Source organism: Pelophylax lessonae (assembly GCF_965119305.1).
Source record: "Pelophylax lessonae genome assembly, chromosome: 5".
NCBI classification, from domain to species: Eukaryota; Metazoa; Chordata; class Amphibia; order Anura; family Ranidae; genus Pelophylax; species Pelophylax lessonae.
This window is the reverse complement of record NC_138772.1, coordinates 317,253,068-317,541,425: the sequence shown is the minus strand read 5'-3', so window position 1 is coordinate 317,541,425 and position 288,358 is coordinate 317,253,068. Positions and strand designations below refer to the sequence as shown.

Here is a 288,358-nt window from a genome sequence, read left to right as displayed (position 1 = left end):
TTACCTTAGAGAGGTTGGGAAACACCTGTCGCAGCTCCCCAGGTCCCTCTTATGTGTAACTCCCCCCTGTCTATTAGGGGCACAGGATAACTGAGAAAATGATGGACAACTACTTAATGGACACTGAGAATATGGATTGGATTACTTCTAATGGGACAGTAATATTTATCAACAATATCAGTCAAGAAATATATGAAGATTTACAGTAATCCCACTTTACGCTGTGAGACTTATAGCCTGTTGTAGACAGTTGCCATGAAGTCTGTGACTCCCGAATAATCAAAGCATTGCTTAGATGTGGATTCCATGATTAATCGTGTCACCTAGGTTGGTTTAAGTGACTAGTTAATTAGCTCAAGTTAAGTAAATCACCGTCAGGTATCATTTGCCGGTGGGAAAGTAGTATACTGTTTGTGTTGGTTGTTCCTTAGATATGTTAATTATATTTCTGTATACAATTTAATCTGCATACGATAATGTAATCAGGCACCTGACCTGCTGGGGTATATATTCTGTCAGAGTTTGTTCAATAAACAGATCTCATACAAGCTATTTGTCGGCAAGTCTTGTATGTTATGCGGCTATAATATCCAATATCTATGTTCAAGACTGGAGGAAGTGGTATACTGACAAAAGCACCTAAGCACAGTGTGGGTCGGTTCCATCATAGAGGGCTGTGATGTAAAGGGAGGACTGCGATGTAGGGGGGGACACTGTGATGGAAAGAGGGTCGCAGTGATAAAAAGGGGGACTCTGCAATGTAAAGGGGGGCTGTGATGTAAAAGGGGGATTGTGATGTAAGGGGGGCTGTGATGTAAATAAGAGGACTGTGATGTAGAGTGGGGGACTCTGCAATTTAAAGGGGGCTATGATGTAAATAGCGGGTCTGTGATGTGAAGGGGGCTGTGATGTAGAGGGGGGGGGGGCGATGACTGATGACACTATAGTAAAGGGAGAACTGTGATGTGAAGGGGATGGAGCTGTGGTGTGAAAGATCTGAGTCATAGCACAAATATGAGGTTCAGATCTCTCCTGGAAGAAAAATTTACTGAACGGACCCTTATGAATTTTAATGTAATACTTCTGCTATTGACTGTATATTTGTTAATGGGCATCTCACTCATGTACACTGCCTCTTTTTCTTGGCTGTTTTGCAGCCAAGGAATACAAAGAGCTGTATACTTGTGGGACAAAACAAATAGCACTCAACAAATGGATAGCCCAGCATAGATTTATTCTGCAGGTTAGGACTGAACAGTTTTCCTACAACTTTAAAAAAAAAAAAGAAAAAGGGGCATTATTTAGTGGACAATAGGGTGTGTATTTTGGACAGAGGAGACACATGCTTCACAAAGTCATGAGAGAGACCATGTTAAACTGGAACAACCATTCTTAAACAGGAGTGGGGTTCTTTGAACAAGCAGCACCTGTCCCAGGCATCATGGCACCATGGTGACTGGATTATGTAATTAGAACAAGACGGTTTCATAAACTTCACACCTTTCATCATGATCTTGAGGAACCAACATCTGCCTTGACTCATCACATAGTTATTGGATCATACTAAATGAGTTACCCGTGTGGTTATAGATAACAGAGTATGTACCAGACACTCATTTCAGCTGGGGATGCCACTTGGATGGCAAAACATCTTCAATATTACAGAATAAGTCCAGTTCAATGTGACTAACTACTACTAGCTATACAATTACAAGGATAAATTAAAACCTTCAAAGATATACTCAGTTTGATTCTATCACTTGTTTCAAAATCTGCTATTCTTTTTCTTTATTTCCTGGTATGCATGCCCACCTAGTTACATTACAGTATTTTAAGAACAGCAGGGCAAGAGGCAACTAATGTAAGGCATAGACTGGTAATTTTTATTTAATTCGCACAGGAGGCTGAACAAAAAAAAAAAAGATGCCTCCATCCACATGTGGCGCCCTCCTAGGTAGGTGCTAGAGAGAGAGTAAAGCTTTGGATCTTTTCTGCTTATCAGAAATATTGCCAGGTAAATCTATATTGTTCTCTGCCTACCAGACAGCAGGATCTGCTAGTGAGGTCTGCTCATGGTGCTCAGGTGCAGCTCAGTTTGTCTGAAGTGTTTCACACTGGTCCAATAGGGAGGCATATTGGACAGTGGGAGGAAACCTGACAAAAGAGTGCACAGGCGTTTAGTTCAGCCCTGGTGATTGGCAGAGGAAGGGGCATCGGTGCATGCTGGGATACTGTATAAATGTCAAGGGCACATGTGTGGTAGGTGCTAGGAAAAGCATATTTGTGGCCCTGTTTGCTTATCAGGAGGGCCTGATCTATTAGTTTAGCCTGTTACATGTTTCCAAGTGTGATTCACTGGGTCTGAGAGAGTGTCCCCACTGCAGCCAATGAGGGAGCTTATTGGAAACCTAGCCAGTGGCACACTCTGGTTTATGTCAATTCCAGTAGGAGGGCATTCCTGCAATGCATCCTGGGATTGCACATAAATTGGAAGGGAGCATGTGACAGAGTGTCTTTTGGCGGGAGAATCCGTCCCAGGAGGAGGTGGCGGCTGTCTCTCTTCCTGTTGAAGTGTAAAGGTGGTCCGGGCAGTCGGCCTAGGGACCAGAGGTTGAGCTGGGCTGCAGAGGATCCAGAGTGTGCTGACCGAGTGGAGCTGCTGGGCAGAGATCTTCTGGAAAAACAGTGTCGTGAGTACTCAATATCTGCCCAGGGGTCTGCCTAAGAGAGGGGGCCACTCCAGAGAGGTCAAGGGGGATCCAGGAGCCAGCTAACCAGGAGTGTACAGTAAAGGGGGTGAAAAGTACTAAAGTCCTGAAGTTTGGGGAGTAAAGGGAGCGCCAGGAAGGGCCCTGAAGTGTTCAGCAATACAGATTGCACTACAAGTCAGCTACCTTAGGAAGGAGTACCTCAGGGAGCTCAAAGGACTTTTTCACAGTCGGAGGTGAATTTATAGTAAGCGGCCTAGCCGTGACCAGCGTCAGTCAGCGTTAACCAGTCTCAGGCAGCATCTTTTTAGAGTCCCTGCCTATTTGTGCATAGCACAGTTGTTGGAGTATCCCACTCATTCCTTATCCCATCCAAGTTCTCAAATAAACCTAAAAACCCAAAGAAACTGGACTGCTTCTTGTCTGAGGTATTCACACTTGGGAAACATGTTTAAAGGGCCCTTACTGTTGCTAGCGGTAACCCAGGGGGACCCACACTCAGCAGCTCCCTTGGGAGTAGTGCTACACTTACCTGACCCCCATCTCTCTCTAGCGATGTACACGAGTCCCCTCAGTCATCTGGGACTCTCTCTCCTGATTGGCTGAGACACAGCCGCGGCGCCATTGGCTCTCACGGCTGTCAATGAAAGTCAGTTAGCCAATCAGGAGAGAGAGAGGGGGTGGTGCTGAATGGTAGTTTTGTGTCTGAATGGACACACAGAGCTGCAGCTCAGGTGCCCCCATAGCAAGCTGCTTGCTGTGGGGGCACCCGGCAAAAGGAAGGGGCCAGGAGCAGCAACGAGGGACCCGAGAAGAGAAAGATCAAGGCTGCCCTGTGGAAAACCAACTGCACAGAGGAGGTAAGTATAAAATGTTTGTTATTGATAAAAAAAAAAAAAAAAAAAAAACGAGGCTTTAACTACTGCTAAACATATCAAGTTTATTAAAAGGGGGCTGCTACAGGAAGAAGAGATAACAGAGACTAAGATGCTTCTCCCTTCCCCTGTAATTTGTATTTTCCTGTCCCTTTTTTATTTTCTGGTTTCTGATCCTGGTTAACGTGTGATTTACTGCAACAGATGGTAATTGTGTGTCTGTTTTCTTGGATGTTCTTGGATGCTGAATTAAATTGCCAGTCCATTAATTTTGATCAACATGAAAAGCATACCCTAGTTATGCTTCTCTTATCTTTAGACACTGATCTAGAAACCTCCAACACTATTTGGCTCCATGCACACTGGCTTAAGTAAATGCCAGTTCCCTTGGCAGAAAAAAAAAATCCCTCATATTGAACGTTTTTGTACACACGTTTAGATGCGTTTAGGAGTGTTTAGCATTTTTTTCTGCCAGAAAGATTCAATCAAAAACACAAACCAGAAGGGTTTTTTCCCCTGCCTATAAACACTAAGTTTAAAATATGCCTCTAAATGTTCTAATGTGCATGGACACATAGGATAACATTGAGCTGCTTCTACAGGCAAAATTCAAAACTCCTTTAGAAGTAGTGCTTTTTAAGCCAGTGAGCATGGACGCTTTAAGTGTTTGTATAGCCAAAACATTTTTCATAATGCTTTGGATACATTAGGGAGTCGAAACTCCTATCAGGTTAATTTTTGCTGTCTATGTCATTATGAGGAGATTTCCCTTTACTTCCAGTCTTGAAAATGCAATGGTAAGTGAAAAATCTCCCTAAAGAATTCCCATCCTAGTTACCCCCAAGACTGGTTTTATCATTTAAAACTTTCTCATCACATTTTGCACTTAGGACAACTCGGAAATATAGGTTTCTACTATCCATTTGACAATGGTCACCAAAGATAAAGAGATTGGTGAACTTCTCCACACAAACTGTAATAAAAACTACGGAGAGGTACTAACTCTTTCTCAATATATCCAAAATTATACAAACCATTACCTGAACATACACTTTAAATATGATTATCAAGCCTCTGCTGCTCACAAATACAGCAACCAGTGAGGTTATCACCCTCCTCGCTAAATGTCAAAGGAGAAAAAAATGTAAAGGGTAACTCCACTTTCGTGTAGAAAAAAAAATAGCAAGAAAAATCAATATAGTGTATGCAATCACGACACATATCATATTGTAATTGAATGTTATTAAACATTTCCTTTCCTTTTCAATCTGCAGCTGTTGTAATTTTCTGAAAATGCAATGCAATATGGCTGCCTGGAGATGTTCTGTACACAGAATGTGTACTGACCACACCCCAGAAACATTTTCTGCTTGTGTGACTGGCTCAGCAATTTTCACAGAAGTCTGCATTAAGATACCAGTCAGATTTCTGGCATCCCCTGCAACAGAAATGTAATTTTTGATGAGATACTCCCAATAGGAACATGTCTAAAGGGATGCAGGGCCAGCAGATTTCCTTATCAGAGCCCTGCAGCTGCCACAGCTTATAGATAATTATGAAACCACTCCCATTAGACACACTCAGTACAGAGGCACAGAGAAACAAACAGTTATTTCTTCAGAATAACAAAAGGTAGGAATCTGCAACAAAGTTTGTTAAAATCCCTGCAATGCACAGAGATCACTCAGAGGGGAATGTTTTTTTCTCAACAAAAGTGAAGTTACGCTTTAACCTAAAGCTGGCAATACACTAGTAGAATTTAATTTGAAAATGGTAATTTTAAGAACGTTTGTTACATTTTCTAATAGTGGAGTCAAATCCGCGTTTTTATTTTTCAGCTAAATGCCACCTCTGAACCCAGCAAAACTCTGTGCAATGGCCACATCCATTTTATGGGGTAAAATGATCAAGACTATAGCAGACAAAATCTGGAGGAGCTGTGCATAGTAACAAGTCAGCATCTATCTTCAGCTTGTTTAGTTAAGTTTTGAAATTGCAAGATAGAAACGGATTTGACTGCCATGCATGTTCCAGATTCTGGCTGCTCCAGTTTGATAAATTACCCTTTTGTGTGCAGTCAGACATCTGCAGAAATGCCGACTCTGGATGCACACTGTCTGCGTCCAGGGTGGGTCGGAGGTTCTATTCACATGTAACTGCTCGGATGAACGATTACATTTGAACAGCAAAGGAGCCAGCCATAAGGCTGGCCATTCATGTTCAAATCTCTTGTACAATTTTCTGTTAGATTTACCAAAATCCATATAATATGAGGTCAAAACAAAACAACACTTTCAATTGTATCCTATAATGCAGGCCTTTGTACTACATAGTTGAAGGTACATTTTAAGAAAATTGTAAAAAAATCGTATGATGTTTGGCCAGCCTAAAGCCTCGTACACACGATCAGATTATCGAACGATCTGTCGTCTGTTTTTTGCTGCATGCTAGTCTCATGTCGAAAGTGAAGAGGTTACTTTCATACAAAAATTCCCGTATGACAGAATTCAACTTCAGAAGTGATGTCATGTGTTGAATTGTTTTCTGAGCATGTCTATGAAAGAGAATTGAGCAAGAGTTCTTCCATTTTAGTTTTAGATGACATTTTGTGAACATTGAGATATTAGTGTGTCATGATATTTTGCTGAGAACAAGAAAGAACATTAGTTAGATTAGTTAGAACATTAGTTAGATCTCTCAGACGCATCTGTAGTTTGGTGAGAACCGGCCGAGCTAATGTTTCTTCTCTCTACAGAAAGTCACATATAAAACAATGTATATTCGTGGGAAAATTTCAGGGGGGCATAACTGTATTCTCATTGTTCTTCTGTTGGGGACATTTTATCATATAAACTGTATGAAATAAACTTTTCGTCAGATGACTTTGAGCAATTAAACGCTGCAAGTGTCTCTTTGTTCAGAGTAATCTCTGGGCCCGCTGGAACTTGTGGTGCAACCGGGGCAGGTCAGCAAGCCTATACTTCACTGGGAGTGATTTAATGCCAACAGTCTAGTCTTGCTCTTACGATTTTTTTCGGCTGAAAACTGTACTAATTAAACTAAAAATCGGACGTTGTGTTGACATACGATAAAAATTTTATAGCCTGCACATCCAGTTTTTGTCATCCGAAAATTCGTAATCGGCTGTCGAAAGCACCATACTAACAATCCGAAAATCGGCAGATCGTTCGTTGGACTAAATTTTTCTTCCGATTTTCGTATCATGTGTACGGGCCTTTCGTTTGACAGCCGTCAGTGATAGCTGCTGTTGGTTGCACACACTGGGACTGATTTACTGGAGAGTGAAAAATCTGGTGCAGCTGTGCATAGAAATCAATCAGCTTTCTGTTTTTTTTTTCCAAAGCTTATTTGACCAAGCTGAAGTTATAAACTGATTGGCTGCATCAGATTTTGTACTTTTCAGTCTTAGTAAATCATCCCCTGTTTGTGCAAGCAGCCTTTACAACTGTCGTCAAGAATCTACTGATTCTTGTCAGTGACTGCCCCTTACCCCTGCTATTTGGCCTAAGAGTGATGCTCTGTCTCTCTTCTATTTGTTGTTTTGCATTTAACCAATTATTTTTTTTGTGCAGGATTCCTTTATGGCAAGCAAAACAGAAGCTATGGTAGGGATGTATTTTTTACCATCAAACTTTGTGCTAAAAGAAGTCCCTCTCTCCCATCTCAGAATGTTGTAGGTATGAAAATGTTTACTATGTGTCATAAGGCACTGAATGTGATTACACAGTGTTTCCATCTACTTTTCGCCAGCAGGTCCTTTATGGGAACAGAACAGGTCACATTTTTACTTCTCCTTTTACTTGACTGGTGCTGCTGCAAGGGGGCAGCTGCCAGTTTACTGACAATCTGAATATGTTTCCATGATGCAGTCCATGTCAGCATATTTTTTCAAGGTCCACTTTATCTTTATATAGTCATGGTATACATGCCTAGAACGCTGGCTCATTTATAATATTATACAAAGAAATTACTATCCTGGAGGTATTGCAGTTTTCATGTGAAGGTTAAAACATAAAGCTTTAATGCTTCACATATACTGACAACCTTAACAAAGTGCAATAGTTTGGGGCAGTAACAAAAAATCTGTAAAAATAACATCTACAAAAGCAACATTTGAATGAATTGTGGAGTCATGTAATAATATTTTTGAACAGCATGCATCATTTGGCATAGAATGAGGGGTGTGCATTTCTCCTTTTATACATATAGAATGGAAAATAGCAAAATAGTATAAACATTTAAAACAATCCAATTTTATGAGAAAATATTAGCCTTTTGCGCTATAGTCTGGATGTATTAACTGACTTCCATGTGTTAAAACTACATCTGCTTAACAGATCTATGGATATAAACTCATTTGGGTTCTGCGGAAATTATAGAATCTAGGACTATTTACATGTATGCTTTTAATGAGTGTATTTTAACGCATGTGCAGAGAATTGCCATTGTTTTTAATGGTGCTAGTTCACATATATGCACTCTTCTAAACGGACACTCTCCCATGAAGGCATTTTGATATTTGCATAACTCCTTCCAAGCACTGCATACACCATGACCTATGGCCAGGGCCACCGATAGGGGGGTAACACTGGGCCTCCTGTAGGGGGCCTGGGCACACAGAGGGGCTGGACAGCAGGGGGATCGGTGCGGTGGATGGAAGAACAATTACAGAATGATGTACTGTGTTTGTGTCTCTCCCTCCCTGTGCTGCCCATATCTGATTCCACCCTCACCCTTCAGGCCGCTGCCGGCTTCCCTCTCCCACTGGCTGCTGCAGGTACAGAGGCAGATAAAGAGTGGAGGAAGAGGCCTGTAAATCATTAATTTACTGGCCCCTTCCTTTTCTGAATTTGACACAGTGAGTGATTGGTACTGATTACTCATGTGTCCATTGGTAACTGATCTAGTAAACTGTGTTTACTATGCTTCAGTTTATGAATGAACAGGAGACACTGTCTCTTGTTCAATCATCTTCAGTGCTGCTGAGGCTACAACGAAGGGAACTGAGTCTCCTCAATTCCTCTCTCTGTCTCAAAGGTGAGATGTCAGAGGTCAAATATTTCATCCAAGCTGCCTCCCTCCCCCCAAACAGAGTTGTAGAAAAAAATGATGTGCCTGCATTGCATTGAGAAGCACAAAGACCCAATGTTGACATCACTGGGTCCAAAATAAGTTGTTTATTGAAAGCGTAAATGGTTTTACTTGAAAACTGAATTAGCATGTTGATTGGGGGTAGGGGTAGTGGAGGAACCAGGGAATGCAAAATATAGGCAGATTAAAATTCAGTTTTAAAAGAGAAGTGTGGGCAAAGTTTTTTTGGCCATGCTTTTCTTCTGGGTCACAGGAGTGCACTTAACTTTTGCACTCCTGTGGCCCAGAATCAGCCGACAGCGAGCTAAAGTCTGCTGTCAGTTGACGTCACGCAGCTGGACCAGGCACTGGAAGGATCCTGGCAAGAAATGTCAGGATCCACTGAGATGCCTGATTGGCAGCTGGCTCAGCCTCTCAGCAGGCCGATGAGAGCCTGAGCTTGCGACTTGTGCTCCCTCCCACACTCAACTGACAGTCACCACTCTCTGCTCAGAACGGACTGAGAACTGAGCGATCAGTGGTCATGTGATTCCTCAGTTAATGGGGATAGAATCATCGGAGGACAGCTTCAGCATCAGACAGATGCTGCAGCAGGGAGGTATGTATGTTTTTTTGTTTTTTAATCCCACACTTCCTAATTTAATTTAATTGGGTTTAGATTTGGATTTTTAAGGTCTGACATTAGTAGATGAAGTCCATGTGAACTAGCTACACAAGTTATGTGTGATTGCACAATTTGCTAAGTTGAATAGAACTGTAGATAAATCGAAAGGCTTTGAGTTCTAATAAAATATAATATAGTCATAACATTTGGATAGGTTGGAACATTTTTGTTAGACCTAAATTGATTGCAAAGCTGACCCCACACATAACAGTTTTATTAAATGATATCCTTTAGATTTACAAACATCTCTGGATAAAAACTGAATGGATTGCGTTGGTAGGTTCTTGCATTTTTATATTTATTGGTAAGAAGAGTGCCCAGAAATTGTGCAATCAGATAGTAACATACATGACCAGTTGCAGTTGTATGCTGGCAATAAATGGAACAATAGATTATGAATTATGAATATGATTGTCTGAAATGATCTTTGTTTAAAAAACAATCATTGGAAAAAAAAACACACAGATCAATGGGGACTAAGTCCCCGTTCACACTGGAGCGACCTGTGAGGCGACCTGGTCGCCTCACAGGTCGCCGTAGGTCGCCTTCCATAGGGAAGCTGCGGACCCGTTCTAATAGGAGCGACACAAGTCGCTCCGAAATAGAAAAAGGGTCCGGAGCTTCTTTGGGGCGACCCGGAGCGACCGTCATAGACTTCTATGTTATGAAGTCCGTGCCGGCCGCTCCGAGGTCGCGGCGCGCTGCTCGCACCGCGACCTCGGAGGTCGCCCCGGGAAGTCGGATCGCCCCAGTGTGAACGGGGCCTAATTCAGTCAAACTACACATTATAAACAATTGTTTATTGATTGAATTGCCTACTGTAAACAATTTCTGGAAGATTTAATTTCATTCATCTAAATCAGGGGTATGAATCTAAATTTCATTGTGGGCCACATCAGCATTATGGTTATGGCTCTAAAAAGGGCCAGCTGTATCTGTAAATATAATTTTAACCACTTTTGATTATATTAACCACCTCAATACTGGACACTTTCACCCCCTTCCTTCCTAGACCAATTTTCAGCTTTCAGTGCTCTCGCATTTTGAAAGACAATTACTCAGTCATGCTACACTTTACCCAAATTCAATTTTTATCATTTTGTTGTCACAAATAGAGTTTTCTTTTGGTGGTATTTATTCCCCACTTGGTGTTTTTATTTTTGCGATATAAAAATATCTAAATATATTTCTACTTTCTGTTTCAAAAGAAATCCAATAAAATCAAAGTTCATCATAAATTTAGGCCAGAATTCTGCTACATGTTTTTGGTAAAATAAAAAACTTGATAAGTGTATTATAATAGGTTTTTGTGAAAGTTATAGAGTCTGATCTACTGACTACCTATCTCATTTCTTAAGGCCCTAAAATGTCAGGACAGTACAAATACCACCAAAAGACCCCTTTTTGTAAAGAGGACAGTCCAAGATATTTAGTAAGAGGCATAGTGAGTTTGAAGTTGCACACAATAGTTTGGGTAATGAAGATTTTTTTTCCCACAAAATTGTCATATTAACAAGTTATTTCTTACACATGGCATAGATAAACTTGCAATTACACTCCAAAATATAATATGCTACTCCCCCTGAGTACGGGGATACCACATGTGCGAGACTTTTCCACATATAAATATAAAAGGGTGCGCTGATGTATAAATAAATGTGAAGCTGCAACCAAAGATCCAAATACCTGATATGGAATTAAATATTGAAAATGTGATAGTCTGGTGCGCTAAACAAATGAATTAACATATGTGTAATCACAAATAAATTTATGTGACACTGATGATATACCAAACATACAAACATGACTGTGTGAATTTACAAATCCCACAACAAAAATATTTTCAATGTGAAGTACCCCTAAATGGGGTGTGAATACAATAGGTCAAAGTCCACATTGCAATGTCCGTGCTTAAATTATAATAAAGTATGTGACAACTTCAGTGATGAAATAAGTCCAAAAATGATCCACCAGGTGTTATGTGAAACACATTAGATTCCCACCACCTTCAGGATTCGCTTCTTACCAGCTGATAGGGATTTTTAGGCAGAATATATTACACCTCAGAGTGGTATATCCTTAAACCGTGGAGGAAAAAAATACTCCTATACACCCTTCGTGTTGGAGACAAATATTAGCCTCTTACCAGATATTGGATGTATTCCAGCATAAATAAACCCTTGTTATTGGGTCTTCCTCACTACAGTTATATAGGATGCCAGGCTTCCCTGTTTGTTTCTTGTGGCTAATCGCTTCTTCTCAGCCTTCAGTTCTGAGATTTTCCCAAAGTCTTCCACAACACATAGCAGAGCTTGACAAAAAAAGGGATGAAAGCCATCAGTGTACACCAAGGCATCAAATAAAGGTCCAGCATATGGTGAGGCCAAAGACTCCATGACCATAGCAAATATTAATGGAGAGAGAAGGTGGGGTCTTTGTGGCTGGAGCTTAGCTGCCTGGAGTGGACGAATAAATAATTTTGATTCTTTCTGGGAGCCCTGGTCTACTTGGATTGCTGATTGATACCAATAACAAGGGTTTATTTATGCTGGAATACATCCAATATCTGGTAAGAGGCTAATATTTGTCTCCAACACGAATCTAATGTTTTTCACATAACACCTGGCGGATAATTTTTGGACTTATTTCATCACTGGAGTTGTCACATAATTTATTATAATTTAAGCACGGACATTGCACTGTGGACTTTGACCTATTGTATTCACACCCCATTTAGGGGTACTTCACATTGAAAATATTTTTGTTGTGGGATTTTTACATTCACACAGTCGTTTTTGTATGTTTGGTATATCATCAGTGTCACATAAATTTATTTGTGATTACACATATGTCAATTAATTTGTTTAGCGCACCAGACTATCACATTTTCAAGACTTTTCCACAGCCTGGCTACATACAGAGGCCCAACATCCAAGTAGCACCGTCAGGCGTTCTAAATACATAAATTACACATTTAATTTCCTGAGTACCTATCACATTTTTGAAGGCCCTGGAGCACCAGGACAATATAATTACCCACAAAATGACCCCATTTTGGAAAGAAAAGACCCCAATGTATATTCTATGAGGCATAATGAATCTTTTGAACATGTCATTGTTTTCCACAAGTTTTTGGAAAATGGATAAAGAAAATGAAAACCTATTTGTTTTTAAACAAAGTTGTCAATTTATAAAATATTTCTAACACATAGCATGTACATAGCAAAAATTACACTACAAAATACATTGTGCTACTCCTCCTGAGTATGGCGATACCACATGTGTGAGACTTTTCCCATTCACATTTTCAAGACTTTTCCACAGCCTGGCCACATACAGAGCCAACATTCAAGTAGCACCGTCAGGCATTCTAGGAGCATAAATAACACATATCATTTCCTGAGTACCTATCACATTTTTGAAGGCCCTGTGACAGATGTTGATCACTGGGATGTGGCAGATGTTCACTGGGACCGATGTGGCCGATCGCGGACAGGTGTGGCAGATGATGTGTGCCAGATGATCATGGACAGATGCGGCAGATTATCACGCACAGATGCGGCAAATGATCACAGAGAGATGTGGCAGATGATCATGGACAGATGTGGCAGATGATCACAGACAGATGTGGCAGATGATCACGGACAGATGCAGCGGATGATCACAGACAGATGCGGCGGATGATCACAGACAGATGCGGCGGCTGATCACAGACAGATGTGGCGGATGATCACGGACAGATGCGGTGAATGATCAAGGACAGATGTGCCAGATGATCACTGGTAAATGTGGGAAATGATGTGTGCCAGATGATCACAGACAGATATGGCAGATTATCACAGACAGATGTGGCAAATGATCATGGACAGATGTGGCAAATGATCATGGACAGATGTGGCAAATGATCACAGACAAATTTGGCAAATGATCACGGACAGATTTGGCAAATGATCACGGACAGATGTTCACTGTTACAGATTATTTTACTGGGACAGATGTGCGACAGGCGTTTTCACTGTGTTGGGAACACTGTGTGTTGGGGACACTGTGTTGGTGACACTGTGTGTTGGGGACATTGTGTGTTGGGGACACTAGAAGAGTGATCATTTTTTTTTAAGGCCCTGTGACAGATGTTGATCACTGGGATGTGGCAGATGTTGACTGGGACAGATGTGGCAGATGACGGACAGATGTGGCAGATGATGTGCGCTAGATTATCACAGACAGATGTGGCAGATTATCACGGACAGATGTGGCAAATGATCACGGACAGATGCGGCAGATGATCATGGACAGATGAGGCCGATGATCATGGACAGATGCGGCAGATGATCATGGACAGATGCGGTGGATGATCACAGATAGATGCGGCGGATGATCATGGACAGATGCAGCGGATGAGCACAGACAGGTGCGGGGGATGATCACAGACAGATGTGCCAGATGATCCCTGGAAGATGTGGCAGATGATATGCGCCAGATGATCACGAACAGATGTGGCAGATTATCACAGACAGATGTGGCAAATGATCACGGACAGATGTGGCAAATGATCACGGACAGATGTGGCAAATGATCATGGACAGATGTTCACTGTAACAGATTATTTTACTGGGACAGATGTGTGACAGGTGTTTTCACTGTGTTGGGGACACTGTGTGCTGGGGACACTAGAGGGTGATCAGGGAGTAAAGAGCCGTAAAACAGCTCTATACTCACTGATTGACGTCTGCCGGCACCGATCCGCTCTCCTTCTCCTCACGCTGTGAGGAGAAGCAGAGCCGATTGCTGTAACAACGGCTCTATTGACATCACATTACAGCTGTGATTGGACACAGCCGTCATGTGATCAGAAGAGCCAATCACAGGGCCCTCCTGCTGAGCAGTGTTGCATTGTGTCTTGGGGGCACAGGCACACCGAGATCGGGCAGCTGTGCGTGCACGTGGCTGCACAACCCCCCTCCTGAAGGACGTTACTGAACGTCCACTCAGAAGGAGGAAGCTCCCACCTAGCCGTTTATATGCATTGGCCGGGTGGGAGGAGGTTAAATAATTGCCTTTATATTCAAATTTCACTGGTTTTATTACTGGTTTTAGTAATAACGTAAGAATTAAGCTGTGAAGGGAAGGCACAGACCAACATGGAGTCCCCTTACACTCCTGTAATAGATGATCCAAGTCTGAAAAAGAGGGTCGCACACCGCTGGTATCATCCACAAGTAGGGTTGAGCGAACACGGACTGTATTATTTGTGTTCGTACCGAATAATTGGATTTTTGTTACCCGAACACGGACCCGAAAACTTTACTGTATGTTCGGGTAAAAATCCGTGTTCGGTCATTTTATTTCCGGGTTTTGTATGTATTGGCACGCTTTTCATGGCGGGCTTTCAACATCCAATCAACAAGCGTTTTAACTGGTGTGCCTTAAGCCATCCCAGCCATGCCTACAAATGTATTAGTAGCTGTGATTGGCCATCTGAAGCATGTGACCAAGTCTTTATAAGTTCGAGACCGAGTGCCGATGCATCATTATGCTGTAGTACAGGGACAGAGCACACATCATACGTGCTGGCTGCTGATTAGGGACAGACTGGCAAAAAAATCATATTGTGTCTGAAATAGAATTGAGGGACAGGTCGGAGTGCTGCAGGCAGGGCGAGATATAGGCATTTTAGGGCGAGGCTGGAGATATTTAGGGTCAGTGTTCTACAATCGATTTTGCTGTGTGGGGGGGGGGGGTTTTGCAGTGCCGGCAGTGACCGATCTTATCAATCCTTTTAGGGAGAGGCTGGAGATATTTAGGGTCAGTGTTCTACTACAATCGATTTTGCAGTGTGGGGGGGGTTTGCAGTGCCGGCAGTGACCGATCTTATCGATCCTTTTAGGGAGAGTCTGGAGATAGGCAGGTGTCAGTGGTCCACATCGATTTTGCTGTGTGTGGGGTGGTGTGAACACAATCTTTTTGCCCACTGAGGAGGAGGGAGAAAAGTCTTTTTTATCAGTCAGTTGTGTGCAGCGTTTTTCCTTCAGTGCTGCTGTGCTGACTGCGATAATACACTGCTGTGTTCACATGTGCTATTATTGAGTGATTTCAAAAGTTATACACTTTTTTCTATTCCACTATTCAATATACACCCTTGGGTTAAAAAAATTAAATTGTGGCATAGTCTGTACTAATCTAGTTAAAAATTACAAACTTAAATGGGGAATTTTTTTTTTCCCTCCATAGCCTGCAGCAGAGCTGGTCCACATCGATTTTGCTGTGTGTGGGGTAGTGTGAACACAATCTTTTTGCCCACTGAGGAGGAGGGAGAAAAAAGTATTTTTTATCAGTCAGTTGTGTGCAGCGTTTTTCCTTCAGTGCTGCTGTGCTGACTGTGATAATACACTGCTGTGTTCACACATGTGCTATTATTGAGTGATTTCAAAAGTTATACACTTTTTTCTATTCCACTATTTTTTTGGTTAAAAAAATTGAATCATGGCATAGTCTGTACTAATCTAGTTAAAAATTACAAACTTAAAAGGGGAATTTTTTGTTTCCCTCCATTGTCTGCAGCAGAGCTGACTGATACAGTATAAGACACTGCTGTTCACATGTGCTATTGATAAATCACCAATTTTATATCATATTTTCTATTCCGCTATTCAACCTTTGGGTATAAACAATTGAATTGCGGGATAGTCTGTGTCGGTACGTGTGAGATACACCTTTCCAATTTTTGGGGTGCATCTCATACTGCCAAGGATTTGATGGTGCTGCCTTTTCCGAACTCCTCCTACTCCTCATCCTGCCTTTGGGGGTACAAAAAATAGTAATTTGGGCCTAGTCTGGGTCTCTACGTGTGAGATACATACACCTTTTGATATCATATTTTCTATTCCGCTATTCAATCTACACCTTTGGGTATAAAAAATTAAATTGCGGGATAGTCTGTGTCAGTACGTGTGAGATACACCTTTCCAATTTTTGGGGTGCATCTCATACTTCCGAGGATTTGAGGGTGCTGCCTGTTCCAAACTCCTCCTACTCCTCATCCTGCCTTTGGGGGTACAAAAAATAGTAATTTGGGCCTAGTCTGGGTCTCTACGTGTGAGATACATACACCTTTTGATATCATATTTTCTATTCCGCTATTCAATCTACACCTTTGGGTATAAACAATTAAATTGCGGGATAGTCTGTGTCGGTACGTGTGAGACACACCTTTCCAATTTTTGGGGTGCATCTCATACTGCCGAGGATTTGAGGGTGCTACCTGTTCCGAACTCCCCCTACTCCTCATCCTGCCTTTGGGGGTACAAAAAATAGTAATCGGGGCCTAGTCTGGGTCTCTACGTGTGAGATACATACACCTTTTGATATCATATTTTCTATTCCGCTATTCAATCGAAACCTTTGGGTATAAACAATTAAATTGCGGGATAGTCTGTGCCGATACGTGTGAGATACACCTTTCCAATTTTTGAGGCGCATCTCATACTGCCGAGGATTTGAGGGTGCTGCCTGTTCCGAACTCCTCCTACTCCTCATCCTGCCTTTGGGGGTACAAAAAATAGTAATTTGGGCCTAGTCTGGGTCTCTACGTGTGAGATACATACACCTTTTGATATCATATTTTCTATTCCGCTATTCAATCTACACCTTTGGGTATAAACAATTAAATTGCGGGAGAGTCTGTGTCGGTACGTGTGAGATACACCTTTCCAATTTTTGGGGCGCATCTCATACTTCCGAGGATTTGAGGGTGCTGCCTGTTCCGAACTCCTCCTACTCCTCATCCTGCCTTTGGGGGTACAAAAAATAGTAATCGGGGCCTAGTCTGGTTCTGTACGTGTGAGATACATACACCTTTTTTTTGATAATATTTTCTATTCCGCTATTTAATCTACACCTTTGGGTAAAAACAATTAAATTGCGGGATAGTCTGTGTTGGTACGTGTGAGATACACCTTTCCAATTTTTGGGGCGCATCTCATACTGCCGAGGATTTGAGGGTGCTTCAGTCTGCCTCCTGCCTCTTCCGAACTCCTCCTACTCCTCATCCTGCCTTTAGGGTACAAAAAATAGTAATCGGGGCCTTGTAAAATCTGTCCTATTCCGCTATTCAATATACACCCTGTTTGAGTGTAAAAAATTAAATTGCGGGATAGTCTGTATCGGTACATGTGAGATACACCTTTTTAAATTTGTTTGGCGCATCTCCTTCCACCGCCGAGGATTGCAGGGAGCTTCAGTTTGCCTCCTGTTCCCAACTCCTAATACTCCTCTTCCTCAGCCTGCCTTTAGGGTACAAAAAATTGTAATCGGGGCCTAGTTTGTGTTTGTACGTGTGAGATACACCGTTTTGTAAAATTTGTCCTATTCCGCTATTCAATATACACCCTGTTTGAGTGTAAAAAATTAAATTGCGGGATAGTCTGTATCGGTACATGTGAGATACACCTTTTTAAATTTGTTTGGCGCATCTCCTTCCACCGCCGAGGATTGCAGGGCGCTTCAGTTTGCCTCCTGTTCCCAACTCCTCCTACTCCTCTTCCTCATCCTGCCTTTAGGGTACAAAAAATTGTAATCGGGGCCTAGTTTGTGTTTGTACGTGTGAGATACACCGTTTTGTAAAATTTGTCCTATTCTGCTATTCAATATACACCCTGTTTGAGTGTAAAAAATGAAATTGCGGGATAGTCTGTATCGGTACATGTGAGATACACCTTTTTAAATTTGTTTGGCGCATCTCCTTCCATCGCCGAGGATTGCACGGCGCTTCAGTTTGCCTCCTGTTCCCAACTCCTCCTACTCCTCTTCCTCATCCTCCCTTTAGGGTACAAAATTTTTTAAATTGGGGCCTAGTCTGTGTTTGTACGTGTGAGATACACCGTTTTTTATCCTTTTTCCTATTCCGCTATTCAATATACACCCTTTTGGGGTAAAAAACATTAAATTGCGGCATAGTTTGCATATTTGACTGCGAGATACACCCGTGCGATACTGTTGTTGTTTTGTTCCGCTATTCAATAAACACCTTTCTAGGGCAAGATCATAAATTACAGAAATATGAGGAGACCGTCAAATAGGGGCCGTTGCCTGGGTCGTGGTGCTGCTGGTAGAGCTCCTGTTGCAAGGAGAGGACGTGGTCGATCTGTGCCAGCTACACGCACAAGTGAAACACCTTCCTCAAGTGTGAGTAGGCGACAGAACCTGCAGCAGTATTTGGTAGGGCATCATGCGCCTCTAGAAGTGATGAGGCCAGAACAAGTAGAGGCGAGAGTAGATTGGTTTGCTGCTGACAGTGCCTCCAGTTCCTTCACATTGTCTCCCACCCAGTCTACTGCAGAAAGGTCAGAGTTGGCACCTGCAGCCGATGTCCAACCGTCTTTCACCAAGTCATACAGCAGTCTCTTCTTCTTTTTGAGGACTCTGTCAGCAGGGTTTCCCAGGGCCATCCACCTAGCCCTGCCCCAGAAGTGGAAGAGATTGAGTGCAGCGATGCCCAACCACTTATTTCTCAAGATGAGTACATGCAAGGACCATCGCAGCACGTCTCCGATGATGACGAAACTCAGGTGCCAACTGCTGCGGCGTTCAGAATTGTGGAGACCGACAAGGAGGGCAGGGGTGAAGACTGGGTGGAAGATGATGTGGAGGACGATGAGGTCCTCGACCCCACATGGAATGAAGGTCATGCAGGTGACCTGAGTAGTTTGGAGGAAGAGGCGGTGGTCGCACAGAGCCACCAGCACAGCAGAAGAGGGAGCAGGGTGCAGAAGCGGAGCGGCCGTGCCCTAGACACTACGCCTGCTACTGCCCAACGCAGCAAGGGAACGAGCGCAGCAAAGCCAGCTCAAAGGAGTTCTCTAGCGTGGAAGTTCTTCAGAAAATGTGCTGATGACAGGACACGAGTGGTTTGCTGTGCAATCAGAGCCTGAAGCGAGGCATAAACCTTCTCAACCTGAGCACAACCTGCATGATCAGGCATCTAAGTGCAAAGCACGAGCTTCAGTGGAGTAGACACCTTCAAAACCAAGAAACGTCTCTGGCTCATCCTGCTTCCTCTTCTGCTGCAGTCTCGGCCGCTCCATCCACATCTGTAGTGATACCGGCACCTGCCACCCCGCAAACAGACGATCTGTCAGCAACACCACCACCTGGGTCACCAACCATCTCCACAATGTCCCGTGGAAGCGTTCAGCTTTCCATCTCCCAAACACTTGAGAGGAAGAGGAAGTACCCCCCTACCCACCCGCGATCCCTGGCTCCGAATGCCAGCATTTCAAAATTCTTGACCTGTCATTCCGTCTGGTGGAGATGCACAGTTTTAAAAACCTTATGTCGGTGGCTGTCCCACAGTACGTCGTGCCCAGCCGCCACTACTTTTCCAGGCAAGCCATCCCTTCCCTGCACAACCAAGTGGGCGAAAAAATCAGGTGTGCACTGCGCAACGCCATCTGTGCCAAGGTCCACCTAACTACCGATACGTGGACCAGTAAGCACCGGTCAGGGGCGTTATATCTCCCTAACGGCACACTGGGTAAATGCAGTGGCGGATGGGCCTGAGGCGGATAGCAATTTGGCGCATGTCCTTCCACCACCGAGGATTGCAGGGCGCTTCAGTTTGCCTCCTGTTCCTAACTCCTCCTACTCCGCTTCCTCATCCTCTACCGCCTCCTCATCCGGTCAGCATAACACCTTCAGCACCAACTTCAGCACGGCCAGGGGTAAACGACAGCAGGCAGTTTTAAAACTTGCCTGTTTGGGGGAAAAACCACACACCGCGCAGGAGTTGTGGAGGAGCATGGAACAGCAGACAAATGAGTGGTTGCTTCCAGCGAGCCTCAAGCCCGGCCTGGGGGTGTGCGATAACGGGCGAAATCTCATAGCAGCTCTGGGCCTAGCCGGTTTGACGCACATCCCTTGCCTGGCGCATGTGCTGAATTTGGTGGTGCAGAGGTTCCTTAAAAACTACCCCGCTATGTCAGAGCTGCTGCAGAAAGTGCGGGCCATCTGTGCGCACTTTCGGCCTGTCAGCGCTGCAGCGTAACTTCGGCCTTCCCGCTCACCGCCTCATATGTGACGTGCCCACAAGGTGGAACTCCACCTTGCACATGCTGGAAAGACGAGCAGCAGCAGGCCATAGTGGAGTTTCAGCTGCAGCACGCACGCGTGAGTCGCTCTGCGGAACAGCACCACTTCACCACCAATAACTGGGCCTCCATGCGAGACCTTTGTGCCTTGTTGCGCTGTTTTGAGTACTCCACCAACATGGCCAGTGCCGATGACGCCGTTGTCAGCTTAACTATCCCACTTCTATGCCTCCTTGAAAAAACAATTTGGGCGATGATGGAAGAGGGTGTGGCACAGGATGAGGAGGAGGAGGATGAAGAGGTAACATTTCCAAGGCTTTCAGGGCAGTCATTCGCAAGGGGCTCCGAGAGTGGGTTCCTGCACACACAAACGCCAGGGACACAATTGTCCAGCAGGGGCACAGTTCTGGAGGATGAGGAGGATGAGGAGGAGGAGGTGGAGGAGGAGATGGAACCATGTTCACAGCAGGGTGGCACCCAGGCCAGCTCATGGCCATCACTGGTGCGTGGCTGGGGGGATACAGAGGACACAGACGATACACCTCCCACAGAGGACAGCCTTTCGTTGCCTCTGGGCAGCCTGGCACACATGAGCGATTACATGCTGCAGTGCATCCACAACGACCGCTGAGTTGCCCACATTCTAACTTGTGCTGATTACTGGGTGGCCACGCTGCTGGATCCCCGTTACAAGGACAACGTACCGTCCTTAATTCACTCACTGGAGCGCGATCGCAAGATGCGCGAGTACAAGCGCACGCTGGTAGACGCGATGATGCTGGCATTCCCACCTGACAGCGGGGCCACAGTGGAAGCACAAGGCAGAGGAGGAGGAGGAGGAGGAAGAGGTCGCCAACGCAACCAGGGCACTGCCAGCACCTCAGAAGGCAGGGTTAGCATGGCCGAAATGTGGAAAAGCTTTGTCAGCACGCCACAACAAACAGCAGCACCAGCAGCTCATATGGAACGTCTTAGCAGGAGGCAGCATTTCACCAACATGGTGGAGCAGTATGTGTGCACACGCCTACATGTAGTAAATGACGGGTCTGCCCCCTTCAACTTCTGGGTCTCCAAATTGGGCACATGGCCTGAGCTTGCCCTTTACGCCTTGGAGGTGCTGGCGTGCCCTGCAGCCAGTGTATTATCTGAACGGGTATTTAGTACAGCTGGGGGCGTTATCACAGACAAGCGCAGCCGCCTGTCCAGAGACAATGTGGACAAGCTCACATTCATTAAAATGAACCAGGCATGGATCCCACGGGACTTTTCTGTACCTTGTGCAGAATAGCGATGGATACCGACCTTAACCAGCCATTGTTCTATTTTTGCTCTTTCTCACTCTTTTGGGGTGTACCCTCATTTAAAATTTCTGAAAAAAAGCAGTGTTGGCTACCTCGTCCTCCTCCACCGCCGCTTCCACCTTCACCGCCCATAGGTGTGCGCAGCCTATTGCATTAGGGTGTGCACCCCAAAGTTTAAATACACATGCATGTGTTTGCCTACATGTACATGGCCCCGATACATTACTCTCCCTGCTGGCAAAGTGAAATAGAGCAGAGCAGGTCCGAGGGAGATCTTTCCCATCTCCTCACTGGCAAACAGAGCGATAATGCTAATGTGCCCTAGGTGATTAGGGTGTGCCCAGGTACACGCAGCATACCCTGTGTGCACGCCTATGACACCGCCACATCCACCACCACCTCAACCTCCCTCCTACTCCATATGGGCCTCGTCCTTCAGAGATGAAGAACATTGTTTTATTTTTCTGTTTTTTTTTTTTTTGTTGTTTTAAGTTATTTCCCTATCCACATTTGTTTGCAGAGCACTTGCCATGCTCTTAACTACGTTTTGCTGCCATTTGCAGCACTCTAGCCCTTTCCTTTGGTGTTTTAGAGCCATTTTAGTGCCTGAAAGTTCGGGTCCCCATTGACTTCAATGGGGTTCGGTGTCCGGGTAAAGTTCGGAAAAAGTCTGGGACACGGACCCGGACTTTTTTTTCAAGTTCGGCCGAACCCGCCGAACACGGACATCCAGGTGTCCGCTCAACTCTATCCACAAGAAACTTTATTGGAGACTGCTCAGACAGAACATGGTTCTGCAATGATGTTCTGCCTGAGCAAAAAAAGTTATTCCATGTTGTAGTGCCATATTGAGAAATTTTCATATTTGCACCATTCCATCTAACACTACGTATGTCATGTGTGTATATTCTTTTTGCTATAACTGTCATTTTTATTGTATTTTAATAGAGATAACAAGAGAGTAAGAATAAGGGGAAAAAAACTCAATAACATACAATCAGGGACAAATTCGTCTGATAAAACATCTTAGTCAGAGAGGGCAAATTCCTAGTTATACTCAATGGGTCCGCTAAAAAAAAGGACACTTTCAGAACATTTATAACAGGCATAATTATCATGCATTGAACTCAGCTTACTTTTTAAAACATAGCCAATATAAGTGTAGAGTGGATATAGTAACAAGGAATCATCAGTATACTGTAGACCCTTAAAAATTTGTTTGTAAAGAACAGGGAAGAGAGAAAAAAAAAAGGGGGGGGGGCATAAAAGATAAAATAAGAAGGTAAGAGGTAGGTTCTCTCCTAAAAATTGTTCCCACTTTAACATGTAGAGATGCTTTGGAGGGGTATGGGATGACAGGGAAATTAAAATTTTGAGAAAATGTAAGGGTTTTTGTAAAAGATTGGGCGTAATGTCTAATTTGTAGGTAACAATAAAAGGTTTGTTTAGAAATCATGGGCTTTCTGGAGGTCCTGGGAATATTGCAAAATCCTAGTTCTGTGATCCGCCATGTGGCCATAGTAAAAGAAGCCTCTAGTCTTCCATACTGTAGACATCTGGGAAGTTAGGCTATCGGGTATAGCAGGGTAAATAAGAAGGAGGTAGTTAGAAGCTGTGGTTGTTAAGGGGTATAGCCTTTGGGCTACTACACAACGTGTAGAGAAGAGCCATGGGGTGAAGTAACATGTGTGTATATTCTGAATTGTAAAGTAAATGTGACGCCTTTGTTAAACATGTAGGAAAAAAATAATTTAGGAGGATAAGGATGGTGCATTCAGCAGGTGCTGCGCACAATTCAAATATGCAAGGGAGGCTGGACTTGAAAACTATATATTACATTTTCAAAGTCTAATAGCAAATGTGGAGAATCGAAAAAAAAAACATTGTATATAGGTGGGCTTATTTCTTACAATCTGATTGTACAATCCATTCTGTTTGAATTTAATTCTACAAGTAGGCAGAGTACTAGAAATTGGTAAATCTAAGAATCGGTGTCAATGACTGCAATGAAAAAAAAACAAAAAAAAAACAGCATTGTCACCAGTGGCCGCAATGATAACCCCTGCAACATCTGGAGAATGTTTGACTGACTGTAATAAGACCCAATGTTAAATAAGGCCCAATATTTGCAAGCGTTAATAAAATACATTGCTTACTAAGTTATCCCTGGATTTTTATTAAATAACAAAACGACAAATCAATATAGTTACATCACAGATTTAATTGCACTGTGTGTGGTATATGAATGTCCAGTATCTATACTAAATAGATGTATTAATAGTTATATTAGGTAAATGTGTAGAGTTCATAAAATATGATTAAATATTAGTGTCTTTAGGAAAAATACAACAGTGGTAAAAATGCCAATATATAAAGACATTCTTAAGGTAGAGGAGACAGGAGAACTGTAATATTACCAAATAGAGAAATGAGAATTGAAAGTACCATAAAAAATAAAAAAGCTATTTTTTACTACTATTATTAAAACTACTACTACTACTAATTAAAATAATAATATTCAATATTACTATTATTACACCACATTATTACGTCAGCTTATTATTATTTTTTATTTTTATTATTAATATTATTATCTCTTTTTTCTCTAGAATCCCCCACAAGTATAACAACAGATTAGCATGTTAGAAGAACTACAAATGACAATTCTAAAAAGAGATTTAAATAGTATTACTAGCCAAATAAATAAGTGTAATAAAACCAAATATGAGGCACACACGTTTGTGCCAGTAGCCTAGCAAGTTATGTGCATTTGAAAGGGATGGTACAGTAATGTATTGCATAAAAATAGCATAAAATGAAAATTCTCAAGGTAGAAAAGATAGGGGGACTTAAGGGAAAAATTAGAACAGAACAATCGTGATAAAAAGGGATGCTAAAAACATTGCATAGGCAACTAACTAGGTTCTCTCTTTCAATAATACAATGTAATACAACTATAACCGAAGAGACAAATATTTTTATACCTTTACGTATTTGTTAACTAATACATGGCAAACTATGGGTGGGTATAATATGTATTACCTTTTATACACCGTTGAGGCAAACAAGTGCTTTCATACAATTTTGAATGCAACTCGTTAATTCCCATTAGAATATTTAAATTAGAATAATGTTAATCTGGATGGAACCATTTGTGTGCAATGAACCTAATATAGCAGATGTTTTCTAGTACTCTACATCAAATGACAAATTACAACAGCCAAAATTCCCTGGTATTTATTTTGGCATAAACACAATGCTTGCAATAGTGTCTAATTTCAGCAGCATTAACTTGAAAAACACACATAATTACTACACCAATATTGGAATACAACTAGCAATTACATTTATTAAACAAAGTTGTAGGAAGGAATGTGTAGCCAAAAATTGTGTAAACTATTCAAAAATGTTAGAGCAATCAGATTTATGTACATAAATAATGCTGAAAATTTGAAAACAGTGTGCACAAATTAAACAGGGTATACAAATAAAACATCTATCAAGAAGTACCCTTTGTTAAATTTCATACTTCATATGAAATAAAAGTATTAATCATTTTATTTTTCTGAGTAAAAAGTGCCACTCCACTGCAAATTATAAGAAAAGTGCTTCTTCAGAGCTCCCTTATGTATGATAAAGCCTGCAAAGCCTAAACCTCAAAGTTTCTGGTTATCTGCATTTTGGGTGTATTATAGACTAGAAAGTTCATTGGTTTCAATCACACAGGTCCTGTCTGGTAGACTTGCCATGAGATAAGAGGCGAAATGCTGTCCAGCTTACAATGCAGGAAGTAATGCCTGCATATGTAATGTGTAAATATGGCTGCCTCCATGTAATTCATTAATTCATACTGGTTAGATTAGTTAACATTATGCTGATTTCTTTCCCATCTAAATCTTCTAAATTAAAAAAAAAAAAAAAAAAATCATACAGTATAATCCCCGTTAAAGAAACAAGAACAACTAATTTACACATGTTTGAGAACAGTCTGAAATTTCTCTGACTACAATGCCAAAAAAAGCATTTGCAGCAGCCTGCTGCCTGGTATCACATGACAGAATAAAAATATGTGAGAAATCTATACACATACAGAGGGTTTGATAAAATGTAAATGACACCTATAACTTCAGTTGTACGAATTATTAGACATTACTAGGGCTACCTGAGAACTTCCGGAATCTGTTGTCCTCTTGTCTTTCTTGACATGCAACACATTCCTCAATAGGTGCCAGAGTAAACTTGCTAAAATGTAAAGGTTATCTGTAATCCACAGTAATCTGCCTTTAAATGATGTGTCCATTTTTAAAAAATGTTATTTGTCTGTTGTATAAAAATACCCCCTCCCCTATTTACTGCTCCCTTGTCCTGCTAAGCTGCAAAGAAACTAGGCTGAAGCAAGAGACATAGTAAAGGACAGGTTGTATCTGGTATCAGGCATCAACAAGTTCAATGTACCTAAAATGGTATAATGTGACAAGTAGATGACAAGCCTAGAGCAGATGCTAGGGATAAGGGGAAAGGAGGACTGAGTCTGTGCTTGACAGGTATTTACTGTGACACTCTAGCACTTGTCGACTGTGCAGGAACTCCAGGCACCATCAGCAGTAGCAGAATGTATCAAGCACATGTTCCCCATCAACAGTACACACTTTGGGCTTCTCACTGCAACGGCTGGAGGGCATATTTTGTTAGGATAGTAAATCTTGGAAGCCATGTCTACATTCATCAGGGAGGAAAATGTTTATAGAGTTAACACCGCCAATAAATTTCTGCCATATTTTGGAGTCTGAATAAAATCAAAGATCTTGGAAAGTGTTAACAGCTACTAACTGTTGTCTCGTATCAAACAAAGGGGATGATGTATCGAGTCAGTATTTGCCTGGCCAAGAAATCTTTGTTACTTTTGAAATACAACTAAAGGCAAAGCTTTTTATAAGTTTGGATAGAGTGGAGAGGGATTAGAATGAATGTCAGGTTTCATTTTTGCCATATGTGACCTTGTTAGGGAGATTCCCTCCCTCTATTTCTCCTGTTTACCGTTATCTCCGAAAGTGAAAGATAAGTTATCATTAGAACAGGGGGAATCTTCCAAATGGGACACTAGTTCTGGTGACCACGGTGAGAACTAGGATTCCCTCACTTTGGAGAGATTTCCTTTCACTTACTGTTTTGGCTATGGAACAGGAAGTGAAATTTCCCCAATGAGATACAGGAGGAAAAAAACAATTGACAGGGGCTATAACCCTCCCATGCTCTATAAAAAAAAAAATATTTTTTCTTAGTTTTTACTTTAAACACTTTAAACAAGCTTTAAATTTAAATTTGAGCTAAATACACCGCACAAAACAAAATGCCTGCACAGTTTTTAGAAATCTGGTATACATGTATTTAAACTCATACAATTAAACTCATACATTCTCTATACTATATATGGCTGCTGTCAGCTTTTGGGTAAAGATAAGCACATGTTTGTAACATTTAACAATATGAATATACATGGCTTACCATTTTTTCCACTAGTGGGAGTAAAACCTTTTTTTTGTGTGTACCTATATGAAAATACAGCCATTACTGTACCATCCCTTCCAAATGCACCTAACTTGCTAGTGATAAAGTGATTGCACTACTACCACGTTCTATTGTTGCTGAAATGCAGTAATTTTATATTAGGTCAAAATACATTTATTGATGGCCAATATGCATGTGTGTTGCAATATATTTTACCTGACAAATTCTCTGTAAGGCTAGGCATACATGCATTTCTCTTGGTCAACCCACAGGCTAAACATCACGGATTGAGAAATTTCCCCTGCCAACTATTGTGTTTAGGCAGTCAGCACCCACGAATGTCTAAATACCTGAACAGTGACTGCATCCGATTAGATGCAGTAACTGTTAGTCCAACAAGTCTTCATTTGACTTCATTCATTTTTCAAAGTTTGTTGAGCTGGGTGGTGGCAACAGGGCCACCGATGGCTCGCATTTTGTCTCATTTAGCATAAATTGGCTGAAACTTAAGTTGTGTATGACAGGCTTAAAGTGTTCGTTCACCTTTTCAGAAAAAATGAAAAAGTAAACTATAGCCCAACACCCTCCCACTCTTCTGGTCCCTGATGCACTTACCTCTTTGGATGATACAGTTTCACTGTCCACACAGCCAGGTGCAGAGTTTCTGGGGTCCTCTTCTTTCTCTAGGGATCCTGGGACAGATCAGAGCGGTTCTGTTTGATCAGCATGATCACTTGTCTCTGATTTGCCCTGGATGGTGAAACTGTATCACCCACGTAGATGAGTAGAGTGTAGGGTGTTAGTTTACCATTTCATTTTTTCTGGAAAGGTAAACTAACATTTTAAGTCACTTTAGGGATGATTAACCTATTATTGTGAATGCAGCTGTAGTAAACTATACCACTGTGATTGGGATTACAGTTATGGCGAACATTGGCACCCTAGATGTTTTGGAACTACATTTCCCAAGATGCTCAGCTACATCACAGAGTGCATGAGCATCATGGGAAATGTAGTTTCAAATCATCTGGGGTGCCAAGGTTTGCCATAACTGGTACACTGGAATAGAACATTAAACACTGAGATTGATATACTAAGGAGTAGAGCATGTTCGGTTTGAAAATTATTGTATTTGTGTGCATTAAGGGCAAGTATAGTACTATACCCACAATTAAGGGTAAGTTCATTTTTTACAACAGCACTAGAAATAATGTTATTTTGTAAAAAAAAAAAAAAAAAAGATTTTTTAATTTTATATATTGTGTTTTTATGTAGCACTATGAAAAAAAAATGTTTACATACAAACGATTAAGTAAAATTAATCAGCAAAAGGGGTGGAATAAACTCACATAGGAAATAAATACAAATATTACAATTAAACATAAAAAAAAAAAACAATTGTTGAAACTGACTAATATTCAGATGTGAGCCTTCATCATCTGCTGGTTGTTATGCAGCACTGCAGTTCAAGTTTCTGCTATGCACACCTGACCTCATTAGCAGACTTAAAGCAAGGTCAGAAATGTAGGCTCCTTTCACACAGGTGGACCGTTCAGATCCGCCTGTCAGTTTTGTTGCTGGATCTGAAAGGTCACCCCATGCATCTCCATGGGGCAACGGATGTCAGCGGAGACATGTCCGCTGACATCCGATCCGTCAAATCTGGACGGATGGAAACCCTATTTTCCATCCGTCCAGCGGATTGGATGAGAATGGACAGACGGTCCGTTCCCATCCGATTCCCCCATAGAGATGCATGGGTACCTGACAGCTGTGTCTCCGCACACAGCACGGAGAACAGCTGTCATCCTCCTGCCTCCCACTGAGAAAAACGGAGTCCATGTGTGAAAGAGCCCTTAGGCATGCACATGATCAACAGGTTTTTGTCTGTATTCTCAAGCCCTGGGTGGAGGCTTGATTGTCTCTAACTTTAGTGTGTTCATGCAGCATTATTCCTGTATATTGTTTGGACTGTGCTTATCCTGATCATTTACCTGTTGTTTATTAACCTGGTATTTTCTGCTAAACAAACAAATATATTCGAAAAAAAAAATACGTTTTTCCTAGTTTCAGTTATATATTTTTGCAAATAAGTAATTTTTTTTCTTCACGTGCGCTGATGAGGATGCACTGATGGGCACTGATAGGCAGCACTGATGGGCACTGATGAAGCTGCACTGATACACTCAACTAATGGGCACTGATAGGCAGCACTGATGAAGCTTCACTGATAGGCGGCACTAATGGGCACTGATAGGCTGCACTGATTGGCACTGATGGGGCTGCACTGAATATCAGTGTAAACAATGTGCTGAAAGGTTTGCTGGTTAACGGCTCTCCTTTCCTCACACAGACACACGCTGTGATTGGCCCTTTACCTCAATCTGTGATCAGCTGTGTCTGTAGAAAAGAACGGTCATAGAGCACGCTGGATGCGTGCCCCAGGGGGCGTGTGGGAGGCAGGGTTCTGGGAGGGTGTCCATGGAACTGGAAGCCTGCACTGTGGTTGCCTCTTGGCTATAGCGCAGGCAGGAAAAGCTTAAAACTGAGTTCTGCATAGGCTCATTGCTGAATGGACTTTCAGTCTGTATTCTGGTGATTTCTGATTCTGAGCTTTTTCTGAGCCTGACCTTTGTCGCTGACTTGGCTTCCACCTGACCTACTTGTGCAAGATGCTACCCTCATCATCACTAGCTACTCATACAGGAAATTGATACTACTACTACTGTGTGTTAGGGTCCTTTCACACGGTCAGTTCAGTTTTTTTGTTCGTTCAGTCCCTTTTTTTTTTATTTTTTTAATGGACACGGATGCACTTTTGTAGGGTCCTTTCCGTATGTCCGTTTTTCATCCATCCGTTTGTGGATGAAAAACTGACATAATGTATGTCTATGGGATTGCGGACGTTAGCGGATGATATCCGCTGAAATCTGATTTTGTGTCCGTTCTTTCTTTTAAACAGAAGAAAAATAGGGTTCTCTTCCGTCTCAAAAAAACGGAACTGAACGGAATGGACGCAAAACGGATGTCAGCGGATGGTCATCTGCTAACGTCCGCAATCCCATAGACATACATTATGTCAGTTTTTCATCTGCAAACTGATGGGAGGAAAAACGGACATACGGACCGCCCGTGTGAAAGGACCCTTATTTTCTTTGACTACCAGTCTAGGGTGTCACATCTCTATAGTATCTGTCTTGCCTGTTGTCAGGCTCCTAGTAACACAGGGGATTTACAGTACCGTATATAGAACAGAAATATCACTTTTGGAGTACTGCATAAGATATGAAAAAAAACAGATGGTGACTAAGCTGTCAGATTCCATCTAAACCTGTAATATTGATTTTTGAAAGAATTGACCTCTTAGCTCACAAAGATAAGATGAAAAGAAGAAAAACAAAAAGCTGAAGGGAAAATAACATAAAAAATACATATTATTAATACTTTTTACAAATACACAATGTACCACACACCCGATCTCAAAGAATATTAAAAAATAATTTTTAAAGCCACCATACAATAAAAGGGTCAGTCCTTGGAAAACCAGTGTTTCTGTAACTCAGCAGAAGTTAATGGTTAAGCTGATTTACCCTATTTTCTTAATTGATGTGATTTACCATGTTCTGTAGTGGATATTACATCCCACTTCCTTTAATGTTTTTTTTTTTTTTTTTATTATACCTTTGTAACGCTCCTGCGTTTTATGTATGATGTGGATTTTCAGCTGCAGAAATATTCCACTTCAGTAGTCATGTAGAGAAACGCTGAGACACCAATCCCAACTCTCAATGACTCATCATGTGTGGATGATCTCAATTCAGCAAGTACATACACACACTCAATAAGATGTTTCCTAGAGTGACTTATGTATATAATAACACAGTGATGATAGGCTGAAGAGACAGGTTGGGTAGAGATGGTAGATGACAGACACTTGAAAGGAAATGTTCTTGAAAGTAAGATAGTAGCAGATGGAATGCAGATAGGTTTAGCAATCATGTATGGTAGCAGATGACAGAGTAGCAGGTGGACATACAAGAGAGATCAACCCAGTGCAAGAACAGGTGGTAGTAGGCTCAAGAGCTAGCAATCTTAGATAATGCAGATGTAGTAATAGTCCTTAGTATGCAGAGCTAGATAGTGTAAGCTTTAGTATGAAAGCTATAGAGGTTTCCCCTGTGGGGTACTTATCACTAATAGCAATGTAGTAGAGGAGAGGTTCGGCAAGAGCGGATGATCCGGTAGCGGGATACAGGGATCAGCGCAGCGTGGTTCCGACAGCGAGGTATGCTTGCAAGCATGAGAGCTTCAAGACAGGTTAGCATCAAGGCACAAAGCAGTTTGAACGAACACATGTGAGTGAGAGCCGGCGATCTAAATAGCCATCCAGTCCGGCGCTCAGTGATGACAGCATCAGTCTTAAAGGTGTATGCGCACCTTACCAAAAGAGAATGGTGGGGCGCATACACTTATGAAAGAGTAATTAGGGTACCCAAAGGTACCAGAACATTACAACCTTATAGAGAAGCAGGAGGAATAGAGTGTCAGAATAAGGAGAACAGACTTTGTATTTGAAACAGGAAGATTTCACCACTGGTGTTCTCAAGAAATAAGAGATTGTAGTTGTTCTATTCAGCCTACTATTATTTACTCATAAGTAAAAAATCAATTTTGGGGGGTTAGACTTATGCATAACTACAAGAACATACTAATACAATATTGCCAAATTAGTCAAGGTAGCTAAAATAATGCGGGTGTGCAAAACTATGCCAAATTTTAACTTTGCTTAAATCGTATAGAATCACGACTCTTATATTTAAGTACAAAAATAGGTATTATACTTAAAGTGATTGTAAACAATCACCTTGTAAAACACCCCATTCAGTTTAAAATAGAAATGAAAGCTAAAACATTTTTGTATAGATATATAAAAAAAAAAAAACATTATAAAAAACCTTTTTTCCTTTTTTTATATTTGATTACATTCTCTCTGTTCTCAGCTGAATTAGAGCTGGGGGAGAAGAAGCAGCACACTGAGCTTCCCAGTGAATGCTTGTGCAGCAGAGGGCATGTCAGAACAAGTTTGATCATTGGAGGAGAGTACACTAAGTACCGGCTTAGCTAGAGAACTGACCACTGTGTGCTCTCTGGCTTAGTGTGCTCAGTTTTATTTTTCCAAAAATAGTGTGGTCAGTTTTTAATAGGAAAGCAAGAGGACTAGCAGGAACACCCAGGGTTTCACATAAAGGAAGCAATACGAAGAGAACAAGATACTTTCTCATACAAGTAAACGGAACAGCAGGCACATATCAGGAATATTATGTGCTGGGGTAACAAATGCTTTAATGAGGTATTGGCACATATTTCTAGCCATGACAAAACTAAATAGAAAAATAAAATCTACATTGATCCTAATGTTTTAGCAATTGAAAAATCGACAGTTGCACACTGATATTTTAACTTATGTGGAATTTAGCTATTAACTGAAATATATACATATTCCTAATATATTTGTATGTAATTTGACTGTGAATGTTTCAACAGTGTGTTTCAATGATAATTTACATATTTTAAATAATATGTATTTATTATATAATAAACATTTTATTATACATAAAATGAACATCTAAATATTGAATACAAATGCATATTATGTAATAAGTATATACACAGCTTACGCAACTACAGATTAGGTTCTAGCTCCACCTAGTGAAATATATGAAAAAAAACATGCACATGGACTTCTAAGCCAAACTATATCAATTAGGAATTTCTCTATACTCCACCCTGGGGTGCCTTCTGGGTTCTTTAGGGGTGCCTTGGCAAGAAAAAAAAATCACCTCTAATGTTGTGTGTCCTACATGTGTGAATGTTGCATGCTTTATGTAAATCTATTAGTTTATTTCTTTACATTTTAGAATGGGGTGCCTTAAGACTGTGGGGAGTATTAAAGGATACCTACAGTTAAAAATAGGTTCGTAACACTGCACTAATGGCAGCCATACTGATGATATTTTTTGAGAGTTAATGAGTCATTTGTAGGGATATTATACCATGACTTTAAGTCAGGTTATGTCAACACTGTTATCTAACCTTGGCAATAAGCTAAATTCACAAATGTATTGAACACTGGCAGCATGCAAAACAGTTATTAAAAAAAGCTACTACTTGTTCTTCTTACAAAATTGCTGTTGTATGACAGAAGGTCATACTCATTTTTATTTGTTAAAAAAGATACCTGTCATGCATGCATCAATGTGCTACAGTGCCATTCATGTTTAATGGCACCTCATTGCAATATTAAGCCTCCAGAATGCAATTACAATGTACTGAATTACAATGTGAAACAAAAAATGCTGTATGTACTAATTTTAGGCTCCTTTGGTGCATTAAGCAGCCCCTTCAAATTACTTGGCTTCCTTAATGCAACACACGTTAACACTACTTTTGTTGAGAAAAAAAATATTTCCCTCTAGGTGATCTATGTACTGTACATTACAAGGATTTTAATAAACTTTGTTGCAGATTCCTACCTTTCGTTATTCTGACGAAATCCTTGTGTGTTTGTCTGTATCCATTTGGGAAAGTGAGTCTAATGGGAGCAGTTTCATAATTATTATTATAATAATTCATAATTATTAACCAGGTATGCATGGCTTTAATAAGGGAATCTGCAGGGCCTGTATCCCCGTATCCCTAGATTTTATTTCCTGTTGGGAGTATCTCACCAAAAATGACATTTTTGTTGCAGAGGATGCCTAAAATCTGACTTGTATTTTAGTGCAGACTTCTAGGAAAAATGGCACAAGCAGGAAATGATGTTTCTGGGGGGCGTTCTGCACACATTCTATATACAGAACACTTTCAGGTAGCCATATTGTATTGCATTTTTAGAAGATTACAGAGCTGCCGATTGAAAAGGAAATGTAATATTTAATAACATTCAATTACAATATGACTTGTGTCACAACTGTATATGCTATATTAATTTTTAGTTACCTGCTATTTTTTCCCCCACAAAAGTAGAGTTACCCTTTAAGAGTTACTGGTCCAGAAAAGGCATGCAGATAAAGACTTCAGACATTTCTTTAATTGTTCTAATTGGCATGGTTATGTCAGGTCAGTGACTTAGAAAATATTAAAGGCAGTGGTCAACATAAGAGCTAGGCAACTAGCATTTTCAGAAGACCATAAACAATGGCAGCCCCTATCTTACTTTAATGACAGGTTTACTTTTAGGACTGTGCTAAATGCATGGCCACTGGTGTGCACTGGTTTCTTTTTTTTTTTTAAGTTAGAACTTTAGTTGTATTCACCTCAGTGCCTTTGCGATGTGGTAGTTTGATATGCAGTACACCACAATAAAAAAAGTACTGCATGCAATACTTTTTCCAGTCCACACCAACGCAATGCATGACTTCATGGCAAACAGGGCAAACTGCCTTCTCATTGAGCCCTTATGCCCTTACTATGAAAAAGGGTCTTAAAGCGGTAGTAAACTGCAGTTAAAAAAGAAAAATAACTTCCCCTGCAAGGCATTGTCCTAATATGCTACTATGCATTGCATACTAGCACATTATGAGAGATTTACCTTGGAACGAAGCTCTGCACTGTCACCGCTGACAGGGCTCTTATCGTCACCTAGTCTTCCTTCCGGGTTTGCAGCCTCTGGCTACATGAGTGGCTGGAGGCGTGATGTGGTCACTCCTGCGTGCATACACACAGGACCCACCATTTACGGCACTGGCTCTGAAGGTCCAGCAGGTATACCGGACCTTCAGAGCGCATGTGTTGGTGACGCCACTGGCTGCATGCAGTGTGAATATCACTAAAACAGTGCAAATTTAGGAGATATTCACAGTGCCTACAGGTAAGCCTTATTTTAGGCTTACCTGTTGGTACAAGTAGTAAAACTGTGTTTAATACCACTTTAAGACCTGCTAGGAGCAAAAAGCTAAAAGATAACTATATATAAAATTGACTTTTAATCACGTTAAAAAATAACGTATATATATATATATAAATATGTATATACTTTTCTCAATTGCCAAATTGATGAATCCACACTGTTGAGGATTTAGGAATTGCAGCTACTCCAGAGTCATTTGGGCTAAAGGGGGCCCAGTTTGTTACCCTTTCTTATACCAGGGGAAAAAATTGGATGCTTCCACGCACTAGCTTTGTCCTTACTTACAACATCTGCAGTATATCTATTGTTAAAAATCACAGTACACCTGAATCATTGTCGGATGGTTTGATAAACTATTGTAACTCTTCCCATGTACAATCTACAGTATACACCTTACTATGCTAAATCTACTGGCCATGGATTGATTATAGTACTTTCTGTGAGTGCTTTGATATTTGTATTTAAACATGGGAAAATGGATATAATGGTTAAAGAAGTTACAGGTAGTAATGAAATGTTTACATTAAAGCGTTATTAATCCCAAAAGCAAACATTAAATACACTGCTCAAAAATTTTAAAGGATGGTGTTCAATGGCAAATGCTAATCGAGCTCCACGGTGTCGGGCAGTGAGCACATAGCCCACTAGAGGACATTGGGCTCATCCTGTTCCTCCTTGCACAAAGGAGCAGATACCGGTCCTGCTGATGGGTTAAGGACCTTCTACGGCCCTGCCCAGTTCTCCTAGAGTAACTGCCTGTCTCCTGAAATCTCTTGAGACTGTGGTGGGAGACACAGCAAACCTTCTGGCAATGGCACATATTGATGTGCCATCCTGGAGGAGTTAGAATGTCTGTGCAATCTCTATAGGGTCCAGGTATCACCTCATGCTACCAGTAGTGACACTAACCCTAGCCAAATGCAAAACTAGTGAAAAACAGTCAGAAAAGATGAGTAGGGAAACAAGATTTCAGTGGCCTCCACCTGTAAAACCATTCTTGTTTTGGAGGTCCTCTCATTGTTGCCCATCTAGTGCCCCTGTTAATTTCATTAACACCAAAGCAGATAAAATTGATTAACAGCCCCCTCTGCTACTTAACCTCCCTGGTGGTCTGATTATGTCAGAATTTTTTATCTAAAAGCGGTACATTGTTTTGCATGGAAATCTGTTGTTTTATATTTTAGGCCTGTAATTCTTAGGAGTAACTCACTTAAATCTATCCAAACAAGAGTCTAGTAGACATCCCAGGTATGAAAAAGTTTGAAACACTAAATAATAAATGATATTATAATAAGAGTACATTTTATTAAATAATATAATCAAACCGAAAACACTGAAATATGTACAAACAAGGGATGCGATATTACTAGTCACTGTAATAATGGTTTAGTAATCATCTCGGGGATGAAAGATTTTGAAACATGGGACTGCACAAAGTCCGTCACAATCAGGACAATAGAATCTGGTTTCCTTTCTTATTTTCCATCCACTGTCATCTCTCTTCGAGCACATCCTTGTAGGTGCTGACTTTTTCCCAGTTGGTGGGATGTAGTCCATAAAGTGATGACCAGTCAGGCGTTCCGGGTTGACAACGCCAACAGCATGACGTCCAGATCTATTCCCAGCCATTGATGGTGTTTGGTGATACAAAAAGATATGTTTGGCAACTTTCCAAATGAAGTTTGAATGAATCACAGGCTTGTCACTCATTTTTTTTTGAGCAGAATGTAAGCATTCCACAAGCATTGCTCAAGAAGGTGTCTGAAGATCTTCTTATAGTACTTCTTTTGCTGTTTCCTCATTGCTGGGTAGAATGTCATTGCTTGGTCGGCTCTGTCGAGACCTCCCATGGTATTGTTGTAGTCTATCACTACTTGTGGCTTCATGACTTCTTTCCCACCTTTCATGCATACCATAACAGTGGAGGTATTATGCACTGTACTCATTAGGCACACATCTTTCTTGTCCCGCCATCGCAGTGTCATAATTTTGCCTTTCTGCCAGGCAACCATTTCTCCTGTCTTGAGCTTCTTTTTGCGAAACATTGGTGGCATGTCGCGCCGTTTAGCCCTAACAGTTCCATAGGCACCTGTTTTGTTTTGCAGTAGAACCTCATAAAGTTCGGGAGAGGTAAAAAGTTGTCAGTTATTACACAATAGCCCTGATTTATCAATGGCTCAATGAGTGAAAGAACGGAAGATGTTGCCACTCCATAATTGCTGTATTTTTGATCGAATTTTGTTCCTTTTCCAGTGTATATCACTGAATTCCAAATGTAGCCAGTTGACGATTCGCATTGCATGTAGGATTTTATGCCGAATCGTTCCCTCTTTGATGCAATGTTTTGCACCCAGCTGAGCCTTCCCTTGTAGGCCATTAGACTTAAATCTACATTCAGGTCCATAAATATTGGGACATTGACACAATACTAATCTTTTTGGCTCGATACACCACCACAATGGATTTGAAAATACCCTCGAATAAAAGCTGAACGTCTGCAGTTAAAGCACATCTTGTTTTTTTCATTTCAAATCCATTGTGGTGGTGTATAGAGCCCAAAAGATTGGAATTGTGTCGATGTCCTAATATTTATGGACCTGACTGTATGTTGATGTCTCTTTCTGGCACATAGCTCTGTTAGAAATTCTGTAGAATCATTTGATATACTTCCCAAATTTTCTTTAGTTTTGGTGCAGGATGAGTAGTTTCATCAAATTCTTCATTGTTTTCGAAGTGGAGATATTTCATTATGAGGGAGAATCTTTACCCTGACATGACCGTGCCAAAGAAAGGAGTGGCAAGGAATGTATTGGTTGTCCAATACCACTTCTGCAGGGGTTTCCCCATCACTCCCTGAAGAGTTATTAGGCCCAGATATTTCCAAATGTCATCTTTGGTCACTGGTTCCCACTTTCTGCATCTTGAAAACTTCTGATGGGTAGGCCAATTGTTGCTCTTTTTACCAGTTTGTCTCGGTAACTATTTTTTCAATAACCTCATCGGTCAGAAAAAATTGTAGGTATGCCAAGGGGTTGTCATGGTCAACGTCAACTTTCATACCAGGTGCTCCAGTAAATGGGAATCTTGGGGGCGCTGCATGATCTGTACCGCAGTCAATAGAGCACCAAGTTCTCACATCGCTGAGCTCAGTCGAAGAATCGTCGCTGTCCTCACTTTTAGTACCTGATGACGAATTTTCCCACGAACCACTATCGCTCAGTTCTTCAAACAATTCTGATTCATTGTCGCGGTTTTCCAGTTCGTCTAAAAGCACTTTTGAGCTAAAAGAACGCTTTTTGGACGCCATGGGCATTCTCAATTTTCCAGGCACAAAGTACAGGTAGGGCACTGGAAAAGACACTAGGCGAAATCCTGTGGTAAAATGGCATGATACTAAGTTGTAAACAGATTACACTGCATCATGTCATTTGTTTTTATTTATTTTTTGAATCTCCCGCCGGTTCCACCCCCCTGCGTCGCGGTGCTCGCAGGGAAGAGAACCGGAAGACAGGTGCCGGCTTCGGCCGCAGCACACAGCGGGAGGACAGCGGTAGGATGGCTGGAGGACGGCGGGGGGAAGGACGGCAGGAGATCGCAGTGAAAGGTAAGTTTGATTGCGGGGTAATCTCGAGTATTACTCGGGGTTACCGCTTTTGGCACTGTATATTAACCCCGAGCCACACTCCGGAATACCGCCAGGGAGGTTAACTGACCAGATAAATATCCCCGTAGTTGAATTGACTTGATGCTATACTCTGATTAAAATGTGTTCCTTTAATTTTTTTGAGCAATGTATATTAATGCTTATCAATTCTTAGATGTGATGGCTGCATTTGTTTTCTTTTTAAAGCTCTCTTTCCTTTATTTTCACCTTGTGATCCAGCCAGTAAATCTGTCATTTTTAAAAGAACAAGCTTTCCTGCAAATGTATCAGTTAGATTGTTGAGAAAAAAGATTTGCCACTGACAGGGATGCTTACAATGACCAGCTTTTATTTTTTTTGCTAAATAAACAAATAAAGACCAACAGTTTTAAAGAAAAATCAAACCTTTTGAATAGTTGGTGATAAAATGTTTCAAATAGTTAATTTTTCTCCGTCACTGATGTGTGCTGATGAGGCTGCACTGATGGGCACTGATAGGCTGCATTGATGGGTACTAATGAGGCAGCACTGATGAGGCTACACTGAAAGGCAGCACTGATGGGCACTGGTAGGCGGCACTGATGGACACTGGTAGGCGACACTGATAGGCGACACTGATGTGCACCGATTGTCAGCACTGGTGGGCACTTATTGGCAGCACTGGTGGGCACTGTGGGCACTGCACTGATAATCAGGACACTGATAATCAGTTCCCTGATTATCAGTATACATGCCCCTTATAGAGAAGCCAGTTATTGGCTCTCTTCTCCTCCCCTCATGTTGTCAGCATGAGGAAAGGAGTGCTAATAACTGGCTTCTATTTATCTCCACGATCAGCTGTGTCCGATGGTAAAGAGCCGCTGATTGGCTTTTTACCTCAATCTGTGATCTGCAGTGTCCTCCAGACACTGGAATTACAGAGCGCACCACCTGCGCCCCATCATTCGGCTATAGCGCGGTCCGCAAGTGGTTAATGGGGACAGTTTAAAGACTGGGCTGAATACTCAGGGGTTCCCACCCATGCAGGGTGAGGGGTCCTGAGGTGATCTGGCAGAAAGAGAGGACTAATTGTCAGCAATTTCTTTATAATTTCTTATGAGGGACTCGAAATTTCAGAGTTTCGGGTGGGAAGACCCACCAAACCCTGATTACCAGGATTCTAAACCCGAAGGGGTTAAGCCCAAGGCAGGGGAGGCTTGAAAGCAGAGGGAAAACAGCACCCTTTTGTTGTACCAGGACTTTGGATTGTTAACTTGTTTTGCCTGAAAATAGCTATTTCTAGTTAATCTATTTACTTAAATAAACAAATAAACTGGTTGATTTTACCATACCAGCTGGCTGTCAATCCCGAGCTGCCTCAGGATCACAAACCTTTATCCCAAAAACACTTGCAGTAAATGCTTGGGTCACTGTAATGTGAGCTGGAGTTTGGCTTTAATTTGTTAGTGTATCTAAATCTGCTAGTACACCTAACACTCTCCTCCCCTAAGACTGACAATGCTCCTGTCCAAAGGTGCCCCTGTGCTCCTTCATTCAGAGTGGAGGCACTCTAATATAGGAGGTGTGTTACCTGCCAGATCACCAGGTGAAAACAGAGGGACAAAGGCCTAAAAGGATTGGTAAACTGCAATATATTATATTTTTGGTTTTGGGTTTAATACCACTTTAAGACTCCCATACAAAAAAAAAAGGCTAAATTTCACAAGCTGGAACCCAACATAACATTCACACCACCTTCTGCTTTAAACCTTGCAAAGAAACATAATATTGCTGTGGCCCACCTCCAATGCATTTGGTCGATTGGGCAATTTAAAAAAAATAGAGAATCTCCTTAAATGTCTGAGGAAGTTATGATTGCAGTTCTGATTACAAGCAATTGACTCATAATGGGACCTTGAAGTTCGTACACTTAGTTTGTGAAGATCCCCACATATTAACTTCCTTGAATTCTGTGACACATATTCACTATGACCTGTGAGTAGCCACTGCTGTGTCACACATTTTACAGAGCCCACCTTCTGAACTACAGAGGACCTGAGAAGAGAAGTTCAGACGACGGCGTCCCCACAGAAATCACTGGTTGCAGGCAGCAAAGTACCATGGGATATGTAGTTCTTAGAAATTGAAAGGAAACTGTAGAGGAGAAGCTGCAAAGCATGCAAGGAATCCAGGAAGTTGTGGATAAAGATAGCCAGCACTCATAAGATGAAAGTAGATTTTTCAAGTAAACCTATATTGGATTGTCAAATATAACTATTGTTTGTATAACTATTACATTGCTGATGTTATAAAATGAAGGTGTATCCTGTGACCATAGATCTCTTTTAAGGTATCAACAAAAACAATTATTGTATATGAAAAAAAAATGATTTACCTCTGTACTGTCGCTGTCTTCCTCAAATTCGTTACATTCTTCTTCCCAAAGACAGTTCACGACTTGTGTCTTACAGCATGTACCCATTTCGTCCAGTGTCATGAGTTTAAAAGGCATACATATGTGATCTATATCCCCATTTTCATCTGGATGCTGATTGGCTTCTTTCCTTTCATTCCTGAATATAGCAACTTTTTTGTTTCCTATGCCTCCAGTACTTTGCCTAAAAAAAAAAAAAAAAAAAACAATTAGCATGTAGAACACATCTTATTAAAATACTAAACTCACAGGGTGTATAGCAAGGAAGAAAGTATGATCATGTGTGATTCTGCACTACAATATTTTACCTTGTACAGTATCTTCCAAAAGACATACATTCTTTATGTAAAACTGTGATTATATGATATTTGCATTTGTATTCTTCTGTAAAATGTGTTAAAAACACTAAAAACAGATTATATTAAAAAAAAAAAAAAAAAATACTAAACACACTAAAGTAAATTACTGAATAGCAATCGGCTACACTGAAGTTTAATGCAGAATAATTCTGTAGCGCTACCCTGTAGGACCTGCTCATAAGGATGGGTCCTCTGTTCTTTGCCTCAACCTTTTCCAAAAAATCTCAGCCCCTCGAACACACCCTAGGTTGAGTGTACAATTATACAATATCACAGGAAATCACTAAAGGTAATACTTAGTATCCAGTAGTAGCACTCTATCAATGAAAACATGCACCATACCAGAAAGTAAAGGCAAACTTAGAGAGGGCCTTCAGCCCCCCCCCTTTTTTTTTCACTATACCCCCCTTACTGGGTGGTGTTGTAGGCACAGTACAGATACTCATCCGTTTACCAGATCCAGCATTGTCCCACTGACATCCCTCTATCAACAGACACTGCTCAGCCCCACGCCGCCATCTTACTTGTGACGTCATCGAGGCTTGCTCATTCCTTCCTGCTTACTGAATGACTGAAAGACTAATGACTAAAGGCCTCCTGGGACGTGCAAATCCCAGAAGGCCCAGCGAGCACTGTTCACATCATTCACCTAGGTGAAACAGAGGGGCAGGGCTGTCTTTTGTTAACACTGCCCTATTCGTGTGGAGGAGGAGTCAAGAGGGGGTAACTTCACATAGAGGGTGAAGATCCATTTAAATATATTGTCACGCAATATGGTTGCTAACTAGGCAAGCATACAATGGATTAACAATGGCAATAACCAAATTCAGCGTATAAAGTGATTACAGTAAGGAATAGGCATAAGATGACATTTGGCATCCAGATCTGCAAAAACAGAAGCAAGGCCACCTCAAGTGCAGCAGTAAGGTTTAATCTATCGAGCGCAGCTATGGCGGCAATGCTAGTCCTAGACCGACTGGGTATGCACTGTGCAAAAGTAAAGGAGGATAGTAGTGGAGGGAGCAGAGGAGGTGCATTACTTTGAGATGTTCTTCTGCCAGCTATTGTTGGGGCCCTTTAAGGGTGGGGGTGCACTTAACGACATTCCTAGTTAACCTGCATGTAATATAGGTGTAGTATAGTTACAATATAGTCTCTGCACAGGGTAAGATGTAAGGTAGATGTAGTTCAGATGTAGTAAATGTTTGGTATAACGCGTGAATAGCATTATTAGTACAGGTGCAGTCTAGGTTTTGTAAGAGTGCGGTATAGGGTGTAGTATGGTTGTGGTATGAATTGGGTACTTATGGTGTCCTGCTCTGAGTGGCTTATTCCCTACTAGCAGTATCAGCAATGGGCAAAACGCCCTCTAACCAGTCCCCGAGTTGCACCAGTCTCCCTGAACGCCTCTGGTGATCAACTCTGGGTGGGAAGCAGAGGGTGAGTGGACGCTTCACTCTCAGTCCCAGGCTCAAATCTCTGCTGGCATGGTCTCCAGCTGGCAGGCGAATATTCAGAGAGAAGTGCTCTCCCTCCAACTCTTCCGGTGCCAAGAGGAAGAACTTAACTGAGCAGTTAAATAAAACTCTTCTCTCCACTCTTTCTACTGAACATTGTATATTGGGAAATGGAGTGTAACACTTATAGTGTAGCAATTATATGGCTGTTGTCTCAAACTACAACTTCCAGGACTCAGCGCTCTGCAAAGTCTATGGGCTAGATTGGCTTTAGCGAGACAACAATAAATGGCAATGTCTCCATCTCCATATTGCTGTAACCCAGTGATGGCGAACTTTGGCACGCCAGATGTTTTGGAACTACATTTCCCATGATGCTCATGCACTTTGCAGTGTAGTTGAGCATCATGGGAAATATAGTGCCAAAATATCTGGGGTGCCAATGTTTGCCATCACTGCTGTAGCCCATCACCTTGCTACAATTCCATCAAGAAACCGGTAGTGCACTGCCATATTTATTATTGTTTACTGCAAAATGAAAACACGTGTATCCAAATAACAAATAGTAAAAAAGATACAGTATATGATAATTTTTTTTATTTTACCATTCTGTTCTCTGTGGGACAAAACCCTCTCCCTTCTTGCCGTGGCTGATCCGACAACAACTATGAAGGAGACTTCTAATTTACAGGTGCATGGGTATTCAATTTACACTTTCCCGAGGCAAGCAAAAGCAAAATAATGCGGGGGGTGGCGGTGTGGGGATTTGGGGTAATGATCAGTCTTTGCATTCCTCTCGCCACTGTCCTGGGAAAGTGGTCCCAGCTGAGACAAGCTGCAAGTATAAATCAGCCATCTCCTTCACAGCTGTTGAAACTTGGAAGGCTCAGCCGTGCCAAGAGGGGAGGAGGCATATTGGACAAAGTACTATATGTACTATGTCCCATAAGGGGGAGAGGGACTGTAAGAATATATAATTTTAGATCTTCTTTAACCGCTTCCATACAGAGCAGTTAGACCCCCTTCCTGCCCAGACCAATTTTCAGCTTTCAGCACTCTCACATTTTGAATGACAATTGCTCAGTCATGCTACACTGTAACCAAACAAAATTTTTATCATTTTTTTCCACACAAATAGAGCTTTCTTTTGGTGGTATTTGATCACAACTGGGTTTTTTTTGTGATATAAGCAAAAAAAGAGCAAAAATTTTTCAAAAGAAAAACACTTTTTTTTAGTTTCTATTATAAAATTTTGCAAAAAATTTATTTTTCTTCATACATTTGGGCCAAAATTTATACTGCTACATATCTCTGGTAAAATTAACCCAAATTAGTGTATATTATTTGGTCTGTGTGAAAGTTATTGAGTCTAGAAGCTATGGTACCAACTACTGAAAATTGATCACACCAGATGTACTGATGGCCTATCTCTTTCTTGAGGCCCTGAAATGTCAGGACAGTACAAATACCCCCCAAATGACCCCTTTTTGTAAAGTAGACAGTCCAAGGTATTTAGTAAGAGGCATGGTGAGTTTTTTGAAGTTATAATTTTTTCCCACAATTCTTGGGAAAATGAAGAAAAAATTTTTTTTTCTTTTTTTTCCCAAAACGTTGTCAATTTATAAGCTATTTCTAACACATAGCATGTACACAGCAAGAATGACACCCCAAAATGCATTCTGCTACTCCTTCTGAGTATGGTGATACCACATGTGTGAGACTTTTACACAGCCTGGCCACAAAAAGAGACTCCACGTCCAAGTAGCACCATAAGGCGTTTTAGGAGCATAAATACACATAAAACTTTCTTACTACCTATCACACTTTTCAAGGCCCTAGAGCACCAATACAATGGAAAATTCCACAAAATGACCCCTTTTTGGAAAGCAAACACTCCAACGTATATTCTATGAGGTATTATGGGTCCTTTGAACATGTCATTTTTTTCCACAAGTTTTTGGAAAATGTGGGAAAAAATAAAAACTTTTTTTTTTTTACACAAAGTTGTCAATTTATAGGATATTCCTAACACATAGGATGTACATAGCAAAAATGACACCCCAAAATACATTCTGCCACTACTCCTGAGTATGGCAATACCACATGTGTGAGACTTTTTCACAGCCAACCATATAGAGGGGCCCAACATCCAAGGAGCATCATCATGCATCCTAGCCACTTGCCTAGGCCTATTTTTGACATTTGGTGTTTACAAGCTAAAATCAGTTGTTTTTGCTAGAAAACTACTTAGAACCCCAAAACATTATATATTTTTTTTTAGCAGAGACCCTAGAGAATAAAATGGAGATTATTGCAATATTTTTTTATCACACCGTATTTGCACAGCGGTCTTCCAAACGCAATTTTTTGGGAAAAAATTCACTTTTTTGAATTAAAAAATAAGAAACCAGTAAAGTTAGCCCAATTGTTTTCCATAATGTGAAAGATAATGTTACGCCGAGTAAATAGATACCCAACATGTCATGCTTCAAAATTGCGCACGCTCACAGAATGGTGACAAACTTTGGTACTTAAAAATCCCCATAGGCGACAATTTAAAAATTTCTACAGGTTGCTATCTTAGAGTTACAGAGGAGGTCTAAGGCTCAAATTATTGCTCTTGCTCTAACAATCGACGATACCTCACATGTGTAGTTTGAACACTGTTTACATATGTGGGCGGGGTTTCCGTATGCGTTCGCTTCTGCGCGCGAGCTCACGGGGACAGGGAGCTTTAATTTTTTTTTTACTATTTATTTTATTTATTATTTTTTATTTTTACACTGTTTTTTAAAAAAAAAAAAAAATAAATTGATCATTTTTATTTCTATTACAAGAAATGTAAACATTACTTGTAATAGAAAAAGGCATGACAGGTACACCAAAAGATAGAAATAAAAAATAAAAAAAATTAAATTAAATAAAATGAAAAAAAAAGGGACCTTTAAACTGGTTGCTAGGCAACAACGTTTGCCGTAGCTCCGGTCCTCCAAGACCATAGAGTCGAGTGAGAGCAAGCTTGCCGTCACTCGACATCCTGTCTGTGAGGATCCGGGGCCGGATCGTTTTCCCCGCTGCCGGCGGGTCTGGTAAGTGGGGAAAAGGACTAGAATGCGGTGGGAGGGGGGGGGGCACCTCTTCCGCCACCCCGGAAGGGTGATCCCTCGGCGAATCCGCCGCTGGGACCACCCTTATCGGAAAGCCAACCGTCCACCGTTTAAAAAAATACCAGGGTTATGGCAGCTATCTGCTGCCATAGCACCGGTATTTAGGTTTAAACGGAGGACGTACATATAAACCTTTTTGGACTTAGACATGGTGGCTGTATGAAGGGTGATAGGTACTCGGGTACTTTGCTGGGCAGGTGACAGGTACTCTGGTACTGATGAGCAAGTGGCAGGTACTCGAGTACTCCGATAGGCAGGTGACAGGTACTCGGGTACTCTTATGGGCAGGTGACAGGCAGGTGATAGGTACTGATGAGTAGTACTGATAGGTGATACTGATACTGTACTGATGGGTACGGATGATCAGTACTGATACTGATAGGTACTGATGAGTAGTGATGGGTACTGATGAGCAGGTGGCAAGTACTCGGGTACTTCAGGTGTCAGGTACTCTGATGAGCAGGTGGAAGGTACTCGGGTACTCTGATGGGTAGGTGACAGGTACTCGGGTACTCTGATGGGTAGGTGACAGGTACTCGGGTACTCCGATGATGGGTACTTGGGTACTCCTTTGACGGGTACTCAAAGTACCAGAGTACCTGTCATCAGAGTACCCGAGTACCTGTCATCAGAGTACCCGAGTACCCGTCATCAGAGTACCCGAGTACCCGTCATCAGAGTACCCGAGTACCTGTCATCAGAGTACCCGAGTACCTATCATCAGAGTACCCGAGTACCTGTCATCAGAGTAACCGAGTACCTGTCATCAGAGTACCCGAGTACCCGTCATCAGAGTACCCGAGTACCCGTCATCAGAGTACCCGAGTACCCGTCATCAGAGTACCCGAGTACCCATCATCAGAGTACCCGAATACCTGTCATCAGAGTACCCGAGTACCTATCATCAGAGTACCCAAGTACCTATCATCAGAGTACCCGAGTACCCGTCATCAGAGTACCCGAGTACCTGTCATCAGAGTACCCGAGTACCTGTCATCAGAGTACCCGAGTACCTGTCATCAGAGTACCCGAGTACCCATCATCAGAGTACCCGAGTACCTGTCACCAGCCCATCAGAGTACCTGTCATCAGCCCATCAGAGTACCCGAGTACCTGTCATCAGAGTACCTGATGGGCTGGTGACAGGTACTCGGGTACTTTGATGGGCTAGTGACAGGTGCTTTTTATTGGGGGGGGGCAATCAGTGTGTTTGGGGTGCACTGTACTTGGTAACTAGCTGTTACCACAATCTCCTCCTCACACAGGATCAGTGTGTGAGGAGGAGAACACGGTGACAGCTAGTTACCGTGTTCTCTGTTGACATTGGCTCTTTACCTAGATCGGGGATGGGCTCTGTCCGAGGGACGAGCCTCGTCCCCGATCGCCGCGCTGCGCGCCCCCTGGGGGGCGCGCATTCAGGAAGGAACGAGCGGCTCGCGCTGGAGCCGCTCATGTGATTGGCTATGATTGACACAGCCGATCACGTGGTAAACAGCCAATTTCAGTCCGAGGGACGAGCCTCACCCCCGATCGCCGTGCTGCGCACCCCCGGGGGCGCGCAGTAGCGGCGAGACCGGGCGGACGTCATATGACGGCCGCCCGGATCGAGAAAGGATTCCTGCCGACGTCATTTGACAATGGCTCGGTATGGAAGGGGTTAAGCTTGATATAGTTATATAACATTATGACAATATGGTACTATATTATATATATATATATATATATATATATATATATATATATATATATATATATATATATATATATATATAAAATTTTGTGTGAGGTGGTATTATTCTTTTATTATTTGATGGACACCAATGGGCTCTGACCCTATTTGATTGCCAAGTAACAAGCAAGTTGATTTGAAAATATTTTAGATATGCCACTGCACCTTCCCTGCGCCACTCTGCATTATAAAACAATGTCTGTGCCCTACTAGCACCCCAGCCCTCCTGCCCTCCAGCACCATGCCCTCTGCCCCCCAGCACCATGCCCTTCTGACCCTCCTACTGCTGACATCCGTATACTTCCCTACATCCTGTTGACCCCTGTACGCTGCCCCACATCCTACTGACCTCTTCACACTGCTCTACATACCTACTAACCTCTGTACACTGCTCTACATACTACTGACCTCTGTAAACTGCCCTACATACTACTGACCTCTGTACGCTGCCCTACATACTACTGACCTTTGTACACTACTATACATACTACTGACCTCTGTACACTGCTCCATATACTATGAACCCCTGTACACTGCTCTACATACTACTGACCACTGTACATTGCCCTACATACTACTAACCTCTGTACACTGCCCTACTCACTGCTGAGCCCAGAACACTGCCATGTACTACTTACACTGGCCAGAAATCAGAGCAGATAGCCAGACCTGAAACTAATCAAGAAAATAAACCTGCAGTACCAGATATTCTGCTTTCATGAAGAACTTCCGCACTCAGAAGTGTAGGGTTGACCAATTACTCCCCAGACATGAAAAAAATTCAGTGAATACTGAGTTTGTCACTGAAGCTACATTTAAAGTTTATATTTTTACAATGGTATTCGTTTTAGAAGATTTTTCTCTGTGTTCTTCATGCCGTCTTTAATTTTTATTGGGGGCTTGCTAGTTATTTAAAAAAAAAAAAAGGTTCACGCTGCCCCCTGGTGATCTTTGATCTCTTCAATGTGGTCCAGGTAGATCTCTATCTCTCAAAGGTTGCCTACCCCTGCAGTAGAGTGACAAAACATAGTCACTCTAGGACAGAAAATGTTATTTGAAGAAGGATTACCAGGTGAAAATAAAGTTAAAAAAAAAATTAAAAGGGAAATCTAATGTAGTCATCACATCTAAGGACTGGTAAGTTGCAATGTAATACATTTTTGTTTTTAGGTTTTGATAAAAAAAAATTTCACCTGGATTTGCTTGCCTGGGCAATTTCACTTTATAAGATTAGTGGAGGTAGGACTGGTGTGAAATAAGCCAAGTGAGCATTACAAATTATATTGTAGTTAGGTGTAAAAATAATCTAACAAATGGATGAGAAGGAAACTAGGAATAAGCTCTGTCTAGGAAATTGAATAATAAATATAGTTGTTCTAGAATACAGCAGGACACTGCTCAACCGACCCATAGAGACCTTTATGACTAAGCCCCTGGTGGGTGGGGCGAAATGCATCAGGGGGTGTGGCTGCTAGAGCAATGGAGGCTGAGGCCATACACTTTAGCAAGAATTGGGTCAGTTCAGCAGTGTCCTGCCCTCATTATGCTGAAACTTCTGTATTGGTAATGTTGGACGCTTGTTCCAATGTTCTAAACACCGGCGGGGAGTTACTCATATCTCTAGCTTTCAGCGGCGCTGTAAGCTTTCCAGGGTTGCAGCTCTAGAATACAGTTTATGATGAGAAAACAGACTATGTATGGACCAGAAAATGGCAATAGCAATTTTGGTATGTATTGGACTGAGATGACCTATTGTTAACAATCTTATTTATAATATTACAAATAAATATTATACTCACTACAATTTTTCACTAATGTTCACAACAATCTTAATGTAGGCTACAATGTATAACTACCAGTCATAAGTCTTGGCAAAGATTTTGCATATTTATTTTGCTAGACTACATTTTAATTTATATCCCTAGAGCTGTTAATGATATGTATTAAACATTTTCATCACATTCCTCGATATTGACAGAAGTGAATCAACACAGATCTTTAACCTGGCAAGGAATCTGGTTACAGTGAAATTTCAGCTGAAAGATGACACAGGGTCTGTCAAGTTCAGTCTTCAGGCCTTGGCATTCTCCTCTTTCTTACTGAGTGCTGGTCCAGAGACAGCAAAAGAATCTCTGAACTGCAGCCAACAGAGAGCAAACTTGTCCGAACTTTGTCTCCAAATATGAGCTATACAACCTTACCTTTCTGCTGTTCTGTCTCAATAAACATAATTGAAAGCCCAAAAGATTTTAGGAGGCCCTCAACCCCCCTCTTTGAACCCCCCCACACTGTTTTTTTCTAAACCCTTATTTATACAGTAACTTAAAGCAGTGGCGTAGCGTGGGTTGTCAGCGCCCGGGGCAAGATAAGTAATTTGCGCCCCCTACACAAATCTACTAGACCATTACACAGACCACTACACTGACACCTACACTGACCTACCTGACCACCACAGAGACCTACCTTATACCTACACTGACACCCCCCATACACTGACACCTACACTGACCCCCCTACGCTGACCCCCCCCTACACTGACACCACACACTGGCTCCCCTACACTGACCCCCTACACTGACCCCTACATTGACACTGACCCCCCCATACACTGACACCTACACTGACCCCCCCCATACACTGACACCTACACTGAACCCCCCCATACACTGACACCTACACTGACACCCCCATACACTGATAGCCCCTACACTGACCCCCCCATACACTGACACCTACACTGACCCCTCCCATACACTGACACCTACACTGACCCCCATACACTGACACCTACACTGACCCCCCCCTACACTGACACCTACACTGACCCCCCCATACACTGACAGCTACACTGACACCCCCCCTTACACTGACACCCCCTACACTGACCCCTCCATACACTGACACCCCCTACACTGACCCCCCCCATATACTGACACCTACACTGACAACCCCCTACACTGACCTATCTCCCCCCCCCCATCTCCACTTCCTTGGGCCCCCGGGGCAGGCAGCACATCGCTCACCTCATTCTGTGTCCAGACACTGGGGACTTGAGGAGGCGATCTGGAGCAGAGGAGAGACACAGCGTGTCAGCAGCAGAAGCCAGCGTGGAGGCAGCCGGTCCGGACAGCAGGGAGAGACTCCAAGAACAGTTCTGCACATGCACCGAGCCACCGGCTGCCATCTTCACCCACGACCAGCCCCGCCCCCTGGCCGCACGTGAAGAGACAGTAAAGGAGCCAAATGCAGGAAACAGTGGGCAGGCGGACCGCTGGACTGGGCATTGTCACAATAAAGGGATGGGGGACACTATTATCCCGCAGATGGTGGGCGTGGGATGCGCCCCCCCTAAATGTTGCGCCCGGTGCCAGTGGCCCCCTCCGCACCCTCCACGCTACGCCACTGACTTAACCACTTGCCGACCGCCGCACGACTATCTACGGCGGCGGTCAGCCCCTCACAGGCAAAGTGACGTAGGTCTACGTCGCTCGCCTGTGAGGGTTTAGGGAGCGAGCGCGCGCCGCCGGAGGCGCGCTCCCGCTCCCGCGTGGTCACGGACCCCCCCGCGCGCGTGACCGGCGGACCCGATCGCCGCCGGCCACTCTGCGATCGGCGGGGGAGAGGGAGATAGTCAGGCAGCTTGTGTAAACAAGCTGCCTGTCATTCTCCTCTCTGTATGAGAGCTGATCACATGGATCTACTATGTAGATCCATTGATCACTCTGCATACAGTTGAAGCCACAGCCAATCACAGTTAGAATCACGCCCCTAGGGACACACACAGCCCCTCCCTCTCAAATAAAGTTAACCCCTTCACTACCAGTGCATTTTTACAGTAACAGTGCATATGTATAGCACTGATTACTGTAGAAATGTCACTGGTAACCCCAAAAGTGTCAAAAATGTCAGTCAAGGGTCCGATCTGTCCGCCGCAATGTCGCAGTACCGCAAAAAAAAATCGCAGATCGCCGCCATTACGCGTTAAAAAAAAAAACAACAAAAATGACAAAAATCTTTCCCTTTGTTAGTAAACGCAATAACTTTTGCGCAAACCAATCAAAATACGCTTTTTGCGATTTTTTTTACCAAAATTAGGTAGCATAAAACAAATTGGCCGAAAATATTAAAAAATTTTGATTTTTACATTTTTTTTTGGGGGAATTTCATATAAAAAAAAGGGAAAAATATTGCTATTTTTGCAAAATTTACGCTCTTTTTTTGTTTATAGCGCGTGATCAAAAAATCGCACAGGTGATCAAATACCACCAAAAGAAAGCTCTGTTTGTGGGAAAAAAAGGACGCCAAATTCGTTTCGGTACAGCGTCGCACGACCGCGCAATTGTCCGTTAAAGTCACGCAGTGCCGAATCGCAAAATGCCCTCTGGTCGTTTAGCAGCCAAATCCTCCGGGGCTTAAGTGGTTAAAGAGGAACTTCACCCTTATCATAGTTACAACAAAAGCAACTTTAAAAATGTGATTTAATAGCAATCTACCAACAAATATTTATGGATAAATACTGTTTTTTATTCTTTGCATACCTTATATTTCTTTTCCTTCGCAAAGTAAACATGCTGCCGCCTGGACCCAAAGATGGCTTAAGAGCCAGCTTTGGTGAGGGCCACGCTGGGTCCCTGGACAGGTAAGTGTCCTATTATTAACCACTTGACGTCTGCTCACATTGCTGCTACTGCGGCAATGTGGCTCGCTATCGTCCAGCGACGTAGACCTACGTCGCTGGACTCCTCCCCCTGTAGGCGGCGCTCGCGCGCCGCCGGAGGCACGCTCCCGCTGTTTTCAGTCACAGCGGGAGTTGGGCCAGGGGAGGAGCGGCGGCGATCGCCGCTGCTCTTCCCCGATCGTCGGGGAATCGAGTGTGGAGATCCGCCCGCTTGTGTAAACAGAGCGGGCGGATCTCCTAAGTGACAGGCAGGGACAGATAGTATGGTTCAGCATAGCTGAACATGCGATCTGTCCCTGACTCACTCAGTCACCTCCCCCCCACACACGTCAGTAAGCACCAGGCATACATTAACCCCTCCCTCTCCAATAAAATTAACCCCTTCCCTGCCAGTGTCATTTTTACAGTAATAGTGCATATATATAGCACTGATTACTGCAGTAATGTCACTGGTACCCCCAAAAGTGTCAAAAATGTCAGTCAAGGGTCTGATCTGTCCGCCTCAATGTTGCAGTCCCGCAAAGAAAAATCGCAGATCGCCACCATTACGCGTTAAAAAAAAAAACACCAAAAATTACAGAAATCTTTCCCTTAGTTAGTAAACGCAATAACTTTTGCGCAAACCAATCAAAATACGCTTATTGTGATTTTGTTTACCAAACATAGGTAGCAGAAAACAAATTGGCCAAAAATTTAAAAAAAAATTAGATTTTTACATTTTTTGGGGGGGGAATTTCATATAAAAAAATGTTAAAAATATTGTTATTTTTTCAAAATAAACGCTTTTTTTTGTTTATAGCGCAAAAAGTAAAAATCGCACAGGTGATCAAATACCACCAAAAGAAAGCTCTGTTTGTGGTAAAAAAAGGACGTAAATTTTGTTTGGGTTCGGCGTCGAACGACCGCGCAATTATCAGTTAAAGTCGCACAGCGCCGAATCGCAAAAAGTGGCCTGGACGTAAGACAGCAAAATCCTCCGGTGGTAAAGTGGTTAAAAGTCAGCAGCTACAGTATTTGTAGGTGCTAACTTTTAATTTTTGCCTCTAGGATGAAGAACTGCTTTAAACCCTAGGCGCCGACGGTACGCAAATTTGTGGGCTTGGCCCGAGAGGGCACATATTTGCGTTCCAGTTTGTAGACACAACGTCACGTGCCCTGCTCGCTCCAGGCTCAGTTACCTGCTAACAGAAAGCTCCAATCACTGTAACTCTTATTCAGCCACTCAGGGTAATCTGGTGGCTATAATGCAGAAAGGATTTTCACCAGAGGCAGTTGCCTACAGGTAATGGGATATCCACCAATACATATAACTAACTGTAAATTAAAAATGCTTTTAGAAATAGAAGTGTTAATAGTTAATTTTATCAAGTAACAAAGTGGAAAGTAAAGAACAGAAGAGCAATCCAATATCAAATCAATATTTGGCGTGACCACCCTTTGTCTTCAAAACAGCATCAGTTCTTCTAAGTACACTTGCAAACAGTTTTTGAAGCAACTCAGCAGGTAGGTTGTTCCAAAAAACTTGGAGGAGAAATAACCACAGCTCTTCTGTGGATGTAGGCTGTCTCAAATCTTTCTGTCTTTCCATGTAATCCCAGATAGACTCAATAATGTTGAGGTCAGGGCTCTGGGGGGGGGGGGCAAACCAACCATCACCTCCGGGACTCCTTGTACTCCTTTGCACTTACAATAGTTCCTAACATTGGCTGTATGTTTGGGGTAATTGTCCTGCTGCAGAATAAATTTGGGGCCAATCACATACCTTCCTGATGGTATGGCATAATGAATAAGTATCTGCCTGTCTTTCTCAGTATTGACGACACCATTTGCAGAATAGCAGCCCCCAAACTTGCAAGAAACCTCTTACATGCTTCACTGTTGCCTACAGACATTATTGTACCGCTCTCCAGCCCTTTTGTGAACAAGCTGCTTCCCGCTACAGCCAGAGATTTCAAATTTAGACTCATCAGTCCAAAGCACCTGCTGCCATTTTTTCTGCACCCCCAGTTCCTTTGTTCTCATGCATAGTTGAGGCTCTTAGCCCTGTTTCTACGTTGGAGGTATGGTCTTTTGGCTGCAATTCTTCCATGAAGATGTATTCTGGACAGACTTCTCTGGACAGTAGAGGAGTGTACCTGGGTCCCACTGGTTTCTGCCAGTTTTGTGCTGATGACACTGTTGGACATCTTCCATTGTGAAAGGGAAGCATGATGTGTCTTTCATCTGCTACATTAAGTTTTCTTGGCAGAACACTGTGTTTCTTCAACAGCACATCTTAAAACTCCAATGTTTTGAAATCTTTGCTTGGGAGAGACCTTGCCAATGCAGTATCTACCTTGTGTTTTGTGACCTGTGACTTAAAACTGTCTTCCACAACCTCACCCTAGTAGCAGAGTTTGGCTATTCCTCTTCCAATGTTAAGCCTCCTACACAGCTGTTTCTGTATCAGTTAATGACCATGTTTCATCCTACATATGAAATTGATGAATATTAGCGCGTTATAATTGGTTATGGTATAATTGGTTAATCATACACTTAACTCTAACCCTACAAAATCCCTGACTTTGTGCAAGTGTTTGACGCTGGCTTGAAGCCAAAGGGTAGTCACCCAAAATATTAATTTGTTTTAGATTTTTCTTCTGCTTGCTCACTTTTCATTTTGCAAATTATTAGTAAACAATTAAAATATATATTTTTTAACACATCCTTTTTCTATAACATTTCTAAGCAAACACCTGTCTAAAACATTTGCACAGTATATATATTAATGTTTAAACCGCTGGCAACAAAAGTGAGTACACCCCTAAGTGAAAATGTCCAAATTGGGCCCAATTCGCCATTTTCCCTTCCCGGTGACATGTGACTCATTAGTGTTACAAGGTCTCAGGTGTGAATGGGGAGCAGGTGTGTTAAACCAGGCCATGGTCGATCAAAGAAGTTGAGTGTACCTCATATCCAGAGGTTGTCTTTGGGAAATAGACGTATGAGTGCTGCCAGCATTGCTGCAGAGTTTGAAGGGGTGGGGGTCAGCCTGTCAGTGCAGACCATATGCCGCACACTGCATCAAATCTGTCTGCATGGCTGTTGTCCCAGAAGGAAGCCTCTTCTAAAGATGAACACAAGAAAGCCCACAAACAGTTTGCTGAAGACAAGCAGACTAAGGACATAGATTGCTGGAACCACCTCCTGTGGTCTGATGAGACCAAGATAAACTTATTTGGTTCAGATGGTGTCAAGTGTGTGTAGCGGCAACCAGGTGAGGAGTACAAAGACAAGTGTGTCTTGCCTACGGTCAAGCATGGTGGTGGGAATGTCATGGTCTGGGGCTCCATGAGTGGTTCCAGCACTGGGGAGCTACAGTTAATTGAGCAAACCATGAATGCCAACATGTACTGTGATATACTGAAGCAGAGCATGATAACGATCCCAACCATACCTCCAAGACGACCACTGCCTTGCTAAAGAAGCTGAGGGTAAAGGTGTGATGGACTGGCCAAGCATGTCTCCAGACCTAAACCCTATTGAGCATCTGTGGGGCATCCTCAAACAGAAGGTCTCTAACATCCACCAGCTCAGTGATGTTGTCATTGGAAGAGGACTCCAGTGGCAACCTGTGAAGCTCTGGTGAACTCCGTGCCCAAGAGGGTTAAGGCAGTGCTGGAAAATAATGGTGGCCACACAAAATGTTGACACTTTGGGCCCACTTTGGACATTTTCACTTAGGGGTGTGATAAATTGTTTGATCATAAAAGTGTTACCACTTTTATTGGAGAACGTGGGCTTGCCATGGGAGATAAATTGGCACGTCAAGCACTCTCTTTTTTTTTACATTGGAATATACCAGTCCTATGATCAAAATAAGAATAAATGTCCATAGAACGTGTCTCATTCCTGTTGGTTAATTTTCCTGGAGCTATCACATTTTTAAGGTTTTTTGCCCTTCTAAAGGTGACTTGAGGGGCTGGAGGTAGCAGTGGTGCTAGCTTGGGATCTAGATATAAAATATTCCAATGCTTACTGGTATTGATTGTTTCCATCTCAGTGCCGCCCAACAGTGCCCATAAAGGCTGGCCATCAGTGCTGCCTATCAGTAATGCATATCAGTGCCGCCTCATGAGCGCACATCAGGAGAAAAATTACTTATTTACAAAATTTTGGAACAGAAGCTAAGAAAAATGTTTTCCTTTTTTCAAAATTTTCAGTCTTACTTCATTTGTTTAGCAATAGATAAAAAACTAAGAGGTGATCACATTCCACCAAAAGAAAGCTCTTTCTGTCTAAAAAAAAATTATAAAAATTGTGTTTGGGTACAGCATTGCATTTCCATGCGGTTGTCATTTCAAGTGCAACAGCGCTGACAGCTGAAAAATTGGCCTGGACAAAAAGAGGGTGAAAGTGCCCAATATTGAAGTGGTTAATTAGTGCAGCGCTGAATAGAGAAAGAATGGTCTGGTCATGAAAGGGGTAAAATCTTCCAAAGGTCAAGTGGTTAAAAAGCCCAAACTTTGGATAAAACAAAAGCCCAAACATTATTTACCATAAAGGTTCATTCTGCACTACTGTGACTCATTTTCAGCTGACACAGAGCCAGTCCAGGCTAAGGAAAGATGGCGACCATATGGTTGGGATCTGCCCAAGAACCTGGGCCAGCACCTAGCTCAGCCTCTCAGTGAGCCCCAGAGAGCCTAAGCCAGCTGCTCCCGCCCCCTCCACAGCCCAGTCCTTCAGTGTGCGCAGGGGGCAGAGCAGAGAGTGGTGAATGACAGTCACCAGCTCTCTGCTCAGGGAGCACGAAGAATTGAGTGATCAGCGGTATTTGCTCAGTTCTCCACCTTAGAGCCGGCAGTGGAACCAATGCTGCATCCACCCACTGCAGGTAAGTATGATTCTAAAAAAAAAAAAAAAAGAAAAAATACCCATCCTTCTCTTTTATTGCATTCCTTGCATTAAGGTAAAAAAAAATGTTTAGGCATCAGTATCCCCCCCCCCCCCATTACTTACCTAAGCCCTAATTCAATCCAGCGCTGTGCTCCCCTGCTTCTCTTCTCCCCCCTCACTTCCTGGTCTCACAGGCTTTTCTAAGGCAAAAAGAGCTATAGGCTCCCAATGCTGTTAATCGAAAACAGTGGTAAGGAAGCGCAAACAGCGAGCCTGCACAAGTGCCCCTAAGGAAAGCCACTCGCTATGGGGGCACTCGCCTGAGAGGAAGGGCTAGAAGTGGCAGGTGACCCGAGAAGAGGAGTTTCGGAGCTGCTCAGTGAAATTCTATTGTACAGAGAAGGTACCTATAAACCTGTTTGCCATAAAAAAAGGCACTTTAACCATTTCTGATCCCGTCGCAGGACTTTCGGTGGTTATACTAGGATGATGCCTGCAGCTGCAGGCATCAACCCAGTATAGTTTTTTAGAGCCGGCGGTCGGCTCTCTTGTAATAGCAATCAGAGTGGCTTATCAGCCACTCAATTGCTATTACAAGCAGTGGGAGCGGTCATTCCCCGCCCTCCTTCTGCCTCCTTTCGTGGCTCTCCTGTCCTAGCGGGAGACCTGAGCGACCAGCCAAGCAAAACCGGAATGGCTTTGATCGGCTCTTTGTAATAGTAACCCGGAAGCAATGACATGACATCACTTCTGGTTTGCTCAGAAATTATTGGCACCATTTTTTGGAAATCGAAAGCATTCATATACACCATTCTTGGTGTTTTGAATACTTTTAGGTGCAGAGGAGGGGTTTGGGGTCTTATAGACCGCAGATCTCTCCAAAAAGAGGACCTTTTACATGCCTATTGCGTTCGCAAGGATATTTACATTCCTTGTGACAGCAATAAAAGTGATAAAAAAAATAAAAACATTAAAGCAACAGTGTAAAAAAAAAAAAAATGGATAAATAAAAAAAAAGGATAATAAAAAAAAACTTTAAGTGCCCCAGTCCTCCCATGCTTGCACGCAAACAGTGATTATCCCACACATGTGAAGTATCACCGTGATTGTCAGATAATGGGCAGTAATTCTAGCACCAGACCTGTAAATCTAAAGTGGTACCCTGTAAAAGCGTCACCTATGGATAGTAAAATTTAATTGTTTTCCGTCCTTGCGTGGACATCGCAATTTTAAATCGTGACATGCTTGGTATCCATTTACTTGGCATGACATCTTGTTTTATATTTTACAAAAAAATTGGATTATATACTGTGTTTTTTTGCATTTAAATTTTAAAATGTATTTTTCCCCCAAAAGCTATGTTTGAAAAACTGCTGCGCAAATACTGTGTGACATAAAAAAAAATTGCAAAACCCGCCAATTTATTCTCTAGGGCCTCTGCTTTTAACAAATATATCATTCTTTAAATATTAGTTCCTCCTCATCAGTGTCTATTAGTGCCTCCTCATCAGTGCTGCATATTAGTGCCTCCTCATCAGTGTCAATCAGTGCTGCATATTAGTGCCTCCTCATCAGTGTCTATTAGTGCTGCATATTAGTGCCTCCTCCTCAGTGTCTATCAGTGCTGCATATTAGTACCCCCTCACCGGTGCTGCATTATAGTGCCTCCTCATCAGTGCCCTTTAGTGCTGTCTCATCAGTGCCCATCATTGCAGCCTAATAGTGCCTCATCAGTGCTGCATATTAGTGCCTCCTCAACAGTGTCTATTAGTGCCCATCAGTGTTGCATATTAGTGCCTCCTCATCAGTGCCCTTCAGTGCTGTCTCGGTAGTGTCACCTCATCAGTGTCCATCAGGGTTGCATATTAGTGCCTCCTCATCAGTGCCCTATATTAGTGCCTCCTCATAAGTGCCTAATAGTGCCCATCGGTGCTGCATATTAGTGCCTCAGCAGTGTCCTACAGTGCTGTCTCATCAGTGCCGTCCCATGAGTGCTGCATATTAGTGCCTCCTCATAAGTGCTGTCTCATCACTGCCGCATATTTGTGCCTCCTCATTAGTGCCCTTCAGTGCTATCTCATCAGTGCTGCATATTAGTGCCTCCTCATCAGTGCCCTTCAGTGCTGTCTCATCAGTGCTGTATATTAGTGCCTCCTCATCACTGCCGCATATTAGTGCCTCCTCATTAGTGCCCTTCACTGCTGCATATTAGTGCCTCATTAGTGCCATCTCATCAGTGCTGCATATTAGTGCCTCATCAGTGCCCTTCAGTGCTGTCTCATCAGTGCTGCATATTAGTGCCTCCTCATCACTGCCGCATATTAGTGCCTCCTCAGTGCCCTTCAGTGCTGCATATTAGTGTCTCATTAGTGCCATCTCATCAGTGCTGCATATTAGTGCCTCATCAGTGCCCTTCAGTGCTGTATATTAGTGCCTCCTCATTACTGCCGCATATTAGTGCCTCCTCATTACTGCCGCATATTAGTGCCTCCCAGAGGCGTAACTAGAACCTTCAGGGCCCCAGGGCAAGAAACCATTAAGGCCCCCCCCCGGTCCCCTGGCTGGGGCCCTTCCCTTCAAGCCTGGGGCTCTTCCCACTGATCCTGGGACCCTTTCACAAGTTCTGCAGTGGGCCCCCTTCCTGCCATCTTGGGGCCTCCCCACGGTAGTGGAATGGCAAAGCCCAGTCGCAACTGTGACCTTTGCGATTCTAGCAGTTCACCCACTGGTGTCAGTAGTTTTTTTTTGGTATTTTAATTGTACTATTTTTCATAATTTTATTTTATTTTTTTACAATGTCACTGACTATGACTCTGTCCATTCAGAAAAAGAAGGAGCTGGTAAATTACATATCTACTGACCCCTTCCTGGTTCTCTATTGTGACACATCCCCAGCAGCAGTCGGCAGGAGAGGGAAGAGGGGGCAGCACAGTAGGGGGGGGGTGCCAGGGGAGCACACAGGGGCTCAGAGACAGCAGAACACAAGTGAACTGGATAGGAGGAGTGGCGGGGGGCAGCATACAGAGGAACCAATCTCCTTCATTTTCCTCCTGCAGCTACAGGAGGAAACAGGAAGGCAGTGATTTCTCTACATGCTGCCCCTGCCCCCCCTCCTATGCAGGTGTACAGGGGAGCTGCACGGGCCCCCTGGAGCATGGGGCCGGTTGCAATCGCAACCCCTGCAACCCCTGTAGTTACGCCCCTGGTGCCTCCTCATTAGTGCCCTTCAGTGCTGCATATTAGTGCCTCCTCACCAGTGCTGCATATTAGTGCCGCTTCACCAGTGCCCATCAGTGACGCATATTAGTGCCTATCAGTGCTGCATATTGGTGCATCCTCATCAGTGCTTATTAGTGCGGCATATTAGTGCCTCCTCATCAGTGCCCATCAGTGCAGCCTCATCAGAATGAGAAAAATTACTTTTTTACATAATTTTCTGACAGAAACTAGGAAAAACTTTTTTTTTTTCAAAATTGTCGACCATTTTTTGTTTTGTTTTTTTAGCAAAATCACCAGTGGTGATTAAATACCACCAAACGAAAGCTCTATTTATGCGAATAAAATGATAAAAATTTCACTGAACAGTGCTGCATGACCGCACAATTTTAATTCAAAGTGCAACATCGCTGAAAGCTGGCCTGGGCCGTAAGGAAGTAAAAGTTGCCAGTATTGAAGAGGTTAAAGTAGTAGAATGTTAGTACTTTATGTGCGGCCTATTTCAGCGTCCCCTGCTAACCCTGCCGGTGACAGAAGTAAGTTATGACTAGAAGATATGGTAAAGCTAATGAAAGGCTCGCTATTGTTCCTGGTCCTCCCACACAGTGTACAGTACGGTACACGAGTCGCCATAGAGCCAGCAGCAATAATGCAGCATGTGATAGCAGCGCGCCCTGAGAGAAGAAGGCGGGAGGGGAGGGAGGAGCAGAGCGGCTCCCATACTGCCCCGGTCTGTCCGCTACCTCTGACCCGGGAGAAGGAAGCTGGGGTAGAAGAGTGTATATGCAATGCTGAGCTTACACGAATCCTTTCTATTGTCACCTCTAACGAGCTCCTGACTGAGATAAGCCGCTGAGCTGGTTAGTGCTAGTGGGCGGCCGTGCTGCCTTCCTGACTGAGGTTCCTCATACATTGTAACGTGTAGTGATAGGAGGTGGCTGCACGTGTTCATTGGAAGGCTGCAGCTGTCCTGTGATAACCTCAGCTCATCTCTTCAATGCAAACACATGTTGGTTGAATAAGTGTAAGTACATAATAATATTTTTCATATTAAAACTCCAAAAAAAAATTGCAATCCAAAGATGGAAGAAGGTGCTGAGATGCTGGGTATGGCCCTCAGTGGCAGCTCAGACAGTACCGTGACATGCCCCGTGTGTGCCCAGGCCATGCCAGCCCAAAATATCAACAGCCACCTTGATTCCTGCCTGGACAAGAAGACCATGCCTAAGAAAAGGCGGCTCTCCGCACATGAAGAAGGGTCAGAGACTCACAGCAAGACCTTTGCCTCAGCAACGACCAGTTTCCCCGTGTTCCAGAAACATAAGACCGCTGAGCGCTTACGTGAGGAGACCCCGTCTAAGTCCCCCTTTTTTTCCATGACCTCCCCTAAGAGGACTGATATGAATGACAAGTGGAAGGATATCAATGCGGGTACCAGTGCGGAGTTTGTAAAGAGGGAACCTTCTAATAGGGAGCTGTCCCAGCAGAGTGAGGTCGTACAAGGACACCCCAAAGAGAAGAATATGGCCGAGAAGTTGGATGGCAAGCCACTAGCTGACAAAATGAGACCCTGCACACTCCAACATTACATGGGCCAAGAGAAGGTCCTCGGAGAAGACACCATGCTGAGAAAACTCTTACAAGCCAATGATATTCCTTCTATCATCCTGTGGGGGCCTCCTGGTTGTGGCAAGGTTGGTGTACATTTGTGATTTTTTTGTAATATTAAAAAGTGCGAAAATTTAGAGAAAAAAATTGTCCAACATAAATGTGCAGCAGTGGCGTAGCGTGGGGGGTGCAGGGGGGGCCGGGCGCAACATCTTGGGGGGCGCATCCGCAGTGTCACTCTGTCTGTCTGACTCTGACATACACAGTTCACACACTGTCTGCGGCTGCCTCCATCTTTAGGCTGGGATAAGTCCAGCGCGGCCGCCCTATGGCTGAAAATGGCGGGTCGGGGCAGGGCTGGACTGTGCCTCACCTGTCCATTAGTGTGGGGTGGCGTTGCAAGCCAAGCCTCGCGTATGCCGCCTCACGCTGGTCATTCTGCACTGAAAGGGGGCACGCTGGTCATTCTGCATTGAAAGGGGGCACGATGATCTCTCTGCATTGAAGGGGGGCACGCTGGTCACTGTGCATTGAAAGAGGGCACGCTGGTCACTGTGCATTGAAAGGGGGCACGCTGGTCACTGTGCATTGAAAGGGGGCACGCTGGTCACTCTGCATTGAAAGGGGGCACACTATACCTTGATTACTGAAGGCCCCTTTCACACTTTTGTGACCTCAAAATCGGGTTAGGGGGCGCAAATTACTTGCCTTGCCCCGGGTGCTGACAACCCACGCTACGCCACTGATGTGCAGTCACCTTTTGACAACGTAAGAGTCCATGCAAATGATTGCCTGCAATGAAAATAATAGGCAAATCAAGAAAAACACACAGTGCTTGATCCGCTGTGCAATAAACTAATAGTGTGCCACCTCAATGTGCTCCACCCCTCCACCAGGAGTGTTCTCACCTGGGGTAATGTTGATCACCATGACTAAGCGTGATCCAAACCAGCTTTTTAGTCCACTGGTGGTTATATACAACTTCTCCAACCTCCTAGACTCCTGTCATTATGGATTGTAGTACCTCGATAAATTTTAATGAATGATAAGAATAGCCAATAGTGCTTATACCCTTTTTAAAATTGCATTTATTAAAAAAGTCACTCACTTTTTACAGGTGCATGCATCGCACCAAACCAACACTAGCGTTCACAATCCAAAGATACATTGTTTTTTGGACAATCCAGGGTAAACAGCAGCCTCATAAACAGACCTAGCCTCCAGCTCCACGTTGGGTCCTAGGTGTCATCACCGTGCTGGCCGCTCCCCACCTGGGTCCTAGGAACCAACGTGGAGTTGCAGACTAGGTCTGTTTGTGAGGCTGCTGTTTACCTTGGATTGTCCCAAAAACAATGTATCTTTAGATTGTGAATGCTTGTGTTGGTTTGGTGCGCTGCAAGCACCTGTAAAGAGTGAGTACCCTGTGATTTCTTTTTTTAATAAATGCATTTTTAAAAAGGGTATAAGCACTATTGGCTTTTCTTATCTTTCATTCAATATATCAGGATACTACAATCCATAATGAGAGGAGCCTAGAAGGAGGTTGGATATAACCACCAGTGAGCTAAAAAACTAGTTTGGATGACGCTTAATCGTGGTGATCACATTACCCCAGGTGAGAATACTCCTGGGGGGAAGCACATTGAGGTGGCACACTATTGGTTATTTGCACTGAGAGGTAATTGCACGCAGAGATGTATAGTAACGAAGTAGAACTACTTAAGTACTGTACTTAAGTACCGAAATGCGGTATCTGTACTTTCCTAGAGTAGAATTTTTTTCTCCTACTTCTACTTTTACTTCACTACATTTTTTCGATGATTTCGATACTTCTACTCAAGTATTTTTTTTTTGTGCTGCATAGTTACTCGTTACTTTTAAAAAAATTACCACTGCCAGAACAGTAGATGGCAGGTTGCATAAAGCTCAAAAAAATGTTTATAATGTCATTTTTAAATCAGCGCATATGAAAATAAAGGCTGTGTATAATAAAAGCTGCTATACCAAATCTTTCCAATAAAAAGAAAATATGAAACAAACAAATAAATTGTGCTACAGCGCTTAAAGTGCATCAAGAAACTACTAACGAACACAAGTTAATCATTTGAAATAATAAAAAACAATATGATGTTCAAACGTTTGACTTCTTTCTTTAATAACTACATGACACAGTACTTGTACTTCTACTTTCAGTACTTGAGTAGAATTTTTTTTTCAAAACTACTGGTACTTTTTACTTTTAGTACTTAAGTAGCAAATTTTTTGAAAAAACTACTTGCAATACTTAAGTAAAAAAAATGTTGAATACTTTAGTACTTCTACTTAAGTAACTTTTTCTGCGAGCACTTCCACTTCTACTCAAGTCACTTTTTGATCGAGCACTTGTACTTTTACTCAAGTAGAAATTTCGAGTACTTTATACAAGTCTGATTGCACGACGGATCAAGCACTGTCTTTTTTTTTGATTTTTGCTTTACATTTTTGTTGCAAGCAATTATTTACATGAACTTCTTTATTGTTATAGTGATTGCACGTTTATGTTGGACAATATTTTACTATATGTTGGACAATTTTTCACTAAATTTATTCACTTTTTATTATTATTTTATTATTGGTATATTCTGATTTTACAGTCATTTAGCATTCACATAGCACATAATTTATTGTGTATTGATTTAGTTAGCACGAGTGGGATTGTGAACAATGCTAGCAGCTTAAATTCACTTAATTTCATAGATAGTAGCTCGAAGGATCAATATATTTAATTTGTGATTTTTTTTTTTTTTTTTTGTGTTGCCTCAATACATACATACTGAAGCTGTTTAATAAATATGACATCTTTGAAGTGGTAGTATTAGGGATGCACCGAAATGACCGAATTTTGGACCGAAACCGAAACCGAAAATGCAGGATGCCCTTGGCCGAAAACCGAAACCGAAAATGACTTTTTCCCCCAAAAATTTTTTTAAAATGGATAGAACAGGGGCATACACCAAAAACAGGCAGCGACGTACACCTGTCGCTGCTACCCTGTCACAGTATATGTACTGTGATGGGTTGGCAATAGGTTAATTTAATTACCAATGGTATTTGTATTATGCAGCATGAGGGGGTTAATGTATTGTCACTGCAGGTCACTCATCTATTAGTGACCGACCAGTGGCAGGTAATTAACCCCTTTGTGCTGCATTAGTGCAACCAGTGTTAATTAACACTGATACTGGTTGCACTAATGCAGCACAAAGGGGTTAATTACCTGCCACTGGTCGGTCACTAATAGATGAGTGACCTGCAGTGACAATACATTAACCCCCTCATGCTGTATAATACTAATATCATTGGTAAGCTGCCTCAGCTCCCCCCCATCTCCCCCCACCCCCACTGCCTCAGCGTCCTCCTCCTCGGGTGTCCTGCATTCAAAAGTCCCGCCTCTAGCCGGCGGCACCGCCTCTCAATGACGTCCCTACTACAATCTGTGCATTATGAATGGACATACCAGGTCGGGGGGCGGGGCGAGCGGCCGCTATAGAGAGAACTAATGTGATCCTTCCCTGTCAGCTCAGCACGTCTATGTGTGAATGAGAACAGAACTGAGCTGACACCGGGCGGGGGGGCGGGCGGAGCGGCCGCTATTAGCTGTGACTATGTGAGAGCTTCTCTTCCTTGTCATCGGAGATACATGCCTGTCAGTGAAGAGAAGCTCTCACATAGTCACAGCTAATAGCGGCCGCTCCGCCCGCCCCCCCGCCCGGTGTCAGCTCAGTTCTGTTCTCATTCACACACAGACGTGCTGAGCTGACAGGAAGGATCACATTAGTTCTCTCTATAGCGGCCGCTCGCCCCGCCCCCCGACCTGGTATGTCCATTCATAATGCACAGATTGTAGTAGGGACGTCACTGAGAGGCGGACGGCCGGCCAGAGGCGGGACTTTTAAAACCTGCCCTGCGCTGCGCCCTCCTCCTTCCCCCACGGCGGCCATATTTTATTTTCGGCACTGTTAACCCATTATCGGCCGAAATGAGAGAGGCTCATTTTCGGCCGATAATTTCGGTGGCCGAAATTTCGGTGCATCCCTAGGTAGTATAGTCATTTTTTTTACCACTTCAGCCCCGGAAGATTTACCCCTCTTCGTGACCTGGCCATTTTTTACGATACGGCACTACGTTGTTTTACTGACAATTGCTTAATCGTGCGACACTGTACCCAAATAAAATGCATGTCTTTTTTTTTTCTCCCCACAAATAGAGCTTTCTTTTGGTGGTATTTGATCACCTCTGCAGTCTTTATTTTTTGCGTTATAAAAAAATAACCGAGAATTTTTTGCTATAAGACATATCCAATAAAAAAATGTAAAAAATCTAATTTCTTCATCAATTTAGATCAATATGTATTCTGCTACATGTTTTTTGAAAAAAAAAGTTCCCAATTAGCGTATATTGATTGGTTTGCGCAAAAGCTATTGCGTCTACAAACTATGGGATAGATTTATAGAATTTAAATTTTTTTACTAGTAATGGTGGCTATCAGCGATATTTTTTTTTTTTTTTTTTAGTGGGACATCCGACATTGAGGCAAATTTCCCACTAAGTGACACCTTTTGGGGATCAGTGACACTAATACAGTGATCAGTGCTAAAAAAAAATGCACTGTCACTGTAATAATGACATTGGCAGAGAAGGAGTTTTTTGTTTAATTTATTTTTATTGAAAATGGTTAAACAGAACATTGACAACACAATCCGACATAGCATACTGTGAAAAAACAGCAGAGTCATAACAATATAAGTACAAATGACCAACATATGCCGTGCAGTGCCAGAGAATACTATAGAACATGAATGCATACATCTTATCCTGCACAGCTCTAACTTGAGATGAACAACCAGTCCATAACCAATATGAGCAGTAAAACAAAAGCTATGTCGGGAGAAAAGCAGAAGAAAAAGGAAGAAAGGGGGAGGGGGGGGAAAGGAAGGGTGAGGGTGGGTAGGCCACGGGCTACAAAATTTTTAGCATTTACACATTAATCGGATAGGACGTTAGTAGAAACGCCAACAGTGAGTAAAGAAATATAAGCCGTGAGGCTTTAAAGGTTGACCATGAGTACCAGATAGATTGAAAGCGGTCCAGCTTGTCTCGGGCAATAAAGGTGAGTTCTTCCAGCTGACAAGTCGCCTCAACCTTTAGTAACCATTGCCGCACTGTGGGAATGGTGGGAGTGCCCCAATGAACAGATATCAGAGCCTTCGCAGCGTTCAGCATGTGGGGTATGGCTGAACATTTATATTTGGAGAGAGGCAAAGTAGTACCGTGCAGCAAGACCACCCATGGGTCAGCCGGGACCCTTTCTTCCGTGATGACCTGGATAAGTCGTAGAATTTCTGACCAGAATGGCTGAACAACAGGGCAATGCCACCAGATGTGTGCATGTAAAGCAACTTCTCCGCAACTCCTCCAACATAACGGGGAGATGGCCGGAGAAATACGGTTCAATTTCCGGGGAGTGTAATACCCCCTGGATAGCAGCTTGTAGTTGGACTCAGCCACCCTGGTCGAAATAGAAGAAATATGTGCAAAGGCGAGTATCTTGTCCTTTCTAGCATCTGAGACCTGAGAGTCAAGGTCCAGTTCCCATTGGTGGATAAAGTTTGGGTAGGGTGGACCTTGCAATGACAAAAGTGCTTTGTAGAACTGCGATGTAGAGTGGAGGGGGGGCATCTCGAGGGTATAAAATGGCCTCGATAGGAGTAAGGTCTTTGGAGTCCCGCAAGGGGCGAGGTAAGGAACCAATGAATGTACCCAGTTGCCTGTGTCTCCAACGGTCCATGATCGTAGCAGTTCTGGGACCTAGAATAAGGTGCAGAGGTTTTAGAGCATTGGAATGGACCACATGATGCAGCAATAGTGGAGTTTTTGGGGACCATTGTTTAAAACCAGCGTCCAGTGAACCAGGGGTGAAGTAGGCATGATTCAGAAGTGGCATGAGAGGAGAATTGTAGGCCCAAGAGAACTTCTTATGGAGGTTGTCCCAGACGGACAAGGTAGATAAGGTCAGAGGGGAGGTAGTCGAAGAGAGTGCCCGGGCAGAACCAGGGATCCAGGGAACCACAGACAGGTCAACACCGCACATGTCATATTCCAACTGAACGCACAATTTGGAATTAGATGAGTACCTCCAGTCGGACACACGGGTGAGTGAGACCGCCCGGAAGTAGTCACGAATACTAGGGAGTGCAAGCCCCACCAGACCGCTTAGGACGATATAGCGTTGCCCCAGAAATCCTGGGGCGCCTACCCTGCCATACATATTTAGTAATCAGAGACTGTAATAGAGTAAAAAGGCCAATACGTACACCCAGCGGTAGCATTTGAAAAAAGAAAAGAATACAAGGTAAAATATATTCATTTTCACAATATTGGTCCTCCCCAACCACGAATGGTGCAGGGAGGACCATCTCCTCAGATCGGACTTAATAGTGTTCAGCAAGGGGATATAATTATGCTGAAATAGGGAATGCAAGTGAGGGGTGAGGTAGATGCCCAAATATTTCAGTTTAACCGGGCACCACTGAAAAGGGAAGGGAAAGGGAGGCGACTAATGTGCGGGGGAGGTTAATATTTAGAATTTCAGACTTAGTCATGTTAATTTTAAAATTGGAGAGCTGGCGGAAGTCGGCACAGGCCCGCATCAGCACCGGCACCGAAACATGGGGTTGTTGAATAAAAAAGAGGATATCATCCGCGTACGCGCCATATTTGTGCGTTTTTTGCCCAACCTTGACACCATGGATATCAATAGAATGCCTAACAGTGGACAGGAAGGGTTCGAGGGAAATGGCAAATAGCAAGGGAGACAACGGGCACCCCTGCTGCGTGCCATTATGTAAAGGAAAGGGGGTACTCAGGAGGCCGTTAACACGTACCTGTGCCGTCGGATGAGCGTAGAGGGCAGCAACGCGTTGCAGTGCCCGCGGGCCCAAGCTGAAAAAGCGCGGAGTAGTCAACAAATAATCTCAGTCCACCCTGTCAAACGCTTTTTCAGCATCAGTAGATAAAAACAGGGTGGGCTGGGATCGGCTGCGGACAAAGTGAATTAAGGAGAGGGCGCAAAGGGAGTTATCCCGAACCTCCCTCCTAGGGATGAATCCCATTTGATCCGTGGAGACCCATGAGGGGATGAGGGGTAGAAGTCTATTAGCCAACACTTTGGGTATAACTTAAGGTCTACGTTCAAAAGGGATATGGGGCGGTAGCTACCGCAATCCGTGGGGTCCTTGCCAGGTTTGGGCAAGACAGAAATGTGAGCGGCAAGCGACTCTGGGCGAAAGCCTGCGGATTTGGAAATCGAATTGGCATAGGAGGTCAAATGAGGTAGCAATAAATCTGCAAACTTTTTATAGTATGCCAACGTGTACCCATCAGGGCCAGGGGCTTTGCCCACCGGTGTACTTTTCAGTGCCAGTTGGAATTCTTCTATTGAGAAATTATCCTCCAACTTTCTCAAGAACGCCTAGATAATTTCGGGAGATTGGCTTGCTTGAGGTACGCCCAGATACGCTTCCGTTTTTCAGGAAGTGGGAGATGGCTAAGGTCACCGTCAACATGATAGAGCTTACTGTAAAAATCCCTAAAAGCCTGGGCTATAGCAGGGGAGGAGTGAACCATAGGGCTATTAGAAGGCTTCAGTTTCTGTATGAAGGCGGATGTTTTTTGCTCTTTAAGAGACCTGCCAAGCAGCCTGCCTGGCTTGTCTCCCCATTCATAGCGCTTGTGAGCTATTAGATGAAACTTGCATTTAGTGGCCTTGTCGAGTAAGGAGCGCAAAGTCTCCCTAGCCTCCGTCAGAGCCTGCAGGTTCTGAGGTATGCATGGACAGTTTGTGAAACTTTTCCAGGTCAGCGCCCAGTGAGAGCTGCTCCGCAATCAGTTGACCCTGCTCCCTCTTCCTCCGAGCTCCCAACTCTATCAGCTTGCCCCTCATGGTGGCTTTATGCGCCTCCCAAACCAAGGAGGGGGGGGCACCATCACAGACATTATCGCTGAAATATTGCGACAAAGCGGACGATAAAAAAGCTGCATCTGAGGGGTTTGCAAGAAGAGAATCGTTGAGCTTCCAGTTAGCGGAGCGGGAGGGGAGAGAAGGCAGGAGCAGGGTGGCCATAACGGGTGCGTGGTCCGATAAGGTGGAGCAGCCAATGGACGCCAATCTCAAAAGTGGCAAATGAAAGTGATCCAAGAATATGTTGTCAATCCTAGAGTAACAGCCGTGAGCTCTAGAAAAGTGGGAAAAGTCAGCGACCTTAGGATGTAAAATACGCCAGACATCAACTAGTTGAAGGGCGAGCAATTGTTTCTTAAGTCGGGCTATTTGTTTGAAGGGGACGTTAGATCTGCCTTTAGAAGTGTCAAGGATTGGGTCCAAGACCATATTGAAGTCGCCAGCAACAACTAGCAGGCCTTCGGCAAACTCCGCCAGCTCTTGTAGTGTTTTTTGTAAAAAGGTAGACTGAGCCTGATTAGGTGCGTAAATGTTAGCTAGCGTACAGCGGGTGTTACCTATGGACCCCTTCACAAAAAGATAGCGGCCATTAACATCAGTAAGCATCTTGTCAAGTTGGAGTGTTCTTGTGGAACCCAATGGCGACCCCTTTCGTCTTGTTCGAAGAGGAGAGACTATAAAACCAAGTAGGATAATTCGGGGAGAATAGTTTGACATGTGTGGAATTGGAGAGGTATGTTTCCTGTAGAAAGGCTACAGAGCACGATTCACGCTGAAGCTCCCGATACAATTGGTGGCGTTTATAGGCTGTGTTCAGACCCCGAACATTATATGACAAGATCTTTATGGTCGCCATGGAGTATCAAAGAACGCCCCACACACAATAAACATGCGCCCAGGCCTACCAGGAAGAGGGAGGGAAGGAGATGGGACGGGGATGGGAGAGGAAGAGAAAGGAGAAACAGGAAAGAAGAACAAAGAAAAGGGAGAGAACAAAGAGAAGACACAAATCGAATGTCCAATGGGACATACATCATAGTCACGCAGCAAACTGCAGTGTTCCCAGAGGGGAGGGGGGAAGCAAGAGACGGAGCGTCACGCAAGGGAAGACCCCCTGCGCGGCAGGACCCCGACCCCCGACACCCCCATACTCTGGAGGAGAAAGGGGAACATGGCAAGCGGGTGGATGAACATCCCGCAGAACCACCTAGAAGGGAGCGGGTGGCAGCATCCCGGCAAACCGAGGTAACAGAAACAGTAAATATAAAATAATTAAAGAAAACCACAAAAGCCGCCCCCTGGCAAAGGGGATATTACCTGACCCAAAAGGCAAAAACAATAAAAAAGTCATAGACAGGTAAGCGAACAGGTGCACAAGCGGATGAGCATGACCCCTAACTGAAACATAGAGGGCAAGGTGAAAAAGGCAGTCACCACATCAAGGACAACATGGATAGGTGCAACCCACAGTTACTCAGGCGGGTGAGGGTACAAGGCAGTGGAGCTTGATTTACGGGCAGATAACGGTGCAGAGGTGCGCATCTTCTTGGAGGGCGTTTTGCGCCAGGAGGTATCCGGTTTAAAGGAAAAAATGGAAATGCAATCATGCCATCCTGGCAGTTCCATGGGGGGGGGGGAGACCCATGACTTGGAGGAAGGCTGGAAGATCCTCGGGGGAAACGCAGGTCCGGGAAAACGCACGTTTTTAGTGGAATAAGACAGGCAGGCAATCCCCACCGATATGTGGCGCTGTCCGCCTTGAGTTGCTCCAACAGGGGTTTCAGTGCCCGCCTGCGTTCCAGGGTTTCCTTAGAGAGGTCAGGGAAAAGATTCAGAGAGGCCCGTCAAAATCTATGACCTGTGTGCCGCGTAGTTTGGACATGATGGCGTTTTTGTCCTCGTAATAATGCAGGCGGCACAAGACATCTCTGGGTAGATCAGAAGACAAATTACGTGGTCTAAGGGCTCTGTGGGTACCTGAGGCATGTATCTCCTCTGACAGGGAAGTGAAGGCTCACATAGTTATAGTTATTAGCGGCCGCTCCCCCCGCCCTCCCGCCCGGTGTCAGGTCAGTTCATTCACACACAGTCCCGCTGACAGGGAAGTGAAGGATCACATAGTTATATCTATTAGCGGCCGCTCCCCCCGCCCGGAGTGTCAGTTAATTCATGTACATCGTGCCGCTGACAGGGAAGTGAAGTGAAGGCTCACATAGTGACAGCTATTAGCGGCCGCTCGCCCGCCCTCCCTCCCGCCCGGTGTGTCAGTTCATTCATGTACAGATCGTAGTAGTAGTGACATCACCGGGAGGCGGGCGGGCGGCCAGAGGCGCGTCTTTTGAATAATGGACACCGGAGGAGCCGAGTGAGTAGGAGAGGGACGCTGAGGCGAGCTTACCATTGGTATTAGTAATATGCAGCATGAGGGGGTTAATGTATTGTCACTGCTGCATTAGTGACCAACTAGTGGCAGTTAATTAACCCCTTTGTGCTGCATTAGTACAACCAGTATCAGTGCAACCAGTGTTAATTAACACTGATACTGGTTGCTCTAATGCAGCACAAAGGGGTTAATTAACTGCCACTGGTTGGTCACTAATGCATCAGTGACCAGCAGTGACAATACATTAACCCCCTCATGCTGCATAATACAAATACCATTGGTAATTAAATTAACCTAAGTATATATATTGCAGAGAATATATTCTTCGCGCCTAGGAACGCCTAATTAAACAGATATCTAAACTAATAAATATATTAAAAATAGCAGCTGCTATAGTAAAAAGAGGAAATGATTAAAAAAAAAAAACAAAAGTAGATGGGATTATATAGCGCTTGCTGGCAGGATCAAATAGAGATATAAATTATGGTTAAAAAAATATAATAAGTATTATATAAAATCTAAACCCATAAATTAAGCACAGTATAAATATATTAATAAATAACAATGGTGTCATAAAAATGTGTAATAGTGCCAAGTGAAGCCCATAAATTGTTCATAGGTGACTAATGGCCCGTACACACGATCCGAAAATCGGACGAAAATTAACGCTTGTGAAAGGATCGGACGATAATCGGATCGTTAGTACACAGCTTACGAGAAGCGATCACGACAGTTCACCCGATATTATCCGGTCGTGCAAGCATAAAAATTTTGATCGTATTATAACACATCGTACGATAATCGTATTATCCGTATGTTGTTCGTCCGAAAAAAATGGTGAGCAGTAGACAGCGCATGAGCAGTAGACATAATTTTCCCCTCACACGCTACAGCGTGGTTACGCATACCGGAAGCTAAGAATTATCGTCCGAGAAAATTCGTATCATGAGTAGACATATGCCGGTTTTCGGTAATTCGATATATCGCGGTATTGCATAGCCACGGTATTGTTATTGTGGCATTTTTAAAATACCGAGTTTATCTGCCCTGGGTCTGACTTGTGAATTGATACATTTCAGTGAGCTGGATGACTCATTCACTCACTCAGCTAACACCTTTCAGCATTAAGTCTCCTAACTATAAACAAAAATGATTACATTTGTATCTTTTCCTTCCCTCTGCCAGGGAGAAAGGAAGTTTAACCTCTTAAAGACTGGATCTTTTTCTGACATTTGTTGCTTGCAAGTTAAAATCAGTTTTTTTTGCTAGAAAAGTACTTAGAACCCCCAAACATTTTATATATTTTTTTAGCAGAGACCCTACAGAAAAAAATGGCGATTGTTGTAATATTTTATGTCACACTGTATTTGCGCAGCAGTCTTTCAAACGCAATTAATAGACTTTAATGAATGAATAAAAAAAAAACGTAACAGTAAAGTTATCCCAATTTTTTTTTTTTGTTACACAGAGGATCTTTATTCCAAGCTAAAAAAATCGTGATTCTCATTTTGGCCAGAACCGTGCAGCTCTAATATATTATATATATATATATATATATATATATATATATACACACACACACGCATAGCAGCCCACATTACATTATTATATAGCCATCAAGCAGTGTCTGGCCTACCTGGTGATGACTGGTCCTGGCGCTCTGATCCGATGGCCTGGTCTTTAAAGGGGCAAATCCTTGCGATCCAGAAGTGGTTAAACCTGCAGGAGGACCGGTGTTTTTATCTATTAATGACTTTACTATTGCTTTAGGCCTGGTTCACATGTATGCAGGTTGGCGGTTCACATGTATGCGGGTTGGGGGCCCACATTTGCACAGGCATAGCAGCCCATTGATGTGAATGGGCTTGGGCTGCTATGCCTGCGTTTTCAGCTGAAAAAAGGTGCATGCAGAATTTAAAAAAATGCAGTGGCCATGAAATCCATCCTTCTTTTGCACCATGCGACTTACCTGCCGTTGCTGCACATGCAAACTGTTTTTAAATGCCGTGCCCACGTATACAAAAAATGCAGAAAGCTTGCCAGAGCAGTAACTGCAGGTTAGTCGCATGGTGCAAAAGTAGGATGGATTTCAAGGCCACTGAATTTTAAAAAAATGCTGCATGCACCTTTTTTCTGCGGAAAATGAGGGCATAGCAGCCCGTTCAAATCAATGGATTGCTATGCCTGTGCAAATGTGGGCCGCCAACCCGCATACATGTGAACCACCAACCCGCATACATGTGAACCGCCAACCCGCATACATGTGAACCACCAACCCGCATACATGTGAACCAGGCCTAAAGCAATAGTAAAGTAATTTATAAACAACACCTCCTTCAGGTTTAACCACTTCTTGACCACAAGGATTTGCCCTCTTAATGACCAGGCCATCGGATCGGAGCCGAGCGCCAGGACCAGTTATCACCAGTTAGGCCAGACACTGCTTGATGACCTATTTTAGGCCTGGTTCACAGAGTCTGTACTGACTGACTATATAATAATGTGCATAAGTGAACCAAAGCCCCTAAATTCAGCAATGAAATTGAAGTGAGGTGGAAATTTAATAATTTAAATTTAATAATAGAATACCGTGATAATACCGTATACCGTGGCAAAACCTTAATCAATTAATCGCAGCATGAAAATCTGATACCGTCACAAGCCTAATCATGAGTAACCTCTCCCTTTAAGCGAATATTATTGAGAGCTGCTAGAATACGAAAAATAACGGATGGAACGTTGCCCGATTTTCGGATCGTGTGTACTGGGCATTAGTGACAAATCATCCACTAGAGTGCAAGGAAAAGTGCGAGTGCTCAGATCCTCCAATGGTCCAAAAATCTAATCATGAGAAGTGACTTCAGGGAGGGGTAGGATGTAAACTCACCAGATATGATGGGTCCCAATTGCCTTACGGCAGAGAAACCAATAGCGCTTTATGACCTTCCTGGTCAAAGGAATGGCAACTGCTGGGCTGTGTTCCCCATAGACCAAAATCCCCCTCCTGGCAGATAAGGTCCTCCGAGTGCAGTTAGGGAAAAAACATAAGCTCCAGATGGTGCAGTACCGTTTAAAAAATATTTATTGAAGTTTCCAATCAAACAATTGCAATCATAAAGATAAAACACGCTAATTCCGTGCCCGCTGCTGTGCTGTCTGTAGCGTGGAGAGCGGTAACTACCGGATTGCGTTCCAGTTGACTTCCGGGCTAGCGGCGTGCGTTCCACCTGATGCGCGTTTCGTCAGAGCGTATGATGTCTTCAGAAGACGGAGCGCCCGTGTGAAAGGGCCCTAACAGTGTAAATTTGCTGTCCCCTCAAAATAACTCAACACACAGCCATTAATGTCTAAACCGCTGGCAACAAAAGTGAGTACACACCCAAGTGAAAATGGCCAAATTGCCCAAAGTGTCCAATATTTTTTCCCAGCACTGCCTTAACCCTCTTGGGTATGGAGTTCACCAGAGCTTCACAGGTTGCCACTGGAGTCCTCTTCCACTCCTCCGTGACGACATCAGGGAGCTGGTGGATGTTAGAGCCCTTGCGCTCATCCACCTTCCATTTGAGGATGCTCAATAGGGTTTAGGTCTGGAGACAGGCTTGGCCAGTCCATCACCTTTACCCTCAGCTTCTTTAGCAAGGCAGTGGTTGTCTTGGAGGTGTGTTTGGGATCGTTATCATGTTGGAATTCTGCTCTGCGGCCCAGTCACCGAAAGGAGGGGATCCATGCTTTGCTTCAGTATGTCACAGTAGATGTTGGCATACATGGTTCCCTCAATGAACTGTAGCTCCCCAGTGCCAGCAGCACTTATACAGCCCCAGGCCATGACACTCCCACCACCATGCCTGACTGTAGGCAAGACACACTTGTCTTTGTACTCCTCACCTGGTTGCCGCCACACACGCTTGGCACCATCTGAACCAAAAAAGTTTATCTTGGTCTCATCAGACCACAGGACATGGTTCCAGTAATCCATGTCCTTAGTCTGCTTGTCTTCAGCAAACTGAGGGCTTTCTTGTGCATCATCTTTAGAAGAGGCTTCCTTCTGGGACGACAGCCATGCATACAAATTTGATACAGTGTGCGGCGTTTGGTCTGAGCACTGACAGGCTGACCCCCCACCCTTCAACCTCTGCAGCAATGCTGGCAGCACTCATATGTCTTATTTCCCAAAGACAACCTCAGGATTAGATGCTGGGCACGTTCACACAACTTCTTTGACCACGGCGAGGCCTGTTCTGAGTGGAACCAGTCCTGTTAAACCGTTGTATGGTCTTGGCCACTGTGCTGCAGCTCAGTTTTAGGGTCTTGGCAATCTTCTTATAGCCTAGGCCAGTGATGGCGAACCCATGATCCCATGATCCTCAACTACACTGCAGAATGCATGAGCATCATGGGAAAAGTAGTTCCAAAACATCTGGAGTGCCAAGGTTTGCCATCACTGGCCTAGGCCATCTTCATGTAGAGCAACTATTCTTTTTTTTAGATCCTCAGTGAGTTCTTTGCCATGAGGTGCCATGTTGAACTTCCAGTGACCAGTGAGTGAGAGCGATAACCCCAAATTTAGCACACCTGCTCCCCATTCACACCTGAGACCTTGTAACACTAATGAGTCACATGACATCAGGGGGGGTAAATGGCTAATTGGGTCCAATTTGGACATTTTCACTTAGGGGTGTACTCAATTTTGTTGCCAGCTGTTTAGACATTAATGGCTGTGAGTTGAGTTATTTTGAGGGGACAGAACATTTACACTGTTATACAAGCTGTACACTTACTACTTTACATTGTAGCAAAGTGCCAATTCTTCAGTATTGTCACATGAAAAGATATAACAACATATTTACAAAAATGTGAGGGGTGTACTCACTTTTGTGAGATACTGTATATTATATATAGTGCTGTATTTGAATACTTATTTTATAGCGCAGTTTTTTTTTATAAATGCATTATTTGGTTTAGTCTGTAGAGGGCACTATGAGACAGTTTAGCTGGTAGAATGTACTGAGGTAAGGATAAGGATGACAACTGTTACATTTTCACAGCCAAATAAAGTCAATATTTTTCTGCAGACAGGTTTAATAAGGTTCTCTAGCAAAATAAGAAGGTCATTTTGGCTCATTTACGAAAGGAGTAGAGCATTTTTACTTGGCAAAATGAACTTTTACTTAGTTTATTGAATAAGGGCAAGTTGTGCTAACTTCTGTCGGTTTTCAAAAGTTTTTTTCTTTGCAAGTGATTGGGCATTCTTTAACAAATACATTTTTACCACATTTACTAAGATAAGTGAAAGCCCCCTTACAAAGTGAGAATGCTATACTATTTTAGGTAATTGGCCTCAATAACTTGGAATAAGTATGCAAATTACAAATTGTGACATCATGTTCTGGATTCTGCATTCTAAATCTAAGTCAGTATTGAAGTCGCAGACAGTCAGGTAATTTTTATAGAAAAGGACAGAAATGACAGCTTCCATATTTTACTAAGTACAGGCAGTCCCCGGGTTACAAACAAGATTGGGTCTGTAGGTTTGTTCTTAAGTTGAATTTGTATTTAAGTCGGAACAGGTACATTTTTTTAAGCCAAATTTTTTTTTTTTTTACGCTTTCTGGATAGCATAGGGAAGGGTTATCCCCCTGTAATGTTTGTTTTGCTGTCTGTGCGCCTATTCAGAAGATTTCACCTCACTTTCTGTCCCTATGACAATCTGATTTTAAAAATGTTGTGTTGTTGTGGAAGCAAGGATTGGGGATAACGTTTCAGTGGAGACACCTTTTTCCCATGACAACACTTACAGGAGAGAATTTTTCTTCCTAGGGCTAGATTAAATCTCACTTCCTGTTGTCTCCCTCCATTTCAAAATCAGATGTTTGTAACTTGGGGACTGTACAGACTGAGTACACCCACCATCAGAGATATTTTTTCATGTAGAAGTTTGTGGTGAACTACTGCACAGACATGGGCAACCCAGAGATCATTTTACCGGATGGGAAATTTTATTTGCTCGCAGGAGGCAAAAATCATAAGTGCAATTTGTGTGAAAGTGTCATTGTCTTTTAAAGCAGACCTTTCCCTCCATAAATTAAAATCCACAGCTACATGCAAGTCTGCATGCTCAACTGTAATTCAGTTGCATGCAAATGTAAAATAAAGCATTCTTTGTGAGCTTTCTCTTTTTATGTATTTTATTTCCTAATTTCTTAGGCACTGGTGATGTAGCCAGTGCCTTTCAGCTGCCCTTGGGGAAGGCTGTGTCACCAGTTTATTCCAGGGAGATCTTGGGAGTAATCTTCAAGATTATTGAACCCTCATAAGATTTTGGTTGAAAGGCTCAGGGGAGATGAGAGATCTGGTTAATATGTCATTTGAGGGCTAGCACAGAGAATAGGAAAAAAAACTGGCCACTGATGACTGAAAATAAAAATAGTGAAGCGGGATACTGAGCACGGGCAGGACCAAACAATGGGAATTTACCAAAGAAAGAAGTGCGTTCCTCTATGTAAGTCTAATGGTTCCCCTAAATACATTTAATCAGCGTAGATGTTTTTTTTAATGGGGGTAGGTGGATCCGTTTAAAGTTCAGCGTTTTAAATAATGTATAAGTGTACATATTTTTTCCTCCTTGCCAAGATCACAGTGTTCCCCCTGACGATGCCTTCATCTGCTTTTCTTTCCAGGAAGATGAGCCATGTGTTTAGGGATTTTCCAGGCTCATCTTCTACTTCCTATTCTAGGACATAACCAAATCCTGGTGCCTTTGTTGTTCTTAGCTGTTAATAAAAAAATGTCTGAAACAGACATGAAGCTCCAGCATCTTGACTTACAAGGATTCAAAATGTCAATCTGGTCACTGGGGGAATAGAGACTGAGGAAATGTTTTCTCCTGCCTGCAGCAGACCGTTGACCTCATCATCCAATATAAAGTCACTTAACTGGTGCTTAAGGAGTAAGTTCACCTTTTTGCAGAAAATCTGTAAGGTGACCTTACACTGGACCCCCTCCCCACCCCCCCTGCTCCCACTGTCAGACACCGAAAAGCTGCTTCACTGGTCCAGGGATGTGAAATCCCTGCGGCTTTCTCTCCGCACAGTGCTGACAGTACGGACTAGAAGGCTTCTGATTAGTCAGCGCCATCCATGTGACAATGCTGGCCAATTAGAATCTTTGCAGTCCGTGCTGGCTAAACAATACGGACACGAGTTTAAGCCATGGGGGTTTCAGATCCCCGAATCACTGAATTGTCTTTTTGGTGTCTGACAGCGAGGGATGGCAGCAGTCTGGAATAGCAGGACGGGGATCCAGTATAAGGTCACCTTACAGATTCTCTGTAAAGGTGAACTTACACTGTACGAATTGCTGTGCTGTACCCATGCAAGGCAAAGAAACAGATCCACTTTAATGCTCAGTTCACACTAGTGCGACTCCAAAGTGACGAGATTTCCAATGAGACTTTGGAGTGCGATTTTCTTGCAACTTTACACTCTCTGGCACTCAGGCTGCAAGAAAGTTGCATCAAAATAGTGCAGGAACCTTTTCAAAGTCGCTGCAACTTAAGTTAACTTTTTTGCAGGTTAAAAAAAATGTGTATTTATTTTGTATTTTTTTTTGGGAGCCTTTAAAGCATTGCGCCAGTGATCAGCAAATCGCTGGTGCCATGCAGGTCTCCTCCAGATCTGTCAGAGTATCTGTGTGCCCGTACATCCCGTACAGACAAGCAGATACAATCTGACAGGAAGAATCTACAATCTATCACGGCACTCTACGGGGCTGTGGTAGTTCATTAAAAGCTACAAGCCAACAACTGCAAAGGATGTCGGGGCTTGTAATTCATTCACACACAGAGCTGTGTAAATAAATGACTTGGCCGTGATTGGCTCTGATTTAAAAAAAAAAGTGACAGCCTGTACATAGAATATCTCCCCGTGCTTTTGTCGCGCGGGGGGGGGGGGGGGGGGGGGAAGAGAATCGCACAGTGGCTGCAGCATTGGGAACATGTTACATGTTCCCAAAGGGGAACTTATTCTTTAAGCCGCATAGATTGAAATGGGTGATTTTTCAAAGGGTAGGGGACCTCATCAATTCCCAAGTTCAGCAATGCCAAGCCAGGGGAAGCTTGCAATTGTAGTTTAATTATTTCAGAGATGCGGAGGCCAAAACCTAGCCAGGTGTTTACAGGACCATAAAGGTGTGGTAATGTGCCTACTTGCCCACAATCTCGCCAACACAGGTTTGAAACCTGAGATTTTAGATATAGGAAACTGTGTCATATATTAACGGAAGACTATTTTGTGCATCATTTCCCACATCCCTGCATTTCTGGAGTATGCATAAGTTGCTGAGGTAGCTTGTTGCCATTGTTCCGCGGATGGAGACAGGTCTAAATTAGATTTCCAGGCCAGGTGAGAGTTGGACAGCGTAAAGACAGACTTCTCACCTAGTTGAGCATAAATGAGGGAGATGCCTTTCGCGTTTACCCTAGGGTTGCTCAAGAAAACCGTAATTCTACACGGTATGGAGCAAGTGGCACTGGAGCATTGTCTCATTAGAGAAGAGATTTGGAAATAAGTGTAGTATTCCCTTTTAATTTCTTCTTGATGGGATGAGAATGACTTGAGTTTACCAGAGTTAAATAGACATTGGATAGTTCTAATGCCCCCATCTAGCCACGGTTTGAGATTAATATTGGGAACTACGAGAGAGTAGACTTCCAACGGGATGGGAATATTAGCTGTAGGTCCACTATACTCACTATACTCAATGGAGCTTGTATAACTCCATGCCTTAAAGGCCGCTAGAACTGTTGGGGGAAGGTTAGTTGGGGCGCATTTTTTAAACTGTTGTGACAACAGAAACACCTGAAGGTTTTTCCCCGGCACTAATGCAGCTTCCACGGTCGCCCACGAAGATTCATTAAGATGAATGAACTAAGTTCTCATTTGGGTCAAAATAGATGCCAAGTAATAGTTCCTGAGATTCACGTGACCCAGGCCTCCGGCCTTCCTCTGTTTGGTTAGCTTACTAAAGGCACAACGGGACCGCTTGTTTTGCCATAATAGTCTATTTACCATCCCCTGTAATTTAGCTAGATAGGTTATCGGAACAACTATGGGAAGGGTTCAAAATAAATAGAGAAGCCTCAGTAAGAGTATCATTTTAAAGGCTGCAAGCCTACCCAGCCAGAACAATTCCACTTAAGAGATTTGAAGCAGCTTGTGGCCAGCCATGTTGCCACGAATGGGAGGTAATTAGTTTGGAATAATAGATTGGTAGTTTTATTAAGTATAATTCCTAGGTAACTAATCCCATCTGCTGCCCTATGAAATGGGAATATTCTCTCTACTCCTGCTTTAGTCTCGGAGGCCACCTCCAGATCAAGAATATAAGACTTGGTGGCATTCACCCTATAATAGGAAACATCCTGAAACAACAATAGGGCAACATCAACCTCCTTAATGGATGTCTCGACATCAGATAACATTAAAATGTCATCGACGGACATGCCTATGACATGTGATCGGTCTCCCACCTTGATTCCCCTTATCCCCGAATGCGACCTTATATATGTGGCCAGAGGTTCCATCAATAAATTAAATATCAGGGGGGACAGTGGGCACCCCTGATGTGTGACGTTAGTGATGTTAAACGGCCTAGAAAGCGGGGTTCCCGAAAACACCTGGGCAGAGGGGATGAATACAAAGTCAAGATGGCTGTAAGAATGTGGCCATGGAAATCAAACCTCTGAAAAACCCTTAGCAAGTACCTCCAATGTATGCGATCAAATGCCTTCTCCACGTCTAAGGCCAGGAGCACAGAGGGAGTTTTAGATACCTGTGTGGAGTGGATAATATCGATCACCCTTCTGGTGGCATTAGCCGATTGTGTACCTTTTTTATAAACCCGGCCTGATCCGTGTGGACCAAAGTCGGCAAAACCTCAGCTAGGCGAACAGCTAACAGTTTGGCATACAGCTTTACATCGACATTTAACAGTGAGATGGGTCAGAAGTTCTGAGGCAGATCTGGCGGCTTACCTGGCTTTGATAACGTTATAATCAATGCTGTTAACATTTCGTGGGGGAAAGAGGACGAGGCAGCAGCTGTTTAAATGTATGAAGAGAGTACAGTACAGACCAAAAGTTTGGACACACCTTCTCATTCAAAGAGTTTTCTTTATTTTCATGACTATGAAAATTGTAGAGTCACACTTCAAGAGGTAGTCACCTGAAATGGTCTTCCAACAGTCTTGAAGGAGTTCCCAGAGATGCTTAGCACTTGTTGGCCCTTTTGCCTTCACTCTGCTGTCCAGCTCACCCCAAACCATCTCGATTGGGTTCAGGTCCGGTGACTTAGGAGGCCAGGTCATCTGGCGCAGCACCCCATCACTCTCCTTCTTGGTAAAATAGCCCTTACACAGCCTGGAGGTGTGTTTGGGGTCATTGTCCTGTTGAAAAATAAATGATGGTCCAACTAAACGCAAACCGGATGGAATAGCATGCTGCTGCAAGATGCTGTGGTAGCCATGCTGGTCCAGTATGCCTTCAATTTTGAATAAATCCCCAACAGTGTCACCAGCAAAGCACCCCCACACCATCTCACCTCCTCCTCCATGCTTCACGGTGGGAACCAGGCATGTAGAGTCCATCCGTTCACCTGTTCTGCGTCGCACAAAGACACGGTGGTTGGAACCAAAGATCTCAAATTAGGACTCATCAGACCAAAGCACAAATTTCCACTGGTCTAATGTCCATTCCCTGTGTTCCTTAGCCCAAACAAGTCTCTTCTGCTTGTTGCCTTTCTTTAGCAGTGGTTTCCTAGCAGATATTCTACCATGAAGGCCTGATTCACACAGTCTCCTCTTAACAGTTGTTCTAGAGATGTGTCTGCTGCTAGAACTCCGTGTGCCATTGACCTGGTCTCTAATCTGAGCTGCTGTTAACCTGCGATTTCTGAGGCTGGTGATTCGGATGAACTTATCCTCCGCAGCAGAGGTGACTCTTGGTCTTCCTTTCCTGGGGCAGTCCGCATGTCAGCCAGTTTCTTTGTAGCGCTTGATGGTTTTTGTGACTGCACTTGGGGGCACTTTCAAAGTTTTCCCAATTTTTCAGACTGACTGACCTTCATTTCTTAAAGTAATGATGGCCACTCGTTTTCCTGTACTTAGCTGCTTTTTTCTTGCCATAATACAAATTCTAACAGTCTATTCAGTAGGACTATCAGCTGTGTATCCACCTGACTTCTGCACAACACAACTGATGGTCTCAACCCCATTTATAAGGCAAGAAATCACACTTATTTAACCTGACAGCGCACACCTGTGAAGTGAAAACCATTTCAGGTGACTACCTCTTGAAGTGTGACTCTACAATTTTCATAGTCATGAAAATAAAGAAAACTCTTTGAATGAGAATGTGTGTCCAAACTTTTGGTCTGTACTGTATGTTGTGGAATGATTTGAAGTATTCCCCACTATAACCATCTGGACCTGGAGCATGGTGGTGAATACAGCCTATTTTGACTTTGTGCCTAAGACCCTGCAGTTTCGGGGCTAAGAGCTTACCAGCCTCGTTACCGCTAGTATAGTGAGACATTTTCAAACGCCTGATAATTTTATCATGTGATCCAATAAGGAAATTGTGAAGTTGGCATCTAAGTGAGGATAAAAGTGTATTCAGTGTGGGGGATGGACTGTTTTTTTCCTGGGTTTCCATTGATTTTATCTCGGCTAACAATGCACCCAGATGCTGCTGCCTAGCCCTCTTAACCCTTGAACCCAACTATATAAATAAACCTCTCATGAAAGATTTATGAGCGCTTCACAAAACACATGGGTCCGATACGGAACCTGCATTGTTCTTAAAGTATTAGACCATCTTCCAAGACACTTCTAGTATCCTGTTTATATAGTAGAGACTGGTTCACCCGCTACATGAAAGCGGAGCGAGGGGGCAAGCGAGTCTACCAACGTCAGAACCACAGGAGCGTGGTCTGACCATGTTATGACCTCAATCTCCGCTGAAAGTGGAGCGAGGGGCAAGAGAGTCTACCAACGTCAGAACCACAGGAGCATGGTCTGACCATGTTATGACCCCAATCTCCACTGATTGTAATTTTTGTAGTAGCCATTTGGTCGTCAGGAAAAGGTCCAGTCTCGATTAGGAGTTGTGGGACACTGAGAAGTATGTATAATCCCTCTCGGTTGTGTGCAGACACCGCCAAGAGTCATACCGATCAGGGTCATGTAGTAAGGTTTGTAGCAAATTTTGTGTGACGCCTGCGAGAGGCTGTAGAGTCCACCGTGGGGTTAGGTAAACCGTTGAAGTCTCCACAAAAAATCACTGACCCCTGTTTAAGTCCACTTTCTTGTGCAGCTTTCTGAGAAAGCGTACCTGGTGGTTGTTAGGGGCATACAGATTGACTATTGTGTGTCTAGTAGAATTGAAATTTCCAATGAGGATAAGAAATCTGCCTGACGAATCCTCCAATTTGGCAATCAAGTGAAAAGAAAAAGTGTCTCGCAACGCTATCATCACCCCTCCTTTTTTTTCACATGTAGACGCCAAAAAGATGTGGGGATAACTCCTGTGAGAACACTGTGGGGTGTGTTCCTGATGAAAATTGGTCTCCTGCACGCACAAGATGCTTTGTGTCTTGCGGACTCAGTCCAAAGTGAACGACGCTTAGTGGGGTGATTTCAAACCCCTAGTGTTTTAAAGAGCCGTAGTGATATGTTTGTATGAGTAGGAACACGATGTGGATTTTGTTAGAGAACTTGTAGTCCCATTTAGAGAATCCGATATGCGAACCAGGCACCGTATGAGAGCAGACTCCAAGACAGAGACTCCTGGTGATCCACCGCAGCAACTAGGTAGACTCCCTGTGGGATAGAACAAAATGGAGAAACATATGTAAAATAAAAGGAAAACAAAACAAGTCATTAAGAGTGCATCATAGATCCGGTTGCAGTTAGGAACTTAACTGCTCCAGTAGTTGGGGGAAACGGTCTACTGGCTAAGGCCGCCTCCCTGCTCCCCGGCCAGAGATAAGGTGATGAAGGAACAGGAGGCACTGGCGAAGCGACCTGAAGATGTAGACAACACTTGGTCACATCTCAGCTCAGTTCGAGGAGACAGAGCGGTGATGAACCTGAGGGGGACGGTCAGGGATGTTATCGCAAATTTTCAGGGGTTGAAGTCCCGTTTCTAGAGAGGTTATCACCTGAGTTTTACCGTCTTTGGTTACCAGGAGCTTCATGGGATTGCCCCATTTGAAGGGTAATAGAATGGTTCCTCAGAGCTTTGGTAATGGTGGTAAATTTTTTCCGCAGCTGCATGGTATACTGCGAGAAATCTGCAAAAAATTGGACGTTATTATATGGTGAAGGTAATGAGCCCTGGTTGCGGGAGATTTCCATCAGCTGATCCTTTATATGGAAGAAATGCACCCGCAAGAGTACATCATGGGGTACCTTTTCCGGAAGAAAAGACGGTTTAGGGATGCGATGGATCCTGTCAATTGTCAAGTCTGTATCAGATACCTCTGGCAGTATGGCCTTGAACATATCTAGCACATATGGGTGCAAACTCTGCACCTGCACAGATTCTGGTATGCCCCGAATTTTTAAATTGTTTTGTCTGTATCTATCTCCCAAATCAGCAAGTTTTGCTTTAATCCAGTTTTGCACCCCAGATTGATCTTCCTGAGCGTCAATGAGGTCCTTAATGGTATGTGCGAATTCATCCATTTTAGTCTCTATGTGATCCACCCTATTGCCCAGGGAGTTAATCTCTGTGGTAAAATGTTTAGTTAACTGTAGTATGTCCAAATGGATAGAACCCATGGGAGAGACCAGCATATCTTTCATTGTTGTATCCATTAAAGGCTGATTAGCGGTAGTAAATGACAATATGGAGTCAGGGAGCTCCCTGGTGCTGTTTAAAAAGTCAGGGCTGTACGTCTCACCTGGAGAAGCTGCAGGATCCTCCAGCCTGGGCCTTGATTTAACCGGGCTGCCATTCAGGGGGGTAGATGCTGACGGAGATAAGGGGGTCCGCATAGATTTATGTGCAGATGGAGCTCCGTTGTCTGCTCCTGGAGGGGAATTCACACTGCCTGGTGGTGAGGAAGGGGAACCCGGCGCCATCTTGGATTCCCCCACCTTCGGTCTGCATTTAGAAGGAGGTTAACTTGCACGGCCATGCCTGCTCTTTCTTCCTCCTCGGCATGTCGGCACTGATGTCGGGTGTCTGCCCGCACTGTCCAGTCTGATTAAGAAGGCCTCCTGCCGTCGCTTGGGACTTCTAATTCCGGGTCAGCAGCAGAGCTCTCATGCTACGCATCCGTCCGGCTCCAGCGCTAGCCACGTCCCCCCAAAGACAGCGTTTTGTAAGCAGGGTTCTGGTTCCACAAGAGGTCCCCACAGGTTTGGCCACCTTTACTGTTGCAACAGATTCCTATCATCCAATGATGGCTCCTGTATCTTACCAGCAGGCTGCTGCTGCAGTGGATTCACATCCAAAGAACAGCAGGTGAGTTCCAAAATGCAATAAGTGTAATGCCTCGTACACACGTACCGATCGTCGGCCGACCGATCGGCCGTCTTTTGTCCAGGGCTGTCCTGTCCACTGAAAAATGCAAAAGACTGCACACGAATTTTGTCGGCCAACAACAGCCGACTGCAGAAGTTATGTCATGTGATGGTTAACTTTCCCTGTCTTTTTTCTTCTCTGAGCATGCCCAGTCTTGCAAATCTGCTGATTGTCGGCCGAATTCTGTACTGACTGGCGAACAATCGGCCGTTCTGGTGTTGGCCTACAAAAATTTTAATGCCTGCACGACAGATTCTTTTCGGCCGAAAGTGCGCTGTCGGCTGTCGGAAGCATCATACTAACAAGCCTACAATCGGCCGATCGGTCCTCGGCCGAATATTTACGGCCGACAATCGGTACGTGTGTACGAGGCTTAAGGGCTTTCCTCCACTGGGGTCACATATTCAATGCTCACAAACACTTTGAAAATGTACCTTGAGTTTGTCTGCGAACATGTGTAATCACCCTTAAGGCCCTGTTCACACCTGAGCGTATTTCAGCTCATAAAACGCTCATCTCTGAAGTCTCAAAATACCCAACAAGCAAAATCCATTCATTTCAATTGCCCTTGTTCACTTCTGAGCATTTTGTCGCCCGAAGCAAAACGCCTGAAGCTCAAAAAAGTACATGAGCTTCTCTTTTGGCAGATTACAAGCGTTTTTGTTAGCTGTCAATGCCTGCCTCCAAACACCTGCAAAAAACTCCTGAAAAAAGCCAGAAAATAACGCCTGAAAAAACACCTAAAAAAGCCCCAAAAAACGCCTGAAATTATATGTTTAGGTGTGAATGGAGCCTAAATGGCAGAAGTTTTCGGTTGTTTCTCATGTGAATGATAAGCATGCAACTTGTATAGTGTGCTAGCAAAAAACATGCCAATATTTTTACATGTACAGTAGAAATGACAAAGAAAACATGGGCATGTGTACAGAAAGATGACCCACAGTCTCTTCAGAAAGCATCTTATGGTGAGAGATTAATGTTGTTTGCCATTTAGCAGATAGGCAGGATTATTTATTGTTAGCACATTCCCGTAAATGCTTCTACCCCACAGTGTTGCTTTTGTGCCAGCCACCCCCAGATTCCTGTGGTTCCTCGTCTCATTTTTGAGGTTGAGAAAACCTAGATGGAGAGGGCCCAGGGGGCCCACATAACCTAGAATAAATAAAGACAGGTGCAGGAGAATGCTCCGAGGGCAGGGAAGAGATTATATTAGAGCAGAGTGATGCGGATAGTATCAGTTTAGCATTTTGGCCCATACAGACTTAGTGCACTGGGCGTAATTCCATCCTCGACATGCATAGAACTCCTGCGTTGTTTTGACATTCATCCGATGTCCTAACGGTGATCGGATATGAGAAGTATTGGTAGTGCTGGTAACCTTTGCTTGGGTTTTTAAATTGGAATTTATCACCTAGATAGATGAGCCAACTGTGGAATCTGAGCAGACATCAGAAAAAAAGGATATTCACGTGCATTTCTAAAGAAGTTGACTGTCATTTTGGCTTGAATTGAACAGTAATTTAGATGCAAAAAAGAATGAAACTAAACGTGTCCAAAACTAAGGCCACGGTTAACTTCTGTATATTGAAAAATGCAGTTGAGGTTCTTTGCAATTATTACTTTTTCCTGCAAAAGTTGAGCCTGCCTCTGCCCCTCTGTTTCCCAAACTTCTCTTTTCATTCTTTAATTAATTAGTCTGCCTCACTGACCAATTGGCTGGCTCAGGAGGTGTGCTGGGACCTGCCCTTGCCTGCCTTTCAAAATTTATGTTGGTATCTAGGTGGACAGCTTCAAGGAAGGCTTAGCGCAGGGGTGCTCAACCTGCAGCCCTCCAGCTTTTTTGGAACTACAAGTTCCATCATATTTCATGCCTTTGGGAGTCATGCTTGCAATGCCTCATGGGACTTGTAGTACTGCAACAGCTTGAGGGGCACAGGTTGAGCACCCATGGGTTAGTGGGCTGGCCAAAGGTCAATTACAGGAAAATTATTTATACCAGTGGTCTCCAAACTTAGGCCCAGGGGCCAGATGTGGCCCTTTGCTTGCCTGTATCTGGACCTTGGGGCAATAGTCCTCCAACCCCCCCCCTCCTTTTTTTACACCGGGATATTCTTGATGGACTCAGAGAAAGGAATTTTACAGGTAAGATTATACAAAAATTCCGTTTTTTTTTTGAATAACGATTTAAAGCTGGTAATCATTAATCTTGAAATTATGTGAAGTAAGACATAAAAACTAGAAAAAATAAAAGTGAAATAATAAAAATGAGCTTCCAGCTGCTTAATATTCTTGAGTCAATCAGTTTGCATTTTCTTTACGTTAGATTGAATAACACCCACAGTATATTTTCTCTTTAAATTCCTGTTTTTAGATGCAAAACTAAAATATTGGTTTATGTAGTTTTTATCATACAGCTGGCGATGCAATTTTTCATTCCTTTTAATGCACTTATCCTATTAGCATTGTAGAACTGACAGAGCTGTGTCTGTTCACCTAAAGCATGTGTATGATCCGTATTGCTATATCAGAAGAGGCATGCTCATTAAACATTTGCAAGAGTGGTCCTTCAAATAAATGTTCATAGAGGGACAAGATGGCCCAGACAGCTTAAGAAACTAGAATAGGTGTGAGGCATGATCTGGCAGTGTCTGTGATACTCTGCAAGTGTTTATTGCACGCCATGTCCTTAGATATTTTATTTAGGATGAGACATCCAGGTTTCCTTTTTTGACTGGCTAATCCCTTCATATTTATGTACTTGTTTTTATGTTGTTCCTTTTAAATACTAGCAATATATGGAGCACTGTTTAATTGCTGCAATATCAATTACTTCACAATGGAACAATTTATAATTGTCCGGTCGAAGTTAAAGCCTAAGTTTAGCCAAAAATAAAAAAGTCAGCACAAGGGACGTCACTTGCCATCAACGAGATGTGTTGCGTTTCTGTCTGCTGCTTTAGGGTCCTTTCACACAGGTGTTCTGTTTTTCATCTGCCAGTTTTCAGATGAAAAACGTACAGCAATTCATTTCTATGGGCTTGACTAAATCTGTCAATGAGGAAGAAAAAAAAACACAGGAGCCGCACATCACACAAAACCCTCAAGTAATGAGTGGAGGCAGCCTCAGCCTAGAATCCTTCCTGGCCACAGCCCTGACATGTTTCGCCCTCCCCCGCCTATAGCCGTAACTAAGCTTGGTGGGCAGGGGGATACATGTCGGGGGTTTGGCCTGGACATAGTCTAGGCTAAGGCTGCTTGCCCTTTTTGCATGAGGGTTTTGTGTGATGTGCGGCTCCTGGGACTTTTTCTTCCTCATTGACTTTTATGGAGCTGAGATGAGCTCTTTCCCTGCCTGCACTCCCAGTAGTTGTCAGCATATAAGGACCTACTAGATTCTGAAGCGCCCCCCCCCCCCCCCCCCCTTAATTTCTTTGTATGGGGTCACATTGACTACATCTGCGTTCATTCAGGTCTGATTTTTAACAGTTTTATCCACCTAGACAGATCTGAATGGATGTAAATGGATGCTGTCTGTGACCATTCCATTTATGTTCTTTTTTTTTATGCAAGACAACAACTTTTGTCACTTATGATTCCTTTCTTCAACAACTAATAAATAGAATGCAAAAAATGGATGTGAACTGAAGAGCAAACTGATGTAAAATGAATAGAACGGGTGTGCAAGCTGGTGTAACCTAAATTAGTATTTATCAGTCATTTTTCTTAGCAAAAATGTGACTGAACTGCGGATACCAGTGTGAAAGGATCCTTTAGCCAGCTATATGTGGATTAAAATTAGGCTGGTTCAGCAGGGACTAGACAAATTTTAATTCATATATGGGCAGGAAGGTTGTATAGAAGTCAATCTACCTGTACTTGTGTACAACTGCCCTGTCAGATATTTCCTGCTCGGTCAGCCACGGCAGCTATAGCTGGGATCGCTGATCATTGTATATTGATGGCAGCAAAGTCTCCCCGCTGTGTGCATACAATATCTCAGCATGGAGGATCCCTTGATCCACATTGATATGTGCATGTGGGAGTCCAGTCATTTTTTCCGTTCAGCTTGCTGGTTGAATGAAAAAAATAAAATGACATGTCTATGGGCTGCATTCGCTGAAATCGTCCTCCTACAGTTCCTCCACCCCCCCCCCCCCAAAGTAATCTTCTGATGCAGAAGGGGTTAATAACACTGAGGGACCTGTTAACATGCTCACATCAAGTCTTTTTTGCCTACCCCCTTTGTTCATAAAAACTGTGCTATAGCTTCTATGAATCAAGAATCTTGCAATAGAGGACGAGCGGATGAAATAAAAAGCCGGCCACCTGCATTCATAGATAATTTTTCAATTTTTCAATCATAGAAGCTATAGTACAGCTTCTGAATGGAGGAGGTCTTCAGAAAGGGTTTTTGATTAGTACATATGACAGGTCGAATGGCTTTATTAACCCCGGCCACGCTAGAAAAAATAAAGCGACTTTATAGTAAGTAATGTCCCTTGTGCTGATTTTTCCCCCCCCCCCAATAATCTTTAACTATTTTTACTATAATACTGTACCACAGTAGAGCTGCACGATTCTGGATATAATGAGAATCAAGTTTTGTTTTGCTTAGAATAAAGATCTCAATTATCTCGCAATTTTCTGCATAACATCTTTCACATTATACAAAATAATTGGGCTAACTTTACTGTTTATTTATTTTTTTTTAATCAATTGAAATGTATTTTTTCCCAAAAAATTGTGTTTGAAAGAACGCTGCGCAAATACAGTGTGACATAAAATATTGCAATGACTGCCATTTTATTCTCTAGGTTCTTGCTAAGAAAATATATATAATGTTTCGGTGTTCTAAGTAATTTTCTAGCAAAAAATACTGATTTGTGATTGCTAGTGTCTGTGTCTTTTGGTACATGTCAACCTGTTTGTCTTCTGGTTTGTAAAATAAATTATTTTGTCTACCTGTTGTAGATGCATTTACACAAACTCTTCCCTAGGTGTTTTGTTGCATGTCTGTTAAAGCCATTTTCTTTTGCTTTCCAGACAACGTTGGCTCACATAATTGCCAAAAATACCAACAAAAACAATACACGCTTTGTAACTCTGTCTGCCACAAGTGCTTCTACCAATGATGTACGAGAGGTCATCAAGCAAGCCCAAAATGAGACTAAACTCTTCAAAAGAAAAACTATCCTCTTTGTTGATGAGATTCATCGTTTTAACAAAACACAACAGGTACACTGCAATTGCTAATTTTTAATTACTGGAGACTATACTACACATTTTAACCAACCAATATCAGTTGCTATAAATCTAGATGAAAAACTAATAATAAACCAGCATAACTGGCTGATTAAAATAAAAATATTTGTATATTGTCCGTTGAAGCGCACAGGAATATAGTGGAGTCTTGGACATGTGGATTATGCTCCAACTACAAGAGGTTGGGATACTTTAAGGCTCCTTTCACACGATCGGTGCGCTAGACGGAGTGCGTTTTGCTCAGCAGGGATTGATCCGCATGGAGCACCTGATCCGGTCTGCCAGAAAAACTGACAGGCGGACCGGATTGGAAAGCCCGTGTGAAAGGGACCTAAAGTGGGACTTTAGTCAGAAAATGAAGTCCTGCTAGATCACTTCTTCAGGTTGGCCCAATTTGCAGGTTTAGTTATATAAAACATTAAAAATAAGTGTCTATACTGTTTAAAATCCAGTAGCACACTATTTCACCCTGCTCTACACATGCTCTCCTTTTTAGGCACTGCTGAGTTTGTAGAGGCCGATCTGCTGACAGTCTAAGAGCAGAATTAAACCTTCCTATCCTATACAGCCAGGGCGCTGCTTCTGTTTAAACTGCAACTGCCATGATGCTGCACATGTAATCACACCGGCCATTTGATGATTTGACATTTTGGTTGAGGACACAAGCAAATGTGACAGTTAGCAATCCCGGCATTCCAAGAATGTAACTATTTTTTGAAACCGTTAAATCTATGGGTTTAGTTCTACTTTATGATTTACTGCTGTTTGTGGGCTCAGGGCTTCAACAAAATGGCAGCTTCCAGCAAGAAGCAAGTTGTTCTGGTTAAAGTTCCGCTTTAAATTTCTTTACACCTTACGCTTCCCCTAAATGTATTTTTGTCCCATTATTCTAAGGCGCTAAAAGGCAAGCTGTGATGTTGGACAGCCCCCTCCCCTGTTCAGTGCATAGCCACCCAATAACTCAGTTAGTTAGTGAGTAAATGCATGAGATAGGCTGCTGTGCTTGTCTCCAGCTCATTCCTCTGCATATCTATTGCTGGTGTTTGTCACGGCAGATACTGGGAACCCGGAGAAAAGCATGGTTGTCAAGGCAGCCTATCTCATTGCAAGGTGTGGTCAGGCTGTTTTGTGCCAGGAGGGGGAAGGGGGCATCTTGTATGACATCACAGCTAACCTTAAAGGACATCTAGAAAAATAGAAAAAAGTACAGGTGGTACTTTGTCCCATGGGGAAAAGGATAGGTGTAAAAAAATTAAAGTTATACTTCTTCAAGACAGCCCTGCCAATTGTCAAGCCAAAGTTTTTTGCTAGTGTCCTAAGAGGCTTTCTGGGGAAAAAAACATGTAAAACCCTATCTACTTTTTTTCGATAAAGATGCTGTATACACCGTAGATAAATTAATATCTGGTGATTCTTATCTTTAAATAGGACTTTAAAATGCTGAATGAGCTTATCTCTGAAAACCAACTATCTGGATCAGTGTATCCCCAGCAACAGATTTTAGGCTGTAACCAGACCCCTGGGAAAGAAATTGGCTGCACACCTCTGCCGGTCAAATAGATTTATTGAAAAATGTATAAAACTGCCACCAGTACACAGACACAGACCATGGAAAGGTTGACGTTGTTCACACTGACAAAGTGCTTCTTAAAAAACGGTTTTGAAGAAGTACATTGTCAGTGTGAAACGCATAAATCTTTCCATGGTCTGTGTCCTTGTCCTAGTGGCAGTTTTATACGTTTCAATAAATCTATTGGACCGGTGGAGGTGTGCAGCCAATTCTTTGCTAAGTTGTACACACGTATGCGAGCCGGGGCCAGCACCAAGTCCCACCTGTCCTCAGGATTACACCTCTCATCTGGAGCAGCAAATTGGCCTGTCTCTTTTCCCTGTGTGTAAACAGACCCTACTGGACCACAGATTGCAGAGCTAGCCTGCATGGTAACCTTCAGACACTGGGCTTTGTGTGGTGGCACTTTCAACCCTTGTGTACTGTGTTAGTCACAGAGCATTTTCTGGGTCCAGAGTCTTTGCACAGCTTCTGGTGTAACTCCCTGTGAACTTTCATAGTGAGTAAGGTTAGTCTGGCCTAAATAGTGAGCTGACTCCCTTTACCTTCTTGCTAATGCCATTTTAAGGTGGTAATGGTCATCATCTGCCAGTAGGGAGTGTGTGCTTGTATGTGCTGCACGCACTTTCTCTGCCTAAAGACAGTATTTTCCTGCTGCTCATGCTTCTCTGTGCATTGTGGATAAGTTATCTTTCCACTGCCCACCTTCAGCGACTTGATCGGCTCTAGCCACCTACACACCTCCTTAGCGCAGCTGCTCTTATTTGTAAAAAAGGAGAGTCATCTTCTTGTTTCGGATCTAGTTGTCATTTTCTCTGCTTCATGGTGCAACATATCTTTTAATATATTTAGAAAGAACATTCTTGCTGCAATGGGTCACCTCAAGCCCTTCTCCACTATTGGTACAGGGGACAACTTTTTGGCTTCCCCAGCAGGGCCGGCACCTGTACCTTGGGACCCTTATTACACCACGTTTGAGTCTTATATAATGGTTTGTAGGTACAAAATGACTTCTGTTATGCCGGAGTTTAGTACAACATGCTTATACCAGAGATGCATGCAATCTCTCAGATCATTGATCGTTTCAAGAGGCTGTCTAATTGTCCAAGTTTTTGACATTGGGTATATGCTTGAATCGGTTTAATGTTGCTGTATGATTTATTAGATCATGTGTGGTTGGAATTATGTATACCAGCTCTGGTTCATTTTCTCAGCACTGCATATGTGTAAGTGTGTTTAAGTGGCATTCTGAGATGAGAGTTGACTCAGCTGCATCATATACCCTCCATGGCTGATGATGCATATAACCCTGATGTGGACCTTTAATCCCATCATTACGATTAAGCCAGATATAGTATGAAACCCGTTAGAAGGGCATGACGCATGGGAAGAGTCTTAATGTTGAAGCCAATCCGTACATGAAACATTACCTTGCTGATATAAAAAGTGCGGCTCCACGTCTCTTGTTGGGTGGTTTGGATATTGAGCCAGACAGGCTCAGCTTGGAACATCGGCACCCAGCAGTAGCCTTTTGCAATTAGCAGGTGAACATACACTGTAGCTTTGAGCGGTACTTTTTGTTTTTGGGATGATGGGGAAAACACATCTCGGTTTTTATTTTTTTACCACTGTGCTATTTTGAGGAAAGCTTCTTGCAGTTCTTCCTCTTTCTATCAGGCTAATATTCTTTATTATTATTTATTAAAGGTTCTTCACCCCCAGCGCTTCACTTTTTATGATTCGGAGTATCGGGTCAGGCAGATTTGCACTGTGGTCATCATGCCCCTAAGATACTTTTAGGTGAGAGATGATTGGTCTCCTTTTTAGCCTTCTGAGACAGGTGCTTTTACCAGCTAGTTTCTGCTACTATTTATTCTTGTTACTGCCTGCTCTTTTTTTCATACCAGAGTTGTAAATTACCCCTCCTCTTTACAAGGATTTAGGGCTACTATCTACCTACTTGCACTTCTATTTTTCCCTTTTACATAAAAATCTATCTGTTGAGAGAGAGACTATGTACCTCCCTCCCCCTGAGGTTAAGGGATTTTCTTCTAGACATACCTCCTTGTTTTTAAGTCTCCTTTCCCTAAATATCAACGGTTACAGTATCTTGTAAAAGTGAGTACACCCCTCACCTTTTTGTAAATATTTTATTATATCTTTTCATGTGGCAACTGAAGAAATTACACTTTGCTACAATGTGAAGTAGTGAGTGTACAGTTTGTATAACAGTGTAAATTTGCCATCCCCTCAAAATAATTCAACACACAACCATTATTGTCTAAACCGCTGGCAACAAAAGGGAGTACATCCCTAAGTGAAAATGTGCAAATTGGACCCAAAGTGTCTATATTTTGTGTGGCCACCATTATTTTCCAGCACTGCCTTAACCCTCTTGGGCATGGAGTTCACCAGAGCTTCACAGGTTGCCACTGGAGTCCTCTTCTACTCCTCCATGACCACATCACGGAGCTGGGGGATGTTAGAGACCTTGCGCTCCTCCACCTTCCATTTAAGGATGCCCCACAGATGCTTATTAGGGTTTATGTCTGGAGACATGCTTGGCCAGTCTATCACCTTTACCCTCAGCTTCTTTAGCAAGGCAGAGGTCGCCGAAATGCCCATCCAGAGGCCCCATACCTTGTTAAACTTCTGAGGGCACCCCCTACTCATGTATGTGAGTCTGTACAACCGAGTCAACCAGCGCCCTCCAAGAGGACACCCAAGGTGGGTCGGGCGACTTCCAACCGAGTAGGATAACCTCCCTGGCATAGAAGAGGAGATAAAACACAAGCTGCATGTGAACCCTAGGGGAGACCAGCTCGCAGTGACCCAGCAGCAACACACGGGGATCCAGGACCATCGTGGAAACTCCCATGTCCTGTATTTTAGCGACCAACCCCCCCCCCCCCCCAGAACAGAAGGTCTGGACCACAGGACAAGACCACACCATATGCATAAAGGTGCCAACCTGGCCACAGCCCCTGTGGCACATCGAGCTACCTGGGTAAATCCTAGCTACCCTCTGGGGGGTGTAGTACGCCCTATGAAGGAACTTGAGTTGGATAAACCTATCCCTAGCAGAGATCATCCTGGATATATAATAACCCAACCCCTCCTCCCAAGTATCAGCATCCAACGAGGGGATATCTTCCAAACAGCTAAGAGTATGTCACAGCTACCCCCCCCCCCCCACCTTACCAGCTATCCTAAGGTAGACCGAGGACAGAATATGATCAGCGTTTCTGGTGATAACGAAGCGCTCCACTGTGTTGGGGGCCAGTAAAAGTACCCGAGGGAATTGCAAGCGAGCGGCGTGTTGCAGTTGCAAATACCTAAACAACATGAAGACGGGAAGGCAGAACTTAGAGTATATGTTGGCATTTATGGTTCCCTCAATGAACTGTAGCTCCCCAGTGTCATCAGCACTCATGCAGCCCCAGACCATGACACTCCAACCACCATGCTTGACTGTAGGCAAGACAAACTTGTCTTTGTACTCACCTGGTTGCTGCCACACACACTTGACACCATCTGAACCAAATAAGTTTATCTTGGTCTCATCAGACCACAGGACATGGTTCCAGTAATCCATGTCCTTAGTCTGCTTGCCTTCAGCAAACTTTACAGGCTTTCTTGTGCATCATCTTTAGAAGAGGCTTCCTTTTGGTACAACAGCCATGCAGACCGATTTGATGCAGTGTGTGGCGCTAACAGGCTGTCCCCCACCCCTTCAACCTCTGCAGCAACCCTGGAAGAACTCATACGTCTATTTCCGAAAGACAACCTCTGGATATGACGCTGAGCACGTGCACTCAACTTCTCTGGTGGACATTGGGGAGGCCTGTTGTGAGTGGAACCTGTCCTGTTAAACTGCTGTATTGTTTTGGCCACTGTGCTGCAGCTCAGTTTCAGGGTCTTGGCAATCTTCTTATAGCCTAGGCCATCTTTATGTAGATGAGAAGTCTATTTTGAACACAGTGCTGGAAAATAATGATGGACACACAAAATATTGTCACTTTGGGCCCAATTTTGGACATTTTCACTTAGGGGTGTATTACTTTTTGTTGCCAGCTGTTTAGACATTAATGAATGTGTTTATTTAATTATTTTGAGGTGACAGCAAATTTCCACTGTTATACAAACTGTACACTCACTACTTTACATTGTAGCAAGGTGTCATCTCTTCAGTGTTATCACATGAAAAGATATAAAAAAATCTTTACAAAAATGTGAGGGGTATACTCACGTTTGTGAGATACTGTAGATATATTAAGCTTACGCCACTACCTTTAGTGAACATTTTATTTGTTGACCACCTTAGCTGTTGGTTTTTATTTTTCTGGACATACCTTGTCTGTCCAAGTCTCTTTTCCTAAAATGTCAAGGGTTAGGAAGACTAGGATTAAAGCTTTGCCTTATTTACCGTTTCTTTCTTGTTGATCAACTTTGCTGTTGGCTTTTTTTTTTTGCTTTCTCTGATTTTCCACCGGTTTTACCATATTAGATGGTTGGTTGTCTTCAATATTGTTAATTGAGGCCCATCATTCTTTCATTATCAATTTTCTCTTCAAATGGTATTAGACCCAAAACCAAAAATGTAATACATTGTAGATTGCCAATCATTAGCTATGATGTCTGCAATAGTTTTCTTTTTAGGTTGTTCCCTCTGTTTTCACCTGTTGCTCTGGCCAGTAACACACCACCTGTATTGGAGTACCTACACTCTGGATAAAGGAGCAACAGAGATACATTTTGGACAGCAGGATTGGCAGTCTGGGGGAAGGAAAGTGTTAGATGTACTAGCAGTTTTAAATACTCTAAACAAAAGCCAAACTCGCCCTAACACTTTTTAAGAAGTTACAGCTACAATTTTTTTTTCTTTTGGAATAAAGGTTTTTCATAAATAAAGAAAAAGAAAAGCTGATCATTTGTAACACCCCTTTTAGTCTTAAATTGTCTCAACTCTGTAACACCCCTGTCACACCAATCGCAACATTGAAATAATGCTACTTCACTTTAAGTAGCATGCTTTCAAATTAACATTTCAGTACTACTTCTGGTAGATATCTGTGCGACTTCATGCACAGATGTTTATGTAAGTCACACCTGAACTTGCAAAAAGTAGTGCAGGAAGTCCTTTCAAAATCAGTGCGACTCCGACAGTCGAAATCGCACCGATTTGACTGCTTTCGATGCAGACAATAGTGTGCGACTTGTCAGGCAATTTGAAACTGTCAAATCACAAGACAAGTTGCACCGGCGGGACTAGGGGCTTACTGATACATGTGCTTGACAGCTTTTTTTGTTGAAAAACTGCAGACTTTTTGGCAAGATCAACAGCTGAAAATAAAGCAAAGAAAGCTTTAACAAAGGTTTTATTTAAATAAAAGCTGATCCTTGTAAAATCCTTGTCAGTGCTAAATGGTTTGTCTCTAACCTGCAGAACAGCTTGTTCTGTTGAGAAAAAAAATACTTATTGGCTGGATTAACTGTTAGTAAAGGAAAGAAAGCCAAAAAAGAAAACGAAGGCAGCCATCACATCTAAGAATTGGTATGCTGCAATACAATCAAAGATTGCTTTGGGTTTATTACCGCTTTAAAGGAGATTTCCTGCCCTGGTATTGATCCTCAGGTGTCTTACCTGTGGTTTGTGGCATTTTTACCATATTGTTTGTCATTTTCTGCCAAACCTCCTGATGCTATTATAAAATGGTTTCCACCTCTGTTGGGCCTCTTTTGGATGTTCCACACGTCCTAGAATATACTACAATCCCCTGTCTCTCAGTGGACTAAAAAGATAATAAGAATTTTATACTTGCCATAAAAGCTTTTCATTAAAGTCCATTTTGAGACACAGGTCCTTCCAGTCTGTGTTATTGGCCTTATGTACTGCTAGTTCAAAAAATTGAGGCATGATAGTTTGAGGCAGCTTGTTTACTAGTGTGCCAACCTCCTGTAGGTGGCTTATACAATATAACCAATATGCCCTAGAATAGGCATTATTTACTAGGTGATACTAAATGGGACCAAATATTCTGAACAAAGAACACAGAGAAGAAGTGGATATTTTAAATAATGGCATTCATCGGTGCATTATATCAAGTAAGGAGTATAGATGAAAGTTCAACATACGTGGCTCAATTTTTGTCTTAAAAGGCTAATCAAGGAGAAGCAACTATTTTTCAAAAAATAATAAAACAGAAGGGACAACTTCAACATTTAGGGGATATAAAAATGCCATAAGAAATACAAAAAAAGCAACCGGATCAGCTAAAATAGACTATAAGAAACATATTGCAATGAAAAGCAAGAAGACCCCCCAGCATTCTGCATACATTTTTTGTCTGTTAATGCACATGAAAAATATAAATTTTAATAGAAGAAATAGTAATGCCAATACTAACTGAAACAAAGGGCTTTTATGGTTGTCTGAAGCTAGGGTTCAAAGCAGACAAAGTCCAAAATAGAAGTAAATCGTCAGGACCTGATGGTTTACCCTGCAAGTCAGGAAACTTAGCTCAATGATAGCAATACCACTATTGCTGATTTTTAAAGACACCTTAATAACGGGAATGGCTATCAGCTGATTGACATGGGGCAAATGCGTTGCCAATATCCAAAATAGGATCTATGTGTGTACTAGAAAACTACATACCAGTCACCCTAACTCTGTTGTATGTAAGGTGTTTGAGGGGATGCAGAGGGACTCTTTTTTTAGAATTTGATGGGAATTATAACAATTAACGTGAGTTTATGAAAAACCATTCCTGTCAGACCAACCTGTTAACATTCTCAGCTGAGGTGAGCAGTAGTTCAGATAGAGGTAGGGAAGGAAACATAATTTATCTGTATTTTGCAAAAGCAATTGATACTCTTTCCAATAAATGCCTAATTTACAAACTAAGTAATGGCAAACAATTCAGCCTCTGAGTGGGGTTTCCCCAGAGTTCTGTCCTAGCGCCAATACTGTTTAACTATTTTATAAATTACATTGAGGTTGGATGAAATTGAGCGTTCAGTTTTAGCATTTGCTGGTGATTCTAAATTATGCAAGGAAATCCTGTCAACACAAGTGAAATTCTAGTAAAGTTTCAAATAGAGCTGCACGATTCTGGAAAAAATGAGAATCACAATTTTTTTGCTTATAATAAAGATCATGTTTCTCTAATGATTCTCAGAATTACATCATCTTTTACATTATACAAATAAATTGGGCTAACTTTACTGTTTAGTTTTTTTTTAAATTCATTAAAGCGTATTTTTCCCCCAAAAAAACTGCATTTGAAAGACTTCTGCGCAACTAATGTGCGACATAAAATATTGCAACGATTGCCATTTTATTCTCTAGGGTCTGTGCTAATAAAAAATTTATATAAATATAATGTTTGGGGGTTCTAAGTAATTTTCTAAAAAAAAAATACTGATTTTAACTTTTAAGCAACTAGTGCCAGAAAAAGGTTTAGTCTTTTAAGAGGTAAACTGCCCTCCTTTACAGACGGAAGTTCATTCCTTTGATCTAAAAGAACAAAATGATACATTGTAGACCATTGTGTTTATAGTTATCTAGCAGCCTTAACAAGGTTGATAAACATTTGCTGGAGACTCTTTTTTTTTTTTTGACAGCTGTCAGCGAGCAGAGAACAGTTCTGTAAGAATCGAGGACATGCCGTTTTTAGGATCGTTGGGGGGGGGAATCGAGATCCCAATTTTTTAACGATTAATCGTGCAGCTCTAGTTTCAAGTGATTTAAGTAAAAACATTACAGAAAGGCCTTGATAGAATAGGACGGTTGGTGGCTACTTGGTAGATGAGTTTACGCATTTGGATACTTAAATTGTGCATGCAAAATATTATTGGGAAGATTTGGGAATCAGAGATGGAAAAATTCTTGGGGGTACTGGTAGACCACAGACTTACCAACAGCATGCAATGCCAGCTTGCAGCTAATATAGCAGGTAGAATACTTTTGTGCATTCAAAAGAGTGTTTATTTGAGAAATCGATACTTTTACTTCTTTATAAAACATTAGTTTGGCCTCATTTTGAGTATGCAGTGCAGTTTTGGTCACCTATCAACAGATAGATTGAACTAGAAAGAGTTCAGCTTAGAGCAACAAAATTAAAAAGGGAGCTGGAAGAACTCGGCCATGAGGAGCAACTAAGCAAATATTTCTTATTATTATAATACAGGATTTATATAGCGCCAGCAGTTTATGGAGCACTTTACAACTTAAGGGTAGACCATGCAACTACAATACACTTTAATACACTAGCATATTACTTGTTCTGCTTAGAGACAAGGCACTTAAGATGAGATCGCAAAAAGCTGTTTATTCTAAAGATTCCTGATATGCAAATTCTCTTTTGCCGAAAAAGTCTAGCCATTTTTTATGTTAAAATCCAATTTAAAACCGTGTCATCCTAATTCATAAGTGCAATACATAAGGCACAATCAGTATTCTTTTCCAAACTATGTATAACCATAAGGATATATAGATAGAAGAAGAGAAGGGTCAAGACCTTAAAGAAAGTAATAAAAAACATGAATGTTGATTGGGCTACAGTAGAGAAGCTTGTAGGTCAAGGAGGGCACAGCAGGCTGCCATGGATTTCCTGATAATTGTCAGAAACACAGCACTGCCAGAAAACCCTCTATACACTTTTCGCTATTGTTTTTCTTTTAAGATTTGACCCCAAACATCAAAGAATCAAGCAGGTATGCAAGCAGATCTTGTTGTGTTCAGTTCACCATAAGGCCCTGCATTGATGGACTTTTAAAGTGATAGTAAAGGAATTTTTTTTTTTTTGTTAATAACAAACTTGTTATACTTACCTGATCTGTGTAGCAGTTTTCCACAGAGCAGCCCCTATCCCCCTGTCCTCGGGGGCCCCCAATGGTGCTCTTGGCCCCTCCCTCCTCCCAATTGCCCCCACAGCAAGCAGCTTGCAATCGGGCCACCCTGGCAGGCTGACTCCCTAGCAGCTATTCTTCGTGTCCATTCACACACACAGCCGTGGCTTGCCCACCCCTTCTCATTGGCTCACTGGCTGTGATTGACAATGGCTCCCACTGCCGTCTCAGCCAATGAGGAGGGAGAGTCCCCGTAGAGCCGAGGCTTTCGTGCACATCGCTGGATCGTAATGGGCTCAGGTTAGTATTATGGGGGGCTTGAGGGGCTGCTGCAGAGAGGTTTTTTACCTTCACGCATAGAATGCATGAAGGCCTTGAGCCTTTAGAACCATTTTAAGCGGGTTTTGCATTCCTATACTGGTCAAATGCAATCAGGGCAAGCCCAAAATTAATCAACACTGGCCCTAAATGTAAAATGTTTCCAGAAGTTCTGCCTAAGTACTTTCATATTTTTTTGTCAAGGTCATGTTAAAAGGATTCCCAGAGTTATTCAAATTGGATAACTGCTTCTGTGCTGTTCATAATATTGCAAATGGACTTCAAGTATTTCTCCAAAGCATTTGTAGCTCTAGAGGCAGCTCTAGCTCTATTATTGACAAATCATAATGAATTTTTGCCTTTCCTAAATTGTATTTGTATCTGCCCAATTATACTTGCTAGAATAAATTTCCCATATAATGGTCAATATTTTATAGCCCTAGGTATGGCTTTGTTACTTGCCTATTGCGAGCAGTCTGATGTAGACACTTTATGCACGGGGTCCTGTTTTAGGGACATATGTTGAGATTATCATCAAGATGGCCACAAATATAAGGTGAGTCAGATGTACCAATAGAGCATGTCATACTTTATTTGGCCAGATGAGATATTTGACCAAGTGATATTTATGACATGAAAGGTGGAGGCTTCCATTTCTGACTTCTCACTCTGCAAATGCTAATTACCTGGCTGTCATACTAACACTCTTTATGGCAGACTTTCCTGATTTTCATACATGTTTCATCTCATTAATTTGGAAAGTATTGAAGCCAGAGGGTTAGAATAACCGCAAGGAAAGTGGCAAATTCAATCAGCATTGGAAGTCTCTATTCCTCCCAGCCAAAGGTTTTCTGTATACTCAGACTTAGAGTTTAGAGTTCTACAAATTTAAGATGTACAAGTAATCAGAGCACTTCAGGGGGTTCTTGTGATAAACCATTACACACTGAGAGTACTTTTTTAGTCTTTTGTTGTTAGAACAGGGCGCATTATTTATGATGGGAAAAAAACAGATCTAGATGTGTTGGCATTGTCAAAGTTGCCCTGAATATGATGCTACCTAGATGTACTTCTTCAGGATCACAAATGGCTTTATCTATGGGTTCTTTCACACATTCTGTCAATTTGTAAATTAGGTTATGCATATCGTGTTAATTTGCAAAACTAAAGTGGCTGTGAAAGTGCCCTTACAGGTAAAAAATCTTTAAAATCTATTTGGTGCTTTAGAATCTTTTCAATCTTCAGAATTTGAGAGGGTTTACAAGTGGTAATATCACCTGTCTCAAGATTAGTGTTCTATTCCCGATCAGTAGAGGCACATTATAAGCACTACTGATGCTTTACTTGAACGTAGAACTGAATCTTGACACACTATCAAATGTACATCACAAGTGCACAAACAACGCTTACTACGAATGAATGAAGGATCTGGATTAACTTGTGGAAATGTAAATGGCTGTAGAACATTGCCATGTATATTAGCTAGCTAAGAAGTATGGAAGCTGTCACTTGAACACTTAGGATTGTTGTGTCGGACTCCCAGGGAAGAAGTGGAAGGATTTTGTTGGCTTTTTTTTTCTAATCCCTCATAGTATGTTGGTTATGTGTACTGCTTAGCATTGTCTTCCCTGCAGTTTTTATATACAGTACATGTTAAGGTAAGTTACCTTGCTCTTAGTTCTTAGTTTTAGTTGCCAGAGCACTGGTTCTGTACTGCAATGCATGAAAAGATGTAGCTCTATTTATTTGCAAACAACACTCATGAAGTGTGTACTCACTCGGGGTATATCAGATGATCTTTCTGCTTCCCTCCCATCTTCAGGACACCTTTCTACCACACGTAGAATGTGGGACAATCACTCTAATTGGAGCAACAACGGAAAACCCTTCGTTCCAGGTGAACACTGCGTTATTAAGCCGCTGCAGGGTTATTGTCTTGGAGAAGATCTGTGTGGAGGCGATGGAGGCTATTTTGAAGCGAGCCGTAGACTCCTTGGGAATCCAACTTCTAAGAGAGGATGAGAGGGCTGAGTGCAGTAGCAGCGATGCTTCAGAGTAAGTACTAGAGAAAGAGGCAGGCAGCGGCAGAGAAAAAAAAAAATCCCACAAGTGTCTCATCTGTCAAAGAGACAAGAGAGGGGTGGGGGTAGAGGGGGAAGGTGGAGCAGCAACCTGTTATAGCAGCCTAAAAGTGTGTACAGATTGCTGATTCTTATTTTACATAATGCTGCTATTTCATACCAGGTTTATCATTTTAGTGGCTGCTGCTTGCTTATATCATTTTATAAATTATTATGCTAATTTTTTTTTTTTCCCCTAACTTTATTTTGTTTAGTTTTTAAAGTTTGTTTCTTTACTTGCACCACAACTAGTATGTGAATATTTATTACATTTTGTGTTACATAATACCAAACCAATCCCGCGCTAAAGTGTTAAGAGAATATTAATTATCTCATCATAGTCAAAAGCTGAATAAAAAAATAAAATAAATGAATGGATAAAAAAAATATATGAGAGACAGCAGCACTCCCTATATCTGCACACACTGATACAAAACAAAATAAATATATAATACAGCACAACAGTTGGACAGCGCAACACATTAGTATTATTTTTTGTTTTAGCTTGTGCTGCTTAATTCTTTAAAACTGATAACTTTAGTATTTTTGGTAGCCTATTTTTACAGCCTTTAAGGGAGTAGAAATGTTGATTGGTTTGTTTTGAAGTTTAAATAAAGCCATATCAATCGCCAACATTTTCTTTAAACATTGGACTTCATGGAATTGTAATTCCTACTTTTTGCATCACTAGGTTTTAAACATTTTTGGGGAGAAAAGCAAACAAGCATACTGAATTTTTAATAGGTATAAAACGCTGTATCAGGGGCTGATATTCATAAGAGAAAACATATAACAAAGCTATTGTTAAGCAGGATGAAACTGTGCTTACCCTAAAGACCCAGTCATGTGCAGGGGGAATTTAAAAACAACTGCTTTTTGCTATTATTAAGGCCCCTTTCACACTATTGCAACGCAATTTTACCGCGATTTTGCGGCGCGATTTTTGCCGCGATTTTGAAAGCATGGGCAAGGCTATATGCCTCAAAATGCATTAAAATCGTGGCAAAGTAGTGCAGGAACTACTTTGAAGTCAGTGCGACTTCAAAACGCACTGATATGAATGGGGCTCATTGAAAATAATGGAAAACGACTTGTCATGCGATTTTGCGGTCCAAAATCGCGGGACAAGTCGCACTAGTGTGAAAGGGGCCTAAAGAATGAACACAGGTCCAACATGTTTACTACTAATCATTTCTAATTTACTGAGCTGGGACAAGCATGCAGCAAGTAAAATCGGAGGAAAGTCCTAATTTCCAATCTGCATACTTGTATCTTGGACATTGAGTCCAAATGTATTGAAACCAATAAATCATCGTAACAGCTAATAAACTAGCATTTTTTAAAAGGAGAATTAGCAAGCCACACTTTACATTGTTTTTTCAGTAAAGATGTACCTTAAAGTGATACTAAACAGAGAAGAGTTAATTGCCATATTTAACCACTTAAGCCCCGGAGGATTTGGCTGCTCAATGACCAGGCCCTATTTTGCCATTCCGCACTGCGTGACTTTAACAGACAATTGCGCAGCCGTATGACGCTGTACCCAAATGAAATTGACGTCCTTTTTTCCCCACAAACAGAGCTTTCTTTTGGTGGTATTTGATCACCTGTGCAATTTTTATTTTTTGTGCTATAAACAAAAAAAGACCGACAATTTTGAAAAAATAACAATATTTTTCAAATTTTTTTTATATGAAATTCTCAAAAAAAAAAAAAATGTAAAAATCTAAATTTACCATTTTAGGCCAATTTGTTTTCTGCTACATATTTTTGGTAAAAAAAAATCACAATAAGCATATTTTGATTGGTTTGTGCAAAAGTTATTGCGTTTACTAACTACGGGAAAGATTTATGTCATTTTTATTGTTTTTTTTTTTTAAGTAGTAATGGCGGCGATCTGCGTTTTTTTTTTTTTTTTTTGCGGGACTGCGACATTGCGGCGGACAGATCGGACCCCTGACTGACATTTTTGACACTTTTGGGGGTACCGGTGACATTACTACAGTAATCAGTGCTATAAATATGCACTGTTACTGTAAAAATGACACTGGCAGGGAAGGGGTTAACTTTATTGAAGATCAAGGGGTTAAGTGTGTCCCTAGGGGTGTGATTCTTACTGTCGGGGGGCGTGGCTAGTGAAGTAACCCCAGAGACCTCCTATATAGCAGGATCGCATAGCCTCTGTGCCTACTTAAGTGAGAATGACAGACGGCTGTGTTTGCATCAGCCGTTTGTCTTTCTCCCTCTCCTGCGGGAGATCGCAAGTGACCGGCAGCCATCTGAGCCGTTGGTCACACGCGGTGGCTCATCAGGGAACCAGAGCGCGCTCTCCTACAGGCTCGTGGGCGAACGACGTAGGTCTACGTCGCTTTGCCTGTAGGGGGCTGACTGCCGCAGTAAATAGTCGTGTGGCAGTCGACAAGTGGTAATTCACATAAATCATATATATCATGCCACTGTATTTTGTTTTAAAAAAAATTATAAATCTTCCAAGTATCTTATTGCTGCAGTGCTGTTGTGTGGTCATGTGATCTTTCCCTGTTCTTTGCCATCTGCAAGGAAAGATCTGTGCAAGGGAGCTTTTATTACTCTGCTATTGTATGCTGTCTACAGTGTGAGTCTGTCTGGCCAGCCCTGATTGATGCTGTGCTAGTCACATGACTAAAAAAAACAGTTTCAAAGGAGCAATTCAAATTAGACTATAAATATCAAAAACTATTTTACAACTCCCAAACAATCTTTATTGAACATAACGTGTATTTTTTGTGCAGTAATATGGTGTAGGCAGAGTCAAAGACAATTGACCCTAACTTTCATTTTGTTCATACGGCATCTGCATCCAAGGCTCTTTTTTTACTTTACAGGTGTTGGCAATTTATTATACTTTAGACTGATTATACTGATTTATACTGAAAAAAAAACAAAGCTTTTTAGTGAGTTTCTTAGTAAATGTAATCAATCACCATACTATATATTGCCCCAGAGTGTTTGACAATAGGAGGACATAGAGGAGGAAGGAGGGAGGGGAGTGTCATTTACCACTGTGCATATGCCCACATATGTGACTCTATAGTCACATGGACTGCACAGATAAAAAAAAATGCAGGAAAACAAGAGCTTAAAAGGAAACTGAAATATTAGCATTCTCAGTAGAGGACACCAGCAAGTCTACACAATTTCTTTCTCTCATGGAGGTAGCAGATCCCTCGGAACCCCGGCTTCCCATGGTTGCACTGACGGCGGTCCTGCAGTCCTTAGTGTCCTCGGTGGAAGTGGCGTGTGGGCAAATGCCCAGGAGGAAGCGTCCCCTGCCTTCCCCTGCTCAGTCTGTCTCATCTGATTCTGAGCATGGTGCCGATGTGGACGCGGCCCGTCCAGGGGGGCTTAATATCACACATCCAGATCCATCCGATAGTGAGGATGATTCCTCCATGGTCGCAGTAGTGAATGAAAAAGCTCTGGTAGACTCGCTTATCCCTGCAGTGCGTGAGACTTTAAAAATGGAGGATGTGGCTGATGTAGCCATGGATGTGGCTGTGTTGTTTGCTACGCATAAGTCACCTCGCACTCCAAGGGGGTTTCCTTATGTGCCTTATTATGACAGGTTTTCCTGTAAGGAATGGGAACAACTAAAATTACCCTTTGTGGTCCCCAAACGTTCTGCTGTACGTTACCCTTTGGAGGGAGTCACTTTTAAAAAAGTGGACTAATCCACCATTGGTGGACCCTCCTGTTTCCAGGTTGAATAAAGCAACCATGTTCCCAGTAGAGGAATCCCCGTCCTTTAAGGACCCAGCTGACAGAAAAGTGGAGACTGTGGCACGCAGAATGTTTACTATGGCTGGTTCCGCATTGCCGCTAGTCTTTGCCTCAGCCCTGGTGTCTCAGGCCCTAACTGAATGGGCCAAGCTTTTGCGCCAGGGCCTGGGGAGTGAGCAGGTCCCCGCTGCTTATGTTGATTTAGTGGACCAGTTGGTGCATGGGCTGCAGTTTATTTTTGATGCAGCTTTGGATACAGCTTCTGTGCTGTCCACACTTTCTGTTTCAGTGGTGGGGATTTGGCGCATGATGTGGCTTAAGAATTGGTCCAGAGGCCAAGCCTCTAAGAAAGCTCTCATTGATCTGCCCTTTCAAAGCGATCGCCTGTTTGGGGCTACCCTGGATGACATTATTAAGGGTTCCACAGTAGGGAAGAGTACCTTCCTGCCACAGTCAATGAAAGGGAAGGAGCCTCGTCGCAGACGGGGGTCCCTCCTTCTCTGCCCATAGAAAATTATTTTGTGCTCCGGGGACTGAGAATAAGGGAAATAGATCTTTCAAAACTTCCCCGGGAAGTTCAAAGCAACCTTGGTCTGGTAAGCCTAGAGCTAGCTTCTCCGGACCCACAGTCAAGACCCCTACAGCATGAAGGTCTGCCCTCACCCATTATTGGGGTGGGGGGACATCTTTGCAGGTTTACAGCCCCGTGGACTTCTTTTGTGAGCGTCAAGGAGATCTGCAAAATGTTTCTTTTGGGGGTTACCCAGAAAGGGGGGCAAAGTTTTGTTCTTTGTAAGTTATTTAAATCCGCACAAGGAGACTCAGGACCTAATTCTTGCAAAGGTTTAGGTAATGTCTGAATTACCTAAGGTCCCCCCTATCCCTGTCCAGGGAATTGAATTACATTAGGTCTGATTTTAATTCTGACCAGGGTGGTCCTTCCTCTGGACCGATTTCAGAAACCACAGGCCATGATTCACCAACTGCTGTCACACAGATGATTCTCTCTCCCGATTTGCATACAGGTTCTGAGTGATGGTATCCACCTTCAAGACAGTTCTGTTTGCACAGTCCTACATGCAGCTCCTTTAGCAGGTTCGGCTCCACAGGAGAATACCGAAGTTCGTGTCGAGATCGCGGGTTTCTCTGGCAGACACCGCAGGTGTCCAAGGGCCACGGTAAGGCCAGTATCATCTTCTGCTCAGGCTTCTTCCGCAGTTCCTGCGAGGAATCAAGAGCAAGGATCTTCCAATCATCCTGATGGCCATAAACGTCCCTTGGGGGCTTCCTCTCAGAGAAGACCAGTTGTCCCAAGGGCTATTCTACCATCCTGCTTTAAAGTCACTGGTTTTAATGGCCTAGATATTGAAGGCCAGGTACTGAGCGATAGAGATTTTTATGGATCAGTGATCCCTACTATGGTGAAGGCAAGGAAGTCATCTTCCAGCAAGATATACCATGGTACGTGGAAAGCATACATTTCTTGGTATGAGTCGATTGGCGCTCATCCTCGATCCTTTTCTGTGGCTCGGATCTAAACCTTTCTTTCTCTATCGCTCATTGACAGACGTAGTCCTCGGTGATACAGCACCTTCGGGTTATGTTGCCTCCACAGGAGCAGGACTAGACAGGAAATAAAAATGCTCTGGCCACACCCCAGGGGCAGTCCCCGAGGGTATATCCTCTCTCTCTCCGCCACAGCAAATCAGTTTTTTTCTGTCTAGTCAGGAGTAAGGACCTAGATACCTTGCTGGGATCTTCGGTCCTGGCAAGATTTTTTTCTTAAAAAGATTTTTTAGACAGCTTTTTTCTCCAGTGTTCCTGTGAGATCTTCAAGCAAGAAAGCTGAACTGGGCGACGGGCTGGATGTTGAGATCCGGTGGTCATCCCAGTTCAGCCTACGAGCGCGTGCAGGCCATAGCTCCGCGCTGGGTCGGCCGCGACATAGTCCCACTGGGGGACTGACCCCGCGAGTTAAACGTCTCGCTGAAACGCCAAGGACCATGAGTCACGGCGTCCGTATTGGTCGACAGCCCTCCCGCCCCGGTGGAGAGGGGTACTGTCAGGAGTTGGTGCCCGCCTGGTTCCGGTATGGTGAGTAGTGTGTTCCCCCTTTTCCCCTGACGGGTCTTGTGGTGAATGCGGGCCCCTCTCTGTATGGTAAGATAGAGTCCCCCTCTATCCTATAACATGGCACAGATCCCCCTACTTTGAGTGTGATTTTATGTGCAAAAAGCCAGGAGGCTTGGTTTGGGAGCTAACAATCTAATTGTATACATGTTAAAAAGATTGTAATCAGTGGCAGTCTGGGAATCTTACTATGATAATAATAAAGTACCTACCAGTCAGAAGCCACGGACATGTAGACTGCCTTCCTAGTCAAATCTCCAGCTATAGCAGGCCTTCCGAACGGCCATGCGGTCCGCCAGGGCCGGTACCGCCAACCACGCCAAATCCCCATGCAGAGAAGGTGTTGTGTGCCCTGCAGCACACCGCTATTCGGTACAGGCCGCCGCCATTTTTTTTTGCTGGATCGCACGAGCCGCCATTTTGGCGTAGCCTCGTGTCTCCAGCATGGGGGCGGCCATGTTTGAGGTGATCCAAACACCTCGTGGAGCTAGGGGAGGCGCCGGAAGGCGTGCAGAGGGGCGGAGCCGCCTCCTTTTTTCCTGGGCAGCCAGCCAAAAGACTTCCTGTTTGTGAAGACAGCGCTGTAACCTGTTGCAGTTAAACTCTGAGCATCAAGTGGTGAGCCTGGGGGTCTATCTCTCTCTCTCTCGATCGATAGGGATCCCTAGCAGGTAACACTAAGGGGCTTTTGTGGCGCTGGGGGTCTGAAAAAAAAAAAAAAAAAAAAAAGTTTTTTATTTAATTGAATTGTATTATCCGGGAAGTTACTGGAATAATCATGGACCCTGCCACACAAATTCCCCCACCTGTTTCCCTCGAGGGGGCCACGGGACCCGCCGGTGCACAGAGTATGGATGCATTTACAGCAGTTTTGGAGTCTTTGGTGGCTCGGGTGGAGGCAGCCTGTCAGGGACGGGGGTCAAGGAAGCGACCCCCGCCTACCCCTATATTATCTGACACCTCTGACTCAGATTCAGAGATGGTCACTGCAGCTGCAGGTCCCTCTGCAAGGGCTGTTACCTCAGGTAAAGCTCCCTCAGACAGTGAGGAGGACGTTCCTTCTCCCGATATAATTCAGGAAGAAGCATTGGTGGACGCACTAGTTGTGGCAATGCGGGAAACCTTAAGACTTGAGGTTTTACCGGCAGAGGCAACTGAAACAGAGATTCCCTTTGGTACTAACAAGCCCATCAAAACGGTGAAGGTTTTTCCTGTACCCAAGTGTTTTGGTAATAAAATTAAAGGAGAATGGGAGCATTCTAAGCGTACCTTTACGATTTCCAAGCGTATTGCTAGACGCTATCCATTTGAGGAATCCTTCATTAAGAAATGGACGGTACCACCAGTAGTGGATCCACCTATTTCCAGACTGAATAAAGCCACGGTTATCCCAGTGGAGGACACTTCATCCTTTAAGGATCCGGTGGATCGGAAGATGGAAGCAGAGTCCCGCACCATCTTCTCTCTGATAGGGTCAGCATTTAGACCAGTAATTGTTATTGGTCTAGTTTCCCAGACACTTACGGAATGGGCGAGATTGGTACGCCAAGACCTTAGGGGAAAAGATATTCCCCAGGAAACATCTGATTTGATGGAACAGATTATACAAGGGCTACAGTTTATCTGTGACGCAGCCTTGGACACTACTCCCCTATTAGGGCATGCATCTATGTCAGCGGTAATCCTCAGACGTGTGCTGTGGTTAAAATGCTGGTCAGCTGAACTAGGTTCCAAAAAGACCTTGACGAATCTCCCCTTTCAGGGGAATCGTCTATTTGGGGCCACCCTAGATGTAATTATTAAGGATGCCACTGGGGGCGAGAGCACTTTTTTGCCACAGGCTGCTAAAGCTAAGGGACCTCGCAACAAGCGAGGACCTTTCTTTACCGCCCATAAAGGGTACGTACGCCCGACTGGAACAAGCGGGAAAGGCAAGACTCCTCCAGGAGGGTTCAAGAAAGGCTGGTCGGACAAACAGAGGACCGACTCAGCCAAACCCGAAGCAAAGGATTACACAGCCTGAAGGTGCGCCCCCACCCGGGTTGAGGGTGGGGGGACGTTTTCACCGGTATTCAGGATATTAGATCGAGCATCGACTACCACTACCGGTGCGATTCTTCCCTTCCAACATTTAAGTACTACAGGGAGCGGTAGTCACCGTTCCCTGAATAGATCTTTTCCTTTACCTTTTCCTAAGATTAGTCTCTATTCTCCACAGGATTCGGATCTGGTTGACCAGACAGACCAAGAAGCCTCTAGCCGGATGACTTCGGTCCCTGAGGTTCAACCAGAAAAGATCACCCTTCCTGATAGGAATCAGGTATCTGATAAATGTGTGGGAACAGAAAACGACCAGACTTTCTCGGATGGTCAGGGCCAGATAGCTCTAGGGACGCCTGGTTCAGATCCAGTCAGCGCCAGTGGTCCTAGAAATTCTAGGCTGGCCTCGTCAAGCCGGCCTGGCCGACTTGGACATGCTAGTCGCAGACGTTCCGTGGGAACTTCGTCTCAGGGAATGTCTGTGGTCTCAAGGACCAATTTACCATTGTGCTTTACAGTCGCTGGTTTTAATGGCCTGGCCATTGAGACCCAAGTACTGAAGGACAGAGGGTTGTCAGCTTCAGTCATTCCTACCCTTATTAAAGCAAGGAAAGCGACTTCCAGCAAGGTCTATTATCACACATGGAAGACTTATATTGCGTGGTGCGAATCTTTAGGATTTCCTCCACGTACCTATTCGGTGACTCGAATATTGGCTTTTTTGCAAAAAGGGGTTGAGCAGAAACTAGCCTTGAGCACCATCAAGGGTCAAGTTTCAGCATTAGCAATCTTCTTTCAGAAACCTTTAGCTACCAAGTCCTTGGTGCGGAATTTCATCCAGGGGTGCGGCACCTGGCTCCACCAGTCCGCGCGCCCTTACCGCCCTGGGATCTTAATTTAGTTTTGTCGGTTCTACAGAAACCTCCCTTTGAAAACATCAGGGAGATTCCCTTGCTTACTTTATCCCAGAAGGTGGCCTTCTTGGTGGCTATCACTTCTGCTCGCAGGGTGTCAGAACTGGCTGCATTATCATGCCAGTCCCCATACCTAGTGATTCATAGGGATAAGGTAGTACTTCATCCTAAGCCATCCTTTTTTCCTAAGGTGGTTTCAGATTTTCATCTGAATGAAGATATTGTACTACCTTCCTTGTGTCCTCAGCCCAATCATCATCGGGAACATGCGTTGCATTCCTTGGATGTGGTTCGGGCAATCAGGGTATACCTGAAAGCTACGGAATCATACCGTAAGACGGATTCACTTTTTGTGATCACGGATGGCCCTAGAAAGGGTTTGCCTGCATCTGCCGCGACCATTGCCAAATGGATTAGACAGACGGTGGTACAGGCTTTTTCTATTAAGGGTCAGAGTCCTCCGTTCCCTGTTAGGGCGCACTCCACTCGAGCGCTCAGTACTTCCTGGGCCTTTCGCCATCAGGCGTCAGTGGTCCAGGTATGTAAGGCGGCCACCTGGTCGTCGGTACATACCTTTACAAAATTCTATAAAATTGATGTGATGGCATCGGCGGATGCCTCATTTGGCCGCAAGGTTTTGCAGGCCGCAATTTGAGGAGACCGGTGGTCTACCTCGAGGGTTTTTTTCTGTTTGAAAAATTTATTTTTGTTGAGTCTCATCATTAAGGATGAGCATTGTAAACTTCTAGTTGGCACCGGTTGGGCCTTCTAGATTGGGATTTGATTTCCATTTTCCCACCCCTCATTTGTGATACTGCTCTGGGACTTCCCGAAGGTGCTGTATCACCGAGGACTACGTCTGTCAATGAGCGATAGAGAAAAATGGATTTTTGTAAAATCTTACCGTAAAATCCTTTTCTCTTAGCTCATTGACAGACGTAGTCCCCGCCCCTCTGTTTTTGAGTTGGGTTGGGTTAAATTCTCTAAGCACTGCTTTTGTGACATAACTGATTTGCTGTGGCGGAGAGAGAGAGGATATACCCTCGGGGACTGCCCCTGGGGTGTGGCCAGAGCATTTTTATTTCCTGTCTAGTCCTGCTCCTGTGGAGGCAACATAACCCGAAGGTGCTGTATCACCGAGGAATACGTCTGTCAATGAGCTAAGAGAAAAGGATTTTACGGTAAGATTTTACAAAAATCCATTTTTAATGGGGCGTTGATCAGAAGATGGCCTTGAGTACCATCAAGGGCCTGGTGTCTGCCTTGGCAATCTTCTTTCAGCGACCCCCTAGCCATGCACTCTTTAGTTCGTACCTTCATTCAGGGGGTTCAACATGTGGCTCCACCTGTACGGTCTTTTTTTTCCGCCATGGGATTTAAATTTAGTGCTTTCGGTTCTCCAGAAACCTTAATTTGAGAATATTCGGGAGATTCCCTTGTCTGTTATCCCAGAAGGTGACATTCTTGGTGGCTATTACCTCGGCCCACAGGGTATTGAAATTAGCGGCATTTTCCTGTCCAAGTCCCTATTTGGTGGTCCATAGGGATAAAGTGGTTCTTCTTCCCTGTCCATCATTCCTGCCCAGAGTTGTCTCTGACTTCCATTTGAATGAGGACATTGTGTTCCCTTACTTGTGTCCCAAGCCGCCTCATGCCAAGGAATTTGCTTTGCATACCTTGGATGTAGTTCGTGGGATTCGGTGTATCTGGCAGCTACTGAGTCCTTTTGGAGGTCAGACTGGCTTTTTGTGGTTACGGACAGACCAAGAAAAGGGCTGGCCAGTTCTTCGGCTACCATCTTCAGATGGATCAGACAGACGGTGACTCAGGTCTATTCCTTTAAAAGTCAGGTTCCACCTTTCCCTGTCAGGGTGCATTCTACTCGGGCGCTGAGTGCTTCTTGGTCCTTCCATCATCAGGCATCAATATCGCAAGTTTGCAAGGCGGCCACTTGGTGGTTGGTGCTTACCTTCACCAAATTCTATAAGGTAGATACTTTGGCATCTGCAAATGCTTCTTTTGCCCTCAAAGTTTTGCAGGCTGCTGTTTAAGAGGGCCTGTTCCCTCTTGAGGGGTGTTTTTCTTTAAACTTTTAATTTTTCAGATAGGCTCCTGTGACCCAGTTAAGGCTCCTGTGCCCTTGTTAAGGGCACTTATATTTAGCCTTTGATTATTTTACCCACCCCTCATTTTCCCTTTTGACACTGCTTTTGAACGTCCCAGTAGTTATGATTTATGGAGCCGTTATTGTGTCCGTCAATGAACAAAAGAGAAAACTGGATTTTTATACTTCCCGTAACAAATCAATTTCTCTAAGTTCATAGACGGACACAGCACCCACCCTTCTATGGAGTTCTGATACTTCTAATACTGCTTGCTACTAAACTGATTACCTAGAGAAGTGAGGGTGGTTATATATCAACCTGAGGACAGCCCATGGGCATAGCCAGGTGTTTTTCGTTATGCCAAGTCCTACTCCTGGAGGAGGCAATGTAACCCGGTAGTTATGATTTATGGAGCGTGTGTCGATGATCTATACAAAAATTGCCGTGCAATTTAGGCCCTTACCCCTGTGAGAACAACAAAAAAATGAGGATAGAAAAAGATGGGGCTTTACAGGCCAGTGGGAGTAGAAGGATCAGACGCAAAACCAATATTGTAAAACCAAAAATACATTTTATTGATAAACATAGAGGAAAATTACACATGGATAACCATGCATACTTGAAAATGACAAACTGACATACAATGGTAAAATCAAACATATAGAGTCACTAGCAGTATAGAAACAATCCCCAAGGGGGATATGACCACAAAAGCCTGTGTAGGATGGAAGATGGGTCTCAAGCTGGATTCGGTCAATGTAGGTCCCCAGCAAGCCGACGCGTTTCGCTCAAGGCTTCCTCAGGGCCTGAGAGACCATAACAGACCGGTGTTTCCTTCTTAGTAGTGACTCATGCTAGACGACAAGGTTGTAGCGATGACAGATGCTGCTTGGAAGAAGTTGCTTCCGTATTTCCAATATGAATTCTATACAGATATCATAGAAAAATTTATTGCACTGGATCCAATACTTTAAAATCCCCACTGCGTCACCAATGGCAGGGATTCTAGGTTTACCCTCACTGTAACCTCTTGAACAAAAATCGCAGTCAAAGAAGGTAAGAGTCCTCTCCTTGGCGTATTTCCAATTCTGTACATATATATATATATATATATATATATATGTTCACCAATAGGTATGATGGATCTACTTTTACATAGGAGTGGCTTCAAGCAGGACAAGAATCAGCTTTCTCTTTGCGGTTCAGGAGATGCTAATGTTCACGGCCTAGAGACCCTGGATGGTGGCAGTGAATGACCTCTCCTTGATATATGAAGTACTCCAGGCAGGAAGGGGGGGGGGGGCGCATATGCATGTATATTTTTCATTTATAGGGACAATTGGTCCTGGGCTGCATCAGCCCTCCATCTTCAATTCACCAGACAACAGGTTGTCTGGTGAATTGAAGATGGAGGGCTGATGCAGCCCAGGACCAATTGTCCCTATAAATGAAAAATATACATGCATATGCGCCCCCCCCCCCTTCCTGCCTGGAGTACTTCATATATCAAGGAGAGGTCATTCACTGCCACCATCCAGGGTCTCTAGGCCGTGAACATTAGCATCTCCTGAACCGCAAAGAGAAAGCTGATTCTTGTCCTGCTTGAAGCCACTCCTATGTAAAAGTAGATCCATCATACCTATTGGTGAACATATATATATATATATATATATATACAGAATTGGAAATACGCCAAGGAGAGGACTCTTACCTTCTTTGACTGCGATTTTTGTTCAAGAGGTTACAGTGAGGGTAAACCTAGAAGCCCTGCCATTGGTGACGCAGTTGTCATGGTCTTACCTTCTTGCTGTTCTCCTTCGTTTGACATGTGCTGGCGGCCATCTTGGTTTATGGGTTTCTTGTAGCCTCCCACCCTGCGGCTCCTCCTTCCCACTGGGAGGAGCTGGATGCCTAGCTCATATATATAGGAGGTCTGTGGCTTCAGTTCCTTGCTTGGTCCTCCTGTGTTCACATGCTTCTAAGACTGCTGCTGCTTCTGGTCCCTGATCCTGGCTTCGTCTGACTACCCTGCTGGTTCCTGATCCTGGCTTCGTCTGACTACCCTGCTGGTTCCTGATCCTGGCTTCGTCTGACTACCCTGCTGGTTCCTGATCCTGGCTTCGTCTGACTATCCTGCTGGTTCCTGATCCCGGCTTCGTCTGACTACCCTCCTGGTTCCTGACCTCTGGCTTCGCAAGGACTCTGCCTCGGTTTCGCCATCCGTTTGGACTTTTGCTTTACAGCTTGATTTTCAATAAAGCCTTCTTATTTTCACTTATCTGTTGTTGTACGTCTGGTTCATGGTTCCGTGACATTAGGACCAAGCCATGAATTCTGACGGTACAGGGCCATCCTCGCTACCTACGCTGGTTGCCAGACTTGATCAGCAGGATCACCTGTTGGGTCGGTTCGCCGTGGCGTTGCAAACCCTGCTTGAACACACGGCTCATTTCGCTCCCGTTGCCGATGGGTCGGTTGTCGCTCCTGGGCCCGCTCCTACTGCCGCTCCGGTTGTTGCGCCAGAGTCTACCCCGACACCTGTTGTTGCGCCTGCGGTGATTCGGGGTATGACCGGTTCTGCCCCCCTTCCACAGCGCTTTGGGGGAGAGCCAACTCAGTGCCGAGGTTTCCTTAACCAGGTGGGCATTTATTTCGAGCTGCTGCCACATGCCTTTCCTACTGAGAGATCAAAGGTGGGCTTCTTAATTTCGCTGCTCTCGGACAAGGCCTTGGCCTGGGCCAGCCCTTTATGGGAGAACAACAATCCGGTGGTTGCCGAGTTTTCCGGTTTTGTTGCTTCTCTTCGGAGGGTATTCGATGTGCCGGCTCGTGCTGCCTCTGCTGCGAAGCTCCTTATGTCCATCAGACAGGGTTCACGATCCGTAGCTGAATACGCCATTGAGTTTCGTACCCTGGCAGCAGAGGTGGGCTGGAATAATGAGGCTCTGGTCGCTGCTTTCTCTCATGGTCTCTCGGATGCCTTGAAGGATGAGGTTGCAGCTAAGGACCTACCAGTGGAGCTCGAGTCTCTTATTTCTTTCTTGATTTTGATTGACACCAGACTCAGGGAGAGACCTTCCTTTAAGGAGAGTCTGCGGAGGCCTCCTAACAGATTGGCGCCTACCTTTGCTGTCCCACCCGTGCCTCCCTCTCCTCCCACGCCTCCTGGGGATGACTTGGCTGGGGGTGAACCCATGCAGCTGGGCTTTGCTCGCCTGTCCGAGGGGGAGAGGGTACTCCGAAGACGCGAGGGTCGATGCATGTACTGTGGTCTCGGTGGGCATTTTCGGTTGGCATGTCCGAACCGTCCGGGAAACGCTCGCACCTGAGATCCTGTCGGGGGCAGATCTTGGGTGGAGTCTCCTCGTCCCCGGTTTCCCGTGTTGACAAACCACTGATCACTGTTGTCCTCTCCTGGGTCGGGGGCTCAGTGACGACCCAGGCGTTGGTGACTCTGGTGCTGGTGGTTTGTTCATTGATAGTGTGTTCGCTGCTGCCAATTCCATTCCTCTGCAGGCCCGAGGTTCTCCACTGGCTCTTGAGGCGATAGACTGCAGACCCCTTCTGCCGCCACACGTAACTCATGAGACCCTTCCAGTGGGGATAGCCATTGGTGCCGTTCACAGAGAGTCGGTCTGCTTCCAGGTTATTTCGTCTCCACACTACTCGGTGGTCTTGGGGTACCCCTGGCTCCAGAAGCATAATCCGACTTTCGATTGGAGATCGGCCGAGATCCTCTCGTGGTCACCGCAGTGTGGGGCTAGTTGCATCCATGGGCCTGTCAAGTTGCTGTGTACTTCCTCGGTCTCTCTGTTGCCTCCTGAATACGAGGAGTACCGGGATGTATTCGATAAGGTGCGCGCGGTTGCCCTACCTCCGCACCGCCCATACGATTGTGCCATCGAGTTACAACCTGGTGCCGTTCCTCCTCGTGGCAAGGTCTATCCACTGTCGGTAGCGGAGAATGAGGCCATGGAGAAGTACGTGAAGGAGGCGCTTTCACGCGGACACATTCGCAAATCCTCGTCCCCGGCAGGGGCTGGATTTTTCTTTGTGAAAAAGAAGGGCGGTGAGTTGAGGCCTTGCATCGATTACAGGGGTCTCAATCGCATCACGATCAAGAACGCTTACCCGATACCCTTGATTTCCGAGCTGTTCGATCGCCTTAAAGGGGCCACGGTCTTTACCAAACTCGACCTGAGGGCGGCATATAACCTCGTAAGGATCAAGGCGGGCGATGAGTGGAAGACCGCGTTTAACACCAGGACCGGTCATTATGAATCCTTGGTTATGCCCTTTGGGTTGTGCAATGCGCCCGCAGTCTTTCAGGAATTCATTAACTATGTTTTCCGTGACCTGTTGCAGCAGTGTGTGGTGGTCTATTTGGATGACATCTTGGTATATTCTGAATCCATGGAGACCCACATTCTGGATGTCAGACGAGTGTTGCAACGGTTACGAGAGAACAAGCTGTTCGGTAAGCTTGAGAAATGCGAATTTCACCGATCCCAGGTAACCTTCTTAGGTTACATCATTTCCGCTGAGGGGTTCTCCATGGATCCTGAGAAGGTTTCGGCTGTCTTACAGTGGCCCCAGCCCAGTGGTCTTCGCTCCCTGCAGCGCTTTTTGGGCTTCGCCAATTATTATCGGAAGTTCATCAGGGACTTTTCCATGCTAGCCAAGCCTCTCACGGATCTGACCAGGAAGGGCAGTAATTCCCAGGTCTGGCCGCTCTAGGCCATTCGAGCTTTTGAGGCTCTAAAGTCCACCTTTGTGTCGGCTCCGATTCTGTCGCATCCCAACCCTGGGTTGCCCTTTGTCCTCGAGGTGGACGCGTCTGAGACGGGAGTAGGCGCCCTTCTGTCTCAGCGTAGAACACCAGAGGGTCCTCTGCTTCCTTGTGGGTTTTACTCCCGGAAACTGTCTTCCGCGGAGTGCAACTATCAGATTGGTGACAGGGAGTTATTGGCCATCGTGCAGGCCCTTAAAGAATGGAGGCACTTGCTCGAGGGTTCGGTGGTTCCGGTCCTCATCCTGACGGACCACAAGAATCTGACCTACCTTTCTGAGGCCAAGAGATTGACACCACGTCAGGCCAGATGGGCTCTGTTCTTGTCACGTTTTAATTACGTGGTCTCCTACCTACCCGGTTCCAAGAACATCAGGGCGGATGCCTTATCACGGCAGTACTCCGACCTGTCCAGGGAGGAGTCGATTCCGACTTCGGTCATACCTCCGAATCAGATCCTGGCCACCATTCGCACCAGCCTGACCTCTCCCCTGGGTGAGCAGATTTTGGCGGCTCAATCTGGTGCTCCCTCTGGGAGACCCAACGGCAGATGTTTTGTGCCTGAGGAGTTGCGCACTCGGTTGTTGCGAACCTACCATAACTCCAAGACCGCGGGGCATCCTGGAAAGAATCAGCTGTCCTGGGCTGTTTCACGTCTGTTCTGGTGGCCTTCCCTACGTTCCGACATCGCCGCATATGTAGCGGCATGCTTCGTTTGTGCCCAGAGCCACCGGGGAGCGCCCATGGTCACACCTGGGGATGGATTTCATTGTGAACCTCCCTGCATCCCGAGGCCATACGGTCATTCTCATGATTGTGGATCGATTTTCCAAAATGTGCCACTGTGTTCCTCTCAAGAGGTTACCCTCTGCACAGGAGTTGGCCACGATTTTTGCCAGGGAGGTCTTCCGGTTGCACGGTTTGCCCAAGGAGATTGTGTCGGATCGGGGGAGTCAGTTTGTGTCCAGGTTCTGGCGCGCCTTTTGCTCCCAGTTGGGGATTCATCTCTCCTTCTCCTCAGCCTACCACCCTCAGTCCAATGGGGCCGCAGAACGATCCAATCAGGCCTTGGAGCAATTCCTTCGTTGCTATGTCTCCGATCACCAAGACAATTGGGTTGACCTCCTGCCTTGGGCTGAGTTTGCCAGGAACACGGCGGTGAACTCTTCCTCTGGGACGTCTCCCTTCATGGCCAATTATGGGTTCCAACCTGCCGTGTTACCGGAGGTATTCTCTCCCCAGGATATTCCGGCTGTGGAGGATCACCTTTCCGTCCTACGTGCTTCTTGGGTACAGATCCAGAAGTCCCTCGAGGTCTCTGCGCAGTGCCAGAGACTCCAGGCTGATCGCAGACGAGCGCCTGCTCCTTCCTACCAGGCCGGAGACCGTGTATGGTTGTCCACCCGCAACCTCAACCTTCGAGTGCCCACTCCCAAGCTGGCGCCTCGCTTTGTTGGTCCCTTCCGAGTGCTTCGCAGGGTAAACCCGGTAGCCTATGCCCTTGCGCTTCCTCCTGGCATGCGGATCTCCAACGTGTTTCATGTCTCCCTGTTGAAGCCACTGGTGTGTAATCGTTTCACTTCCTCGGTTCCTCTGCCTCGTCCGGTCCAAGTGGGCAATCGTGAGGAGTATGAGGTGAGCAATATCCTGGACTCACGCCTGGTCCGCGGTCGGGTGCAGTTTTTGGTTCATTGGCGTGGTTATGGTCCAGAGGAGCGTTCCTGGGTTCCCTCCGCAGATGTCCATGCTCCTGCCTTGCTCCGAGCCTTCCACGCACGCTTCCCTCAGAAACCGTTCTTTACTCCACGGAGGAGGGGCCCTTGAGGGGGAGGTACTGTCATGGTCTTACCTTCTTGCTGTTCTCCTTAGTTTGACATGTGCTGGCGGCCATCTTGGTTTCTGGGTTTCTTGTAGCCTCCCACCCTGCGGCTCCTCCTTCCCACTGGGAGGAGCTGGATGCCTAGCTCATATATATAGGAGGTCTGTGGCTTCAGTTCCTTGCTTGGTCCTCCTGTGTTCACATGCTTCTAAGACTGCTGCTGCTTCTGGTCCCTGATCCTGGCTTCGTCTGACTACCCTGCTGGTTCCTGATCCTGGCTTCGTCTGACTACCCTGCTGGTTCCTGATCCTGGCTTCGTCTGACTACCCTGCTGGTTCCTGATCCTGGCTTCGTCTGACTACCCTGCTGGTTCCTGATCCTGGCTTCGTCTGACTACCCTGCTGGTTCCTGATCCCGGCTTCGCCTGACTACCCTCCTGGTTCCTGACCTCTGGCTTCGCAAGGACTCTGCCTCGGTTTCGCCATCCGTTTGGACTTTTGCTTTACAGCTTGATTTTCAATAAAGCCTTCTTATTTTCACTTATCTGTTGTTGTACGTCTGGTTCATGGTTCCGTGACAGCAGTGGGGATTTTAAAGTATTGGATCCAGTGCAATAAATTTGTCTATGATATCTGTATAGAATTCATATTGGAAATACGGAAGCAACTTCTTCCAAGCAGCATCTGTCATCGCTACAACCTTGTCGTCTAGCATGAGTCACTACTAAGAAGGAAACACCGGTCTGTTATGGTCTCTCAGGCCCTGAGGAAGCCTTGAGCGAAACGCGTCGGCTTGCTGGGGACCTACATTGACCGAATCCAGCTTGAGACCCATCTTCCATCCTACACAGGCTTTTGTGGTCATATCCCCCTTGGGGATTGTTTCTATCCTGCTAGTGACTCTATATGTTTGATTTTACCATTGTATGTCAGTTTGTCATTTTCAAGTATGCATGGTTATCCATGTGTAATTTTACTCTATGTTTATCAATAAAATGTATTTTTGGTTTTACAATATTGGTTTTGCATCTGATCCTTCTACTCCCACTGGCCTGTAAAGCCCCATCTTCTTCTATCCTCATTTTTTTGTTGTCGTTGATCTCAGAGAAATGGAATTTACGGTAAGTACAAAAATCCCATTATTGTAATTTGATGCTTTCTGACATCCCAATAAATTGCATTTTTTGATATAATATTTTTTGTACAGATATTATATTTAGCTTTAATGCAGTAATTTGTTTGCCATAGACCGGCATTATTCTTTTCTGGCAAACAACTTCCCAGTTCTTGTCTGTGACAAAGAAATGTGCGTCATTTCCCACTGTCTTCACAAACTGGAACATCACTAAGGGAAGCCTTTGCATATGTTATGGAGGCAGCACAGAATGCAGAGGTATCACCTTACTGTATGTCAAGAAGGGATTCCCTCGGCTCTTTAAATTTCTTCCCTTTCACACTCACTTGTGCCAGTGCTCAGTATATCAATCATTCCAGGCTCATGGAGTTCGTACTTTTAAACCACAAAGAACAAAATGTGATAAACAAGGAACAGTGTTTTTAATGGGAACTGGTTAGCAAACTTAGCCCTCCATGAACTTGGGCATCCCTGTTCTCTGCTCAATTAAAAATGCACATTTTTGCTGCTCCTTTTTTTGTTTTGGGTATTCTTTCTAAATTATACAATTTAAAGAACTAATGAAAATGTGCTCACTCACTGCTCCAGTGCTCACACACTGCAGAAGCTTTTAGAAGATCAAAATTTAACATGGCTGTGTGTTAAAAGTTATGAGCAGGTCATAATGCTAAATATTGTAATTTAATGTAAATGTAAACCCTAACAATGAACTTAATTGCTCCATTTATGTTTGTTGCGAATACAAATAAAATCATGTTGTTATCTGTTCAGTAAGTGCAAAAAAAAAAACTGCTGAGCCTACCAGAATTGAGTGTTCTGTGCCCTGTGCACTCTGTAGTGTTATCTCAAACAATGTTCTTGAAAGTTTTTGTTTATTCTGGTCATGGTATAGCTTGTAGTACTTAGTCACATTCAAATTGACTTGTTTTGTAATGTTTAAGACGGTTTGTAACTAATCCAAAGCATTTCTTCATTTCATATGAATGTCAGGAAAATACACCAGCATTTATGTCCACACAGGTAGCACAAACGCCTCAATCCAGTCAACACGTTAAGGCAAATGTTGATTGTCCAGGAACAATGTTATCATTAAATGTGTCAGTACTTCAGAACACCACCTCCTGTTATGGAGAAGAATATAGAGGGAGGTGCAGTCCTAACACACTAGAGTGACACAGCTGCTCATGCATATCTGCAGTACAATGAGTAAATGTTGTTATCGATCACCATTTAAAAAGAAGTGAAATCTAAATCAACCATCACATCTATTTTTTTGACTTTCTGACTGCCCACTTATCCTCAACCCTCATTTCCATCACTCTCTTTGGATAGCCATAGCATGCTTTCTCATCACTAGTAAGCAGCATCATTAGTAAGTGATGCTGCCCCTGCACAAGTACACTCTCGGGCACAGGGTGTGTAAGGGGGTGGCTCCTGAACACAACGTTAAAGAAGGGGTACAACCAAAGCTCATTTGGCTGTACTTCTCTTTTGGATAACTGACGTGCTGAGGCCTGCTGTCGGCTGATGTCACAGAGCTGGTCAAGGCCCCGGTAAGATCACAACAATGAAGTCAGGATCCGCCCACATTCCTGGTTTGGCACCTGGCTCAGCCCCTCAGCGAGCCACTGAAAGTCTGAGTGGCCACTCCTGCCCTCTCCACAGCCCAGCGCTTCAGTGAGTGTGGGAGAGGCAGAGCAGAGAGCAGTGACTGACAGCCAGCAGCTCTCTGCTCAGGGAGCCATGAGAACTGATCGATCAGGGTTGTTTGATCGCTCGGTTCTTAGTGATAGAGCGGGTGAGGGACTGATGCCCCATCCACTTGGGTAAGTGGGATTCTGAAACTTTTCTTTCCCCATACTTCTCTTTTTTAAAGAAAAGAGCACTTTTAGACCACTTTTTTTTTTTTTTTTTTGCCTCTGTGCCCTAACCTAAATCACCCCACCCTCCACAAATCTATACTCACCAAGATTAATTGCTCATGATTGTTTATATCCTGCTCTGCAAAAAACTCCCTCTGCTGGCCGCACCTATTCATTACCTTCATAGACTTCTCTGGGGCTGTTAACCCAGTCTGGTGACACGCAGGGTAAGAAGAGGAAGACTTGTGGCGCAGAATGTAAACAATCCCAAACGTCTGCCAGTGGCAAATCTCAGTAAGTACGGATCTTTAGAGGGTAAGAGTGGGGAAGGTTTAGGTCAGGCCATAGGGACAAAAAGAATAAGGCAATGCATACATTATGCAATTTTCTTTTCCTTCAAATAAAGCACTATATTTTTACATTAATGGATACAATGATACTATTAGATCTGATAACAGGGTATAATAATGCACTAAATCAAAGAATAGAAATGTTTTCTTGCAATATTGTCCAGGGTGAACATTCAGTATGTAACAGGGAAAAAACATAGACAGAACTTTTCCCTGGGACTATGTTTTTGCACATTTAGGGTATGTGTTGTTATAAATATACATAGTGTTGTATGGTTGATAGAAACCATTCTGTAAGTAAACAATTCTGGAGCAGCAGAACTAAGTGCAAAGTTCATAGAACATCTCAGAGATTGATGTATGCTGTGTTATTTTGGATACTGACAAATGCTGTTGCCAAGATCTTTTTCCATCAGTGGCTCAGCAAATCGCAAGCATGTACAATAGTAACACAGAGCATGAAAACATTGCCTACAAACCATATTTTTGGCATTTAATATATATAAACAACTAAACGTTCAATGATTGTCCACATCTGTGTGTTTTCCTATAGTTTTCTTATGTTACAGGTAAATAAAGGAACAGTAAAATTATGAATTGCTGCCTATGTAAGCTAATTAGATTGCTGGGCTGCAAAATGAAATGTCCCTGCTTTATTGTTCAACAATTGCACACTTTATCATGTGCTTTTACTATATGGATTTCTTTCTTCCTTTTTTTTTTTTTGCAGAATTGCAAGATATTATGTTAAAGCTGCAGATTTCAAAGATTAAAAACAACTTTTAAAATTGTATAAACATGTTCAATTTGAACATCAGGTATAATCTTAATTGCAAAGTTTTGTTGGTCCAGCACAGACCAATGTAGGTATGCATATCCCATACCTGAAGGACCACTGTGGAAGCTGCCAATTACCATAGCGATCACCATGATCTTCTGGGTTCTGTGCCAGAGGCATCCTCTGATTGGCTGTGGTGGATATAATGGACATGTCACTGTCTCCTCTAAATCATCCAGTCAGAGAATGCCTTATATTCATTGGCGCTGACTACTGCAGTGATTGTGAGCTTCCACAGCAATTCCTCAGGTAAAGGATATGCGTATGAAAGCTTATGTGTTTTTTTCTAATATTAGGTAAAGTCTAACAATTGACTCCTCTTATGGTCTCTTAACTTTACCAGCATTTTGCTATGTTTGCTTGTGCAAAAAACCCATCAGAAATTCAGAGCTGTCTTGTGTCCTCTGCACAACTCCCATGTTATCCCAAAGAGTCCTCTAGTTCTTGTAAGGTGTGCTTTTAGCCCACAACAGGACTTAGGAACTGAGTGCTTTTCTGACAGATCAGCAGTTATTTTTCTGTTCTTAAGAAGGAGCCTTCCAACCCTGATTACAGTGACTTTGGTCCTGAAGGAGGGATAAGCCACATGCAAGGGAGTCTTGAAAAACAGCAAAAAGGAAGCCGCACATGTCTATCAGGTGTTGTAGAGTGGTTCAAAGCTGTGAACAAGTGTGGATTCTCTGGAGCCTGAGACTATGGGTTGCTCAAACAAGTGGGGACCCTAAACCAAAGCGTGGGATTGAAATACTGGTGGTAATCCAGGCGTTTGGCTTTGTTATAGTAGTAGTATGGACGGTTTGCTTTTTTTTTGTGAAGGAGGCTGTTTTGTTTGCCTGTTTTGGAAGTTCCTAGCAGCTGGTGGTTTTGAGATTCAGTGTTACAAGGGATAAAATATTGGAAAATATTTGTGTATTGCAGAGGTGTATTGCAGTCAAATTCGTGAATGTACTGAGAGAAATATAGGTGGCGAACTACTCAAAATTCTATTTGCCTGGCTGTCTCAGCTTTTACTATAAAAAAATGTTGTTTTCTTTTTTTTTTCTCCCTATTTTTAAGTAGAATAGGTAAAGGGTTAAAAACCTGTCAAGTATATTTTTACTGGCTGCGTTGAAGAAAGAGGAAATGTCTCCAAAGTTACTTAAATTCACATTTTAGAGTTTTTATAGGAAACAGGATGTCGATTGGAGGATGTTCCCTTACCTCTTGCTCTGATCAGAACTCAAAATGTTTGTATTTACCCTTGCTTTCTATCTTGATGACAGTGTTCATCAGTACAAATGGAGGGGTGAGTCTCCACAGAATGGACACAAACCATAGAAACTAAGTTTCTAACTGCTCCGCACGCTATCCTAAAACTGAAAAACGATTGTTGCCTTTGCATACACTTGGGCATGCTGCTCTAGTGTTAGTCACTGCTGTTTTCTTCCTAAGATAAAGCAAAGAAAACAAATCATCAGAGAGAAATACTGAGGTTCCCATTGCTGACCTACCTCTTATAGGGATAGTTCCTAGTTGTCATTCAGTTGACTTCAATCACTTGTGTGCCATTGGACCAGCTTTTTTTTTTTTCTTTTTAGAAGGTCAGCAATCAGTTTTGGAATGTTTGTTTGATTTATAGTGGTTAGTGGGGTCAGATCAATGATCATTCAAATTTCTGTCAGGGTCTTTTGACACTCATTTTCCAGAAGAAAAAAAACTTTGGTGTATCTTTAAATAACTGAAAAGTATGTAATAAGCAGTAATAATACTTTGCACCATTTATCAAACTGATAAGTCCCTTGTTGTTGTTGTTTAGTCCTGTCCGACTCTTTGTGACCTCATGGACCATAGCACACCAGGCTTTTCTGTCCTACACTGCTTCCCGGAGCTTGCTTATCTTCATGCTCATTGTTTCATTGATGCTATCTATCCATCTTGTTTTCTGTCATCCTCTTCTCCTTTTTCTTTCCATGTTTCCCAGCATCAGGGTCTTTTCCAACGAGTCCTCTCTTCGTATAAGGTGGCCAACGTGTCGAGTTTCAGCCTCAGGATCTGTCCTTCCAGTGAATATTCAAGGTTGATTTCCTTCAGGATTGACTGGTTTGATCTTTCAAGAGTCTTCTCCAATGTCATAGTTCACAAGCATCAATTCTTAGGCGTTCAGCCTTCCTTTATGGTACAACTTTCACAGCCGTAGGTTACTTGTGGGAATACCATAGCTTTGACTATATGGCACTTTGTCGTTAGGGTGATGTCTCTGCTTTTTATAATATTGTCTAGGTTTGCCATTGCTTTTCACCCAAGAAGCAAGTGTCTCCTAAGTTCATGGCTACAGTCACGGTCTGCCATGATCTTAGAGCCTAGGAAGATAAAATCTGTCGCTGTTCCCATTTCTTCTCCTTTTTGCCAAGAAATAATGGGGACCCGTTGCCATGATCTTAGTTTTCTTAATGTTCAATTTCAGGCCAGCTTTTGCGCTCTCCTCTTTTACCATTATTAAGAGACTCTAGTTATTCTTCACTCTCTTCCATTAGTGTGGTATCGTCTGCATAACTCAGGTTGTTGATGTTTCTCCCTGGTATCTTAATTCCGGCTTGTGATTCATCGATCCTGGCATTTTGCATGATGTACTCTGCATATAGGTTACATAAGTAGGGTGACAATATACATCCTTGCTGCATTCCTTTTTCAATTTTAAACCAGTTACTTGTTCCATGTCCTGTTATAACTGTTACTTCTTGACTTGCATACAGGTTTTTCAGAAGACAGGGGAGGAGGTCTGGTATTCCCATTTCTTTCGGTATTTGACACATCTTCTTGTGATCCACACAAACAAAGGCTTTACTGTAGTCAAAAAAGCAGAAGTAGACCTGGAACGCCCTAGTTTTTTCTATGATCCAGCGAATGTTGGCAATTTGATCTCCAGTTCCTCTGCCTCTTCGAAATTCAGCTTGTACTTGTGGTAGCTCTCGGTTCACATGCTGCTGAAGCCTAGCTTGTGGAATTTTCAGCATAACCTTGCTTGCGTGTGAGATTAGTGCGATTGTACCGTAGTTTGAACATTCTTTGGTGCTGCCCTTCTTTGTTATCAGAATGTAAATGGACCTCTTCCAGTCCTGTGGCCATTGTTTAGTTTTCCAAATTTGTTGGCATATTGACTGCAGCACTTTAATAGCATCATCTTTTAGGATTTTAAATAACTCAGCTGGGATACTATCACTTTAGCTAGCTTTCTTTTGAGTAATGCTTTCTAAGGCTCACTTGACTTCACTCTCCAAGATATCTGGTTCAAGGTCAGTTACTGCATTATCGTGGTTATATGGGACGTTCAGATCTTTCTTGTATAGTTCTTCAGTGTATTCTTACCATCTTTTCTTTATCTCTTCTCCTTCTGTCAGGTCCTTGCTATTTTTGCCTATTATTGTGCCATCTTTGCACAAAACTTTCCCTTGATGTCGCCAATTTTCTTGAAATGCTCTGTGGTCTTTCCCATTCTATTGTTTTCCTCTATTTTTTGCATTGATTAAGAAGGCCTTTTTGTCTCTTCTTGCTATTCTCAGGAAGTCTGCATTCAGTTTGGTTCATTTTACCTTTTCTCAATAGCCTTTTACTTTAGTTCAGCTATTTGTATGGCCTCATCAGATAGCCGATTTAGATCATATCTGAAATATCTAGTGGTGGTTCCCACTTTCTTTAATGTAAGCCTGAATTTTGCCATAAGAAGCTCATGGTCTGAGCCACAGTCAGCTCCAGATCTTGTTTTTACTAACTGTATAGAGCTTCTCCATCTTTGACTGCAGAGAATAAGTCCCTAGAAAGGTGTTAAATAAATGTTATATCGAGTAGGAACTAAAATGTCTCATCCTTTCTCTTCACCACAAATTCTTTGTTTATAAGTACACTGAAACTAATGGGAATGCACCTGTCTAATAAATGGTAAAAGTGATAAACATGTAGACAAGTCCTCAAGATTTATTACTAAGTCAGACTGAAGCTGGGCATAGATGGATTAGATCTCGGCCGGTCAATCGACCTTATTACAACCAGCCTTTATGATTTTTTTTCATGCAATTCACAGCCAATGGCTATAGCCAAAAGCAGTGATTATTGCATTCTGCTGGCAAAGAAGGCCCCCCTACTAGCAGAACACGTTATTGCTGCGAGTGGGACTACTATGTTAATGGTGAAATCGAGCAGTTTTCTTCCCTACCACCTATGGTGGAAGGAAATAAAATTGCATACTGTATGGGCTGCTTTAGTGATAAAAGTCTTTTTTTGGTAGAGAAAAAAGCCAGGAAGTTGACATAAACCTATTTTCTGTGCAGACATGGTAGGAAAGAGCAGCACATTTTAATATAGACACCTTACATTATTACACACACACACACACACACACACACACACACACACACACACTAGCAGGACACCTTAAGTGGACCCCACCCTAAGGTGGACGGGGGGGGGGGGGACAACCAGACAAGACGACCAACACAAACAAGGACACACACACACTCGCAAAACCAACGCACACACTTACATAGCCACACACACACACCTTCCCCTACCCTCAACCATCTACCCCCTCAGGGGGGAGCAGGTATTATACTACATGCTAGTCAGATAATCCTCAATTCTCAGGGGACCACCATGGTCTCATTTAGCAGGCAAGCTGGAAGGCAGAGGGGTATCCGCCCAGAACGAATCCTCTACATCAAGCCAAGGTTGCCAAATTTTAGAAAACTTGCCGGGACACCCTTTACTCTATTAATTTAGAGTCAATTTGATTTATAGATCAAGAAGGGCGAGAGCCCTGCCAAAAAAAAAGAAGTGAAAGTGGAATCTATTTTATGGAATAAACGCCTGGTTAGAAATACAGGGGAAGCACGAAAAACATAAAGGAATTTAGGTAAGTAAATCATCTTATAAATGTTAATCCTACCAATTAAATTCAGTGGCAACGAGGACCAGGTGCGTAGAGTACATATTTCGATTGAAACACGAGGGGGGTCCTTGAGGTTTATACTGAATTGCAAAGGATATTGTGCCCCTGGTAATGAGAGGGCGTAACATCTCAGGTATGGTAAAACTACTTGTAGTGTTAAACTAGCAAGGGAATGGTCTTCCAGTGCTCACTTCATTGGGATGAGTAGCCCGAGCCGATGTCTGTTTTTGAAACCCATTCAGGACCATCAAGAAACTCATGGATCTGTAAATCGATTTTCCTCAAATCACAGAAGAGTGTCAGGAGATAAGGGTGTGTTTTTACTGCCTTGGAAGGATAGCAAATTGCCTAGAGGGCATTGACTATACTCAAATTATCCTTGTACCACCTCGAAAATGTACTCCTTAAATTTCCAAGCGGCATATTATGTGAAGAAAATCTGTATTCCATGAAAGGTACCATGATGGCTACATCCTGCAGCAGTCAACTCTGTTTGACCAGATCAAACAAGGACTTAAGCCTGAGGGCTGCCTGGTGGGTAAGTAAAACAAATGTATTTTTTATTTTACAAATGTAAATTTTGAACCATAACTTATGTTGCAATTATTTGACTCCCTTTTTTCAGGAGATTCTGAATACCATTGTAGGCTGTGGTTGCAGACACCTCTGTCAAATCCTTAGACAATAACTCAGGTTTGATATAATAGTGCCCATCAAAGGACCTGCACATTAATTGTTTATATTTATAGCACTCACCGGAGATGGTGTCAGACATCATTGTCATTTGTGCAATTCTACTTTATATTTCCCAATAATATAGATTTGCCAAGTCACCAAAGGTGCCATCATAAATTCTCTTTTTTGCCTTAGAAGATTCCTTAGATTTAGGAAAATGGGGGAGTGCTAATCTCATCCAGAACTTTTTCAGTGTAAGCATTGCTTATTATTATAGCAAAATAATAGCTGTTTTAAATTTGTCACATAGTACTACTGTATTTTTTCTTTTCTTAGAATCGACCAAGGACAGTGGTGACTAGCCTCTAACATGTTTCTGTCTGATTGTTTTTTTGTTTGTGCTCAATGCTTTCAAACGGTGTGACATGGAAGCCCATTAATGCAGCATAAAGGGATCCATAGTGCAGCATTAAACGGGAATACAGGGAAGTGCGTACTAAAATGATTTCAATGTAATGTACACCAGAAGTAGGGGCAAGGTCATGCAGGATGCCTCTGCTAGTATCACCCAATGCCTGATTTCAGGGAAAGCATGCTCTTCAGCAACAGCTCCTTATTTGTAAATTAGATCTGTCACTATCAGATGGATCCATCAGTAACAGTCAGACATATCAGACATTTCCTGCCCTGAATATTTTCACAGGTCTAAATTCTTTACAAAGTACGCTAATGTCTAGTGTCCCTACCATTCTCATTATGATGTGGCAGTCAACGAATTACAACGAATTACAACTATAGGTCATCACTGTGGATACCCTAAAGGGAGGAAGATACCTGTGTATGAAGAACCAGGGAATCCCTTTTTTATTATTACAATTCAAGTCTTCTTGAGTTTTCATGCTTATTTTTCTTTCTCTTTTTTTTTTTTTTATCTTGTTCTATATTTCATTGTAGATCTTCTATACAGATTAATTGATTGTATTAACAGTTAAATCCAAATTGCTCATGTATGCTTCCACCTTAAATTAATACTTTGGTAATGGTTACCTATTTACATATGTGTTAATGTGATGTAATTGCATGATATCAATGCAGTAAAACATTGTTAGTGGGTTAGATACAAGCTATGTAAATCTACTCCTTTCTGTTTCTGGCTTGTAAATTGCAGATTTTCAATAAAAATATTTGAGGAAAAAATAAATAAAAATCTGTGTTTTTGTTTTTCTTCCAGTGTCCATCTTTGTTGTTATTATTGGAATAGTATTAGTATTCTAAAGCTGAATTTAAAGGCTAGCTCCACCTTTTATAAAACAAAACAAAAAAAAAAATGTATTTGCAGGTAAAAAATGTACATCTATTTGTTTTAGCCTATTTCCTTCATGAAAGTCAGGCAAACCACAGACATGGTTGTCCACTACAGGATCATACATGTGTGGACAGAATACCTGCAGGCAATGTAATAGACATAAGAAAAGCACTTCAGTAATGGTTTTAAAACCCAAAAAACATAAGGTAATAAACAGTATGTAAATTGTAATTCCAAATCAGTAGTTTCATGTTAGTGTTGTTTACATGCTCCGAGATCTTCATTCTCAAAGGGCGTACAGTGCATCCTATGTACTGTATATTGCAGCCACTGCACTGTACGCCCTTTGAGAATGAAGATCTCGGAGCATGTAAACAACACTGAAGATATTTACAAACAATCTCCTGCGCTCAAAATTGATGTGTCGACGGTGGATATTGTCTAGGATCTCTATGGCTCCATGTGAATGCACAGGCTGTGCTTCCCACCAGGGTGGGGGGAAACCCAATGGAAACTCTGTAGGAAAAAATGAAAATAGGGCACACAAACCTTGTGCATTTTCCAAGTAACATTTATTGATGTAAAGAGGAAATATACTCACAAAGGAGTCAATCATAAAAGCATTTCAAAGTTCACAATGGATGCAAAGCGACCGGGTCACTGGGACCGTGTCAAGCATGCCAGGGGACCCTCCAGATGGCTGGCGCTTTTGGAGGGGAGATCCCCTTTTCCTCAGAGCCGGTGATCTGGTCACTTTGCCATTGTGGACTTTGATATGCTTTTATGATTGACTCGTTTGTGAGTATATTTCCTTTCTCTTTACATCAATTAATGTTACTTGGGTAATGCGCAAGGTTGGTGTGCCCTCTTTTTGTTTTTTCCTACAATGTAAACGACACCCAATTTAAATGCCAAAAGCATCTCAAGTATGTCAAAACGTTTCCAAGAAGCACACTATGGCAATTTTGACGCTTTTTCATTTTTTGGCGTTGAACAGGTTGAAAAACCTTTAAGAGGAGGAGATACACATCATACTCTGCTTAAACACGAGGTGTGGTGAACTCATTCCCTCAATACTAGGAATGGACATAAATCTTTTTCTAACCTGAATTTTTGAGCTAAAATTATTTATTAAACCATATATTGCTATATTGCCCTGTATGACATGCTGTCCAGTGTATATGTCCTATTACTTTTTTTTTTTTTTTGTGCAGTTGTCTCTTTCCCATGTGCTTTTAATTGACTTAATTGTTCTTAATTAATGATGTTACCACCCCTCTGTATAGAGGGTTTGTTATGCTATATATATCAATTTTTTAATTATTTTGTATGCTTTTGATGAAGGCTCTATAGCCGAAATGCATCTGCATATACTCTGTACCTTGCAGCAATAAAGTACTTTTATTCAATAGCTTGCCGAGTTGCCAGCCTTTCTGTTTTAGAGGACTTTTTTGAAAACAAGCCCGCAAGGCATTGCAACCATGATTACTGGATCATGAGTGCAATGCCGGGATTTTCCTTCAGCTCCTTGTCCATGCTGGGGTATAGGCTTTCAGTTACTGAGCTTGAGGAAGTGTCAGTGGACTATGAGTGCTGTGATTCCATTGAGAAACACAAGTCCATCTGCCACAGTGATAGATGGGACTTGTAGTGCATTCATTCATAGATCTCTGTGAATGAATGATACGGCTGTGTGGGCTGAGCCTTGCACAACCACGCAAATTTCCAAAGTGACAGCAGCTAGGGAGGAGAGGAACCCCCACATAGGTTTATAGGGGGAGGAAGCAGTTTTGGGGTGGGGGTCCTATTTACACCATGTTTTGTGTGTGTAAAAGGTGGCGTTTAATTGATGAGCATAATCAATATTACACTTAAAGCTGAACTTCAAGATAAGCAAATATTGTCTAAAAACAAGAGGCATGTGTATTCTTACTTGAATCTTAGTATGCTTTGTGTAATTCTTCCAGCTCGGTTTAGTAATCTACTGTGAAACGTTTCTTTTTCCAGAAGCTTCCTGCAGTCTACACTAGTCAGTGCTACCCCCTCTCTCGGCAGGCTGATTGATTTTGTATATACCTGTAGTATTCTGCAGGCAGCCTGTAGTGGGTGGACCTGATGGGGCCCTGCCACCGCTCTGTTGTCTGCACAAGCTAAGTGCAGAATAACAATAACACCACTTCTACGTTTACTAGGTTAGTAACTCCGTTTGTAAAGGCACTTGCATTTCTATCCTTTGTGACTATTGGGGAGTGCATGGAGTTCAGCTTTAAGACAGAAATGGTTGTCTTGAGCAGCAAACCATTTCCCCTCCACACCCTTTAGGGGAATCAAATTTTCCATAGGTCACCAAAATGATGAAACGGGAAAGAAACAATAAAAGAGCCATGTCTCCTCCTTCTGTTTATGTGTTATATTTCAGTCAAACAATATTTTATCATAATATTTAAAATAAGTTCAGAAGACGTGCCTTGTGATTTTTTTTTTCTCTTTTTATGTACAGTATTGTTCCAAATAAATTTGGCTTCTTTAATCCATTTTTGTTAGTTATTAATGTTTGTGAAATGAGATTCTTCCAAAAGTGGTATGATATTTCACCAAGCATGACGGTCACAGGCCAACAATGCCATTTCCAGTTGACCCATGTCATTAACACTCACCTACATACTAGCCTCACAAAGAAGTATTGCCAAAGCTTTTTTTGGCCATACTTCTCTTCCGGGTTATAGGAGTGCACTTACTTTTTGCTCTCCTGTGACCCAGAATCACCGAAAAGCAGGCTAATGCCCACTATCAGCTGATGTCACAAAGCTGCTCCTTGCTCTGGAGGGATTCCAACCATATTGTCGGGTACCACCCAGCATGCTCCTGAGAGGTGTAGCCAGTTTATTTGATTTCTACTCCAACCTGGTGTTCGAATTATCGCTCTCCTCCCTGAGCGGACCGAGAACTGAGCAATCAGCGGTCATAAGATCGTTGAGTTCTCAGGCTTAGAGTCGACGGGACAGCTGCAGCATCAGGCAGATGCTGCAGTAATGGAGGTGAGTGTTTTATTTTTCCAAGTCTTTTTTTAATATTCTGTGTTTTACTGACTGTAATGATCTATTTAAACCTCCACTATTATCATACATGTGCCCATCCTAGATTAGGCTAAAGCTAGCCATACACCTATAGATTTTTTTTCTTCATTCAGCTGTTTTTTCTTTATTCTAAAGCACTCCATGCATGATTCATTTTTTTTTTTTTTCTACATACAACCAGAGGTTTGTAGGGGAAAAAAAACTTGAATCCCCCATGCACACATGTGGATGGGGGAATTCTTCCCACTGAAGTATTGGATTCTGACAGTGGTACTAATCATACAGAAATTTTCTGGTAGGCTGGTTGTACAGAAGTTGATCGGTAGATTGACTTCTGGTACACCCAGCTTGCCCTTACATGGATCGAAATTGAGCCGGTTCCTGCTGAACTTGCCAAATTTCAATAAATGTATGGCCAGCTTAACACTCTGAAACTTTGCCTCTCTACTAACTCATACACGATCTCACCCAGCAGTCTTACACCATCTCTTACAATCACAGGATCCAGCAGCACATTCACATGACTTCCGAAACATTTATGGTTAGTTTGGTCACTCTCCTTTACTTTTTTTATCTTGCCCATCACTTGTTGAGGTGCTTTCCTGGGGATTTTTCATAAGGCTTCTGACATGTGCCTTGGACAGTTGCCACCTGACAACAATACATCACCCTGCTGTCTTGTAGTCCTCTGTGACCTATACACCTCTTAAAGGTACACAGTGGAGTTTACCTGCAGGTTAGCTGTTCTTTCCCATAGACCTTTATGTGGTCCTATGGTTTTGCACGTTGCATTTTTAGTGAATTTTCTGAAACCACACAAGACGACATAGAAGCCTACGGGAAAGCACAGCTTACCTTCCCAAAACCCACGGTTTGCTGTGCTATGCCCAAAGCGGGACTGCACTTAAGCAGTGTGAAGTGGGGGTGGCAGGATGTTAAGAAAAACTGACTTTAACCAGTTGCCGTGGTTGTGTTCAAGTGTTGTGTTTACTACCCGCTGGTGCCTTTCCAGGCTCTCCCATGCAATCAGGAAGCCCTGCATCTGATCTGGCGGTACCGCCGGCTGATTATATAGCTGATGGTATGGTCTAGGAGACTGGAAGCAACAAGCATTTTGTCACTTACGGTTAGGGCAGATGTAAACGAAGCCTTTTTTTTTTTTTTTTTTTGATCCCATGCTTTCATGGGTAGAAGAGCGATCTGTGGTATAGACAATCAACATCTGTCATAGTGTACAAGTGCTCAAAAACATCTGTTAGTGTACCAGTGTCCCATCAATAAATAAAACATTTAAAGCGTCCCCCGCTCTCCTGTGCTCGCATGCAAAGGCAAGCGCACACGCTGGTCCCGTACGTATACGTAAACAGCAATCACACCACACGTGAAGTTTTGCCGCGAACATCAGAGAGAGAGATTCTAGCACCAGACCTCCTGTGTAATTCTTAACTTGTAACCAATAAAGGCGTATAAAGTGTTGCTTATGGAGATTTTTAAAAACTGAAGTTTGGCGCCATTTCACAAACGTGTGCAATTCTAAAGCATGAAGTGTTTGGTATCTATTTACCTGGGGCAACAACATATTTTACCAAAAATTCGGGTATTATATTGTCTCTGCATTGAAATTCATTAAAATTTATTTATGCGTCAGTGTGTAAAATTGCGTCAGAAAAACTGCTGCGCAAATACTGTGTGACAAATTTTCAAAACACACCATTTCTCTTTCATTCATTGATGGACACAGCTCCTCATCTTCTTGATGGGTAATGCGGCCCCCTACAGGAGTAGGACACTAGCCAGGAAAAAAACTTGACTACGCCTATGGGGAAGTCCCACGGGGTATACTCCCACTCTCTGATATAGGTATTCAGTTTTGTTACAAGCAGTGTCAGAAGAAAAAACCCAAACTCCATAGAGGGGTGGATGCTGTGTCCGTCAATGGACATCAGAGAAATGGTTTTTACGGTAAGTCAAAAATCCCATTTTCGCTTTCGTTCATTGACGGACACAGCTCCTCATCTTTGTGACTACGTGGGACGTCACAAAGCAGTGTCAAACATGAAGGGTGGGAACAGCAAGAAAAAAATACTTCCCAAGGCTAAACATAGCCAACCAGGTAACATGGAGCTTAACCATTAAACAACTGTAGGTCACCTGAAAAAAATGAAAACACCCTCAAAGAGGACCAAGTCCTCTAAACCGCAGCCTGCAAAACCTTGTGGCCGAAGGAAGCATCCACAGATGCCAACACATATACCTTTTTATAAAATTTTGTGAAAGTGTGCACAGACGACCAGGTAGCTGCCTTGCAAACCTGCATCACTGATACCTGATAACGGAAAGCCCAGGAGGCACTAAGCGCCCAAATAGAGTGTGCCTTAACAGGAAAAGGAGGAACCTGACCCTTAATGGAATAAGCCTGAACCACAGTCTGTCTGATCTATCTGGAAATGGTCACAGCAGAAGCAGGCAACCATTTGCGAGGTCCATCCGTTAGGACAAATTGTGAGTCTGACTTTCTAAAAGACTCCATAGCTGCCAGGTACACCCTTATTGCCCGAACCACATCCAGGGAATGCAAGGCAATTTCCTTAGGATGCTCAGGCCTGGAACACAGGGAGGGCAAAACAATGTCTTAATTCAAATGAAAATTAGAGACGACCTTTGGAAGGAATGACGGACATGAACAAAGAACCCCCTTATCACTGTGAACCACCATAAGGCGAACGGCAAGACAGCGCCGCCAGCTCGACACCGCAGAAGTAATAGCCACCAAAAAGGCCACCTTCTGGAACAATGTAAGCATGGTAACCACACTAATGTTTTCAAAGGGAGGCTTCTGGAGAACTGACAACAGCAAATAGTTTTTTTTTTTTTTCTGCCTAGTCAGGAGTAAGGACCTAGTTCCTTGCTGGGATCTCTGGTCCTGGCATTTTTTTCTTCTTCAATGGAATCCTTTTCCTCTTTTTTAATTATTTTTTCCTGTGAGGTCTACAACCAAGTGCCCAGTCTGGCCAGTGAGTGCATGCAGACCACAGCTCCACACTAGGTCAGCCGCGACATAGCCCCACTGGACGGGGGCTGGCCTGCGAGTTAAATGTCTCGCGCATTCGAACTGGCTTCAGCCTGAGTCGCAGTGTTTCCTCCTGGCCGACAGCACCCACATTATGATGGAGCAGTGGTCTGTCCAGAGTGGTGCACACCCTATTCCTGGTGTGGTAGGTAGCTGTCCCACCTCTACCGCTGGAGGGTTTTGGGGTGGACATGGGCTCCTCCCTGGGATGGTCAGAAACCAGGCTCCCCTCCCTCCCAGTCAGCATTCCCCCCTTTCGCGGTTGTCTTCTGCAGGCCCTTGCCCCCCCCCCTGGGTTGGACATACCTTGGGCTGGCCTGGGGTGTTGAGCTGGCGATGGGGGTGGGGGGGAGCGCGACCGAGCGATCGAACCTTGAAAGGGGGATGGGCCTGGTGGGGGCACCTGCCAGGGCTCACCTTTCTGGTGGGGTCTTTTTCGAGCTTCTGGGGTCACCCCCGGGAGCCGCGTGGTGCCGCCATTTTTTTGTAGCCTTTTATCCTACAGATCGGTGACCATGTTTGTGTAGCCTCGGTGGCCATTTTCTTGTGGTTTCCCATTGTAAATGGCAGCGGCCATATTTTTGGAGCCAGATGGGCGGTGATTCGGTGGTGGGAGCCCCTCATCAGCCTCTAGTGCTGATCTCTGGATATTCCTCTCTTTCTGATCGCCGCATGGTGTGCAGTTAGTTCGTTACTTTGAGCACGTTGACCGGTGGGGGTCTGTTTGTTGGGTTCTCACTCCCTCTCTGCTGTTGCAGCGGTAGTGCTCTGTGCTGGGCCTTGTGGTGCTGCCAGCGTGGTGGGGTGTCCCTTGCAGTGTTCTACACTTTTTTTTGTTTGGGTTTCCCGCTCCAATAATGGAGTCCCTGGAGCACATTTCACCACCTGATCCCCGCTCAGAGGCTGTCAGGCCCTCCGGGTCCCTACAACTGACTGCATTGATGGCGGTTTTGGAGTCTTTGGTGTCCAAGGTAGATTTGATTCTGGGCAAACAGACTAGCAAAAAGCATGCCTCGCCTTCACCTGCATCCTCTGTCTTATCAGAATCTGATTCAGCTGCTGTGGATGCGAGTTACTCTTCGGGGGTCTGCGTCCACACACCCTGCGTGCTCAGATAGTGAGGATGATTCCTCTACTCCTCTAGCTGCACATGAAAAGGCGCTAGTGGATGCGCTACATATATACTATATCAGTGCGGGAAACCTTTTAAAGATGGAGGATGCGACTAACGCAGCATTGGCGGCGCCGGTCACCTTTTGGCACCCACAGGTCCTCTAAAGCGGCAAAAGAGTTCCCCTTTCCCGACCTTCTTTGACAATATTGTCAAACAGTGGGTGTCCCCGAAAAGCTCCTTTGCAATCCTTAAGCGTTTTGCAATGTGGTACCCCTTTGAGGATTTCCTCCTCAAAAAATTGACGGTTCCCCCTATAGTGGACTCCCGGTTAAACAGCCCCTGGTCTTCTCAGAACCGGCTGATAGGAGGTCAGAGGCCTTAACCCGCTTCACTGCGTCTGGTTCGGCACTTAGGCCAGTATTTACTATTGCCCTGGCGTCGCCAGCTATGACAGAGTGGGGAAAACTTTTACGCCGGGACCTGGAGAGGGAACAGCTCCCTTTTTGCGGAGCTGGCGAATCAGTTGGTCCAAGGGCTACAGTCTGTCCGTGACGCCTCTTTGGATGCAGCTCCTTTGTTTTCTAGACTGTCTCAGCGGTGGTCCTGTGGCGCATTATCTGGCTGAAATGCTGGTCTGTGGACCAGACTTCTAAGAAGGCCTTATCTGATCTTCCATTTGTGGGGGATTTCCTGTTTGGAGCTTCCTTGGGTGACCTCATCAAAGGCCTCACAGGGGGAAAAAGTACACTTCATCAGGCTTCCAAGGGTAAGGAGTGCTGTCCCAGACGGGGGTCTCAGGACAAGGGATCTAAGCCCTTTAGAGCCTCTGCCGGGGGGGGGGGGGTTAAGAGGATCTGGTCCAGCAATCCACGAGCAGGATCTGCCATACCTGTGGACAAGGCTTTCCGCATGAAGGGGCGCCCTCACCCGTATCTGGGGTGGGGGGACATCTTTGCAGGTTTCCGGATCTGTGGACCTCCATGATAAAGGACAAGTGGGTCCACCAAGTCATTCGCTCCGGCTACAAGATCGAGTTTCGATCATATTCTCCGGACAGGTTCCTCCTTTCCAACCTGCATTTGTCCCCAGATTGCTCAGGGGATCTCTTTGGGGCAGTGCAAGACTTGTTACTTCAAGGGGCGATTGTCCTAGTTCCGACATCGGAACGTTTTCAAGGTTTTTACTCAAACCTGTTTACAGTTCCCAGGTAGAAAGGCAAGTTGCGTCCAATTCTGGACCTCAAGGCGCTAAACTGCTTTGTGCGGGTACATAAGTTCCGTTTGAAATCCATTCGGGTGTTGGAGCTGGCGGCGCTTTCTTGTTGTTCGCTTTACCTGGTGGTTCACAGGGATAAGGTGGTTTTTCGTCCATGTCCGTTGTTCCTTCCAAAGGTTGTCTCTGATTTTCATTTGAATGAAGACAACGTGTTCCCACCCCTCATGTTTGACATTGCTTTGGGACATCCCACATAGTCAAGAAGATGAGGAGCTGTGCCCGTCAATGAACGAAATGGAAAATGGGATTTTTGACTTACCATAAAATCCATTTCTCTGATGTTCATTGACGGACACAGCACCCACCCCTCTATGGAGTTTGGGTTTTTTCTTCTGACAGTGCTTGTAACAAAACTGAATACCTATAGCAGAGATTTGGAGTATACCTCCTGGGTATAGTAGTTTTTTCCTGCCTAGTGTCCTACTCCTCTAGGGGGCAGCATAACCCATGTAGTCAAAAGATAAGGAGCTGTGTTCGTCAATGAACATCAGAAAAATGGATTTTACGGTAAGTCAAAAATCCCATTTTTATTCTGCATAAAAAGTATAATGTTTGGAGGTTCTAAATACATTTCTAGCAAAAATACTGATTTTTACTTGTAAACAAAATGTAAGGAAGAAGGCCTGGTCTTAAAGTGGATAATGCCTGAAGTACTCCTTGGATGTTGCGCCTCTTTATGTGGCTAGGCTGTGAAAAAGTCTCACACATATGGTATCGCATACTCAGGATGAGTAGCAGAATGTGTTTTTGGGTGTAGTTGCAAGTATGCCTATTTGTGAGAAATAACTTTTCTTTTTTATTTCACAATAATTTTTATTCAAAGATAAACACACAGTTGTGACTACATGCATATCATCAATACATATGTCATTGAATATAGGTAACATTTGTGCATTTTAAACAGGTTGAGGTTAGTAGTAATCGTGTCAGTAGCATACTATAGTGTATTAGCACATTTTTCCATATAGATTTTCCAAGAATTGTCAAAGGATTGACAGGTTAAAGAGTTAATAGCCAGTAAGCGTTCAAAGGGGATGACCCATCTGGTGGCAGATGCCCCAGCAAAGAGAAGAGATGTCTGGGAACATTTTCACCAATCTATGGGGGGTGTACTGCCATCTGTTGGTTATTTTTTATAATCATTTCCCAGTGGGCAATGCAATGTGAAGCTTTAGATATTGCTTGGAAGGCTGTCTTGCATTGGTTTGCATTGAAGGTGGAATTTAGGTCTGATTCCCACTTTTTGAGAGATGTTGATTTGTGAAAGGACTGTTTCTCTTGCATAAGATTGTAAAGGAGTGAGATACCTTTGGTATTGGGTTCCAGGGATGTATAGAATTGCCATGTTTTTGGGGGTAAGTGTAGATCTGGAATAAGGTATGTGCTCAGAAAATGTAGTATGCGAGCGCTTGTGAAGTGCATATTTCTAGGTAGATCGTATTTTGTGATGAGTTGTTCTATGCTTTTTGGCCTAGAGTTTACTAAGAAGTTTTCTAGGGCATTGATACCATAGGTTGGGTACAGTTTAGTGGATAGATTGGGGTTTTGGCTTCTAGCAGACCTAATGGAAACTGGTATTCCACCTTAGAGGAATTGGATGTACAATGTGTGTGTGTAAGAACCTCCAGACTTGTATAGATACTTGTATAGAGGGGGAGCTATCCCGAATATCCCATGGTTTTCAGAGATCACCTATAAGGTAGGTTTTTTAGATCTTTTGTAGGGACTAGGGATTTCTCTACCTCTAGACAGTGCTACATCTCCCTCTGAACCACCACCCGATTTGATCCAGTCTAACTGCCCACATGTAGTCACCTATATCTACTAGGCCAGCACCTCCAACATTTTTATGAGAGATGAGGTTTGAGCGTGAACATCTTGCTCTTTTACCTTTCGAAATGTATTTCGACGTGAGTCTCGACAGGGTTTAAAGGAAGTGGTAGTGGATGGTAATAGGTAAAGCACAAAATATGTACAGTATCTGGGGCAGGATTACATCCTAAATGCTGCTATTCTGCCTTGCCAGGATATTTCTTTTTTTATATCTGTGAGTTGGGATTCTATCTTAGCAATTAAGGGTTTAAAATTGATATTAGCTAATAAAGGAGGTTGTGATTGTCAGGGTATACCTAGGTATGTGATGTCATGTTTACTCTAAGTGTAAGGGAGTGTTTGTTGGAGCCTTTGCTTGGTGGTCTTTGGTACTCTCATGTCTAGGATAAGGGATTTCGTGTAATTTACCCTATATTAAGAAATATTGCGGAAGTCTGTGATCTTGTGGGCAACCCTGTCGAGTCACATTGGAAATAATATTTTGCGAATGTTTTAAGGTACTGGTTGGAAAAACCATCAGGATCAGGAGACTTGCCGTTTGGTAGTGTATGGATTACTTATTCTATCTCGGGTGTCGTGAATGGGGTATTCAGTTCCTGGATGTGTGTTTCTGAGAGAGTAGGAAGATTTACTCTTTGTAGGAATTGTATGTTCTCAGTAGTCAGTTGGGGTGTTAAGGGGCCATTCTGTAAGTTTATAGAGCGCCTTGTAGTAATCAGCAAATTGGTATGCAATTTCTTGTGTGTTAGTGATTTTGTGGTGTAGGAATGTGTGGATAAGATGAGCTATTCTAGATTAGGTCGCCTTGATTCTATTTGCTAAATATTTACCAGCTCCATTTGCATTGGCATAAGACGTTCGTTATAGGCGTCTGAGATGCCTATCATACTGTTGAGATTGAAGGTCTCTCAGACTCGTGTGGAGAGGGTATTTGTAAGTGATATGTTGGATGAGGTTTTATTACGAGATTCTAAAGTGTGAATTTCAGAAAGCAGGGAGTTTTGTATTGTAACTTTTTTTTTTTCTCTTGATCCAATTTGTATGAGAATGCCTCTCATGATGATGACGCGGAAGGGGGCGGTAACCGTTTCGGTTACCGCACCCCCGCGTCATCACGTTCATTCGGCCGGCCCGCCCTCCAGTGACGCTTCCGCTGCCTCATTGGTTGATAATCTCCCGGCTGTTACTGCTGCTGCTAGCCAGTCACAGTGTCTCCAGGCAAACCGCGGCCGGCCCTCCCCGCTGCCTGATTGGGTCATCTCCTCGGCTGCTGTTGCTGTTGGCCAGTGACTGACAGTAAGGGCAAACTGCGGACCCGGAAGGACACCTACCTGTACCAGTGCTATACGCTGAATGTAAAAATGCCCCCCCTCAATGCCCCCCCTCAGTGCTCTTTAGCCCCCCTCAGTGCTCTTTAGCCCCCCTCAGTGCTCTTTAGCCCCCCTCAGTGCTCTTCAGCCCCCCTCAAGGCTCTTTAGCCCCCCTCAGTGCTCTTTAGCCCCCCTCAGTGCTCTTTAGCCCCCCCTCAGTGCTCTTTAGCCCCCCCCAGTGTTCTTTAGCTCCCCCGTGTTCTTAAGCCCCCCCCCCAGTGTTCTTTAGCCCCCCCCAGTGCTCTTAGTCCCCCCCAGTGCTCTTAGCCCCCCCCCGGTGCTCTTCAGCTCCCCACAGTGCTTTTCATCTCTCCCCCCCCCCCCATGCTTTCTGGCTCCCCCAGTGCTCTCCAGCTCCCTGGCTCCCCCCTCAGTGATTTCCAGTTCCCCCCAGACAGTGCTCTCCAGTCCCCCCCCCCCCCTCTCCCCCTGTGCTCTCCATCCCCCTGGTTTTCCATGCCCCCCGCGCCTTCCAACCCCCCTGCAATGCTTTCCAAACCCCCCTTAATTCTCTCCATTCCCCCCCCCCCCGTGCCCTTCAGCTCCTCCAGTGCTCTCTGCTTCCCCTGTGCTCTTCTATCTTCTATCATGTCCGCAGTCTCTGACTACCTCCTGTATCATGTCCACAGCCTCTGACCACCTCCTGTATCATGTCCGCAGCCTCTGACCACCTCCTGTATCATGTCTGCAGCCTCTGACCCCCTCCTGTATCATGTCCGCAGCCTCTGACCACCTCCTGTATCATGTCCGCAGCCTCTGACCACCTCCTGTATCATGTCCGCAGCCTCTGACCACCTCCTGTATCATGTCCGCAGCCTCTGACCACCTCCTGTATCATGTCCGCAGCCTCTGATCACCTCCTGTATCATGTCCGCAGCCTCTGACCACCTCCTGTATCATGTCCGCAGCTTCTGACCACCTCCTGTATCATGTCCGCAGCCTCTGACCACCTCCTGTATCATATCCGCAGCCTCTGACCACCTCCTGTATCATGTCCGCAGCCTCTGACCACCTCCTGTATCATGTCCGCAGCCTCTGACCACCTCCTGTATCATGTCTGCAGTCTCTGACCTTCTCTTGTATCATGTCTGCAGTCTCTGACCTTCTCTTGTATCATGTCTGCAGTCTCTGACCTTCTCTTGTATCATGTCTGCAGTCTCTGACCTTCTCTTGTATCATGTCTGCAGTCTCTGACCTTCTCTTGTATCATGTCTGCAGTCTCTGACCTTCTCTTGTATCATGTCTGCAGTCTCTGACCTTCTCTTGTATCATGTCTGCAGTCTCTGACCTTCTCTTGTATCATGTCCGCAGCCTCTGACCACCTCCTGTATCATGTCCGCAGCCTCTGACCTTCTTCTGTATCATGTCCGCTAAATGTACAGTGTGTGTCGTAAAACGTTTGACATTTCGAACATGGGAGAGGCAGCGCTGTCTAGCCACGCTAAAGGTGCAAAGCACCATTCTGCAGCTGCGTGCTTGCAGCTTCCAATCCAATCGATGGCTTTTTCACCCGTGCGCCTGAAGTGACACCGGCTCCCAGCTGCGGCAGCGGTGCTTCCATCTCATCCACTGTAAAACAAGGGACCATTTTGAGTCACGCTGTATCCAGAAACGAAACCCTAACTGCAGAGGTACTGTACACTACAAAGATTGTCATTTATTTTAGTAAAAATATGCTGGGTGTGACCATGATTTTCTTCTTATTTAACATGTATACATAGACATTTCATGAAACATTAGGTCAGGAATATTTACGTGAAGTCATGGAAAAGTCATGGAATTTTATTGGTGAAAATGTGTATGAACCCTGTAGGAGTCTTACATTGCAGCGCCAGATTGGGGAGGAAAGGGGGACATCTTTCTCTGCAATCGATAATGAAATTGCAGCAGGGTCATACTATGTAATGTTGTGGATGTGCGTGGAAGACACCTTTTGTAGCAGCCATTTGTCCATCAAGAACATATCAATACGGGAATATGAACAATGCTTGTGGGAGAAATAGGTGTAGTCCCGCTCGTTAGCGTGGTGGCATCTCCAGGCGCTGAACAGTTCCTCTACGTGTAGAAGGTGTCATAATGTCTTAGAGTAAGATGGTTTGTTGGTTGTGGTGTCCATTTTTGGGTCAAAAATTAAGTTGAAGTCCCCGAATATGAGAAGGTTTCCATGTTTTATGGTGGATACGCATTTGAACAATTTTCTTAAGAAATTGATTTGATGTGTAGTTTGCTATTAGAGTGTAAGGCCTTGAGTTTATGGTGAAGGTCACTATGATGTATCTGCCTCTCTCATCCAAGATGGTTTCTTTAGGTTGGAAGGAAAGTGAGTTTCTCACTGCCAGTAGTACTCCTCCTTTCTTGTGCCTGGGTGAACAGGCTGCGGTAAATGTGTGGTTAGTCTCTATGTGAGCAGTGGGGGATTTTGGCAGTTTGGAAGTAGGTTTCCTGTACACGTAGGATTTCCGCTTTGTGTTTGATGGCCTCTTTTCACAGAGAGTATCTCTTTGTGGGGTGGTTGTCCCCTTGTGTTTCAAGATAGGCATTTTATGGTCATTTGTACATTAGGTTTTGGTGTGTGGTGATATTCTGGGAGTACTCACTGTGCAAGTGAAGTTTTTTTCAAGTCCAAGGCTGATTCTCTAGGTGTGGTCATGGACATCTGGATTTCAGCAAGCTTCAAATTTCTTAGGTTGGATGTTTCTGTTCGACATAGGTGTAACCCGGTGGTCATGCAGATGTCAGTAGAGGTATGCATACTGTATAAAGCACTTCTGTGTGTATCAAACAAGGGATAACGAGAACAAAGCAAGAAAAGATATAGTGTTAAGAACAGGAATGGAATCATAAAAAGGGGATATTTTAACGGATCCATGAGAAAAGTATTCTGCTTGAGGAAGGTGGGGGACACAGGAAGAGACATGGTGGTCTCCAAGGACCGGAGAGAGAGTTAGATAGATTAAGACGTCCTGCTCATGAGCCTCCATTGGTGTGTGTTATTGGAGCGCTTGTGAGATACTACTTGCCAAGGATCTTGCATTGTCGGTATTTGTAAGGTTTGCGTGGTGGTTGGCGCTTGATCAGGGATAATACCCCACTGGCACAGAGCTGTCATGCCTTCTTTGAATGTGTTGATTGAGGATGTAGCCCCATTGTCTGTGACGGATAACGTTGCAGGGGATTTCCACTTGTGTAGAATTTTGTGATTCCTTAGGGCTTTGGTAATGGTTGCGGTGGCGTTGTAGCGTGTGCCTAGACAGGTCTGGGAGCAGTTGTAGGGACGGATATTGAGGTGGCATGTTATCAGGCCTTCTAGGAGCATTTAGGATTTGTTCTTTCACATGGTAGAAATTAATCCTTGGTAGGACATCCCTAGGTATCTCTGTGAAAAGGAATGAGGGTTTGGGCACCCTGTGAATCCTATCAAGATCTTGAGCAGTTAGGGACAGTACCAATGTTGAGAACAAAGCTTGAGCGTATTGTTGTAGCTGTTTGGCTGGAACAGATTCTGGAACACCCTGAATTTTGAGGTTATTCCTTCTCGACCTGTCCTCTAAAGGCCCGTACACACGTACCGATCGTCGGCATACAAACGTCGGTGGACGAAGGATCTGCCGATTGTACGCGTGTTAGTATGGTGCCTCCGACAGATGTCTGCGCACAATCCGCGGACAAAAGTCTTTCGTGCAAACATGAAAATATTTGTATGCCGACACCAGAACGGACGATTGTTCGCCTGTCAGTACACAATTCGGCCGACAGACCGCAGATTTGCAAGACTGGGCATGCTCAGAAAATAGAAAACACAGGGAAAGTTAACCATTACATGACATCACTTCTGCAGTCGGCGGACAAAATTCTTGTGCTGTCCTTGTGCTGTCTTTGCACTTTTCAGCAGACACCGACATCCCGGGGAGAAAAGAGGAACATTTGTAAGCCGACCATCGGTACGTGTGTACGGGGCTTTAGTCTGCTATTTTATATTTTAACCAGGCCACATCCTCACTCAGAGCGCTGTACGCATCTACTAGGGTGTTGAATGAAGAAGTGTATTCACTAATTTTTTTGTTCTTTGTGATCGACTGTTTCCAACAGCCTGGACATCTGCCTGACATTGATTTATGTCTGCCAGTATATCTGATTGCAGAGATGTTCATAGAGAAAACAGCATTTATTTCAGTGTGGCATCAGATATTGGTTGATCTAATGTTGGGAATGCAGCAATGGGATCATTTGTGAGGGATGGAGCAGCAGCAGCATTATTATTATGGGGTCCGCTTACCTCCATGCTGAGATCTCTGTGCTGTCTGGCTGGGGAGTCCATGCAAGGTCTAGATTTGACAGGGCTCCTTGTGGAGGGGCTGGATGTGTCCGAGGAGGACCCGCTCTGTGTGGTGGCCTTGCAGGATGCCTTTTGTGATGTCCCCTGCCCGCTATGTGCAGCCGCGGCCTTGTTATCGTCGTGTTCGGGCACTGCTGCCATTTTGTTGTAGCCTGCGAGCGGCCGAGGTAAACAATCACAGCAGCTTGCAGAGCTGTGGCTGTTTTTTTCTTCGCCTCGCCATTCTGCAGTGTCCCTATGGGCTCAGGGCAGTGATTTAGGCAGTGGATGTGGTTAGTAGGCTCAGATGTATGTGGATTCTCTCCGGATGCTGAGCAAAGCTCCTATCTCATGCTGCCATCTTGGAGCCCGGTCGCCACGCCCCCTAGAAATAACTTGTCAATATGAAATTTTTGTGAAAAAATAATAATTCTTGATTTCCAAAAGAATTGTGATAAAAAATTGCAACTTCAAAAAACTCACCATGCCTCTTACTAAATACCTTGGACTGTCTACTTTCCAAAATGAGGTAATTTGGGGAATACTTGTACTGTCTTGGTATGGCCTCAAGGAATGAGATCAGTCGTCAGTACATCCATTTTCAACGATTGGTACTATAGCTTGTAGACTCTACAGCTTTCACACAGACCAAATAATATACACTGATTTAGGGTTTTTTCTACTAAGTGTAGCAGTATACATTTTGGTTAATATTTTTGAAGAAAAATTACTTTTCTCTTTCGTTCATTGATGGACACATCTCCAGAATCTTCTTATCCATTGGGTTATGCTGCCCTCTACAGGAGTAGAAAACTAGGCAGAAAAAAGCTTTACCTCGCCTATGGGGCGGTCCCAGGGGATATACTCCCACATTCTGCTATAGGCATTACGTTTTTTCTGCGTAGTCAAGAGTAAGGACCTAGTTCCTTGCTGGGATCTCTGGTCCTAGCATTTTTCCTTTTTATAAATGGAATTTTTTCCTCTTATTATTTTCTGTTCCTGTGAGAACTACAATCAACTGCTGGACTGGGCGACGGACTGGATATTCTAGATCCTGAAGGTCTCGAGATAAATGTCTTTGCAAGGGAGCATACAACCTGGTCCTTGCCCTAGTAGCAGCATGCCTCTTGGCCCGCAGAACCCCCATTTTGATGGTGCGGGGGTCTGCCCCGAGCGGTGCCCACTTTGTTCCATGGTGTGGAAGTAGTGTCCCCCCTCTCCCCTGGTGGTCTTTTGGGGTGGACATGGGCCCCTCTCTGGGACAGTCGGACCCCCGGGTTCTCCTCCCTTCCCCCGAGCCCCTCCAAACGGTCACTGTGGGTTTTTTGACTAACACCCCCCCCAGGTGCGGTTGTGAGCTGGTTTTGCCACATGCTCCTTTGGGGGGTTAGCTGTACTTGCTGCTGTCCGGGCTGCAACAGGGGGTTGAGCAGGGTTCCCTGCCATCCTGGGGGTTGGTGACTAGGGCAGGGATGTCCTTGGGGTTCTCGGTGGCGGTTGTTGGGCCGAGGTAGTGGATGTATTACCATCCGCGGCTATGCGCCTCACGCGGCCGGACCCATCCTAAAATTTAGGCCACGGCTTTGTGCCCTACACCGCAGAACCCATGTGAGGTGGCCCCTGTGAGGATGGCTGAAGCCACTGCCTCCCGTGTGGGCATCCGCCTTCCCCTCCGCTGTCCTGGGTAGTTTGATCCGCTGGGGCTCGCGTCCTGGCAGCGGGGCGCCCTCAAAGTTTTTGGCCGCGGCCTACTAGGCCAATGCGGCTAGGTTGGGCGCCGCTTATGGGAGCGACCTTGATGCCCCCAACTCCCCCAGTGGGCATCTGCCAGACTGAGGATCCGTGCTATTTGCGGCTGGGCCCCCACAAAAATTTAGGCTGCGGCTTGCGGCCTGCTTAGCCATATGGTCAGCTTGGCACCTCCCTTGAACCTGGTGGAGGCGCTTCATTTTTAGGGACAGTCTTACCACTGCCTGCGTGTCCACGTCACGGCGGGCAGCCCACCTTTAAGGGGGGCTATGTTCTAATATGTCCTCTATGATGGTCTCTTAAGGCGACCCCCCCCCTTGTCTTTTGCGGGGTCTCATACATGGTACATTTGTGGACCCTTGGCTTGCCTCCCCTGATTTTTATTTTCGGGGTGAGTTTAGTATGTAACGGCCTGACTGGGTCTGCGTCCACACACGCACTTCGAGCGCTCTGTTAGTGAGGATGGTTCCTCTTGTACTGCATGACATGGCGCTGGTGTATGCACTGATTATATCGGTGCGGGCAACTTTTTAAATGGAGGATGCTTGGAAGGTTCCAAGAGGACCTGGTCTGGTAAGCCGAGTGCGGGTTCTTCCAGACCTACAGACAAGCCCTCTTCTGCCTCAACGGGGGCCCTCACCCGTGTCTGAGGTGGGGGGGGGGGCATCTTCGCTTCTTTCCAGACCCATGGACCTCCCTGATTCAAGAGGGGGGGGGTCCACAAGCTGGTTTGGTCCGGCTACAAGATCGAGTTTCGGTCTTATCCTCCAGTGAGGTTCTTTCCTTCCAACCTGCGTTAGTCCCCAGACTCCCAGCGGGGTCTATTCGGGGAGGTGCAAGACTTTCTACTACAAGGGGTGATTGTTCCGGTTCCAAAATTGGAATGTTTTCAAGGTTTCTAGTCAAACCTGTTTACAGTTCCCAGTAAGGAAGGCAAGGTACATCCAATCCTGGACCTCAGGGCTTTTAACCGCCTTGTACGGTTACAGAAGTTCCAAATGGAGTCCATTCGTGTGGTAGTGACATCCGCACATTAAAGTACGCTTACCTTCATATTCCAATATATGTCGGTCATCAATGTTTCCTCCGCTTTGCAGTGGGCGAGGAGCATTATCAATTCATGGCATTACCCTTTGGTCCCGCCTCAGCTCCTCGGGTATTCACAAAAGTGTTGGCCTCGGTGTTGGCATTGTAGCGGCAGCGGGCGGATTGCGGTACTGGGTACCTGGACGCTCTTCTTCTGCGAGGAAGGACACCCTGGAAATTATTACTGTATGAACTCTGCAGGAGTTTGGTTGGAAATTGAACTTCCAAAAATCTGCTCTGGTTCCGTCCACCAAGTTGGACTATCTGGGCTCTGAGGAAGAGGCCAAGCCTCGAAACGCGTAAGACTTTCCAAGATTCAGAGGACGGTACACCCTGTATCTTGATGCCGATGGCAACTTGCCTATTTGATATGCTTGTACCAAGAACTCGTTTGTGAGTATTTTAATACCTTTTTAATTAAATAAACCTATTTAGAGGATAATGCACTAGACCGTGCGCCCTTGTTTGTTTTTGGTTTTTAGTGGTCTTGGACTACCCTGGTCTTGTAATAGGCTGCAAGGCCGAAGCTATCCAGCGATGCCGAGTCAAAAGTTCTTAGTAGCTGCATGATTGTGGCCAAGGGCGATAGAGGATCACATAACTCAGAGCGCAGGAGACAGGTGTCTCGCACTGATTTTTTTGTTTGTTGTGGACTATCTGGGTCTGACCCTGGACTCGGCTTGAGCCAGGGTGTTTCTTCTGGGGGAAAAAACTCCAAAAGCTGCAGGATGCGATTTTGCTTCTGTTGTCCAGCAGTCAGTCATCTTTCAGGACCTGCATATGGGTACTGTGCCTGATGGTGTCTACCTTCGAGGCGGTTGGATTTGCACAGTTCCACTTGAGATCTCTGGAAAGAGATATTCTTGCCAAGTGGGACAAGAATCCAGAGTCTTTAGACAATCTGATCCTGTTGAGCCGGGATACGAGAGGGTCCCTGATATGGTGGCTTCGCTCTCCAGTGTTTCGACAGGGCAAATTCTTCCAATCCCCTTTGCTTGACGGTGGTCTTCACGTTTGCCAGCCTGTCCGTGTGGGTTGGCGTTTTGGGCACGGACGTGCTCAAGGGGTCTGGACTCTGGAGGAGTAAAGACTACTGATCAATATACTGGAAATTCGGGCGATAAGATTTGTCTGGCTCATTAGACAAATCGCCTTTAGGGGTGCCCGGTAAGGAATCAATGGGACAATGCCACGGACGTGGCGTATGTCAATCACCAAGGGGCACAAGAAGTGTCCTGGCGGCTCGGAAGGTAGCCAGCATTCTAAGGTTCAGCTGTGTCTCCGGTGGGGAAACTCCACGGTGCACCTGTTGGCCTCTCGTCTCAACAGGAAGGTACATAGAATTGAGGCAAGGTGTCTGGATCCTCTGGCCGATGCCACAGACACACTGGTGGCTCCTTGTGGTCAGTATCATCTAATATATGGCTTTCCCCTGCTAAAGCTTCTGCCGAGTCTTCTGCGAAGGATAGAGGCAGAAGGGACCTGGTCAACCTAGTGGCTCCAGACTGGCCTCGCCGGTCTTGGTACACCGATCTGGTACAGCCAGTCGCCGATGCCTTGGAGACTTCCTCTCAGAGGCGATCTATTGGCCCAAGGGCCAATCTTCCATCCTGCTTTACAGTCGCTGGCTTTAACGGCTTGGCTGTTGAAAGCCAGGTGCTGAAGGATAGGGGGTTGTCTGAATTAGTGATTCCCATGCTTTTAAAGGCTAGAAAATCTACCGCTAGGAAGATTTGCCATCGTGCCTGGAAGATGTACGTTGCATGGTATGAATACCTCAGGGTTCACCCTAGCTCCTTTTCGGTGACTCAGATCTTGGCCTTCCTCCAACGAGGTGATGAGCAGTGCCTGGCCTTGGGGACGGTCAAGGCCCAGGTTTTTTGGCCTTGGCGGTCTTCTTTTACCCGCCTTTGGCTACGCATCCTTTGGTTCGCACCTTTATTCAGGGGGTTTGCCACTTGGCTCCCCCAGTTCGGTCTCTGTTGCCTCCGTGGGATCTCAGTTTGGTGCTGTCGGTTCTCCAGTAACCGCCTTTCCATTATATTTGCGAGCTTCTTCTGCTTACGTTGTCCCAGAAGGTAGCCTTCTGGTGGCTATTACTTTAGCACGCAGGGTGTCTGAGCTGGCGGTATTGTCTTGTCGTTCACCTTACCTGGTGGTTTACAGAGATAAAGTGGTGCTTCGCACTTGTCAGTCTTTCCTAAGGTTCCTAAGGTTGTTCCTGGTTTCCATCTGAATGTAGACATTGTGTTGCCTTCCCTGTGTCCTAAGTCTAAACATCCTAGGGGGATTGCCTTGCACTCTCTGGATGTGGGTCGGGTGCTCAAGGTGTACCTTGCGGTATCCGAGTAATTTAGAAAATCAGCCTTACTGTTTGTCCTTACGGATGGACCTCGCAAGGGGTATGTCGCGTCTGCCGTGACCATTTCAAGATGGACAAGACAGACGGTGGTGCAGGCCTTTCCACTTGCCGCTTAGTGCCTCTTGGGCTATCCGCCATCAGGCGTCAGTGATACAGGTTTGCAAGGCGGCCGGTTGTCTGTGCACACTTTCACGAAATTTTATAAAGTGGATGTCCTGGTATCTGTGTGTGATGCTTTTGGTGGCAAGGTTTTGCATGCCTCTATTTTGAGAGGACCTGGTCCTCTTTGAGGGTGTACTGTTTTCAGGTGAGCTCCAGTTGTTCATGGTTGAGTTCCATGTTACCTGGTTGGCTAGGTTAAGCCTTTTGGGAATTTCTTTCTGCTGTTTTTTCCCACCCCTCATGTTTGACACTGCTTTGGGACATCCCAATGGTTAAGAAGATTCTGGAGCTGTGTCCTTCAATGAACGAAAGAGAAAATTGGATTTTTGTCTTACCATAAAACCCTTTTCTCTGATGCTCATTGACAGACACAGCACCCGCCTCTCTATTGAGTTGGGTTTTTTTTTTCTTCCGACACTGCTTGCAACAAAACTGAATACCATAGGCATGGTAAAGCTTTTTCCTGCCTAGTTTCCTACTCCTGTAGTGGGCAGCATAACCCAATGGTTAGAAAGATTCTGGAGCTGTGTCTGCCAATGAACATCAAAGAAAAGGATTTTACGGTAAGGCAACATTTTATGAAAGTAAATTTTATTTTTTTGTTTTGTGGTGCAAAAAATAAAAAAACCTAGTGGTGATTAAATAGATAACTTTAATTATTATTTTTTTCAATAAAGTGTAGTTTTCAAAAACAAAAATGCATTTTTGAAAACTGCTGCACAAATACGGTGTGACCTAAAAAATAACCACCATTTCTAGCAAAGTGGTTAAAAAACACTATATGCATATACAGTGGGGATCGAAAGTTTGGGCACCCCAGGTAAAAATTTGTATTAATGTGCATAAAGAAGCCAAGGAAAGATGGAAAAATCTCCAAAAGGCATCAAATTACAGATTAGACATTTGTATAATATGTCGACAAAAGTTCGATTTTATTTCCATCATTGACACTTTCAAAATTACAGAAAAAATGGCGTCTGCAAAAGTTTTGGCACCCTGCAGAATTTCTAGCATGGACTGCCCCCTTTGCAAGGCTGAGACCTGCCAGTGTCATGGATTGTTCTCAATCATCGTCTGGGAAGACCAGGTGATGTCAATCTCAAAGGTTTTAAATGCCCTGCAATACAGGATCCGGTCAGGAAGGGGATCCCGGATCTTTGAGGTACTACAAAGCCCAGCAGTGTCCTCTTTGGCCCTGGTGGCCACAAAGCGAATATAGGTCTTAATACCGTATGGTATATAGGACCCACAACATCTGACCGGATCCTGCGAATGAAGGATATCCAGTAAGGGGATCCCGGACCTTTGAGGTACTACAAAGCCCAGCAGTGTCCTCTTTGGCCCTGGTGGCCACAAAGCGAAGATAGGTCTTAATACCGTATGGTATATAGGACCCACAACATCTGGTGAGTGTATTCTCCTATTATCCCCCACGGTGACACCACAAGTACCAGTATTTGGATCATTGGAGGATTCAACACAGAGCACCTTCACTTTTTTCCCTTGTTTTGGCACTCAAGATAAACCTGCATTTTCACTTGAGTCACTTATGAACTTTTATGTGGACTATTTTATTTGCACAATGACACTTGATGCACGTATTGATGTAATTTATTATCATTTAATGTATGTAATTCAATATTAGTATTTTTTTTATTATTTTAATATTATTTATTTGATATAATTTATTAGATTGTTTTACACTAATTTTTAGCACCTTCCTCACCATTTTATATCCACTATCCATTATATTGTAATTTACCTTATTGTGATTTATTTGATAGCACCCAGCACTTTATTTGAAACCCACCTATAATTTTTACATATATTTTACTCCAAGCAGGCGCTGTAGTTGGCCGTAAACTTTTTGGGGTCATACTCCTACCATTAATAAAGGTTTGTTTGTGTTTTTTTTCCAATTTATTTTAAAGTAATAACTTATGATCCTTCAATGTGGATCATAGGTTTTCCCACACAAGACACTGCTCTGCAACTGCATAAACATTCCCAGCATTCTTTATTCTGTCTATTGCAGTGACGCCCCACCACTGCTTATCACAGCTTTTCATGGTGCTCTCATTACAATAGGCAGAGAAAAGATAAACTGTATGTTTCAACATATACCTTTTTGTTGTATCTATCTGTTATTGATATGCAGTATATTTTATGGGACCTGTGATGGTGTTCACCATCACTGGAATTTAAGGACAGATGGGTGAGGGGTTGAATTGCTTCATTTTGTCAGCAAGGTCAATTGTTCCCTTTGCCATGAGGTTTCTGAACAGGAAGCCCACTCCTAATATGGTCATCGCAGGAAGTTCTGAGGAGCCGGACTGTATAAGGTGGCTCCCCATTCAGCTATTGTCAGGTGTGCTAATGACCGCACCTGTTGTCTGCTAAGGGAGGTATTGACACAGAGTAATGTGTATTGAGGGCTCGTTAGGGAACCATTGTTCTGTGTCTGACTATTATGTACATTGATTGCCCCCTGGGGCTTCTGTCTTCTTGCATTGGTCAAAGCTATCTGACCAATCCCTGTGGACTCATTTTCAAGTCCTCATTTGCATTTCCTGGTCAAGCTATCTGACCAATCACTACTGACTCATTTTCAAGCCCTCATTTGCATGTCTGGAGAGGACCTGAATGGAAACTGCAGGTACTTTACAATTGACCAATAGGAAAGCGGTTGTTGGGGGCAGGATGTTCCAAATTCTGTATAAAAGTGTGCCGTGTTCTTCCAATAAATTGTCTTCCTGTTTGAACTTACATACAGCCTGCTTGGTGTTTGTTCTAATGGATTCCCGAACGGCACATAGCTGTAGTTCGGATCCCGGATCCTTGGTTGACCGAACCATCAGACGATGCGATCTGCAAGCTGACTGACTAGAAACAGAGGAGTGTCGGGAGAGCGGACAGAGCGAGCAAGGGTCTCGTCACAGGACCCCTGTTTCTTTTCTACAATGTATCTTTGTAAGAATGGTATATTTACAAACACATTACAAAATGAACATGATGATGTGCATTACTAGTTGTAAACATTAATTTAGAAAGTCCCTTTAGAGCCGGTTCACACTAGCACGACTTGTCAGGCGACTTGTCAGCCTGACAAGTCGCGCTCCCTCGCGGTCCATTGACCGCTACAGGACCTGTTCTAATAGGAGCGACAGAAGTCGCTCCGACTTAGAAAAAGGGTCCTGTACTATTTCGGGGCGACCTCAGAGCGACTTGCATAGACTTCCATTATGTGAAGTCCCTGCAAGTCGCTCCAAAGTCGTGGTGCATGGTAATGCACAAGTCGCCCCCGTAGTAGTAAGGAGTCGTGTCGCCTCAGTGTGAACCGGCTCTTAGGCTCAGTTCAAATATTTCCAGCTGCAGTTTTCCTGCGTTTTTTAAAAGAAGTCCGTTGCAGTTTTGTTTACTGGTTCAGGTGCAAATTTTTTACCTAAATTCGCACCTGAACTTGATTGAAGAACGCACAGGACTCTTTTTAAAACCGGCATGCGGCCAGCATGCAGAAATGTGAACCGACTCCATAGAGAAGGCTGCTGGTTCAAAGTCATGTAAAATGGATGCGGTTAAAACGCATCTAATTCGCATGTATGTGAAACGAGCCTTAGTGTGTGTTATCCAGTCATCCTGTGAAAAACATTGTTTATTCTGACTCTTCTATGGACACCTTTTTAGTAAAAGATCTAATAAATTATAGGAAGCAGGTGACATGCACTATTTGTAGCTTGTCTCCTCACCGCAGATATTTAATTGTCGGGACGATGTTATAGTATTATATAAAGTTTAGCCTGGGTAAAGCCATGTTGAATTTTTTCTGATATGCCCAGGCATAGTTGAGTTTCAGCTCTGCAGCTGTTTTTCAGTCTTGAAAATTAGGTACCAAAACACATAGAGGTTGATTTACTAAAGGCAAAAAAACTGTGCACTTTGCGAGTGCAGTTGCACTCATTTTCCTTACGGGACGCGCTTGCAATCCTGTTAATTTCAATAGCACCCCAATCATGACGCGATTCTGCCGCGATAGTCGCTTGACGAATTGCAGTAAAATTGCGCAAACAAAATTGCTGGACGCCTGTCGCCCAAAAGAAGTTCTGGAACTTCTTTTGGGTGACAGGTTTCCCTTGATTTGGTTTGCGTGATTTTACAGCGATTTGTCAGGCGACAATTGGGGAAAAATCGAGCCATGATTGGGGTGCCATTGAAAGTAATTGGATTGCAAGTACGTATCACTATTTGCGGCGATTCGGGAATTGCAGTCAGAATTGTGATTTCGCTTGCGATCCGGAACGCCATGGTGTGAACAGAGCCTAAATGTTTTGCCTTTAGTAAATTCACCACCTTTAAATTTTCCACAGCTGTTTACCTAATAAGGATAGTATGAATCTGAAAATAAAATCATTTTTTTTTTTCAATATTTCAGCCAGCTTTGCATCCCTGTAATTTGCCAACGTTGTAGATGAAGATACAATGGTTTAGAATTCAGGCGCTATCCGGCTAAACCTAAATGTCCCTAACATTCATTACTAACTAGGCTCAAAAATTGTCTTCAGAAGTTAGACTTAAAAAAAAGGGGGGGGGGAAATCTTCTAATGTATAGAGCACATTATTGGTGGGCCTCTGTACCGCAGTTTTGGAGTTACAGGGTTTCATCAGTTTCATGAATCAGAAATGAGCGGCAATTTCCTAATTAGCATTCTTTTGGGTTATTCATATATAAATGTGAAATATTCAATCGGTAGGTGATATCAGAAGACTGGCTGAGAAACAAAGCTTGACCTGTTATGACCATAATTGGGATTAGCATCTTATCTTTCCCAAAAGCTGTAAAGACCTGACAAGGGATGAAGTCTTTTCCATTTCACCCAAAATTCAAACACAACTGTTCTATGTTGAGGGCTTAAGGCCCATTTCCACTAATTCGACAAAACAAAATTCACACAATTTACTTTGGTTTGGATTAATTTTTTATTTTGAAAACCCGAGGGGAAAAAAAGCTAAAGGCTGTTTTTCGCTAAGCACAAGCCACAGAAAAATCTATACTAAAATATTGAATGCTATGGTACTGTCTTTTCTTTATTTCTGTGCAATTTAGATTCCAGAAAACACAATTTTTCCTGAACACTGGAGAAAACACTGGAAATGGGCCCTTAGACTTTGAAACCTTGTACCCTGCAGATGAAATATGGTAGTACACATAATATTTTCAAATGCTGAGAGGTCAGTGTGTAGTCATTCCAAACTTGATATAGTAACAAATGACAGCTCTAATGTCTGTAGAAATTAATGAGGAATTAGAGCCAACACTTTCAAGCTTTTGGCGGTTGAGGGTTCCTAAAATAAATTTTCTCGTGGACCATGTAGCTGTAGAAAAGAGTACATAGCCTCTTTAGTCATATTGAGAACCAATGTCCCTGTGCCTGATGTGTCTGTGTTGTTATGCATTGTAGTAGTATGTAGTACATATTTACAAAGAAAAAAAAAATGCAAGATGTACTGTTGCTATATAATTTTATGCAGAACTGTATTGCTTTACCATCAAAAATTACTGAAGTGGTTACATCCACTCTATCCCTCTAAACATTATTACATGAGCATTTTCATTATTAAATCAGAAGGGAGCTCCCACTTTTAGGTCCAAGTAGACATTTAGCAATCATAAACGAATGACCTTAACTTCACTTTTACCTTTAAATCTTTTGACAGCAAATATCTACACCTCTAATGAAGAAACAGTACTAATAAGTAGATGCATTGTGCCTGGGTCTCAATGATGATCGGCGTCTAAAATACCAACTCTGGTACAGTAAATGATCACTATATCCACAAGATTTCACAAAGCAGCCTTAATATACACTGAATCAAGCCAATCCATTGAATTTGGTTATATGAACCCACAAAGTGTCATTTACGTCCTGTTTGACACTAAGGTGTCCATTTATTAAACCGAGATAAGCAGCAATCCTGAGGATCGCAGCTCATCTCTGATCATTATCAGTTTATGAAACAGAGAAAATCAGGGGAGAACATGTTCTCTGCTGATCATCTCCACACAAGGAGAATCTGTCATTGACTGACACAGAAACAGATAGTTTATGTAGCTGTGATCTTCACACTTCACTGGAGATCTGTGAATTCACACTCCCAGATTCACCAGCCCAGAGGTGGAGTCAGGGAGAGAAGACCGAATCTCCGGAGAACTGAGGGGGAAGAAGGAATGTTGACTTCCTTCTTCCTCAATCAGACCCCCCCAAGACAGTAAACCTGTCCCCCTGCCATATTTATGTATATATACACATAAAATATATATATATATATATATATATATATATATATATATATATATATATATATATATATATATATATATATATAGTGTGTGTGTGTGTATATGTATGTGTATATATATATATATATATATATATATATATATATATATATATAAAATATATTTTGTGTTGGGGGACTATTTATTTTATTAACATGAGGTGGGGGGGGGGGGCCCATTTTGAGAATGCATGCGTATTCAGCAGTGATAATATATCACTGCTTAATAAACGGGCGCCAGTGATTTTCTCGTACTATAATCTCGATATGTCTCACGAGACTACAGGCGGACCATTCACTTTTACACAGATTTCGGCCATTTTCAAAGGAAACACTTCTCCTCTGTTCACCCTGTGAGAAGTGAAGTTCTCGCATCATAAACAGGGTGCCAGAGGAGATCATTTTCATCTGAGAACTGCCGAGAAGTGAACTGAGAAAAAAAACGTCTGTTTCATAAACGTACACTTAATGCTAATCTGCAGCATTTAGCCTTTCAAACAAAGAGCAAAACATATTTTACTTTGACAGCAAGTCACCTTACAATGGTGCATTCCAATTTGTAATTTGCCATTTCCTTACCACAGTAAATATATTTGTTGGTGCTTACCATATGCTGGTGAGTTTGTGTATTTGGGGCAGTAAATCATTTTGCAATTCAATTTGATACAGGTTTGTAAATTAATCTGATGTTTGGGTTATATTGCTGCCTACAGAAAGTTTGGACACTGACAAAACAAAAAGCTTCTATTTTGACACAGTCCCTGCAAATTCACTCTGAGTCAGCCTATGGTCGTGCAAAGAGTAAGTGATCTGTGAGCACTGAGCTGTGCATTGTGACGCTTTCTAGACCTGGACCTCTTTTCTCTCTGACTACCAGAGGATTATTTTATCTCCAAAGTTTCAGTCTTCGGACATAAATCTAATACTCCAAAACTCCATTTCAGGTCTTGTGGACACACTATGCACATGTTTAAACTTGAAGCAACCTGTGTCATCCACCTCAAAAACACACCAGAAAAAGAAGTTCATGCTCCTGCGCTTAAGAAGTTGCTGTATGGCTGACTGAAAACCTATGTCTGCGCTAATTCAGCTGCCACATCAGCCCAAATATGGCTCTAAAAACATATATAGAGGGCGCTCCAGTCTTGGGCATTACATTTGCGACAATTTATTGTTAAAAAGGTGTATACACATCATCAGGGCTTGACAAATTTTCCTGAAATCTAGGAGCCAGCTAAAAAAGTTAGGAGCCAGTTTTTTTTTTTTTTAAACTAACAACCAAGCTTTATTTAATAAAACGGATACTAAATTTACACATAAATACGACTAGAACCCCACTCTCCTCTATAGCGCAATTGGATGGAAACAGACTGTCTGTCTCTTTCCATCCGATGCCATCTGATCCGATCCACGGGATGGATAGAAAATAGAACCACCATCCGTCTGCTTTTGGCGGACAGGATCAGATGGCGGTAGATTACTGCTCAATAGAGGAGAATGAAGGGTCCGATCAGGTCTGCCTGAAAAACTGACAGGCGGACCTGATCAGACAGCCCGTGTGAAAGGGGCCTTCGGCTGTGGCATGGGGATGAGGAAAAAAAAAAAAAAAAGATTATATATGTATATATATATATATATATATATATATATATATAAAATATTATTATTTTTTTTTTTTTTTTTAAGGCTCCATGTGCACGGGACGTTGTTAAAAGTCCCTTTGAATGCTGGAATTTTTAGGACGTTTGAAACGTCCATTCAGTCGCGTTTGTACCCGCGTTTAGCAGCGTTTGCGGGCGTTTGCGTTTAGGAACGTTCCTAGAGGTCAAAAAAATGATTCCTCTTTAAAATGGAAAAACGCGAACGCTAAACGCTGGTCATCGCGTTCAGACACGTTCGGACGCGTTTGTGCGTTTGAAACGCCGGGAAACACACGTTCGAACGCAAATAATTGCGTTCTAAAAACAGTCCCTGAACGCAACTGCCTGCAAATGACTGTAAACAACCTGGTGTACATGTACAGATAAGATAAAATGTAGATGGGTTCAGGGGCTTCTGAAAAAAATGCCCAACTGCTCCTAAATGGCCATTTCCAGCGTCCCGTGTACATGGAGCCTAATAATTAAAAATAAAGAAAAAAATATTATTTATTTTTTTTTTACATTTAAAAAATAAATTAAATTAATAATAACCACACTCCCTGTCAAAGGTAACTAACTGGACAGAGAGATGGTAATTGCATTAAGAACAAACAGGCAGTGGAAACAGTCATTACAACAGTCATTACTCCCGGCCACCACAAGAGGGCGCCAGTTCCCCATTGGAAGCCTCTCTAATCTCAAGTAGGCCGAAAAGCCGGGGCCTCAATTTTCGGACATTGCGGAAGTCCGTGCAAAAATGACAGGACACCTTCTGCAGGGCACCCCAGACGCCAGGTCGCTAATTCTAGTCGCAAATGCGACCTGGCACCCGGGTATTGTCGAGCCCTGCACATCATACTCCCAAACAAGCTGAATTATCCAGTGAAATAGAATTATAGGTCCGCCAGATTCTCCACTTAGCATGATCTGCTGGTAAAAAGCAGTTGTGGAATGGAAATCTCCAAATTAAACTGACACATTTCAAGGGGTGTCCCCTGTTCAGAGCTGGACCCTGCCCTCCTGTTGGTCCTCGAAACGTGTCAGTTTCATTTGGAGATTTCCATTCCACAACTGCTTTTTACCAGCAGATCCTTCACATTGTTTGCGAGTATGATGTGTATACACCTTTTTAACAATAAATTGTCGTAAAGGTAATGCGCTAGGCTGGTGCAAATATATAAATATAAAAAATATAAAAATATAGAAAAATATAAATATATAAATATAAAAAACAAGCTGCGCTAGAAATTGAAACAGTCCATATGAATGTCCATAAATGTAAATGTAAAGTGATGACACTTGTGTAGGTACCGCTTACCAGATTCCAAACAATAAAGAGCCAAATGGGTGAAGGCAAGTATCTTCAAAAGTGAGACGCGGTAGACTTCAAAGGACTCCAATATGGTTCTCCTCAGTGAAACATTGATGAAAAAAAGAAAAAAACACCATAGTGTAAACCGATAATGGAATAAGGAGTAGATGCACCAAATAGGTTGTGACCTGTGCAGGTACCGCTTACCAGAAGTGACAGATTTTGTAGCCAAAATGTGGTATGATGACTCCACCAGGTCTCAAAGAATGAACAGCAAGCCTGCACTCTTGTGATGCAAATCTCCAGAAATGGGTATTATATAAAAAAGAAAAAAAGGGCAAACGCCATAGCGTAAAACCAAAAACAATAGGTAGTAACACCCCGAAATGTGTGAAACTGGAAATCCAGTGCTGAATGTGGTAATTAGATAGTGAAAGAGTGACAACCACCACCAAACTGAGTAGATACCCCTTACCAGATATAGCAAGAGGAAATTCAGATAGTCTCCCCAGTGTGATTGTCCGCTTACCAGATGGACTAATATATAAGCATGTAGAGATAAAGGGTCCCGATCATGCAACCAAGAGGGCACCAGTAAGGATGGGTACTCTTACCGACTCCAGGTGGTATATGAGCGGGGGTTCAAAGCAACATCGGGCCAAACTCCAATAAGACTCCTCCAACCAAGGCTCAGGAAGTAGTGCAGGTTAACCGAGGAATAAGGAGGGGAGAGCCATGGCATAAAATCCAACGATAATTTATTCAAAACATAAAAGTTACACTTACAAACATCAGATGACAATACGTGGGTAGAAGGGAGGTAACAGCCGCCGGCCGGACGGCTCCGCTCGCCCGTCCTTCGTAGACAATTGCGTAGGTGTGACGTCAGCACGCCGTGACCTGACTAGTTTCATCAAAGATGATATTCTCAAAGGCTGGTGCACCCTGTGTGTGTGTGTGTGTATATACGTGTGTATATATACATATATATGTATATTTTTGTTTTTTTTCCTTTTAGAATCAAAAACATACCAACCTTTCCCTAAAGAATACCCTGCTAGGTAAGACTTGCTTCTAGCCTTTGTTGTACAAGTAATGACCTTTTCCTTATTAGGCTTTTGCCCATCCCAAACATTTTGCTTAGCAGTATACACTTGAGGGTTTAACTTAAAAATCAATCAGTCCAGAGAGAAAATGGCTTGCGTAGTTTGATGATTGATTAACCTACATATCATGATTGTGGAGAGAGACAGTGTCAGGGAAATTGCTATAAGAGAGCTGGCAACATTGCCAGTAGTACTAATGGGCGTATATCCTGGCGTGAGAACAGCGTGCAGACGTACACAGCTGTGCAAATTGGCGAACCCGCTTAAGCAGTGCGTGACATATACAGCCTCTTGCTGGCCTATAAAAGGTGGCTGTGGGATCCTTCTCATTGCTGGATTATCGTCAGCTTCCCTGTGTTCCTTGTGTTCCTGTGCCTCCTGTATTCTGCTATTGGATTTCCCTGTTTCGACCTGGCATGCTTCTGACTCTGCTTGATCTCCTCCTGGCTTGACCCTCTGGTTCTCTCCACCAACTTCGCTCCTGCTGATCTACCGTGTATGACCCTGGCTTGCTTCAAGGACTTCTCTCTATTATTCTGTCAGTTTACTGTGCATGACCCCGGATTACACTACAGATCTCGCTACCTTCTCCTGCCTAAAGACCTTGGCCAGTTCCTGTTTCTTCTACCAAACCTTACCCTCGGATTGACTTTTTGTGTTTGACCCTCTGCCTGGACTTACCACTGCACAAGGTTGCCTAGCGCCTCCGGAGCTCTCTAGAGACTTCCACCCTGTTGTGCTTCCAGTCCTTCCAGCATGCTCCTAGAGTCCATCAGCTCTACACATCTTCATCCTGCTGGTAACCCGTGCCACTTTGGGTGCTACACCTTCTGTACCACCTTCAGGCTTGTGCCGCACTCAGCCGCAAGGGGAGCCCTCTCAGCACCTTGGCCTCGGATCAGGTACCTGACACACAGACTATGCTAAAGTGTTGTAAACAGAGTTCTATTATTACTAATAATAATGGTAATGTTAGAGAATGTAACCACACTGGATTTCCATATTGACACTCGGAAAACTCAAGTTATTAAAAGGGAGAATTGGTCTGCCCCTGTTGGGGATCCAGCATTTGACTGTCTTGACATGAACTTGACTCTATGAAAGCCATTCTAGCATTAAAGGTCCTGTGGACAAATGGCTAGAGGCCTTAGCTTGGGCTCTCTTTGCCCTGGCAGGCCCCACACTGCAACCTGCCTTTGCAGGTTAAGGAAAATGACCAGGAGAAAAGTCAACTTTTTGCCCCAGAAACAAGCCTGGTCCTCTAAGGTTCTAAGCTTCTGGGCAAACCCCGATTGCAATGAGAGTATGCAGCCACTTCTGAAAGTTGGGGGAAGGTTGTTTTCCTATGTGGCCATTTGGTTCCAGGAGGTTTTGAACCCCTAGGTCAGGAGCGTGGTATCCAAGATACAGTTCTCTTCTCATCCTCTGCCTCATTTCATGCTGTCCAACCGTTTGTCTTTACCGTAAAGACTTGTGGACCTCCACACTGTAGTAGCCCAGCTCCTGAATCAAGGCATTTTTTTCTAGTCCTATAAGGGAAGCGGTTTAAGGGGTTCTACTCCAATCTTTTTGCTGTTTTGTAAGCCAGTGGACACGAACGACCTATTTTGAATTAGAAGGTTCTCAATTATCATCTGAGAATGCAAGAATTCTGATTGGTTGCCATTTCCTAATACCCTAAAGGTAGCTGCGTAATCCTACATCACAGAATATCCCCCTGTGTCCCCTAATGAACTCCAAGAAAAGGTGTTAACCGGTAATTCAGAAAGCCTACTTTTTTGTAGTTTATTATGGCATGATCTTTTCACATTCAGCTTTGCATAATAGCACTATGCATACATCTGTGCAAACAAACATAATTTGCTAATTCTCAATTTCCTCCCTGAAAAGTCAACCAAATATATTCTTTATCTAATCTAATTCTTTATCTAATTCTAATTTCCCTTGGTGGGATATCCTAAAACTAAAAGCCTTACATGTGTCTTTCCACTTTATTCAATAAAGGAACCGTTTGAATTGTAAAAAAAAAAAAAAACTAAAAGCCTTAGTAGCCCTTTATTCCTGGAGCATTCCTCATCTTTTTTTCCCCCTGTGCTCTTAAGTATGTTCCTAACCCTTATTCCTTTGCAGTAGATTGAGCTCATGACAGTCCAAAATATATTGGTCCTAAAATCATATATGTTTTATACTCTGTGTGACATGAGTAGTTACATACATAGTTACATAATTTTTGAGGCTGAAAAAATACATCAGTCCATCCAGTTCAACCTATGATGCACATGCGTGTTTGCTGTTAACCGTACATTGTATACCCCTGTATGTTGTGGTCTTTAAGGTGCCCATCTAATAGTTTTTTGAAACTATCGATGCTCCCTGCTGATACGACTGCCCGTGGAAGCAAATTCCACATCCTTACTGCTCTGACAGTGAAGAATCCCTTGCGTATTTTAAGGTTAAACCGTTTTTCCTCTAGTTTTAGTGGCCACGTGTCTTATTGTATTCCCTTTCTCTAAAAGCTCTTGTGGTAGATGCATTTAAACAGTGAGTCGATGGCAGACAGGAACCATTGTTAAGGACTTGTTAGCCAAATTTAATTAAAAGGGCAGAAAGCAAAACAACAGTCCAACATAAGGTTTCCCACACAGGGGATATTCTCCAGCTTCAGCAATATACAAACACTGTAAAATGCCAAGCCATCTGGCTTATAAGCTCACTCAGCTTCAACTTCAGTCGCACACTGCAGCTCTTATCAGTCTCTCTGACTGTTTTGTCCAGCTTTCCTGGATGCTTGGTTCTCTAGCCTTTAGTCACAGCATCCCACTGCACAGCCCACCTCTGGATTGGGGTTCTCCTTACATCCCGATAGGAGCCGACCTGACTCCTGGAACTGAGACCTTTTGTCCCTTGGCTTCTGACTGTGCCCTCTGACCCCTCAGTTATCAAATTGGGAGCTCCAAGCTACCCTCAGACCTGAGTATAAAACTACCCCACACACTTGTGTACTCAGCCAGGTTGCAGGTGTTTAGCCAAACCCAGACAAAGGATTGAATATTCTTATCCAGAGCTGCAGATACCAGAGAGAGCCAAATAAACAGCTTTTTCTGTCCAGAAACACTAGTCTAGAACAAGTATCGGACCTTTCTTAACCACTTGACCTCCAGAAGATTTACCTCCCTTCATGACCAGGCCATTTTTTTGCGATACGGCACTGCATTACTTTAACTTGCCATTTTTTTGCCACAAATAGAGCTTTCTTTTTGTGGTATTTTTTGCGCTATAAGCAAAAAAGACTAACAATTTTGAAAAAAAAAAAAAAAAATGTTTTTTACTTTTCTGCTATTAAACCTATCCAATAAAAACATTAAAAAAAAATCGAATTTCTTCATAAATTTACTCCAATATGCATTCTGCTACATATTTTTTGTAACAAAAATCCCAATAAGTCTATATTGATTGCTTTGCGCAAAAAGTTATAGCATCTGCAACAATGAGATATATACTTGAATTGTTATTTATTTTTCATGCTAGTAATGGCGATGATCAGTAACTTATAGAGGGACTTTGATATTGCGGCGGACAACAGTACACCCAACTGACACCTTTGACACTAATCAGTGCTAAAAATATGCACCACCACTGTACTAATGACACTGGCCGGGAAGAGGTTAAACATCTAGTGTGATCAAAGGGTTAAATGTGTGCCTAGCCAGTGTTTTTGTGTACTGTGTGAGGTGCTTTTCCTAAGGGATGTGATAGATTTTTTTTCCCCTGCTTTGCAGGGAAAGAAAATCTATCACATTCTGGCTGTCAGAACGGAGCTCTGCCTTGTTTGCATAGGCAGAGCTACATCCTGTCTGTCTTCCCGACAATAGGCAGGTGCTGTCGGACATCCATTTGCCGGCACCTGCTGATCGGCTTCTGCTGTGACTAATCAAAGCAGAAGCGGTGTGCGTGCGCCACCTAGGTGGAAGTATATATATATGTGAATCTGCACCAAGTGGCCGTCCTGTAGCAGTAAATCTGCTGTAGGGCGGTCATTAAGTGGTTAAAGAATAATTGTGTTTTCAAGTTATGATGAAGTTCAGAACTAAAGCCAAAAATGTTTTCATTCTGGATAGAGCATCCCCTGGCAGTTTTTTCTCTTCACTTCCTAGCCCATAGCTAAAAATGAATTTTAAAGCGGAGTTCCACCCTGGATTTTTTTTTTTTTTTTTTTAATACCCCCGGGACAGTTAGGGCTAGTGCATTCCACAATGGCTAGCCTCTGATCTGTCCCGGGTTGCACTTACCTGCAAGACGAAATACTTACCTTGCAAACATCTTGTCCAGAGCTGCCATCTCAGATGTGGGCAGCTTGAAGCCAGCGCGTCCTCTTCGGCGTCTTCTTCCGCCTTCTTTGGTCCCACGATGCTCTGCGCCGGCCCCGACGTCACTTCCGGGTCGCGCGCGTCACCCCTCCACAGCTTCTGGGCATGCCCAGAAGCTGTTTAGAAGGGGATGACGCGCGCGACCCGGAACTGACGTCGGGGCCGGTGCAGGCGCAATGATTCCTGGGAGCTATGACGTCCAGCTCCCAGGAATCATTGCAGAGCCAGGAAGTGACGACGGGCCGCGGCCGAGGAAGGAGGAAGAAGGAAGTAAGGTAAGTATATTTTCTTCGCTACGAGGTAAGTAAAAAAAAAAAAAATATGCGATTATCCATTTCTTTTTCAGGTGACCCGGAGCGAGAAGATGGAGGTAAGTATAAAAATAGGGTGGAACTCCACTTTAAGTTGAAACCCCTCCCAAATGAGGCAATTCCTGGTTGTCACCAGGGTCTTCAGAACTAGTGTCCCCATTTGAAGATTTCACCTCTATTCCTTTTCTTATGGCCACTCAAAATATTTTTTTTTTTTTTCCCCACTTTTGGTGATAATTGATAAGCATGAATAATAGAGTCGGTGAATCTCCCTAACAGGGAACAGACAGCAGTAAAAACTTGAAAGTAGTTTTAAACCATCTCAAACTTGGCTTTAGTTATGCACTGTACTTTACTTCTTTTCTGGTCCCTGTTAAATGATTTGAGTTGTAAATAGGGAATATTTTCACAGGACAATAGAAAAAAATGTATGCAGGCTTTTTTTTTTTTTTTTGTCGTGTTTTTTTTTTTTTTCTCTGTAGCTGGTACGTGTATTTATTGGTTAGGTTTGGCTCTTCTGCAGCTGTTTTATAGTGTGATGCAACACTTGTGATTATAATTCCGGGAGTAGTAGGATCATTTAATGGAGCTTTGCAGATTTACATGTCTGTGTCCTGCCATCCCTGCTCCTGACCGGACTTCGTTCTCTTCCTGTAGATATTTAATGCCCCTCTTTTGCCATTTTCCAAATATTGCAGCTTTTCTGTATTTATACTTTTTTGGGGTTTTTTTTTCGCTGAAGTTTATATTTAGTAGGATCCTCCATTAAAACCTACTAGAGAGCCTAAAAGATAAGTATTTAGTTTAAAACCAAATAAATGAAATAAACCTTATACCTCTGCATGGATTTATGGGATTTTTTTTATCAATCTTTTTTTTTTTTTTTTTTATGTTTGAATAAAATACAAACCTTTTTAAATTACTGAGTTGCTTGATTAGAATATACAAAGTGACGCTGCCGATTTAAACGTGGCAGCAAAAGATCTTCCTGCAAAGAAGCAAGTACTTCTACTGCTACTTGCACTGCTGAATTCTGCTCCATTAAAAAAAATGATCTTACCCAAAAATATTTTCAGAAACCAACATATCTAAAGTAAAATATGAAAGGTGTAAGGGCCACAAAAGGGGAATGTGAAGATGACTTCTGGGGTATCTTAGAAGTTTGAAGTGAAGTTTGTATTTTCTTTTTCAGTTTGTATATTACAGCAAACAGGCTTGAATTTTTATTTTAGCTTCCAAAAGACATACGCAGTGATCTTTATTCACTAGCGGATAAAAGGATATAGTATCTAAGTGTAGCTACATCTGACAGCAGAGACATACACTAGACTTGATTCAAGCAGCATAGTGGCTAAGTGCTTAGCACTTCCGCCTGGCAGCATTGAATTGTTGGTTCAAATCCCAATCACGGCACTCCCTGCCTGGAGTTTGCATGTTGCGCCTGTGTGAGTTTTCCATGGGTACTTTGGTTTCCTTCTACACTCCAAAGGAATGCTGGTAGTATAATTGTCTCCTGTCCTAAATTGGCCCTAGTATGTATGCATGTGATCTTAGATTGTAAGCTCCTTGAGATTCTTCCTCCTGATGTGAATGTGCAATATGTATATAACGTAAATTGACGGCGCTATAGAAGTACCTGTAATAATAAGAGATTTCTGTATGTGGACTGGAAGCACCCTGAGGGGATCTTTTCACCACTGGCATTGACCACTGTTTCATGGAGCATGTGGAGGAAATTCTAGGCCTTGCTTTAGTTGTGATGGCATGTTAAAAGCATGCAAATATATGTTCTGCGCAGGTCTGATGTCACTACAGATGGGCAAAGCATTCTGGCTAGTTTTCTGGGACTTTGAAGACATATCCAAGGAATATCTAACTTGCATGGCCCTTGAGAGATAATTGGGGGAGATTTATTAAAACTGGTGCACACAAGTTACTATGCACAGCTGCATCTGATTCTATGTGCCCCAGTTTTAGTAATTCCCCCCCTATTGTGTCTTCAGTCCAATAAAGATGAATAGAGAACATATGAACCTGTCTTTGATAAGTCTTATTGTTTTGTTGACACTGTGATAAATATACTTTTACCAAGTCTGTAGAATGTCTCGTATCTCTGTGCATATGTGCAGGAATTGGGGGTTAAAAGCTTGGTCTGCTGAACCTGCTTGTAAGAGGTGCCTTTATTCATTCCTTTTGATGGTGAATGCCTGTCTGAGAAATCACTTGATAAATTGATTGAGGAAGTCAATAAGGGAAGGTACTTTTACTCCACAAGAAACAGCCTAAATCGCCAGTTTTTTAGCTCCTACCTCTACTCAGCAAAAGGGACATTTTCCAAACCAAGGCTGTGTACTTCCTTTCGTTTCAAACCTTGGACCCTTAAGTCTTAAAAGCTTGTCCTAAAGCCTGTCTTATAAATGTCTTATAAATCTCGCTTCCTATCTTCTAGTCTACCAGAAACAAGCAGATTTACTGGCTGTCTTGCGCCAACTTCAGTTACAAGAACTAAACTTCTACCTTTCTAGCTGAAAGGTTTCAAGGTTTTTAAAATTTGGTTTTCTTAGAGCTACATGTGCTGCTAATTGGACCCTCCCCTCCACATATTGAACTATACATAGAGCAGAAAGAATCCATCTGTATCAGTCCCAGGAAGTGGGAAAACGCTCTTTGACCTAATATAACATGTAGTTTAATCTTTGGAGTTGAGGGTCCACATAGCAGCATGCGTTGAGTGGTGTATTTATAACACAGGCTTTTGTAGCACTGGGATTCTGGGTTCATTCACCATCAGGAAGGTTTATGCTGACTAAACACAGAACTTAACAAGACTATACTTTATATGCTTAAGGGGACTATAATGTTCATATTATTAAAGTCTTCTATTATTCTTATTTATGTTGTGCATTGAGATTATATATATTTTTTAATTGATTTAAAGTTACATTGAGTAAGATGATATCTAACACTATTTACACAGAGATTTATGTTTAGGCATACTCGCATACAGCACCGCAGCACTTTTACAATATATTATACAGTACATTTTTACTTATGTGATGAACACACATAAGTGGTAAATGCAGCAGCTGGATTTAAGTTTTTGGGGTTCACTGAAGCTTATTAAGTAATGCACGAGTTACAACTTTGACTTCATTGGCTTGATGTATGCCTATCCTTTTGATTAAAAAAAAAAAAAAATCTTATTCTTTCAGTGATCCTCATTGCACCAAATTGGCCCAGAAGGATGTGAGACACAGACATACTCAGACTCCTGGCAGACAAGCCTTGGCCTCTTCCAAAAAGTAAAGACTTGCCATGTCCCCTATTTCACCCTGTTCACCAGGTCACTGGTTTTAACATCACGTCTGTTAAAATCTAGGTATTGAAGGATAGGGTTATTTCTGACTCTGTTATCACTGCCTTACTAAGAGCAAGAAAATCTACCTCCCGAAGGATCTGCCATTACGCAAGGAAAACATATACTTTGACGTGTGCAAGGACAGGAAGCTGAATCCCAGGAAATAATCTCTTGGTTATTTTTGACCTTTCTGCACTCTGGTCTCAACCAGCATCTGGCCCTGTGTACCCTTAAGGAATAGGCTTCTGCCTTATCCATTCTCTTACAAAAAAACACTCGCTTTGCAATCCTTAATTAAGATTTTTATTTCAGGAGTTGCTCATAGTGTGGCCCCCTGTGTCACTTTGTGATTCTAACTTGGTCCTCTGTGTACATCAGAGACAAATATTCCCTCAGAAGACCTCACATGTAAGGCTACCTTCCTGGTGACCAATACGTCTGTTGGTGCATTGCTGAGCTGGCAGCCTTTTCTGATGAAAAATCTTTTCTTGTGGACTTTAAACCAAAACCTTTTCTACACAAGGTAGTCTTCCCCTTCCATCTCAATAAGGATTTTGTCCTCCCTTCCCTCTGTCCTGCTCCAAAACATGTTAAAGTGGTTAAAAAGTCAAGTTTCTTTTTTTTATCCTAATGCATTGTATGCATTAAGATAAAAAGCCTTCTTTGTGCAGCAGCCCTCCTAATAGTTGCCATCTCTATCCAGCGATGTTGCAGCAGTGTCTTGGCTGCCTGAGACTCACCCTTCTGACTAGCTAAGATGGCAGCACGGTGCCTTTGGCTCCCGCTGCTGTCAATAAACTTTATTGAGCCAATCAGGATGGAGAGAGGGCAGGACTGGGCCACAGCTCCATGTCTGAATGGATACGGAGCTGCAGCTGGGCTCGGGTGCCCCACATAGCAAGCTGCTTGCTCTGGGGGCATTCAACAGGAGGGAGGGGCCAAGAGAGCCAGGGAAGTATAACATGTTTGTTATTTTTAACCAAAAAAACAGAGACTTTGCAATCCCTTTAAGAACATTTCCCTATACTGCTCAGATGCTGTCAGGGTCTACCTAACAGCTACGACTTCTGTTTGTGAAATTAAGTCCCTTTTTGTCTTACCGGCAGAGAACGTTGTCAGGTGGATCAGAAAAAGAATTTCCAGAGCCTCTGCCCTTAAGGATCTTTCCTTTCCCTCCCAGAGCCTATTTTACCAGATCTGTTGGTGTCTCCTGGATCTGTATCCCAGATTTCCAAGGTTGTCATCTTAATCACTATGAGAGTGAGACAGCCCCTGGTGAAATGCATGCATACATCACAAGGGCTCACTGCGATGTATTCTCAAACTCGACCAACAAGTGATTCCAATCAAAAGTAGGTTGGGATATCTGTGTGTATTATGAGATCTTCCTTGCTTACCATACACACACTCTTACAATAAGTATAGCTTGAATTTGGCAGAATGCTTGCAAAGATCAGGTTGTGTATAGCCATGCCTAAACCTTGAGGTACTTCATTAGTTGACAGTGAAAGATGTGTGGTGGGAATTTGATTCAGGATTCCAGCAATTAGCAGGAACAGCGCTGATCATGCTACCTATGCTTATCGAAAAAAAAATTGGAATCTTTTGTGAAACAGACACAGTATTGTTTCTCATATGTTCAGATTTATTAGTCTCTGTGTCTCTTTATACATAAGGAAATTGCCTTCTTTCCTTGAGGGTCGGATGACAGAGTTTTTATTTTTTAACATGTAAGGACAGTTAATGTGCTGGGATTAAAACTCTTCCCACATAACCAGACAGTATGGTGATAGCTTGGGTACATCTGTCTCTCTACAGTGACGCATGTATCCTCTTGATGTTCTATGTGTTGTGGTTAGGAGAGGACATTGCTGCTGTCCATTTCCTTTCCTAACATATTGCTGTTTCCCAATAATGGGATACTACGTACATGAAAGCAGACCCAGCCACCTGGTACTGGCAGTCACACAAGATTAGGCACTTTAAATTTGGGATTCCTTGCATGTGACTTGTTAGTGGTGTTAAGGATAACAACCAGACACAGCTCTTCCAAGATAACAGCTTGTTATCTACTGGACCTGCCATTTCGGGTTGGTTGTTTTTTTTTTTTTTTCTTGTACATGTCATGCTTTATAGATCTGTGAATGGCTACACATAGAATTCTAAGATCAGGATTGTTGACATTATCAATTTTGTTTGAACTTTTCACACTAAACAATTTCAATGCAATCATTAAAGAAACAAATTGAACAATTTAATTAGTTCCTTTGCCATGACTCCCCTAAATAAACTGAAACCAACTATCTTCTTAAGACACGTAATGGTTAAATGCAATCCACCCTAAATGCAATACGCCTGTTCTCTGGAAGGCCCAAGAGTTTGTAACTGATCATATAGACCAAGGAGCTGACAAAACACGTGTGAAATGAAAGGCGGGTTATGTCTGTGCAAACCTCCAAGAAAGAGGACAAAGCCTTAATTTTAAGTTGCATCAAATAAATACAATTTTTTTTTTACAAGTTTTGTGAACAGTGGGCTGCAGTATCCACTGATTGTTGTCCTGGCTATTCTTTTAAATACCTATCATAGCCTTTTTCTCCCAAATTGGTTGCAGGACAAGAAAGACATGGGTGTGTGTAATTCTCCGTTTAAGTTGTCATTAAACCCATGTGCACATGTTTTAATATAGATGTATTTAGTATGGTATTAAAAGCAAGCTATCTATAAATTAATTAGAAAACTTATGCCTATTTTTGTTGGTTTTCAAGCTTATCATGTGATCTTTCTCAGTTTCTTTAGTGAGTCTAGGAGCAGTATGTGGCCTGAGCTCTGGCGGTCATTTGATTCATTATTAAAGAGTTCAGTCTGCACTCCTTTGAAACGCTGATGCCCGCTGTCGGCTGATGTCACTGAGCCAGGCCAGGCTTGGAAAATATCATGACCATAGGATCAGGATCTGTCCACAGCCCGCCGCTTCCACCCCCTCCACAGCTTAGCACTCCAGTGAGCATGGGGGGGACAGGGTCCAGAGCAGACAGCGGTGACTGACAGAGTACAAAGTAAGATCCATAATGACATGGATGAGCGAGTTTGGGTTTGAGAATGGCTCCCGCTGCTTTGTCTCAGCCAATGAGGAGGGAGAGACCCGGGGAAGCTGCTGCTCTCATGCACATTAACGGATCGAGATGGAGCTCAGGTAAGTATTGGGGGGATGCTGCGCACAGAAGGTTTTTTACCTTCTTGCATAGAGTGCATGAAGGTAAAAAATCTTCAGCTTTTACAACCACTTTAAAACCCAATTGAAATATGAATAACATTATGCTTTGCTTTAATGTGTCATTTTTGTAATGGATCAACTGGCACCCCGACCTGGTACCTCCGTTGACGGATGCTCCTTGTGCTTCCCGAGAGCTCCAAGCAATCCACCAGACACCATAATTACCTTAGACCCCACCAACCGACGCAGCTTGGTTTGGGTCTTACCATTTCCTACCCAGCCTTGACCTACGACAAGGCTCCAGGTTCAAGTGGGTAAACCACTTTCCCCAGAGAGTGCAGCAGGAACTGGAACAAGCTCTTACAAGAGCTTAGTGATTATTCAAGGGAGTATGAAGAGCATAGCAATCCCTTGCAGCAGATTCCCCCAATAAGAGACAGGACTCAAGATTAAGGGTGAAGTAGAACTCAAACTTTAATGGTACAGTTGCTCTTTTATACAGTTTTCCCCCACAATGTTACCACCCAGGTGGACCTTGTGGGGAACAGGCCCTGATCAGTCACTCCCATACAGTGTACACAAACCCTCCCCTCTGCCTGAGTACAGTATCATATGCAGATGAAAGTGTATACAGGAACAGAATTAACCTAAACTAATTATCTAGCCATCTGGACAGAACAATGTGAGGTCATTAACATTTAACAATGGAACAGGCACAATCCACATTCAGCTCAATAGATAGACAATAGGAAGAGACCCCAGCATCAGTCTGTCCGTCTCCTACACTCTCCAGTACATGGAATAAACATTATCTCAATACACAAACGATAGGGAAAACCTGTCTGACCTTGAGGGACATGGAATACACACATTATTTAGGAGTCACAGACTTCATGGCAATGGTCTACAACAGTCTAAGTCTCCCAGTGTAAAGTGGGATTAAATCTTCATATTTCTATATGAAGATATTGCTGACAAATATTACTGTCCCACTTGAAGCAATCCAAATCATTAGGTATCTGTTTTTTCACTTCCAGTGACAGTGAGTACCATCATAGCTATTTCATATGAGTAGTAAATGTGCCATAAAAAACAGGTAGTTTATATGCATTTTTACAACCCCATAACACGCACCTAAATCCTAACATTGCAGCCGACACTGTAGTACACATGCCACTGCAAATTGAACTCGGCTGGCAGAATTTGATAAGTGGCCCTGCCTGTCAAATCCTCCTATTGAGGTTAATAGGACAGGGTTTTCAATACAAAATAACCCCTGAAATTTAGAGAAAAATTAAGCCAGAATCGCCTCCTGTATGCCTACTAAGAATCGATTCATCCCGGATCACTTTTCAGAGGGCGGTAGAGATTGCCTCCAGTGTGAAAGAGCCCTTAGACAAATAATGAACAAATCCTTGTGAAGCCTTAATCTTTACTGGTATGCCCATTCAGTGCATATCAGGAGATCTTCCCTGTACTGCCTGAAATATGGTGCACTGTTATCTTTGTCTTGTGAGTTTTTTCTGCTCTCACAATAATGTTTATTTTTGAAAATACAGTCCAAACAGTATTTGTGAACCAGTCACTTAGGGGTCTATTTATAAAACATTTGTTGCATGTCAGAAGCATTTGCACCAAATGTCCCGAATTTTTTATATCCAATTCTAGCCAGGATCTCCAGCTTCATCTAGTCTCCAAAATAGGGTGTCATTTTCTCATTGATGTAAAAAATTATACTGCATTTGGCCACTAGATGGAGCTGTCAATACATGCATTAATCTCTTAGACGAAATATTGGACATTTTGTTTAACTTCCCCAAATGCTCCTGTCATTTGTGCAACAAATATTTTATAAACCGATCCCTTAATCTAATTTATGATGTATACCATTCTAGCAATGTCTAATGTTCTGCTAAATCTGTTTTAATAATACTTCAATTGACCATAATGTTGTTGAGTAACTATTAGCTGCCCCTGGATTCAATATCTTTGTCAATAAATACTATGCCTATTCCCACTTCTTGGACCCTTCCCTCCTTTTTTTGTTTAGTATTTTCCCTTAACCATATACTGTTCTAATAATAGCTATTGTTACTCTGCATGTTTGCAACATAGACATTGTAAAAGTAAACCATGTAGCCTTTTCTTTATTTAAAATAAATAAATGTATTGAAACAAAAAAAAAATCTATTAGCTACAGTTACTCAGTCTGCCTTTAATTTTTCCTTTCAGATCTTCAATGTTTATAGAGGCTAAAGCTCTAACAACTTTAGCACATCTCTGCGATGGTGATGCCAGAACTGGCCTGAATGGCCTGCAGTTGTCTGTCCAAGCTAGACTTGCAGCAGGAGATGATCCACAGAAAAGCAGAATGATCATAAAAGAGGAACACATTAAAGAAGGCTTGCAACGCTCCCATATTCTCTATGACCGAGCTGGTGAGCAAAAAGAGTGTTTCTTAATAAAGCTGTGCTAAGTATTAAGCATGTTCTGGTGTTACTAAACTAATGTCAGCAACTTGGAAATGACATCCAGCTTAGCAAGTAAGAAGAGCTGCACATGCCCATATCTAGTTTACAAATAGCCACATCTGTGTTACAGCTTCTGCGCAATAGAGAAGATTTTTCTATTAGTCTATTGCTTCAATTACTTTTTCCACCATGTCATTTAGTAACAGTACAACACTCTCTAATGACTTTATGTTCTCTTGCTAATAAAAGGCTGACTAATGCTGTGCACTTGTGTGCGCATTGTATATGTTTAGAAATGATGTTGTCCTTAAAAGAGAAGTATAGCCAAAGCTGTAGGTCACAGGACTGTAATTTATTCTGAACTCCTGTGACCTGTTTTCAGCTGACAGGGGGCTAAAGTCTGCTGTCGGCTGATATCACTCAGCCAGTCCAGGCTCAGGAAAGATCCCAACCATATTTTTTTTTGCATTCCTCTGGATCAACTGTGGGTATAGATATAGAATTGTATATATGTGTGTGTGTCTGTGTGTGTATGTATGTGTGTGTGTGTGTGTGTATATGTATATATATATATATATATATATATATATATATATATATATATATAATGTGTGTGTGTGTGTGTGTACATATATATATATATATATATATACACACACACACACACTGCTCAAAAAATTAAAGGAACACTTTGAAAACACATCAGATCTCAATCATATATCAAATATCATGCTGGATATCTATACTGATATGGACTGGGTAATGTGTTAGAAATGAAAGGATGCCACATCGTTTGATGCAAATGAAAATGTCAACCTAAGTACAATGGGCTAAACTCAAAGACACTCCCAAAAATCTAAGTGAAAAATGATGCAGAAGGCTAGTCCATTTTACTGAAATTTCATTCAGCAAAATGGTACTCAGTAGTATGTATGGCCCCCACGTGCTTGTATGCATGCCTTACAATGTCAGGGCATGCTCTTAATGAGACAACAGATGGTGTTCTGGGGTATTTCCTTCCAGATGTGGACCAGGGCATCACTGAGCTCCTAAATGAGGTGCAACCTGGCGGTGTCGGATGGACCGAAACATTATGTCCCAAGGGTGTTCTATCGGATTTAGTTCAGGCGAGCGTGGGGGTTATTTAATGGTATAATTTCCTTCATTCTCCAGGAACTGGCTGCATACTCTCGTCACATTTGGCCGGTCATTGTGCATCAGGAGGAACACCAGGACCCACTGCACCAGTGTAGAGTTTGACAATGTGTCCAAGAATTTTATCCCAAAACCGAATGGCAGTCAGGGTTCCATTGTCTAGCCTGTAGAGGTCTGTGTGTCCCTCCATGAATATGCATCCCCAGAACATCACTGACCCGCCACCAAACCGGCCGTGCTGAACGATGTTACAGGCAGCATAAAGTTCTCCATGGCTTCTACAGACCCTTTCATGTTGTCGTGCTCAGTGTGAACCTGAACCATCTCTTCTGGTTTTATTGGCAAAGGCCAGTCGAGCTTCACAGTGTCGGGCAGTGAGCTGAGCTCCCAGGCCACCCTCATGAAGTTTGTTTCTGATTGTTTGATCAGAGATATTCCCTCCAGTGGCCTGCTGGAGGTCTTTTTGTAGGGCTCTGGCAGTGCTCATCATGTTCCATTCATGCACAAAGGAACAGATTCCAGTCCTGCTGATGGTTAAGGACCACCTACGGCCCTGTCCTGCTCTCCTAGCATAACTGCCTGTCTTCTGGAATCTCTTCCATGCTCTTGAGACTGTGCTGGGAGACACAACAAACCTTCTGGCAATGGCTCATATTGATGTGCCATCCTGGAGGAGTTGGACTGCCTGTGCAACCTCTATATAGCCAAATGCAAAACTAGTGAAAAATAGTCAGAAACAATGAGTAGGGAAATTTTTTTTTTAATGGTCTCCACCTGTAAAACCATTCCTGTTTTGGGGGTTGTCTCATTGTTGCCCATCTAGTGCACCTGTTGTTAATTTCATGAACACCAAAGCAGCTGAAACTGATTGATTAAAAACCCCCTCCGCTACTTAACTTACCAGATCAATATCTCAGGAGTTTAATTGATTTGATGCTGTTTGTCTACACACCCCTGTTAAAATGTCAGGTGTCTGTGATGATAAAAATGTGACAGGTAAATAATTGTAGAACTTTTTTTCCACCTTTAATGTGACCTATAAACTGTACAACTCACTTTAAAACAAACAGAAATCTTTTAGGGGGGGGGGAGAGTAAAACTAAAAAACTAAAATAATATGGTTGCATAAGTGTGCACACCCTTAAACGAATATGTTGTTGAAGCACCTTTTGATTTTATTACAGCACTCAGTCTTTTTGGGTATGAGTCTATTAGCATGGCACATCTTGACTTGGCAATATTTGCCCACTATTCTTTTCAAAAACACTCCAAATCTGTCAGATTGTGAGGGCATCTCCTTGCCACAGTCCTCTTCAGATCACCCCACAGATTGTCAATCGGATTCAGTTCTAGGCTCTGGCTGGGCCATTCCAAAACTTTAATCTTCTTCTAGTGAAGCCAGTCCTTTGTTGATTTGAATGTATGCTTTGGGTAGTTCTCATGCTGAAAGATGAGGTTCCTCTTCATGTTCAGCTTTTTATCAGAAGCCTGAAGGCTTTGTGCCAATATTGATTGGTATTTTGAGCTGTTCATAATTCCCTCTACCTTGACTAAGGCCCCTATTCCAGCTGAAGAAAAACAGCCCCAAAGCATGATGCTGCCACCACCATGCTTCACTGTGGGTATGGTGTTCTTTTGGTGATGTGCAGTGTTTTTGCGCCAAACATATCTTTTGGAATTATGGCCAAAAAGTCCAACCTTGGTTTCATCAGACCATAACCCATTTTCCCACATGCTTTTGGGAGACTTCAGATGTGTTTTTGAAAAGTTTATCCGGGCTTAAGCTATTTTTCTTCATAAGAAATGGCTTCCTTCTTGCCACTCTATCTTATAGACCAGACATATGAAAAATACAGGAGATTGTTGTCACATGTACCACACAGCCAGTACTTGCCAGATATTCCTGCAGTTCCTTTATTGTTGCTGTAGGCCTCTTGGCAGCCTCCCTGACCAGTTTTCTAATTGTCTTTAAATCAATTTTGAAGGGATGTCCATTTCTTAGTAAAGTCACTGCTGTGCCATAATTTCTCCACTTGATGATGACTGTCTTTACTGTGTTCCATGGTATATCTAATGCCTTGGAAATTCTTTTGTACCCTTCTCCTGACTGATACTTTTTAACAGTGAGATCCCTCTGATGCTTTGGAAGCTCTCTGTTGACCATGGCTTTTGCTGTAGGATGCAACTAAGTAAATGTCAGGAAAGACCTCCTAGAACTGCTGAACTTTATTTTGGGTTAATCAGAGGCACTTTAAATGATGGCAGGTGTGTTGTACTGACTCCTATTTAACATGAGAACATGAGTTTGAATGTGATTGCTTAATTCGGAACACAGTTCTAAGAGGGTGCGCACACTTAGGGCTCTTTCACACGGGCGGTCCGATCAGATCCGCCTGTCAGTTTTTTTCGGATCCTCCATGCAGCTCTATGGGGCAGCGGGTGTCAGCGGAGACACCTCCGCTGACACCCGCTGCCATCCGCATCCGATCCTGTGCTGAAATCTGGACGGATGGAAACCCTATTTTTCCATCCGTTTTTTTCCATCCGTTCAGTAATCGGAGCGGAGCGGATCTGATGAGAGCGGACAAGCGGTCCGCTCTCCTCCGATCCCCCATAGAGGGCAGCGGGTGCTGAGACACCTCCCTCTCTGCTCTGCAAGCGGAGACGGAGCTGTCATCCGCCCGGCTCAGCGGGGATCGCGGATAGATCCCCGCTGAGCAACACGGATCCGCCTGCGGAGGGGGACCGTGTGAAAGAGCCCTTATGCAACCACATTAATTTATTTTTACACCCCCCCCCCTTAAAACATTTCAGTTTGTTTTTTAAATTGAATTGTACAGTTAGGTCACAATAAAGGTGGAAAAAGTTCTAAAATTATTTATCTTTGTCTCGTTTTTTTACATCACAGAAACATAAAATTTTAACAGGGGTGTGTAGACTTTCAATATCCAGTGTGTGTGTGTTTGTGTATATATATATATATATATATATATATATATGTGTGTGTGTGTGATTGCTTAATCATTACTTGCTTTTTCCACTGTTCTTTCTGTAAACAGATCTATAAATATGCAATTAAAATTTCTTATGTGCCTGCATTTGCACCCACACAAATATTTTTCTTCTGGGCAACACAAGGAGCTTCAATGTTGTCTGAATCTTGGACACTTTCCAGTATTTCAAAACCATTTCCAGGGACACTTTACTTGATTGATAAGTGGGTTTATCAAATTGCATATTGTGTATCTTTGCGTGGACAGACCTTTTGGGTTTGAACACTTTAGACTGCAATTTGTTTATTGAGTTTTGTGAATATACAGTATATTGTTTCTTCCATAATCACCTAATGCCCATGCACTAAAAACTGTAAGTGAAAACTGAATTTAGATATAAAGAATAAAAATTGTTTTGTGCAGTACAGAAAAAATATGCACATTTTTTTTTACCATATACAGTGAATGAACAGCCACATCCTGTCTTCTGGTTTTGATAGATTGATATCTGGAAGAATCCAAACAAATTATGCACTTCACTGTGATAGTTTCAAACCATGTATATATTTGCAGATATTAAAAGATAAGTCCAGGCAAAACATAACTAATGATAAACCTGCTCTGTGCCACGATCTAAACCTAACCTATCTAACCCTGTAAAGCAAAAATTGCTTTACTTACCTTTTCTGCACCCGATCCGGTTCGGTCTCCAGCAACGGAAGCTGTGTGTAGGAGATGACCGACAACGGCTGTGAAATGAATGGGAAGTGACGTCACCCATAGACTTACTGTGGGTTTCCGTTGTAGAGTGCCTCTCCTGCACCTGCCTTCATGCTGAGAGCTCAGCGTGGGACCTTACTGGATCAGATGCAGAATAGGCAAGTACAGTGATTTTTGCTTTACAGGGTTAGATAGATTAGGTTTAGAATGTGGCACAGAGCAGGTTTAGCGTTTCAACTAGACTTATCCTTTAAAATGATTCTGAACTCCAGCAACTAAATGATAGGGCACACCACCAGTCATTCATTTATATGGGAAATGCTTTAGGAATGAAAGTAATATATGTCTTTTTTGAGTTTGTCCTTTTTTGGGTCCAATGACTTTTTACCATTTTGACTACAGCATGGCCGGGGTTGGTGTGTCCTCGCCTCAGCTTTTTCAGGCTCTCCTCCCCAGGCCAAGCAAAAGCAGAGTGGAGCTGTAAGTCAAAAATCTCATACACCCCCCCCCCCCAGCACCTTTGGGTGGATGATATCCAGTCCACTATGCATGGCCTGGGGGAGGGCCTGAAAAAGCTAGGCGACATCACAGGACATGTGACACAATCCAGCTTAGCCCAGCCTAGGTCATAGCGACATAGTCAGGTGACTTCCTCCACAGTAAGCCACGTGGAGAAACCGCTTACTTGCATAGAAGAATGCAAACTGTGGTGTCAAAGCAGCAGAGGCTCTATAAGCCCGCAGAGCATTGCCACCAGGTATCATTTACGAGATTAGGTTCTTGTTTTCTTTGATAACTTTGATCAGTTGTGTAGTATCATAATTGGTGCATTGTCAGAATAGCATGTCCTGTTACAAATTGCATTTTGCTTATGATCTATGAGCTGCCACAGTTTTGGTAAAATATATGGATTTATATCACTGTATTCAATAGTAACCCACGCTAACTGACCGGTAAAATGAATAATACTGATTATCTCATTATAGTGGGATATATTAGGCACCAGTAAAGATGTTATCCCTGAGATTGATATGTTGAAAGCAAAAAAATGGACAAGTAAGGATTTAAGCAACTTTGACAAGGGACAAATGGTAAAAGCTACACAGCTGAGTCAGAGCATCTCTAAAACTGCAGCTCTTGTGAAATGTTTCCGGTCTGCAGTGGTCAGGACCTACTAAAAGTAGTCCAAAGAAGGAAAACCGGTGAACCAGCAACAAGGTCATGGGCAGCCAAGGCTCATTGATGCATGTAGGGAGCGAAGGCTGGCATTGTAGTCCTATCTAGAAGAGCTACTGTAACTCATATTGCTGAGAAAGGTAATGCTGGTCCCAATAAAAAAAGGACACACAATTCATCAGTTTTTTTGCTTATTGGGCTGTGTAGTCACAAGCCAGTCAGGGCGTACATGCTGATGCGGACCCTACAATGGACGCGTAAGCTTTAGATAGACCACAAAGCAATGGAAGAAGGTGGCTTCACTTTTTTTTTTTTTCTTTTTACATCATGTGGATGGCCATGTGTGTGTGCATTGCTTACCTGGGGGAGAGATGGTACTAGGATACACTATGGGAAAAAGGCAAGCCAGCGGAGGCAGTGATCTGCTACTGGTGCCAGATACCAAAGCATACCGTCATTGGAGTCCATTCCTTGATGGGTCAGGGCAATTTTGGCAGCAAAAGAGGCACCTACTCAATATTAGGTGGGTGGTCATAATATTATGGCTGATCGGTGTATGTGGAAGGATTTTTACATTCCCACATTAGAAAAGAAAAATTCCAGCCTTCCTGCAGCTAGATGAAGTTGGGTTGTGAGATTGGTGCTTCTCTATACAAGGATCACCGGTATGGGCTAAGTGCCTAGCAGTGTTTTGGAGTGGAATTACTAATGACAAATAAACTGTAGCAATTTATTTACCCTAAGTATCACCTAATGGCCGGAATACACGATAAGAAAATCGGCTGAAAATTTCCGTTCAGTGAACGATCGGCCGATATTCTACTCGTTAATGCCCAGCCATCAATGAGCGATATTGATATTGTGAACGGAAAATACAGTTTGAAAAAAATGAAAAATTCTGTCGTCTCGTTTGCGAATGAATGTTATTCTATACATTGGTGTTAAGGTCGTTCATTTGAAATCTGTAGAACACCATCGCGTTGAACACTGTTTCGATGGTCGGCGGTCAACGGTCGGGCGATATTCGGCCCGTGTATGTTGGCAATGTTTTCGACCAACGAACACTTTTTCATAAGTCGGTGGTCAAATGATCAGGCGATATTCTACTCGTGTATTCCGGCCATAAGTATCAACATTATTGGAAGATGTGTATATTGGGGCTGGATGTATTCCTGTAGAATTCACAAACCAGTATATCATCTCAGAGCTAGATAGAATGTTTTTAGCAAATGTAGGCATCAACGGCACATTTTAAACTTCTGGGACGCACAGTGGTGTAGTGGTTAGCACTTTCACCTAGCAGCAAGAGGGTCGCTGGTTCGAATCCCAACCACGACACTACCTGCCTGGAGTTTGCATGTTCTCCCTGTGCCTGCGTGGGTTTCCTCCGGGTACTCCGGTTTCCTCCCACACTCCAAAGACATGCTGGTAGTTTAATTGGATCCTGTATAAAATTGGCCCTACTATGTATGTATGAATGTGAGTTAGGGACCTTGTGAGTATAGTTTTTGTCTGCCTATCAGAGGAGCAGCAGGTACATTCTATATTGCACTCTGCCTAACAGGGAGAAGGATCTGTGATTTAGCTCTACTCAGTGTGTCCAGTGTGTGATTCATATGGTCTGAGGGAGTGTCCCCACTGTGTCCAATGGGTAGGTGCAATGGACAGTGGAGGAAACCTGGCCAATGACACACAGGCATTGTTACAGCCCCAGGGATTGGCACAGACAGTTGTCTCGGTGCATTGTGGGGTGCAGTATATAAAGCCAGGGGCACGTGTGGTAGAGGTCTTTGGCGGGAAGCAGAGTCCCAGAAGGAGGGTGGCGGCTGCCTCCTCTTCTGAAGTGGATGGTGATGGTCACAGGCAGTCGGCCTGGTGAACCAGCAGTGTGGAGCTGAACCCAGAGGTCCAGGAGAGCTGACAGGAGGAGTTGGGGCACTGCGAGAATCTGGAAAGCAGTATCGTGAGTACAGAGGATCTTGTCCTGGGGGTGTGCCCCAGAAGGGGACCACTCTGGGGAATATAGTCAGTGGACGGGTGTTGATTGGTACAGAGAAAGAGGGTGCTAGGTGAGCGCCCTGAAGAGAATCACAAACAGGGACATTTTACTTCCGATTCATCTAGTGGCAGGATGAAACAGCGGCCTTGCCGCATTCTCAAGTTAGAGTCCTCAGAATTGTGAATAGTTCAAACGTTGGAGTATCCCACTCATCCCTTCTCCTATCCCAATATAAAATAAAAACAACAAAAACATCAACCCCTAGACTGATCATTGACTGCGCCAAGAACGTAAAGTGCTAAGATTTCTTGCAGTTGCTACAGGTAACCCAGGGGAATCCAAAAGTGTATAAAATCAGCAGCCCTCCAGGGTCAGTGCTACAAAAACAATAAACTATAATTCGGGAGGGGGCGGCAAACCAACAACAACAACCCCCCCATATGCTTCAAAATAAAATCCTTCATTGGAATCCATGCGCCCGGCGCCCCGTATGTAGATTAGGTGGCTGGATGCATGGACTGGGGGGAGGCTGCCACTGCGCTAAATCTATTCTTTAAAAGATGTTTCTTTTTTACATATTTTCTGTAATACAAGTTGGAAAAAAAAATATTTTTTTAATAATTGTGAAAGCTAATACTAATAATACTAAGCATTTTTAAATATTCCAGAAAAAAAGGCAGGGCAGGTAGTGGTATGTGGCCAAATGAAAAAAGAAACATGACCATCTGTGGATGGGCTTCTTAATTTGACAGTACAATAAAAGATGTCAGGGTGGAAGACAGTGGACTATGGAAAGGACAGAATGATAGAAAGCTTACTAGACCTCTGAACAAATAGTTAATGTTTACTAGTATCATTAGAAAGTTGAAAGGCTAAGTGGTTTAGAATGAAACAAGACCATGTTTGAAGCGACTTAATATATTTACCATTCAGCCGTTAGTTCTTGCCATTCACCCTGGCAGAGCCAAGTGTGAATTCACCATTCTGATGACTTCTCAGTCCTCACTGCCATGAAGGGAGAACATAACCTAAGAGCTTACATTACAAAGTTTTTGGCGTGGCTCTATTTGAAGATCATGACACTTTGCCACTGGCTGCTGTTCTGACATATCTTCATATACAACAGAATTCTTTGATGGTACAATGGCAGTTCCCAAACTTAAAAGATACATTCATGACATGTCAGAGCAGCCTGCGTTACTGACATGCTGCAGAAATGCTTTTTGCTTTCAAATTTGAAGAGGCGGTCTCTTCTTATATGTCAGAGTTACTATGAAATGATTTATGTAATCCAGTCTTCCCCCAATTTGGAAGAGAGCTTAAAGCCCAATTCCAGGCAACTAAAAAATTATTTTTTTGCATTGGGACTGGGCCTGCACCACAAGGTGTTGCTCATTTTGGTGTAAGGGATCAAAAAAAAAAAAAAAGAATACTTACCTGATACTCTGCTTCTTCCTGCAGTCTCCCCCATGCTTTAGTGTTCTAGGGTCCTGAGGTTATGAAGGCCAAGGCAGAGTCTGTAGCCCTGTCTTGGATGTGAGTGTGGGGGAGCACCAACTGCCAAGGGAGCAGAGGATCAGGTAAGTAAATGTAGTGTTCATTCAGTGATTATTATTCATTATCAGTTAGACTTAACTGACAGACATTATAGAGCACAATGTACCAAAATGTTGCCGTATTTTTTACATTGTAGTATTTGTAGTGTGTGTAATTTACCACTTATCTAGACTGTAAATTGTAAACTAGAACTTGATTTATGTAAAAAGCACACAGTAATATTTACAAACCAATATGTAAAACTTCCTAGCGATTTAAAAATAAGTGATATTTTTGCTGGAACCTTTTTACTGAACATTATTTTAAAACAAATTTGCTGACCAGAAGTTCCTTAGTTAGGCCCCATTCACACCCAAGGGAATTTTCCCTTAGGTTAGTGAATGTGGTGAAAATTCACTTTGCAAATAATATCCAATCGTATGCAAGGAAAATACAAAAAAAAAAAAAAAAAAAAGGTTTTTTTTTTTACTTGCACATGCTTAGATGATGGAGGGGAGCAGAGCTTCACCTATTTCACTAAACTAAGTGAATATCACCTTGAAGTGTGCCACTAGTAAAACAACCCCTGTAACAAATCTGTGTTTATTGCTATCCTATTTATGCGACAGGACATCTTGTCTCTGTATGGGAAAATATTTTCCATTTACCATAAGGATAATAAAAACGGCAGGATTTACCTTGCCTGTAAATTGATGGTGTGCTAAAACTGCTTGCCCTTTTCCCAGAAACATGCACCAGGAATATATTTCACACTTTTGTATCTTTCCTGACCTCCCTCTTGTGGATTGTAATGAACACTACAAAGATGAATGGAGTTTTTTTTTTTTTTTTTTTTGCAATTCTAGCCATAAATCTGCCTGTCAGCACCCCTCTGTGTGCATGCATGACATGTACATGCAATGGGATGCTTCAGGCCTGGTGGAAACAATTTTACAGCTGCTGGTAAGAACACTCTTACTTTCCTCTGCTCATACGAATTACAGTAAGAATACATTTTTGTAGTGCTTTACATGCTGATACACAGTACCAGTTTATAGTACATTAAACTAATTAAATAAGCTGGATTTAGTTAGTTAAGAGATCTGTGATGCAAAGGAATTGAAGAGAAATTTCCCAAATAAAAGGCTCACAGAGATTCTAACTCTGGCCCATTCATTCCAAAACATAAAAAAAAAAGAATTGGCTGAAGTTGTGTGCCTGGTAGGAGAATTCAAGCTCACAGCAACATGCAAAAACCTGAGATAGTATTTACATTGGGGGACATTTATCAAGCAAATTGGTGACATAATTAGCCACAAATCTAATTTATACACAATCAGAATATCGTACAAAAAAAATACCGCTTTCAAAGTGATCGTACAATAATCTGATCGTTCATACACAACGTTCGTCGGAAACTTTCCAAAGGGACAAACACAAACATTTTTCTCGTATGATTTTTGTTTAGCCACTTAAGGACTGGAAGGTTTACCCGCATAGTGATCAGGCCATTTGTTACGATACGGCACTGCGTTATTTTAACTGACAATTGCGCGGTCGTGTGATGCTGTACCCAAATAAAATTGATGTTCTTTTTTCCCACAAATAGAGTTTTCTTTTGGTGGTATTTGATCACCTCTGCGGTTTTTATTTTTTGCGCTATAAACAAAAAAAGAGCGACAATTCTGAAGAAAAAAAATATTTCTCTTTCGCTCTTTGTGAGACACAGCTCCAGAATCTTCTTGACCATTGGGTTATGCTGCCCTCTACAGGAGTAGGACACTAGGCAGGAAAAGCTTTACCACGCCTATGGGGCAGTCCCAGGGGGTATACTCTAGGGATGCACCGATCCAGCTTTTTTGGAGCCGATACCGATATCTGGCGAGGTGAAATTGCCCAATAAGGGATGGCTGAGCCGTTACTCAGCAAAAACCGGATCGGCCAGTGGGACGGCTGAACTTTACCGATCTCCGATCCAGCTATTTTGTCCGGATTAGGGCCGATTTCCGATCCGAATATCGGTCGGTGCATCCCTAGTATTCTCCCACTTCCTGCTATACGCATTCTGTTTTTTTCTGCCTAGTCAGGAGTAAGTACCTCGTTCCTTGCTGGGAAATCTGGTTCTAGCATTTTTTTTATTTTATGTTCCTGTGAGAACTATAATCAACTGCCCCCCCCCCCCCCCACTGGACTGGGGCTGGCCGGCAAGTTAAACGTCTCGCAAGGACGCACGCAACCTGGTCATGGCCTAAGTCGCAGAGTGCCTCTGGCCCGCAGCACCCCCATTCCAATGGTGCGGTGGTCTGCCTGGAGTGGTGCCTACCCAGTTCTATGGTGTGGTAAGTAGTGCCCCCCTCCCTGGGACAGTCAGACCCCCGGGTTCTCCTCCTTCCCACATAAAAACCCCCCTATTTATCAGGGGCCCCTGTGGCCCACCCCCCCCATTCACCCACACCAAGCTCCCCCTTCCCCCCCCCCCCCAGGGGGGCCATAACTGTATTTTAATTTGGGGGTGTCTAGCGGGCGATGGGGGCCGGGAGGGGGGGAGCCCACCGCCGGTTCCTAAACACGTGGTTTTTGGGGTGGATGGTCCTGCTGGAGGCTCCTGCCAGGGCCCCTCCTTACTGTAAATTGTTCCTGGGGTCCCAGGAGCCGCCATTTTCTTGTGGATGGCTGCTGTATATGTCGGAAGCCATGTTTGCGTAGTCTGGCTGGCATTTTCATATAGTTTCCCATTGAATTAAGCGGCAGCCATGTTTTTGCAGCCTAAAGTGGCGGTGATTCGGCGGTGGGCCTCTAGTGTTAACTCCTGAACTTTCTCTTTCCTTCTGAGCATCGCACGGTGTGCAGCATTGGCGCTCTGCTCTATACCTGAGTCGGTGGTGGTGAGTCCCTGTGGGTGCAAAACGGCTCTCCTCTCTCTGCTATAGCTGCGGCTGGGTGTGCTGGGACCTGAGGTGCCGTTTGTGCAGTGGTGGGGGGTCTTTTAGCAGTGTTCTCTCTTTCTGATGGTGTGGTCCCTGGGTTAACCCATGGAGTCCCTAAAGCATGTGTCACCACCTGATCCCCTCTCAGAGGCTGTGGCACCCTGTGGGTCCCAGTCCATTTTGTCTTCAATGGCGGCGGTTCTGGAGGCAGATCTGGCCGCCGTGGACGCGAGTCTCCCTGCGAGTGCTCTGATAGTGAGGATGATTCCTCTTCCACTATGGTCGCGCATGAAAAGGCGCTAGTGGATGCACTTGATTGTATCAGTGTGGGAAATTTTAAAACTGGAGGATGGAGCTGTTGCTGCATCGGAGATGCCTGTGCATTTCGGTACCTGCAGATCTTCAAAGGCGACAAAGGTCTTCCCTTTTCCCGCCAATTTTGCCAAAATTGTTGCGAGTCAGTGGTGTTTCCCTAAATGCTCTATCGGGGTGCCTATGCAGGGCAGCCTTCAGAAATTTTGGGGCCCCTTACACAGTTTTAGGCCTGGGCCCCTCAGGACCTTACCCCCAACATTCCCCAGGGCCCGCCCACTGGCTGTCCCACCAAATCCACCCCACTGGCCATCCCACTGAGTCATCATCTGCATCCCTCTCCACAATGTAACTTCCATCCTCATCCCCACCCAGCATCACCTGCATCCCTCTCCACAATATAACTCCCATCCTCGTTCACACCCAGAGTCATCCGCATCCCTCTCCACAATGTAACTCCCATCATCATCCCCACCCAGCATCATCCATCCCTCTCCACAATAAAACTCTTATCCTCATTTCCACCCAGCATCATCCCCATCCCTCTCCACAATGTAACTCCCATCCGCATTCCCACCTAGAATCATCCATCTCTCCCCACAATTTAACTCCCTTCCTTGTCCCCACCCAGCATCATCCACATCCCTCTCCACAATGTAACTCCCATCCTCATCCCAACCCAGCATCATCCATCCCTCTCCACAATAAAACTCTTATCCTCATTTCCACCCAGCATCATCCACATCCCTCTCCACAATGTAACTCCCATCCGCATCCCCACCCAGAATCATCCATCTCTCCCCACAATGTAACTCCCTTCCTTGTCCCCACCCAGCATCATCCACATCCCTCTCCACAATGTAACTCCCAACCTCATCCCCACCCAGAATCATCCATTCCTCTCCACAATGAAACTCCCATTCTTCAACAGAATGAAGGCCAACACACGTGGCAATAAAGCATGTAGGCAGGCCATGAGGGACAGCCTCGCCAAGCGGTTTGAGAAGCATGAGGAGAATAAAAATGTTGTGCTTGCATGTCTTTTGGATCCTCAATACAAGAACCATCCTTTCTCTTCTGATGATGTATTGGCCAAGGCAAAACAATGGCTGACAGAAGATATTCAAGTTCAACAGAAGGTGCAGGAGGTTCCTCCTGATGAAAAGAAAAGTCAAAAAGAGAAGGTTTCTGAAGTGGAAGAGCAGGATGCAGGAGAAATATGTCCAAAAAAGACAATGTTCACTGCTGCAATAATTTTAAATCACTACTGCAGTAGTGCAGTAGTGATTTAAAATTATTGCAGTGATTGAGTGCCCTGCTGCAGCGGTAGTCCACTGACTCCAGTTCAATCCACTGTGTGGCTGTTGTGTTGCCTAGCTTTTTTTCCTAGCAGTTTTGCACTGACTGCAGTAGTTGCAGCGAGTGCCATACTGCAACGGTAGTCCACTGACTCCAGTCCAATCCACTGTGTAGCTGTTGTGTTGCCTAGCTTTTTTTTTCTAGCAGTTCTGCACTGACTGCAGTAGTTGCAGTGAGTACCATACTGCATAGGTAGTCCACTGACTCCAGTCTAATCCACTGTATAGCTGTTGTGCTGCCTAGCTTTTTTTCTAGCAGTTTTGCACTGACTGCAGTAGTTGCAGTGAGTGCCATACTGCAGAGGTAGTCCACTGACTCCAGTCCAATCCACTGTATAGCTGTTGCCTAGATTTTGTCTAGCAGTTTTGCACTGACTGCACTGCAGTAGTGATTTAAAATTATTGCAGTGAGTGCACTACTACAGCAATTTATTATGCATTAATGCACAATCAGAATGATGTGAAACTAAATGACCCTGGAACTGAAGATTTCCTATCAGTTCTCATGCAGTTAAGGTGTGAAGAACGAGCCCTTAATGTTAATAAATAAAGTTCTACATGTTCAGTAACAGATTTGTGTCGAAATTTGTGTTTATTTTGCACAATTTTAAATGTACAAAAATATCGGCCGATACCGATATGCATTGGCCAAAATATCGGTATTTTGGTATCGGCAACGAAAAACCGATATCGGTCAATCACTAGTTCACAGAGATAAAGTGGTGCTTTATCCTTGTCAGTCGTTCCTTCCTAAGGTTGTCTCTGGTTTCCATCTAAATGAAAAAATTGTGCTGCCTTCCCTGTGTCCTAAGCCTAAGCATCCTAAGGAGATTGCCTTGCATTTTCTGTATGTGGTCTGAGCAATCAGGGTGTACTTGGCGGCAACCGAGTCGTTTAGGTAATCAGACTTGCTTTTTTGTCCTTACGGATGGACCTCGAAAGGGGTTGATCGCGTCTGCCGTGACCATTTCCAGATGGCTCAGACAGACGGTAGTGCAGGCCTATTCAATCAAGGGTCAGGTTCCTCCTTTCCCTGTTAAGGCGCATTTTACGCGAGCGCTTAGGGTCTCCTGGGCCTTCCGCCATCAGGCATCAGTGATGCAGGTTTGCAAGTCGGCCACTTTGTCGTCTGTGCACACTTTCACAAAATTTTACAAAGTAGATGTGTTGGCATCTGCGGATGCTGCTTTTGGCTGCTAAGTTTTGCAGGCCGCTGTTTGAGAGGACCTGGTCCTCTTTGAGGGTGTATTGTTTTCAGGTGAGCTCCAGTTGTTCCTGGTTGAGCTTCATGTTACCTGGTTGGCTGGGTTTAGCCTTTGGGAATTTTTTCTGCTGTTTTTTTTTCCACCCCTCATGTTTGACACTGCTTTGGGACGTCCCAATGGTCAAGAAGATTCTGGAGCTGTGTCCATCAACAAAAGAGAGAAAATATTTGTTTTTACTATTATAATTTATATTTTTTCATTTTGGCATTTCTATATTTTTTGCATGGACACTAGTTTGATATACTGTACATTTGGGCACAGGGATTGAAATGGTTGGGGTTTTTCCACCAATTTGTTTGTGTTTTTAACACTTTGTTATAGTGTTGTAGTTGGAGAATACTGTTTTTTCACTTAATGCTGATTAATTTTAAAACTGATGTTTAGCACAAATATTAGAAAAAAGTTTTCATATTGTTTGTTTTTTGGCCCTAACAGGATTAGTGCCTTACTTTACTCATTCACTCAACAATTAAGAAGTGGTCATAGTCATGTTTCATTCAGTTTCAGTGTGACTTTAGAGAAGCCAGGGGAGGACTGTTACCTGAAAATCTATTGCGTAATCTGTCTCATTGCTCCATTTAGCGTGCTTTATTGTCCAATAAAATGTATAATTTTCCCCATTGTAACGGACTTGTGAATAATCCTTTTCTCTACTTTTGACCCAATACATTGCCTTGAGCCTTGAATGTGTCTTTCAGAGATAAAACGGGCTTCTGTTGTATTATAGGCAAAGCTTTTTTTTTTTTTTTCATTTTGTATAGAGCAAGGGAGGGTTATAACCCATCAGATTTTTGTTCACCATCTGTTGTCCCATTGCAAAGATTTCCCTTCACTTCCTTTCCCATAGCCAAACAGGAAATGTGAGAAAATCCCTACAAATTAGGGGAATTCCTTGGGGACCCCCAGGTCACCACAACTAGTGTCCATATTGGATTTCCTTCCTATTACTTTTCTGGGGAAATTTGGGATTTTCTTTACTTTCACTTGATAATTGTAAACAGGACAAAAAGAGAGGGTGAATCTCCTTAAAGCCGTTTAAACTGCTGGACATTTTTTTTTGTACCTACAAGGTAATGTCATAATGTGCTAGTATGCATCGCATAGTAGCATATTTTGTTAAACTTACCTTAAAACGACGCCCTTCCAGTGCTGAGATGTAAGCGCTGCAGGTGCTCTCCTCTTCACCAGTCTTGCTTCCATGTTCGTGGACTCTGGCTCTGTGACTGGCTGGAGTCGCGATGACGTCACTCGGTAGCCATTCCTTCAGAGTGCAGGTGCCAGTGATGTCACTGGCTTCATGTACAGTAAATATCTCCTAAACCGTGCTCGTTTAGAAGATTTTTTCACTACCTATAGGTAAGCCTTTATTATAGGTTTTACCTATAGGTAAAAGCAAGAGATGGAAGTTTACTTCCACTTTATCTGGAACACAGCAATACAAACTGACTGGGGTTCTAATCCCTCTCTCTCTACCTGTTCCAAAACCCCCCCAATTTTATTTTTTATTTTTTCTTGCCTTTAGTTATACTTTAACACTTTAAAGAAACCTGGTCTTTTAAGACCGGGTTTCTTTAAAGTGTTAAAGTATAACTAAAGGCAAGAAAAAAAAAAAAATTTGAGGGGTTTTGGATCAGGTAGAGAGGGATTAGAACCCCAGTCAGTTTGTATTGCTGTGTTCCAGATACAGTGGAAGTAAACTCTACTGCAGGTAAAAGTACAGGCACAGACTCTAGAACTCTTTATTTTATGGCAAAATGGTAGGACTTTCTGATATGCCAAACTCTGTTACTCCTGGGAAGGCAGCAGCAAGCTCCAATACTTCAAAGTAGTGCCAGAGCTCTCCACTAACTCACAGCCATGAGAAAGTCCTTCTCGAGGATGCAACATGTCAAGCAAGGCTGCCATGATGATGTCATCGTGCATCTCTTCAATCAGTCGGGGGAGTTAATTGTTTGTATATCCCATAGTGAAAATTAGAGATGCACCTGCATACTACAGATTTTTTTGTGAGTGCAATTATTTGTTTGAGCAATAAATGGCGATTCCATATGGAGAGCACTAGATAGTTGCATAGTTAGTCAGGTTGAAAAAAGACACAAGTCCATCTGGCTCAACCAATAAAACACAAAAAACAGTAAAGAAAACACAACCATACAATCCCATATACACAATCCTATACCTGCAGTTGATCCAGAGGAAGGTGAAAAACCCCAGAAACACATGATACAATTTGCTACAGCAGGGAAAAAAAAATCCTTCCTGATCCCCTGAGAGGCAATCTGATATTCCCTGGATCAACTGTATCTATAATTATTAGTACCCATTTATATTATTTACACCTAGGAAATAGTCTAGGCTTTTTTTAAAGCAATCTATTCCACATTTTCACAGCTCTTACTGTGAAGAAACCTTTTCGTATTTGGAGACAAAATCTCTTTTCCTCTAGACGTAAAGAGTGCCCCCTTGTCCTCTGTGATGACCTTAAAGTAAATAACTCAACACCAAGTTCACTATATGGACCCCTTGTGTATTTATACAGTGCATGTTGATCATATCCCCCTTAATCTCCTCTTCTCAAGAAAGATGTCCCCTTGTATTCTTTTATGAGGAATATTGCCATCTATTGGTTGCAGAGAGCTGGGTGGAGCTGATGTGAGTTCCTGATGAGACCTGGAGCTGATGTGATTCCATTTAAAGTGACACACAAGCTGGAAATTCAGATTACCCTTAAAAAAGCTGTGTTTGACCTTGTATAGTCCAGAGGTCTATTGATGAGGGTAAGTGAACTGCACAGGTGTTGGTGGAGGAACCTTTCGGTGGTGGTTGTTGGAGGAAAAGAACAAGAGTTTGTGGATTTTATGGATTTTAATGCTTATTTAGGTTTAAAACATATTTTTTAGCATATTTTTCGGGTGTTAACATTTACAGTGCCCCTAGTAGTTATTAATTTAAGCTGTTTGATGTTATAAGAACATAAATCGATTCAGGGAGATTACTATTTTTTTAATATTTTTAGTGGGTGTTAAGTTAAGCAATGTTTATTGATGGTATCACATTATTATTATTATACAGGATTTAATGTATACAGTACAATCTGCATAAACTATACACAGATTGACACAAATTGGGAATTTAAAATATTGTATATAAACACTGTTACTCGCTAAAGCACCTAAACAGTGATTTCACCACACATAAACCAACAAACTGTATTAAAATAGTATGGTACAGCGCAACAAATACAATTCCTACTGAGAAAGCAGTGTTAATTTTGATATCAGATTTCAATTAGTCATAGTCTTTTGAATAAAATGCTATTTTAGTTTGTCGTATTTTAGTCATGTGAATTGTTTTAGTCATAATGTAGTAGTCTGAATTGTTTTAGTCGTATCTTAGTCGACTAAAATCTCTGTTACATTTTAGTTTACTAAAATCGAATGGGTTTAGTTTAATTGTAATGCATTTCTGAAGTATTTCTCTAGAATTTCGAAAACTCACTATATACTCCTGGAGTACAAATCGAATAACTTGTAGTGAGGATGGGGAAGCAAATGGGAGTGAGGGTGTGCACAGGGCAGAGAACTGGTCTGGGGAGGCTGTTATTTTACACAGTGCTAAGCACTGCTACCTTGCGAGGAGGGGAAACTCTCCCCATGTGGATTGCAGGGCATTGTTCCAAAACTCCCAGGCAGCAGGCAGACAGAGGGAGCCTGTGTCTCTCAGCCAATACAGCTTGTCAGGGGGCAGGGGCTTTAACAGACAGGCAGAGCTCTAAGGACAGCGGAAGTTCAGGTGGGTAAACATTATTCCCTCACATTTTCGTTAGTTGAGGAAAATTGGAATTGATTTTCACCAAAGTTTTTGTCTATTGACTTCATTTTGAATTTTATTTTCGTTTAGCTTTTGTCACTGAAAACATGCAGTTGACGAAAATTTATGACGAAATTAACACTGAGGAAGCCCCACCTTGGGTGTAACGCGTATAGGAAGGAGATCCACGCACAGTATGCTATTCCTAGTCAGATAGTGAGAGTTCCAGACCTCAGATGCGATTGTTTTATGTGCTGTATGATCGCTTGTTGTGCTTTGTTTTACTGTGAGTGTTTTTAAGCTTACCTTTTTAAAAAATATTATTATTAGTATATACAGGAAGCACCATTTGTCCTCCATTTTATGCTTTACCTATGCCACTAATCTGCATTAGGAGAGAGATTGCGATACCTACCATGAGCTGTCTATGAACCATGGGCATCAGGTGTATAAAGCCTCAGTGGGAGGCACACTAAAATGCTGGTGTAATCATCATCTAACCAAGAGGTCTTATAAGGAGGTGAGCGTTCATTTAAATAGTGTTATGTACGCAAGACTTCCTGGTCTCCAGGAAGAGGAGTGAATTTATAGAACACATTGGTGATTGGAGCAAGTTGATATGGACATATTTATGGACTTTTTGAGAATTGTTACACATTGCACCATGTTATTTTTAGTATATTTTCTAGGTTGATAGGCTGCCTTTTTGAGCAGTAGAAATGATCAGGATACAAGCAGGGGCAGGAAGGCTTCTGCACAATCCATTTTGTATACTTTGTTTAATTAGGCCTTATTCCCGCAGCTGATTACTGACATGCCCTATGCAAGGCCATGTTTTGCCAGCACAGGTATTGCATGCATCACTGTGCTGCTATCCTGTTTGTCTTGCACATGTCGATGTCGGACTTTTTGATTTGAAGAAATAAAACTCAAGTTTCTACTTTCCTGAGACCGGAAGTGCCACTTTCTTTCTACATGCATATGGTCTTCTTAGGTTGCGGACCTTGGTGAGCACCCAGTCTTGCAGGACTACTACAGTTTACTTGGGAATCCTACTGGCCCAGCTGTCAGCACTTTGAGCGGTGATTTGCTTCTTTGCATCACTGTGCCGACAGTCCCATAGATGTCTATTGGGACATGGGCCAACACAGACACCGCGCTGGGTCTCAATTTGACATCCCTTTGGGTCTCATTCTGGGGGCGTTCGGGACTGTGCACCCACACAAATGTCCTATTGGGACATAGCGGGCGTGTCCGTACAATTGTGACTTCTGGCACGAGGGTGCACGCAACACCTATGCATCCCCCGTGCCAGCAAAACGCAGCTCTGCATGCAATTAGTTAGCCATGTGACTGAGGCCTAATGCAGTACATTCTGGGCATCTTTAGTTCAAAAGCCAAAAGATGTGTTAATCATGTACTCTAGTAGATATAAGTGTTGACCCATGTATCTATAATTCTTTGGACTAATGAATGGCCACTGTTAGCCAAAATGGGGTGATTGTTTTTTTTTGTTTATTGTTGCCTTTTCATACTAGAAAAAAGTTGGGTAATATTTGTTGTACTGGGGATTATGGTAAAAAGCTTGGAAATAAGAAAGTGAGCAATCGCTGTAAAGGCAGTCCCAAGGTTACGAACAAGATAGGGACTGTAGATTTGTTCTTAAATGTAATTAAAATTTAATTTAAATTTGTAAGTTGGAACAGTTTGAAGTGTAACTCCAGTCTAACTCCATCCTGTGCAGTGATGTGGGATTGGAACATCCCACATCACTACACAGGCTGGAGTTGTACATAAAAATGTACTGTTCCCACTTCTGGGCATGCAGTCGTGGTATTTGGCCATCTTGTGGCCATACAGTACTACAGTGTGGGATGTGTCCGGCACTGCAAGATGGCAGCTCGGCGTTATCCGGGACCAGCGTGGAGCGCAAGTGGCGGAAAGTGATGTCACGCCATCTCTGTTCGTAAGTAGGAGTCATTCGCAACTCAGATATTCGTAATTCGGGGTCTGCCTGTACTTGTCTTGGAGCTAGCTGATTTGTACAGTATGTGGCCTGCACTGTGTGTCTGCTTTCTTCCACAAGTCAAAATCACAAACTAAGTTTTATGACAGATTCTCAGTAGTATACCAGTTTTACCATTCTGTGCCATTATATTTCCTTGGCTTATCTGATCTCATCATTTTTCATTTTCATTATGTAAATTCCAGTTTGCACCGTAGCAAGCTGTCCTAAAAGTCCATTGAAGCCACAGTGCTTCTAACAGGGCGACTGGGTGACGCCTTAAACATCAGCACAGCATGTTCAGCTGCCCGGGTGTATTGTTGCAGACTTAATCTGTAAGTTGAAGGCTTGAATGTAAGCCTACAGAACTGGTACATTGTTAAGCTTGGCATGATAATGAAGACATGCCAGGGAGTTCTTTTGTGAAGAGTATGATAAAAATAGCTGTTGTCAGGCATTCTGTTCTCTATACTGGAAGGACATGATGTATACTGCATCAAGATGGGAGCAATGTGTTCTTTATTTTTAAATAGTTTTTTGAGCTTTGAATAAAGCATGGATTTAAAGACAGTGTAGATTAAGTTTAAAATATACTCTTCAATAATATGAAAACACTTACCCCTTGCGAAATGGGTGGCCCCTATTTGCCATTCGAGATTACTGTATGGATGCCACTGTATCTGAAAGCTTTTTTTTTTTTCTTCTCATTTAGTGTAAAAATAAGAATTAGTAAGCAATATAATTTCACTTTGTTTATTAGCAGAGCAAATGTGTTCCTTTAGCAAATCATATCAAAGTATAACCTTCATGGTTGCACTACTGAACTGTTATTTAGTAACTCATGTTCTGTTTATCAGTTGTCTCTTAGCCATAAGGCTGTTTCTTTAACCACTTTACCTCCGCCCACAGTAATATTACTGCGGCAGAGTGGCTCGTTATCGTCTGACGACGTAGTACTACGTCGTCAGACACTCCCCCTTCTGGGCGGCGCTTGCGCGCCGCCGGAGGCTCGCTCCCGCTGTTTTCGGTCACAGCGGGAGTCGGAACCAGGGGAAGAGCAGCGGCGATCGCCGCCGCTCATCCCCGATCGTCGGGGATCTAGTGTGGAGATCCGCCCGCCTGTGTAAACACAAGCGGGCAGATCTCCCAAGTGACAGGGAGTGACAGATCGGAGTGTTCAGCATAGCTGGACATCCGATCTGTCCTCCTGTCACATAGTCACCTCCCCCCCCCCCACACGTCAGTAAGCACCAGGCATACATTAACCCCTCCCTCTCCAATAAAATTAACCCCTTCCCTGCCAGTGTCATTTTTACAGTAACAGTGCATATTTATAGCACTGATTACTGCAGTAATGTCACTGGTACCCCCAAAAGTGTCAAAAATGTCAGTCAAGGGTCCGATCTGTCCGCCGCAATGTCGCAGTACCGCAAAAAAAATCGCAGATCGCCGCCATTACGCGTTAAAAAAAACCACCAAAAATGACAGAAATCTTTCCCTTTGTTAGTAAACGCAATAACTTTTGCGCAAACCAATCAAAATACGCTTATTGTGATTTTTTTTTACCAAACATGGGTAGCAAAAAACAAATTAGCCAAAAATGTAAAAAAAAATTGGTTTTTACATCTTTTTTGGGGGGAATTTCATATAAAAAAATGTTAAAAATATTGTTATTTTTTCAAAAAAAACTGCTCCCTCGTCACTGGCTTTGATTGTCAGCACTGGGAGCCAATAACTTCAGATGTGCACATCGCTGGATCAAATGAGGGCTCAGGTAAGTGGTGTATGTGCCACACTATGTGAAACACAGGCATTGCCAGTGAAAAAAATGCAAATTATTTATACTCTCCTGCCCGAAGCTGTCCTGTTTTTGGGGAGCAGTACGGGAACTGGCCCAAGAGTTCACCGACTATCTGATTCCAAATGATCCTGCTTTTTTCTTGCTACACGTATCCACTATCCCCCTGAAAGAATATAAAAAGTCGATCTTGCGCCATGTACTGAATGCAGCCAAATCCTGTGTTCCTTTGTTCTGGAAAAGGCAGTCCCCCTGAATATTAGCGACTGTATCCGCAAAATAGAGGATATTAACAAAATGGAAGACCTGCATCTATCAGCACAACACAAAAAAGAAAGCTATGATAGAACCTGGGGGTTGTGGAACCTTTTCGTCCTCTCTGACAGGGGACAAAACCTGCTCTGTCCTGTAGCGGCGAGTTTTAATTCTGATACATGACTGTAGAGGTTTCAGTTCCTAGAACACACGATGGGCTCAGGCACGCCTTCACTCCCTTCCCCCAACCCCCCCCCCTTTTTTTCCCCCCTCTTCCTCTCCCTTCTATTTCCCTTATCTACCTTGACTCTCTAACCTTTGCGTTTCCTCTTTCTTTGCTCACGTTCGTTCTTTAACAGAAAAAGAGAAAATTAAAAAGGGGACGAGGCGAATGCGAATACTTCAGAAGCAACTACACCTTCTTGCCTGTTATCCTACTGTGCCTTGGAGGCCCGTGCCTTCATTCTAACTGTCAATTTCCTTCTGTTCACCATGTTGTGATGTTTGTTGTGCTGAACCGTTACAGACATACTTTTGTTGGTATTTGTTGCTACCGCATGTTATTTCCTGCTATGTGTTGTATTCATCTGCTTCGGCTCGTCCGTCTGAATAAATAAAACAATTGAAAAAAAAATGATTTATACTCTACTTTTTAGGGTGTCATTTCTTTTTCGATTATCAAAAAATAAGTTCTTTAGCCCAAAGTGTATATTTGTGTTTGTGTTACTGCACATATCTTTTACATGAAAATGGTGATATACAAGGTCAAGGGTTACTTTAGATTAGATCCTGATGGTTTCCCTTTGACTACAGAAATAAAAAATATCTTCTCTCACCCTGGGACATTTTTAGCAAACATGCCTCCTGAAGCTTTTAGTCACTGAATTTTAAAAACCGCTTTATCACTCTCCTGAAGATATGGATTATTTCTGTGAAATGTGTTAAGAGCAGAAATCTCCAGTCTAGCACCTATTTCACTTTTTAAATAGTCAGTATAGATACCCACACTAAAAATGCTTGGTATATACCAGTGGTCTCCAAACTGCGGCCCGAGTGCAGGATGTGGCCTGCCTTTATTGGATGTGACTTGCCTTTATTTGGCGTTAGGACACTATTCCTCCATCTGACACTATCAATAGGGCACTATTCTTCCCACTAACACCATCAATGGGGCACTATTTTCTAATCCTCCTTCAGGCCACAGGCCACAGTCTGGCCCTCCTTTAGCCTAAACAACAGTAAAACTGGCCCGTTGTTTAGAAAGTTTGGAGACCTCTGGTATATATTGTAGGAGTAAAATGCAAGTGGTACATATATAGCTATTGGGTGCTGGATGAGGAAAAACGTGATTAAAGGAAATCTCTATAGTAACAGCATACACTTTAATTTTATAACATCAGCATTATAATAACAATACAAAAAGTAGTTATTATACAATCCAATGTAAGCTTACTTTAAAAATCTCCTTTTATGGAGTGCTGCCTCACTGTTGGCCATCTCTTTCCACAATTTCCTGGATTCCCTACATGCCTTGCAGCCTTGCCTCTGCTGTTTACTTTCAATTTCTAAGGACCACATATCCCATGGTACCTTACTGCCTGCAGGCAGTGATTCCTATACAGGCTCCACCTCTCGAAACTCCTCCTCCTCAGAAAACCCTGTTGTTCATAAGGCAGGCTCTGTTCTCAAAGGGCATAATGAATATGTGTCACAGAATTCAAAGAAGCAATTTACAAACTTCACGTAGTTTACAAACTACAAGATCAATCAGAGTAAGGAGTAGGCTAGAAATAATTAAAACAAAATGTTGAAATGAATATATGATCTACATTTTTATCATAAATACACTTTAGGGAGCTATAATGACTACATGTGTAAGTTATTCTGCTTTTATAATGACTAGCTGGTTTTATATTTACAGTGTGTTGGTTGTATTTACCAGAGTGTCTAAAAAGTCAGCTATTTGTCTCTTGGGCAAATTCTTGTCAATATTTTGGATGTGGTACCCTCCTTTACTAACCAATGGTCCTGTACGCTTATGTAGACAAAAAACATTCAGTGCAACTTTGCAGTACATACATGTCTTCATGTTTCATCTCTATAAAAATGCTGCAAGTTTAGCAAAATAACTGTTGATCTGCCAGTGCAACCAGTGATCTACTAACTTTCTATAGGAAGTAGACAACACTGCTTCTCCTGCACTGAATTCCCAAACTGTTATCAGCCCTTCCTGAGTTCTCTCCTGCTGGACTACAGAACTACATGTCACCATCATAACCTCTTCACATAATTTCTAGAACTCCTCATTGTTTACATTCTCAGTCATTTTCTGTATAGGGGTGAGGGTGTGGAAAATGTAAACAAGGGCAGATTATAGAGATGAGGTGCAAGGGAGGTGATTTGTTGCTCAGTAGAGGAGCGCTCAGGCAGAGCTGACAACACTTCTTAGAATTTCAGCACAGCAGAGGCATCATTGTGCTTTTCCTGCAGAATTAAATGGTACTTTTGTGTAATTGCTGCATTTTTTTGAAAAGATGGTACATAGGGAAATGTGTATGAATTGCACAGATGTAATGTACCTCTTTCTTTTTGCACAGACATGCATTGCAATAACGTTGGGAAAATATTTTACAGCATGTTGAAGAGAAGAATACTTTACTACTTTATTTTAATGTTTCTGTTGTAACACCAATAAATAATTATCATGGAGGAACTTTCTTGTCTTTTATCATGCAAATGTTCTAAAACAGTGTTGCAATTTGTTTTACTAGCTTAAGTGAAAATCAGACTTGTGGTAGTCAAGTTTGTGAGCCTCTTATCTTTGATGACTAACAGAGTACCAAATGTCAAGTAGTTTAACTTTAAGGAATGTAGAACACTGATGTCTGTTTAGTTACATAATTAGCAGGTCATCCGCATATAAATACATGCAGCTACAGAGTTTGGAGATAAAGGGCAACTCTATTTTTGTGGAAAAAAATATAGAAAATAAAATAATTATTCTAGCATAAAACATTGCTATACAAGCCATGTTGTTGTCAAAGTTACCTTTTTAATCTGCAGCCATTGTAATTTTCTGTAAAATTAAAATTCAATGCAATATGGCAACCTAGAGCCATTCTGTACCACATAGGAGCCAAGAGACCTGGCTCTTCAGTGTCCTTTAGCAGTCCTGGAACCTGTTTACATCACTGACCCTTATGTTCACCTTAGCACCTATTCCTGGCATCTCCATTGTGGACGGATAAGAATCTCTTTCCTAAAATGAGTCAGTTTCCTAGACTTTTACATTTCATGCAAAGCTGAGCGACCGATCAACTACAATCCTAGTACGGATGCAAGTTGACAACTAACCGGTCTTAGGAATCTTAGCTCATCTTCGAGTGGGACTGCCCAGCTCAAATATTCAGTATATTAGTCCACTTCCTGATGACCATTGGCCCTCCTCCTAGTGTGTGGAACATTTTTTCCTGTTCACCCCTTCTGGTTTTGTGGGATTATGTGGAATAGCCTTTTCACATGACCCCCCTTTTTGTACTGTCTATCTGCCTTTTTTAGTCTCCCCCGCTAAGCTAGGGAATATAGAATTTAGGGAAGGCAGCAGCTGGTCTTTGGACCAAGAAGTTTCAAATGCTATAGTCGAACTCTAGACAGGATGGGATAGTCATTTTAACTATTTTGGGAATACTTCTCCTGTTGCTTACTTCATGGGTTGACTTCCCCAGAAAAGACAGGTTCCTGAGTTGTGGGATTCCTCTATGGGCTTGTCTTTGATCTGACCTCCAGTGTGTTTCTGAAAACTGCAATATCTTCACCTACTGGGAAGATCTGAGATCTTTACCTGCAATAGACAGGTTGACTCACTTTCTACACTGAACAGTGTGGAGTGTGTCATTTATTGCCACATTGTCTTTCCTTTAGTTAAGATATTGTTTTCCAGATCCCCTCTTTTGATGATCCCCACTTCAAACTGTGAGGTTTCTGCATGTGTTCTTCATTCTTCCTTTCCCTTCTCTCCATTTAGATTTTATACTGTACTGTAATGACTCTCACATCTATGGCTATCTCTTGAGTAGTTGTCTGTCAGGTAACATTGTTTACTACCATGGACCTTTACTTCTCCTGTTGTCAAGGTTTAGGAGTGTTCATATTCACCTTCAGCAGTTTGACTGTCTTTTCTCTGGATATAATCTGCCCAAGATTCATGTCACTAAAGTCAAGTGTTTTAGATATGCTAGGCTTTAATCTTTGGGCATCAAACAAATACCCTTGCAGTGAAGCCTCCCCCCCCCCCCCCCCACTGCAAGGGTTAAATACTTGTTAGGCCTAGGGGTTTAGGAATAAGAAAAAGAATACTTGCCTTATTCCTCATTCCAACAGCCTTCCATCATGCTACACGAACAGTTCCCCGCAGCCACCTCTCTGAAGAGCTCTGGCCGCATCATCACATACAGCGAAAAACCAATAGTCCTGCATTGCATTTGAGAATGACAAAGGCCTGTCCACAACCTTGAGCATCGTAGGGGAGTTCTCTGGTGGAGGGGGGAATAAGGTAAGTATTGTAGCCTTTTCTATTACTCCCTAGACTGAATGTGCATTTAATGCTTGCAGGGGGGGGGGGGGGCAACTGCAAGAGGTTTTTTATTTGTAATTTTTAAAATACCGGTTTAAGCATTCTCTGCACTGTCCAATTCTTTTTTTGCTTTTGGATTTTGTATGCCTGTTAGATTTTCCCTTTTAGGGATCTTTTTTTTTTCTCTAAAACTCAGAGTAAAATGTATTTATTTATTTATTTTTACTACATTGGTTGTTTGTTTTCTCCTGTTCAGGTAGTATGGTGATGGTTGGACCTCCTCATATCGCCTTTGGGTAGCAGTGTTTCCCTTATTTTTGAATATCTGTTCCGTTCTGGAGCACCAGGTTGAGCCTAGGTGCTCACCCCCCAGCTGTGCTAATTTCCGCATTTGGGTGGTTCTTCTAAATGTATTCTCCATTCAGAATTGTATTTATTTGAAGTACTTCTATAGCACTGGCACACAGCTTTACATATATGTTAGGTGCCTAATTCACATTTATACCTACACATACTAAGGACAATTTAGACAGGAGTCAAAAGTTATTTAAAACTTTTTAAATAGAGTGATATTACTAATATTTCATGTTGCTGATTTTACATTGTAGGGGAGGAACACTACAATTGTATATCAGCATTACACAAATCTATGCGAGGATCTGATCAGAATGCTTCTTTGTATTGGCTTGGTCGAATGCTTGAAGGTGGAGAAGACCCCCTTTATGTGGCTAGACGTCTTGTAAGATTTGCAAGTGAAGATATAGGTATGTAATTCTTTTTCAACTACCTCATCTATGTCAGTGGCTGTTAAGTCATGTCACAATTATACTGCTCTATTTAGAGACTATGTACAGTGGGTACGGAAAGTATTCAGACCCCCTTAAATTTTTCACTCTTTGTTATATTGCAGCCATTTGCTAAAATCATTTAGGTTCATTCTTCTTCCTCATGAATGTACACATAGCACCCCATACTGACAGAAAAACACAATTGTTGACATTGTTGCAGATTTATTAAAAAAGAAAAACTGAAATATCACATGGTCCTAAGTATTCAGACCCTTTGCTGTGACACTCGTATATTTACAATTGGTGTGCTCATGGGAGATATACAAAGAAATATTTCTTTGTATCCATTTTCGTGCCTTAAAAGTCCCACCCCAAGGGGAATTTCCACTCGTATATTTAACTCAGGTGCTTTCCATTTCTTCTGATCATCCTTGAGATGGTTCTACACCTTCATTTGAGTCCAGCTGCGTTTGATTATACTGATTGGACTTGATTAGGAAAGCCACACACCTGTCTATATAAGACCTTCCAGATCACAATGCATGTCAGAGCAAATGAGAATCATGAGGTCAAAGGAACTGCCTGAAGAGCTCAGAGACAGAATTGTGGCAAGGCACAGATCTGGCCAAGGTTACAAAAAGATTTCTGCTGCACTTAAGGTTCCTAAGAGCACAGTGGCCTCCATAATCCTCAAATGGAAGACGTTTGGGATGACCAGAACCCTTCCTAGAGCTGGCTGTCCAGCCAAACTGAGCTATCGGGGGAGAAGAGCCTTGGTGAGAGAGGTAAAGAAGAACCCAAAGATCACTGTGGCTGAGCTCCAGAGATGCAGTCAGGAGATGGGAGAAAGTTGTAGAAAGCCAACCATCACTGCAGCCCTCCACCAGTCGGGGCTTTATGGCAGAGTGGCCCGACGGAAGCCTCTCCTCAGTGTAAGACACATGAAAGCCCGCATGGAGTTTGCTAAAAAACACCTGAAGGACTCCAAGATGGTGAGAAATAAAATTCTCTGGTCTGATGAGACCAAAATAGAACTTTTTGGCCTTAATTCTAAGCAGTATGTGTGGAGAAAACCAGGCACTGCTCATCATCTGTCCAATACAGTCCCAACAGTGAAGCATGGTGGTGGCAGCATCATGCTGTGGGGGTGTTTTTCAGCTGCAGGGACAGGATGACTGGTTGCAATCGAGGGAAAGATTAATGCGGCCAAGTACAGGGATATCCTGGACAAAAACCTTCTCCAGAGTGCTCTGGACCTCAGACTGGGCCAAAGGTTTACCTTCCAACAAGACAATGACCCTAAGCACACAGCTAAAATAACGAAGGAGTGGCTTCACAACAACTCCGTGACTGTTCTTGAATGGCCCAGCCAGAGCCCTGACTTAAACCCAATTGAGCATCTCTGGAGAGACCTAAAAATGGCTGTCCACCAACGTTTACCATCCAACCTGACAGAACTGGAGAGGATCTGCAAGGAGGAATGGCAGAGGATCCCCAAATCCAGGTGTGAAAGACTTGTTGCATCTTTCCCAAAAAGACTCCTGGCTGTATTAGATCAAAAGGGGGCTTCTACTAAATACTGAGCAAAGGGTCTGAATACTTAGGACCATGTGATATTTCAGTTTTTCTTTTTTAATAAATCTGCAACAATGTCAACAATTCTGTGTTTTTCTGTCAGTATGGGGTGCTATGTGTACATTCATGAGGAAGAAGAATGAACCTAAATGATTTTAGCAAATGGCTGCAATATAACAAAGAGTGAAAAATTTAAGGGGGTCTGAATACTTTCCGTACCCACTGTAGATCCACCTTAATGAGCAATTGGTACCATGAAATATTTAATCACATGCATAATTATTGTCATCATTAAGAATTCACAACATTGATGTTTTTTTTTTATTCTGTTGTATTGTGTAATGACAGTTTTAATAATGATAAAAGGAATTGTTAAGGCAGGAGGTTTTTTTTTAATCTTAATGCATTCTAGGCATTAAGATAAAAAAAAAAATACCTTCTGTGTGCAGCAACCCCCTCAGCCCCCCAAATACTTACACAACAAAATATGGCGCAAAGAGTGGGTTAAGGGACTCGCAGTAATCTGTGAAAATTATGACAAGGAAATAAGCATAAGTCCTGGACTAGTAAAATCACATTAAAATGGCAAAAGTTTATATAATCCATGAGGTGTAATGTCACACGCTTGTAACAGCTCCCTTGAGAATGAAGCAATTCTCTGTAAGGTAAATGGAAGACAACAAGGTGCGCCAAACTAAGCGTAGCAGATAAAATCAAGAAGGACATTTATTAAAAGTTGTCAGCCAAATGGCTACTCACAAGATGTAAGAATAAACCAGGCATAAGATAGAAAGGGAGTCTGTAGTAACTCGATGGGGGTCCCTGGTGGGGGTCCCGGGGTCTATAGCAGCATCACAGGCCATGTACAAGCAGGGCATTTGGAAGAGCTGGCTTGGACCCTGCTGTGCAGTGTGAGAACCAGTGTGGAATGCACTCAGAGCCGCACCAGAAGTGAAATCGGGACACATTTCCAAGCTTCCGCTTTTTCTTCAGATCTGGATGACTATGGGAGCTGTCAGTCTTAAATAGGCTCAACAGAGCCAGAGGGACAATAAAACAGGTGTGGAATAGATTTCTGGAGCCGGATCCGAGTGGACCATCAAATGTATATAACATGGCTGCACATACAACAGAAATACTGCAGATTATGCTAATATTAAACTATAATAAATTTAAAAACAATAATAAAAATAATAATAGGAAGAAGAAGCAATGACAAAGATATTTAAAAAGTATGTGAGCACTGAATAAAAAACTGACAAAAAGAAAAGCAAATAACCTATCTGGATGTAAATAGGTCAAGAGTAAAATTAATAAACCAGGTAGATAATAATAAAAAATAATGAACAATAAAAAAAAAAAAGAATACTAATGGGTATATGTATAAGAGTGATCTAATTCGTACTGAATTGAGTGGACCCAGATTGAGATCATTAGTGTAATCATGAATGGTGAGACCAAACGTATTATATCTTGATAGTGACCAAATTACTAACATTTTAACTATTTACTTACCACCTTACAAGATATAGGTGGTGAACTCAGAGGCTGGAACAAAAGTCCAAATACCTGAAAGAATGTATAAGGGTATTGCTGGAGAGGATTATACATAAGAAACCAATATAATAATAAAATATGTCAAAAGACCATGTTAAATAACTGTATTTACTTCAGTTTCTTCGTTGAGGCCATGTGGCACCAAAGTGTAGATCCAAAAAGTTTCTTGTGTACATAAACGTGGGAAACGTTCAGCTGGAGAATATTTATCTGGTTTGGACTCAATAATCCCCACCTGTAATTCAGCAATAGCTTTGTGATGGTGTTCAGCAAAATGGCATGGGACACTATGTTTTGGACTGCCCTCCTGAACCAACTGCCTTTGGTCTCGCCCGTAGAGTCTTAATGGTTCTCCCAACATAGAGCATACCGCAGGGACAGGACAGGCAATACACAACATATGTTGTGGGGCAAGGCGCAGATACCATGTCTCATTCTTGAGAGTCTCAATCACAAGGGTTGCACAGTTTCACCACCGCAGCTATCAACTCTGATCATGCCTCTCTGCTTTTTTACAGGTAAATGTCTTCTCCTATCCATATGTAAACCCTGCTCTGCTTAACTATGACACTGCTCTTTATTTTTTGGTAAATGTCTTTTGCTATCCATATGTATACCCTGCTCTGCCTGACTATGACACTGCTTTTTTTTTTTTTTGGTAAATGTCTTCTGCTACCATATCTTTAGAATTTTATATTTAATGCTAGCGCTATAACAAATGCACTGCATTAGCAAACTGGTGCTTAACTGGTAATTGATTCTCAACTCCATTTGGTAGTATTCAAAAGACTCAATTAGCTTTTTCAACCCTTACCTGTGTCTGTGGCCGGTCTGGTATTGTCCATCTCCCCCTACCATATTCATGTGTCTCAAATCAGATCCTATATTAATCAATGGACCACCTATATGGCATAATCTCTCCCCTGTTCTGACCTAGCCACCTCTGTTAACAACAGTTCACTCTCATCATCACTGGACGCACTTGTTCCTCTAACTACACGCAGAATCAGGCCCGACCATTGCAACCCTGGAAAACTGACAGCAGTAGAAATCTCAAGTAGGGCTGAAACAACTAATCGACGAAATCGATAATAATCGATAATTACAATCGTTGTCAACGATTGTCATTATCGATTAGTTGCTCCGTCGATTAGTTGTGCTGCTTTCCCCGACTGTCAGCGAACTCCGTCTTCTCTGTGAAGCTGCAGCGTGCACACACTGTCTCTCTCTCACAGCACGGCTTCCGTGACCTCCCCCCTCCCTCCTCCTTTCCTCTCTGCCTTTCCTCTCCGCCCATTTCCTGACGTCAGTGAGGGAGTGAGTCATATCGAGGTCAGGGGGAAAAGAAACAGTCACTTCAGAAGAGGGGCCCAGGCATCTGCAGGAAAGGAGAGCCGGCTGTACTGCCTTGTGACTCCAGGCTGTGGAACCCCCTTTCTTTCTGTGTGTGTCAGGGACAGCTGCTTTTGCTATGAAATCGTTACTGCTGACCAGGTCCTGAAACTCCCCCTCCCCTCCCCCTGTGATCGGCAGTGTTATCTATTGCAAAGAAGAAAGATCGAGGAGATAGGAAACTCTCTGCCTGCTCCACCTCCTCCCTGAGTCCTGAGCTCTGCCAACCTCTGCCAACCTCCACACACCGTTCTGTGTGCACTGTAACCTGCAGTGGTTGTAGGGCCTGAATAAAGTAGTCATTCTGCTGGAAGGGTGTAAGTGGGAATGTAGCTGCAGAAAGTTGAGAGAGGGGGGAAATGTGCCAGCTGCAAGTAGACACTGGCAACCATTGCAGTGCTGGAGCTAGGGGCCAGTGAATACACATCTCCCTCCACCTGACAGACATTTCTATTTGGCACCCCTGAGGTCCCATTCACATCGTAGTGGGAATGCATGTTCCTGCACTAATTTTTTTTAGCTTGTTTTTCACACATAAGGCAGGCTATTTATTTAAATGGACAGCGCTACATTTGACAAATGCACCATAGAAGCTCTAGAACATTTTAAGGCATCCTACTTTTAAGTTTGCCACATTCTGCTAACTGTTTTTGGGGTACCATTAACAATTAATGGCACCACAAGCACTATGCGAGTTTTGCAGTGCAGGACCCTGTCAGGTAGGCTGTACGGGGCCCCGTGGTTTCTAACAGCAGCCCTGCCTGTACATACAAAGCAGCCCACCAAAAAATAGAATAAAAGCTTATCCACATAAAAGAGTTAATATTCCTTATAAAGTGCAATATTATAATAGAAAAATAAGTGATTAAAAATGTCCATATAGCACATATAGGGGGTCTTTCTATGCTCCCTATTTCATATCTATGGCTGACAGGGACGTTTTAATTCACTTATTTTTCTATTATAATATTTCACCTTATAAGGAATATTAACTCTTTTATCTAGATAAGCGTTTATTATATTATTTACAGTATATAGGAGCTTAATAAAAAAAAAAAGTTTTGGTATAAGTGCCGGTTCACACTTGTGCGGTTTGCGAGATCGCATGTAATTTGGAGCGCACTACTCCTAAATTACATGCGATCTCATGTGCGGATGCGAGTTCAACCATACACTCTGTATGGCTGAATTCGCAGCGCATCCGCAGCAAACTCGCACATGAGGCTTTTTTTGAGCCGCCTCAGAATCGGATCGCACAGTGGTTCACACTTGTGCGATCCGATTCTGTGCGAACTTGCAGATCGCACTGCAATATGCGATCGCAACTGGGGGTGTCGTTAACATTTAATTTACACCCCCTGCGTATCACATATGGCAGTGTGAACTGCCAGATGTGCGGATGCGATGGCCTTAGGCTCGGTTCACATTTGTGCGATGCGGGAATGCTGCGAATATGCAGCGTGTTCCCGCATCGCATCCGCACATCTGGCAGTTCACACTTCTGGCAGTTCACACGCAGGGGGTGTCAATTAAAAGTTAACGACACCCCCAGTTGCAATTGCATATTGCAGTGCGATCTGCAAGTTCGCACAGAATCGGATCGCACTAGTGTGAACCACTGTGCGATCCGATTCTGAGGCGGCTCAAAAAAAAGCCTCCTGTGCGAGTTTGCTGCGGATGCGCTGCGAATTCAGCCATACAAAGTGTATAGCTGAACTCGCATGCAATTTAGGAGCAGTGCGCTCCGAATTACATGCAATCTCGCAAACCGCACAAGTGTGAACCGGCACTAACACTCTGTTTGTTCATTATTATTTTAAATAAATGAAAAAAAGGCATATTGAGTTTTTTAATGATTTTATTCGATTAATCGATTAATCGAAAAAATAATCGGCAACTAATCGATTATTAAAATAATCGTTAGTTGCAGCCCTAATCTCAAGAGACATTGCTGTGCTCTTGAATGACTATGGCGTAAAACCAAATGCCTGCAGGACTTCATCCTATATAAATCTGCCCTCCTAAAAAACAATTCTTGCCTCCATGCTGCCAAACAAGCCTCCTTTGTCTCTCTCATCAATACCTTGTCATCCAGTCCCCATCGGCTCTTATCAACCTTTAACTCTCTGCTTCGTCCCCCACCCCCTCTACCCACTAGCTCACTCACTGCCCAAGAGATTACCAATCACTTCAAAGACCAGATTGATGCAATATGTGAGGACACCTTCACTGTGCGTACATCTCCTCCACTCAACATACCTTGCCTACCAGCACAGTTAACACTCCTCTTTTGAACTGGCTACTACTGAAGAGGTTACAAATATTTTCTCAGATGCCCACCTAAGTAATTTTCCACTGGATCCTGTTCCCTCACAACTAGTACGGTCACCCTCTTATTCTATCCTATGCTCCCTCGCTCACATCTTCAATCTCTCCCTCTGTAGTGGTACCTTCCCCTCCCCTCTAAAACATGCACAGATTACTCCCATACTTAAAAAGCCCTCACTGGACCTCACCGACCTGAACAACTTAATACCCATCTCACTGCTCCCATTCACCTCTAAACTTCTAGAACGCTTAGTCTACACCCGTCCTAGCTCCTACCTCAGTGAAAATAACCTTTTTGATCCATTACAGTCTGGCTTTTGCTCGCAGCATTCCACAGAAACCGCCTTAACAGTATACTTACTGCTAAAACCAATAGCAACTACTCCAAACTCCTATCACTTGTGGCCTTTGATACTGTTGACCACCCGCTCCTTCTTAATAAACTCAGTTCCCTTGGCCTCCAAGATTCTGCTTTATGTTGGTTCTCCTCCTACCTATCACAGCGCTCCTTTACCTACAACTCTATCTCCTCCTCTCCACTGCCCCTTTCTGTGGGGGTTCCCCAAGACTCTGTTCTTGGACCCCTTCTCTTCTCTATCTACAAGGCCTCCCTTGGTCACTTGATACCCACGGCTTCCAATACCATCTATACGCCGATGACATGCAAAACTATCTGTCTACTCCTCACCTCACTCCTTCAGTCTCCTCTCGCATTTCTAACTTACTTACTGACATATCAGCATGGATATCGCACCACTTTCTCAAACTAAATCTCTCTATAACTGAGCTGGTATTATTTCCCCCTCCCATGCCCCTCCATGACTTTTCCATCAAAATCAGAAATGCAACCATCAATCCCTCCCCTCATGTCAGGGTACTAGGTGTAATCCTGGACTCTGACCTGTCCTTTCAGCCACAAATCCAATCATTGTCAAAAGCTTGTAGACTTCACCTCTGTAACATCTCTAATATTCGCCCCTTGTTATCAACTGCAACCACCAAGCTACTCATTCACTCCCTTTTCTCTCGCCTCGACTATTGATACTACCTTCTCATAGGCCTACCCTGCCATAGGCTATCCCCTCTTCAGTCTATCATGAATGCTGCTGCCAGACTTATCCACCTTACCAATCACTCAGTGTCTGCCACCCCTTACATAGTTACATAGTTAGTGAGGCTGAAAAAAGACACAAGTCCATCCAGTTCAACCTATGATGTGTGTGTGTTTGCTTTTAACCGTACATTGTATACCCCTGTATGTTGTGGTCTTTAAGGTGTCCATCCAATAGTTTTTTGAAACTATCAATGCTCCCCGCTGATACGACTGCTTGCGGAAGAGAATTCCACATCCTTACCGCTCTTACAGTGAAGAACCCCTTACTCACTTTAAGGTTAAACCGCCTTTCCTCAAGTTTTAGTGAGTGGCCACGTGTCTTATTGTATCTCCTTTCTCTGAATAGTTTGTTCCTTATGCTAGGGTCGCCAGTACAGTATTTGTACATTGATATCATATCTCCCCTCAATTGGCCCCTCTCTCCGCCAAACCCTTCACTGGCTCCCGATTGCCCAGTGAGTTAAATTCAAAATACTAACCACAACATACAAAGCCATTCACAACACTGCCCCGAGCTACATCACCAATCTTGTCTCCAAATGTCACCCAAACTGTCCTCCCTGCTCCTCTCAAGACCTCCTACTTTCAAGCTCCCTTGTCTCCTCCTCCCATGCTTGTATCCAGGATTTCTCCAGAACCTCTCCCATTCTCTGGAACGCTCTACCTCAACCTGTCCGGCTATCTCCTTCTCTAGCTGCCTTCAGCCGATCCCTGAAAACGAATCTCTTCCTGGAAGCCTATCACATCTCCAACTAATCTTTGACCTCTTCTATCAGCTCATTCCCCACAGTTACAAACTCTTGTAACACCTGCCCCCACCCTTTAAGATTGTAAGCTCTTCTGAGCAGGGTCCTCTTAATCCTTTTGTATTTTATTGTATTGTAACTGTATTATGTCTCTTTTATATTGTAAAGCGCTGCGTAAACTGTTGCTATAAATCCTGTATAATAATAATATGTAGTGGAAGGGTTGTAAAATGAATCAATGGTAAAGGTTCCACCATTGGCTGTAAAGGTTTGTTTTTTGCCATGAGGAACATGTGCACAGATGAGACATAAAGATTTTTTGCAACAAAACATTTCCACCAAAGGAATGAGGGTGAGTTGTTTGGTGGTAGTTACTTTGGTACAAGATTTATTTTGTCAATTTTGTCAGATGATGTCAAGTGGGGATCCTGAGTCAAGATGGACCAGTGTTTTTTGAAACTTTTTACCATTTTACAATGGACTGCACCCAGTATCATGCAGTCCATTTTACAATGGACTGCATGATACTGGGTGATAAACCTGATGGTTGGCATAGCTGGGGGCAAAACTTGCCCTCATAGCTTTGCCTTGCTTTTGAAAATAATAGTCCCCGTCAAATAAAAAATAGTTGTGTTCCAAGCAGAACTTGGTGGCTTGAAGAATGAATTCAGTCTGCTCAGGGTTAAGAAAGGGGTCCTCAAATGTGAAACGCCCAAAAGCCACCTTTGTGGGGTATTGAAGTGTACAAGGAACAGACATCCAAAGAAACCCAGAGATAAGTAGGCTCTCAAGTGTAGGGATGTAGTAATTCTAAAAGGTGGGTACCATCCCAAATATATGAAGGGAGGGCCTGTGCTAGCGGTTGGAGAAAGTAGTCAATCTATATAGAGAATAGCTAGATGTAATGCTATCCATAGAAGCTACAATAGGACGCCCTGGTGGATTCTGCAAGTTTTTGTGAACCTTCGGCAGATGGTAAAAATTGGGAACTTTAAAAATGGCTTGCGAAAACATGCTGTCTCTGTTTTAGGAAGTATGCCAGCCGCTTGTGCATCTGCCACTAATTTATGTGATTCCTCAAGAAATTTGTTTAGGGGGTGTCAGGGAAGAAGCCTGAGAAGAACTGGCAAATATGCCAGTGCCCAATATGGCCACGCTAATTCGTCCATACGCATTAGCGAAAGGCGCGCAATGGCGAATCGTCATACGCAACGGCGCATTGGGGTAGGCAGAATGTGCTAATTGCCAGTGTTCCCTGGCCTATATAAAGACATCAGTGGCTATCATAAATTGCTGGATTATCTTCAGCTTGTATCCTATGTTCCTGTGCCTTGTGCTTCTTTTTGATTACCAGTTACCAACCCGGCTTATCCCTGACCTGCTTTGGCTTCTCTCCTGGCTTTGAACCCGGCTTGCTTCACGGACCTGCTCCTGTCTATTCCAGATTGTCTTCCTGTGTTTGACCCTGGCTTGACCTCGACTACTCTATCTGCCTCTGTCCCTGATTGACTTCCAGTGTTTGACCCTCGGCCTGGCTTCTGACCTTGCTCTTGCTTTTCCTACTGTCAAGACCCGCCAGTACCTCCAGAGAACCATTGGCTGTGACCACCTCCTCTACCGTGGGTGTCCTCGCATCTGGCTTCATCAGGCAGCTTCACCTGCAGGAAACCTGACAGAAGGGCCACCAAGACCAGTGATCATGAAATTTCTCTTCTTCAAGGACAGAGAAACAATACTAAGAAAAGCCAGAGAATTTAAGAAAATTAGATTTAATGGGGTAAAATCTCGCTCTTCCCAGATTTCTCTGCCAAAGTGCAGAGAAGAAGGGCAAAATTTATAGATATCAAGAGGCGACTTCGGCAGTTAAATATACAATACGCAATGCTATATCCGGCGTGGTTGAGAGTCGCAGAGCAAGGAATGGTTCAGTTTTTTGATACACCTGCCTCAGCTTGGTTGGAAAAGAATGACCTGACTGTATCATTTCTGAGATAAAAGGAGCATAGGATTGGAGTTATGTTTTAAGAGTGTTTTTTTTTTTTTTTTTTTTTAACACTGACACAAGATATTTTTGTAGGAAGTACTTCTGGCCCTTATACAAAAATGAGTAGGAAACCACAATTAACACCCTTAAGGGATTTTTTTTTTTTTTTTTTTTTTTTGATTGAAAGCACAGATGTAGGCATAAAATTGAGTGTGAATCAGGCATGTTGGAATATTATCACGGAAACGTGTTTAGAAATTTGTTTAAGAGTAGTCACTATAAGGGAAGAGGTAAAGGGCATATATATTTTTTTCTCTTTTTGCTCTTCATTACTCAGAAATAGGATGGATGGGGAAGTAATGATGTGTTCACAGAATGTGAGGGGTTTGGGAGATTTGTTAAAAAAATAGCTCTTTTTAAGACTGTATTAACCCTTAGGATATCGGTACTATACCTACAGGTAACTCATTTAACTGATGAAACAATAACACGCTTAAAGTATAAAGGGTTTCCAAACTAATACCACTCAGTGTATACATCATACTCAAGAGGTACGAGCATCTTAATACACAGAACAGTGGGATTCTTATGTAGACAAATCAGAATAGATAAAGGAGGACATTTTGTAATGCTTACTGGCTAGGAAGCCAAGTGTGCTGGCAAATGTACATATCCCTCCCTCCTTTAATAGAGGTGATTAAGCATCTGTTAGAATTCATAACTGATAAACAGGGGTGCCAGTCTTATTGATTGGAAATCTCAAAACGGTCATGAATACTCAGGTGGATAGATTCCCTTCAGGAAGGAGACCGGAATGGGGCCCTTACACATCAATATTTAGGATACTCAAGGAAGTGGGCCTGAGGGACATCTGGTGGAAATGCTTTCCAACAGCCCAAGCCTATTCATGTGATGCTGTAACACATGCTTCACTTTCTAGAATAGATATGGCAATAGGAAATGACAGTCTTGCCTCTGTAGTAACAAACATTAGATATGAGGCTAGGGGATTGTCAGACCATTTCCCCTTTGGTCTTGACATAGAGGTTGGGGAGGGATGGGGACAGGGGGGATTGGAAAGTTAATCCTTTTTGGTTACAATTAATTTCCCCTAAAGATCATATAATAAAGCTACTTTGGGAGTTCCTAGAGCATAATAGACTAGCAGCACCACATGACATAGTATGGGACACCCTTAAAGCTTATCTGAGGGGAATTATAATCCAGCAAATATCCAAAAGAAAGAAAGATACTAAGGATTTGGAAGCAAATATAATGGAGAGAGTGTTGGAGTTGGAAATAATATATGTAGAAGACCCATCAGCAGATAACGTAACTTTGTGGACAGAAGCGTAGAAATTATATCAAACATATCAAACACTGTCCTTGAAGAAAGCTGAAAACAAAAGGGTTTTTTTTAAGCAGGCTCACTTTGAAGAGGGAGATAAATCTGGACATATGCTGGCCCTTCTGGCAAGGTCTCAGAATGTGGGTATGTCTACCATAATGTCTATAGAGACATGATCTGGTAGGACGACCATGTGTCCAGAAGAAATAGTGAATGTTTTTAAAAATTATTATCCAGATCTACAGTATATAGCTCCCAAGTAACAAAAGGGAATAGAGGATCGGAATCTGATTTTATACAGGGTCTGCCTTATCCGCAGCTCTCGGAGAGTGATGGGGCACTATTGGAAATGCCTGCTAATGTTGAGGAGCTGTGAGAGGCAATAAAGGAGCTAAAGCACCAGGGCCAGATGGACTATCAAATGAGATATATGGAGAAATAATGTTGCCAGAGCTGTTGCAGATACTGAATGAAGTGTTGAAGAAATAAAGATTTTTTATTAATAAACACCCACCAAAGGAATGAGGGTGAGTTGTTTGGTGGTAGTTACTTTGGTACGAGATTTAATTTTGCTGGGCGCAATTTTGCTTTTGACACTGGGTGCCTTTCTATATGCAAACTTGGAACGTGTAGAAATAGATGTAGAAGTAGGGATCCTGAGTCAAGCTGGACCAGTGTTTTTTGAAAATGTTTTTCATTTTACGATGGACTGCATGATACTGGGTGATAAACCTGGTAGTTGGTTCTTGAGTCTTTTTTGACTGAGGAGGAAATGCTCTCTGTCATGTAGAAAGAACGTGCCTCGTCAATCAAATGGGAAGGATAACTTTTATCCAAAATGTTGTTCTTTAGGGTAAGGCTCTGTTCCTTATAGTCCTAATCTGTTACAGTTATGTCTGAGGCGATGAAACTAAAGTTACATACCAATATAAAAAGCAAACATACAATCATTTCTTAAACATCCCTCCCCACCTCCTCTCACCCCCCCCCCCTCCCTCCTCTCTCCCTCCCCAAAACCTTCTTAAAATTATACTATTCAACTAGATGTTTTTCACATAACTACTACCCCAGGTACCAGGCCAGTAGTCTCTATCCATGCTTTCCATGTTCTTTCAAACCTTTTTATATTTCCTTTTCTTGTGTAAGCCATGTTTTCTCTAATAATTATATTATTAACTTTTCTTAACCAATCTAATATATATGGTGGTTCAGATTTTATCCATTTCCCTGTTATTACTATTCTGGCTTGGTATTAGCATTTTAAAACTGCTGTTTGCTTGATCCCATATCCTCCTTTCTGCTCCATATACGCCAATATACACAAAACCAGATCCAATTGTAAATTTATTTTAAATACTGAGTTTATTTTATCCAACACCTCCTTCCAGTATCTATGTAGCTTGGGACACCTCCATAGCATGTGGATCAGGTCCCCGACTGCAACTTTACATCTGGGGCAGAGCGCATCTGGTCTTTCCCCAAACGAAAACAATTTTTTGGGGGATATTAAATGCTCTATGGAGTATATAGAATTGTGTGAGTTTCTGAGACACTGAAAAGGATAGTTTGTCTACTGAGGTTACTATGCCATCCCATTGGGCATCTGTCAATTTCCCCAGGTCCTCTTCCCATTTTATTCTGCTAGCCAATTGGGAGTCCTTGTCCATTATTTCACTTGTATATTTTCATATAATTCTGAAATCAACCCTTTTAAAGATGTAACCTTTTCAGCAGAGGGATTCTACTCTAAACTAATCCACCTTCCTTAAACTGTGTTGCAAGAGCATGTCGTAATTGCAAATGCATATAAAAGTTTCTATTCAATAGCCCAAATTCTTCTTTAAATTCCTGAAAAGTCTTCAATATCCCTACTTTATATAACTGTGATAGTTTAGTCACTCCTTTCCAAGTATTGGAATTTCCTATTCTCTTAGGTTCAATTAAATTCTCATTATCCTAGATGGGTGTGTAATCCGTAAGTCCTGAATAACCAAATAATGATCTTATTTTATTCCATACCTTCCCCAATAATTTTACTGTTAAACTCTGTCTCACCCCACAAGTTTGCCTCTATAAATGATTTGTGAGGGACATAGGACAGCAATGCCCGTGAGTTATAAAAGGTAGTGTCGTTAACCGCTTCCCAGTCTCCCATTTGTTGTAATTGGGCTGGCTAGAAGTAACTCCGTGGATGAGGTACGGCTAAACCCCCCTTATTTTTTGGTAGCTGCAAAATTCGTAAACAAATTCTAGCTTGCCTTTTCCTCCAAATCAGTTTCCTAAAAAGCCTCTCCAGTCTCTTGAGCCTTATTTCAAGGATCCACATTAGGGAATTATGCAGAATATACAGGGGAAGCCATATCATTTTATTCAGATTGCAGTGACCCATTACTGATAAAGGAAGGTGACTCCGCGTCTCGCATTTTTATTAAAGGTACTAGATATTCCTGTATATATAACCTGGGATCAGCTGTTATAATTATTCACAGATATCTAAAACTTTTGACCACCTGCAGACAATTGACTTTTCCCGGCAGCTCTCACATCAACCTATCAACCGGGAGAAGAACAGATTTCTCTCAGTTGATGGAGAGCCCCGAAAACAAACCAAATTTTTTAACCATAACCATCGTTGCAACCTCTGAGTAGTTCACATCTTCCAGAAATAAAAGAAGATCATCCACATATAGCAATATATTTTCCTCCACTTTTCCTCTTCTAAACCCTCTTATACTCTCCGCTGTTCTAATGGCTATGGCCAAAGGGTTTAGTAGGGGTGATAGCAGACACCCCTGCCTCATCCCACGGAACAGTGGAAAGCAATCCGAGGATCTCCCACCAATTTTCACTTTCCCTCTTGGATTGGCATATAACAATGTACCCAATTCGTAAAGATGGGACCCACCTTAAATAATATTAGAACCTGCCACAAATATTTTCAGTCGATGCTATCAAATGCTTTGATAGCATCATCAAGGGACAATATAGCATGTGATCCCAACCTTTCTGTTGGGATTTGTAGATTTAGGAATAATCTCCTAACATTTAGTGATGTTGATCTTCCTGAAATGAATCCACATTGGTCCGGGTGAATTATAGTGTGAATTATTTTTACCTAATCTACTAGCCAATATCTTTGCCAGTATTTTAACATCTGTATGAAGCAAAGATATTGGTCTATATGATGTGGGGTGAGTTAAGTCTTTCCCTTCTTTTGGTATTACTATAATAGTAGCCTCCATCATCGACATTGGTAATCTACCTTTCTCACCTGTGCACACATTCCTCATGGCAAAAAAACCTTCACAAACAATGGTAGAACCTTTACCATGGATTCATTTTACAACTGTTCCACGACATAGGTTGTGTATTGCCTGTCCTGTCCCTGTGGCATGCTGTATGTTGGGAGAACCATTAGGACTCTACAGGCATGGTTCAAGAGCTGAACATTTTGCTGAACACCATGACAAAGCTATTGCTGAAATACAGGTGTGGATTATTCCATACCAGATAAATATTTTCCAGCTGAAAAGTACTGTGGGCGGGCTGCAAGTGGTTAAAGGAAACAAAAACTGTAAGATTTTGAACAGGGTTTTAGTTTTAACCACTTCAGCCCCGGAAGATTTGACCCCCTTCCTGACCAGGCCCTATTTTGCGATTCGGCACTGCATTACTTTAACGGACAATTGCGTGGTCGTGCGAAGCTGTACCCAAATAAAATTGATGTCCTTTTTTCTCTTACGTCCTCCGACAGTCGCCGCCACTTCATATTCATCACTAATGGGGTTATTGACCTTTGCTCCGCAGGAGTAGCTAGGCAACAAAATAGTTAATATCAAAGCTTTTAGCATATCCCACCCCTAGGGGGTGGTCCCCTCAGTCAATACCTCCCTGCATTCCCAACTCAGTTTCTAATGCCTAGCTTAGGAGTAGGCTGGCTGTTCCTGTGCTGGGGCTCTCAGTCTCAGCTTCTTTTCTCTTTTTGATTTTATTTGGAGTTTTTTTCTCTTTCTTTTACTTAGCTGTTTATTTTCAGCATTAGTTAGCTTCTTCTGATGAAGATGATCGTGCGGAGCTGGGTCTCGGACTGGCCACCCTGGATCCCAGGGCTCAGGGCCAGGGGCTTCCCAGCCTGCCATCGAGCGTTCAGCACAGGTTTCCCTGGCACATTGAACGACCCATCCCTGTTCGCTGCAGGGATGCTATCTGTGAGGTGGCTACCTCACTGGACGCCATTGCGGTTTCGCACCGCAGTTCCATTGCGTCACGGCTGCGACACTCCCTGTCCTCAGTACAGCGGTTTGGTCGCTGGAGCAGGCTCCCCACGCCATCCGGACTGGTAAGTGTAAATCTATGTGGGGACCTGTCTATTGGGTGTCAGTCTGGGACTGTGTGACCCTGCATGTCTGTGTGGCTGCTGAGCTCCCTGTCAGTTCCTGTGTGGAATTACTGCCTGTGTGTGGGCTGCGAGGGGGGGGGGCTCTCCTGCTCTGCTGAGTGCATACATGAAGCAGTCTGGGTTTGGACATGCTGTGCGGCGATCGTTGCGGCGATCCGCATTTTTTGCGGCAGAATGATGGTGGCCGGTCCTGTGTGGTAAGGCGCAGCGTTTTGGCGCCAAACGCCGCCATTTTGGCAGTGATCGATCAGGCCACATGTCGGCGCCATTTTCTATTTGCCTATGAAGTCCTCAGCCGAGCGGCCATGTTTGTGTAGCCTTACATAGGCTTTACAGGGGCGGTCAGTCATTGCATCACTTCCTTTTGCTCTGGGACAGCGATCGGTGGCAGCAGCCTGTGTGATCTCTCCAGGTTTTTACCTTTCCATTTTCCTGTATTCCTTGCCTAGTGTTCTTATCCCTGTGGGGGTCGGTGTATTCAGTGGGTGCGGTGGGCTACGCTCGCCGCGATCTTAAAGGGGCAGTACTCCTTTTTTTCCTAATACTACTGGGGCATGGATTCTCAGGATTGCAAGTTTCCTCCCGCCTTGGTGGGGGGCCAAGGGGCTGCTGCTTCCCCCGAGGGGGCTGATCTGGCTACTATTGTGGCAAATTTGGCAGCTCAGGTGCAGATGCTGGTGGCTGATCGATCCACAAAACGGCCCAGAGTGTCTATTTCCTCTGATTCAGAGGGCGATGGGGCTGCTATGGCTGGAGTGCCCTTCTCAGGGTCTCACTCATCTCTTGACCTTGTGGGGTCTGAGGGGGAGGCTGAGGTGGAAGGGGTTGATAATTCTCCCCCTGGCTCGTCTGAAGAGCTTGCACTCATGGATGAGTTGGTTGCTTCTATCAAGCAAACGCTGCATTTGCAGGATGAACCATGTCCTCGTGTTTTGATGTCCTCTTATGGGACGCAAAGGAAACGCAAAACATCGCAGGTTTTTCCTTGCTCTACGAAATTTCAGCGCGCGGTTGATGAGCAATGGCGCAATTTTAAAAAGCCTTTTGCTGTGCCGAGTAGGTTCAAGCTGCGTTATCCATTTACACCCGCCACTGATGAGCACTGGTGTGTGCCGCCTCAGGTGGATCATGCAGTGGCGATTTTAAAAAAATCCACTGCGATCCCTGCTGAGGATATCCCGGTGTTCCGGGACCCTACAGACAGGAGATTGGAGTCTCTGGCCCGTCATTCTTATACGGTTGCTGGCTCTATGCTGAAGCCGATTTTTGCTTCCATTATGGCAGCCCAGGCTATTGCGGATTGGACGCAGGTGCTCAGACGCACCCTGGTGGCTGACTCTGCCCCGCCGACAACTTTGGCTATGGTGGATCAGATTCATCAGGGTGTCATGTATTTGTGTGATGCGGACTTAGATTTGGTCCCTTTGGCTGCGCGTCTTTCAAGTGTGGCGGTATTGAACCGTCGCCTGATATGGCTGAAATGTTGGTCTGTTGACCAATCTTCTCGCAAGACTTTAGCTAATTTGCCCTACGCGGGATCTCGCCTTTTTGGCGAATCTTTGGATACTCTGATAAAGGGTATTTCTGGGGGTAAGAGCACTCTCTTGCCCCAGACTCACAAGAATAAGTTTGTGCGTGGTAAGAAGAATGCCTCGTTTAGACCCTCTCAGGGGTCCTTTCGTGCCTTTTGGTCGCACTATAAGGGCAAGCCCTTCAAGGGCCAAGGCTCCCAGAAGAAGCCGTGGACGGGTAAGCAGAAGTCCGGCCAGTCCGGGTCCGCTGCCCATAACAATACGGCCTGAAGGGACGCCCTCATCCAGTTCTGGGGTGGGGGGACGTTTGCTCGGTTTTCTTCAACCCTGGCTGGACCGCATTCGGGACAGGTGGGTTCAGGAAATCGTTCGATCTGGTTACAAGATCGAGTTTCTCTCTCGGCCGGCGGGCAGATTTTTCCCCTCAAACCTTCAGATGACTCCGGAGCGCGTGCGGGACCTGCGGGCCCAGGGAGTGGTTGTTCCGGTGCCTCATCGGGACAGATTTCGGGGGTTCTATTCCAATCTGTTCACTGTGCCCAGAAAGGAGGGCAAGGTACGTCCGATTCTGGACTTGAAAGCTCTGAACCTCTTTGTGCGGGTTCGCAAGTTTCGCATTGGAATACCTGCGCTCGGTGGTGGCTGCCCTGGTTCCGGGGGAATTCATGGCCTCCATCGATTTGAAGGATGGGTATCTTCACATTCCAATTTTCGAGGGTCACCAGAGGTACCTTCGATTCGCCATTGCGGAGGATCACTACCAATTTGTGGCGTTACCCCTCGGTCTCGCTTCGGCTCCGCGGGTTTTCACCAAGGTGCTTGCGCCGGTCCTGGCTTTGCTGAGAGCCCAGGGCATCTCTGTCTTGGGGTATCTTGACGATATCTTGATTCGGTCTGTGACCAGTCAGGGCCTGGTGAACGACCTGTCCATCACGATGCAGACTCTGCAGGAGTTCGGTTGGACGATAAATTTCCCAAAGTCAACGTTGTGTCCGTCCGTTCGTCTTCCCTACCTGGGAATGATACTGGACTCTGTTCAAGCAAAGGTCTTATAGTCTTCCAGAAGACAAGCTCCGGACACTTCAGGACGAGGTCAGGTCCCTCAAAGACAATCAGTGCTCGTCCCTCCAGACGTGTATGAGGTGTCTGGGATTGATGGTCTCGGCTTTCGAGGCGATTCCCTTCGCCCAGTTCCACACGAGGGGTCTCCAGGCGGAGATCCTGTCCAGGTGGGACGGGCGACCACAATCTCTGGATCTTCAGATATCGTTGAGTCCTCGCACCAGAAGGGATCTTCTGTGGTGGCTACAGTCCCCGGCGGTGTCGGGGGGCAAGTCTTTTCGTCCGCTTGCATGGACGGTAATCACCACGGATGCCAGCCTGTCGGGCTGGGGTGGTGTCCTGGGCGTTCTGTCCGCCCAGGGAACTTGGTTGAGGGAGGAATCCTCCCTTCCGATCAACATTCTGGAATTGCGAGCAATACATCTCTGCCTTCTGCGTTGGACGGACAGGCTTCAAGGCTGTCCGGTTCGGGTGCAGACGGACAATGACACAGCGGTGGCCTACATCAACCACCAAGGGGGCACCAGGAGTGCCCGCGCGGCTCGGGAAGTGGCCGACATTCTGTCTTGGGCCGAGGTGCACGTCCCGGCGATAACGGCGGTTCACATTCCGGGAGTGGAGAACTGGCAGGCGGATTATCTGAGTCGCCAGACCCTGGACCAGGGAGAGTGGTCCCTTCACCCGGATGTCTTTCAGATGCTGTGCGCGAAGTGGGGGTCCCCAGATGTGGACCTGTTCGCGTCTCGTCTAAACAACAAGGTGGAAAGGTTCGTAGCAAGGACGCGCGATCCTCGGGCAGACACCTCAGACGCGTTAGTGACGTCCTGGAGTCAGTATCGTCTGATGTATGCCTTTCCACCGATTCAGCTGCTGTCCAGGTTCCTTCGCAGGTTGGCCTCGGAACCGCGCACGGTGATTCTGGTGGCACCGGACTGGCCCCGCCGGTCTTGGTATGCAGACCTCGTGCATCTGGCGGTCGACGCTCCGTGGCGTCTGCCTCTTCGAGAAGATCTACTGTCTCAAGGACCAATATTCCATCCTGCTTTACAGTCGCTGGCTTTAACGGCCTGGCTGTTGAAAGCCAGGTCCTGAAGGATAGGGGTCTCTCCCCTGAGGTCATTCCCACTTTGATCAAGGCTAGAAAAGCCTCTTCGGGGAAGATCTACTACCGTACTTGGAAGGCGTATTTTGCCTGGTGTGAGTCCAGGGGGTATTCCCCTCGCTCGTACTCGGTATCGAGAGTGTTGGCTTTCCTCCAAACTGGAGTGGACCAGCGTTTGGCGTTGGCCACGATTAAGGGTCAGATTTCTGCGCTGGCCGTTCTTTTTCAACGCCCTGTGGCGTCTAATTCTTTGGTTAGCACCTTTGTTCAAGGGGTGCGTCACTTGGCTCCTCCTCGGAGGAATCCTTTACCTCCATGGGACTTGAACCTTGTTCTGTCCGTATTGCAACATGCTCCCTTTGAGAAGCTCAGGGAGATCTCGTTGTCTCTCTTGTCTAAGAAGGTTGCCTTTTTGGTGGCAATCACTTCGGCTCGCAGGGTATCGGAGCTGGCGGCCTTGTCCTGCAGCTCTCCCTACCTGGTGATTCACCTGGATAAGGTGGTCTTACGACCTAACCCTTCTTTTCTTCCGAAGAGGATCTCGGAATTTCACCTCAATGAGGACATTGTCTTGCCTTCGCTTTGCCCGAAGCCTAAGCATCCAAGGGAGGTGGCTTTGCATTCCTTGGATGTTGTTAGGGCGATCAGGGTTTACCTGTCATCGACAAAATCCTTTCGCAAGTCGGATTCTCTTTTTGTTCTTCCAGAGGGTCCTCGGAAGGGCATGGCAGCGTCGGCTGTGACCATCGCCATATGGATCAGACAGACCATTGTGCAAGCCTATGCTTTGAAGGGGAAGGTTCCCCCTTTCCCTGTGAAGGCGCACTCTACCAGGTCTCTGAGTACGTCTTGGGCCTATCGTCATCAGGCTTCTGTGGCCCAGGTGTGTAAGGCGGCGACTTGGTCGTCAGTTCACACCTTCTCAAAATTCTACAAGGTGGATGTTCAGGCATCGGCGGATGCTTCCTTTGGCCGCAAGGTTCTTAGTGCGGCAGTGCCTTAGGGCCCCTTGTTTTGGGTCCTTGGCTGTTGGGATGTCTTTATCCCTAGGTTACTTGTTTTCCTGGGTTGTTGCTCCTGTTGAGCACGTTTTTTTCCTGTTGCCCAGTTGGTTCTCTTACCTTGGTAAGGTTCTTTTCTCTGATGTGGGTACTGCGTTGCTTTAGGCGCCGCTGCTTTTTTTCCCACCCCTCATGTCTACACTGCTATGAGACGTCCCCATTAGTGATAAATATGAAGTGGCGGCGACTGTCGGAGGACGTAAGAGAAAACTGAATTTTTGTAAGATCTTACCTGTAAAATTCCTTTCTCTGACTGAGTCCTCCGACAGTCGCCGCCCCCGCCCCTCTTTTGGGGTTTTTTTTTTTTTTTTTTGAATAATATTTTTTATTAAAGAAATCGACATTACAGAAAAAATGAACGCATTACAGATACACGTCAACAAATCCAACAATTTGCAAGTACAATGCAATTTTATATCCCAAATGAAAGGATGGAGGTGGGGGGGGGGGAGGAAACACAAAACGGAAGGGGGAGGGGGGGAGAGGAAGGTTCCGACTGAGATGAGAACAGAATCAGGTCAAACAACTGCCAACATTGTCATACAAATTCAACAACCATATCTATCAGGTATCAAGAACTTGATGGGCAGATCGGGATCCACCTCAGTCCACTCACTTACGAGTTGGGGAGAAGGAAGGGGACCCCCCCGTAACCCCCAGTGGGAACATACTTGCCACAGGGGGGTCCCCACCCACTCACCCATCAGTAGGAACAACTCAGGAGGAGTATTTCCAGTACTGCCAGGCTAACCTGAATTTCTTGTAAGACAAGGAGTTAAAAGCTAAGGACTTCTCCATGGCAAAATTAACATTAACAATCTTAACGACTTCAGAAAAATTTGGAATATCGAGATCTCCAGCGACGTAGTATCAGCACCCTGGAAGCCAGTAGAATGTGTAACACCATCTGTCTATAGGCGACCGGATAATCGTCCAGTCCCAAATTTAAAAGGGCGAGTTCCTTCTTAGGAGGGCGTATAATACCCGTACATTCAGCTATACATCTGAACACTGTGTGCCAAAAGCTAGTCAGGGACGGACAGTCCCAAAGGATATGGGCCAGTGTGCCTCTGTGACCGCAGTTTCTCCAACAGGTATCCGGGATGCTTGGGAAAATTTTTGCCAACCTACTAGGTGTGTAGTACCACCTATTGGAAATTTTCAGCATAATTTCCCAATGCACTGAGCAATGAGAGTATTGGTAAGTATATGAGAGAGCGTGGGACCACTGAGTCGGGGTGAACTGGAGGTTCAGCTCAGTTTCCCACCTCTGCATTGACAACGTCTTGGGAAGATCGGGTTTTTGGTAAACTATGTCATAAAACATAGAGATACCCTTGGCTGGTTTCCTGACGGAGTTGTAGTGATTTCAAACTTTAAGGGGAATCCGGCTAGTTCTTGGGGGATGCCTTTTAAGAAAGCTATGTACACTGAGCACTTGGAGGAAGAGAGTAGACGAGACTTTTAACCTGTGCATCAGGGCTCGTGGGGTGATCAGAGCATCACTTTCGTAAAAGTGAGAGATCTCGGTAACACCCGAACGCTCCAAATCAGATGTCCGAAGGGTTGGGAGATATGCTCTTAAGCAACTCAACGGTAGAGAGGAAGAGTGAAGCGGGGCAGACTCCAGTTGCGTCTCCCGGGCGCCTTCCAACCTCCTCCAGGCCATCAGAGAGACCTGAAGAGTCGGAGGCAAACCAGACAGGGACCATGGGATCCAAAGGTCTCCCAGGAGAAACTGCCTCAAGTCGCCGGTGGGAGACAGGTGACGTTCCATAGAGGACCAAGAAGTTGAACCGAGAGGAGCAAACCAATGTTTAAGTTGGTCCAGCCTAGTGGACCAAAAGTACGCTTGAAGATCCGGCAATTTGACACCTCCCATAGATTTGGGAAGCTGAAGAGTGGAGGTAGAAACTCTCGCTCGTTTGCCACTCCAGATAAAGTCTCTCAGTCCTCTAGAGAAGGCCTTCAGGTATTTCCTGGGAAAAGGGACTGGAAGCGCCCTAAATACATAAAGCACCTGAGGCAAAATTGACATTTTGTAAGCTGCCATTCTTCCCCCCCAGGACAATTCCACTTTAGACATAGCCGCCATGGTGCTGTTGAGCTTTTTTATAAGGGGATCTAAGTTAGCGGGAAAAAGTTTAGAGATTCGGGGGGTGATATGTAGGCCCAGGTAAGGGATACTAACCTCTGTCCAAGGGTAGGGGCATAGTGATTTTAACAAGGACACTACTTTCGGGCTGATTCCCATATTAAGCGCCAGGGATTTAGAAGTGTTTACTTTATGATAGGAGATCTCTCCAAATGCCAATAAAGTGTGGTGGACCGCAGGGAGCGAGCGGGTCGGGTTCGTGAGTGTTACTATAATGTCGTCCGCAAAGAGGTTGACTTTGTGGACCGTGTTACCCAGGCAGAACCCCTCCACCGAGTCGTCAGACCGAATGGCCTCCGCCAGAGGCTCGATCATCAGATTAAAGATGGACGGAGATAAAGGACACCCCTGGCGGGTGCCATTGGTGATGGCGAACGGCATCGAGGTAGTGCCAGAGGTGAGGACTTGGGCCGAAGGGCATGAGTAGAGTGCCAGTAGGGCCGATAGTATACCTCCTGTGAATCCAAACCTCTCCAGGGCCGCACGCATGTACATCCAACTGACCCTATCGAACGTCTTCTCTGCATCCAACGTGAGGAGCAGAGAAGGCGTTCGAGTGCTCTCCGCTACATGGACCAGATTCACTATACGCCTGGTGGCGTCAGAAGTCTGCCTTCCCGGCATAAATCCCATCTGGTCACTGTGTATCAGAAGAGGTAGGACAGTTTGCAGTCGTGAGGCAAGTACTTTTGCATAGACTTTAATGTCACTATTGAGAAGGGAAATTGGTCTGTAGTTGGCAGGGAAGCTGGGGTCCTTGCCAGGTTTGGGGATGGTCGTGATATATGCGCTAAGCATTTCACTGGGGAATGCTGATTTCTGGGCCGCTTGATTGAACACTGCAACAAGGTAGGGGCTTAAGGTGTCATTGTATAACTTATAATACTCATTGCATAGACCGTCCGGACCCGGAGACTTGCCGATAGGCAAGGAGCGGACTGCCTTAGAGATCTCTTCCTCTGTAAATGGAGCGGAAAGGATCTGTACTTGGGCTTCCGTGAGAGAGGGCAGGGACAACCTGTCCAGGAAGGTTTTTATGGCTTCAGGGTCTGGTTGTACTGTGGAGGGGTCTTGTGCCAAATTGTACAGTGCGCCATAAAAGGTTGCGAATTTGTTCGCTATGTCTTTAGGGTGGGTCAATTTGGCACTTGTCTTATGATGAGTCAGATGTGATATACGTGCACATGCTCTTTTTTGTTTAACCCTGGACGCTAAGAATTTACCCGCTTTGTTGGCATGGGCATAGTAGCGGAGGTTAAGCGCCTTCAAATGGCGATCATATCGCTCCAGTAAGTGAGATCGGAAGGATTCTCTTTTTTGAGTCAGAGCTGCGGTCACAGAGGATGTGGGAGAGCTTTTGTGTGTGGCTTCAAGGGAACGGATCTCAGAGAGAAGAGCATCAAGCTTTTGATTATATGCCTTTCGCAGTCTGGCAGTCTGTTGTATACAAATGCCCCTGACAAAAGCTTTATGCGCTCCCCAAAGCGACCAAGGGTCAGAGACCGAAGAAGCGTTAAATTTAAAGAACTCACGTATATGTTCAGCAATCACCTTACCAGTAGCGGGATCTTGGAGTACTCTGGCGTCACAACGCCATATAGACGTTCGTTCCCTGGGCCCCGTCTCCTCCACCACCATCTCCACCGCGGCATGGTCTGACCACGTAATGCTTCTAATGGCCGAAGAGGAGACCTTACCCAGCAAAGGAAGATCCGTAAGAATTAAGTCAATACGAGAGTATGAACGACGTCTGGAGGAGTAATGGGAGTAATCCCTTTCCGAGCCATGCTGACACCTCCAGACATCGTACAGCTGCTCCTTGTGCAACAATAGACCAAGAGAAAGCTGTCGACCCCGGGCGGGCACTGAGGTGTCAAGCGCTGAGTCGACAACAGCATTAAAGTCGCCAAACAACACCAAGTTACCATATATATCTGCGGATATTCTTTGAAGTAACCTGTGAAGGAAACGCTGCTGATGACAGTTCGGGGCGTATACCGCTACAAGAGTCAGAGGCAAGTTGTTGAAGTCACCCCGGAGGATCAGGAACCGACCCTCTGGGTCACAGATCTCGTCCTTTAGGGAGAAAGCTACTGTGTCTCTGATTGCAATAAGAACTCCACGTTTATTCTCAGAGGCGCTGGCAAAAAAAAGGTGTGGGAAGTGTTTGTGAGAGAAGCGAGGTTGTTGAGAGATTTTGAAGTGAGTCTCTTGAATTGATGCGATATCCGCTCGACTGTTACACAATTCAGTCCATAGGGAGTACCTCTTGGCCGGATGGTTTAGGCCATTAACATTTAAGGAGAGAAATTTAATAGTCATGGTGGCTCCAAGTGACAAGTACGGATGTACTGGATGGTAGCAAGACAAGCAAGAAAGAAAAAGGAGAAGCTGAAGTTGCATGACTCATCAAAGGGGCAAAACTCCAAGGGGAACAGTTTCGTATCGGAACCAGAACCAAGGAAGGGGAGGGATCCAACAATGGAACTTAGCACAAAAAAAGACATAAAAAAAAGTCTAACAGCAGGACATACCTGCAACCAGGAGAGAAGGTCCATAGGGAGTATTCACATCCTAGGCCTGGGACTGTGAAGAACACTGCAGGGAGACACTTTCGCTGCTACTCGAACCCTGCCTAGAGTTGGAGCGTTTTCGGGAGATCACTTGCCAATCCCCTTGAATGGGCATGGGGAAAGAGATGAGATGAGGCTCCATGTGAAGGCGGTGCATCCATGACGATCCCCCAGCGGCGCAGGAGTGCCATTCCCTCCTCTATGGTAGAAATAGTGACCGTAGAGCCGTTATGGGTGATGGTTAAAAGTGCCGGGTGTTTCCACTTGTGCGGAATGTGGTGGTTCCTGAGAGCCTTAGTAACCGTAGGCAGGTTCCTGCGTTTCTGGAGAGTATGCCGGGATAGGTCAGGAAGGATCTGAATTTGTGGGTGTTCTCCAGGCATTGCTTGCAGTTGTCTCGAGGCCATAAGTATTTTATCTTTAGCCTGGAAAAAATGGACTCTCAGGAGAACATCACGGGGCAGGTCTTGTGCGATGAATCCGGGTTTAGGGATCCTATGGATCCTGTCAATGGTCAGGTCAGAGGGGGACAGGGAAGGCACCAACGCTGCAAACAGGTCCTTGGCGTATTTCTCCAGGCTTTGAGGTTGAACCGACTCCGGCACCCCCCTGAGCTTGAGGTTATTTCGTCGCGACCTATCTTCAAGGTCAGCGACTTTGTCCTTTAGCCAAGAGATGTCTTCAGCATGCCCATTATGAGCTGCCACTAAGGTGTTGAGGGACAGTGTACACTTATCCATAGACCTCTCCACCGAGTCTACCCTCTCCCCTAGCTGATGAATCTCCCTCCTAGTCTGGGTCAGTCCTTGGACCATGTCCGTATGGAGGGAGGACCATAGGGAGTGCATCATATACTTCAGTAAAGATGCCGATATTGGGTGGTCTCCCACAGGGAAGGCCGCAAAAGGATCAGCTGCATGGAAGGCCTGTGGTTGCGGTGTGGTGGGAGACTGGCCGTGATCCATCTGCTCAGCAGGGATGGAGTGGGGGGGAGAGGGCCCTCGCCTCTGCTTCTGCTTGACCGGGCTTCTTGATGAGGGTGAGGGAGGCGTGGAGGAGCCTGATGAATTCCCACTATCGGGGTTAGCCACTTGCCTTAATGGTGGTGCACCGATCCGCACCGTGTGCTGGAGGCCGCGGCTGCCGGCCGGCGCCATGTTGTTGGAGGCCTGGCACGTTGGAGAGGAGAAATCCATCCATTTTGGTGTGCTTGTGGAAGTGTTTCTTCCCCTTCGCCATCAGCGAAGTGAGGAGAAGCGGCAGAGGCTATTAGACCGCAATTGTGTCTTCCCGTAGGTCGTTGAAGGCTGAAGTCCCGGGTGGCCGAGCGGAGCTTCAGAGCAGTGCTGCCATCTGCCGCGCCGTACGCCACGCCCCCTCTCTTTTGGGGTTTGTTTATGTACTCTACTGCTATGCTACTGAAACTGAGTTGGGAATGCAGGAAGCAGGGAGGTATTGACTGAGGGGACCACCCCCTAGGGGTGGGATATGCTAAAAGCTTTGATATTAACTATTTTGTTGCCTAGCTACTCCTGCGGAGCAAAGGTCAATAACCCCATTAGTGATGAATATGAAGTGGCGGCGACTGTCGGAGGACTCAGAGAAAGGAATTTTACAGGTAAGATCTTACAAAAATTCAGTTTTTCCCACAAATAGATTCTTCTTTTGGTGGTATTTGATCACCTGTGCGTTTTCTCTTACGTCCTTTGACAGTCGCCGCCCGTTCAGTTAACCTTTACGAGTGGGTAATGGCGCCCTCTGCAGGAGCAGGCTAGGCAGTGAAAAGGTTAACAAACAAAAGCCTTAACACATAACACACCTCTAGAGGGCTTTTCCTCAGCTATTACCCATCAGCCACTAGGAGCTGCTCTTCAGTTTTATGCTGCCTAGCGTTAGGAGTAGGATAGGTCGTCCCTGCTGGGACCTAGTGTCTTAGTTTCTTTATATCTTTTTCTTGAAAAGTGTTTTTTTCTTTGAAAATAGCTTTTTTATTTCACTCACTATCACTAGTTAGTCAGGGAATTCCTGGAGGACTACAAGCGACAGCAGAGCTGGGCCTCGCACTGGATAATATAGATCCTTATGGAGTCCCAGCCTGCCACCGAGCGTCGCCGGTCATTGGTGCGCCCTGGCTTTGCAACGACAGTGCCCTTTGAGATGGGGACGAGCCTTCGAAGTCCCTTCTTCGCCGGGATATCTCAACTCCGGAACGCCCGTAAGTTGCTAGCATCCTTCCTGGCTGACGGCACCCCCGCTCAGGGTGGAAGGTGTTCCGTATCAGAGCAGTGCCCGCGTTTGCTGGACTGGTGAGTGCTACTGCCCCTGGGTCCCTAATAGGGGGCTTTTGTCTGTGGGGGTGTTCCGTGGGCCCACTCTTAGAGATGGCAGTACATAGTGGCTTTTGTGGTATCCGCTTCCTGGCTGTGTGGTGCGGCCCCCTTCCTCCCTGCCCCTGCTGGGGGCGCTCTGTGGTGCATACGGCCCTGACTGGGGGGTGTGGGAGCTTCATATATCCCGGGGGAGCTCTCTGGGGTTCCCGGTGGGGGCCAGCATATATGTATTTTTTGCCCTATTTGGCGCCGCTCGCACGACCGCCATTTTGGGTGTGGGCAGGCTGTTTAGGCCTCTTTGTGTGGGCAGCAGCCATTTTAGCTCATTCTTGGATGAGGGCGACCGCCTAGTAAGGGCGGCGGCCATTTTGCCAGTGCTTCCTCATTTAATTTCTATCAGGCACCATTTGTTTGTGGCTCAGGGCGGGCATAGGCCTCTATGTGCATGAGGTCACTTCCTCTTTTCTCTCATTTTCACTGCAGCAGCGTGTGGCTAGTACAAACACTGAGGGGTGATTTTAACTGTTTTCTCTGGCATTTTCCTGTAAAAACTGTTTCTTTTATTACTAATATGGAGCCCCTAGGATGGCAAATTTCCCCCAGACCTGGTTGGTGCTTCAGGAACTCTTCCATGGCCTCATCTGCTGCTCTTGCGACTTTGGCGTCCTAAGTGGATCTGCTGCTGTCTGAACGCACTTCTTAAAAACACGGCCTATGCCATGTCTTTTGACTCAGAGCCTGATTTGGTTGCCACGGACAACGTCCCCCCCTGAGGGGTCCCAGTCCTCCCATTCAGGTGGGGAGGAGGAAGAGTCTTCCTCTACGGAGGCGCGGGACCGTGCTGCGGTGGATGCACTTATTAGCTCCATTAAGGAGACTTTAAATCTTGATGATGCCCTGGCGGGTAAGCGGGGTTCCTTCGTGTCCCGCAAAGCCCACAAGTTGGGTCAGGTTTTTCCCTGCCCCGAGGTGTTTCACGATACCGTGAACGACCAATGGCGTTGCATCAAGCATATGCTGGCAGTGCCCAAGCGATTTAAATGCCGTTATCCCTTTGTGGATCCTGTTGATAATCGTTGGACGGTGTCACCTAGGGTGGACCACACTGTTTCTAGACTAAATGTATCTACCTTGATGCCCGTGGAGAACTCCCCGGTGTTTAAGGACTTGGCGGATAGGCGTGTTTGGAAGGCTTTCATGCCACATATATTTGGTGGCGAGCTTCTTGCTCAAGCCTGTGTTCGCTTCGGTGATGGTTTCTCAAGCGGAATGGTCCGGGGCACTTAGGCGCACGTTGATGGCAGAGTCGGTTTTTCCGGCTGCCCTGGACATGGTGGATCAAGTGACCCTGTCCGTGATGTACCTGTGTGGCGCGGCCTTGGACGAGGCTCCCTGGGTTGCACAGCTGTCTGCGGACGGGGTTGCGATCCGCCGCATTATCTGGTTGGCTGGCAACGCTATCAAGAAGACTGTGTCTGATGTCCCTTTTTTTTTTGGTAGTAGGCCTTTTGGGGACACTCTGGATGAGTTGATCAAGGGGCTTACGGGGGGCAAGAGTACTCTTTTGTCCCAAGCCTCTAAGAGAAAATCACCCCGCACTAGGCGGGACCCCTCTTTTAAGGCTCATCATGGGTCCTTTCGTGCCTTCGGGGCATAGGATGATGGGAAATCATTCAAGACCTCAGGTGGTCACAAGCAGCCATGGTCAGGTAAGCCCAAGGTCGGTCAGGCCGGTTCGGCTGCCCAGTCCACCTCTTCCTGAAGGGACGCCCTCACCTGTTTCAGGGGTGGGGGGACGTCTGCGTTGTTTTCAGGAACCCTGGTTGTCCTGAAATCAGGACAGGTGGGTTCACGCACTGATTCGTTCAGGGTGCAAGTTCGAGTTTCGATCTTACCCCACAGACAGGTTCTTTCCATCAAATCTCCATCTGACTCCCGATCGTTTCGGAGATCTCGAGGGGGCGGTTCAAGAACTTCTCGCCCAAGGAGTCATTGTGCCAGTCCCTTCACGGGACAGGTTTCATGGTTTTTACGCCAATCTGTTCACAGTGCCCAGAAACAAGGGCATAGTGCGTCCTATCTGGACTTAAAGTCTCTGAACCATTTTGTGAGAGTTCAGAAGTTCCAGAGGGAATCCATCCCGTCGGTGGTGGCATCGTTGAGTCCAGGGGACTTCCTGGCCTCCATCGACTTGAAGGATGCGTATCTGCATATCCCTGTCTCCGAGGGTCAACAGCAGTATCTCCGCTTAACGGTGGCAGAGGAGCATTATCAGTTTGTGGCATTGCCCTTCGGTCTCACTTCGGCTCCCAGGGTCTTCTCCAAGGTTTTGGCCTCGGTGCTGGCTTTACTGCGTCCTATCTGGACTTAAAGTCTCTGAACCATTTTGTGAGAGTTCAGAAGTTCCGGAGGGAATCCATCCCGTCGGTGGTGGCATCGTTGAGTCCAGGGGACTTCCTGGCCTCCATCGACTTGAAGGATGCGTATCTGCATATCCCTGTCTCCGAGGGTCAACAGCAGTATCTCCGCTTAACGGTGGCAGAGGAGCATTATCAGTTTGTGGCATTGCCCTTCGGTCTCACTTCGGCTCCCAGGGTCTTCTCCAAGGTTTTGGCCTCGGTGCTGGCTTTACTGCGTTTAAAGGGGATTGCGGTCCTCAGTTATCTGGACGACCTCCGGTTAATGACGAGCTTGTGTGCCACCTTGAAGAGCGATCTGGCGATCACTGTTAAGACGCTCAAGGAGTTCGGTGGACCGTGACCTTCCAGAAGTCGGCTCTGACTCCTTCGGTTCACCTCCTGGACGCTGTTTAGGCAAAGTTCTTTCTCCCGAAGGACAAACTCTGGACCCTGCAGGGCAAGATCAGGTCCCTCAGGGACAACGATCTCTCCTCTCTACGGGCCTGCATGCGGTCCCTGGGCCTTGATGGTTTCGGCTTTCGAATCGATCCCATTTTCTCAATTTCACATGAGAACTCTGCAAGCAGACATTCTTGCCAGGTGGGACAGAACGCCTCAGTCATTGGACAGAAGGATTTCTCTGAGCCACCTCGCAATATCGGATCTTTTGTGGTGGCTCCTGTCGCCCACTCTGGCACAAGACTAGTCCTTCCGGCCTCTGCTGTGGACGGTGATCACCACGGATGCCAGCCTGTCGGGCTGGGGTGGAGTTCTGGGCATGCTTTGTGCCCAGGGGACGTGGTTGGTGGAGGAGGCCTTCTTACAGATAAACGTCTTGGGGCTCCGAGCAATTAAGCTCTGCTTGTTCCGTTGGTCAACTCGGCTTCAGGGTTGTCCGGTTTGGGTGCAGACGGACAACGCCATGGCAGTGGCTTACTTTACTCACCAAGGGGGCACCAAGAATGCCCGGGCGGCCAAGGAAGTGGCCCAGATCCTCTCTTGGGCCGAGACGCACGTTCCGGTGATTTCAGCCGTTCACGTTCTGGGTGTGGAGAACTGGCAGACGGACTATCTGAGTCGCCAAACCCTGGACCAGGGAGAATGTTCCCTCCATCCAGTGGTGTTTACCTCCTGTGTGCCCGGTAGGGGACTCCGGATGTGGAGCTGTTCGCTTCCCGCCTCAAGAAAAAGGTGGGAAGGTTTGTGGCCAGAACCCGCGATCCTCTGGCGGAAACCACAGACACGTTGGTGGTGCCCTGGCATCGGTGTTGGTTGATTTATGCCTTCCCTCCGATTCTACTGTTATCCAGGTTCCTCCGCAGGTTGGCATCGGGACATGTGTGGGTCATTCTGGTGGCCCCAAACTGGCCGCGTTGGTCTTGGTACGCAGACATTGTGCAGATGGTCGTCAAGCCTCCCTGGCGGCTTCCGCTGTGAGACGATCTACTGTCTCAAGAGCCGATCTTCCATCCTGCTTTACAGTCTCTGGCTTTGACGGCGTGGCTATTGAAAGCCAAGTCTTGAGAGACCGGGGTCTCTCGAGTGCTCATTCCTACCTTATTGAAGGCTCGGAAAGCTACCTCTAGAAAAATTTACCATCACACCTGGAAGGCATATATTGCCTGGTGCGGGTTGCAGGGGTTTCATCCCCTGCTCCTTTTCGGTGGGTTTTGGCCTTCCTACAGGAAGGTGTAGATCAGCGTTTGGCACTGGCCATGATTAAAGGTCAGTTGTCTGCCTTAGCAATTCTTTTCCAGCGTCCCTTGGCGACGAATTCCTTGATTCGCACCTTTATTCAGGGGGTGCGACATCTGGCTCCCCCGAGGAAAGCTCCTTTTGCCGCCATGGGACCTGAACTTGGTTTTGTCCATTTTGTAACGGCCTCCCTTTGAAAACATCACAGACATACCTATGCCTGTGTTGTCTTAGAAAGTGGCTTTTCTGGTGGCTGTCACCTCTGCTCGCAGAGTGTCTGAGTTGGCGGCTCTGTCTTGCCGCTCTATCTGGTTGTTCATAGGGACAAAGTGGTCTTGAGACCCAATCTCTCTTTTCTTCCCAAGATGGTATCTGCTTTTCACCTCTACGAAAATGTTGTCTTGCCTTCGCTTTGTGCGAAACCCAAGCATCCCAAGTAAATTGACTTATATTCCTTGGATGTGGTTAGGGCGGTCAGGGTTTACCTGTCCGCCACGGAGTCTTTTCGGAAGTCTGACTCCCTGTTTGTAGGTTTCGGCCACGTCCACGGCGACCATTTCTACATGGATCAGACAGACAATTGTTCAGGCCTATTCACTCAAGGGTCAGGTTCCTCCTTTCCCTGTCAGGGCTCATTCTACCAGAGCTGTCAGTGCCTCTTGGGCGTTTCACCATCAGGCTTCTGTGGCTCAGTTGTGCAAAGCAGCGACCTGGTCCTCTGTGCACACTTTAACAAGATTTTACAAACTTGATGTGATGGCATCCTCGGATGCTTCCTTTGGCCTGGTTGCACGTTGCCTTTTCTTTGGTTGCGTCTTCCCACCCCTCACACCTGCACTGCTTTGAGACATTCCACTCGTGAAGGCTAACTGAATGGGCGGCGACTGTCAGTGAACATAAGATAAAATAGCATTTTTGTAAGAACTTACCGTAAAATTATTTTCTCTGAGTCCTCTTGACAGTTGCCGCCCCTGCCCCTCTTCTTTTTGGGGTTGATAGTCTCCATGTACTGCTTGCTGCAAATCCGAAGAGCAGCTCCTAGTGGCTGATGGGTAATAGCTGAGGAACATCCCCCTAGAGGTGTGTTATGTGTTAAGGCTTTTGTTTGTTAACCTTTTCACTGCCTAGCCTTCTCCTGCAGAGGGCGCCATTACCCACTTGTGAAGGCTAACTGAACGGGCGGCGACTGTTGCTCTATAAACAAAAAGAGTGACAATTTTTGAAAAAATAAAACAATATTTTTTTACATTCTGCTATATGACCCTCTCAAAAAAAAAAAATTAAAAATCAAAAGTTTTTAACATTATAGGCCAATTTGTTTTCTGCTACATATTTTTGGTAAAAAAAAAACGCAATAACCGTATTTTGATTGGTTTGCGCAAAAGTTATCGCGTCTACTAACTACAGGAAAGATTTGTGTAATTTTTATAGTTTTTTTTTTACTAGTAATGGTGGCAATCTGCGATTTTTTTGCAGGACTGCAACATTGTCCCAAGGAATTGATCGGACCCCTGGCGGACATTTTTGACACTTTTGGGGGGACCAGTGACATTACTACAGTAATCAGTGCTAAAAATATGCACTGTTACTATAATGACATTGGCAGGGTGGGGTTAACATTCTGGGGGATCAAGGGGTTAATTGTGAGCCTAGGGGAGTGATTCTAACTGTGGGGGGGCATGGCTTCTGAAATGGCCATAAAGACATGTGATCCTATATAGAAGGATCACATGGACTCTATGACCATTGCTGGGAGAAGAACGGTCAGCTGTGTTTACAACAGCTGACCGCTCTTCTCTCTCAGCAGGGAATGATTGCAGGGGGTCAGGTGGCAATCACAGCCGCCTGACTGCTGAGGAGCGGGGGCAGGAGCGCGTCGCCGGCTGCGGGCGCTCGACTTCCTAGCCTCACGAGAGCGAGCGATGTACATACATGTACAGCGATTTGCCTGGGAGCAGATGCCTGCTGCAGTACATAAAGTGGTTAATGTACCTTTAATATTTTTAGCTGATTTAAACTTAAAGTTTAATTGGGCTTTAAGTTTCTTTTTAATTTATTTTTATTATTTTGGTATTGAGTTACAGAGAATTAAAATTTAAATTTCTCTTTCGTTCATTGACGAACACAGCTCCTGATTCTTCTTAACCATTGGGTTATACTGCCCCTACAGGAGTAAGACACTAGGCAGGAAAAAGCATGACTACGCCTATGGACAGTCCCTGGGGGTATACACCCACACTCAGCTATAGGCACTTTAGTTTCTTGCTGGGATCTCTGGTCCTGGCAATTTTTTTCTTTTTTAATTTTTTTTTTCCTATCTTTGTTATTTTGTTCCTGTGAAAATCTCCTATCAACTGCCGGACTGGGCGATGGATTGGATAATCTAGATCCAGAGGGTCCCCCCAGTCTGGCCAGCAAACGCGCACATGCAGGCATCAGCTCTGCGCTAGGTCGGCCTCGACATAGCCTCACTGGACGGAGGCTGGCCTGCCAATGAAACGCCTTGCGAGGGATGCTCTTAAGGGGGGCTTGTTGGAGTTGCTGCTGACCGGGTTTTTCCTGGTGCACAACAGGGGGTTGAGCAGGGTTCCCCTGCTATCCTGGAGGTTGGTGACTGGGGCAGGGATGTCCTCTGGGCTCCCTGCTACAGTTGTTGGGCTGGGGGAGCAAATAGTTTCGTATCCTCAGGTCAGCGCTTCACGCGGCCAGATCCGGCCCCAAATTTAGGCCACGGCTTTGCGGGTCTACTGGTTGGGAGCTATGTGGGGCGGCCCCAGTAAGGGTGGCTGAAGCCACTGCCCTCCGTTAGGACATTCCCCCTCCCCTCCGCTGCCCCTGGGTGGTCGGCTCCGCTGAGGCTCGCGCCCAGGCGGCTGGGCATCCACAAAAATTTAGCACGCGGCTTTGCGGCCAAATCGGCCTCTGTTGAGGGGGGGGCGGCCCCAGTGAGACTGGCTGGAATGAGTGCACTTGCGGCTGGGCCTCCACACAAATTGAGGCAGCGGCTTGCGGCCTACTAGGCCATGTGGCCAGCTTGGCATCTCCCTTGCAAGGGGTGGCGCTTAACTTTTTGATGGCAATAATGCTGCCATTATTGTGGAGGGCACCTTCCCCTTTTAGGCACTACGGGACCATCAGGATACTCTGCCTGCGTGTCCACGTCACAGCGGACCGCCACCTTTTAAGGGGACTATTTCCTATTGTGTGTTCCTCTATGGAGGGGCTCAGAGGGCGACCCCCTTGTTTCTTTTTGCGGGGTCCAGCAGGTGGTCCATTCGTGGACCCTGGGTCGGGATCGCAGTCGGCTGCCCTCCCTGATTGTTGTTTTTCCGGATGACCTTCTTATATAGCGTCCACCGCCCTCCCCTGCCTCATCTGTCCATCAGATCGTGAATCCGGCCGCCACCGATGCGAGCCACCGTACTGGGTCTGTGTCCGCGCACACTGAGTGCTCAGACAGTGAGGATGCTTCCGTGCATGAAAAGGCCTGGGGGATGAACTTATTGTGTCAGAGAGTGAAATTTTAAACATGGCGGAGATGCTGCGTCGGAGGTGACGGTCCCTTTTGGCACCACAGGTCCTCCACTTTCCCGCTTACTTTGACAACATTGTCACATAACAGTGGGGTTGTCCAAAACGCACTCTTGTGGTCCCTAAGCATTTTTCTATGCGGTATCCTTATAAGGATTCCCAACTTAAAAAGTGGATGGTCCCACCTGTAGTGGACTCGCCGGTTTCCAGGTTAAATCAAGCTTCCTTAATTCCGGTTAAGGAGTCCTTGGCCTTTAAAGATCCAGTTGATAGGAGAGCGGAGGCTCTGGCTCGCCATATGTTTCACTATGGCTGGTTCAGCTTAGGCCGGCATTTACTATTGCCCTGTTGTCACAAACTCTGACGAGTTGGCTAAAGTTTTACATCAGGGTGACTGCTTCCCCTGCCTTTGCGGAGCTGGCGGATCAGTGGATCCAGGGGCTACAGTTTATCTGTGTTGCCTCTTTGGATGCGGCTCCTTTGATTTTAGGCTGTCTGTATCAGCAGTGGTCCTTCGGCGCCTTAGCTGGCTCACAATGCTGGTATGCGGACCAGACTTCTAAGAAGGCCTTATCTGATCTCCCCTTTGTGGGGGATCGCCTTTTTGGGGATAAAAGTCCTTTAGGGCCTCCCCCAGAGGTTCCAAGAGGACCTAGTCTGGCAAGCCAAGAGAGGCTCTTCCAGACCTGGGGACAAGGCTTCCTCTGCATGAAGGAGTGCCCTCACCCGTATCTGGGGTGGGGGGATGTCTTCGCTAATTTCCAGATTCGTGGACCTCTCTGGTATAATTTAAGTGGGTCCACAAAGTCTTTAGTTCTCATCCTGCAGAAAGGTTCTTCCCTTCCAACCTGCACTTGTCCCCAGATCGCTTACGGGGTCACTTTGGGGCAAGACTTTTTACTTCATGGGGTGATTGTCCCGATTCTCGCTTTAGAATGTTTTTAGGGGTTTTACTCAAACCTGTTTACAGTTGTCTGGAAGGAAGGCAAGGCACATCCAATTCTGGACCTCAAGGCGCTAAACTGCTTTGTGCGGGTTCAGAATGGAGTCCATTCGCAGGGTAGTGGCATCCCTACATCTGGGGGATTTTCTCACTTCTATCGACATCGACGCCTGCCTTCACATTTCAGTATGTGCCTGTCACCAGCGCTTCCTCCACCGTGGGGGAGGAGCATTATCAGTTTGTGGTGTTTACCTTTGGTCTCGCCTCCGCTCCTGGGGTCTTCACAAGGTGTTGGCCTCGGTGCTAGCATTGTTGCGTCAGCGAGGGATCGTGGTACTAGGGTACCTGGACAATCTTCTTCTACGAGCAGTCTCCGACTGTGCTGATGGACACCTTGGAGATTACTCTGCGATCTTTGAGGGAGTTTGGTTAAATTCTGAACCATCAGATGTCTGCTTTGGTTTCATTCACAAAACTGGACTATCTGGGTGAATTCAGCCAGAGTGTTGCTTCCTCTGGAAAAACTCCAGAAATTGCAGGAGGCAATTCAGTTTTTGTTGTCCAGCAAACGGTCATCCCTCCAAACTTGCATGTGGGTGCTGGGTCTGATGGCGTCTACCTTTTGAGGCTGATCCGTTTGCACAGTTCCACATGAGATCTCTGCAAAAAGAGATTCTGTGGAAATGGAACAAGAATACACAATCTCTAGACAATCTGATCCTGTTGAGCTGGGGTAAGAGAGGGTCCCAGATATGGTGGCTTCGTTCTCCGGCACTTCAACAGGGAAATCCTTCTTCCCCTGTACTGAGCGGTTGTCACCATGGATGCCAGCCTGTCTGGGTGGGGAGGCGTCCTCGGCACAGATGGTGCTCAGGGGGTCTGGACTCGGGAAGAGTTCAGGCTGCCGATCAATGTACTGGAACTCCGAGCGATCAGACTATGTCTGAATCATTGGACAGTTCGTCTTCAGGGGTGTCCAGTACGAATTCCATCGGACAATGCCATGGCCGTGGCCTATGTCAATCACCATGGGGACACAAGAAGTGTCCTGGGGGATCGGGAAGTAGCTGGCATTCTAAGGTGGGCAGAATGATCGTTCTAGCCCTTTCTGCTGTACACATTCCATGGAATGTACAGAAGTTTGTGGCATGGTCGGGATCCTCTGGCTGACGCCGCAGACGCATTAGTGGCTCCTTGATGTCAGTATCGTCTGATTTATGCCTTTCCCCTCTCAAACTTTTGCCAAGACTCCTGTGCAGGATCAAGGCAGCAAGGGATTCAGGTCTTTCTGGTGGCTCTAGACTGGCCTCACCGGTCTTGGTATGCCAATCTGGTACGGCTAGTCACCGATGCTCCTTAAAGACTTCCTCTCAGGGAAGATCTGCTGTCTCAGTAACTAATCTTCCCTCCTGCTTTAAAGTCGCTGGTTTTAACGGCTTGGCTGTTAAAAGCCAGGTGCTGAAAGATAGAGGTTTGTCTGAATCAGTGATTCCTATGCTGTTAAAGGTTAGAAAATCTACCTTTTAGGAAGATCTACCATTGTATTTGGAAGGTGTATGTTGCGTGGTGTGAGTCTTTCGGGGTTCTTCCTCGCTCCTGTTCAGGGGCTCAGTTCTTGGCTTTCTTCCAACAGGGGTTGAGCAGCACCTGGCCTTGAGTACCATCAAGGGGCAGGTTTCGGCTTTGGCATTTTTTTGTACATCATCCCTTGGCCACGCTTTCCTTGATGCATACCTTTTATCCAGGGAGCTCAACACTTGGTTCCTCCTTTGGTTGGTGCTGGCGGCGTTGTCTTGTCGTTCACCTTACCTGTTGGTTTACAGAGCTAAAGTGGTTCTTCGTCCCTGTCCGTTGTTCCTTGCAAAGGTCGTCTCTGATTTCCATTTGAATGTAGACATTACTGTATGTTGCCTTACCTATGTCCCAGGCCTAAATATACTAAGGAAACTGCTTTGCATTCCCTGGATGTGGTTCGGGCAATCAGGGTGTACCTGGCAGCTACGGAGTCTTTTAGGAAGTTAGACTCGCTATTTGTACTCAAGGTTGGACCTCGAAAAGGGTTGGCGGTTTCTGCTGCGATCATTTTAAAATGGATCAGACAGACTGTGATTCAGGCCTATTCAATTAGGGGGCCAGGTTCCTCCTTTCCCTGTTAGGGCACACTCTACTCGGGCGTTTAGTGCCTCCTGCGCCTTCCTTCATCAGGCATCAGTGGTGCAAGCTTGCAAGGCGGTCATCTGTGCACACTTTTACAAAGTTGTATAAAGTGGATGTGTTGACATCAACGGATGCTTCTTTTGGCTGCAAATTTTTTTGCAGGCTGCTGTTTTAGAAGACTTGGTCCTCTTTGAGGGAGTATTTTTTTCAGGTGAGCTCTAGTTGTTTTGGTTGAGCTCCATGTTACCTGGTTGGCTATGGTTAGCCTTGGGAGTTTTTTTCTGCTGTTTTCCCACCCCTCATGTTTAACACTGCGTGGGAACGTCCCAATGGTTAAGAAGAATCAGGAGCTGTGTCCGTCAATGAATGAAAGAGAAAAGGGGATTTTTGACTTATTGTAAAATTAATTTCTCATATGTTTATTGACAGACACAGCACCCACCCCTCTGTGGAGTTGGCTTTCTTCTGACACTGCTTTTAACAAAACTGAGTGCCTATAGCTGAGTGTAGATGTATACACCCCGGGACTGCCCAAAGGCGTAGTCCAGCTTTTTCCTGCCTAGTGTCCTACTCCTGTAGGGGGCAGTAAAACCCAATGGTTAAGAAGAATCAGGAGCTGTGTTTGTCAATGAGCATCAGAGAAATGGATTTTACGGTAAGTCAAAAATCCCATCTTTTGTATTTTGTAGAAGAGAATTTAAATCTTTTTTTTTTTTATATTATGTTAAAATTTTTGGATTTGTAATAAATGTTTATTTTCTTGTTGTCCAGGTCTCGCTGATCCCCTAGCTTTAACCCAAGCAGTGTCAGCTTATCAAGCCTGCCATTTTATTGGAATGCCGGAATGCGATGCAAGTTACTTTTTACTATACTTATCACAAGGCTTTGTCACTATCTAAGTGCACAAGTGTAACTTTAAATCCATGTGACATTTTGCAGTTTCAATCATGATAGTCTGCCTTTAACTCCTTTTGTGTTCATGCTTTAGATTTGGAAACCTAGAATAGTGTGCAGTATTAAATTATCTTATAGATAAGGCTACATCGCAGGCTTACCATATTGCATAAGTAAACATAAGAAATTGAAATGCTGTACTGATGTATTTCAACAAGCGATGAGCAGGCATCAAGGGGTGAGGCACAAAGAATCTCTCAGGAAGCCTAGACACCAGTTTCTGGCTTCAGTTCAAATAGTTTTCATATGTGTTCACTAAAGTTTACAATCTAACATTGACGTACCATGGATTAAATGCTACCACAGGAATACAAACGTATTGCATAGTGTCTACAATCCTTTATACCATGACAAAGGATGTAAAAATAGGTGTCAACCTGTGGAGTATGAACGATAGAATGCCAAACCCAAAAGGCACAGTTCCTGAAATTGCAGGCCTAGTTACTGTTAAAACAAGTAAGCAGTAAGCCATAGAAAGGGTAACCTGCCCTATGTAATAAAATCAAAAGCAAAGTATTATTTTGCTCAAAGTGCATGGAAATTAAACATTCAAGTATGGTATTCACATACTACTGTAAAAATGCTATTTATTTTCCCTGGAATTATTAGTTAGTTGTATTATTCTTACTCCTATCATTCCCAATTATTGCCTAGGCCATAGATGAAGCATACAGTTTCTCACAAGTGAGCACACCCTTCACATTTTTGTAAAAATGTTATTACGGTATATCTTTTCATGTGACAACACTGAATTAATGGCACTTTGCTACAATGTAAAGTAGTAAGTGTACAGCTTGTATAACAGTGTAAATTTGCTGCCCCCTCAAAATAACTCAACACACAGCCATTAATGTCAAAACCGCTGGCAACAAAAGTGAGTACACCCCTAAGTGAAAATGTCCAATTTGGGCCCAAAGTGTCAATTTTTTTTGTGACCACCATTATTTTCCAGCACTGCCTTAACCCTCTTGGGCATGGAGTTCACCAGAGCTTCTTCCACTCCTCCTTGACGACATTACGGAGCTGGTGGATGTTAGAGACCTTGCGCTCCTCCATCTTCCGTTTGAGGATGCCCCACAGATGCTCAAAAGGGTTTACGTCTGGAGACATGCTTGGCCAGTCCATCACCTTTACCATCAGCTTCTTTAGCAAGGCAGTGGTCATTTGGAGGTGTGTTTGGGGTCATTATCATGTCAGAATACTGCCCTGTGGCCCAGTCTCCAAAGGGAGGGGATCATGCTATGCTTCAGTATGTCACAGTACATATCGGCATTTATGGTTCCCTCAATGAACTGTAGCTCCCCAGCGCCAGCCACACTAATGCAGCCCCCAGACCATGACACTCCCACCATCATGATGGACTGTAGGCAAGACACACTTGTCTTTGTACTCCTCACCTGTTTTCCGCCACACACGCTTGATACCATCTGAACCAAATAAGTTTATCTTGGTCTCATCAGACCACAGGTCATGGTTTTAATAATCCATGTCGTCAGTCTGCTTGTCTTCAGCAAACTGCAGGCTTTCTTGTGCATCATCTTTAGAGGAGGCTTCCTTCTGGGGTGACAGCCATGCAGACCAATTTGATGCAGTGTGCAGCATATGGTCTGAGAACTGACAGGCTAACCCCCCCCACACACACACACACACACACACACACACACACCCCTTCAACCTCTGCAGCAATGCTGGTAGCACTCATACGTCTATTTCCCAAAGACAACCTCCGGATTTGAAGCGGAGCACGTGCACTTAACTGCTTTGGTTGACCATAGCGAGGCCTGTTCTGAGTGGAACCTGTGCTGTTAAACCGCTGTATGGTCTTGGCCACTGTGCTGCAGCTCAGTTTCAGGGTATTGGCAAACTTATTATAGCCTAGGACAGTGATGGCGAACTTATGGCACGTGTGCCAAAGCTGCCACGCAGAGCCCTCTCTATGGGCATGCGAGGAAGAAGAGCGCACACTCACCAGTTATCCTATACGAGGTGTATCTCCTCCACACCGCACCCCCCATAGAACTACATCTCCCACACTGCTCTTGGGCCATGGGGTGATGTTTCTGAGGTGGGGGCGTGGATGAGACAAGGCAGTGCTGCCGGGTTGAATGAAGTCACACAGACAATGGATGTGAGAGCTGGGTGAGATTCTAATGGGCTGATGTCACCTGCAGCCTGCCGCTGTCTCTTTATGGACTTAGCAGTCACCCTCCACACTTATTACATACTCCGCTCAGGGCCACCGATAGGGAGGTACACAGGGGGAACGATGTAGCGGGACGGGAGGAAAATGACAGGACAATGCACTGTGTCTCTCCTTCCAGCAGCTGAAGGCCTGGCTTCTTCCCCTCTCTCTCCTACCAGTTTTCAGCTGCTGGAAGGAGAGAGACAGTGTAGCGTCCTGTAATTTTCCTCCTGTCTCTGAGCCCGTCACTTTTTCTGCTCAGTGCTGCTATGGCGTGATTTAGAAAAAAAAATATAGCAACCCATTTATGTGCAAATAGCATGACATTCCCATGTAAACAGCACTATTTATATATAAATAGCGCGGCATTCATATGTAAATCATGCAACTAGCCATATGCAAATCCTGCCCCTCCCCCAGTTCCCATCCACCATAACTTCCTGAATGGTGCCTGAGAGGTGGATGCAAACAAACAGAATCATGCTTGAGAGTCTAGCTTGCCACTGCCATGCAGTCCTGCTTGCCACTGCCATCCATCAGGTACAGCATTCAGGTTTCTGTAATACTGGGTCAGCAGTGAGCAGATGGGGGGGGGGGGTTAACTCTTTGGAGTGCAATGGTGAGCAGTAGGGTGAGGTGCAAAGGTGGGCCAGCAGCTTTGTGGGCAGAGGAGGTCATATAGAAATAATCAAAGAGGGGGGCTTTGGGGTGCAGAGCTGAGCAGCTGCATTGGGGTACATTTACATATGCAGTAGCCCTTGCTGTCCCTCTGAGAAGCAATCTATGGGGGATCAATTTTTAGAAGGCAGTTGACAGGTGTCTGGGAGGTGATAAATCACCTTCTCACCACTGGTAATAACCCACTGGCACTTTGAAATAGATAAATTGGTTTTGTGCTGCAGTGTGGGCACTTGGGCTTCAAAAAGTTTGCCATCACTGGCCTAGGCCATCTTTATGTAGAGCAACAATTTTTTTTTCAGATCCTAAGAGAGTTCTTTGCCATAAGGTGCCATGTTGAACTTCCAGTGACCAGTATGAGAGAGTGAGAACGATAGCACCAACTTTAACACACCTGCTCCACGTGACTTCGGGGAGGGAAAATGGCTAATTGGGCCCACTTTTTGTCTTAGGGGTGTACTCACTTTTGTTGCCAGCAGTTTAGACATTAGTGGCTGTGTTTTGAGTTATTTTGAGGGGACAGCAAATTTACACTGTTATACAAGCTGTACACTTACTACTTTACATAGTAGCAAATTGTCATTTATTCAGTCTTGAAAAGATATAAGAAAATATTTACAAAAATGTGAGGGGGGTACTCACTTTTGTGAGCTACTGTATGATTTTTGTCAAGAAGGCAAATGATCCACAGAGCTTATTGTTACTAAGAAAGCTGGTGAAAAATGTTTTCATAGAATATTATGAGATGCATCTGAATTGTTTTGTAACTTTAGGTCATTATGCTAGTTTTCGGATAATCTATGGGAACAGCAGTTGAGACAATAATGCATTCTATTTACTGTAGAAAATATACCACATTGCCTTTGTCATATCAAATGACAAAGCATTACTGGTGATAAACTTAGAGGAGGTCCCCCCCCCCCCACAAAAAAAATAAGTCAGCAGCTTCAAATACTGTAGCTGCTGACTTTTAATATTAGGACACTTACCTTTCCTGGAATCCAGAGATGTTGGTACCCCAGCCGATGTTTGCATCAGCTCTCAGGGTGCTACCGCTGCCATTGCCTGCAAGGCCCCTTTCACACATACGGTTCGATCAGATCCGCCTGTCAGTTTTTCAGGCCGACTTGATCGGATGCCCCATGCATCCCCATGGGGCAGCGGAGACCTCTCCGCTGACACCCGCTGCCATCCGATCCGATCCTGTCCGTCAAATCCGGACGGATGGAAACCCTATTTTCCATCTGTCTGGCGGATCTGATGAGAACAGGCAGGCGGTCTGTTCTCATCCGATTCCCCCCATAGAGGACAGCAGTGATCTGACCGCTCCGTCTTTGCACACAGGTTGTCCCCACCTGATCCCCTCTCTAAGGCTGCAGGGCCCTCTGGGTCCCAACCATTCATCGATGCACTGACAGCGGTCCTGGAGTCCTTTGTGTCCCTGGTGGAGGTGGCTTTCTGGTGACTGGCAAGCAAAAAGTGCCCCGCCTCACCTGTCTCATCAGATCCTGAATCTGATTAGACCGGCAGGGACGTGGGTCACCCTGCTGTGTTGCGACCACGCACCCGGAATCCTCAGATAGTGGGGATTGTTCCTCCACATCTGCAGCTGCGCACGAAAAGGCGCTGGTGGAAGCACTGATTGTATCTGTGTGTGAGAAGGACGCAGCTGTGATGGTGGCGCAGGTTCCCTTTGGCACTCACAAGCCATCTAGAGCAGAAAAGGTGTTTCCTGTCCCTGCCTATTTTGACAGAATTGTCGCTAAAGAGTGGGGATGACCAAAGCGTCCCCTTGAGGTCCCTAAGTGATTTTCTAGGCATTACCCCTATGAGGAGGCCCTCATTAAGAAGTGGATTGTTCCACCGGAGGTGGACCCTCCAGTTTCCAGATTGAACATGGCAACTATTATTCCTGTTGAAGAGTCCCTGGCATTTAAGGGTCCGGCTGACAGGAAGGCGAAGGCTGTGGCACGCAATATGTACACTCTGGCTGTTTTGGCACTGAGGCTGGTGTTCACCATTGCCCTGGTGTCGCAATTTCTGTCCAAGTGGGCTAAGCTTTTACACCATGACCTGGAGGAAGAACCGCTCCCCCTGCCTTTGCTAAGCTGGCGGACCAGCTGGTCCAGGGGCTGCAGTTTATCTGTGATGCCTCTTTGGATGCGGCTTCCTTAGTGGCTCGGCTCTCTGTTTCGGCAGTGGTCCTTCGGCGTGTCTTTTGGTTTAAATGCTGGTCTGCAGACCAGACTTCTAAAAAACCTTGACTGATCTCCCCTTTCAAGGGGATCGCCTGTTTGGGGCTACTTTGGATGACATTATTAAAGGACTTACAGGGGGAAAGAGTTATTTTCTTCAGCAGGCTACTAAGGGCAAGGAACCTCGTCGTAGACGTGGGCCCTCCTTCTCAACTCACAAGAAGTTTTTTCATCCTTCTGGGTTGACTGACAAGGGCTCCAAGCCTTTCAGGGCTTTCTCTGGAGGATCCAAATGAACCTGGTCTGGCAACCCGAGAGCGGGCTTTTCCAGACCTGGGGACAAAGCTCCTTCAGCATGAAGGTGCGCCCTCATCCGTATCGGGGGTCGGGGGGGATGTCTTCGCTGGTTTCCGAACCCGTAGACTTCCCTGGTACAAGACAAGTGGGTCCACAAAGTAATTCAGTCTGGCTACAAGATAGTTTCGCTCTTGTCCCCCCGCAAGGTTCTTTCCTTCCAACTTGCGCCTGTCCCTGGACCATTTACAGGGTCTGTTTGGGGCAGTACAAGACCTGTTGCTTCAATTGATAATTGTCCCGGTTCCGACTTAAGAACATTGTCTGGGTTTTCATTAAAACCTGTTTACAGTTCCCAGGAAGGAAGGTAAGGTGCCTCCAATCCTGGACCTCAAGGCGCTGAACTGCTTTGTGCGGGTGCAGAAGTTCAGGATGGAGTCCATTTGCGTGGTGGTGGCGTCCCTGCATCAGAGGGATTTTCTTGCCTCTATCAACATCAAGGATGCTTACTTTCACATTCCAATATGTGCCGGTCACCAGTGCTTGCTCCACTTTGTCATGGGAGAGGAGCATTATCAGTTTTGGCATTACCCTCTGCTCTCTCCTCTGCTCCCCGGGTTTGCCCCGGTGCTGGCATTGTTACGCCAACGGGTGTTCGCAGTACTGGGCTACTTGGACGACCTCCTTCTGCGAGCAGAGTCTCCTACTGGAAATCACCATACGAACTCTGAGGGAGTTCAGCTGGATTCTGAATTTTCAGAAGTCTGCTCTAGTTCTGTCCTTAAAGCTGGACTATCTTGGTCTGACTCTGGACTCTGCCTTTAGCCAGAGTAGTCCTTCCTCTGGACAAAATCCTGGAAATTGCAGGCAATTTGTCTCCTGCTGTCCAGCAGATGGTCATCCCTCTGGACTTGCATGCGGGTGCTGGGCCTGATGGTGTCTACCTTCGGTTCTGTTTGCATAGTTCCATACGAGGTCCCTGCAAAGGGAGATTATGGTCAAATTGGACAAGACTCCCCAGTCTCTGGACAATCAGATTTGGCTGAGTCGGGGCATGAAGGAGTCCCTGATATGGTGGCTTTTTTCTCCGGCGCTTCGGCTGGGAAAATCCTTCCTTGTATTGGACAGTGGTCACAATGGATGCCAGCCTGTCCAGGTGGGGAGGCGTCCTCAGCAAGCATTCTGCTCAAGGGATCTAGACACTGGAGGATTCCAGACTACCGATCAATGTCTTGGAACTCCAAGCAATTAGACTGTGCCTGGATCATTGGACGGATCAACTTCAGGGATGTCCAGTGCGCATTTAATCGGACAATGCCATGGCCGTAGCTTATGTCAATCACCAAGGGGGCACAAAAAGTGTCCTGGCTGCTCTGAAGGTAGCCGGCATTCTAAGGAGGGCAGAACAATTTGTTCCAACCCTCTTCGCCGTACACATTGTGGAAAACTGGCAGGCGGGTTATCAATCAGCAGGCGTTGAAACAAGGGGTGTGGTCCCTTCATCCGGAGGTGTTTCATCAGTTGTGTCTCTGGTGGGGCATCCCCGAGGTGGATATGTTGACTTCCCGGCTCAACAAAGGTGCAGAGGTTTGTGGCTCGGTCACGGGATCCTCTGGCAGACACCACAGATGCGCTGTTGGCCCCGTTGGGTCAGTATCGTCTGATTTACGCCTTCTCTCCTCTCAAGCTTCTGCCAAGACTTTTACGCAGGATCGAGGCAGAAGGGATTCTGGTCGTCTTAGTGGCTCTGGATTGGCCTTACCAGGCTTGGTACGCCGATCGGGTGCGGCTGGTCGCCGACGTTCCTTGGAAGCGTCCTCCCAGGGAGGATCTGCTGTCCCAAGGATCAATCTTCCATCCTGCTTTACAGTCACTTGCTTCCAATGCTGTTAAAAGCTAGGAAATCTACTTCTAAGAAGATCTACCGTCGTACGTGGAAGATGTACATTGTGTGGCGTGAGACTCTTGAGGTTTATCCTCGCACCTTCTCGGTGGCTTGGATCTTGACCTTCCTTCAACAGGGGTTGAACAAAAATTGGCCTTGAGTACCATCAAGGGCCAGGTGTCAGCTTTGGCGATCTTCTTCCAATGGCTCTTGGCAAAACACTCCTTGGTGTATACCTTTCTTCAGGATGTCTGACATTTAGTTCCTCCAGTGCAGTCTCCTTTGTTGCCTTGGGACCTCAGCTTGGTGCTTTCGGTCCTCCAGAAGCCTCCCTTTTTAGAAACTTTGGGAGATTTCCTTGCTTACGCTGTCTCAGAAGGTGGCTTTTTTGGTGGCTGTCACCTCTGCGCACAGGGTTTCGAAACTGGCGGCATTATCCTGTCCTTCACCTTACTTGGTGTTTCACAGAGATAAGGTGGTTCTTCACCCCTGCCGTCGTTCCTCCCAAAAGTTGTCTCAGAATTTCTTTTGAATGAAGACATTGTGGCCTTCCCTGTGTCACAGGCCTAAACATCCAAAGGAAATTGCCTTGCATGCCTTGGATGTGGTCTGGGCAATTAGGGTGTACCTGGCAACTAAGGAATCTTATAGGAAGTCAGACTCAATATTTGTGCTCACGGATGGGTCTCGGAAAGGGTTGCCTGCTTCCTCTGCGACCATGTTATTCCGGCCTATTCCATTATGGGTCAGGTTCCTCCTTTCCGTCAAGGTGCACTCTACTCGGTCATTTTGTGCCTCCTGGGCCTTCAGTCATCAGGCGTCAGTGACCATCTGTTCGTCGGTGCACACTTTCACAAAGTTCTATAAAGTGGATGTGTTGGCATCTGCGGATGCTTTTTTTGGCCACAAGGTTTCGCAGGCTGCTTTTGAGAGAACCTGATCCTCTTTAAGGGTGTATTGTTTTTTTTCAGGTGGCCTCCAGTTGTTTTGGTTGAGCTCTTGCTGCCTGGTTGGCTATTGTTTAGCCTTGGGAATTTTTTTGCAGTTCCCACCCCTCATGTTTAACATGCTTTGGGACGTCCCAATGGTTATGAAGATCAGGAGCTGTGTCCGTCAATAAACAAAAGTTAAAATAGGATATTCTCTTTCATTCATTGACGGACACAGCTCCAGAATCTTCTTGACCATTGGGTTATGCTGCCCCCTACATGAGTAGGACACTATGCAGGAAAAAGCTTTACCATGCCTATGGGGCAGTCCCAGGGGGTATACTTCCACTACCTGCTATAGGCATTCAGTTTTTTTCCTGCCTAGTTAGGAGTAAGGACCTAGTTCTTTGATGAAATCTCTGGTCCTAGCTTTTTTTTTTTTAAACTAATGTTTTTCTTTTATTATTTTCTGTTCCTGTGAGAACTACAATCAACTGCTGGACTGGGTGACGGACTGGTGATTCTAGATCCTTACAGTCTTCCCAGTCCTGCCAGCGAGCACATGCAGACCTCAGCTCCGCGCTAGGTCATCCATGACATAGCACCACTGGACAGGGGCTAGCCTGCGAGTTAAACATCTCCCTGCCTCCTGGCCCGCAGCACCCCCATTTGAACGGAGAGGTGGTCTGCCTGGAGCGGTGCCCACCCGGTTCCATGGTATGGTAAGTAGTGTCCCACCTCCCCTGGTGGCCTGTCGGGTGGACGTGGGCCCCTCCCTGAGATGGTCGGACCCCCGAGTTCTTCTCCGTCCCACACAGCACCCCCCATATATCGGGGGTTCCCTGTGGACTGCCCCCTATCTACCCACACCTAGCTCCCCCCCCCCAGGGGTTGGCCATACCTGTCCAGAATCGCCTGTGGGGTGTCGAGCGGGCAATGCGCTGCCGGCAGCTGATTGCGCGGTTTTTAGGGGGGTTGTCCTGGTGGGGGCTCCTGCCAGGGCCCCCGTTTTACTGTAGTAATGTCCTTCGTGTCCCCTGTGGGTCCCGGGAATCACGTGGGCGCCGGGTGGAGCCGCCATTTTTCCGCGGATGGCTGTATATATGGCAGCGTGGTTTGTGTAGTCCGGTTGCCATTTTCTTGGTGGTTTCCCATTGATTAAAGCGGCGGCCATGTTTTTGGAGCCTTGTGGGCAGTGGATCTCTAGTGCTGACCCTGGACTTCCTATTTGTCTCTGCTCGCCACATGATGTACAGCATCCAGCACTCTGCTCTGCGCTGACCGGGGGTTGGTGAGTTATTGTGGGTTCTCCCTCTCTCTGCTATAGTAGCGATTCAGCTGTGCTGGGACTTGTAGTGCCACTAGCGGTGGGGGGGTCACTTACCAGTGTTTTTTTCTACTTTTGCCTGGTGGTTCCCTGGTTAACATGGAGTCCCCGGAGCAAATTTCACCCCCTGATCTTATCTCCGAGACGGCGGGCCCTTCTGGGTCCCAGTCCACCCTGCCTGCAATGGTGGTAGCTTTGGAGTCTTTACTGTCCAAAGTTGATTTGGTCCTGCAAAAAAGGACCAGCAAAAAGCATCCACCGCCTTCACCTGCCTCCTCTGTCTCCTCAGGTTCTGAGTCTGATCCTGCTGCGTCTGCGTCGACGCACCCTGAGTGCTCTGATCGTGAGGATGATACCTCTTTCACTACAGCAGCGCATGGAAAAGCTCTGGTGGATACACTGATTTTATCAGTGCGGGAAACTTTAAAAAGGAAGATGCAGCTGCGGATGAGTGGGAGGTGCCAGTCACTTTCGGTACCCGAAAATCCTCAAAAGGGGCAAAGGTTTTTTTCCTTTTCCCGCCCATTTTGACAAAATTGACGCAAATCAGTGGGGTTGCTCTAAACGCAATGTGGTGTTTCCTGTGTGTTTTGCTAGAAGGTACCCCTTTGAAAGTTTCTAGGCTGAACAAATCCAGTTTAATTCCAGTGGAGGAGTCTCTGGCTTTTCAGGACCCTTTTGATAGAAAAGTGGAGACCTTGGTCTGGCACATGTTTACCATGGCCAGTTTGGTTCTTAGGCTGATGTTCACCATTGCCTTGGTGTCCCAGACCTTGACGGAATGGGCTAAGCTTTTGCGCCAGGATCTGGAGGGGGAACAGCTTCCCCCTGCCTTTGCAGAGCTGGCAGACCAGTTGGTCCAGGGGTTACAGTTTATCTGTGATGCCTCTCTGGATGCGACTCCCTTCATTTCTAGGCTGTCCATGACAGCAGTGGTACTTCAACGTATGATATGGCTGAAATGCTGGTCCACGTACCAAGCTTCCAAGAAGGCCTTATCGGATCTCCCCTTTGTGGGGGATCGTCTGTTTGGGTCTTCCCTGGATGAAATCATTAAGGGAGTCACAGGGGGGAAGAGTACTCTCCTCCCATAGGCTTCCAGAGGCAAAGAGTCACATCGCAGACGTGGTCCTTCTTTGGAGGTTCCAAGATGCCCTGGCTTGGTAAGCCGAGAGCAGGTCCTTCCAGAACTGCAGGCGAGCCCTCTTCTGCCTTACGGGGTGCCCTCACCGGTATCTGGGGTGGGGGGGAACATCTTCGTTTTTTTCTGGACTCGTGGATCTCTCTGATTCCACACAGGTGGGTCTACGAGTTGATCCAGGCCAGCTACAAGATCGAATTTTGGTCTTATCCTCCAGAGAGGTTTTTTTCCTTCCAACCTGTGTCTGTCCCTAGACCGCCTGCGTGGTCTCTTTGGGGCAGTAAAAGATTTGTTACTACAAGGGGTGGTTGTACCGGTTCCAAACTGGGAACGTTTTTAGGGTTTTTATTCAAACCTGTTTGCAGTTCCCAGGAAGGAAGGCAAAGTTTGTCCAATCCTGGACCTCAAATCCCTGAACCGCTTTGTGTGGGTACAGAAGATCCAGATGGAGTTAATTCCTACAGTAGTGGCATCCCTTCAACAAGGGGATTTTCTGGCCTCATTCATATTGAGGTTACCTCCATATCCCGATATATGTTGGACATCAGCGCTTCCTTCCCTTTGCCGTAGGTGAGGAGCATTAACAATTTGTGGTGTTACCCTTTGGTCTGGCCTCAGCTCTTCGATTGTTCACAAAAGTGTTTGCCCTAGTGTTAGCATTGTTGCGACAGTGGGGGATTGCGGTTCTGGGGTACCTGGACGTTCTTCTTCTACGAACGGAATCTCCGACTGCTCTAAAGGACAACCTGGACATCACTGTGCAGACTCTACAGGAGTTTAGTTGGACATTGAATCTCCAAAAGTCTGCTCTGGTTCCATCAACCAAGTTGGACTATCTGTGTCTGACTCTGAACTCTGCCTCAGCCAGGGTGTTTCTTCCACTGGACAAGTTCCAGAAGCTGCAGGATGCCATTCGACTTCTGTTGTTCAGCAGTCCGTCATCTCTCAGGACTTGCATGAGGGTGCTGGGCCTAATGGTGTCTACCTTCAAAGCGGTTTCGTTTGCACAGTTCCACACGAGACCTCTGCATAGAGAGATTGTTGCCAAGTGGGACAAGAATCCACAGTCTCTAGACAATCTGATTCTGCTGAGCCGGGGTACGAGAGGGTCCCTGATCTGGTGGCTTAGTTCTCCAGCTCTTGGACAGGAAAAATCGTTCCTTCCCCAATTACCACGGATGCCAGCCTGTCCAGGTGGGGAGGTGTCTTGAGCATGGAATGTGCTCAGGGGGTTTGGACTCTGGAGGAGTCCAGACTTCAAATCAATGTACTGGAACTTCAAGCGATCAGACTTTGTCTGGCCCATTGGACGGTTTGTCTTCAAGGGTGTCTGATACGGATTAAATCGGACAATGCCACAGCCATGGCATATGTCAATCACCAAGGGGGCACAAAAAGTGTTTTAGCGGCTCAGGAAGTAGCCGACATTCTAAGGTGGGCGGAACGTTTAGTTTCAGTTCTCTCTGCTGTACTTATTCAAGGGGTGGAAAAATGGCAGGTGTATTACCTCAGTCGACAGGCCTTGGACCAAGGAGAATGATCACTTCATCCGGAGGTGTTTTATCAGCTGTGCCTCCAGTGGGGAATTCCCGAGGTGGACCTGTTGGCCTCTCGCCTCAACAGGAAGGTGCAGAGATTTGTGGCAAGGTCTCGGGATCCTCTAGCCAACACAACAGATGCACTGGTGGCTCCTTGGGGCCAGTACCGTCTGATATATGCCTTTCCCCCTCTGAAACTTTTGCCGAGACTTCTGCGGAGGATCAAGGCAAAAGGAATTCCGGTCATCCTAGTGGCCCCAGACTGGACTCCCCAGTCTTGGTATGTGGATCTAATTCGGCTGGTCTCTGATGTCCCTTGGCAACTCCCTGTCAGAGAAGACCTATTGGCCCTAGGGCCCATCTTCCATCCTACTTTACAGTCGCTGACTTTAACAGCTTGGCTGTTGAAAGCCAGGTGCTGAAGGATGGGGGGTTGTCTGACTCGGTGATTCCCACGCTGTTAAATACTAGAAAATCTATCTCTAGGAAGATTTACGTTTGCTTCTGGAAGTCGTACATTGTGTGGTGTGAGTCTCTGGGGGTTTCTCACCGTTTGTTTGTGGTGACTCGAATTTTGGCATTCCTCCAACAAGGTGTGGAACAGTCCCTGGCCTTGAGTACCATCAAGGGCCAGGTTTTAGCATTGGCGATTTTCTTTCAACTTCCTTTGGCTATGCATTCCTTGGTCCCCACCTTTCTTCAGGGGGTTTGCCTCTTGGCTCCACCTGTGCGGTCTCTGTTGCCTATGTGGGATCTCAGTTTGGTACTTCAGAAACCGCCTTTTCACAAGATTCCTCTGCTTGCATTGTCCCAGAAGGTAGTCTTCTTGGTGGCGATTATTTCTGCACGCAGAGTGTCGGAGCTGGTTGCTTTGTCTTTTGTCTTGTCATTCACCTTATTTGGTGGTTTACAGAGATAAAGTGGTGCTTCGTCCTTGTCAGTCATTCCTTCCTAAAGTTTTCTCTGGTTTCCATCTGAATGAAGACGTTGTGTTGCCCTCTTTGTGTCCTAAGCCTAAGGAGATTGCTCTGCATTACTTGAATGTGGTTCTGGCGATCAGGGTGTACTTGGCTGCAACCGAGTCATTTAGGTAATCACTCACTTTTTGTCCTTACGGATGGACCTCGCAAGGGGTTGGCCACATCTGCTGCAATCATTTCCACATGGATCAGACAGACAGTAGTGCAGGCCTATTCACTCAAGTGTCAGGTGCCTCCTTTCCCTGTTAAGGTGCATTCTTCACTGGCGCTTAGTGCCTCCTGGGCCTTCAGCCATCAGGCGTCAGTGATGCAGGTTTGCAAGGTGGCCACCTGGTCATCTGTGCATAACGTGGATTTACTGGCATCTGCGGATGCTGCTTTTGGCCGCAAGGTTTTGCAGGCTGCTGTTTGAAAGGATCTGCTCCTCTTTGAGGGTGTATTGTTTTCAGGTGAGCTCTAGTTGTTCCTGGTTGAGCTTCATGTTACATTGTTGGCTAGGTTTAGCCTTTTCGGAATTTTTTCTGTTGTGTTTTTTCCCACCCCTCATGTTTAACACTGCTTTGGGACGTCCCTTTGGTGAAGAAGATTCTGGAGCTGTGTCCATCAAGGAACATAAGAGAAAATTGTTTTTTTTGTCTTACCGTAAAATCCTTTTCTCTGATGTTCATTGAAGGACACAGCACCCAACCCTCTGTTGAGTTGGGTTTTTTACACTGCTTGTATCTAAACTGAATGCTTATACCAGGAAGTGGGAGTATACCCCCTGGGACTGCCCCATAGGCGTGGTAAAGCTTTTTCCTGCCTAGTGTCCTACCTACTCCTGTAGGGGACAGCATAAATCAATGGTCACGAAGATTCTGGAGCTGTGTTCGTCAATCAAAAATCCAACTTTCTCCTTCGAAAAATCAATTTCTCTGATGTTCATTGAGGGGCACAGCACTTACCCCTCTGACACTGCTTGTAACAGAACTGAGTACCTATAGCAGAGAGAGGGAGTATACCCCCTGGGACTGCACATAGGCGTAGCCAGATTCTTTTTCTGCCTAGTGTCCTATGCCTGTAGTGGGCAGTATATAAAAATCCAATGTTTTGTAGTGGACTGGATTGGACCCTGCGGTAGGGGGATATAAACAGACTCAATTCCGTTTACACCCACCTGTCCATAGTGCATGAACCTTCCGATCATGTCAAAGGGGTGTGAAGGGGAAATATTTTAATTTAGTCATAATGGTGATAGTAGATCAATGCTTGGCCAACATAATTATTCTTATGTGTTTTACAGTTATCCTAATATTATAACTGATGTAGGTAAAGAAGTTACATTATTGTACATGTTTTAATTATTTATGTTTCCTTTACAGGTTATATTGGCTCAGTGTGTTATGTACTTAGCCCAAGCACCAAAATCGATTGTGGCTTATAGTGCATATAAAAAAGTAAAGGAGTGCTTGAAGAACCATAAGGGGCCACTTCCACCAGTTCCACTCCATCTGCGGAATGCCCCCACTAAACTAATGAAGAATTTGGGTTATGGTCAAGGCTATAAATATAATCCTATGTTCCATAAGCCAGTAGAGCAAGATTACCTGCCTCCAGAAATGAAGGGGATCAAATTTGTTTGAGCTAGATATCTCTGCCTTAACTATGTTCTGTGAACATACTGTAATGTAAATACAATTACTCAAATGTGCTGTTATCAGTGCACTTCCAAACCAAATTACAAATTGCTCTAAGTGCTTTTTTTTGGATGTTTAATTTTTATAATTTCCTTATAACCTTTCTTCAAAGTGTTATTTTCATAATTGAGCATATTACAACTTGTATTGTACTCTTCTAGATAGCTGGAAATAAGACAAATACATGAACGTACATTGCTACTCATCAGAACTGCCAGTGAAAGGTTAAGGGCCTGTGCCAACAGACTTTGATGGGCACATGCAATGTGCTGAGATAATTTCAGATTAATTGCAGGTGCATTTGAGCTGCAGCTAATATTCTGACCTGCATTTGATCTGACGCAAGCCTCTCTTGCATTCCAAAAACATGTACAAAGCAAGAAGCTGTTTTGGAGCATAACAAAGCCCATCACCTCAGGCCCTTTATAAGGAATATGACAAACTGTATGAGTGAGGCTTCCTGCACCGTGTGAAGTAACTTTCCTCAAGGTCATTAACCAAAATCATTCTTAGTTCTAGATAAATATTCACAAAACCACTTCATGTCCATTGAAGACAATTGCTTTTTAAAATATATGCAATTAAATTATTCAAATGATGATTTCTGATTGTTCACTAATAAAATAATGTGTTTTGCACATCAATGTCCATTGCTCTGCCTTTCTGTGTCACCCCTAAATAATCACTTTTAAGAAACTCTGTAACATAAAGTTGTTGGATGGAGTGCACCTACCTGCAGCAATCTCCCAAATATTCCTGAAATCCATTGACACAGTTTGGGAGACTGCTGAAAATATGTGCAGACAGTGACAGAGTATCCTTAATAAAAATAGAATCATCTTTTTCAAAATTTAAAATGTTGTTTCATTGCTCATCTGCACTGCAGTATTATGCTACTGTATGTAAGAATATGGAATCAAAATTATTTTTACATTTTTTTTTATGCGTAATTGATTATTTTCAGGGATTAGCTAGTAAAAAGCTACATGTTTTAGCAAATGGCTAAACTTTTCTTGTGCCTGTATTTTGTAAACATGTATTATTAGTAAATGATGCCTCAGCTTTACAAAGACTTAGCCTAGGTTCACACTTGTGTAGATTGGGAACACTCTCAAAATCGAGAGCGTTCCCGACCCAGAGGCAAAATGTGCTGCTCTTTAGCAGATGCACGAGGATGCCATAAGTTTCTAATAACACACATCAGGAAGCGTGGCACCTTTTTCGCAGTCTTAATTCAACGCGATTTGAGAAAAAAAAAAAGTCAGAACTTTTTTCCATGTGTTTCTGCAAGTAGGGCAGTCCATTAAAATGAATAAGCTGCCTACCCGTAAAACTCAGGTCACACAAGTGTGAATATAGCAATATCAAACATTCAAATTGAGCCATAAATGCTGTTATTTTAATGGCAACATTTTATTTTTTTTAGTATCTGAAGGGCAGAACAAGCAGCAATAAACACCCTTCACATTGCTTTGAAGACACAGTGTTCCTGCCTCAGATTCCTTTGTAATTGCGATAACAGGCATGCAAGGAACTTATATTAGATTGACCCAATTTTTAATAACTCAGTGGTTTCAAATGTCTTCAACATTCATTCCGTATTCAGTTTCTCTCACCCCAAGTTCACAATCCAAACTCTCTCACGTGGCTACAGAAAAATAAAGTAAGCGGTGAATGGAGTCCCAAAAATGTAATGTAGCGAACACATTGAAATAATTGTGCCCATTCATGTTGTATGGGACAATTTTACCATTAAAGGGGAAATAATAAATAATTATTATTGAGGAAATAATTAAAGAAAATTGACAGTAAATTCCAAACTAATTCCTTTTAGAGGCTTCCAAACAAAATTGTCAATTTTGACGTCATCCCTGCGTTCTAGGAAGTGAGGACGGGTGGACGAGCCGACCGGCAGGCGGCTCATTTACATCTGCGCTTCCATTTGCGTTTACTCTGCATCTTATTTGTAATTGCATTACTTTGTGTTTTCTTTAATAAATTTAATGGTTTTACACTATGGAGTTTTGCATTTTCTCCTCTATGATGGCATATCTAACATACATACACACACACACATACTAAGACAAATTCAGTCAGGAGCCAGTTAACCTACCGGCATGTCTTTTGAGTGTGGGAGGAAACCGGAGAAACAGTAGGAAACCCACACAAGCAATGTGAGAGCATGCAAACATTGTCCTGCCTGGAGTTTGAATCGAGGACCCCAATCAAAGCAAAAGTAATATCCACTAAACCACTGTGCTGCCCGTGCTACAGTTACTGTAAAAAAAATTCACCCTCTTGGAAGTTTTGCTGTCCTAAAACATCAAATCATAGTGGATTGATTTTTTTTTTTAATACTTAACAAAAGTAAACACACAATATAAAAAAAAAAAAAAAAACAACTGAAAACCGATTTCTACAAAGTGATTTAATTACAATGAAAAAGGAGAGCGCACGCAGGCGGCCGGAGTGTATGGAAGCCAGAACTCCTCCACACACTCCTGGTACAAATAGCATCCTCTAACGGCCCTCTCTCCCCGATCGCTGCAGTACAGTGGCGGGGCAGCGGGCAGACATCACTGAGACTTGCTTCATGTCAGCGGGGAAGACTCAGACAAACCCCCGCTACCAGCCTCGTGCTCCTGGGAAGGGACCTAAGATGGCGACTGGTACCAGCACCACACATACAGGAAGGGGGTAGCTGCAACCACAGCCTCAGAGGGAGAAAGTGAAGCCCCCTGGCTCAAAGGCACACAGCAAGGATCCCCCCAAGGTCCATCCATCCTCAGGTGAGCCAGCAGACCCTCTTATCACTCCTTACAGTCCTGCCAGACTCCCCTCACAGGCCTCTATGCAATCTCCAGGCCAGGCCTCCCACACCTCCTCTGCTCTGGACAGGGACATGGTGGACATTTTCCTTAGCCAAATTAGTGGACAGGACAGAGATGCTGATAGCACTGAGGGGTCTCTGGCTCCTCTACCTGCACCATTACCATACTCCCCTGACACCATTTTGTCTTGCCCGCTTTGCCGACATTTTACAGAGGGAATTGGAGAAAGCTAACACTAAACCTCCGATTTAAAACAAGATTTCTCTTTCGTTCATTGACGGACACAGCTTCTGATCTTCTTAACCATTAGGTTATACTGCAGGAGTAGGACACTAGGCAGAAAAATAATCTGGCTATGCCTATAGGCACTCCATTTTTTTCTGCCTAGTCAGTGGTAAGGGCCTAGTTCCTTGCTGGGACCTCTGGTCCTGGCAATTTTTTCTTTTTAGATAGATTTTTTTTCTCCTGGCTTTTTACTGTAAGATCTACGATCAACTGCCGGACTGGGCAACGGGCTGGATAATCTAGATCTAGTGGTCACCCCAGTCTGGCCAGCAAGCACGCACAGACCTCAGCTCTGCACTAGGTTGGCCGCAACATAGCCCCACCGAATGGGGGCTGGCCTGCGGCTTAAACGCCTCACACGGTCGCTTACGACCGGGTCTTGCCCCAAGTCGCATCGTTCCTCCTGGCCGACAGTCCCCTCATTTCGATGGCGAGGGGTTCTGTCTGGAGAGGTGCCCGCCTGGTTCCTGGTATGGTGAGTAGCTTTCCCTCCTCCCTCTGGAGGGTTTTGGGGTGGACGTGGGCTCCTCCATGGGACGTTCCGACCCCCGGGTTCCCCTTCTTCCTTTCAGGCACCCCCCTTCACCTGTCCCCCCCATCTTACCCCCCTCGACTTATGCTGGGACTGTGTGGGTGGTCTGGTTCACCTCCTGGGATGAGGGCAGGGCGCTTTGCTGGCGATAGGGGTGAGGGGGTGAACCGCCGGTGACCGGACGATCGGCTATGTGGGTGGGGGCTCCTGCCAGGGCTCCCTGTCCTTCCTGGGTCCTTGAGGCCTAAGGATCCCTCCTGGTGCCGTGCGGGGCTGCTATTTTCTTGTAGCCTGTGCTCAATGCACAGCGGCCATGTTTGCGTAGTCCGACAGCCATTTTGCAGTGGTTTGCCATTGAAAATAGTGACGGCCATGGCAGTGGAGCCCTGTTGGCAGCGATTTCGGTGGTGGGAGCCCCTCATTCCCTGGTGCTGACTCTTGGATCCCTTTGTTTCCTGATCGCCGCTCATGCAGTGCAGATTCTCCTGGTGGCTGCGGTGCCTGTTTCTGCTTGGTGGTGAGTCTGCTGGGGTCCTCTCCCTTTCTGCTGGGGGTCGATTGGTGCTTTGTGACTGGCAACTGGGTGGTGCTGCCAGAACAGTGGGGCTTGTCCCCTTGCAGTGTTTTACACTTTTTTGTGGGGTCCTCCTGGTGACTCAGGGAGTCTTTGGAGCACATCTCCCCACCTGATCCCCTCTCTGGGGCTGCGGGGCTCTCCATGTCTCATCCATCAATGCACTGATGGCGGTCCTGGAGTCCCTTGTGTCCCAGGTGGAGGTGGCTTTTTGGGCGACAGGCTGGCATAAAGCTCCCCCCACCTTCCCCTGCCTCATCTGTCTCATCAGGTCCTGGATCTGATTCAGTCACCGCAGATGTGGGTTACGCTGCTGGGTCTGCGACCATGTGCCCCAAATCCTCAGATAGTGGGGGATAATTCCTCCACTTCTGCAGTGGCGCACGAAAAGTATCTGTGCTTGACTTAAAGTTGGAGGTTGGGGCTACGACGGAGGCGCAGGTTCCCTTTGGCACTCACAAGCCATTTAGAGTGGCAAAGAAGTTCCCTTTCCCCTCCTATTTTGACAGATAGTCACTAAAGGGTGGGGACGACCAAAGCGCCCAGTTGGGTCCCTAGCAAGTTGCTAGGTCATAGCCCTATGAGGAGTCCCTTCTTAAGAAGTGGACTGTTCCACTGGTGGTAGACCCTCCGGTTTCCAGATTAAACAAGGCAACCATGATTCCGGCGGAAGAGTCCCCGGCCTTTAAGGATCCCGGCTAACAGGAAGACAGAGGCTGTGGCCCGCAATTTGTACACCCTGGCTGTTTCAGCACTGAGGCCGATATTCACCGTTCTAGTAAATTAATAAACAACAAGCTGCGCTAAACGATAAATATAATTAATCATATAAGTGAGTAATCATGTAACACCAACTAAATTGTGTAGTGCAATCAAGGTGTCAAAATAAATGTGAATATTATATAATATACACATAAAAATGTACATATAAATAAAGTGCACTATATAAAAGGTGCAAACAATAAAGTCTCTAAATAGAGTCCATAAAAACAATAAATATGTGACTTGAGTGAAAAATCAAATAATTGTGCAGTCCACCATGACTGTTTAATCCTCCACCGATATCAATGCTGCTTACCAGAAAGTAATATACATGGCCCTGTATAACACGACTGGAGGTTACCAGGTTTCACGGCAGGATAGAAGAGGATGGCCAGGATTTTGGTATGAATACCATAGAAGTCACCCAAATGGCAACCCAGCTCCACTATCACAATCCACACCAATGGACCACCATCATGCAATGAGAAGCAATAGAGGCTCCATAGCGTAAAACCATCACATAAAGTTTATTTATAAAAGACATACACTTACATAAAAATGCTGGAATATGCACAGTGAAAAATCAAAGCAAGCCGCCGGCCGGTCGGCTGTTCCGCCCGTCTTCCTGGATACGAGGGGTGACGTCAGCACACCGCGACCCATGTTGCCCTAGTGTTGCAGACTGACTGAATGGACTAAGCTCTTGAGCCATGACCTGGAGGGGGAGTAGTTCCCCCCTGTTTTTGCTGAGCTGGCGGACCAGCTGGCTGCAGATTATCTGTGATGCCTCTTGGTATGTAGCTCCCCTAGTGGCTCGGCTCTCTGTTTTGGCAGTGGTCCTTCGGCTCAAAAGCTGATCTTCCTTTTCGAGGAGGTCACCTGTTTGGTGCTACCCTGGATGACATCATTAAAGGTCTCACAGGGGGGAAAGAGTACCTTTCTTCCGCAGACTACTAAGGGCAAGGACCCTCATTGTAGACATGGGCCCTCCTTCTCGGCTGATAAGTTTTTTTCGTCCCTCAGGGTCGACTGACAAGGGATCGAAGCCCTTTGGCTGAGCTGGGGAACTAAAGAGTCCCTGATATGGTAGCTTTGTTCTTTGGCGCTTCGGCTGGGCAAATCCTTCCTCCCCTTGTATTGGACAGGGGTCACCACGGATGCCAGCCTGTCCGGCTAGGGAGGCGTCATCGGCAAAAATTCTGCTCAGGGGATCTGGACACTGGAAGAGTCCAGACTACCGATCAATGTCTTGGAACTCCAAGCGATCAGTGTGCCTGGAACATTGGACGGATCGTCTTCAGGGATGTCCAGTCCGTATTCAGTCGGACAATGCCACAGCCATGGTTTATGTCAATCACCGGGGGGGGGGGGGGGAACAAGAAGTGTCCTGGCGGCTCTGGAGGTAGCCGGCATTTTAAGGTGGGCAGAACAGTTTGTTCCAACCCTCTTCGCCGTACACATTGTGGAAAACTGGCAGGCGGGTTATCTCAGTCGGCAGGCATTGGACCAAGGGGAGTGGTCGCTTCATCCAGGGGTGTTTCATCAGTTGTGTCTCCGATGGGGCATCCCCAAGGTGGATCTGTTCACTCTCATCATCACTTGATGCACTTGCTCCTCTAACTACACGCAGAATCAGGCCCTGACCATTGCAACCCTGGCAAACTGACAACAGTAGAAATCTCAAGAGACATTGCCGTGCACTTGAACTACAGTGGCGTAAAACCAAATGCCTGCAGGACTTCGCCCTATATAAATCTGCTCTCCAGACATACAATTCATGCCTCCATGCAGCCAAACAAGCCTACTTTGTCTCTCTTATTACTACCCTGTCATCCAGTCCCCGCCGGCTCTTCTCAACTTTTAACTCTCTGCTTCATCCCCCACCCCCTCTACTCACTAACTCACTCACTGCCCAAGAGATTGCCAATCACTTCAAAGACGAGGTTGATGCAATACATGAGGACACCTCCACTGTGCGCACATCTTCCCCACTCAACATACCTTGCCTAACAGCACAGTCAACACTCTCCTCCTTTGAACTGGCTACTACTAAAGAGGTTTAAAAAAAAATTTCTCAGATGCCCGCCTAACCACCTGTTCCCTGGATCCTGTTCCCTCACAACTACTACGGACACCCTCTTATTCTATTCTATGCTCCATTACTCACATCTTCAATCTCTCCCTCTCTAGTGGCACCTTCCTCTCCCCTCTAAAACATGCGCAGATCACTCCCATACTTAAAAAGCCCTTACTGGACCCCACCAACCTGAACAACCTAAGACCCATTTCACTGCTCCCATTCACTTCTAAACTTCTAGAACGCTTAGTCTACAACTGTCTCAGCTCCTACCTCAGTGAAAATAACCTTCTTGATCCCTTACAATCTGGCTTTCGCTCGCAGTACTACACAGAAACTGCCTTACTAAAACTCACCAACGATTTACTAACTGCTAAAACCAATGGCCACTACTCCATACTCCTATTACTTGACCTCTCTGCGGCCTTTAAAACTGTTGACCACCCACTCCTTCTTAATAAACCCCGTTCCCTTGGCCTCTCAAGATTCTGCTCTATCTTGGTTCTCTTCCTACCTATCACAGCGCTCCTTTAGTGTTACCCACAACTCTACCTCCTCCTCCCCATTGCCCCTTTCTGTGGGGGTTCCCCAAGGCTCTGTTCTTGGACCCCTCCTCCTCTCTATCTACACCGCATCCTTTGGTCACTTGATAACCGCCCACGGCTTTCAATACCATCTATACGCCGATGACACTCAAATCTATCTGTCTATCCCTCACCTCACTCCTTCAGTCTCCTCTCGCATTGCTAACTTACTTACTGACATATCAACATGGATGTCGCACCACTTCCTCAAACTAAATCTCTCTAAAACTGAGCTGGTAATATTCCCCCCTGCCCATGCCCCCCTCCATGACTTTTCCATCAAAATGAGTTAGTGCCTTGCGAAAGTATTCGGCCCCCCTTGAACTTCGACCTTTTGCCACATTTCAGGCTTCAAACATAAAGATATAAAACTGTAATTTTTTGTGAAGAATCAACAAGTGGGACACAATCATGAAGTGGAACGAAATTTATTCGATATTTCAAACTTTGTTAACAAATAAAAAACGGAAAAATTGGGCATGCAAAATTATTCAGCCCCTTTACTTTCAGTGCAGCAAACTCTCTCCAGAAGTTCAGTGAGGATCTCTGAATGATCCAATGTTGACCTAAATGACTAAACGATAAATGATAAATAGAATCCACCTGTGTGTAATCAAGTCTCCGTATAAATGCACCTGCACTGTGATAGTCTCAGAGGTCTGTTTAAAGTGCAGAGAGCATCATGAAGAACAAGGAACACACCAGGCAGGTCCGAGATACTGTTGTGGAGAAGTTTAAAGCCGGATTTGGATACAAAAAGATTTCCCAAGCTTTAAACATCCCAAGGAGCACTGTGCAAGCGATAATATTGAAATGGAAGGAGTATCCGACCACTGCAAATCTACGAAGACCTGGCCGTCCCTCTAAACTTTCAGCTCATAAAAGGAGAAGACTGATCAGAGATGCAGCCAAGAGGCCCATGATCACTCTGGATGAACTGCAGAGATCTACAGCTGAGGTGGGAGACTGTCCATAGGACAACAATCAGTCGTATACTGCACAAATCTGGCCTTTATGGAAGAGTGGCAAGAAGAAAGCCATTTCTTAAAGATATCCATAAAAAGTGTGGCTTAAAGTTTGCCACAAGCCACCTGGGAGACACACCAAACAAGTGGAAGAAGGTGCTCTGGTCAGATGAAACCAAAATCGAACTTTTTGGGAACAATGCAAAACATCGTTTGGCGTAAAAGCAACACAGCTCATCACCCTGAACACACCATCCCCACTGTCAAACATGGTGGTGGCAGCATCATGGTTTGGGCCTGCTTTTCTTCAGCAGGGACAGGGAAGATGGTTAAAATTGATGGGAAGATGGATGGAGCCAAATACAGGACCATTCTGGAAGAAAACCTGATGGAGTCTGCAAAAGACCTGAGACTGGGACGGAGATTTGTCTTCCAACAAGCGACTTACAGCTGTAATCACAGCAAAAGGTGGCGCTACAAAGTATTAACTTAAGGGGGCTGAATAATTTTGCACGCCCTTTTCGTGATTATGTCCCACTTGTTGTTGATTCGTCACAAAAAATTACAGTTTTGTATCTGAAGCCTGAAATGTGGCAAAAGGTTGAAAAGTTCAAGGGGGCCGAATACTTTCGCAAAGCACTGTATGCAACCATCAATCCCTCCCCTCAAGCCAGGGTACTAGATGTAATCCTAGACTTTGACCTGTCCTTTCAGCCCCAAATTCAATCATTGTCAAAAGCTTGTAGACTTCACCTCCGCAACATCTCTAAAATTTGCATCTTTTTAACAACTGAAACCACTAAGCTACTCATTCACTCCCTTGTTATTTCTCGCCTCAACTATTGCAACTCCCTTCTCATAAGCCTACCACTCCATAGGCTATCCCCTCTTCAGTCTATCATGAATGCTGCTGCCAGGCTTGTCGACCTTACCAACCGCTCAGTGTGTGCCTCCCCTCTCTGCCAATCCCTACACTGACGCCCGATTGCCCAGCGAATTAAATTCAAAATACTAACCACAACATAAAAAGCCATTCACAGCTTCCGAGTTACATTAGCAATCTTGTCTGCAAATATCACCCAAACCATCCTCTCCGCTCCTCTCAAGACCTCCTACTGTCAAGCTCCCTTGTCTCCTCCTCTTATGCTTGTCTCCAGGATTTCTCCAGGGCCTCTCCCATCCTCTGGAACGCTCTACCTCAACCTGTACGGCTATCTCCTACTCTAGCTGCTTTCAGGCGATCCCTGAAAACTAATTTCTTCGGGGAAGCCTATCATTAATCTTCCATCAGCTCATTCCCTACTGTTACAACCTCTTGTAACACCTGCCCCATCCCATTAGATTGTAAGCTTTTCTGAGCAGGGCCCTCTTAATCCTCTTGTATTTTATTGTATTTTAACTGTATTGTCTCCCTTTTATATTGTAAAGCGCTGCGTAAACTGCTGGCGCTATATAAATCCTGAATAATAATACTAATGATCTGTTGGCTTCCCGGCTCAACAGAAAGGTGCAGAGGTTTGTGCCTCGGTCACAGGATCCTCTGGCGGACGCCATAGATTGGGTTGGTGGCCCTGTGGGGTCAGTATCATCTGATTTACGCCTTCCCTCCTTTCAAGCTTCTGCCAAGACTTCTACGCAGGATTGTGGCAGAAGGGATTCTGATCATCTTAGTGGCCCCGGACTGGCCTCACCGATCTTACCCTAGCGGGAGCCACTGCCGGTGACAATGTGCTGTAAGGGAGATTACACCCCCAGCAGGGAAGGAGATGGAAGCCATGCTTGGCAGAGATGGAGGAGAGATCAAACGTGCACTGGGGAGGCGAAATTCCAGGCACTTCTGTGAAGCAGCCGGCGTCTCCTTTTGGATTTATAGACTCAATACTTTGTCTCCCCATGGTTTAAATGAGGAGTTAGACACACAGGCAGTGATGTAATGGTTTTCATGTCATGTATTATATATTTTGAATTTCATTTTTTTTTTTGTTTTGTGCATATATACAAACCCAATTCCAAAAAAGTTGGAACACTGTACAAATTGTGAGTAAAAAAGGAATGGACTAATTTACAAATCTCATAAACTTATATTTTATGCACAATATAATATAGATAACATATCAAATGTTGAAAGTGAGACATTTTGAAATGTCATGCCAAATATTGGCTCATTTTGGATTTCATGAGAGCTACACATTCCCAAAAAGTTGGAACAAGTAGCAATAAGAGGCCGGAAAAGTTAAATGTACATATAAGGAACAAATGGAGGACCAATTTGCAACTTATTAGGTCAATTGGCAACATGATTGGGTATAAAAAGAGCCTCTCAGAGTGGCAGTGTCTCTCAGAATCAAGATGGGCAGAGGATCACCAATTCCCCCAATGCTGCCACAAAAAATAGTGGCGCAATATCAGAAAGAAGTTTCTCAGAGAAAAATTGCAAAGAGTTTGAAGTTATCATCATCTACAGTGCATAATATCATCCAAAGATTCCGAGAATTTGGAACAATCTCTGCATAAGGGTCAAGGCCGGAAAACCATACTGGATGCCTGTGATCTTCGGGCCCTTAGACGGCACTGCATCACATACAGGAATGCTACTGTAATGGAAATCAAAACATGGGCTCAGGAATACTTCCAGAAAACATTGTCGGTGAACACAATCCACTGTGCCATTCGCCGTTGCCGGGTAAAACTCTATAGGCCAAAAAAGAAGCCATATCTAAACATGATCCAGAAGCGCAGGCGTTTTCTCTGGGCCAAGGCTCATTTAAAATGGACTGTGGCAAAGTGGAAAACTGTTCTGTGGTCAGACGATTCAGAATTTGAAGTTCTTTTTGGAAAACTGGGACGCCATGTCATCCGGACTAAAGAGGACAAGGGACAACCCAAGTTGTTATCAGCACTCAGTTCAGAAGCCTGCATCTCTGATGGTATGGGGTTGCATGAGTGCGTGTGGCATGGGCAGCTTACCTTACATTTTCCAACATGACAATGCCAGACCACATACTGCATCAATTACAACATCATGGCTGCGTAGAAGAAGGATCAAGGTACTGAAATGGCCAGCATGCAGTCCAGATCTTTCACCCATAGAAAACATTTGACGCATCATAAAGAGGAAGATGCGACAAAGAAAACCTAAGACAGTTGAGCAACTCGAAGCCTGTATTAGACAACAATGGGACAACATTCCTATTCCAAACTTCAGAAACTTGTCTCCTCAGTCCCTAGACGTTTGCAGACTGTTATAAAAAAGAAGAGGGGATGCCACACAGTGGTAAACATGGACTTGTCCCAACTTTTTTGAGATGTGATGATTCCATGAAATTTAAAATCAACTTATTTTTCCCTTAACCACTTGCCGACCGCCGCAGGACTATTTACTGCGGCGGTCAGCCCTGTACAGGCAAAGTGACGTAGGACTAAGTCGCTAGCCTGTGAGCCTTTAGGGGGCGGGAGCGTGCCGCCGGAGGCGCGCTCCCGCCCCCGCTCATTCCCTAAGAAGTCTGCGCGTGTGACCGGCGGACCCGATGTCCACCGGCCACTCGCGATCTCCCTGTGGAGAGGGAGAAAGGCAGGCGGCTTATGTAAACAAAGCCACCTGTCATTCTCCCTGATGTAAGAACAGAGATCATACGATCCTGCTGTGCTTACGTCACTAGCCACACCCCTTTACAGTTAGAAGCACGCCCCTAGGGACAAACTTAACCCCTGCATCACCAATAAAGTTAACCCCTTCCCTGCCAGTGTCATTTTTACATCAAATACTACCAAAAGAAAGCTCTGTTTGTGGGAAAAAAAGGGCGTCAATTTCATTTGGGTACAGCGTCGAACGACCGCGCAATTGTCCGTTAAAATCACACAGTGCCGAATCGCAAAATAGGGCCTGGTCAGGAAGGGGGTAAAATCTTCCGGGGCTTAAGCGGTTAAAATTATAAATTTTCTCAGTTTAAACATTTGATATGTCATCTATGTTGTATTCTGAATAAAATATTGAAATTTGAAACTCTACATCATTGCATTCTGTTTTTATTCACAATTTGTACAGTGTCCAAACTTTTTTGGAATCGGGTCTGTATATATATATATATATATATATATATATATATATATATATATTTTTTTTCTAATGTTTTTTTAAATGTTTTTTTTTAATATGATTTTTACATGCCTTTACATGTTTTATATGTTTTTCATATGTCTCCACATGTTTCATATGTAATACTTGTTTATTTGTTGTCAGCAGCTTCCTGGTAGGGGGAGTCAGTGCGGGTGACAGGGTGCTCTCCTCCCCTTCCTCCCTCTTCCTTCCCTATTTAAATTCTTTATTTTCAATGCCAATTCTAGACCTGAAGAAGGGGGTTCCCCCGAAACATGTTGTCTTATTTGGCGTTCCTCTCCTCCATAACAGCTGGCCGCCGCACCAACACATCTTTGCTGCATAGTGCGGATACTGGATTTACCCTTACCAGTCTCCGCCTGCCCGGTGACGTCATCTCCCGGCGCAGCTGCGGGATGACGAGAGCAGGAGACGCCGGTGCTCTCTGAAGATACTGCTGGCTGCTTCACAGAAGTGCCTGGAATTTCGCTCCCCAGTGCAGGACGGCACTTGCGGGCTTCCTTCATTGATGCAACATCTTTCTGTTTGATCCCTTCTCCATTTCTGCCAGGCACGGTTTCCATCTCATCCCCTGCTGGGGGTGTCATCTCCCTAACAGCACATTGTCACCGGCAGTGGCTCCCGCTAAGGTACTGCTCATTCTCACCTATGCCATTCCATATGGTGGCCAGCGTTTCTCTTTTCATTAGTTGGATCTTTTTAGTTGTGATGTTTTTAATAAACTGAGACTTTTGTACCTCATATCTTCAAGCAAGGTTTGTCCTTTGCCTGGGGGAACACTTTTTATACAATTTTTGCTGCTTGTCTCCTTTACAGAAACGAAAGTACTGAAAGACAAGGAGGGGAGCTACTTATTAGTGAAGGGACACCTGGGAGAGAATCTGGTAAAATTTGTGGTTTACTGTGCCCCTAATATGAACCAGGTGGCCTTCCTCTATTCCCTACTTCAATCCTTAACTCCGTTTGAAGGAGATGTTGTTCTAGCGGGTGACTGTAACTTGGCGCTAGATCAAATTTTAGACAAATTCCATACATCCCAGCTACATTCTCCCCCTAAGTAGAGCCACAAATTCGCTCAATTGTTACTCTTACTGTTCTTATTGATGCCTGGGGGGAGGCCAACCCTACCGCTCAAGACTACTCATTTTTCTAGAGCACACAACCACTATTCCCGTATTGACCATGTATTTCTCCTTTCAGGACTGCTACCTAAACTACTCTCGGCTAAGATAGTCTCAACATCCTGGTCTGACCATGACCCTGTTATTTTATTATTCTCTAATTCGACGGCCAAATTAGCTAAATCTCATTGGCGATTGAATGAATCTATCTATTTCTATATGAAAAATATTGAAATATAATTGCAATGAAAAAGAAAACACAAAAAAACTATTTTATACAAATACACACCATTCAAGTCAATATTTAGTCTATGTATCTTGGGCAGCAATTGCAGTCTTTAGTCTTTGTGGATAGTATTATATAAGCTTTGCCCTCTGAGATTTTTTTTTTTTTTCTATTCCTCTTTGCAAAACTACTCAAGCTTTGTCCAGTTGTCTGGAGATTAGGAGTGAACATTTTTTTCCAATCCTGCCACAAGTTTTTATTAGATTGAGATCTGTACTCTTAAGTCGGGCATTCAAAGACATTTGAGCTAAAATAAGGTCTCCTATTAAAAAACAGTGAGCCGGCAGGCTCTTAATTGCAGAAGAGATATGCAATATCTATTCTGCATTAAAATAAACCTACCTGTCTGCTTGCAGTCTTATTTAGAATGTACACTGAACTGTGCATGCACAGAAGTGATGTCATCCCACACTTGCCAATGAAGATAGAAGAAGCCGCCAAGAGGATTTCGGCAAGGAACCTCAGACTGTTGAAGGAGAGGGAAGTGTTGCAGGCTTTAGTTTCAATTTAAATTTGCTGTTTTGTTTCCTTTCATTAAGAGACACAGAATTCAAAGATAATTGGGTTACACTGTAGCCTAAAGGATAATTTTGACGCTGGCAAAAAAAAAAACAAACAGTGACCAGCTTGGTATAACCTCTCCCATTCCAAGCATGCCTTAGCTTTTGCTACTGTCCTAAGGATGGATATTTTTTTCTCAACTGAATAAAGTTTAACCAGAGTCTAGCCTTTTTTTTCTATTTATTTAACATTTATTCAAGGTTATCTTTTCCTCAGTGAAGACTTCATCTACACACTGCTGGAGCTAGTCTCTTTGTGTACCTAACCAATTCAGCGTATCCTCAGCAATAGCCTTGGAGGCTGTGCCTGGACCTACTGAACAGAAAATTGTGGGGCTTGCCTAAAATGGAACCTGGAAGTGGGCTCTGCTTGTGGCAATTTCCAGACCAGAATGTACTGTGTTAGTCTTAGAGTGAGTTCCAGGTCTAGAGCCATGGCACAGCCTCTAATGCAACCCCGTTTCTAAAGACTTGTTTATGAGTAGGCCTTGTGGGCTAAGCAGCGGGTGCCATTATTACTCATTTTCCTTGGTCTCCACAGATGGGGTTCAACCACTGGGAAATTAAGTGCATTGTCATTAGGGAGAATGTTGCATATGTGCACTCTATGAGTGGAGTAGTCTTTTCCAGCCAGTTGCTCCTTTTGGCAAGAAATACGAGCTCCATTGTCTTTGTTAAGCAGTGCAACGTGTCAGATCCCAAATGCAATGCTTGCTGTCCTGCTGCATTGGGCCTCTCCAGTACACAATCCACTAACAGTTCTGGGGCAACCAACAGTTCTCTTTTTCACGGGTCTGACACCAACAGCCTAGATCTGCTTGAGTTCCCACAATCCTTGGAGTCTTCTTTAGCTCTGTTGTGTGCGGCCCCCTGTTTGGATTTACAGTATCTCACAAAAGTGAGTACACCCCTCACATTTTTGTAAATATTTTATTATATTTTTTCATGTGACAAAACTGAAGAAATTACAGCCAGTTTGCTACATTGTACAGTAGTGAGTGTACAGTTTGTATAACTGTGTAAATGTGCTGTCCCCTCAAAATAACCTAACACACAGCCATTAATGTCTAAACCGCTGGCAACAAAAGTCAGTACACCCCTAAGTGACAATGTCCAAATTTGGCTCAATTAGCCATTTTCCCTCCCCGGTTTCATTTGACTCGTTAGTGTTACAAAGTCTCAGCTGTGAACGAGGAGCAGGTGTGTTAAATTTGGTGTTATTGCTCTCACTCTCTCATACTGGCCACTGGAAGTTCAACATGGCACCTCATGGCAAAGAACTTTCTGAGGATCTGAAAAAATAAAATTGTTGCTCTACATAAAGATGGCCTAGGCTATGAGAAGATCGCCAAGACCCTCAAATTGAGCTGTAGCACAGGGGCCAAGACCATACAGCGGTTTAACAGGACAGGTTCCACTCAGAACAGGCCTTGCCATGGTCCACCAAAGCAGTTGAGTGCACGTGGTCATATCCATATTTGGGAAATAGACATGTGAGTGCTGCCAGCATTGCTGCAGAGGTTGAAGGGGTGGGGGGTCAGCCTGTCAGTGCTCAGACCATATGCTGCATACTGCATCAAATTGGTCTGCATGGTTGTTGTCCCAGAAGGAAGCCTCTTCTAAAGATAATGCACAAGAAAGCATGCAAACAGTTTACTGAAGACAAGCAGACTAAGGACATGGATTACTGGAACCATGTCCTGTGTTCTGATGAGACCAAGATCAATGTATTTGGTTCAGAGGGTGTCAAGCGTTTGTGGTGGCAACCAGGTGAGGAGTACAAGACAAGTGTGTCTTGCCTACAGTCAAGCATGGTGGTGGGAGTGTCATGGTCTAGGGCTGCATGAGTGCTGCTGGCACTGGGGAGCTACAGTTCATTGAGGGAACCATGAATGCCAACATGTACTGTGACATACTGAAGCAGAGCATGATCCCTTCCCTTCGGAGACTGGGCCACAGGGCAGTATTCCAACATAACAACCTCAAACACACCTCCAAGATGACCACTGCCTTGCAAAAGAAGCTGAGGGTAAAGGTGATGGACTGGCCAAGCATGTCTCCAGACCTAAATCCTATTGAGCATCTGTGGGGCATCCTCAAATGGAATGTGGAGGAGTGCAAGGTCTCTTAACCGCTTCCATACAGAGCAGTTAGACCCCCTTCCTGCCCAGACCAATTTTCAGCTTTCAGCACTCTCACACTTTGAATGACAATTGCTCAGTCATGCTACACTGTAACCAAACAAAATTTTTATCATTTTTTTCACACAAATAGAGCTTTCTTTTGGTGGTATTTGATCACAACTGGGTTTTTTTTTTTTTCGTGATATAAGCAAAAAAAGAGCAAAAATTTTGCAAAAAAAACACTTTTTTTTTAGTTTCTATTATAAAATTTTGCAAAAAATTAATTTTTCTTCATACATTTGGGCCAAAATTTATACTGTTACATATCTCTGGTAAACTTAACCCAAATTAGTGTATATTATTTAGTCTGTGTGAAAGTTATTGAGTCTAGAAGCCAATTACCAATTACTGAAAATTGATCACACCAGATGTACGGACAGCCTATCTCCTTTCTTGAGGCCCTGAAATGTCAGGACAGTACAAATACCCCCCAAATGACCCCTTTTTGTAAAGTAGACAGTCCAAGGTATTTAGTAAGAGGCATGGTGAGTTTTTTGAAGTTATAATTTTTTCCCACAATTCTTGGGAAAATGAAGAAATTTTTTTTTCTTTTTTTTCCCAAAACGTTGTCAATTTATAAGCTATTTCTAACATATAGCATGTACACAGCAAAAATGACACCCCAAAATTCATTCTGCTACTCCTTCTGAGTATGGTGATACCACATGTGTGAGACTTTTACACAGCCTGGCCACAAAAAGAGACTCCACGTCCAAGTAGCACCATAAGGCGTTTTATGAGCATAAATACACATAAAACTTTCTTACTACCTATCACACTTTTCAAGGCCCTAGAGCACCAATACAATGGAAAAGTCCACAAAATGACCCCATTTTGGAAAGCAAACACTCCAACGTATATTCTATGAGGCATTATGGGTCCTTTGAACATGTCATTTTTTTCCACAAGTTTTTGGAAAATGTGGGAAAAAAATAAAAACTTTTTTTTTTTTACACAAAGTTGTCAATTTATAGGATATTCCTAACACATAGCATGTACATAGCAAAAATGACACCCCAAAATACATTCTGCCACTCCTCCTGAGTATGGCAATACCACATGTGTGAGACTTTTTCACAGCCTAGCCATATAGAGGGGCCCAACATCCAAGGAGCATCATCATGCATCCTAGCCACTTGCCTAGGCCTATTTTTGACATTTGGTGTTTACAAGCTAAAATCAGTTGTTTTTGCTAGAAAACTACTTAGAACCCCAAAACATTATATATTTTTTTTAGCAGAGACCCTAGAGAATAAAATGGAGATTATTGCAATATTTTTTATCACACCGTATTTGCGCAGCGGTCTTCCAAACGCAATTTTTTGGGAAAAAAATCACTTTTTTGAATTAAAAAATAAGAAACCAGTAAAGTTAGCCCAATTTTTCTCCATAATGTGAAAGATAATGTTACGCCGAGTAAATAGATACCCAACATGTCATGCTTCAAAATTGCGCACGCTCACAAAATGGTGACAAACTTTGGTACTTCAAAATCCCCATAGGCGACATTTTAAAAATTTCTACAGGTTGCTATCTTAGAGTTATAGAGGAGGTCTAGGGCTCAAATTATTGCTCTTGCTCTAACGATCGCGACGATACCTCACATGTGTAGTTTGAACACTGTTTACATATGTGGGCGGGGTTTCTGTATGCATTCGCTTCTGCGCGCGAGCTCACGGGGACAGGGCGCTTTAATTTTTTTTTTTTTTTTTACTAATTTATTTTATTTATTATTTTTTATTTTTACACTGTTTTTAAAAAAAAAAAAATGATCATTTTTATTTCTATTACAAGAAATTTAAACATTACTTGTAATAGAAAAAGGCACGACAGGACCTCTTTTTTTGTGAGATCTGGGGTCAAAAAGTCCTCAGATCTCACAAGTACACTAAAAGATAGAAAAAAAAAAAAAAATTAAATAAAATGAAAAAAAAAAAAGGGACCTTTAAACTGGTTGCTAGGCAACGACGTTTGCCGTAGCTCCGGTCCTCCAAGACCATAGAGTCGAGTGAGGGCAAGCTTGCCCTCACTTGACATCCTGTCTGTGAGGATCCGGGACCGGATCGTTTTCCCCGCTGCCGGCGGGTCCGGTAAGCGGGGAAAAGGACCAGAATGCGGCGGGAGGGGGGGGCACCTCTTTCGTCACCTCGGAAGGGTGATCCCGCGGCGAATCCGCCGCTGGGACCACCCTTATCGGAAAGCCAACCGTGCACCGTTCTATCTGCTGCCATAACACCGGTATTTAGGTTTAAACGGAGGACAACCTTTTTGGACTTAGACATGGTGGCTGTATGAAGGGTGACAGGTACTCGGGTACTTTGCTGGGCAGGTGACAGGTACTCTGGTACTGATGAGCAAGTGGCAGGTACTCGAGTACTCCGATAGGCAGGTGACAGGTACTCGGGTACTCTTATGGACAGGCGACAGGCAGGTGATGGGTACTGATGAGTAGTACTGATAGGTGATACTGATACTGTACTGATGGGTACGGATGATCAGTACTGATACTGATAGGTGATAGGTACTGATGGGTACTGATGAGTACTGATGAGTAGTGATGGGTACTGATGAGCAGGTGGCAAGTACTCGGGTACTTCAGGTGTCAGGTACTCTGATGAGCAGGTGGAAGGTACTCGGGTACTCTGATGGGTAGGTGACAGGTACTCGGGTACTCTGATGGGTAGGTGACAGGTACTCGGGTACTCCGATGACGGGTACTCCGGTGATGGGTACTCAAAGTACCCGAGTACCTGTCATCAGAGTTCCTGAGTACCTGTCATCAGAGTACCCGTCATCAGAGTACCCGAGTACCTGTCATCAGAGTACCCGAGTACCCGTCATCAGAGTACCCGGGTACCTATCATCAGAGTACCCGAGTACCTGTCATCAGAGTACCCGAGTACCCATCATCAGAGTACCCGAGTACCTGTCACCAGCCCATCAGAGTACCTGTCATCAGCCCATCAGAGTACCCGAGTACCTGTCATCAGAGTACCTGATAAGCTGGTGACAGGTACTCGGGTAATTTGGGCTAGTGACAGGTGCTCTTTATTGGGGGGGGGGGGCAATCAGTGTGGTTGGGTGCACTGTACTTGGTAACTAGCTGTTACCACAATCTCCTCCTCACACAGGATCAGTGTGTGAGGAGGAGAACACGGTGACAGCTAGTTACCGTGTTCTCTGATGACATTTGTGACCGGCTGGGATTGGACACAGCCGGTCACGTGGTAAAGAGCCAATTTCATTGGCTCTTTACCTAGATCGGGGATGGGCTCTGTCCGAGGGACGAGCCTCGTCCCCGATCACCGCGCTGCGCGCCCCCGGGGGGCGCGCATTAAGGAAGGAACGAGCGGCTCGCGCTGGAGCCGCTCATGTGATCGGCTGTGATTGACACAGCCGATCACGTGGTAAACAGCCAATTTCATTGGCTGTTTACAGTGATCGGGGTTGGGCTCAGTCCGAGGGACGAGGCTCACCCCCGATCGCCACGCTGCGCGCCCCGGGGGCGCGCAGTAGCGGGGAGATCCGGGCGCCGTCATATGACGTCCGCCCGGATCGAGAAAGGATTTGTGCCGACGTCATTTGACATGGCGCGGTAAGGAAGGGGTTAACATCCACCAGCTCCGTGATGTCATCTTGGAGGAGAGGAAAAATACTTCAGTGGCAACCTGTTAAGCTCTGGTGAACTTCTTGCCCAAGAGAGTTAAGGCAGTGCTGGAAAATAATGGTGGCCACACAAAATATTGACACTTTGGGTCCAATTCGGACAATGTCACTTAGGGGTGTACTCACTTTTGTTGCCAGTGGTTTTGACATTAATGGCTGTGAGTTAAGTTTTTTTGAGGGGACAGCAAATTTACACTGTTATACAAGCTTTACACTCACTACTTTACATTGTAGCAAAGTGTCTTTTCTTCAGTGTTGTCACATGACATGTATAGTAAAATATTTACAAAAATGTGAGGGGTGTACTCACTTTTGTGCGATACTGTATATTGGGAGGACTTTTCTATGTTTATAAGACTTTACGGGCCATATTGCAACTTACAGTGAATGCAGAGGATATTACCGTATTTCAGTGACTTATCTGGAGTTTTTGTCTGATTTAACTGCAGGTGAAGTGGCCTCTGAGCCTTTTGCTGTGGAGGCTTTATATAATGAAGAGTCTCACAATACCTTACAGGATGATTTTGCTCTGATTTTGCATCTCTTCCAGCACCTGAAAAAAAGAGTATAAACCTGGGAGACTGATACTGCGGGCTTGGAATGGTACAATCTGTTATGGTACTTTTCCTTCAATGTTCAGTCAGAGACCATGATGTCCTGAGCTAAGAGAAAGTGAGTTAAAAAGCCTAAAAGACAAAAAACAGGGAGCAAACGTAGTACTACTGCGGACAGCTCTGGACTGAAGGTGAGTATTGCAGGAAAAGTTTTCTTTAGTTTATATTTTAGTGGGCTATTTTTTGGCTGAAGTCCTGCCTAAAACATGAAAACTTTTAAGAAAGTGAATACTTTTTATAGGCACTGTATATCAATATGTCAGTGTTTAACATTTTAATCAGGTGTCTTGGAAGTTCATATATGGTTAGATACATCAAGCAGAGAGAAATTCTAGTAACTTCAAGAAGCAGACCCAAACACCCCATATTTTCTTTTAATTCCCACAGCAGTCTTAGTTCAGATTATATATGGCTTTTTATTTCGCTATTTTTTTGGGAAGGAAAAACAGTTCATATTTGTTTTGGGGAGTCTGGCTCCTCTATGGAGTACAGGGGTGCTCCAATAAATAAAGTGTCAAAAGATGCTTTATTTATGAGTCAGCGTGTGTAGTAGTCTGAACCAGAGAAAACCTGGGTTGGAAGATGTAGTACATTCACACATAAGGGCCAGCAATGCATGGGCAGCCTATGTTTTATGACTGCAGCCAGAAGGCATGCTTATTTCTGAACTCTTTCCAGAAAAATGGGTTTAGTGATAGTTTTTGTTTAGTTATAGATATTGTACAAAGCATGATCTGCTGACTGTCACTGAGGAGCTGAATTGGGAAATAGCCGTAACAGAAAATAAGGAACGTGTGAAGAGTTCCATCTTTATATGTTGTACATTTTATCTGTAAAACACTTTTGCATTTGTAACCTTAGCCTTAAGGACGTGAAAATTCTGAAGTACAAAGGTCTTCTTAGGACAGAAAATGAAAGAAAAGTTTGGGAATCCAAAACTGCTAGAACATTTGATACTTCGACAACAGGACTTGAGTTTAGTGGTCAAGTCTTGCTAGGACAGTGAATTCCATGGCAATGGTTTAATCTCTGTCGCCAGAGTCTTTTCAATGTATCAGCAGACTGTCTGATACTTAGTGCCTTCTTTCTCTCTGAGTGGTTTTCTTTTACTGTAACTGATGTGATGCCATCTAATTTATAATGCATCTGGTTGTATCTTTAACCATTTGTTGATTTTGAACATTTCTGTATTCATAGTGGTAAGCTAGATTTATTAGAAATGAGAAATATATCCTAAAAGGTTTGTAGGGTGTTTAAGAGAAAGGTATATATTATTATGTGTGAATGCTTTAAAAACTTTTGTTTCTATGTAAAAGGGCCATATACTGTATCTTCATTACATACACAGACTTTCTACTTTACACTGCCACATAATGATTGTACATTACTGCTTCTTCTCACATTTAAAGTTAGTAAAATGGCTGACCTACTGAAAACAATGCAATTGCTTTAGGTGCAAAGTAATGCAATATTAGAGGCTGTCTAAACCTTCTCTAACTTGTTCAAAGTCGATGACTCATAAATATGGAAGTGAACAACAAAACAGCATTATTTTCATAAGGAGGTCATCGGTGCCAGTCCCCTATTCAACTCCTAACAGGTTTACTGGAAAGTGGACCTTGCACTAAAATAAAGGGTCTACTTATATGACAGCCCTTCACCTCCTAAGTACAAAAATAGATTAAAGCAATTTGAAAAAGTATTAAAAAAAACATTTAAAAAACTTCTCTTATGCCCAGGCTTCCAATGGTCTTGTGTAGACAAGAATGACTTCACTGGTTCTTCTTGTGAGATCCTGGGAAAGGAGGATCCCAAACCCCATGAAAATGCAATCCTGCACGATGCTTGAGCAACTTCTGGCAAGATTGGGATCCTAAGCTTTCCCAGGATCCAGCTGTGAAACTTAGTGATGCCAGGAGTAAGATGAGTACCGTATATACTCGAGTATAAGCCAACTTTTTCAGCATGTTTTTTTATGCTGAAAAAGCCCCCCTCGGCTTATACTTGAGTCATGGTCTCACTTACCTGTTCTCTGGTTAGTGCGCATGCGCCACCGCCGCTCGGGGAAAGCCTGTACACTTTCGGCTATTCCCGGGAAGATGGCGCATGCGCGGTGACGTGTTGGTGCCGGGCAGCACCATTTGTAATTGTAAGGCACCTCACCGAAAGGTAAGTGAGACTCCTCCCCGGCCCCTGCATCTCCTCAGGAGATGCAGTGCTGCGGGCATGGTACAGGAGATTCTCTCTATGTCTGTTTTCATCCGATCCTCCAGACGGATGGAACATAGGGTTTCCATCCATCCGGACAGGATCAGATAGCAGCGGGTGTCAGTGGAGATGTCTCCACTGACATCTGCTGTTACATAGAGATACATGGAGAATCCGATCAGGTTCGCCTGAAAAACTGACAGGCGGACCAGATCAGAAAGCCCGTGTGAAAGGGGCCTTAGAGTATTTACATTATGTTGTGCTGAGTTTACACTTTTGATTGTACACAGTTTGGATAATGCAGGGTTAAATACAATGGTCATGAAGTAACTTTAAATTATTTGGACATACACAGAGTGCTTGGGGGTTGCATATTATATCTCTTAGAGGTTGTTCTCTTTGAGCCCTATTTTTTTTTTTTTATTGTTTTATCTAATAGTGAATGAGCGCAGTAGTTTTTGATTATATCTGAATACTTCTCAGTCCCTAACTGCTGGCATCATCCCCAAGCCACTTCATATATCCAGCTGACAGATATCACTTTCAGCTACTGCCTACCTCCCAGCTAAGAGACATCACTTTCCATTCTCTACTTTCCCAACATCCCCACAGACACTTCCATTGAAAGAAATCCCTCCCCAACTGACTCACCCCCACCAACTGTCACCCCCCCCCCACAACTGCCCCACACCCCCATCCCACTGGTGCATGGGGGGGCTGCAGTTACCTCCCCCCACCCCAAACAGGAGGATGGTAAGTGGGTAGAGCAGGTAATCAGTGCAGCAGGTGGGGGGAAATAACTGGAACCAACCTTTTGTGGCTCTCACTGCAGAAGCTGAAAGCCACCACCCACAGCGCTGCAGGCATCCCTCCTTTCCTCTGCCACTGGGAGTTGGGGGCACACCAGGAGAACCTCAGGATGGAGAGTCAGAAAGGGGCTGAAAAATGTAATTTACCAGCTCCTTCCTTTTCTAAGTGAACACAGTGAGTGATTGATACTGATCACTTACTGTATTAACTGTGTTTACTATGCTTCAGTTTATGAATCGACAGGAGCCCCTGTCTCCTGTTCATTCATCTGCAGCACAGCTGAGGTTACAGAGAAAGGGACTGGGGAATGTGTCCCTTTCTCGGTCTCAAAAGTGAGACTGATATCCCACCAAAGCCACCCACCAACATTGTGAAAAACATTTAAAAAAATGATTAAATTAAATTGATTTAGAATAAAAAACATTTTTAAAAATCAGACTTACAATTCTAATCAGAATAAAAAGCTACACCCAATATGTGGCATTAGTTAGCCACACCCACTGTGTGCCGCAGTGCACTATGCTGCTACACAAGAGAGCGGGAGGGAGCCCTCAGCCCAGTCGATCCCAGGGCCCAGGCAGACAAAATTTTCAAGTGTGTGAATAACCGTGTGGAGGCCACTCTACTTGTATCCTTGTGGTGTGAGTATCTGCCTCTAGGACCCAACGGACGCCTATTGGCATCCCCTCTGTAAATTTCCCTTGTTTAAGATGGCGCCACAGTGGCCTGAAGAAGGAGCGCATGCTCCGATAACGCGTCGCCTACGTCACATCCAGGAACTGCCCCTGGATGTTTACCCCTGCGTCCCAGCCCCTCTAATACTTACCTGAGCCCCATTCCTGTCCAACGATGTCCACGAGTCCCTCGGATGTCTGGGACTCTGCCTGCCTGCTGATTGGCTAAAACACAGCAGCAGTGCAATTCCCTTCTACGACTGTCAATCAAAGTCAGTTGGCCAATGAGGAGAGAGAGGGGGCAGGGCCAAACCACAGCTCCGTGTCTGAATGAACACACGGTGCTGCAGCTTGGCTTCCCCCATAGCAAGCTGATTGCTGTGGGGGCATTCAACAGGGGGGAGGGGCCAGGAGCAGAGAAGAGGGACCCGAGAAGAGGAGGATCTGGGCTGCTCTGTGCAAAACCAACTTCACAGAGGAGATAAGTATAACATGTTTGTTATAAAAAA

General features: G+C 44.2%; 1 protein-coding gene across 1 annotated transcript; it reads left to right on the top strand.

The window, feature by feature from the left end:
* The first annotated feature begins 61,621 nt into the window (after positions 1 to 61,621).
* Positions 61,622 to 263,635, top strand: WRNIP1 (WRN helicase interacting protein 1). Its single transcript, XM_082258763.1, has 7 exons — positions 61,622 to 62,395; positions 92,319 to 92,510; positions 105,101 to 105,333; positions 179,330 to 179,535; positions 208,059 to 208,214; positions 247,993 to 248,072; positions 262,686 to 263,635. Exons 1-7 carry the CDS (start codon positions 61,784 to 61,786, stop codon positions 262,944 to 262,946), a joined length of 1,740 nt encoding a protein of 579 aa, XP_082114889.1. The 5' UTR covers positions 61,622 to 61,783; the 3' UTR covers positions 262,947 to 263,635.
* Positions 263,636 to 288,358: the final 24,723 nt, after the last annotated feature.

Bases quoted from the DNA above. Each gene is read 5' to 3' on its own strand.
- WRNIP1 (XM_082258763.1), top strand. From the start codon at position 61,784: ATGGAAGAAGGTGCTGAGATGCTGGGTATGGCCCTCAGTGGCAGCTCA. The intron at 105,334-179,329 runs GTAAGTACTAGA...TTTTCCTTTCAG, and splicing joins AGTAGCAGCGATGCTTCAGA to ATCTTCAATGTTTATAGAGG. The intron at 179,536-208,058 runs GTGAGCAAAAAG...TTTACATTGTAG, and splicing joins TATTCTCTATGACCGAGCTG to GGGAGGAACACTACAATTGT.